The sequence below is a fragment of the Pangasianodon hypophthalmus genome, chromosome 10, assembly GCF_027358585.1.
Source record: "Pangasianodon hypophthalmus isolate fPanHyp1 chromosome 10, fPanHyp1.pri, whole genome shotgun sequence".
Classification (NCBI taxonomy): Eukaryota; Metazoa; Chordata; class Actinopteri; order Siluriformes; family Pangasiidae; genus Pangasianodon; species Pangasianodon hypophthalmus.
Genome location: NC_069719.1, coordinates 19,009,634 through 19,297,991, shown reverse-complemented (window position 1 = coordinate 19,297,991; position 288,358 = coordinate 19,009,634). Strand labels below are relative to the sequence as shown.

Sequence of the window (288,358 nt, the reverse complement as noted above, 5' to 3'; positions counted from 1 at the left end):
GGGAAAAGACTCAAGGAAAATGAGACTTTTTTTTTTTCAAAAAAAATATTTTTTTAGAAATAGTACAGAATATTGAATATTCAAGATACTGAACTAGTATTCAATTTCAAGCCTAGCCTTGTGTTCATAAACGCATGTACTCAGTTTTGGTATTTCAGTGTGTCTATTTCCTTTAATAGTTTTAAATCTTTCCAAATTCTGTTTATTTCCAATTTTAAATGAAACAAAATTTGCAGTCCTTCAGTGTGGTCTCAGACTTTCGGACCCCACTGTCCTGCATATGCTACTCTTAGAGCTGTGTTTCATTTATTCATTTTCCGTAACAGCTTTTTCCTGGTCAAGGTCACAGAGGATCCACAGCCTATCCCATCAACCCTGCACACACATTCACACACTCTTTCACACCTAGGAGAAAATTAGAGTAGTAAATCCACCTACTAGCATGAATTTGGGATTTGGGAGTAAGCAAGTGAGCCTCAAGTGGACACAGAGGGAAAACGCGCACTGCCCTACCATGCCATCCCAGAATCATGCTGTTATAGAAAATTAATCAACACCTTCAGAACAATCCAAATTTATAAAGGGACAGCACTGCGGTATAAGTTATTCTAAAACATGGGGGGAAAAAAAACATAAAGCACTTGGCTAGCAACCTTTATTGTAAGTGACCTGGGGACTGTAAACACAGTAAATCTTCCACGTCATGCAGAGCTCATCTGGCTGCAGGAACCTCTGCGGTATCATAAGTAATTATCACAGATTAATGGCAGGATGTGTGTGTGTAAATTTTGTGTTACGTGTGTAAGAGAGAGAAAGATGAGATTTTGCTCCTTACAGACTCTAGTAATAATCTGAGGTGGGCTGTACACCTGAATAACTCAATTGCGTTGGTCTAATGTGTCAGCATGAGTAAGAATTGCACCCTGGAAAAGTGACATTCAGTGTTACTTCAACATTGCTGCAGTGAGTTAGGAGGTATGAGATGTTCTAAATTTGCTTAGTACTGGTGTAGCTTTTAATTCACATCCTGTAAGACAGGTAGGCGAGCTTTTGATCTTCACCCTCGGCCATCAGCTCAGTGCAAAATCGTGTCCATCAGTATGAGTTAAAATATATTTCTTGAAGAATCCATTTAATCACATTGCTGAACTGTCGTGCCTTAGAAATTGCATGTTAAATTTATGCACTGAACAATTTCTCCTGATATATTCAGTTTTTCAAAGAGTACTTTATTGTCTGAAATCATTTTTTCACTAAAATTGATTATGATTTAACAAAGGTAATAGAGTCTCTGGAAAAGAGCCACTCAACACTGTTCTCAGTGTTTGGTTGGAAAAAGACATTTGACCATCCTAAATCTATTTAACAGACCATAAGATGTTCATTAATGTGCCTAGCATAGTTAAAGGGTTGTTAATTTGAACAGATTTTATCTTGACGCTCATTTAAATGATGTATAAAACTGAATATGTGGCTTTGACGATTCATAATAACTATAATCCAGGGCAATAATGCATACCAGAGCCACTTTTACAACCTGTTTAAGGTCTACAGTGATGATTGTGCTTAAAAGGGGAGGTCCTGGGACTGCTTCAAGATGCAGTCTGGGTTTTTTTTTTTTCACATTCACTTTGTTTTCAAATGTTTGTGAATCCTGACCTGTTTGTCTCTATTTTGATGCTGTAATATGGATATTTTCATCATATTTCTATGGGTTTCGTTCAGGTTCTCCAGTTTCTTTCCTCCCCAAAAAATATGCCGGTAGTTGGATTGGGCTGCGCTAAATTGCCCCTAGGTCTGAATGAGTGTGTGAACATGTGGTGTCCCATCCAGGGCATATTCCTGCCTCATGCCCAGTTTTCCTGATATAGGCTCTGCATTTATTGTGACCCTGACCAGGATAAACTGGTAACTCGGCATTTGTGAATTCATTTAAATGAATTATTTTTAATAGTAAGATATCATAACTGTATAAATTGTAGAAAAAAAAATCTATTTAATTGACAAGACAGATTAACAATTATTATTATTAATTATTAATAATATGATATTAATTAATCTGGAAATCAATTTTAAAAACACTGTATAAAAATAAAGATGTCAATAATAAGAAGAAACTGTTTTTAATTTTAGGTATTGTGTTGTTAGGATCCAGGCTCCCCCCGCAGCCCTGTGTAGGATGGGTGGATGGATGGATGGATGGATGGTATTGTGTTCTATTACTTGGAAAGTGCATTTGTGGGTCTTTCACTTCTTATCCTTCATTAATATGTCTGACCCCATGATTTGCCTAGCTACCTAGCAAAACAACAGCCAATATCATCTCATAATTAAAGCTAATTATTTATTATTAATAACGATAATATAAACACTAAACAGAGCTTAGCTTTGCAGGTAAGCTAGCTATGTAGTTGAAAGATTTTGCTCTACTATGAGAGGAGTTTCTGCACCTGTCTGACGATCACTGACGTGTCTCCATCTCTTGAAGACCCAAATTGTCTCAGCATGGCTGAGAACTGGGAACCCTGGGGCTGTGAGGCGGCAGTACTACCCGCTGTGTCACAGTGCCGTGCAAGATTAAAATTAGATAGGCCTATTTAAGACTTAAAAAATGAATACATTGTTTGTTGATCATTAGTGTGCACTTGCATGCTAATATTGCATTTACATCATTAGGAAATTTGTACTGAAACATAATTTCCTCCCCCAACTGAGAAAAAAAAAATTTCGCGTCATCCTCCAAGTGGGAATTCCAAATTGTAATTTAGGAAGCTTTGCAACAGTCCTGGTTTCTCTGACCAAACATGGAAATGAGGCAACTGACTACATAAATATGCAGTGCATCTGAGAAAATAAAGTCTTGAAGTACTAAATGTAGGTTATTTTTTTATTTTATAATGAATTCCATGGACCACCTTCTTCAGTTTTCCTAAATATTAGGAAGAGATGTGCTCAGTATTATTGTCACATCTATATGATAATGCTAGCTATTGTTAGATAAAAACTACCTCCACCATTTTTATCTAGTAAAAAATGCACTCAGTGTATAAGCAGTGTCATGCAGTGAGCAACCAACATCTGCTTGCTCAGTCAGCACATCATCAACAGCTTATGAAAGAACTAAACATTTGCAGAGAAAATCCAGCACAAGCTCTCAGTAGGTTTGACCTACAGTGCTGATTTACAAAATCAAAGCTACGGCCTGTACAGATATGTGTGACTTGGGCCAAATCACATGCTCATTACTGTAAACAGTGTGAAGTGTGTATTAGAGGTCTCCTGGTGATGGCTGGATGCTGCCGGGCCATCTGCGGGCTGACTGAGATCTCCTTCGAGGCCTGTTTAGATGGATTTGCTTTCATTCTGGTGGATAGAACAGCTGTTCTCTTCTATAATGCTATCATCAGGGGTGGAAAGTAATAAACTACATGTACTCTAGTTACAGTACTTGAGTAAATGGCTCACTGTAATGGTACTTTTTCAAGTGTAATTAAATCATAGTACTTTTACTTTTTTTTGGTGTTGTTGTTGCTGTTGTTTTTGTTTGTTTTTTTTTAATAAAATAATGCATTTAATCCCGGAAGACTGTAAGCCTAATAAAAGACAATATATATGTGGACATTTTCAATAATTCAATTTCAAAAGCCAATCAAAATAAAGCAGTTTCGAGCCGAAAATCTACATTTGGTCACTAAATGCTTAATCAACAGTAGCAATGTCTGAGATAGTAGAGACAGATGGCCCAATTTATCAGGTAACTTTAGTTTTTAAAGGAAACTGCATGGTAATGATCTCATGTACAAAAACATGTACAGGTAAGCCATCAGCTAGCTGAGTGAGCTACCTACCCACGTCTTTTGGTATTTTACAATATGAAGGCTCTGTATTAAAATGATGTTATTTTAGCTAGCCACATTTTTTGCTGTTTTACAATACGAAAGCTCTGTATTAAAATTAAGATGTCATTTCAATGTTTAATAGCACAATCTGTTGTATTATTCATCTAAGTGCTGCCACAGCCTATAGGTAACGCTCTGGATAATGTGTAATAATCTTTGCTAGACAGCTAACTATATAGCTAGAGACATGTAGGTATGAATTAACATGAGCTAGCAAACTACTGAGCTAGCAAACCTAGCAAACTACTGAAATCCCAACCACAGACATAGAAAATACCTAGACACCTCATTGGCCACTGGATCGTACTATTATCGTGCTATTATCAATCTATTATTATGCTGTTATATTAGGGTACTACTCATTACACACTATTCATTTTATTGTTATTGTCTATTCTGCAAGTGATATTCCATATTCTACTTGTTATTATTCATCTATTATTATTATTATTATTGTTGCTGTTGTTGTTGTATTTTACATACTATAATTACAGTATTATACATACATGCTATCATTCTATATCATACTATATGTTATACTCTATTATCAATCTATTATTATGCTATTATATTATTGTACTGCACCAATATGGCGGACGCGTTGACGTATCGCAGCAACGGACCGAAGCGGCCAATGAAGCGTCAAGGTATTTTATATGTCTACGATCCCAACACCATTTCGCTAAATTAGCTACTCAGCTAGTTGTTGATAATTAGCTTACTTGGTTAGTTAACAATATTGTTAAAAATTCCTCAGATATAGAAAGTTTTTTATTTATTGTGTCAATTGTAGACATTTTCCTCAGATGACGTCTTTCCTCTTACATGAGTAATTTTCTTGGTGGCTACTTTTACTCAAGTTTACTCAAGTACTTTTACTCAAGTCGGTTTGATTTGGACTCTTTCCACCACTGGCCATAATTCATAGGTTAAGAATTTTCAAGGACAAGAGGAAGTTAAAGACAGAATGGGCACCAGTGGATAAAATACTCCTGCTCATGCCCCTTATTTGTTAAATGTGACATTACATAAAGGCATTAAAGGTCGAATAAACCAAGACTCTCTATCAAAATGAATAACTGCATGCATTGCAGCGTGGAATGAGTCAGCATAACCATACTGTAGAGTTCATTTCCCAATATGTAATTATTTTCTTTTGGTAAATTTAATTGTAGCTGTAGACAATCAAATTAGTGTAGGTTAGCTGAGATCACACGCATACCGTCAAAGTTACGGGCCAATATTCTGTGGCCTAATAAATATACATTTGTACAGCTAAAAGGACTGAGAGTTAATGAGCCTCTGTGTGGATTTGTGATCAGTTTTTGCTTCCCTTGAGCCATTGTGCCAGTTGTTTTGATCATTTTATTGATGGATATTGGCACCTGATAGTGGTTTACACACAGTGCTGTGAGTGGTACTCTTGGTCTAGCTTAGTTTCTTGTTCAGGTTAATGCAGTGTCTTGGCATGCTCCGCTAGGAGTATACTTTATGTAAACCTAATACTACAAACTGGCTCCACTGATAGATACGTATGCACTTATACATTCAGGGCGATATTATGTATTGTAATTGCACGTTTTAGGCTTATATAGCCAGGCACCATCAACTTTAAATGAAAAAAATCAACAAACCAAAAAAAAAGTCACTTTTAAATAAAACCAGCCAAAACAGTCTACCTATCAGTCTCCTATAAGCAGGTTTAAAGACATTTTTTTTGGTGCATCATGTAGTATTGCTACCTCACAAGTCCAGGATCCCCAGTTTGATTCTGAGCTTGGGTTACAATAAGTGTAAAGTTTCACATGTTCCACATGTGCACATGGGATTCCTCCAGATTCTCCGATTTCCTCCCACCTCACAAAAACCTGCCAGTTGGTGAACTGACTACGCTAAATTGTCTGTAGGTGTGACTGAGTGTGCGAATATATGTGTTATATATGTGGGTTGTGTCCCATCCAGGGTGTATTCCTGCTTCACTCTGAGTGTTCCTGGGATAGGCTCCAGAGCCACCTTGACCCTGACAAAGCGGTTACTGTAGATGAATGAATGAATGAATGAATTTAAATTTAATACACTAATCCATGCATATATGAACATCTGAACTTTCCCGATTCTGGCACCAGTGCTTATGACTTCCTACTCTTTCAGTTCTCTTGTCAACTGTTTAAAAGTATTAAAAGTATTCTTTAAAAATCTGGCTTTTTTCCTTCGTCTTCTTCTTCTTCTTCTTCTTCTTCTTCTTCTATTTTCTGCACTGCAAAAAGTGCATAGCACTTCATAGTTTGCCAAGCTTCCGCTTCACCTCCTCCCACACTATGTTCAGGCCCACCTTCTTCCTCCGTGTCACCTTTCTCCCGTTTCTCCTGAGCGGCAGCCGTCTCTATGTAAGTTGCTCCTTCACCAAATCTGTCTCTGTGCTCCTTGTACAGAATGTCCTAAAATAAATGCAATAAAAGCACCACTATTTCAATGAGGGTCATGTTCAATTTCTGCCACACTTCAAACTGGATTGCATTTGGCCCCTTTATTTAGTTTTTGTTCCTGGTGTTTTTCCTTCAGCTCGTTGATTCAGCTCCACACTTCTGGGTACATTTCCTTAGTGCTTACTCTATTAAGGTGAGCCTGCCTTCAGTAATGTTGATTGCCTCAATTCTATGGTTACCCGCCTTTGGGTCTTGTTTTACCCACTTCAGCCATGCAAGGTTGGTGTTAGCCTTTCCTGACACATTTTGTACTTCTCCTGATGCAGATCACCTTTTCCCATCCCTGTAATCTGTCTGGTTATTAGCATATTTTATAAATATACTGTTTAGTTCTACCAAGAGAAAGGGGATTACTTGTGTGTTATTCGTATTTACCTTATTAAATCCCATAAAGCATAAAAGCAAACACTCCAATGGATGTATATATCAACAAATACTATACATCACTGCTAATAAACATTATTAAAAATTGTCATTAATGAGAACATATTATGCCATATTTATCTTGCATAGTATTGTCATTCTCCTCTCTCTCCAATAGTCTTAAATGTAAATGGATATCTATGCAACGGTAATAACTGGGAAGTACAGGCATTATTTAAATCAAAGCTAGGTTTTATATCATGACATCGGGGCAGAATCAGTGGTGGAGCCACAGGGGCACTGGCCCTAGTGAAATTTTAATCAGTCCATTAAATGCCCATTTCCTGTTGCTCATCACCTTCAAGGATCACACTGGAAGATTTCAGTAGATGCTTCTCAGTATCTATTTAAACATCTGAAGTTGCCATCGTCATCTGCTAGTGTTGAATCTTCCTACCCCTGTGAACACATGTGCATGCCCCTGATAACTCATACCTCTAAGAGGAAATAGTTATTTGAAAGCTTGTTTAAATTTGTGATTCCAGACTTATTAAATTTAATTGAAAGCTACATCATTTAAGGTCGAACTTGTATGTGTGTCTAATTTCAGTTTAAAAGCGATATTGGCACCTACAGATATTAAATAATAAGAATAATAGACTAAAACATATTAATCTCTTCCTCCTGTCAGGCATGTGTGTTTAACAATAAAAAGGCATATGAAACAGATATGAAAAACAAAAAATGTAATACATTATTTCTACTATATTTGGAACCTTGCCTCTGACCAGGAATCGTGGCCCCAACATTGGCATGCCATTCCTGATTAGTATGTTCATCGCTCTAAAGCAGTGGTTCTCAACTGGTTTTGCTTCAGGACCCAAATTTTATGTTGGCCATCAAGTTGAAGCCGAGCACTACACTAAAGTTGTTTAGCATATGGAAGTAAACGAATAAATGCATATTAATTTTTCATATTAACGTTATTAATACTAATAATAATTATCCATGGCCTAGGCCTAATAAAGTTGGATAGTAATCATTTGATTCATCTAGTGCATAATATTGCCTTAATGCCTTAATGCATGGTACCGTCTTCTGCTTTATGTCCTTGGATATATCTTGTATTCTCCTCCATATGGTGTCGATGTAGATGAGGATTTTTTTCAACTGATTTGCAGCAGATTTGCCGAGGAGCTCTCTGGTCATGTCAATTGCACATATTTTTGTAAATTTCGCTGATGTTTCCAGATCTCGTTGCTTTATTTGAAAAAAGTGAACCAACTTGTCTTTATGGCTTGAGTGTTTTGTCTAAATACCTTTTGAATTTTGATGGCTTCATGATTTCTGCAGCCAATAAGTCACCACACAAAACACACTGTGGTCTGCTTGTCTTCTGTGCAAGTAAAGCCATATTTTATGTAATCTTGGTCTTATTTTCAATTACCTTGCATAGTTTTTTCCATTCTGTTTGAGGAAGAGGGAATTTCACTGTGTCTATCAATGTTAGCACCAATTGTTTACAACATGACATGAACAAATTTTTTATTGGCTATAACAACAGCTGTAGGGAGCATTTATTTATTTATTTGTTTATTTATTTATTTATTTAAAACGTTTCTATTTATTTATTTAATTCAAACATTTTCTAATTTGCATTTAGCAACATATTTTTTTTCTTCCCAGCATTCCACAACCCAATCATAAAGGGCCCTTGGCCCACCGGTTGGGATAATGATAATGGAATAATGCTAGATTGTCTCTCATCACTCATATCAGTTAACGTTAGCAGTGGTATATGAGGTGGAGGTCACACTTTCTTGGCATTTGTTATCACAGATTTGTGCTTGGCCTCACAATACTCATGATGGCCTGGGATTCAGAAGTAAAATGTTATGCATAATGAGGCCCCTGCTACACAATGCAGAGATGAGAGACTCCTCCTGCTGAAATGTTATTGTCAGAATGATATTATATACAGTATGTGATGCTGTGTGCTTGAAAATGTCTGTATTTTTATGATGTCACCTAAGATGTCTTGTGATAAATTTATAAAAACTTATTCTGTAGTGAAAACCCATAAATTAAAATCAAAACACACCTTTTTACATTGTTAGCTCCTGTCCCAATTTAGCTGTAAAAGACCAAATTCTTCTTTGTCAGGAATCTTCCATTAAACACGCAGTGTTTTTTGCTTGCCTGTAAAGAGCATTGGGATTTTTGAGTACTAAGGAGTTTTGAATAAAATAACCAATCATATGCACTCAGGCTTTGAGTAGTTCTGGAAAACCAACTATCCCTTTCTCCTCATATTACAAATCTGCCCTGGTCATGCCTTTTCTCTCCACAGAGGCCACTTGTACAGACTCTTATTATCACAATATTGGTCTACTGCAACTCACTCCTGGTAGTTCTTTCCCTGCGTGTAATCTGATCCCAGCAACTGAATCAGACTGCAGCTGTATGACTTGTTTTCAGTTCTCTCACATCACCCCACTGATGCTTGCCAAAGTCACAAATAACCCACCCATCCCCTACCTATCTGAAGGCACCTATCAAACTCTGCTCTGCACCATGTTCCTTTCAAGCTTCTAGCATGGCTTGACTCACCCCACCATCCCTGAAGATACAAGGACATGCATCAACACTCTTCATCTGTATTGGCAGTTTTCTTTATGGTGGAATGAACTTCCCCTGGCTGTCTGAACAGCTGAGTCACTGGCTCGCTTCAAACAAAGACCGAAGTCCCACCTCTTCACTTAAGGCACTTAAGTGAGCACTAATTTAAAAACCGAAGTGTTTTTGCTGCTGTACCCAAATGATGTTAATGTAAATGTCTGGGTCCCCTCCTGCAGTCCCATCTAGCACAAAATAGTGAGTCACGTCGTGGTTGTCTTAGGTGACAGTGGTGTTGCAGGAGGGTAGCAGTCCTCTAAAATTGACTGCAGTCTAGTGTTTACATATAACTCCATTTTTATTTTCACAATCCAGTCAAATCAAAATGGAAAAAAAAAAAAAAAAAAGTACTGTCTTACATTATTCTCATCGAGATTTGCTGTGTCACTTGGAAATATGTGACACTGCAGAAGAAAAAAAGTGTTTAAAAATGTCTTTAGGATAAATCTGTCTATTTCTGTCTTTGTCTTTTCATACTGTATGTGGTTAACTTTATCTTGGTATAAATCCATCTCATATGAATAATGTTGCAATTTGTATGTAACCTTTGCTCTGTAGAGAAAATCATGCTGGTATTTTGTATGAATGTCTTAGGGATGTAACCAAATACCTTATTCAGAATGAACAGATAATTTGTTCTAACAAAAATACAAACCGTGTACAAACAAAAATACTAACTGTACAAGCGGGATTGAAAAACAGTGTCTCTAGTTGAAATCAATTATGAACTCGAGTGATGTTGCTGAGGATGATGTACTGTCAGAGCCACAGACTTTCCCGACAGTGCTGGCAAAAAACCCATTCCTGTTTAGGCCACGCCCACTTTGGGTTTAAATCCAAATACAGATAAAGCTATTTGGAGCACTAAAGAAACACAAGTACAGATAACAGCACTGCTTTGCACTAGCATGTGTATATACCAGCATATACCAGTGCTTATTGTTATGATCTTATAATTACCTGATCTCCAGCATTCATCCAAGGAGAGCATCAAGCTACAGGCTCACTAGAGCCTGAGTATGGGTTTCTCCTCCACTATAAGCCTGCAAAACATGGAATCATGTATATAACACTCTGCTGTATATTGAAATAATGTATATGGATATAACATATGTCTCCGCCTTAGGCAAGATTGAGGAGCTGCACAGTCAGGCAACTTGGTTATATGGCAGGATCGATCACCATGGAGACTGAAGGAAGGTCAATCAAAGTTCACCTTCCTTTGCATTTTACATCCTGTAAGGGAGAAGATATAGGCTTGTGTCCCATCGACTTCCTGGCAATAGTATTGCTGCACCACTCAGCTGACAACAGCACCTCCATCAGACATCTTCAACGGTCAACTGAATGTATATGATGCACCTCAAACATGACTAAACACATTCGCTCTAATATAAATACTAATAGAGTAAAAGCTGTTCGTCTGTGACTTTAACTGTTTCTTGACCTTAGTGGCTAAAAAAAAGGGATGCCAGCCAAGAGTAGTTAGATACATTTGCACACTAATGTTTTAGCCAACAACATTGAACTCCAATCCAATTAAAAACTGTCCCAGATCCAGATTGATTTGCAGAGGCTGAAATCAAGAATAGTCATGGCTTAACAACTCAACCCTGACAATAACACACAAGTGCTCCTTCAGAAAGTTATACTTAAAGGTGCATTAGTCAAGATTGGTGAAATTTAGTCAAAATTAGGGGTCTGGTGGTTAAGTCAATGAAATTTAACAACAGTGGGAGAATATTTTTATTTCTTGAACACAAAGCTCTGAATCCCAGAATCTATGTTGGCCAGCAGAGTTCAATAAGAGTTAGCATTAGGACTGTCATGACATCAGTGTCAAGCAATGAGGTAGGATGTTAATTTATTAAGGGCACTGCCTTACTTTGTGATTTAGGTATAGGTGATTAAAGTGCCTAACATTTGTTAGTTAGGATGTTAGGGTATAGTCTACATCTCAACAGAGCACCCTGAGTTTGATGCAGTTATGTAGCACTACCTACATTTCTATGAAGGTGCTTCATCCAAAGCATCTCCTTATCTAGCTCTCTAAGTGATCAAATGTATTTACTTGAATCATTATGTAAAGACTGTCAAAGCTATATACAGATTGCGTTTACATACCTGTCCCTAGAAATGATGCTAATTCAGGGTCCAGCTTCATCTCCTTCACTAGTAATAAATTTCTCCACCTTTAAAAAAGTGCTTTTTTCAAATCACATCATGTTTTTTGGGGGTTTTTTTTCTTACAGGAGAATTATCTGACTGTGCTGGGCACTTAATGGTTTCTGCCATATTTTTTCAAATGTTAAGTACAGTATATTTTTAATAAATACCCGCTGCTCTAATTATCCCAAATGCTCATGCCGACAAATTTAGCAGAATCTTTTCATTAACCTGCCGATTTGTCATAACAGTTCCAGATTGTTAAGAGAATGGATTTATTTTCTTCAAAGGTTAGAGCTTTCCGCCTGTCTCTGATTTGTTTGCGCACAGGCTACACCAAAAGCAAGGGTGCTTTAACAGCAACAGAAACATGATAATGTGTAGCAGTCATTACTTGGAAACACTTTCTTTGTGCTGTTCAGGCTTCAACACTGAGGACCATCTGTCGGGTTTCAGCATGTAAGTACACCCACAAACAGACTTACATCCAAGGATAGTTTCATAAGTTCCAGTGATACAAAAGCTTGTTATCTCCTTAACACATGTACAAAATCCAAAAAGACTGGCTGATTGTGTGTGTGTGTGTGTGTGTGTGTGTGTGTGTGTGTTTAAAAATGAGAGAGAGAACAAATAGGCTACTGCATGCGTCAGTGCTGTTTTTATGGCAGACAGGAGGCAGATCAGTCATGTTTTTTTCAGATACATTGTGCATCATCAACAGGCAACACAAAGATGCATATTAAAATTTTATGCGGTTCAATTCAGTTTTTACAACAGATATTGCCACAAAGTAGCTTTACAAAAATCCAGTTGTAGATTTAGATCCCTAATGTTCCAGAAGCAGCAGTGGCAAGGAAAAACCTCCTGAGACGAAATGAGGAAGAAATCTTGAGAGGAACCAGAAGGGAACCCATCATCTTCTGGACACCGGCTAGTGAGAGTACATATAATTACAATTTGCACTTGTAGAGACTAACATCAGTCATGATTGCACTTATTAAACAGAAAAACTTTAGACTGGACTATTTTTGGATTATGCCATTAAGGCTGTATTTACATTCGAACAGCGCGTAGGAGAATGGAAAATGTTGGAGACGAGATGAAGGGTATGTGTAATATATCAACACTCAATCAGAAGCTCTTCCATGATCTGTTTAGAGGCTTTCAAAAACAGACATGCTTATTAGTCAGTGTTGATAAAAAATGGTTACAAAGTAATAGTAGTGTGATGGCAGTACATATGTTATATCTTATCTTTCAGAAATCTGGCCCACAAAGTCTTACTTTGTGCTTATTGTAAGACTAACAGCACCTTTCCTCTTCAGAAACAGATTTTTCATAGCCATTTCATCTCAGCACACTTCATGGGTCAGCCAAGTGCACATCACTGAAGCTGGAGAAGGAAGGGTCTTAAACGCATGTAGTGCAATGTGTTTTTTGCAGTAATATATCCCCTTTGCTTTCCTTTTGCTAAACCATGATCAGACAAAGTATTATTTTTTTTAAAACTATGCATTATTAATGATCATGATAAGATTTAAGGGAATCATTTGTTTTTAGAGGAATACATCCCCAATATGTAGTACATGTGGTGACATTTCCTTTCAAATAACCATAGCAACAAACCCACTTACTTGTCTGATACTTATAACCACTGAGCATAAGCACTGTTTAAACAAGTGCTTACTCCATTTAATTTTCAATCATTATCGAATATTAATGTTTTTGTATAGTTAAAGAATGAAAGACTGATTGAAATTTACCAAAGAAAAGAAATTTGCGCTCTCATTTCAGACTTTAGCCTGCAATTATATGTACAGCAGCTGCAATAAAATCCAGTATGTTTAGACGTCATAGATTGAGCAACTTGAGTGACTCATTGTGTCTTTGTCTACAGTGATATGTATAAATAACAGACAAAGAAATATCTAGAAAATTATTGTTGCTTACATAACCAAAGTCATTATTGCTTTTGAAGTAAATATCTTCTCTGATTTGGTTGACAAAAATTGCACCCTTGTGACAGCTTCCCAATCCAGCCATGAGAATGATTTCAATACGTTCTTTTTTTGTTAAAGGCATTCATAGAGGCTATCCGAAAAAATATATATAACATAAACAATATAAAAGTATGAAAAATTTTGGAAGACATTTAGCTAAAAAGAGTTAATTTCCCTTATGTATGGAGAGCTTTGGGACACTCTGTTTTATTTAGATTTTATTTTTGGGGGATTTTTCCCTGATTTTTTTCCCTAATTTAGTCCTGGCCAATTCCTCCATCAGGCATCTCTCTCCTAATACAAGGGCAAAGGCTATGACATGCTTCATCCAAGGCATGTAAAGCCAGTTTGTTTCAAACTGCTGCTCATGCAGGGTCAGGGGGCAGTGTAACACAATCGGAGGAAAGCGCTATCCACCCACTTCCACATGCATGAGCTCAAAGACGCTCATGATTGGCTAGTTTCACTGTGATTGATAGGGGAAAGAGAGTATGCCACCAGAGCCAATGTGAATTCTGGCTCTGATAGTTCCTCAACCTCACCTACATCACTCAAGTTCATAATCGGTCTCAACTAGAGATGTGTGTCAGTCTGTTTTTTTTATCCTGCTTGTGCAGATATTATTTTTGTTTCTAGCTGTTCACAATATTTTCTAATGAATATAGTTGGTGCTGTTTCCCAACATATAAGCCGACTAGTAGCCTAATTGAAACTACTGATTTTAAGGATGAATGAATGAATGCTGTAAATGCATTGCACAGTGCTGCACATACAGTATATGTTAATGTTAATGAACATGATGGTTGTTTGTCGTCTTTGTCCCAGTTGCGCCCACATGAAAATAAAAACCTCTCACTCACGTAAGTTTTTTTGGCAGGATCCCAGTCCTAATGCATCCTTCTAGTCTCAAAAAGATCTACTGTGAACTCTTCTGGCAAGCTTTCTAAAAAAAAAAAAAAAAAAGAATAGTTTGTTTCCTATTAATATCTGTATTTGTATCTGTTTAGAACACTGTTCAAAATCTGTTTAGAATCTGTTCTTTCTGAATTGTTAGTGTGTTTCTTCTATAGTATGCAAGAAATACACTTACCCAGGTGCCGGGATTTTTAATTCCCATACACCTACATCACTTGCTTTATCTTACATCCCTTAAATGGGGAAAAAAAAGTTATACAATTGTAACAGGGGTATGTTTTTAAGAGATTTAAAAAGAAAATTGGACTCTTTAGCTCAGCAGAATTATCACGCCTCTCATAACCACAAAATCACTTACAAATTCCATATGTTTTATTGTGTGAGCATGGTGTTCTAAAGAAAAATGATATTTCTACCTTTAACCAAATGCTATATAAATCAGCCAAAATAACTTTCCTATATGTCTTCTGTTTTTTTTTTTTGGTTTTTTTTTCCTGCCCTAAGTTTTGCTCATCTCATTTGTTTTGCTGCGAAATGAGAACCATGTATCTGCTCTTGGCTGACTGAGCTGTTTCTTTGAGACCTCGATGTCCATAAACACCACAATGATCAATACAGTGATGTAGCACTGACGAGCCTTCCCATACTTTACTATTAATGCACTGTCAATCTGCCACAGGCGTGAGTTATAGAAGGAGCTGTAGATCAACGAGGAAGGCAGAAATCAGAGCTTTAATTCTCTAACTGTGGTCCACCTGTCTGCCATCTTTTACTCCTATTTTGAACTTGAAGGATAAACACACTTTTAACCTTCATCATTTCATATCTAGAGAGGGATTATCCACATAAATATGCACACTGCAAAAAAAAGATATCTTAGTGAATATACATTGCGCTTTGTCAAATACATCTAATATTTCTCTTTATTGGATTATTATAAAACCAATATAAGATTATTAGGCCTATTGTTATTACTAATTTTATGTTTAAAATTGCCTACCAACAGAATAATACAATTTCAATCTTGCATGTAGTAAAAAATATCTAGATATAAGCTTAATATTCTTATATGTGTTTTATAATCTGATAAGGAGAAATATTAAATAAAGTTTTCTATATATTTCTAAGATTTTTTTACTTGCTAAGATATTATTTCTGTCTTGTCTCCTTAAGGGAAACTGAAAATGGCATGTCAAATATGATTCCTGTGCCACAACCATCTTATGCATAAAATGACTCGAAACAAAGAAAAACACCTGAAGTTGGTGGTTGAATATAATGCTGATTATATTATAATGCTGAATAATAACGCTGTATGATTTTCATACAGCGTTTAGATTTCAACTGACATATGACTTACTATAAATGGAAAGGTATGCGATTAAAATCTTATTAAAATACAGTGTAGATACAGGACACAGAAAATGAGCTGGTGTAAATTGTATCTAAATGCATCTAAGACTTGAAATTAGTAAAACTATCTAAAATTAATAGCAATAATAATGACAAATAGAAGATAAATTATAGAATTAAGATAAATTCGCCTATGTATGAGATTTTTTTTTGTATTTAAGATATCAATTTTTGCAGTGCAATGCTAATTTTACTGTTTAGCTATATAAATAACCTTCAAGTTGTCACATAATTGTAGCTTATCTAATTACTTAAGAATTTTTGTTACATTTTTTGTTAAATTTTATTGATTTAGGGTTGACATGGCTACTGCAATGACACCTTACTACCAAACAGATTAGACACATTTGTAAATAGCTGGGTTTACTGCATGAAGTGGGGAGATGCACGGAAACCTGGGTGAGTTTACAATTTGCATATTCCTAGAATCTACATCTAGGAATGTATAGGCATGTTTCTGTGTCTTTTTTCTAAGACTAATGACTGTTTTTTTACTGGCTGGTCAAGCAGTTTCTGAGTCAATACAGAAAAAAAATATATTCTTCAAAACAGCTTTAACAATGATCACAGTGATCACCATGTGATATAACTGATATGACCTTGATCACTTTAAAGACTTGAAAGTCACACAATAGATGATGTTTTGACAAGATTGCCATAATGCACATGGCTGCTTAAAGTGCACAATCTCCATGGAGACGGTTGCCTGAGCAATTCTGGAGCATTTTCTACCTCTTTGAGAAATAACCCCTTAATAGCAACAAAGGATTAGAAATCAAAAAACTCATATAAAGAGGATCTTGAGAGATTTAACCAAATCTCCTAGTCATCCTCATTTATGAATGATGTGTTGCCTTTACCACCTACATGCATGTTTTTGGGGGGTGAGAGAAAACTAGAGAACATGGAGGAAACCCACACAGACATGAGGAGAACATATGAAACATCACACAGACTCTAACTGAAGCTCAGGATTAAACCCGGGTCTCTGGAGCTGTGAGGCAGCAATGCTACTTGCTGCACCATAGCGCTTCCCTAGCCCAGTTATTCTGAATAAGAAATTGTTCAAAACGAGAGCTTATTAACATTTTTTCTCTTTTTTTATCTCATTAGTTGGTATAATAGCATAAATAGCTCCAATCACCATTACACAATATCTGTCTTTTATGTGCTTAACTTGCACTGATGATTGATGATGCAGTTTCAGTCTAATCAGAGGCCTCATTAGAACATGTCACTTATTATTCACACAGCAAGAGACGCAAATGTTATTATACTGGAGCTAGACTCTCAAAGAGAGTGCAAATGACACTGTAGGGCGTACCTTCTAACTTGACAAATAAATGACTTTAAAGAGCATCTGAAGGGCTTGGAATCATTACGGCTTATACCTTTGCTTACGGTTAAATTTGAACAAGCTGTGCTGGAGCTCGTATCATAAAGCAGCAGTCACTCATCACTTAATGGGCTGCACAGCTACTGATATATCACAAGCAGATGCCTATCTGCAGAGATCTGCATTAAAATTACCAATTAATATCCCATTATTTACCCTTCTTTTCATGGAAATTTACATCTCTGTAGTTTGAACTGCCACAGGAGATGCACTGTTAAAAGTCTTCCTGGGCATCTCTGTGGTGTGATAAGACCCTTGTTTGTGTCACATTTTTTAGGGGCCACTGAAGCACATCTTCTCATTCTTTTCAAAATGGTCTCTGGAGATGCTGTTGCATGGAAATCAAGCATATATCTTAGTTCCCACCCATCCTCCACCCCCCTCCCCCCCACCACCACCACCATCTTGTTCTTTCCCTCTCTTTCAAGGACAACAGAAAAAAAAATCATATGCAAGTTGTATGTACTAAGTTGCTTAAGAAGAACAGTATCCATTCAAACAGAGTTTGTAAGGGCTGCAGAGACATCTTGCTAATCTTGGCTTTTTGATTGAGACCTTCTGAGTCATTCCTCATTCTCTTGTTCAGTGATAGATGCACACCAGAAATCTGTAATTCTTAGTTCTTGAAAGGGAACGGGGACTGGCTCATCCTCTGAGACCAACTCACAGCAACCTGACCCAAAAAGAAGCTGTTTCATGTGCTGTCTGCAAACAGCAGGGGGCAGGTGTGTGTGTGTGTGTGTGTGTGTGTGTGCGCGCGTGTGTGTGTGTGTGTGTGTGTGTGTGTGTGTGTGTGCGCGTGTGTATGCGTGCGCTAGTGTGTGTGCAGAGTAGTAGGAACTCTAAATCAGCTCCTACTTCTGGGCAGAGGGAAATGAATAGTATTGATCCAGGAGACACTTCCCAGTCTGGTAGCCAGCCCGTGCACACGCACACACACACACACACACACACACACACACACACACAGCAGACCAGCTGTAGAAATTATGAATTACTTTGAAGGATCATATCTGAATTTTATCAGATCAGTTTATTGTTAATATTCCGATCCAATCACTGGGAAAGAGAATTAAGTTTGTGTTTTATTTAAGGTGCTTTCATTTCCTTTTGAGTTTGTAAGCAACAATAAGTCCTGGGTAACTGCAGTTTTAATGCGTTGTGTTATTTATTACTACACACTCAAGGGACTCAAGGGACAGCACAGACCGGAATGAAAACTAAAAAAAATAGATTGGATTTAAAGATTTAGATTGTATTAAAACATGTAGGATATTATGTAAGGAATAAAACACGACAGGGTGGTTTGAGGTGGCCTGATGTAAAGCAGAAGGCTGTTACCACCCTGGAGTGGATTATTTTTCTATAACACGACATCCTGAAATGTTTTATTGCTCTTATACCACAGCAATTTGCCAACAATGACAAGAATAACGAGTTGTGCATTTTATACATTTATAGATACATTTAAATTGTAAAACATCTGCGAAACAAGTGAGTTTTTTATCACTTATGTTATAGCAGCTTTAACAGTCGTTCCCTCACAGGCCTCACTTTTTTCTCTCTCTTGAAGTTACCCTTATAAAAGAAAGAACTGATGGAGAATGAGTGTAATGTGCCGATCACTTAGTGTATGTGAGGACCCTGGCAGCTGAGTTTTGAATAAGGTGCAGTTTATTAATGTTTTTTACAGATATACCAATTAAGAGGGAATTACAGTAATCCAGATGTGAAGCATTGACCAGATTCAGACTGAAAGCATGGAAGCATTGACCAGATTCAGACTGAAAGCATGGAAGCATTGACCAGATTCAGACTGAGAAGGAGTCGAGGTCAAAGCTAAATTATAGTGCTGTTAGTTAGTGACCTAATATGGGGTTCAAAGGAAAGAGTGGAGTCAAAAATTATACTGAGCTTCCGAACACTGGTTGAGGGTTTAACAGTGATGTCATCGATGTCGATGTAGAACTCAGGAACTCTAGTAAGATGGGCTTGGCTACTGACCAGTAAGCTCTCCATTTTATCTGATTTCTAAGGAAGTTAGCTTCCATCCATGTTTTCAGATCATGGATACATGCAGTTAATGTGATGAAGGGGAGGGAATCAAGAACTGAACTTTGAAGAACTCTTTGTGTAACAGGGGCAGTAGAAGACTTATATTTATCAACAGATACAAAGTGATGTCTGCCAGAGAGCTAGGACTGATGTACACTGAAATTTATGAGCTAGGACTGATGTACACTGAAATTTATGTATATCACAGTAAGACCTAATCATTTACAGTAGCTGTTAACGTCCACCAAAAATGACTCACTTAATCTGAGTCAAAACAAAACAAAGTACCAACTTGTGCCAACTCCAGAAAAGGTAAGTAAAAGCTTCAATAAAACAAAAAGGAATTAAAAAGAATAACTTTATTAAAGCATGAATTAATATCCCTCGGCTTTAAAAAATATATACTTTTTAGTAAATATAGTAAGTTTAATATGACCACAGTCAGCGACTGCTGCTTTAGTGTGAAGTGAAGTGACTTGTGGCCAAGTATGGTGACCCAATTTGTGCTCTGCATTTAACCCATCCAAGTGCACACACGCAGTAGTGAACACACGCACACCGTGAACACACACCCGGAGCAGTGGGCAGCCTTTTTTTTGCTGCGGTACCCAGGGAACAGTTGGGGGTTCAGTGCCTTGCTCAAGGGTCTCACCTCAGTCATGGTATTGAGGGTGGAAGAGAGCACTGGTCAGTCCCCAGTGTGTTGAGTAATATAAATCGTGATTTGCCTCAAGGCCTGTAATGCAGCCTTATGTGGGTTTTTCTTTTGTACTTCAAAAGAATGTTTGGCCTATAGTCTTGAGACTCTGCGCAGACGTACCAAAGATAGCAGGAGAAAGAAGTTTTAATTCGCTATAATTGCAATCTATATGCTATTTTTTAAAGTTTAATAATGGAACTGTTACTCTATGCACATATTTCCACCAGTTATTATTTAAGCCCTTCTATCGTTGCCATGTTAGTTCACTTCAAATTAAAACTGTGTAATCAAACGAATGCAAAGGGACAGAATTAGAACATAACTGTAAATAATACTCTTATCTGAGTTGAAGTGAAATAGAAAGTAAATTGTTCTTAATTAGTATAGTGTTGCTTCTTGGCATGATGTGTCCAGTACAAAAAGTGAATGTCGGAGATGCCATATGACTCAGATAGCAAAAGTATTACTCACATTCTAGATTTAAATTCTCTGCCTGAAGGAGCTTCAGATAAAATTTCCTGTTCAACGTGTAAAAATGGAAAACAAGTTAAAATTAGAAATACTTCATTCAAGGTAAAGAATGGTTGAGGTGGAATGAGTGGAAACCAAATAAGCAGGAAAGAGGAATAAGTTTAATAAACTTTGCTGTTCCAAACAAACCAATTGGTCTGCAAAGTGATGCCAACTATTAGCACAGTATATCAAACTCAAGTACTTAATGGATGTTGAACACTCTGTGCATGACTGATCTTTCCTGCAGTATGTATGAGCAGGTAGTGAGTGTGAGATAAAACATAGTGCACAGTGGTTGATGGGGCTTTCAGGACAGTTTAAGACCACTTTAGATGAGCTGTTGGGTTGGTGAGAGCCTCCACTCCTCATGCCCAACAGCTATGGATTATGAATAGCGTTGGTTTAATCATTAGAGTGAACTCCATCTTCCGTTGCTTCCTTTTGAAATCAATAATTATGCATAATTACTGATAATAAAGTGCTTCCTCTGTCAGAGGGGCACCTAATCCTTCACTTGAAAGGAAAAATGAAAATTATGTAGATGTCTAAAAATAACATAATTATGAAGACACGTTGCTTATTATTACCTGAGCACCACCATTCCTGATCTTTCCTGATTTATAATATTTTATTATAAATGCCTGTATAGTGTTATTTATACTAGTTGAATAAAGTTATACAGTTATAACATATTATAATATAGATTATATAGGCCTAAATATGGAAAGAAAAAAAACTATGGTGGTTATGAGACAAAACTGGTCACAGAGACCAGAACATCCTCGAGGTGGGGAATTTTATTTCTTTGAGTGATTTGTTTGAGTGAACCTGTTTTCATTTTTTTATGTTCTCCTACATTTTTGGAAGCATTCTTTCTAACTTTTTATAACTGTAAAAATCTGTATTCTTGAAATCTTTACAATGTAAAATTGTGTGGGAATTTCACCCAGAAAAAATGTTCACTTTTCTGCACTTAGAGACATGACAAACCAACATTACACAGGATCACACTACTACACAGTGTATACACTGATCAGCCGTAACATTAAAACCACTGAAAGGTGAAGTGAATAACATTGATTATCTACTTACAGTGGCACCTGTGAAGGGGTGGGATATATTATGCAGCAAGTGAACAGTCAGTTCTCGAAGTTGATGTGTTGGAAGCAGGAAAAATGGGCACGCATACTGGCACCAGGATGCACTATGAGAAGAAGGCAAGCAGGCATGTAATGGCAGTGTGATGCTCTGGGTAATGTTCTGCTGGGAAACTTTGGGTCCTGGTATTCATTTGGATGGTACTTTGACATGTACCACCAACCTAAACATTGTTGCAGACCAAGTACACCCATTTATTGCAACGATATTCCCTAATGGCCCCACCTTGCAACTTACAGGACTTGAAAGATCTACTGTTAATGTCTTGGTGCCAGATACCACAGCACACCTTCAGGGATCTAGTGGAGTCCATGCCTTGAAAGGTCAGAGCTGTTTTGGCAGCAGAAGGGGGACCAACCTAATATTAGGCAGGTGGTTTTAATGTTATGTCTGATCGGTGTATGTGATTCCACTGACTAATACAGTGTAATTTAAACTTTTATTTAAATTAGGATTAAAATGGTATTTTCCAAAATACATAAGCAACAGCTTAACTTCTGAATTGTCTTTAGTTGCATGTGTGTTAGGTGAGTTTTATGACACACACATCAGTTATGTAAAGAATCGTGAGTCAGTTTAATTAATGGAAGAGTGGCCTGCTAGTTTCCTCTAAGTCAACTACTATTATACTATCGTATTATTTATAATTAGCAGAAGATTAATATTAGAAGATTAATATTAGCTTTAATGTAGTTAAGCTAAACATGTAGCTACCTATATTTCTCTTAATGAAAATGTGAATATGCTGAGCAGCATGGTGGCATAGTGGGTACAGCGTTGCCACCTCACAGCTCCCAGTTTGATGCTGAGCTTAGGTTTCATATGTTCACCATGTGTCAGTGTGGGTTTCCTTTGCGTTCTCTGGTTTCCTCTCACTATTTAAAAACATGCCTGTGGGTATCATGAAAAGCTGTAGGAGTGTTTTCACAAAAATTATTGCAAAAAAGTTCCTTGCTTAGAAAGCTAAGAGAATTGTTCAGTGCCTACTATAAATTATTCTTTAAGTATTATATATTATTCAGTAACTACAGTGAAACTAATACAAGAGGTAACCTAACCTGCCAGTGAGTCCTGGAAAGAGTTTAAAGCGTTAACCATAAAAAACCTTCCATTTATTATTAAAAGACTCTGAGTGAAGAATTATTTTAATCCATAGTATCTTATATGGTCAAGCGTCAGGAGGCGGAGACGGTTACAGTTGCAGGTTAATTCATTTTATTAAGCCAAAGGCAAACAAATCCAAAACTTAAAGCATAGTCAGGTGATGTACAAACAATGATACTTGGGCAAGAGACAACATCATGAACCAGAAACCAGAAACTTAGTCATAACCATAAACACTGTCGGATGTAATCAAAAAGCTTGATATCGACAGGTACAGGACACTGAGTGTATGCTTTGCAGTGAATGATTGTAGTGAGAGTCCTTATATACTGTGTGGCTGTGATATGTGATTGAGTTCAGGTGTGTGTGATCAATAAGGCAGTGAACATGAATGTGACAGTCTCTACAGTTGCTGGGTGCTATAGTCCTCAGCAGCCATGTTTGTAGGCCATGCTATGGTTTGGGAGTTGTAGTCGGCGGCCATGTTTGTAGGCCGCTCTGTGTTACTCGATGTGGAAAGCAGCGCCGTGTCCGGCATTGACATGACATCAAGAAATTACACTGCTCAATATATAGACTGCCCCAAATTTATGATTAACGGGGTAATCTTGTTCTGTCAGCACTGTCCGTTGTTTAGAATACTTGTGCAAGATTTTAACTGTCTTGATCCATATCTGCATTTAATCAAAGATTTTTGTCAGTGGACACAAATCATGTTCCCAATATTCCCACTTGGATTTCGTACTGGTACCACAAGAGTAAGATCTTTTCGTGGACCACTTCTAATTACGGGAAAAAAATTCCTACCTCCGTTTTACTCAACTTACAGCGTGAATGTAACTGCTATATCCAGGTCAGGGCTCACTTGGCATGAGGCTGAAATTCACTCTGCATGGGGCATATTTCACACATTTCATTTTTAAATGGTCTCTGTTGATGCTGTCAGCTGTAAATAAAGGTTCTTACCCTAGCTCTCTCTCTGTCTCTCTCTCTCTTTCTCTATACTTACTGCGTTTTTTTTAACCATTGTAGCATCATGATCAATTAAATCATCTTTGTATCTTTTATAACAATATTTGGTTTTATATAGTAAGCTGCTTATAGGCCAAAAAGCCTCAGCTGAGGAGTGCGGAGAGAAGCATTCAGTGAGTCAGACCGATCTCTGACTGATACTGATATTAATGATACTGATGTTACTGATATTACACACGCAGGTATTTCAACAGAATATAAATGGCAGATAATTGTTTTAGACATTATTGTCCTCTATTCAGTTAAACAGCATATCAGAAGCCCGGACACGTACAAAAACTCATGCTTTAGTAATTTTACAGACAACTTATTACAAGAGAAATGCACCCTCCAGCAGTAATTAAGGAACTCCAGTGTTATGAAATGTTCTGTCATTCTGGCATTTTTTTCATGATAAAGTAAGTTGCCGACTGTGTGCACTTCAGTTCTACCTGATCAAACTGAGGGCTCAAAACAATTAAAAGCTGTGTAAATTGCAATGCTATTCTCTGGGAGGCAAAACTGTGGAAGAAAATGATTGATTTACTTTTTCCATTTGTAATCCAACTCTCTTATTACCTCTATTCAGTTAAGGTTTTCTCCCTTCTGACTAAACACCACAATAAGCAATATTTCTACATGTTTTCTCTCTGGGACAGAGACAACATTAGCGTGATCTCAGCCAGGCACTCGACTACCCAAAATATGAAGTCCACTTATTTCCGTGGCAATGAGCCGCCTCCACATGAGTAATTACTACCACTGTTGATGTCAATCCCATCCATAACCACAGATTTGCTGCATACAATTATTTCTTCAAAGAACACTTAAAATGTACACGTAGATCTCAGTTTACTCTGAGATATTTCACGTTGACTTGCATAGATGATCAAGATGGCAAATTGTGCTCACCAGAAATATAGCACAACAAAACAAGCTTGCCTGCTGCTAATGAATTTATGTTTATATTATAATAAAATTAAACCAGTAATCATGAATGACCCGAGTCTATATACTTTTATTAAGAATACAAATGGCTGACATAAGAACATGCATTTTTCAAAGTCTTGCAAATAGAGCTGAATATGATTATGATTAAAAACATTAATTGAATTAAGTAAACTGCTGTTAATTGAGACTACTGTTTGATATCAACAGTGGCAAAATAATATAAGGAACATTCATTTAAAGACAGTTCCCAAATAGCAATTATTTTGAATAGAAATTATTTTTATTAATAGAAATTATTTTTCACTGTATTGTTATATAATTGATTGCAAAAGTGAGAATCAAAAGAAATAATTCCACTTACCACCTTAAAACGTTCACTTCTTCTAGAGTTTATTCTAGATGTTCCATTCATGATTATTGAAAAATGATGGAGTGTGCTGTTATAAGAAAAATAATAAATGATGGGGTGGTGTGATACAGAATTATTGGACTCCATTACGTAAATGCATTTTATTTTATTCAAATTATTGTACATAATGCATAAAATGTATTATGTACAATAATTTAAAAAATTTCCACTCAAAGAATAGGAGAAACCATTTAACTTTTTCTAACAAAAAAACACTCTCATTAGAAATACATTTTTAATAATAGCATTTTCTCTCAAAAATATATGTGCCAAAATTACTCACAACAACTGGAAGCAGTATAAGAAGCCTGTCCTGAGAGCATTTCACAAAATGTGGCATCTGAACTTCACCATGCATCATTAGAAGTACCGCTGGCATCATGTTTTGTGGTAAGATGAGAACAAAATCAAACTTTTTGGTCATGCATACCATCATCACGTTTAGTGATATAAGGAGATTTCGTACAAGGAAAAGCACCTGATTCCCACTGTAAAATCTGGAGGTGAATCAGCGATAGCTGGTGCATAGCTGGTGCAGGGGCTTTTGTGATGATTGATGGCATCATGGATTCTGATAAGTATCAGGATATTTCAGCCCAAAACCTGGTTGCCTCTGCAAGCAGGTTCAGACTTAGCAGTGATAGCTCTTTCAACAAGATGATGAGCCAAACATGCTTCCAAATCAACACAGAAATGCTTAAAGTAACACAAAAACAGTGTTTTGCCATGATCATCTCAGTCTCCCAGATGTGAAACCTATTGAAATCTGTGTTCTGACTTGAATATAGAAGTCCACAGACATAAACCTAAGAATATAAAAGAGCTTAAAAAGTTCTGCATGGATGAGTGGACCATGATCCCTTTACAAGTGAAGAAGAGACTGTTTTGTTATTCACTCCAGGACAAGCACCACAACCACAAGCATCTGTTCAGTCAGATGCAATCATTATTAGCCATTGCATATAAAAAATTATGAATTAATGAAACATTATAAATGAAACACTTTAATACTATACTTGATTTGATCTTATTTAATTTATTTATTGATATCAAACCCATTAAACCTTTTTGTTCTGTGAATCTGGATGAGTAAGATTTCTTATTCTGTTGCTGAGTTATGTGGTGTGAATTTGAAAAGAAAAAACCCTCTGCGAATCTGCCTTCAAGGAGTGTCAAAGAACAAAAGAGAGTTTGTAGAGATGCTGGTGCTGGTTGTGTTTGCATTATCCCTCTATTACTGCAGTGAATTCAATGAAAAGAGAGTGGATATTTACCCAAACTACAAAGTATATCTTTCTTAAGTTAGTTACGAGTTGTGTAGGTCAGCAATTGAATCATTTATGTGGCTAGATCTGAAGAAGGGGAGAAAGGTGTAGAAAGGGTTGTAGGAGCCATGCTTATCTTATTTAATTTTTCTATATGTTCATTTAAATATTAGTTTGCTACTATATTGTTTGTTTCTCTGAGTGTGTGCCACTACAGGGTTCTCCATTAATTAAAATTACATTTATTTATCCACTTGGTTCCATAAATAATGGGACTGTAGTGATTTCAATATAGTTCGCCCATTATACGTGAATAGATGTACAGATGTACATTTTATAATTTAATATTCAATGCTTGAACATAATCCAATATGTCAGAATACAAAGCCAAAGCACTTTAAATATATATATACAGTTTCCATCTACTACATCTTTTTTGAACTGCTGAACATGCCAACTCAATATGCCATCACTGAGAATCACATTTATGACACATTTCTGTCTTTGTAAAGCAATAAAAGGCTTCAACAGCCAAACATCTTTTAGTACTGAAGATGAAAAAGGCAACCCTTCTTTCTTAGAAACAGCACAGCCTAAAATGTTCTGATAGACTCGGAGCCGAGGATGGCAGAGGTGCTGCTAAGTAACAGCAATCAAATCTTTTTCACATCTTACCATGAATCCTGGTTTCATTCTCATTCATACGATCCACCAACGTTTCAACATATGACCCTGCTGAAAGTGTGTCTAAACCCACCAATTCAGTCAGGTACACAAGAAAATCTACTATAAAGCATTTTGAGCTGATAAAAGAGGCAAGAATTCAGTTCATTTTAGCTTTACAGAAACCTGGATATAAAATTGAAATAAAAATATTAAATTGATCCCTAATGAGCAAATCAGAGGCGATGATGGCAAGGAAAAACTTCCTGAGCCGACAGAAGAAACCTTGAGAGGAAACAGGTGACAGTGCGATAGTGTGATTATAAATAATTTCTCTTATACATATATACTGTAAAATGTATTTCTTCAGTTAAGACACAGGCTATTTTTGGTTTAGGCAGTTGATCATTAAAGCATGGATCATTAAAGATATTTTTACTAGTTTGATAGATATATATCATGTATTTTAAAAATGAATCGTGAAAAAAGATATTCTGATGTCATTTTAATGCCAAATAAGGAATACTGAAAACATAAGGTCTGGCCACCCAACTGTAGATAGTTTAATTAAGCCCTCAGGACAGACACAGACATCATGAACATTTGTTTTAATCACATTTCCTTTATATCAATGTTGGTAATGCGATATAATTAAAAAAGATAAACAGTACTGTATCCACATTCTTGTCATGCATAAAAGAAGTAGCAATCCCTGACCTCCTAAATCCCAGTTCAACATCTGTATAAAGGGACCATTTGGAATAAACACAGAATAGATCTTAGTTTTTATGTTTCTGCATATGAAGTCAACTATTATTCAGACATACACATGGTGAATAACATGTTAACGATGCATTTGGTTGTGCTGACGTAATCATGTTTTTAATATCTCATTTTTCTATAGACTACACATAATTTATAACCTGTCGCATTATATTATAGATATGTAATGGACTGGTGTCCCATCCAGAGTGTATTAAACCTACTGAAAGTGAGTGAGTGAGTGAGTGAGTGTGTGAGAGGTACCAACTGAAAACTGTTTCTAATGATCTTTACATAACAGTTTATTAATAAATAATCATCATCATCATTAATATCTATTCATGCCTCTTCAGTAACCTCTTTATCCTACTCAGAGTCATGGAAGATCTGGAGCATGTGATGCCCTGCAATAGATAGGTGAATTCCTGCCCAGTGCCAAATGTTTCCCAGGGTAGACTCCAGATCCAGGCAAACAAACAAACACACAAATAAATAAATGCAATTGTGATAATGAAGACATTAAAATTGTACTTCTTACAATTTCAGCGAAAAATAAAATAACCACTTATTAGATAAATTGGATAAATATATAAAAAGTTAGCTTATTTATTTACTCTATTAAATCCTTAATCATCCAAACTGTTGTGCTACTACTACAGATGCTTTCCCAAAAAAAAGGGGAAAAAAATCATTGACCAATGTTCTCCCTCTCCGTTAGAAAAAAGAAAGCTTGTTCTGAGTCACCCATGGAAATACATTCCATGACTGAGGTTTTAAAGATCATCGAGTGTTCCTGGCTAAACTAGTAATCGTTCAACAACTGCTCATGCCACTGTAAATAAAATGTCTCCTTTAGTTACTGATCAGTCTCTTGCATTGCCTTTGGGAAGCTATGACAGAATCCCCAGAATTCCTAGAGCCCTGGTAATCCTTTTTGGACTGAGAGTGGGCAAGAGCACTTCTTGGTAAATAGTGGCACTTTACACTTTGTCTAAATTCTTAAGCATTGCACATTAGCTACCTATTTCTAACTGTAACTAGTTAATGGAGTTCAGTGTACACAGACATACAGCAGGCTCAAGAAAAGGCTCAAGCCCAGCCCAAATTAACTGCATTTGCTAAATGCTATATACCAGCTTTTAAATGCAGACCACACAGAATGGAGGTTGAGTGCACAGGATTTTCCTAACAGGATAAATGTCAGTGACCATGACCCTCTGAACTTGGTCAGGAGAGAGACTGTACAGCCTCCAGACCCATTTCAGACCTCCCTTTTATAGGCAAGATTATTGAAAAAGGAGCAACACAGCAACAACACAACAACTAGCTGAACTGTAATAGCAATTTTGACAACATTCAATCTGGGTTTTGGCCTCAGCACAGCACAGAGACTGCACTTATAAAGGTTATATTCATTTTAATATAGATTTATGCAAACCACAGTATAGCAGATGGTCTAAAACTTCCTTTAACCCAATTTAGAAAAATATATTTTACAATGTAAATCACTTCCAAATCACTTCAGAACATTACTGTAAATTAATGTAAATGTCTGTGGCTCTCTAGACTATTTGTCATTCCTAATATTTACTAACTTTCTACATAAAATAATAAAAAGTAAATATTAAAAAAAATTCATGTAAAAACGTTTTTTGTGCCAGACGCCTTAGATTTATAAAAACATTTTTTGCTGGTTTGATTAATTTTTTTTATTTTACTAGTGGGTTTTTTGTATGTTCAGAAATGATATTTTCTAAAAAATGTTTGTCTTCAGCACTTAGATATTTTAGAACTTTAGATGAAAATTATGGACATTTGGAAGTTTTATTATTATTTTTATTATTATTTCAAGCATACTGTTTTAGGCTTTGTTACACATGGACAATCCTTTTACATTTTAATATTTGATATTTAGAGAAAATCAAAATTCATATCATACAATTTTAAGTTTAAAAAAAGAGAAAATCTTAAGAATTTGGAAAGGTGTATAAATAATTTATGCATGAAGTTTATGAATGAACTCTCTCAGCACAGTGCCCCAGTGACGTCCTTCTTGACCAGTGCCATGCAGAAGAACATATTCAGTGCTATGAGCTGCACATCAGCAATCAGTCCAATCTGGGCTTCCACAGTTTGGAGGATGGCTGTCATGGCCTGTTACAAGCTTGCCAGTGGGGCATGAGTTCTGGTAAAGGCTAATTCAGATTAATTTCTGGACGCTGCTGAAGCCAGAGTTGAACAGCTTGGTCAATTGTTGGTTCACTGTCAGACCGAGTAATGTCTCCAAGACATAGCTACAAACACAGTGTTCATGTGTTCCTTGGACAAGGATCGAAGGAGAAATCACTCTTGGGCTGTAAGGAGGACTAATCTAAAGGGCACAAGCTTCTGCTACGTGTTCTGGCTTCAGTTCCAGGATCAACTATTTCAGTTGAGCCATGTCTGACACCATGAAGTCTACAAGCCTGATCGCTTTCTTTGCTTTGTAATTAGGAGGTGGTTTAGTCACTCAGAGCCAAAGCTGTCTATAGTGGAAACCAGCTAACTTTGTGGCTAATCAGGAGCGTGTGAATTATGATGGAAAAGACTTAAGTACACTAGCAGAATGAAGTCACAGTCCACTAGTTTTCAGACAGCTGGCCATGTGGACGCTGACAAGGAAAAATTGCTGAGGGAGGAAAAACTGGCTCAGCAGAAAGAAAGAGGGATTAGCAGAGAAAATATGGCTCCAACCCCAGTCTTGCTAATGTAGTACGCTAGCTATAACTTTAAGCACATTGCCACAGGCCTGCTGGTCAGGTAGGAGTGGGACAATAGAGCAGAGGCATCAAGGGAGAGCAGCAGCCTGGCTAATGGAGCAAGCTCAACAGTGGAAAGTAGTGGTACAATATATTAAGGAAGATCACTCAGCTGTGTTAGGCATGCTGTGCCACAGGCCCGCTAGTCAGAAGATGCATCAAAACCTAATTAAACAAGGACAAAACAGAGGTGATAATATTGGGTTCCTAAGATAAAAGACTTAAGATGAATACCTAGATCAAATCTAAGGCTCTGAATGCCCCAAAGCAAGGGACTCAGATCCCAGTCTGAAATCTCGGTTTCAGAAGCAATATTAAAGCAACAAAGTTCGCCTTCTACCACTTCAGAAACACAGAGAAATTGATAGAGTTTATGTCTACACAATGCATTGAAAAATGTATCCATGTATTTTTCTGCAGTTGACAAGACTGTTAGCAGCAAGGTGTCACAATGGGTTGCTTTGCCACCTCATAGCTCCAGAGATCAGGTTACTGACCGTGTGGAGTTTCTCATGTTCTCCCTATGATTTCATGATTTCCTCTGGGTTCTCCAGTTTCCTCCCCCTGTCCAAAAACATGCAGGTAGGTGGGCTGGCTATTCTAAATTACCCCTTGGTGTGAATGTGTATGTGTATGTGTATGTGTGTGTGTGTGTGTGTGTGTGTGTGTGTGTGTTTGTGTGTGTGTGTGATGCCTTACAATGGACAGGCATCTCATGTGAGATCAATTCTCACGCCTTGTGCCCAGTGTTCCTGGGATTGGCTCCAGATCCACCACAACCCTGACCAGGATAAAGCGATTACTGATGATGAATGAAAGAATGAATAGATTTCTATAACACCCTCTTTACTGGTCTTTCTAAAACCTCCGCCAGACTGCTGCAGATCATTCAGAACACTCCTGCTAGAATATTAACCATGAACTCTTGTATTCAGATTGGTACACTGGCACCCAGTCAGCTATAGTGTTACTTGTTGTTTATAAAACGCTAAACACATTTCAGATTTGTTGGAAAAATACAACCTTAATAGGCAACTCAGATCAGTTGGGTCTGACCATTTTCACCTGCAGACTGAAAAAGTTTCTGTTCACCAGTGCCTTTCAAAATCCTTAGCAATAAGTGATCAATTAATTGATTCTTTTCCAGCTTTAAGCCCTATCTTTTGGTGGCATGGCAGTGCAGTAGGTAGCTTTGCCACCTCATAGTTCCAGGGTCCCCAGTTCCATTTTGATCTCGGCTTACAAATGTGGAGGTTCACATGTTTTCCGCATGTTTGTGTGGGTTTATTCCGGGTTATCCAGAGGATGGCTATGTTAAAATGCCCACAGGCGTGATTATGTGTGTGTGTGTGTGTGTGTGTGTGTGTGTGTGTGTGTGTGTGTGTGAAACGTGCCCTGTGATGGACTGGCGTTCTGGTGACTGGCGTCACTGTCACTGTTATACATTTAACTATACAAATGAATGATAAAATTAACCTGTTCCACACGTAGATATAGTGTATTTTTTTCAGCTTTGTAAAACATCTCTATTTTCCTTATTAATCTTGTTTAGTACCAATTTCTAATTACGTCAGTGGTTTCTTTCATTTCCAATGTGATGCAAAGTATCGATTTTGCCCAAAGGCTTGTGCTATTGATTTGACTTAGCACAAAACTCTGTAATTGTTTGCTTTTTCTTTCATAGGCATTTAACGACTTTCTGTGTTTGTTTGTATTACTCCAGAGGCATATTCAGACGTTACTTTTGTGTATGCGTGTGTATGAGTGTGTGTGCAACTGAAAGCATTAAGTCATTTTAATTCACAGTTTGCAGAGGGCCTTGATACTTTTTCTTAGAAATCCAGAAACAGAAAATAATTTCAAGTATCTGAAATAAATTATAATTCTAAATGGTTAAAACACACAAGCCCTAAATGCCAAGTACTGAGTCTTAATATTTTACCCTTCAATGAAAAATGAATTCACTCTCCAAATAGTTATTGCTAATCTGTTGAGATCAGTATGATGTCAGATAAAATAAAAACACATCCAGATGATGTCAATAACACAGACCTGATCAAAAAAAAAATTAGACTCATGCACACACCACACACCTCAGCCAGTCATTTAGTGGAGCAAAATCAAAACAGTTAGGAAACATTAACATCATCAACAGTCTGCATATATTGGCGTTTTGGTTCAGCACATTATACTGAATAACAGTTGTGAAGACAAGAAAAAGCATGGACTAGTGAGGCTTGTGTGCCTCAGACTCAAAGTGCATCACTCAACATTAGATGCAAACCACATGCACCAGGTTAGCCTAATTTTGGTTCAATGCTACTTTTTGCAAATACAAATAAGAATTTCCTGTGCTGCATTTTTCATAATACTATCCATATTTAGCTCAGCCTTGAGGTTTGCAAGATAATGATGTGGTAATAGCTACATAGCCTAACAGGTTTTACAAAATTATAACATTATTGTGTTCTATTTCATGGCAAGTGTATGGAATATAAAATAACCTAATAATGGGCTTTTCACTTATCTCATATGTGATTTCGCCACTTTTCTGCTTTCATATGTATATTTGTGCTACCTTTCCTCCTAATTTTACAATTTCAATTATTCTAGTAATAATATCCTGACTGCAAACATACAGCACAGTGTACCTCTGACACACAGCAATAACTCGCTCGGGATTCATTGTCCTTGTCACTCATAGTGAATACATGCATAATAAATCAATACAGTGATGAGGCTTGTTTCCTTCAGTTGCTCATTTGGCAGACACTTTTATCCAAAGCAACTTCCATCTGTGGCAAAATCTAATCCGCCCGGATACAGCTGGGCTGTTGAGGGTTAAAGGCTCAAGGGCCTAACAGTGGATTTCTGCCAGTCTCTGGATGTTGAAAAACTTTGTGTTCACTAGCGCACAACTTAACTGATGAGCCACCGCTTCCTCATTAAAGTAAAACTACATTAAATCTTCAATCACAGTAATACTGTATGTGGTCCAACAAAGACGGCGTTTCTAATAACTTGTATCTTGGGCAACATGAATATAACTTACTGCGTATGCCCAATTAGGCAGAAGCCATGAACAAAATAAATGGTTATGATCACTGCATCCTTTTGTATTCCAATGCGAGTCTTTATTTAATGAAGTCTTACAGCTTCACTGAACTGAAATTCACAGAAATTCTGCCAGAATGAATGAGTTCATATACTGCATATGTTCAGAGAAAAGTGGACACAGTACACAGTAACCTGGTTAATGCTGAGTGCTACTTTATGATGATTTTGGATTTTTGTTAATGTTGTTAGTACAGAATTGCAATGCAGATTGCTTTTCTTGACTATCTACATTATCTACATGTTTTGTAATTCTCTGAACACATTCTCTTCTCTGAGCAGCCCGTGCAAGCTGTCATCAATGATGTGTAGTTTATGTGGGCTTTAAAAAAAAAAGGTAAGGTTAAAACTGTATTCAATATATTTTTCTGATATGAGTTAATGTAACATTCCAAATCTACATATGAACATAAACCATTGACTTCCTCTGTGTTTTTTTTTTTTTTTTTTTTTTTGTACAGTGCTGTGTTCTTATTGGCTAACATACTGAATGTGATGTTATCAATACTAAACACAGACTGTATCTATCAAATAGTGAGTGTTACTCATGAGTAAGATATAAATTAATATCTGTCCCTACCCACTGCCTTTTGAGCAGAAATGAATCATTAACTGTATTTATGAAAAAAAATGTCTATTAGTAAAACTGTAAAGTGCTCACTGTTATATAAAGGTTGGTTATTGTTATTATTATTATTATTATTATTATTATTATTATTATTATGCAACATCTAGCTTTTGAAAAGGCTCTATGTACTGTAGCTTGGGCGAATTATATAGAAATGTTCATGCTAGAATTTCCCCACTCTGACATCTTTCTAATCTTTAAGTCTTTAAGTTTTAAGATTTCGGTTTGAAACAGAAGGAACTAACAAAACTACTTTTTTATTTGACTAAATTTGGGCAAATCATTTTGACTGATGTTACAGCAGAGATGTGAAGACTCTGTCACTGTGCTTATTGTTGATCTGTAAACTTGAAAATGTAATTTCAGTCTAAATTGATTTTTCCTTATTTTGAAACATGACCCAAGTACACTGTCAGGGGGGTAAAAAAGGGTAACTCGCAGATTCTTCGACATGCTTTGCAGGGTTCTACAGAGTGGTGTTAAAGTTTACCCTGCTTATGTGCTCCAACAGGCTGGCAGCTACATAAATCCAATAATTTCCAAAGGAAGCAAAGATTATTTTAAGATCAGAATGTCAAAAGCTGTACCACATATGAAGTGTTACCCATGGTTCTGAAGGGCATCATATTATATCTATTCTGCCGTGTGCAATTTTCTCAAGCTCTTTGTGCCCATGATATTGTATTTCAGGCTAAGATCAGAAGATAAGACTCTTTACCCAGAGAGTGTATGAAAACCTCTCCAGCCATTACAAAAGAGCCTAGATCTATTTAAGCTCATAATATTAAAGACTTTAAAAGTGCTTTATGGTCAGTCAGGGTTTCATGTGAATTCACTGAAGGCCATGTGATTAACAATGTGAATATACATGCAAATAAGCTTTCAGAGAGATGGCTCTATTTGAAGTCTCCTTATTGAAACTGGGATAACTGAATAACCAGTATCTGAATAATCTTTGCAGATGATTAGCATTATCCAAGTTGCACAGTTGAGTTTTGAGTTTACACTCTGAGGTCAGGCTGAACATTTTTTTTTTTTTTTTGCTAAAGTGAGTATTGGTATATTGAAAATATTGATTATTTGGGACATTGCAGGATAATTTCTTTGCTTAATAGAGCTGTAACTGGATATGAGTACTTTATTCAGAAGTAACAGATAATGTGTTCTAAACTGATACAAATAACGATGCGAATAGGTTCTGCACTTTTATTATTATTATTATTATTATTATTATTATTATTATTATCATTATTGTAAAAAGAAAAAATAAGTATGAGGTTTCATTTTTGGCATCCACATCATCTTATTTGCCGTTACCAATTGTTTTAAAGAGGATTATTTTGGATTTTTGTGAAACTGAGTGGAACAGCAACCACCGCATTTATGAGAAAAACACATAGGATGGTATGATGCAATACTGGGGGCTATCCGAAATGAGCCCAGTGCTGCAGATTCATGCAGCCTATCAGTGACAGTCGTGTCATATGATTACACAGAGTGACACTCCTCCTAGATTTGATCTCCATTTGGACTCATGACTTTCAGCCTGCTTTCGTAACATGTCAGTTATATGTTATCAGCAGCGCATTATTTACTCTATCATTCTTTAATTTCCCTAAAATGTGTTTGGAGGAGAAAAGCACACATTGTCTAATCAAAGTACAGATTACATGAAAAGGACAGACAACAGAACAAGTTTTTTAAGCACAAGTTTTTTAATTTTCTGTTTGAGGCCAGTCGAGCACTGAAACACTAAAAAATATATATAAATCACTCCCTATATAGCTCCCTATTAAGTGTATGTTTGTGTGTAATAATTTGCTCTAATATTATTTACATTTACAGCATTTAACAAATGGCTTTATCCAAAGCAACTTGCAGATTATTATTATTATTATCAGCAATGAGACCTCGGGATATAATGTATTACTCAAACCTAATAGTTTAATTGACAAGGTATTGATAGATATTAGATTTCAGCCCTATCTAATATCACCACTGTGGCCGCTGTTCACAGGGCGCCTGGGACAAACAAAGACCAAGTTCATGGATGCGCAATGCAATTAGACCTACAGCATTCATCCTTAGTAACTGCCTGGTTAGGGTTGTGGTGGTTTAAATCATGCTATTATCCATATCCATACCAGTGTTTAAAGGGGTATAGTGATAGAGTTCATATTTTATAAAAAACCAACCAAAAAAAAAAAGTAGGCAAACACCTCCCCACCTCTTTTTTGTTTAGGCCACGCCCACCTCTAGTTTAAATCCAAATACAGATAGTGCCTTTGCGTTACACTCCTGATTTCTATAAAGCCAAACTACAGAAAGTTTTCCAGTGGAGAGAGAGAAATTATATTATATTGATAAACGCCCTGAGCTAAACTGTCAGAACTGAATATTAAGAGAACTTTTCTAACCTTTTATTCTATTTTGTAGAAATCGAAGGTCTAATACTGTTTGTTCCCTTTATTCATCTGACACCAGAATGTAAATTACTTCACATGCAATGCCAAGGAAACTAGTGAGCGCTGTGAAATAACAATAAGAATCTGCATGATGAAATTGTTAGGCTGGCCTAACAGTTAAATGGGGATTAGAGGATATATGAATACAGATGTGAACATATCATTAATCCATGCCAGATTTGAGAGTTTTGTGTGGTTTTGATACACTCAAGTTTGAAGTCCAGGAGGCTGATTTCTGTTATGGAGAACCCTGTAAGCTGCTAAATTGCAATGTACCTTGGTGGTGCTGTTCCTAATGAGATTACTTTACATGCTTAGGGAGATAGGAAGGAGGAACACTGGCATGATTTACATGCTTGCAGGATCAATTAGAGGAACCGCTTTAGCAGCCAATTACTCAGCAGAGACATAACCTCAACAGCAGAAGTTAAATTGAAGCACTGAATCACCAGCAAAGATAAGGAGGGACTTCAGAAATGGATTTGATGAACCACAGGGCAGCAGTGCTAAAGGAGGATGACCATGTGCAGTGACTGAAAATCTTTTTGTAAAAGTGGAGTTGTGCAATACTCATAATACTTTTCAATTCATTTGTTTAATATTTTAATGCAAAGCAAGCTAAGTGAGCCAGAATATAGTCAAAGCCTATTACGGTTAGAGATTTTTTTTTCCAAAGTTCCAACACTGGCAGCTGTAAGATTTGAATTTAAAGCCTTCCAGTCACCATTGCCTGAATACTCTCACCCACTGGAGAATAGTGAACACTAGGATTAGTTGGCTAATTACTAACAGTTTTACTTTATTGTATATTGGTACTTTGTTCATAGCAGCATAAAATGCATAGAACACAAATAGGCCAAGATGCTAGTGGTGAGAAATCGGATAGTCAGCAGTTGGATGTACTGCTAATAAACATATAATGAAACATTTTATCAACGTATGTGTAATCTACCGTAGATGATATTACACACATATTTTCTACACAAACACAATTTCCCAGTTTAATAGGCTTTTAAGATTTACATTCAAAACAAGCATTCAAAAAAGTAATAATAACAAGAAGAAAATATTTGTACTTTATTAATAATGCTTTACTCTTATTTGTTTATTTATTTATTGTTGGTTGGGGTTTTTTTTTGGTTGGGTGAGATAAAACCAGCAATCATGAGTCTTTCACAAAGCCCCTGTTCAATGAACAAAGTCCTGTATTTAATCTGCTCTTTAATTGCAAAACCATTCCTAATATTTCACTCAGTTCCACCTCGTTCCCCTTCACATTTCAGCTACTCTTACTAGATTCTTTTTCTAGTGAAAAACAGAGAGAAATGAAATAGTGCATGAAAGAGTTAAGTTTTGCTACCTTCAGCATTATTATGCATCTGTGAGGAGCAGAGAGAATATCAAATGTGGGGCATTTTAAGGTCTTTGTTTTTCATTTCATTTTCCTGCTGGCAGGGGACAGTGTAATAACATAAGACACGTGGAGGAATTCCTCCCACTTTAAGGCGGCGCTGCGCTATGGCCCAAAGCTACTCTATTATTGCTCTTTCCCTGTTGCTGTGGTAGCAATCCCCTCAATGCTTGGTCACTGTCTTATCAGGTGCTGCTACCTAACTGGGTCTTTAAAAAAAATGACCCAGGGAAAGAGAGAAACAAGAGAGGTGATGGTAATCCTCCCCCACCTAAGTTGTCAGCAGTGAAACAATCCGTTACCTTTGAGACATTTATACAACAATGCGGACCATAAAAAAGTCATGGATAAATCAACCCATTTTAGTACACTTTTTTTTAAATGCATCCATTTATAAAAGGGTTAGGGTTAGGGTTAGTTCATCCAGCCCAGCATCTGGCAGACTTCTATATCAGCTATTTGATGAAGATGAGAGATTTACTTGGCTTATTATCAGAATCAGAGTCATAAATACACTATACGCTGATCAGCCATAACATTAAAATCACTGACAGGTGACGTGAATAACACTGATTATCTCAATTCATTGGCACCTGTCAAGGGGTGGGATATATTAGGCAGGAAGTGAACAGTCAGTTCTCAAAGCAGGAAAAATGAGCAAGTGTAAGGATCTGAGCAACTTTGACAATGGCCAGATTGTGGAGGCAGTGTAATGCTCTGGCTTATGTTCTGCTGGGAAGCCTTGCACCCTGGGATTCATTTGGATGTTACTTTGACACATACCACCTACCTAAACATTGTTGCAGACCAATTACACCCCTTCACGGCATAAGTATTCCCTAATGGCAGTGGCATCTTTCAGCAAGATAACACGCCCTGCCACACTGCAGAAATTTCTTGGAATGGTTTGAGAAACATGACAAAGAGTTCAAGGTGTTGACTTGGCCTCCAAATTCCCCAGATCTCAATCTATTCGAGCATCTATGGGATCTGTTGGACAAACCACAGAGGCCCCACCTCGCAACTTACAGGACTTAAAGGATCTGCTGCTAACGTCTTGATACCAGATACCACAGTACACCTTCAGAGGTCTTGTGGAGTCCACGCCTCGATGGGTCAGAGCTGTTTTGGCGGCACACGGGGGACCTACATAATATTAGGCAGGTGGTTTTAATGTTATGACTGATCAGTGTATGTCCAAAAGTGTGTGGACACCTGACCATGACACCCATATACAGGTGTTCCCCAAACTGTTGCCACAAAGTTTGAAGCACACAATTGTCTAGAATATCTTTGTATGCCATAGCATTAAGATTTCCCTTCACTGGAATTAAAGGTAACGCCAACCATGTGCCAGGTCTCCTCACCCGACATCAGTGCCCAAGAGCTCTTGTGGCTCAATGAGCAGAAATCCCCACAGTCACATCCCAAAATCTAGTGGAAAGCCTTCCCAGAAGAGTGGAGGCTGTTATTGCAGCAAAGGGAGGACCAACTCCATATTAATGCCCATGGTTTTGGAATGGGATGTTCAACAAGCATAAATCGTTGCGATGGTCAGGTGTTTCACAGACCTTTGGCCATGTAGTGTATTTCTGATGCAAATGTCTTCATAAATTCTGAATACGTAATTGATAAACATATACTAAATAAACATAAAGTAAGAAATATTTGGAAAGCCTGATATGTACAGTAGGTTACATTACAAATTCCAGTGTTATGCACAGATAGTCATGCAGTTATATTATTTGGTCTGTGTCGAAATATGGCAAGAAAACCGAGGTTAACACACTCTATGATCAGTGTTGTGAGATTTTTTGGTATGATTAGACACAGTGCTTGAGGCTCCTATCATTGCAGTAGGACTTTGGGAGCCATACTGATCACACATTGATTAAACAAGGGAGTTTGAAATGCCTCAACTGCCTCAATTTCATACTGTGCATGCTGTTTGGATTGTAAAAATTTTATTTTGATGCACAATCTCTCTCTATCTCTATCTCTGTCTCTGTCAAAGACAGATCAAAGACATTTACTTAAATAAGCTTTACTATGTAAGGCAGTACTTTATAATTCAGCTATATATTTTTAAATTGACAAAAAAGGTTAGGAACCAGTGAGAAATGCTAGAGTATTAGCTGAGGGTAAACCCCAAGCCGATAAATGTTAAACCACATGAAGTCACATTCAACAAAGACTTAAGGAATTGCAATATTTCAGCTAAGGAAATAACAGCATAAACATAAAAAATGAGATAACCTTTCACTTTGGAGCCATTTGCATCCTGCTGCAATCTACAGCCTCATATAAAAACCTTCCAGCTTCACGGCGATGCTCCAGAAACTTTAATAAATATTCTACTATACGTTTCTTATGAACACTTGATCAAGATCATAAACAGTCTCATGACTAGATGGAAACATTGCAAAACATTGACACATTTTTAACACTGACAGCTGGCTTATTTCACACATATCTTTATCTCCTTACAATTTCAGCGTTTAGCTGAGCAGTTGCATTGCTCAAGGGTGAAACAGTGGTTCATTGTGATTTCCTTCCACCTCCCAAAAACATGCCAGTAGGTGGATTGGCTATGCAAAATTGCCCCTAGGTGTGAATGAGTGTGTGCATGCTGCCCTGCGGTGAACTGGTGTCCCAATAAGGGTGTATTCCCGTGCTCTTGGGATACTGATGCTCTGATGTGCTCTGACGTTTCAGTTATTTTATTTATGGAATAGATGAAGGCTGATTAAATCTCCCTCCCACAATCATTAGAATGGAAAATACAGCAGTGATGATATTGCCTTGGTTGAACTTTAAAGTCTGTGAGAAACACCTGAAATGACACCTCACTGTACCTTCTTCCTCTAGTGTCATTTGTGGTCTGTCTTTATCCAGATCTGTTATCTAATAATTAATATGAATCCAAAATGAGGTGAGGTTTGTACATATATTGCAATAATTGCAAGAAAATTTCATGCTGCTGATAATACTGACGCCACCATAAGCAGTGCACCACTGAGAAGTCATGATGACTAATAGATAAGAGACATATGACAGAGTAGGAAATATTACAGAAAAAAGTACAGTCAGCTTCATTAAGACTTCACTACGACTATGGTGAAATATTAAAATGATAATGAAAAGTGAAATGTCCCAGAACAGTCAAGGCAGCGACATTAGAGCTACTTCCTGAGCTTTTATGCATTATTAAAGAAGGAAAAGCCTTTCTGATGATCCAGTGATCCAGCTGGAATGACAGTCTGATCTAAGTAGGGGCTTCTACTAGGCTTCTAAAGGCTACAGAACGCAACAGGAGCTTATACATACATATAAATATACCTCGTCTTAAATTGAATGGTGGACTGTTCTCAGCACAGCAGTGACACAGATATGATGGTGCTGTGGTAGTGTGTGTGTTGTGGCAGTATGAGTGTTTTATATATATCAGTATCCAGCTAACATCAGGTCTGTGGTTAGAGAATGACACTGTTGGAGTGGCAAGATGATTCTAAGTGGACATAGCGTTTAAGAACACTGCAGCACCTCATCCACTCATATCAGCAATACACACACTACCATATCAGTGTCACTGCAGTGCTAAGAATCATTCACCACCCAAATACTATCATATTATTTGGTGATCATTTCCATTTTTCCATGAATGGATGGGGTAGGTATAGACATGTACACACACACACACACACACACACACACACACACACATCCTTAGGGCCATGCTGTTATAGGAAAATAATCAGTGAATGGGTGGTGTGTTACCAAACTGAAATATAAGTGTTGTATTCCTCTTATACCACAGCAATTTGCCAGCACTAACAATGTTTTAGTTATTAAAGAATAACAAATTGTATATTTGATCCATTTATTGGTATATGTAATGTTGTTAAACATGCAGAAAACAAGTTCCTGTTATCACCAAGATTACAGAAGCAATAGTAGTTCCCTCACCAGCTTCTCTGCTTTTTCTTTCTTGACCATAAAAAGACAAAAAAAAATTGCATCTAGTCATGTTATCGTGAAACCACGAAGCCTTCTGTCTTAGAGACTTTCCCGTGTTGAAAAACATAAGTTCAAACTTTTCCTCCATTACAAAGTGCTGACACTGGAGACTCCTTCCAAAATCGCTAAATAAAAGTCTCCACACAGAAAACTTCACCATATCAGCAACTGCATGTTTATGTGGAGCAACCGCCATGCTACTGAGAGGATAATAATGAGATTAGAATGAGCGCATTCATATAAACCCCTGATTTGAATTAAAGCCAGCACTACTTTCAGAGCCGTGGTGTTACGGAAATTAATCAACACCTTCTGAGGAACCAGAATCAAAGAATTCAAGAGCACTGTGTTATAAATACATATTCATCACACAATAAAGGAAGGATGTGACGTCCATAAATTGTTTTTTATTCTTGTGTTTGTACAACACCGTTTTGTCCCACTCACTGGACGTCTACGTGATTTTTTTTTTTCTCACTATAATAAGCAAATTCTTTAAATATGATAAAATAATTTCAAGACACTCTGAAATGTCTGTATATTTCTTACCTTGGAAATGTCCTTTATAGACTTGGTTTCTTTCATATCTTCTTAATTTGTTGTATTGCAGTTCCAATAACTGTGATACAACTGTGGTATATTCTGCAAGTGGTTATGGCAGTAAGTTGATGAATAGTGCCCTCAGGTGGTATTGCTTATGTATTACAATACTACACTACATGCAGCTGGTCAACATCTGGGTATATCAAACAGACTAGTCATATAAGGATATACAGGGTGTCCTAAAAGTCTCCATACATAGGGCAAATTAACACTTTTAGCAAAATGTCTTCCACAATTTTTCATACATAGTTTATATTATATATATATTTTTCAGATAGGGCTTAAGAATGCCTTTGACAAAAGAAAAACGTATTGAAATCATTCTCATGGCTGGATCGAGAAGCTGTCGCAAGGTCGTTATAGACATGCAATTACATGCATAACACCGGTGTGTTAACTCGAGTTCATCATGAGTGGGAGACGACTCTGTGTGTGCTTACAAAGAAATGGCAATCATGTAGAGGATGTTATTTTACTTTGTTTATTTTGTAAATAAAGTTACATTTTGCTAAAAGGTGTTAATTTCCCCTATGTATGCAGACTTTGGGACACCCTGTATAATGATCTATGCTTATATTTATTAAGCAAAAGAATGTCAATAAAACAAAATATCAGAAAAATAAAGTCTAATATCAGCAAAATAACACACTTCAAATACTTGGATTATGGATTTGTTCTCCTGGAGAGTGGCCATAAAACAAAACGAGTACATACCCAGGGTATTTAAAGTAATTTTTTTATTTTTATGCATGTGTGGAAGAAATGGAAGGAAAGACAGTGGGGCATTTACAAATTTACAAATGACTTCCAAAGCCACATTAAAACGAAGTTCAACATCAGAGTCTTTTGAAGACCAAAGCTGTGACGCTGTTCCCGGTCACACCTCCAAACTGGAAACGTGGGGTAGGCAGCTCTTGTAGCAACTCGAAACCTGCAAGATACACACTTACAGCTGAATATGATATAACACTGATAATAAATGTGAAGTGATATTACATCCAAACACTTTATGAGGTTTTTGCAACCAAAAAACTAAAGCATTCAAGTCTTTTAATTAACACTGGAGCAGTTTTTACATAGGTACAGTGGGGTGCTCGATTTTTATTTACATAAATCAGCCTCTAATATTAAAAAATGCCTTATAACAGTTCCTAGGGAGCAAGAACATTTGGTTCCTTAACGCCACAATATGGCATGTGTGAGGTGTGACATTATACTGGGTCTAAAATAGCTATGTCTATAATGTTATGTTATACCATTATATATAATAATATCACAGAAAACAATACAGGATATAAACAAATGACATTCTATTTTTGCCACGTAAAAAAGGGGAAATCTGTAGCTTTGTAGTGTTTTGAATCCAATGACAGATTCTAGTGATCAGTTTAAAATAAATTCTAGCAATTTGGCCAAATAATTTAATATCTATACTCCCACTGCAGTGTTGCATTACATATCATCCCCTTAGTAAACGTTACGTTGCAAGCAGACACCCCAATAAACTGAAATTAATTTTTAGACTTTTCAAGTCCTACTTCTAAGTTTTTACTCTTTATCAAATGAGAGTCGTTAATGGCTTTCTCAAGTTGCTCTACTTTTAAGTTCACTTTAGTACCTGGGCTGAAGATCTGCAGCAGCTGCTCTTTGGTCCAGTTACAGGAGGTGATGAAGAAATGTCCCTGTGGCTTTAGAGCTGCTCTCAGTGAGGACATGTACTGGAGTTTTGCCATTTCTCGGCCTTCAGGGTTCAAGCTAATGGCATCAAAAGTGCCCTTGTCTATACACAAGTCAAACCCTTTCAGATCTGGGCTGGGGTTCAGAAAATCCTGCTCCTGTAATTATATAAAGTGCATATACTTAGCACATGAATATGTAATAATATATGTAATAAATAACATATTAAAATAAAAGTTACAATGAAAAGTATTTTTGCAGTCATGTTTGTTAAACTGGCTCCTTATCTACTTTATGTGACCTTTCCCAAAAGCCCAGACACATTTAGAATGTAAATAAAAATTAAAAAGTAAAAAATAAAAAAGCCTGCAAGATACACACTTACAGCTGAATATGAATTATGAATGATATAACACTGATAATAAATGTGAAGTGATATTACATCCAAACACTTTTGCAACCAAAAAACTAAAGCATTCAGGTCTTTTAATTAACACTGGAGCAGTTTTTAAATGGGTACAATGGGGTGCTTGATTTTTATTTACCTATCTCATATATCATAAAAAAAGGCCTTACAACAGTTCCTAGGGAGCAAGAATATTTGGTTCCTTAATGCCACAATGATGGCATGTGTGAGGTGTGACATTATACTGAGTCTGAAATAGCTATGTCTATAATGTTAGGTTATACCATTATATATAATATCACAGAAAACTGCTCTCAGTGAGGACATGTACTGGAGTTTTGCCATTTGCCAGACAAGTTTAGAATGTAAAGAAGGGAGTTCCACAGTTTTGGAGTGTAAGAAGAGAAGGCCCTATCACCCATAGTATGCAAACGAGTCTGAGGGACAGTTAAAAGACCAGAGTTGGAAGAGCGGAGATCACGTTTTGGGGTGTAATGGGTTAAAAGCTTGGTCAAATACTGGGAATAAGATTTGAAAGACCGATTCACTTAAATGTGTAGGTCAGAATCAGTAAAATGAGTTTTCGATATATTTAATTCTATTACATTTATAATGTATTTCTACATTTTGGTGAAATATATTTATGTTTTCTTAAAGCAGATATATCAAAGTATTTTATAGACATAAAACAATTTTGGCCAGAAGTCAACTTTTCACGAGTTTTGTGCACAGGGGCATTGTCATGCTGGAACATGTTGGGCGTCTTAGTTCCAGCGAAGGGGAGTTGTAACAATACATCGTATATAATTGTGTGCTTCCTACATTGTGGCAACAGTTTGGGGAAGAACCATATAGGGGTGTGATAGTCAGGTGTCCACAGACTTTTGGCCATATAATGTATAAGACTTTTATGAACCCCAAGACAGAACAGAACAGAATGTGGAACAATTTTTCTCTAAATATATTATTGAGTCATGTTCAATTCCTGTTGGTTCATTTTTTAAATACCCGCTTACTGAGGCCAGATTTCATGTCAAACCACTAAAAGAGAATACTGAAACTGTTGCAGCATGATTTTTAGAAAAATGTCAAACAATGAAGACCTCTTACCTGAACTTTAATGTTTGTTAAGCCCTCTTCTGCCAGGACATTTGTTGCGAGTTCTACTGAGGCACTGGAATAATCTATTCCAGTAAGATTCTTAAAACCATGCTTGGCCTTAAGAGAAAACATTAAAAATACTTTATAATAAAAAAGTTGATATTTTGGGCAATTCACTGCATTGGTATATTGCGACATACCAGTTCTACAAGGAATACACCGTTTCCTGTGCCGATGTCCAGTATGGCAGCATTTTCAGCTGTATTCTGTTTCTCCATCCACCGGATGACACGGTTCATACTCTCCTCCCCAAACCTGAGGGCAGAGAAAAAGAAAAGCATTAGACTATTGTATTGGACTATTGACAGAGTGTGATCATTTGTAATAAATCCAATTTCAGTCTATTCTGAGCACAAAATGGACTCTTCTAGCACAGAAAGGTCTACCACGCTGACCAGCTGGTACCTGGCCACAGCACGATGGAGTTTTCAGCAGTTTTATCTGTAACATTTGGAAATTCAACCCAAGTCTAATCCATGAAGGTGGAAAAAGGAATATCACATATCATTAGGGAAGACATTACCATATTTCTCCAACATCTCCAATGTCTCTGTAAGTCTGGAGCTCCCGGCTGTAAGCATTATCCCAGCTAGGAGGAGGAAAACAATGGTCAGCTCTTCATAGTTATACACTGTAGTATTATAAATAATAATAATAATAATAATAATAATAATAATAATAATGATAATAAATGTAATAGAATTAAATATAGAAAACTCATTTTACTGATTCTGACCTACACATTTAAGTGAATCGGTCTTTTCAAATTTTATTCCCAGTATTTGACCAAGCTTTTAACCCATTACACCCCAACTCTGGTCTTTTAACTGTCCCTCAGACTCGTTTGCGTACTATGGGTGATAGGGCCTTCTCTTCTTACACTTCAAAACTGTGGATCTCCCTTCCATCTGATCTTAGAGAAGCCCAGTCTCTTACTATATTTAAATCTTCTCTTACAACTTATTTTTTAGGATTGCTTTTATTTGATTACTTTGTTTTGTTATTAAATTATTGTTATTACTATTATTGTTCTCGTTATATATGTTTATATACTCTTATGTAAAGTGCCTTGAGAGGACTTTTTTAAGGAGCTATATAAAATAAAGTTTATTATTATTATTATTATTATTATTATTATTATTATTATTATTTACTTCACCACACAGATTGACACTCAGAAATATTGTGTAGGTTAAAATCTTTTTTTATTATTTAAAAAAATGTAGGAAATAATAATAATAATAATAATAATAATAATAATAACAATTATTATTATTATTATTATTATTATTATTATAAAAAAAAAAAAAAAACACTTCACCTAGATTTTTGCGAACCGACTCATTTGATTCACTTGACTCGTTCTCAAAGAACCGATTCAATTAAAACCGTTTTCGTTCATATTTGGGTATGTTTTCTTCACAACAGCTACATTACACTTTTTTTACACTTAGGAGGTGTAAAAATTAATCAGTAATCAAGTTACACTAGTTAATATCATAGAGGGTTCTGCTAAAACCTGCTACATCCCGAAGACTTCACTGACTAGCAAATTACAGCAGCACCAAAGCTAATGCATCGTTAGATTTCCACAGATGAGATCACGTGACAACTGACAGTAACTATTTACTATTTACTTAGTATTTAAGAGCTGCACAGGGTCACATGCCAGAGCTGTGGGATTTTATATTTCAGAGCAATCAGATAAGACAGGGATGTGTTTCTGACATGCATAACATTAAGTTAATGTGTAAACCTGAAAAATGGGAAACTAAGATAAAAATGGTATTTTCATATAAAATGCTCACTATTCTTTTGTTCCGAGTTTTGATGGAGCAAAATCCTCTCCTGACTCGGTGCATGATCCTGAAGAGCTCTCCTGCACATGGGAGCTCTCTGAAGCCATTGCTGAAGCTTCAAACATGGCACGTTGAACGAAGCTTTTTCATAATAAAAGTAGCGCATATGTACATCAGATACTGTCCAAGTCCTTCTCGTATGCACACACTGATCTTCATCAGATATTCAACAGTAAACATCAGCAAGAGAAGTTATCTTCATGAACACAGCCTTCAGTATTACGCTTTTTTTTTTTTTTTTTGCATGTATGAACAATCCCATTTTAAACTGAATAGTCCAAAACATTTGTAGCAAGCATCACTGACAAATGAGTGCTAATCAGCTTTCTGTCATTTAAATTGATTATAAATTCAATTAATAATCAAATAGTTGAAGGATCAAAATAAAATAATAAAAATAATAAAGTAAGCTTATAAACTGTGCATTCACTTTAACTAACTGCATCATTCAGGTCAGGGTCTCTGTGGATCCGGAGGTTATCCCAGGTGGGAATACACCCTGGATGGGACACCAGGTCATTGCAGAGCACACACACACACACACACTGACTAAATTGCCCTTGGTGAATATGTGTGTATGTGTGCCCTGCAATGAACTGATGGGAATACACCCTGAATGGGACACCAGTTCATTGCACACACACACACATTCACTAAGGGCAATTTACCATAGCCAGTCCACCTACCACCATGTTTTTGGGAGCTGCAAGGCAGCAATGACGTTACCCGCTCTCCACCGCTCTGCCCAAATATTAGTTATAAATTAAATGTAAATAAATCAGTGCTATCATATGGAAAGAAAGAGAGTGTTAATTATTTAGGCCTTCTGTCTTCTATATGAATTATTCTAAATGCATAGACTGATGCTCAGAAAAAAAAAATAATAAGATACCTGAGACTTAAATGTACTCAAGCTGTAATAGAGCTCAATTTAAATATGTCTGTGGTTTAACTTGATATCTTGCACACCAAGATAGAACAGTCCAAAAGTTTCATTGTGTATAAAAGTACCGGTACACATTCAATATCACTTAACTCACCAATTTTTTTTTTTTTAAATGATCACATCATTGAAAACAGCAATTAGAGGTGACACAAAGATGACCCAGTCCCTGGCTTATTTTGGTGGTTGTGGTTTACGATGAGATAAAGTAATAATCTTTTTTTACCACCAGCAAGAGGACACTGACGATATACACTGTATGACCAATGGTTTGTGGACACCTGACCATCACACCCATATGTGCTTTTTGAACATCCCATTGTAGATTTAGTCCCCCTTTGCTGTTATATTAACCTCCACTCTTCTGGGAAGGTTTTCCACTAGAGTTTGGAGCCTGGATGTGGCATTTTGCATCCATTCAGTCACAAGAGCATTAGTGAGGTTAGGCACTAATGTCTGATGTCGGGTGAGGAGGCCTGGTGTGCACTTGCCATTCCAAATCATCCCACAGGTGTTCAGTGGGGTTGAGTTCAGGGCTTGAGATCTTCCACCCCAACCTTGGCAAACCATATCTTCATCGACCTCACTTGCATAGGGTCATTGTCATGCTGGAACCGGTTTAGGACCTTAGTTTCAATGAAGGGAAATTGTAACGCTACAGCATACAAAGACATTCTATACAGTTGTTTGCTTCCAACATTGTGGCAACAGTTTGGGGAAGAACCACATATGGGTGTGATGGTCAGGTGTCCACAAACTTTTGGCCATATAATGTACATTACTTTTTTGTCCAAAAACCCTCCAGGAATTACCCCTAATGTGGGTTCAGTGCTAAACCAATATTTATAATGACATTTAATTCTATATATCTATATATTTTCTAATATAGCTTCCATTTAGGATCATCCCAAAACAAAATCTACAATCCTTCCAACACAACTCTAAAATTTTCCATCCATAATTAGGTTCTGACTAACGGTGAAGGTTTCCAATGTGAAACTATGAGAAATCTCTTTCCCATTGTATCTATGACTATTCTACCATATTTGTGCTTACTTTCAAGAAGTAACTGTAATGATTTCTCTATATATATTGGGAGAAATGACACATTTTAATAATATCTTTAACAGAATGTGGCGATCATGTCTCAGCAAACACAAATTCCCTAGGGTTAGCATCTGGTTCCCCTTTGGTTATTTTTGGGAACCATTTCATAACATTCTTGGATTGTTTTGTTTTGGTTAACAAATTCAGTGCTGCTCCTGAAACATTCAGATAACTTTCAGTCACAGTGTTCTTTTATGGTGATATGACAATTGAATTTGTCAGAGAAGTTGTTTTTAAATGTAGGTTTTTTTTTTTTTTAACTGCACAGTAACATTCCCCTATCATTCCTCATGATCTTATAACAGGAACTTTGCCCAATGTTATCCTTTTTTTTTTTTATTAATTCCATATACAATAACATCCATCCATTCTCTGTACCGATTATCCTACAGAGGGTCGCAACGAGCCTGGAGCCTATCCCAGGGGACTCGGGGCACAAGGCAGGGGACTTTCTGGACACAAATTCACTATGGACAATTTGGAAATACCAGTCAGCCTACAACACATCTTTGGACTGGGGGAGGAAACCAGAGTACCTGGAGGAAACCCCTGAAGCACGAGGAGATCATGCGAGCTCCGTTCACACAGGGTGGAGCCGGGAATCGAATCCCCAACCCTGGAGGTGCAAGGCAAATGTGCTAACCACTAAGCCACCGTGCCCCCTAGACAAGAACACTATAATGAAAAATATCCATTCAAATGTAAGAAAAAGCAAATCAAGAGATAGTAACAGGTGCCTGAGTACAATACAATAAAATAAAACAAAGAGGAAAGGGGTGCCACTTATGTAACAATATCAAACTTGCTTACAATGTTACAAGCTCTAATCTCCTTTTTTACCTTTACATTTGTGTAAAGCATTACAATAATGCTTGAAATCATTTTTAAAGTGAAAGACCATTTCATTCTATGAATGTGAAACTTTCCCAATACAATGAACAGTTGTGTAAGATATGCTTTATCTTTATCAATTCCATGGTCATTGAAGTGTATCAATATGTCAAATCCACTAAACTGTAAAGTATTGTTTAATTTCTTAATTTCATTAAAGGTTGAATGTTTTTGTATGTATGCAATGGAAAAATAAGTGCAAAATGGTTTCCTGGTCACCTTTACAGAAGTTAAAAGTAATCAAAAGTAATCCATATTCAGTTTAAAACGCTCCAGCACGTGTTTTACAGGATATCTGGATATCTTCTTTGCATTATTTTTTAAAAGAAACTTCTTTTATTTAGATACTGATGCCAAATGTCTCCACTGGCCAGCCTTTCTCTTATTAACCGACTGACGTCATTCCAAAACATCTGTGAGGAAGGCGTGCGCAAGGGATTGTGGGAGAGGCGGGTATGTTTCCATCATGGCGGCGTCGATTTCGGGTTATACTTTTAGTTCTGTGTGTTATCACAGCGCTAACAGCAACTCCGACCATGTAAGTACGCAGCGCATTTAGCGCAAAACCCTGGACGCATGACGCTGTTATGAACAGCAGGAGCTTTAGTGGGATGTTATTAGCTGGAGTGCGGTCTTCCTGGTGTAGCAGCTAACGCTAGCTAGCTAGCGAGCTAACTCTCCGCTGTTGGTTATGATAGGCGATGACAGCAGGCTAGCGGCTAGTAGCTAGCATTCCTGTCCTGCCTATTGGTTTTAGTATAACCTTTCCTATTCTTAAGTCATATGTAATATTTCAATATTTATAGAAGATACCTAATATCTGGCTTGTAAAACGGTAACAAGTGCAGCTATGTGTATTGATATGTGTGCTTGACTAGCCAGCTGACTTTCAAATATAATATCATAATGGATAAATTTAATAAGACTTGCTTTCCTCTTGCTAAAGTATATCTGCTTAGTATGTTCTCATATCAATGCGTGGTTATTGTTTCATGACATGTCATAAACAATTCACAAACACACAGTTAGAGAAGTTGTGTAACTAAATAACACAAGGAAGTAAACTCCTTGGCTTACTTAAATTGCGTAATATACTGTCACCTTTACATATTCTGTACATCCAGTGTTGCACATTCCTGTACATATATTTCTTATTTGTTTCTTATTCTTTCTTATTTTCATTTCTGGTTAGTTATTTAAATGCACAGCTGAAAGAGGAGTAGGCCAGGTTTTCATTTCACTGCAAGTTATATACTGTCTATAACTGTGTATGTGACAAATAAAACAGAATCTTGTGTCTTGAATCTTTAAAACATGACTAATGTGTGGATCATGTGCTTTCCTGATGCCATCCCCTTCATACTAATAGCTGATTTTAAAAACAAGGATTTAATTTTCACTCTCTTTATCGGGAGGGCACCACCCGGGAATGCAAGTGTCTGAATTTCCACCTATTTGGGGACTGAATTCCCGGGTGGTAAATTATATCCCCTGGATAGTGCTGTAGAAATCCAGAAAACAACCAAAGCCTGCTACTTCTCTACTAATTAACATGATGCATAGTGATTTCTTTTAGCTTGAAAGGATGTGAAACAGTCACTAAAACCAGCAGGAGCTTGTCAGTGGTGTATATAATACACAAAATTGCTTTTAATGCTATGTTTTTTTTGTGGTTTCAGGTTGCTGATGTAATGCTGGGTCATGATAATGTTTCAGAAGCTAGAAGTCAGTGTTGTGTGAAGTCTCCCTCACTGCTGCAGTGTGTAGTGGTCTTTATAAAACACTACATAGTGAAAATCATGGTGTGGCAGGAAGTGTAACAGGCATACTTGTCAGAAAAAATGCAGCAGAGCAAGATTTGATTTGGTGAAGTCAGCCATGTTTGCAGTTGTCTCTAGTCCTGAAGAGCCAGAGTGACAATATACTGTAGCTGTGATCTCGAATCCTTTATCGTGGTTGACCTTTATTTCAGCACCATGCAATATGAAGGATTATTTTTCTGCTTATAAATCATGCCTTACCAGGTCATCTGTTTGTAACTGCAATCTGTTGTTGTCATTGTTTTTTTATTTTTTATTTTTTTTTAATGGGGACATTCAGAACAATGGCTTCTGTCATAGCCTGGACAACTAGGGAGGAAATTAGCATGGTGTACTATGATGTACCCAAAATGTTTTGTAATAATTAAACCTGCAGTGTGTAGCTACAGAGTTACAGTCATGTTGTTGGAAATATGAATTTAAATGCAGTAATCTTAACTTTTTTATCATATAAATTTTTTATCAGACCATCTGAAATAGAATTTGAACTGAAATGGACTTTTATGGTTTGCAAAAGAGTAATCTACAGGGTGTCTGAAAAGTCAGGAAGCAATGGGAGTTAAACTACATGTACACGATTGAAAAATGGCATTAACATTGGATGACAGGGTAAAGATAGTGCTTCTTGGTACTCTCATTGGTTCCTGACCTTTCAGACATCCTGTATAATTGGAAAGTGAATTTCATGCTTAAGGGTGTCGGACTGAACGTTTGAAATTCAAAATGAAGCATGCGTGTAATCAATTAGAAATTGAATAGAAAAGCATTCAATCACTCTAAGTCACATTTTTCACATTTGCTTTCCAAATAACCTCCATATAACCTCCAAGGAAAAGCAGTCAAACCACAGATGTCCTCTCCCCTCCGCTTTATTCAGTCTTATTTAAAACATTAAAACATTCAAATTCATAATGGCATTATTTTAGCTCTGTACGTAGGATTTTTAAGTTAATAAGAAAAACACTCCAAGCTGATGGCCCTGCACTGCTGCAAGTTGTTCAGGAAAGCCTAAAATAGTAAGTTAACGTCAGAGCTGTCACAAGGGATTTGACACAAGTATTCTGGACTCATAAATCATTTTTCGGCACAGATTGACACAACACAACCTTAGGCGTGAGCTAATTTGTCCTAGCAATCTAGGGTTCCTGACAGGCAGGCATTTAGCTGCCTTTCTTCCTTTAAGTGATGCTTAAACACAGACCTGTGTTAATGGCTCCCTGTGGTGGAAAAAGAAACAAATAGTTTTCAACATTTCAAGGTGGTCAGTGCAGTTAATAGCATGAAAATTATCCTAGAGGTTCCAATTTTCCTGCTAGGTTGGATTGCAAAGGTTGCGATTCTTTGCTGTGAATTTTTTTTGTTTGCTTTTGTTTTGTTTTTGTTTTTTTTTCTTTAAATTTCAGGCTGCCTGTCTGACTGTAACCAACTGAACACCCCACACTCCATGTCAGATGATGTTTATTGCTCTGTTTACAATGGCAAAATATAATTTCATATTCCTTCACATTTGTTTTTTGCAGGAGGGATTCCTGTTGGGAGAAGTGAGGCAAGAGGAGACTTTAAGTATAAGTGACTCTCAGATTAGTACTTCAGAATTCCTGCACATAGTAGGTAAATCAGTGCCCTCTTTTTACTAACTGCAGTAAATATCACTGCATCCAGATATCCATCTGTTATTATTATTATTATTGTTATTCTTCTTATTATTATTATTATTATTATTATCCTTCTAAAATTCACTTATTAATGCAAAAACCAATGAACATAAAGAACTCTGTTCTTATTTCAAGGGCTACATTCTCATTACATCCTTTTTGCTTGATTCTGATTGGTTTTTGCTCAGATGTGATTTTCACATTTGCGTTAGTGACCCATCACTAGCATGGCCTTGGCCCATACATTTTAAAAATCAGTAATGTGCATTATCAGCTTACAACAAATAGTCATAGTTACAAGTCCATCTTCACAGTAACAGTAAAATAAAAAAAAATAAAAAAACCTTCCCACACAAGCTTTTGTCGAGAGATAGTTTCCTCTGATGGTTGCTCATGATGAGGTTATGAAGGTGAAAATTGCTGGAGTAGAGCTTTTACTGTTGTGCAGCCATTACTGAGAGAAGGTGTGGAGAAGAGCCAGCAGTGATACAGAGATATGCGCATACGCAATAAGCGCAATGTTTTAAAAAAAAACAAAAACAAAAAAACGCTTGAATTCCAGTCAATACCGTCGCATGGCCATGTATCTGCTCAGCAGATCACAAAAGTGGGTCATGAGCAGGCACGGAGTGGGTCATGGGTGTGTTCCTGTTCTCCATTAAACTATCAAACATTTATTTTTGCAACTTTACAGAACTGGGTGTGTATATTTGTAGAGACGCCAACTGTTCAGTGACTTACAGTCAAGTTTAAATCAGTCTGATTAAAAACTCGCTCTCTCACACACATACACACACACACAGCAGTTTGTTGCACTGTTGTCTCTCAGCATGGCCTTTGAACTGAAATATAACACTAACTACATTTAAACATTTTTTCTTACAATAAAGACACAACAAAAGAAACCACAGTGTCCTCTGTTTGAGATATTAAAGAACAAATGTATGAAGTCTTTTAAGCTTAAGCATAAAAACAGAGATGCCAAAATATCCCATTATTTTAAAGCTAGAAGATCAAGAAGATCAACTTCTTAAGCACATAAACTGCAGCTTAATTAGGCAAGTCCTTATATGTGCTATTATTACAATAATTTATCATTTAAATTTGTACATGGCCTTTTAATCCATATAGGGCTACCACATCATCAGTTTCACTAGACAATATATGGAATGCAGTACTTTCATTTTGGAGGCTGTAGATGTAATCTGACACGTTTGTATGGATTTTTAGACTTTTCATTTGTTTCGTCTTTATATTCTGTCACTGCATTATTCATTTTATGTAATAAACTAGGAAAAGGAAAAGCTCATGGTAAGGAAAAGCTCCTAAGCTCTTGATAAAAGAAAAATATGTCCTGAGGCTGGGCCAGTAGAGAACCAGTGCAGGGCTAATTGGGAAATAGGCTAGATTTTTTGTTTTTCAGATATCTCTGACAAAGTTATATCTGAGTCACATTTAGGAAAACAACATACATTATATGGCCAAAAGTGTGTGGACACCTGACCATCACACCCATATGTTTCTTCCCAAAACTGCTACCACAAAGTTGGAAGCACACAACTGTGTAGGATGTCTTTGTATGCTGTAGCATTACAATTTCCCTTCACTGGCACTAAGGAGCCTGAACATGTTCCAGCATGAAAATGCCCCTGCACACAAAGCAAGCTCCATGAACACATGGTTTGCCAAGGTTGGAGTAGAAGAACTCAACTTGCCTGCACCTAGCCCTGACCTCAGCCCCACTGAACACCTCTGGGATGAATTGGAGCGTCCCAGGCCTCCTCACCCGACATCGGCGCCTGACCTCACTATTGCTCTTGTGGGTGAATGAGCACAAATCCCCACAGCCTCGTTCCAAAATCTATTGGAATGCCTTCCTAGGAGCTTAATATAAGAGCAAAAGGGGACTAAATCTGGAGTGGGATGTTCAGCAAACACATATAGTGTCCACATACTTTTGCCAATATAGTGTATTTAGTCTAAAACCTTTAGGCTGAATGTCGCCTAAAGAGGTTGTATGCATTTGTGCTGGTTTATAAGCATTGGGGTTAATGTATTTGGGGGCAGATGTATAAAATTGATTTTATATGATTATATAAAATTGTACAGAATTGAACCTAGTTTTATGTTTTGCTTGCTTTTCAGAGGTCCATAATCATGAACCATGTGCACAGCTCTTTAGGTAAGGTTTAAGTCAGTGATATTTAGTTAATATTCAGTTTTAGTCAGTGTATATACATACAGATGACAAATTAAAGGAAAAATCTGATATAATGAGTGGAGAAACATAAGACAGTTAATGCAAGATACAATTAAGCAACTAACATCCTACCGTGCTCGGAGATGTATAAATATGCCGAGCAGACCCGGATTTCGGGTCAAGATGGCAAGAGGAAAAGGTCTAAGTGACTTTGAATGAATATTAGAGTTACAAAGACTGCTTAACTGGTGCTTTCAGTAGCAACAGTGACTAAAGTCACATTGGTTTCTCCATTCATTTATTCAGTTTTGGCCTTTAATTTTTTATTTCTTTATTTAAAAAAAAAAAAGAAGAATTTATTTCTTTAATAAATTAAAGGAAAACCCAACATAAAGTGTCTTAGTATAGTGTTGGGCTAAAACAGTCCCTGTACTGGAGAGATGAATATCATTCTTCCAAAAGATATTCCATCAGTTGGTGTTTTTGTGGTGATGGTGGTGGTGGAGAGTACTAACACATCGGTCCAAAATCCGTAAAAGTCATAATGTGTAATAATGTAATAATGTAACCTCAGGCTAATATAGACTGTGATACTATTTTAAGCTGAAATTCAAATGTCCTTGTACTACCTGTGTAAGTTCACTGTATAGGGTATCAAATAATGCTTTAGTGGAGTCAGATAATGGTTTAGAGTTTAGAAGTCTAGAGCACATTGTATGTTCTCTGTCGTTGGAGTTTGGTGCAAACAGATACCCTTCTGTATGTTTCAGCTTTTATGACTACGCAGGTAAAGTCAATGAAGAAAATCTCAACCGAATCCTCAAAGACAGAAGAAAAGTAAGCTGTGCTGCTGAATGAATGGATGTTTTATCAGTTCTGTTTTTGACTCAGTGTATTGAGGTTAATAATTGATTAACTTTTTACTGTGTCTAGATAATTGGCTCTCTCACTAATGTGTAACAGGCTTTTATTTTTGCTGCATAGGAGTTAGTAAAACTCTCAGATGTTATAGCAGATGTATCTTTTCCCCTTTCTGAATTACTCTGTCGTATAAGTGACCTTTCATATTTGCCTTACAGAATGTTATTGGCTGGTACCGGTTCCGCAGGAACACACAGCAGCAGATGTCGTTCAGGGAACAGGTGATCCATAAGCAGCTCACGCACATACTGGGCATCCCAGATCTCGTCTTCCTTCTCTTCAGCTTCATCTCAACAGCCAACAGTTCAACACACGCACTAGAGTACGTTCTCTTCAGGCCCAACAGAAGGTAAGGCCACACTCCACACTTCAGTCTTCATCTACTACAATGGCTACACACCTACGCAAGGATTTTTGATTTCTGATAGTGTCTGATGATTTATTTATTTATTTTTTTTATTTTTTTGTGACTTTCTGACTTTCAGCAGATATAACCAGAGGATATCTTTGAGTATCCCAAACCTGGGCAACACCAGTCAGCAGGAGTATAAAGTGTCTTCTGTCCCCAACACCTCCAAGAACTACGCCAGTGTTATTAAAGAACATGGGTGAGAGTATCTGCTGCTTGTATTCAGAATTCAGTGCATGGATTGTACTATGTATGCTAAAACATAAAAAAAAATAGGATCATAGTTCAGCTGTTGGCCCAGTGTTGTGAGACTAAAGCCATGGTCACACAGGACACAAATAAAATCCGCCTGGTGAAAAAGCTTGTTTACTTGAAAGGAAGCAAAAAAAGGGGATTCACAGTATGTGAAAATGGGGATTTGCTTCTCATTCGATTTCATTTCCCACCAACTTCATCTAAATTTATCCATTACAAAAGACTTGGAAGGATGGCCAGTAGAAAACAAAAACACAGGGCTGAAGCACATCTTTCTTTAAGATGCAACTTGGAGGAACGTATAATTATCATTTCATACAGGATCAGTACATAGAGTACTGTGCAAAAGTCTTAGTCACCTCATTTATTTAGTACAAATTTTGTTATAGATGTTTATTTTATGGCTTTTGCATTGCTGAGTCAGCACAAAAACATTTTATATTTCCAAACATTACTTTTCCAACAAAAATTAAATGTTATAGACACAAGTTTGTATGTAAGATAAAAAAAAAAGGAACATGTTATGTAACGGACTGCTTTTCAGGCACAAAACATAATGAAGGCTGCTAGGTTTCGCTTCAAAAGAAGAAGCAAAGGATTTTCACAGCAAATACTGTCTTTGTTTAGTTTATTACTGTTTACTGGACTTTATAGTATTTAATTAGAACTTTTATAGAACATGTATTTAAATTATTTTTGAAGGCATCTTTGCTTTATAGCAGTTTTTTTGCATGTGCCTAAGATTTTTTGCACAGTACTCCATCTACATAATTTTAGCAAATGGTTAGCAGGAGCTAGCAAATTACTTCAAACTATCTAAATAAATCCGCTAATAATATTCTATTTAACAAGCTAACAAGCTAGTAGCAATTTGCAGTCTGCAAAGATTAGTCAACATAATGTCTTATCACTCACAAATGACAAACTAGCCACTAGATGATCAAGGTGTTCACTGAACCTGTACTTTCCTCTCAGAAACATGTCACACCAGGACTGCTCATAAACGCCTGGTTTAGCACCAGGGAAGAAATTCACAAAGCGTAAATCCGGAGTGACAGCGGCTTAGGTGGATCTGGAAAGCCTGTCTTAATTGTCTAATTTTTATGTGAATTGCATTTTTAGAGCTGAGTTTTTTGACAAGGATGGAGTGATGAAAGATATACGAGCCATTTTTCAGGTGTACAGTGCCCTTCAGGAGAAAGTGCAGGTGAGTCAAAACATAAAACACACACCACTCTACTGCAGAATTCACAGAGGACTGTATAGTTCAGGTGCTTACTTGCACAGTCTTATATACGTTTATATATGAGTGTCAGGGATGTTTTTATATTTTGTAATATCTGGTGGAATAGCTGAACATTCTGTGTCACTCTTGCACTTGTCCAGGTGATAGACATTATGGTCAAAAGTGGGATTTTATCATGGACTTAAACTCAAAGTGATCAATAAACAGAACCCTACGTTTTTGATCATAATCAAAGTCACCTACAATTCAGAATGATTTCTAACATTCATAAAGACCAAATCAGTGTCCTACATTGTTAATGATTATATAGAGACTATATCTTAGCTAATTATTTAGACACAGTCACAGACAAGTTCTTGCCACAAGCATGTTGACATATTGATGACTTGTCTGTGTAATACGCTGTCATCTGTTTTTGATCATGTCTGGTGGTCTTTCAGTTTACGGGAAATTTAGCTCTGTGCACATTTGTTAGTTATTAGTATTCGGAAATGATACAGATGGTACGTCTAAACATTTTTCTTTTAGCTGCCTGAGCTAAATAAGCTGACTTTTATGGTGTGATTAACTCATGTCCATGTATTCTAACTACAATTATTTTCAATAAATTGTACAGTGGTCTTATTTATTCTTGCTTGTTTGTAGGCTGTTGGATCATATGAGTGTGATACGGTGGTGTAACACTGTTCTGTCTGATACTAGGCTGTTTGTGCGGAGGTGGATCAAAGCGAACGAGTGAAGGAGAAAATCCAGGAGGAAGTTAAAAATCTGAAAGAGGAGATTGCTCTCAGAAAACGTAGCACTGCTGCGGAGGAGAGGAGTATGCATTTTAGCAGTCATCAGATCGATTTACAGTCAGGTCCATAAATATTGGGACAGTGACACAGTTTTGGTAATTTTGCCTCTGTACACCACCACAGTGGATTTGAAATGAAGCAGTCAAGATGTGACTGAAGCGTAGACTTTCAGCTTTAATTCAAGGGGTTTAACAAAAATATTGCATTAACCGTTTAGGAATTACAGCCATTGTTTACAGACTTCCTCCATTTTCACAGGCTCAAAAGTAATGGGACAAACTAATATAATCATAAATATTAGGATTATTTTTATTACTTGGAGGTAAATCCTTTGCAGTCAATGACTACCTGAAGTCTGGACCCCATGGACATCACCAAATGCTGAGATTCCTCCCTTGAGATGATTTGCCAGGCCTTTACTGCAGCCATCTTCAGTTGCTGCTTGTTTGTGGGTCATTCTGCCTTCAGATTTGTCTTCAGTAAGTGAAAAGCAGCTCAGTTGGGTTGAGGTCAGGTGACTGACTCGGCCATTTAAGAACATTTAATTTCCAAGCTCTTGGGCTGCTTTCACGGTATGTTTTGGGTCATTATCCATCTGTACTGTGAACCGCTGTCCTATCAGTTTTGCAGCATTTGACTGAATCTGAGCAGAAAGTATAGCTCTGTACACTTCAGAATTCATCCTGCTACTTGTATCAACAGTCACATTATCAATAAACCCCATTGACCCAGTTCCATTGGCAGCCAAACATGCCCATGCCATAACACTGCCTCCACATGTTTGACGGATGATGTGGTATGCTTTGGATCATGAGCCCTTCCTTTCCTTCTCCATACTTTTCTCTTCCCATCATTCTGGTACAAGTTAATCTTGCATCAGAACTGGTCAGGCTTTTTTAGAGGTTTTTTAGCAAAGTCTAATCTGGCCTTTGTGTTCTTGAGTGTTACCAGCGGTTTGCATCTTGAGGTAAACCGTCTGTATTTACATTCATGAAGGTGGCTCTTGATTGTAGACTTTGACAATGATAGGCCTACCTCCTCCAGAGTGTTCCTGACTTGGCTAGATGTTGTGAAGGGGTTGTTCTTCAATAAGAAAAGAATTCTGCAATCATCCACTTTAGTTGTTTTCTGTGGTCTCCCAGGCCTTTTGGTGTTGCTGAGCTCGCCAGTGCATTCCTTCTTTTTAAGAATGTACCAAATTGTTGATTTGGCCCTCATAAAGTTTCTGCTATCTCTCTGATAGGTCTGTTTTGGTTTTTCAGCCTAATGATGGCCTCCTTCACTTGCATCAACACCTCTTGGGACAGCATATTGAGAGTTCCCATGAACAGCTACCAAATGCAAATTCAACACTTGGAATCAGCTCCAGACCTTTTATCTCCTTAATTTATCACGATATAAGGAGGAAACAGGCCACAGCTGGCCATGAAACTGCTTATCAGTCAATTGTCCCATTACTTTTGAGCCTGTGAAAATGGAGGAAGTCTGTAAAAAATGGCTGTAATTCCTAAACGGTTAATGCAATATTTCTGTTAAACCCCCTGAATTAAAGCTGAAAGTCTACGCTTCAGTCACATCTTGACTGCTTCATTTCAAATCCACTGTGGTGGTGTACAGAGGCAAAATTACCAAAACTGTGTCACTGTCCCAATATTTATGGACCTGACTGTAGTTTAACTTCCATTATTGTATTGTTACTTATCCTTCATTCACTGTTTCCATCATCATTCATCATGTCAATTGCTTTCTTAGGAAACCAAGAGTCTCTGAATTCTGACGTCCACTCACTGCAGGATGACTCGGTTCTGTCTGATTCGTCCCCTCCCTCACTGACACGCGTGGCTCTCCAGAGCCCTCCACTAGAGCAGAGCCTGGATTGGCATGCAAACTCAGAGCCTGCGGCACTTTACACCAACGAGCTGGCACCTGACCCGCCCAGTGCCATCCTGCTGCCCCGCCCCCAGGCCGTGGGCTCGCCTGGACATCCCTCACCTAGTCCAGGCATAGGCATGGGCAACGGAGACGGCTCCAGCTCCGACTCTCTAAACCGGCACACCATTGGCCAGGAAGACCATGATGACGAAGAGGATGATGACGAAGATGAGGACAGTAGTGAATATGAGAACTTAGTTAGCGAGCAGTTTCAATCCCCTCATTTGACTGAATCTTTAGGACGGCCGGCCACACTTTGGCCTGACGGAGACGCTCATAGCTCCAGTGGCTCGTCCTGATCCAGCACCCAAAATCAGGGGAGAAAAGGACAAACGGACAGAGCTAGACATTATGGGAAAAGAGAGAGGAGGAAAGAGAGGGCTGAGAAAGAATGGCAGGTGACCACTGTATCTTGCTGCAGGACGGCAGCAGGGGAAAATCCCTTATTCACACCTGCCATTTTGACCATTTCTCTCTCTCTCTTTCTCTCTCTCTCTCCCTCTCCCACTCTCCCCCCTCATTTCTCTCTCTCGTTCTCATGTCCTCAACTCTCTCTGAGAGGGGAGACGTCATCCCACTTATCGATTACTTATAAGCACTGCTACCGACTTAGATCATGCGATTATTAGCATTTACCTCTTGCACTATTTTTGGCCTTCTCTCAATCCGCATTCAAGTAGAAAAAGCAAAGGGAATGATGTCTTCTGCGGCCTTCAAACTCATCTCCATGTGAGCTTTCTTGCCACTGTCAACTGTTTTTCAGTTTGACTTAACAAATCTGACTGATTTTATCCCCAACTCATAAAAACTGAACTTTCACTCTACAGTAACAGTCGTTTTTTGTTGGCCTCTTTATGGAAATTACCAAAAAAGGATACTTTGGCCATTTATGTTACTTTGATTAGGGGTGCTTATATTACTTTTACAAATACAAATTAGTGATACCATTTGATTTGATTTGATTTAAACAGAAAAAGTCTCCCTAAATGAACAGATATTTTGTGTTCATCTGCACTTTTCATTGTACTTTATAAGAATCCTATCAGTCATATGGTTGGAGTAAACATCTCTCTTCCATGCCACTGAACTCCAGCTTGTTGTGTGTTAAACTGAAGAGGGCGAACACGAAGCCTTCACAAACCTTTCAATCTCAGGATTCTTTTACAGCAGCTTGCTTAATTCCATCTCAGTCCCTGCCCTCATGGCTTTGGTGCAAATACAATTTGTCAAAGCAGTGGAGTGGTACGTTTATCAAGCCCACCTTTCTGTTGTGAAGTGAAGCTTCAAAGGTGGACGTGAAAGGTTGGTAATCAGTTATCAGAATGTTGAACCTAACTCAGATTTACTTCCTTACCATGACACAGATACCACATCGACATTGTTTGTGCATTTATAAGGTGGAAACATGATTTTTTTTTTATTCTGCAAAGTTGAACTTAAGCTTTTGATTTGCTTCGTCTTACTTGATCTGACAGGAAAGTGGCCTGTCTTAAAGGTGCATTCATTCCATGCTTAGGGAATATTACATACATTTCTCTAAAGTCTCTCCACAATAAGGCGCTGCCTATAAAATGAAATTTGTATGGCATCTACCTTTAACATATGACATCTGAAACAGTGTAGCTGCTTCATACTTATTAATGGCCATGTTCCTTGTCATTAATCTTGAGATAATATTTTACATTTTAACATTAGGTGAAATTGGAGTTGCTCACCTTTTATCTCTTCCAGTGGTAAGCAGAACAAAGGCACATGACTGGTTTATTCCTACAATATGCATTTAATCAATATATTCAAATAGAGGTTTCTTTTTTTGGTCTCATGTATATTGTGGCAACGACTGTAAGCATTCAACGTGCAGTCCTGGTTGTGGTACATGTTTTAGATGAGAAGGTAAATCAGTAACGCTTAATGAAGATGCGGTAATAATGTTAATAGAAATCTATTTAAATCATGACTGACATTGAGAATTGCAGCACTGTATTGTTATGATTAGCAATATTGTTGTAATTGCGTGAAAAATGAAGGCTAGGCACAACACTTATACATTATTATACACATACAGTATATAATGTATAAGGCTTGTATATGTCTCTTTTGTATACAAGTCTTATACATAGTCAGAGCTGTGAAGAATGTTCCACAATAAAAAGCTATAAACACACAAAAGAGCTTTAGGTTTCACCTTTTACATTTCTGGGATAAATATTTAAAGGCTGGTGGTCCCTGTAAACTGGTTGTCTTGGCTAAGTGTCTTAATGTCATTTATCTCAACATCTAGGCTCAGATAAATGGTCTTTGGTTTAAAAAAAAAAAAAACTTGAATTCTGTGATTTGAGAAATTTGGTACTCCACAATAGACACATTAAAAATTATATAAACCCAAAATATAAATATGAACCTTTTCAAAATGATAGAAGTTTTTAAATCTCACTGATGAATACCTTCATATTAAAAACTTTTTTTTTTTTTTTTGCACCAACTAATCTTTCTGCCTTGACGGTTTACACTAGCTTTTTGTAAATATTATATATGTTACCTATGTGAGCAGATCTCTGCCCTGTAATAACCCTCAAGCACACGTTTTCTAAATCAGTAGCATCACATCCATTACACAGATGTGTTATAAACAACAGCAAAAAAATAATAAAATAAAAAAGACCTTTTTTTTATCCTTGCAGTGGCAAAAAATGAACATATTTGTAGCCTTTGTTGCAGAGATGATTTGTTATTTGTGTAAAAAGACCAGACAAGTAATATTTGCCATTTTTGTTCTGAGAAGCATGGCACTGACAGTGATAGGCACACTGTTCTCATTATGGTCACATGGATGTGTATTACACTAGAGTGTATGTGAAGACTATGATTTGTTTTTTTTTTTGTTTTGTTTTTTTGCCTGAATGTGACAGGGTTTTTTTTTTTTTTAAAGCTGTGTGAACACAAAAATCAGATATTTGACTGTCACAATATCTGTCAGATTGGAATTCTTGAATTTCATGGAATTCATGCTGCAGCACCATTTGGCTGCATCATTTGCCTTCTCATTCTCATCACAAATAACCACCAGAGCAAATAATCTCTGTGCTGAAGGCTGTGCTCGGTTCAGTTTAAGAGGGGATGCAAGGATGTGGAAACGCATGCTTTTCGGGGTGCAGCGTGCCATTGTTTCCATCAGCAGGATCACAAGGAGAGTTGAACACTATAAGATATGTGAACTTTATTTAACAAGAAAAGAGCTACAAGTATCCTGTCTTCCAAAGCCTTCTCTCATCTCTTCTGCCTCAGTGTATTTATTTTTATACACTACTAGCACCTTTTTTGTAGATTGATATGGAACTGTGGCATCTGTTAGCTTGGATTCAGTCTGCCCTTGTTTGCATTGCTAGCCTTATTAACCCTCACTCACTGTGCTGTTTGCTACATTTCTTACAGACTTGCACCTTGTCGTTTTCTCTCTGCTCAGTACGTGGCACTTTCCACTCATTCTCCATGCTAGTCAGCTTATCCCTTGTACGTAGTTGTCTCTCCATGTATTCCACATCTCCTGACATCTAGCTGACTAAAGAATCTGTGCTTAAGTGTAAGTTAGCTGTTTCCATATCCTCCGCTGCCTAGCAGACCAGCATTATAGACTTTTTCTCAGTAGACTTTCCCGGTCGACTTTTTCCTCTACCATATCACACACTTTGAGTCTGCTAAGTTAGCCGGATTTCTGATAATACTCAGCTCTGGAGTTGGAGTTAGTTTTCCCTTCTACACAACAGACCCCTTATTCTCTTCTTTTCAGTTGAATTTCTTCTGTCTTTTTTTTTTTTTGCTGTACACTGAGTGGTTAACATAAAGAGCCATGCTGCAAGGTGCACTCATGCTGCCAGTGTCTGAATCCTTGGGAAGCCAAAATCATCTACCATCTATATGACCATCAGAAAGACACAAAATCTGACTTTGACATCCCCTGTGCTGAATGTGCAACATTTTACACTTGGCTGGCAAGTTTAGACCCTAATTTAGAGTCAAATCTGACTCAAGTCCAGCAGCCAAGTTGTTCTTACCAGCTGTGAGTCATCACCACATATTGGTTCACTCTGACGATGTTGTGGCTGTCACTGCGGCAAAAGTTTGAGTAGATCTCTCCATGTTGCACAAAATCTCAGGTGGCCCATCCTCTCACTCATCTCATAGAGTTGACACTTTGCAGTGTTGTTTGGCAAGGTGTAGGTGGACTTACTTGCCACTGTCAACAATTATGTTTCACCCATGACTGGCCTTCCCATTTACTATGATTTTTCTGAAAGTGAGCAGTCTAGGAAACACTCCTAAATGCAAAAGGAGCTATTCCAAGACTGATCCGCATCCCATATGCTGGATCTGTTTGGAGTCCCTTAATGCCTTTGCAAGATGCCAAACTGACTGCTTTTTTGCTTACTTGACCAAAAACATTGGGAGAAATATGTGCTGGACCTGGCCTATGTAGTTTCCCAGAGAAAGATAACTCTGAGGTGACCATGTAGTTGAATCTAGGATTCCTACCCAAGGTTACATTACCCAATTCAATCAGTTGTCTGACCATGCAGAATTCCCTGAAGGCAAACTTGCAGTGCATTTCTTGCTGTGTCCATATGCACCCTACTGTTTAGACTGGACGGTGAACAACTCTTGCAGTGAAAAGGCACAGGGAGGCTCCCTTGTCAAAGCATGAATCACCTCCATGGCCGGCAGGTAACATGCCACTCTACTTGGAGCATCTCTTACTTTAGGGCATTATTTGCTGCTCTAGAAAATCTGTGCTTCTGCCACCTGGATGTCACTGTGCACTTTCTCCAGGTTCTACAAGGTCAGCATTGCCCCTCCCAGTGGTGTGACTGCGGGAGTCTTCGCTAATCACATTTCCGATTAGTCTAAGGCGTGTCGGTTGCTCATGATGTTGTTGGCATACGCTATCAAGGTGATGCATGTGCTCATGCACAAGAATGCCTACAGGTGATTTCCACCACTCCTGGTAGTTATCCAGTGTTTATACTCAAACAACAAATGCACACAGTGCCGGATTAGGGCAAAACGTAGTGCTGCATCTGCGTCAGATCCACATAGCAGAGCTATTACCAGCACTACAGCTACATCCTTCTAATTATTCATAAAACCACTTTTTCATAGTCATTCAACACAAACATGCTTGCTGGCAGGGTAGAAATACAATTCAGCATGACACCTTCAACATAACATGCTTACAGCATGAAATGGAAACGAACAAACTTGTGTTTTATGTTGCTCTGTAATGCCATTTTGATGTATGTAGTACTAATGTCTATCTACAGACACTAGTCCTTCTGCATGTGAAAAATGAGATGTGAACCTCTCAGAAATAACAACAGCATATCCCTGGAGGAAAAACAGCTTAGATGAGTTAATCGAAAGGTGGAAGACACACTTGTTTGAGCAGAGAAGGTGCTGGCAGAACAGGCAGACGGGACAGGCAGATGATAAATTCCGAGAGGAATAACAATGTTTTCTGCCAGAATGGTGACATGGATAAGACAACTGAGAAAGGGCAAGATGTATTTGCTTGAGCAAACAACGCGCTAGCGGAGCAGGTGGAAGTGAATCTTGAGATGACACTGTAATTGTGGATGAAGAGAAATAAAGTCTATACTGGCAGTCAAATGGACTTCTATAACAACCAGTTAGAAAATTTAGCACGTTCTTTGACGACGCTTGCTAAAGGACATAAAAATAATGCTTATGCATAATTATTATTTTTGGCCAAGATATAAGATTACCAAATAAAAAAGTAAGAAACAATTGGCATAGTATTACTCTTGTGAAGCACCACATTTACAGATCACCCTGCTGGTTTTCTTGCCTGTACTTATCTACACAACTCGACTGAATAAGTCGGGACTGAACATTATGGTGTCACCTGGATGACAAAAACCCCTGTTACATTCATGCAAATGTTGACATAAGTGGCTCATTGAAAGCTTTTATCTTCAGGCTATTCAAGTGAACTTTCCATAACTCCGTAAAAAGCAGCAGATGTAGTATGTGTTTGCATAGTCTGTTTTAAGAATTTTTCATGAAGTATGGATGTATTTGTCATATCTTGCTGGTACTGTTTAATGCCGGTTTCTTTCTTTTATTAATGGAGCACGTAAAAGTTACTTAAAGGGTATGTCCACCCTCAGTGTCTTGTAGTCCCTGTTCTTTCTGCACTTCTATTAGTGAAGATTGATGTTACTGAGAAACAATTTGGAATAATTATATTAGGTGATCGTGAGGTGTCCAAATACTTTTGGCCATATAGTGTATCTGAGTAAGATGTCTGATGTGTCAGTTAAAGGGAAGGTTTTGTTAGTAGAAAGCATGCGGAAGAACTTTGTTGTGCTTAACGTTCCAGACTATCCATCGTAGAAGAGCTGCGGTAACAGAGGCAAACTGAAGTCTTTCCTGCATATGTGAGTGTTAGTCAAATACCTGAGGAAAAATCACTCATTTGATGATGTAGTTCAGCTCGGTGATTCATTCTGGACTGATACTCCTGCAGGTGCTTCATTTAGTCACAGGAGTCACGATGTGGAGCTCTGAATTTCTCATGTGTCAGACTGAACTGTAATAGATGTGGATGGTGATGGAGGTGTTACAAAGTGGGGAAGGAGAAGTCTGAGTGTCATCTTTTAAGCCCACTGAAATGTCCAGTATCTGAAATGAGCAATGCTCAAAAGCCTTAACCATCACAGTTACAGGATTCAGTTTGGCTCAGTTCAAGCACACAACTCTGCCTTTCTTGTTAAAGCGTAACAGCAATGATTTGTATTCCTGTTGCTTCACACAAAACATACACAATCTTCTAATCCATTATGTTGAAAACAACTGCTTCAAGTGTCCTGGCCGCTGACATGACTATCATTTGGGAGTTTTTATGGTTGCATATAATTCTGTCTGTTCAAGAGATGAACCTTTCTTTTTTTCTCACACACATAAGCATGCTTGTGTCATATAAGCAGCTTGTCAGTCAACTGCCTGTAGTTAATGGTGACGTCAACCCACAGCTATTTAGGGAGGTACTCTCGGGACAGCACATTTGTGTGAAGTCAGACATGATGAAAATTTTCTGGGTTTTTTGAACGTTTTCAAAAATCTTGCTGCACAATACCATTCATTTCCAGGTGAAGAGAGCATGTCCATTGAAAAAACGTGTTAAAGAAGGCACTATGAGGTCAATTTCAAGGAGTCTTCACAAGAGGGCTCCAACCACAACAGTGAAAAAGGTTTTAAGGTTACATCAGACAACAAGGGAAACGTAGCGCTAAGCAGAAATGCTATGGTTACGTCTAAAACTGCTTATATTTCACAGAACTATCTCTAAAGTGGAGTGTGGAAGTGAGTGGAGAGGCTGTCCTCAGCAGGGACCAGGAAATTCTGTCAGGATTAAAGGCGAGAGCAAAAAAAAAAAAAAAAAAAAAAAATCCCTCTTCTGAAATGTGCTTAAATCACATTTTTTGTGCCAGAGGATTGAAGCGCAAATCAGCTGCCATGAAAAAAAACTGCTTTGCTGCAGAATCTACTCTTGACTGCAGTGGCTTGAAAACTGTCTTCCCAAAATATAAGAGCTGAATCTACAGCAGCAACAGGGTTTTTACTGGTGCCTGCAAACTGAGGCTATGCAAACAGGTACAAAAGTATTCATATAGTTCTTTAGGCTGTACTAAGCTACAGTATTCCAGAGAAATGGCTTTAAAATGCATTTAATGGTCCCCAAGCCAGCCACCAGGGGGCCCTTTAAGAATGTAGTATATGCACAACACCAAGAAGAAATTCAAGGAGGGGTGAATACTTATGTAATATACACTATGACCACCTGTTCAACTGCTCATTCATGCAATTATCCAATCAGCCACTCATGTGGCACCTAAAGTGAACAATTAAAGATGGGAGAAACATCACATGGTCTTTTTTTCCAATGTTCAGTTGGCCAGTTTTGGTGAGTCTGTGTCCACTGTAGCCTCAGATTACTGTTCCTGACAGGAGAGAAATCTGATGTGGCCTCCTGCTGTAGCCTGTCTGCCTCCAGATTTGGTTGTGATGTGTGTTCTGAGATACTTTTCTGCTCACCACGGTTGTAAAGACTGGTTACTTGATTTGCCAAGTGGTTCACAAAGACTCCTTTGGACTGACCAGTCAGTCTCAGAAATAACAGCCACTGCGTGAAAAGATATCAAGGATGATTGACAACAGACAAATATGCTGACGATCAAAGAAGTGAGATCAACTTGATTTGTCAAAATCATTTATTTACTATAATACATAGCAATGATGTTAATTTTTTTTCAGTTTGTACAACAGGTTTGTATGAGGCAGGTCATATGAACAAATGTTGCTTCTTCTAACTACACAAATGGGATCCTAGCAGCAGTGCGCTTCCCCCAAACCTATTGAGCCCTTTTCCTGTAATGTTGAATTGACTGAGATATAAATTTTTGTCTTCTTACAAAGTTTCTGAGAGAAACTATTTGACTATTTCTCTGACCACCCTTTCATATACAAGCTTTCTTATATCAATCTCTCAAGTCTACCCATGGCTGTATCAAGCTAGTTTCCACACGAAGACTAAACTTTCTAAGCAGCATCTTGTTACAGCGGAACAAAATTCAGTACCATCTACAGAAAAGAAAAAAAAAACAAAAAACATTATCTTATCTTTTTTAGCTCGGGAATATTAAGTACAGTCAATTCATCTAAGTCCAAATTTTAGTACAGCAAACCACAAAGAAATCTGATTATAAGTTTTACAAGATTATACAGAGCTCCAGTACCCCGTGATTTATCAGCAAATTGTGCTGACATATATATATATAATCTATTTATATATATATATTTTTCTATATTTATATTCATATATATATATATATATATATATATATTTTCTCTATGTAGAGAAACAATTAAAAATGAAATATGGTATTAAAAATTAACCTATGGCATGATTAAATGAGCAGATATAATTTTACCCTTGTTTTACCCCATGTTCCCTCAAATAAGATTGATTTAAAAAAAAAAAAAAAAAAGTCTTGCATAAAAACGGTTAAGGTTGTACGTCATTTTTTTTCTATCTTTCAGTTATTACAAGTGGCAAATGACATGCAAATTTAGTTAAAGAACATCAATGCATGTTGGTGTGCAAAAACAAGATTTTGAGACAGAAAGAAAAAACACAGAAACCAATAAAAAGGTCTAAAAAGGACTGAAGGAGGAGCGAAGAGCCAGGCCACAGTCTAACGCCCGCTTTTCTCAGATGTGCCAAAGAGTTCCAGTGGAGTTTTTCCCTTCGGTGGCTATCAGAACGTGAGGAGCGTGATTTTTACTGCTGGTGTCCATCCCAGGCTGCTGTGCACCTGTTACGAGTGTGTGTGTGTGTGTGTGTGTGTGTGTGTGTGTGTGGTTTATATGTGTTGTAATTCTCATCCCAACAGTCCAATGGGCTCAGGACTCCATCACCACATTAGTTTTCATTATCTTTTAGAAACAGATTTCTACAAAAGAAGTCTTTTTTTAGAGAAAAGAAAAAAAAAAAAAAACAAGCAGACAAAAATGACACAAGATAAAGCCATTAAAATAGATTGTGCATGTAGTGTACACAGAATGGTTCGATTTTCTTTACCAAAAAAAAAAAAAAAATTGTAGTATAAATATATCTTCCTTATATTTGCAATCATGCTTGTCTGGCCAGACCGGTTCACCACATTTCATGAACAAATTATCAGTCATTTGTTTCTTTTCTTTTTTTTCAGTCACAGAAATGTAAATTCATTTTTTTTTTTTTTTTTTTTTAAGAAAATGCATATCTGTGACCTGTGATGGGAATTCATCATCTTGATACAAAAATGAATTTTCTTTTCTTTTTCTTCCCCCTTTCCCATTTTGAAAAGGTCAGTTAAATGAGGGGTTCGGAGGGCAGCGGGTGTTGAATCTGCTGTGGCTGCAGTGGTGGTGGGAGCTGTAGAGCCAGCAGTGACTCCACCATCCCATGCCCGGCGTGTCCCACGTGCCCGGCCTGTGGAGGCGACGTGCCTGCGGCGCCAGAAGGCTCGATAATTTCGCCACCGTAGAAGAAGTAGTGGCACTGCTGGATGAAGCTCTCGATGACCGATCGGTTGAGTGTGGTGGTAGACAGCGTGTCCTTGTTCTCAAAGTCAGGCCTCATGAGCGTCGGCCAGAAGCAGATGGACAGATTGTCTGCCGTCATCAGCGTCGTCTTACTCTGCTGGCTCACTCTGCGTGAAAGAAAGTGACGTGGTTACCTCGGCATACATGACAATATTAACTGTACTGTACATAAAGCTACAATGCCGTGTTTTGAACACGTAATATTAATCATTTATCAACGGTTCATTTAGGCAAAACCCACTACAAACATGCACTGGGGATCTAAAATTCTTTTTGATTGCATTTTAAAAAATTACTTAAAATGTTTAGTATTCATATGCATTTGAATGTTTATGAGCCGTTAATTTTAAAGACAGAGCGAACTGCAGAAGTTACGTAATCCACTGAAAGTGAAAATTATATGTTGCTTTCTTCAGCAAAGAAAATCACAAGGATGAAATGTTTTATGAGAAACGTGAATGCATTTTTATTTATTTACCTACATCACTGATAGCTTTTTACTGACAGCTGGATTTTACATTTCTCATTAAAAATCCACCATCTTCATACTCATCATTTTGAAGCACCTCAAATCAGAACAGAATCAGACCAAATCCCAAAAGCCTTACTATTTCTTGTATATGCTCACTACATAGGGCATAATATAACACCACTGTAGTTCCTATGCAGTGCACTGTTTGACCAACAGAACAGCACGTGAGATCTATTCAAATTAATTATACGTGTAGAATGTTTCCCATATACAATGTTATATGTTTCAAGTACAAAACATGAAAATAAAATAAATGCTAAGTCAAGCAAAGGTCATTTAGACAAAAAGATTAGAGAGGCACATTGTAATTAATGGACTAAAAGTAGAACATGGGATCTGAAACATTCAAATTGGATTTTTTTTCATTTCAATATGTTAATATTCTGAACATTATCAACAAGGTGTTACCGCCCACAGAACTGTCGCTCACTCCGTGGTTTATGTTTTTCACCCCTTTCTGCGTAAACTCAAGAGACTGTTGTATGTGAAAACTTCAGGAGATCAGCAGTTTCTGAAAAACTCAAAGCAGTGCATCTGGTACTAACATCCATGCCACAGTTAACGTCACAGAAATCACACTTTTTCTTCATTCTGAAGTTTGATGTGAACATTAACTGAAGCTCTTGACCGGCATGATTTTATGCATCTTGCTGCTGCCACATGATTGGCCGATTAGATAACTGCATGAATGTGCAGGTGTACAGGTGTTCCTAATAAAGTGCACGGTGAGTGTATACGGTTTATTTAATGCCTTTACTGCTAAAATCTGAAAGCAATTTTAGTACAACATTACATTTGATAAGTCTCTACACTGGGGTACAGAAATTCAAAGATAATTGGATGATGAAACATCATCCTGACCCACGATCAGAGCAAATTAAACGGTCTGTCAGCAGTTCTACAAGTTTTAAACAGCCATTAAAAACCTTTAACGCTTCTCTGACAGAGAAATGAACCATTACCAAAGAGCTTATGTCTGATAAAAGGCAAAAGCGTAAAACCTGTATTCAAAAGGCCTGCTAGGCTGAGTTTTCCTCACTATTCAAAATGTAATTAAAAAGCCCAAGCCCAAGGTACACATGAAAGTTTTTCAGGAAAAAAAGAGAAGCCTTCGGTTATTATGTCTCCTTTTTCATAGTTTTAGTCATCACAGTCACTGCTTTCGCCTGCTTTGACCATGTGGCCTTGCTAGACGCTGGAGTCCCAAGATAAATGCTCAGTACATTATTAAAAGGGTTTTATTAATATTAATGTTTATTAAAAAAGGATTACCTTTCATCTTTAAGCAGGTGACCGTTGCATTATACATGCAAAGCTAATTAGCAACATAATATTCTGCCTTTAAGTTACAGTGGGGTTAATACAATTAACAAGCTGAAAAACCATTTCATAGCTAAGGCAAAAACTAGAGCAACGTGTGTGTGCGTGTGTCTGTGTGTGTCCGCATTTTTTTATATCTTGGTGGGGACCAAATGTCCCTACAAGGACAGGAATATCCGACAGTTTTGACCTTGTGGGGACATTTCGCAGGTTCTGAGCCAAAGGTTTCCTTTTTGTTGAAAGGATAAGATTAATAAAGATGTCAATGGAAGGTCTTCACAAGGACACTAAAATAAATGTGTGTGTTCATTAACTGAGCACAACACCCAGCCTGAGGAACAAAAGGTTTTACCTGTTGAGGTGACTGATCACATATTTGAAAACGTCATAATTCACAGATGGAAATTTCCTCACGATGTCCTTCAGCACTTGCAGTCTTTCAGTATGGTCCATTATTTCTGCAAAGATGGAAGCACATTAAACATAAATCAGATTTATAGATGCCTTGAGATCATTAATCACTCCATTTTCTAACATTTTTAGAACAATTTAACAAACTGGGTCCTAAAATATCCATTCTGATTTCGGTTTGGTGTTTAACAGTGTCTCCTAAGCAGCTCGATCATCTGTCTTTCTGCTAACAGTGGCACTGAGACCGGCGTGAGACTAGTCGCAACACATCTGCGAGTCTGACGCTGACGTCACCAAGGAAAAATGTTTGCTCAGAGCACACTGCACAATGGCTGTCTGAGTGAGACGAGATGACTGGAAATCTGGCAGCAGCTTGAGCAATAAGGCAGTAAAATGAGGCACAGAGGCAGACGGAAAGAGACACAAAGAGGAGGAGAAGCAATGCAGCACAGAGACATTAGCCTACTGCTGAGTGCCTACAGAGTGATCAAGAACACGTCATACCAGACTCCAGATTAGATCCAGCACCACGGTTTAGGGGGGAAGAAGATAAATCCTAGCTCAAGAAAGAAAAAAAAGAATCCTACAGCATCAGTGTGAATAAAAAAATACACATGCATTTAAATTACTAATCACCAGCCTCCTTGGGGATGGGATTATAGAGTGATGATAGGATTTATTTCCTGTTGAGATCAGCACAGAGTTCTTTGTTCCTGCAAAATCAAGAGGCTGGAGATACAAAATTGGTTCTTGCTGTCTGTCTCATCATCAGCAGAGAGACATTTCCAGTCATTTATTCACGCAGCAGACTTTAGTCAAAGTGACTTATAATTGAGCGTGAGAGAGGAGGGTTAACAGCCTTGCTCAAGGACCCAGCAGTGACAGCTTAGCGGTATCAGGATTCAAACTCACCACCTTCCTCTAAATGTAAAGCTGTGCTGTAGCTTACGCAGCAACCACACAGCAGTAAAGGCCAAAAACAACCGACTCAGATCTTTGTCCTTCGACACATCAGCACTACTGCTCTGTTTATTTACTATAGTACACTACAGGGTGTCCAAAGCTCTCCATACATAGGGGAAATTAACACTTTTTAACAAAATGTACAAAACTTTAGTTACAAAACCTAATTGCCATTTCTTTGTAAACACACACGGAGTCGTCTCTCCCACTCATGATGAAATCGTGTTAGCACATCTGGTGTTATGCATGTATGCTTGTCCATCGCAACCTTGCAACAGCTTCCCAATCCAGCCGTGAGAATGATTTCTTCTTTTGTCTTCTTCTTTTGTCTAAGGTTTTGTCATTCTTAAAGGCTATCTGAATGAATATATATGAATATATATATATATATATATATATATATATATATATATATATATATATATATATATATATATATATATATTAAGACATTTTACTGAAACAATGTTAATTTCCCTTATGTATGGAGACTTTTGGGACACACTGTATATTTATATTACAGTTATAATCAATGAGAAAATCTATCACACTTATTAGTAAATACTACACACTACATTTTGAAACTGAAGGACAGCCACATAAACCTCCACTGCTATTGTCTCTGATGGATTTGGAGACAAACTTCCACATAATATTACACACAATATTATTTCAGATGAAACAGATGGCATTTTGTGCTTTGCTTTTGTCTCGAATTATTAGCTGGGTTCTGGTCACATGACTAGCTGCATGATATCAGCATGACGGACAGTGTGATTATGAGGAATTACGTATTCACGGCTGTGTACTATAGAGTCATGTGGTGCTAAGTGTGTTGTAAGCATATTGAGGACGAGCATTAGAGTGGTTTTAGATTTCATTCGAGTATTAAATTTAAGTCTACAGTATCCAGGTGAAGTTTACTATTTACAGTATATACAGCAGCAGAAAGGGGACACCAGGCTGAGCTCAGAAAACACTGACCAGTGAGCTCTTCTAAAACACATCATCCACAATTGCATAAAGTCGAATGTTACAAGCTACCTAGCAAACTGAAACCAGAAAAATACAGAATTATGAAAAGCGACTATATTAAATGCACCACTTAAAAACTAGGTGATTAACAACATTTTTTAGTTACGTTTATATGCAAAGGTAGTTCCACTGGTATTAATCCTGTGGTGCAATAGCGAGGTGCATTAGTTGCACACTTACAATTACAGTAAAGTATGGGTGAAAACATTGTCACAATTCAGGGAATATCATTTATCCAGTGAGAATCTGGACAGCTCTACAAAAGGCTGCATTCCTAATAGTGCTCGAGTGTTCCTAATTGGGACAACGTAATCAAATGTCTAACGTCGAAGTGTCTCTGCGATGTCTAACGTAATCGCCTCTAATCCTAAACAGAAGATGATCGTTTATTTTGGAAACAAATACAGAACTAGTGAGACATTATTTTAAATAGCTTGTAAAATAGGCTAAGATTATCCAAATATTTACACTTTACTTAAAGTGACTTCTCCTACAAATATTTCTCTGAATGATGAAGCTAGTTGTGGGCTACAGGTAAACTGACCACAGCAGCTGCCTTTAAATAAATTCCTCACTGCGTGTTTGCTTATGTTTTATGACAAAAGCAATTATTTATGAGGCATTATTACAGAATGCAGGAATAAATCACTCAAAATTGAACTAAAATGGGTTTAATTATTTTAACTTACTCATGACTGAAGTACTACAATGCAAAAAGCCTTTTTTTCTTCTTCTGTTTTTTTGCTTAGGCTGAGTATTTCCGCCAATCATGTGCGATCACGGCGGCTCATGTGGGTAAGGGGATGACGTGCTCTGTCTGCACAGCGTCTGGGTTTTATAGTTAAGCCACGTTTATATAGAAGAAGCTTATAAATAGTTTTATATTCTGGTGCAGACTTTAAAATGTGTGGCGGATGAGAATGAGAGCTGGGCGGGAAAAAAGTAGTAAACCGGTGAGAAACAGGTTACCATGACAACCCTGCTGTAAACAGTATTACACATGGGGGTGGGAGGCAGGGCAATACAATCAGTTATCACTTTCTTTTTTTTAAACAATAGGATATCATTATAATTATTTTTAGATATCACCCATCTCTAGAGCACTATTTAAAAAGTAGGGAACAAATTCAGGCACAGCAATTATTACCCAAGCTCAAGCAAGGGAGAGTTTCATTGTAATTCATTCCATGATACTTCAAATTTCTCCACAATTTAAAGGCCGTTCTCTTTAATGTAAGCCTACTGAGATTGCTAACAATCCCACAACTCTGATCGAGGAACGTCTAAAAAGAGAAAGAGAGAAGATGCACTCACTAGCTGCTTCTACGAGCTCTGGATGGAGACTGTAGGGGATGAGGGGGTCTGGTAGATCAGCGAAGAAAGCTTTCAGTGCCCCGGCTACAGCATTCACAGCAACATCCATGGCCATAAAATCTACACTGTGGTCTGTGTAGAGAAACAACAAAGACGTTAGAGTGAGGAAAGTGATAGCAATATAAAAACTGCATCTTAATATCTTCATTGGATGTTTTAGCAGTGTTGTTTAATTGAGTAAACGAGAACACGGAAGGTGACAAAGACAGAATGAGCAGGTGTATAGAGAGCAATAAAAGCGATAATGAAGAAGAGAAAGGGAGAAAAAATGTAAAAACAGGAAAGTAAAAACAAAAGGCTAAACTGAAGGTGAACTGACAGCTGTCATAGTAGATCTCACTTTGTAGCAAACACAGAAAAACAGAAATTCTATGGACAGAGAGGCAAGATAACTCTTGGCCAGCAGGCAAACTCATGCCCACAGATTTTTTTTTTTTTTTAAACCAAACTCTGGTTGACTGAATAATCTGGTCACTGTCCATCAACTCATCTGCACAGTTCATCAGGCTGCTATGACTGGGCTTTAATATGAAACATGGATACAAGCAAAAAAGCAAAATCTCTGTATTTCCGCCATAAAAATAGCATTTCAGCCATAAACCTACTTCCACTAACCGCTTGTGAGAAGCCCGTCCACCCTGCAGCCGGTTTTACATTGTGCAGCAGTCTTTTAAGATTTTACTTGTTATACTGTATGAGAAAATCCCAATAAAATCCTGGCCAAATTTTATAACATCATACTGCACGACAAAGTGTTCTCCATGTCAGATTATATAAGATGAAGATTCACTAACGACAGACCTGCGATTAAAGAAAATTACTAAGAAAATTACAGCAAATCGAGATGTAAGCATACAGCGTAAGCGTGGCTTAACAAGAACGTCAGGATAAATTAAGAATTACGAACTCATCTGAAAATAGCCAGAGATACACTGCTTATTCTAACAATCAGTTATTATTACTACTCAACGATCAGAACAAACGACATTCTAAATTGTTGTTTATGCCTGCTAATTTGTACGAAACTCAGCACAATTAAAATACTTTTTGGGGCTCCTGAGTGGCACAGCAGAAAAGCATTCGCCCTGTTGTCAGAAGATGGCGAGTACAAAAAAAAAAAAAAAAAAAAAAAAAAACAATGATGCCACAGCCATCTGAAATCAACAAAGCATAATCAGCTGTGCTTTCTGTCCAGGAGGGATGGCTTACACTCTCTCCCCTGTCAATCACAGTAACACTAACCAATCATGGGCATCTGTGAGCCCATGTATGTGGAAGAGGGCAGATAGCACTTTCCTCCAAGATAGGGCTTTCTTTTGAGTGTGTTACACAGCCTTGTGACAAAGCGAGAGCTGCAGTTTGAAAAAAAAGTGCCTTATACGCCTGGGAGGAAGCACAGATTAGCCTTCACCCTCCCCAGTTGGCAGCTGTTGTATGGCAGGGGTACAGCTGGCTGGTTGGCAGGAATTGGCAAATGACCAGATTGGGGAGAAAATGGAAGAAAATTAAAAAAAATATTAAAAACTAAAAACTGGCAGGGAAGGAAACATAACACTGAAACTGTCTACATCACACTTATAGACACTAACCCTGTCAGACATTAACATAATTACTCCCATCTTATTATCTATTGAGGTCTCTCTCATCTGCTTTTGACTAACAGGCCATTAGATTAGTAAAACGCTGTGTTTCTCTCTGGTGAATACATTAGCCTGTAGAGCAAAGAGAGATGAGAGGAATGATTTTTCTGCAGAAATTAAGGAAGATGGAAACTGACATCTAAAACAGAGATTCATTATTAACCAGCTTACCTATACTGTGTTTCTCAGCAATCACATCATTATATCAATTCTGAGGAAATGAAAGGCTATTATCTGCCAGCACAGTTTCTGATTAAGTACCTTGGTCAAACTGTTTCTGAATGTTGTCTTGATCAGTCTTGTTGCCACTCACACGATACAGACCTTCTGTGGTGAGCCCTGGAAAAGAAGGAAACAAATAAATAAATTTAGGAAATTGCTAATGGAACAAAGCTGTTAGTAGTTAAAGCCTCAAACAGCACAAGGGTTTTAACAGGGTTGAGAAAGTACCACAAGAAATAAAGCAGCACAGTGATTACTATTAGGGATGAAGTAAATGATGAAATATTAGGAATGCGAATGCAAAGGGAGCAGATCTGCCTGAAAACGTGCATGAGGTGAAATTAGGCTAGGCTAATTCTCTATTTGTGGACTGTGTGCTATTGAAGGCGCAACAATGTTGACTGTTCCAACCTCCTTTTTTAAAACTGTCCTACATAGTGAGTCCTAATTTAGCTCCATATCAGCAGTATACAGGAGGTCAGATGGTTAGTTGTATAATTTATCATGTCATAGGCCTGTTCCATTTCTGTCCAAGCGCTGAAAGGCTGAGCTTTTGCTTTGTTTTACGTAACAGTGGAATATTTCCTGTATACGATCATTACGATCATCCTCTTTCAGGATGTAGAGTGGTTTTTCACTGTAAACATTCACTGATTGCACTGACGCCACCTTCTTCAGCCTTTGTATGACTTTAATTCATTACAACAATGAAACATATTGCCACATATCAAGGCTGATCTAATCAAAACTGGTCTCTGTTGATGCATACAATTACTCGAATTTCCTGTGTAATGTTTAATCTAACAAAGTCTATGAAAGACAAAGTCATTTCTTAAAAATGGACTTGCTTAGTGCTTTAGGTTGCTAGTTCAGAGTGGTTTAGTCACTTGGTTTTGTCCGGCAAACGTTAAATCTGAACTACTGTGCATTCCTGGGATGCTCCCACATGTCAGAGCCAGTAGCACTAGGAGTTTAAGGTGAGGCACAATGTTACGCACAGACAAACAGGCCTGTTTATACAAAGGACAGGTGCAGGAAGTTGAGGCAATCTGATGTACTACTCTTACTCAGGAGTCAAACAGGTTTCCTTCCTTGATCTCAGTCAATTGAATGAAGTATTGCTCACGGTGTCATGTGGGTCAGATTGATTTTAGCAATTATCTAACCTCATGCGGTTTGCATTGTAGACAACCAGCCAAAGAGTAACTCGAGTCAACTCAGGTTGTATTACAGCCAAGCAATCATTACGCTTGGAAAGATGTGAGAGAACCGCCAATCAATGTCCCCTTTCTAGTTTTAATCTGAAAACTTGGAATGTCAGGTTTAAAAAAAATAAATGCATTTTAATATAAAGGACCTCTTGATGTTAATGTTCTTTGAAAGTGAAAAATTTAAGAAATACATTTAACTCAAATATAAAATTTCATATAAGAAAGATTTCATAAAAGCATTGCAATGCTTTTTTTTTTTAAATTACTGAACATGTAGACTGATAAAATAAGCTGTCATTTTTCTATTACTTGTCATTTAATATTGAGGAGCAGTTTTAGAAAGTCACAAAACCAACCTTAGAGAACTAGCCTACTCATTTTTTTCGAAACATCTCAGGATTCTTGAATTATAAACACAAATTATGCTACCTTATAGTTGCAACGTTGCATAGAATTGCTTAGATAGAACCTTACAATCCTCAGGTTAATATAGGTCAATATGGGATCAGTCCCTGACTACCATGTAACGAATGTGTGTGTGTGTGGCTGTATGTGTGCACTTGCGTGTGTGTATGTATGTATGTATGTATGTATGTATGCGTTAGGCCAGATGTTAATGCGTATTAAATATGTACTTAAGACAGTAATTAAGCTCAAGATCACAACTTCTCAGATGACTCAATCAGTTTATGGGGGCAGTAAGAAAGATCATACACTTCCCAAACAAATGCTGGAACAACCCTCACTGATATGAAAAAATCAAGAACCACGCTGCATCCACACACGAAACAGCAGGGCAAACATTGGGCTTGTCAGATGACCAGGCAGATTACATGTCTAGCTGAGTAAATGTCATGACAAAAGATCAACTCTTAGTTAAACCTTGGCCACTGCATCTGAGAGTTGAAACTACATGCACAGGAGCAGCACTTAGCACACTGTCTAAATCCCCCAGCACTGCAGCACTAACTAAACTGGGTGGGTGGAGCGGGCTGGTTAAATGTCTGCAGTGTATACAAAGTGAACACTGGTTTCACTCAGGCTTTGTCAGCAGCACGTATTTTGCTGTGCACAAGCTTTCTGGCCACCACTACTGTTCGCCATTGTTTGGCTGCGGAAATGCTGTAGCATGACTGACAGGTGACCTTGCCTTTTTCATCACACTTTATATTCACTCGCTGCAGCAAAGTGTACACGTGTTCAGTGGCCTTGCTCTTATAGACCGAGTTGCCTCCAGGGCTGCCATGGTAAGTGCAATACCAACAAACCACTGGTTAGGAGAAATTGTTTGGTAATGTTTCCAAAGCATCACTGTTATCGCAGTTTGTAGCAGCTAGGGGTGTGGTTTAGCCTGAGAGAGAGGAGAGGGGTGCTTGAGGATGAGCCAGAGGGGTTATGACCAACGTGTTACACCTTGCCACCTTGCTGTGAGCAGAACAAAGCTAAAGCCGACCAAAACGCAAAGCAACGCACAAGCTGGAATGCTGCAAGCGTTTTGTTTGCTCTTATCCCGGGTTTGCTGTGTTCTCTAAGTGGTGTACTATAGGCTTGTGAGCTCGTGTACAATACCATCATGCCCCCTAGCTATCACCGACTGACGAAAGTATCACTCGTAGCTTCGGAGGGGTGTAGGCTGCAGCGATGCTGACTTGTGGGCGTGGCCAGAAAGAGGTAACACACGTCATGTACAAGGAAAATCACTACAGCAAAAAATACCAGAAGTCAGCTTTAAATTATTATTATTAATTACACATTAACAAAGTCAGTAATGCTTGCAAAACTGAAGTTGCAGGTGCTCAGTGTTGAACAGCAGTGGAGATACTTATTTAATTCTTGTATAGCGAAGTAACTCTGATAAACATTGTTTTATTTTCTTAATTTATACCCCTGTTCATGTTTAAGACACTGCAATCATGGAAGGTTAGCATGGCTTTATCTGTTTGGTAAGATGCATCAGCTCCCATGTCAGACAACATAAGGAAACACATTACGAGATTTACACAATTTGTTTTTGTCAATAGGAAAGCTGCAGACACCATGTTTTCAGAAAGACCGTGTTTTCGGAAATCTTCCAACTTGATAGTACCAGGAATTGTCAGTAGATTCCATCTATCTTTAGTCATCTCAAGCCTAGCGTACTGCTGAGAGTGTTACGCAGTTTTTTATGCAGGTGGCTGCAGTGAAGGCCTGGCAAAGCATCTCCAGGGAGGAAATGCAGAATTAAAATTTTGAGAACATGGGCTCCAGACTTCAGGCAGACATTGACTGCAAAGGATTTTCATCCAAGTATTAAAATTATGGTTATATTTACAATTATGTCACCAAATACCTTTGCGCCCCTGAAAATGGAGGTACTTTGCTTAAAATGGCTGTAATTCCTAAATGGTAAATGCCATATTTTTGTGGAACCTCTTAAAATAAAGCTGAAAGTCTACACTTCAATCACATCCTGATGTTTGTTTTATTTCAAATCCATTGTGGTGGTGTATAAAGGCAAAAATCACAAAAACTCTGTCATTGTCCAAATACTTCCAGACATAACTGTATTTCTTTCTGTTAGGACAATTTTAAACAACAGCAATCTTACTGTGTATTAAGTAAAGAATAAAATACAATGGGTGTGCTGTTATAGGAAAATAATCAACAGTAGGTTTGTGTACAGCATCATTACCACCCTGATTTAGATTTTCCTTTAGCACACCCTGAATTCAATTGATTAAATAACGCGCAGTCATACTTTTAAACGTTACATATAATTATATTTCTGCAAGACAAGCTATTTCCTGAATGTCTCCTTAAAGAAAGCAACATGTATTAGAACAAGGACATGAATATACACTCACCGTCCACTTTATTAGGAACATTTGTACACTTCTGACCAATTAGAACTGAGAATTAATTGTTCTTGAGGTATCAAATGTGTTAGGCTTCAAGACTATGATGTATATATTGTTACTGACTCAGTTAAAACTGCTGCAATTTATGAGTAAATGAGTAAATTAAAAAAAAATTTACAAAGCTTCTCACATTCCACTGTTTTGCTGCAGTCACTGCAGTAACATGATGCCCATTTGACTGCTTGTGAGGAAGAGCTGCTAGTCAACCATAGCACAAGAGGCAGATAAAAGAAATACACCACATTTTGACTGTTCGTCTGAAGCCCTGTCAATACATAATCTTTATACATAAGTCTGCATTCATTCTGCTTGCTTTAAGCAACCTGTAATGTATTCAAATGTGAATGCGCCAGCCATTTTAAAATAGATACATGTGGACAAACATCCAGATAATTTTGTCAAGGTGCGTCACATCTAGCCCCTTAATATCACTCATGGTCGTCATGGTCGCAGTACCTGTTATGGCGCAGACACACTTCCCTACAATAACACCGCAGCTGTGCTGAAACCAAAAAACTCTTTTGTGCTGACGATGACCCACCAATTAAATGACAATGATGTAACTCAGTCAAATGCTGAGAGGAAGGTTGAGGTCAAGCATGTCATGAAAACAGAGCGGCAGGAAGCAGTGGTGAGGGAAGTGATGTTAATTTACATGTGGCTCAGCAGGATGTTCTGCTCTCCCTCAGAGCCCTCTCATCAGACCCATCTGCAGCTCTTCATCAACAGATTACCATCATGCTTTGCCCCCGCGTACAATAAAAGCCTGTCAGTGTGCAGGAAGCAGAAGACATTACTCAAATCTGTGCACACGGAGACCAAGGAAGATTGCATCAATGTGCATATGCACGGTATTAAATGGCCTCTGCACACCCCCTCCTTAGATACTGTTACCAGCTTAAGAAAGCATTTGGTCTATTTTATCCCCACTGTGATGGTTTCACTTAAAAGCTTAAAGCTTTTCAAATGAGTTCTCTTAAACAGTAGTGGAAACTTATTTAGCTGGCTTTTATGATTCAATGCAAATCACTAGACAAAGCTTTAGCTCTAAATCCCAGCCACTGAGAACACAATTCTCTACACTGTAATAGGTGTATCCTATGTTAGGAAATTAAATCAGATGAATTACAACATTAGGACCGGAGTTCCTAAACTGGTATCACTATCATAGTGACCCCTTTAAACCTCACAGTGCTGACTAATCATTATTCAATATATTATTTCCTAATCTATCATATTGCCATTAAATTTTAATTCAGGTGCAGCTAAAAAAAAAAAAAAAAATCAGACTACCACACCCTCACTCTGTGGGCTGCTTGCTTTGTTACTGTAAAAATGAAAAAGGTCAATATCAGTTTACTTCACAAACGCTTTTTTTCTGGGAGGTCCATCAGGCTGAACTGCAGAGCAACCTGGAAAAGGTCATCTGATTAAACACAGTTAGCGGGTGTGTGAAGTCGCCTAAACAGGTTCGGCACGGAGCAGCCTGCAGTGCACTGCAAATTGTTATTTTAGAATTACAGCATATACATTATTACTCGTATTGTTTCGTTTGATACAAGGTTCCACATTCAACAGACTGCATAATAAAGTACGCTATTCATCATAAAATACTGCTTATATTACATGAGGTGAAAAATATTTACACTTAATTAAGCCCACACTCTCACTCCTGATTCAGGAGAGGTTACCAAAAAAATAAATAAATAAATAAAAATTACGCTTCTCCTAAGCATGCTGTTTTCACAAGCCAATATGCTAGCATGCTTGTGTACTAGCTTGAGAAAAACAGCAGTGGCTACATTGAGGTCTGGTGTGTGGGAGTACTTTGGCCTCCCAGTAAGTTACAATGCTGATGCCCAGGGATTGGTGGACCGAAACGTTAGAGCGTGCTGAATCCCCAAATACACTATCACTAATATCGCAAACATACGGCTACACACACACACACACACACACACACACACACACACACACACACACACACACACACACACACACACGGCAACAATCTCTCTGCAGCATTCAGGCAGCCCTTCCTCACTGATTCAATCCGGGCTAAAGAAATCACCATGGCCACCATGGCCACTGGGAATTTCATATTGGAGATGATATAGCAGAGAACACAGGATTCAAAAACACATCTAGGGCTACAGAGAGCTGCGTGAATCTGATAGCACAACTAACTAAGAGCAGAATGGGAAAAGCTCCATGCTTCAGACACGTCACCTTGTAAGTCACACATGTGAAAGTTAGCCATGTTTAATTTTGTCACATAGTAAGGCACAGATGTTGTTTCTTTACCTGCTGCTAACACTGTCTCATTATTACGTTTCAGCTATTCTACTTTTATAATGTTGAACGTTTTAATCGACTGAAAATAGAAGTCTAAGGCCCATATTCATGCAATGCTGATTTCTAGTGTATCTATAATGTATTGTATTGCGAGACTACCGTATCATATTGAATTGGATTTGTATGTATTGTTACACCCCTAATTATTCCTCAAGGAAGCTTTCTGTCAGATCACAGCAGCGACACAAATCTCAGGCATGACTCACAACACAGGCTCTTCCAGGGACTGCGTCAGTACTACTGGAATGCACTAAAAAGCTTTTTAATAGTAATCACTACAACACACGTTTCTGTCAGAACGGCACATCCACATTTCAAACTAACAGCGGATTCTATAAATGGTGCTGTGCTTGTTTGTGCAGGATCACACTGTGCTGAGATAAAGGTCACATGGAGAGTGTAACCTTTTATAACTAGGTCTGCTTCCCATGTGGCCATGGCTCCTTGATGTAGAGGATGCATGCATAAAACAAAAAAATTGCAGCCTGTATTAAACACTCCACTTATACCTCGAGAAATACTGCTTGAGCATATAAATGAGAGTGCAACAATTTCAATACAAAGAACACTGAACCCAATATAGAAATAACACTGCTTCATCATTAGTGGTTATAAAATAAATAGCATGATTTATTTTACAAATAAAAACCATTTTGCATTGTTTATAATAGGTGTAAACATATATGTTCCTCCACACGTGCTGCAGGTTTTCCACCACGGGAAAGTGCTCAGGACAGAGGACGTTCCAATTTCTAATCAACACGGCAAGCTGCATTTTTCGTTTTATTGATTTCAAAAGAAAGTAAAAAGGAGAGGCTTGTAAGGAAACAACTGTCTATAACAAAGCTACTATTATGCATATCTATAAGTGATAACAGGAACTGACTCTACAACATGTAGCTATAAAACACATCGGGACTTATTGGACATTGTACCACAGCACAGTTGAACGCTCGAATCTGATTGGTCAGAAGGTGTCCCTTATTTTCATATAACAGTTCAGGTAGTTCCGGCTGTAGCATAAATGTTAATATTAATGCGCTGGTTCTATTATGTTTTTGTTTCTGTAGTAGCAGCATATACACATATATACATATGCGGACACTCCACATAACCTAAGACTTAATCTATGAATAATAAGCCGATTTAAAGAGGGGTTGTTGTTTAACAAAGTGATTCTTATAATCACTGATGTGGTGAAGTGTTTTTTTGTTAGGAGACATATATGGAAGAAGTCTCAGTTGTAAGTGCTCTCAGTCTCCGGCTTTCCGTTTCCTCTGTTTTCTCGGTAAAATGACAGGCTGCGCTGTGTGTGTGTGTGTCAGAGAGAGAGAGAGAGAGAGAGAGAGAGAGAGAGAGAGAGAGAGAGAGAGGCTGGTGAGACAGTTGACAGTTTACCACAGCTATAATGCAAGTGACAACGGGAACTAATGTACTAACTCGAACGTTCTATGACATTAAATCTAACTATAAAATAGAAATATGCGATGTGTCATTCATTAATAAAGTAAACACTGTAATCATTGTCAGATCGCTGTGGTTAAAGTGGAGTTATACACTCCAGACCGTGTACAGGGGGGTGGGAGAACATGCATTTTTTTCGTATAACAGCCCGGTCTATCATGTGTTATTCCTTACATAATCTACTCTGGGTGGTTATGTAGCATCACACTACCCCAGGGTGGATTGTTTTCTATAACGGCATGCCCAGTCATGTTTTATTCCTTATAACTTTGTTTTCTTACGTAAAGGTTGTCCATACTGAAATAACAGCATAGATAAAATCCACACCTTATGAGGAAATACAACCGGCACACTGGATCAAACATTATACTACACCCAGTACTACTACCATCTTTGTGCACATGCAGTCACACGTGTGTCACCACTTAACTAATTCCTGGAACAATAAACAATGCCAGGAACATGGGCAATGCATGGAACAAGGCTGGATCTCTCCCCACATGTAGCATACATATTACACCGTGTGGATCATCAAGTGGGGTGAAAGTGAACCACAGGAGGTTTGTACACTTTTATCCAAATCTGTACACAACTACTTCCACATACATCACAGAAATTGCAGCTTTGTGATATGATCATGCAGTGCCAAGAGCTGCAAATAACACTGACAAGAAAGACCTGTTCACGCTGTCTGATCAAGATGTGAGTGCACTGGAGGATGTTGTTGCAAGTGCTCAAGCGTCTGAAAACACTCACACCCATGTACTGTAGAGAGTAGCAACCCACTGACCGAGTGTTTCTTCATCTCTAATGCAGCATTTTAACATTCATGGAGGAGGATGCAGCAGATACACACACCTTAGAGAATGTAAAATGTGCTAGTGCACCATACGCCATACAGAATCCTTCACGAGTAACTAATGAAGTAATTAGATCCCAAATTCAAATGTCTGGTCCAGCAAAATAATGCTTCTTGAAATGAGGTATTCATCATTTTGCTGAAGAAATATATTACAAGAAGTTTCAAGCCAGTGAAACATTTATCACAAATCACCACACAAACAATGGTGAATGCAAAAACTGGATGTGCGACGGATTTATGTGCATGCATTATGTATTATTTATTGCATCTGTTTTATGCCTTATTTTTCAAACCAAGCACCGAGTCACAACGAAACCACAGCTGTGGTGATTCAGAAACTGTCTCTACCAAGAGGAACATCTCCTCCCACTAAAAAACCAGCACTCAATGAAATGTTCGGAGATGACTTCAGTGAAAGCCAGACCAGTTCAGCAAGATACCAAAAAAAAAATAAATAAAATGCCATTAGGTTGCTCTATAGGATGGAGAAAGTTATTGACTGAATGTAATTCATTGAAATCACAAAGGCATGGCGGAGATAAAAAGACGGTTTGTACCTTTCAAAGCTATTTGAATGTTACTCTTCTTTACAAGTGAGAGAGTGCTATCATCTGCAGAAGCTATCGTCACGCATCAGAGATAATGCCTGATTATCATTTTAGAGAACCTGAATTCCACTACTGTGCTGTGAAGTATGTTAAACAAAAAACTTCTCTTGTTTCACCATTATCAGATGTTCAGAGAAGAAATTACAGCTTGTTATTTTGCGCACCTTTTTAAATAATGTACGTAATTTTTTTGGAGCTCCTTTCATCTCAAGAGTATTTTATACCAGAGCGCTGTTGGATTCTCGACTCCGATTGGTCAGAAGGTGTTGATTAATTTTCTAAAACATCATGGCATGGACAGTAGTTTCAGCTGCAAAGTTATTTCATCATGTTATCATTTTATCATATTAAAGTTATCATGTTATCATTCGTACAGTGACAGCTTAAACAGACATGTACGCAGATATTCCACAAAAACGGATTTAAAAAAAGTGTGTGATTGTTGATATGAAGATTTCCGTGAGGACATGTTTGTTTTGCATTTTTGGAAGGAGTCTCCAGTGTCAGCACTGTAACAGTCAGAAGTAAAGCTGTCACTAAGTTTTCCACCACAGCAAAGTGTTCAGCGTCTCAGTACCATTTTTTTTTGGGTTTGTTTTTTTTTGTTTTTTTTGTCTTATTAACTTCAACAATGAAAAAAGAAAGGAACTGGCAAGGCGACGAGTGTTTACAGCTGTTATAATGTAGGTTACAGGAACTAACTTATTTCACGAACATTCTACATTATTAACGTAATCATAAACGGATAAAAATATGATGTGTGGTTCTTTAATAAATAATGTAATACCTGGCAAACTGCTGAAGTTTAAGAGGAATAAAACACTTTGGGATGTGCAGTTATGGTAAAATAATCAGTAGTAGTGGCCCTCCGCAACATCCCAGCGTTGATTATTTTCCTATCACAGCACGCGCTGTCATGTTTTACTCCTTACTTATTTTATAAAAGAAATAATGGAAAAGTACTTTACAGTCAATGTGTAGTGTAACATTTAGCATATTAGTCTTTGCACATCAGCATACTTTAATTGTGGTTTTGTGACTTGAAACTAATGTTAAAATCCCTAAAAATGCAGAAAGGTGTTTGCCTTATCGTCCAGCGATGGCTGGAAGACCAAGACAACAAAATTGTCTGTGCTCTCTGACTGGGAGGGATGGTATACTCTCACTCCCCTCTAGCAACACTAGCCAATCATGAATGTCTGCGAGTGGGTGTCTCACGCATGCAGAAGGGGCTGATAGTGCTTTCCTTTGAGTGTGTTACACTGCCCTGTGATGCAGCATGAGCAGCAGTTCGAAAAGATCACATATCTCAAAGGAAGCACGCGTTAGCCTTCTTGGTAGTTGTCGTATATTTTTTTGCACGAGACAAGCTACTTTGCAATCAATTTTGATACGAAATACAAAATAACATTTGTATTTTTCTGAGTCAAACCAATCTGTGTAGTATATAATTAGAGCTTAATATCTTTACTCTGTTAGTTTTATTTCTCATCAACATTAAGATTAAAAGCACAGCTGCATTATGATAAAGGAGGACAGTCCACACCGGCAGATCTGCAGTCATGGGTAGTGTTTTACATAGCACCCGCATGGCCACGCGTTTCATGCAAATCAGCAATAACTCATAAAAAAAGAAATAAATAAATAAAGACCTCCTTGTGGTCACGCAGATCAAAATGAGCTCCTGGATGAATATCTTTTTTTTAGACCATGCAAAGTGAATGAGGGGTTACTCCCTTCTTCTAGTTGCCTTCTCCACAAATGGCTTTAAGAGAATTTTCTTTTAAATGTACCATGTATATCTGAGTACCAATGGTTAGAGTGAAGCACAGTGCTGTATGATGCATATTAGCTAGAATTTTGTCTTGGTACACAAAAACACACAAAGATGAATAAAGGAAATGCATGACTGACTGAATCAGGGCTCAGATATTGACAGATCAGCATGACTACATAGTGATGAAATGTACCTTGGCCGACGAGATGCTGCATAATTGTGTTAGGAAGAGTCAAAGGTGAAGTTTCCACCATACAAGATAAATCACAAGAAGGCAAATTCACACATGTTCGACGGGAAATTAGTTTAAATATAACGCTTTATTGCACATATTCATCACGCAACTTCAATATACCTAAACAGATTTACTTGAACGTAGCAGAAGTTACTTGAGCATTGATTGGACAGAACAAAATGAGCTCCCTTATGAAAATGCTTATTTGAGAAATTTAAGCAGGTCGGAATATAAGCAGAATCATCAATTTCAAGAACAGGACATTAATATTTGTCCTGCAGTTCCTATAAATCAAAGCAGACGACACAAAAGAAGGGGGAGGGGGGGGAAAGGTCAGAGAGTGCAAACTCCATCTTTGTTTTCATGAAAAAAATCTATAGCAGGATAAAAGATGGGTGGTTCCATCCAAAACAGGGACAAACTCAAATACATGAGTGTTAAGACACGGTTAGCAGCTGATGTCATGACAAATGCGTGCATTTCCTCAATGTAGCGATGCAAATCAGTAGAACGGGACTCATAACGCCGCCTTTTAGTGTCTTGACAATAACGAGCAGCTCCAACTGTGTTTTAACACTCACGACTTGACAGCAGGTTTAGTCATGAGGAGACAACAGATAAAAGACAGCTCTGAGTGCTTTTAAATAAGCACTACAGTCTGTTAGTGTGAATAGACCGAGTTGGGTTTTATCCAGTGGTGTGTGTGTGTGTGTGTGTGTATATGCGTGTGTGGTAAGCAAAGCCCCTACGAAATTGCTAGCAGAGGGTTTAGCAGAAGTGAAGAGACTTATCTGCTGCCTGCAGCTAGACTCGTCTCTTACAATAGTGACACAGGATTAATCATTTACAAAGATTTGCTCCAAACATGCACACGTGGACCCCTGCTATGTTGACACAGGTGACATTTGATGCAGTAAAAGCAATAATTCTCTAGATTGCTTGTGTGTGTGAAACACACATCCTTATGAAGAAGTGCTTTGGACAACATGAGCCTGGCTCTGTGCGCAAACCAGGAGAACGCGTTCCACGGTGCTTAGCACACACAGGGGCTATACAGTGGCCCAGGACATCTGCACATCACTCCAGCTCATCTCTAATTCATAGCGAGCAGATGGGTTACGATTTTTTTAAAAAGGCTTTTCTGCATACGACTGCATAATCTGGAGTGGATGAAATGTCTCGCTTGGGAGGAGACGTGGCTTTGGGAAAAATGACAGTGATAGCATTATTTTTTACTGTGTTGTACTGTGAGGTTGAAAACGGATTAAAAATCAAAGGCCAGCGGCTAAAGTTATGCCGTACTGGCATATGTGCTATAACAGTACAGCCTATGGATATATAACAAGCACAAAAATTTGTAGTCAAAGGTAATGGTAAATCTGAAGAACAGCTCCAACACTCCAACACTTTGTTTTTTTATAGTCCTGTGGAATGTGGAACCATTGATGAAACTAAGCAAAATAAACAAACAAAGTGATCATGTACACTGTATAACCAAAAGTTTGTGGACAGCTGATACATCACCACACCCATACATGGGTCTTTGCATCAATTAAATATGTTTTTATACAAACAAAAAAAACAGGACATCAAATGCAATCCTGACCGTCCTCACAGCGGCAAATTGGTATGAGCTCTCATGAGTTTTTCAGCTGTCACTATGGTGTTAGCTACACTACATGGCCAAAAACATGTGGACACCTGACCATCAAACCCATACGAGCATCTTCCCCAGACTGTTGCCACAAAATTGGAAGCACATAAGTATCTAGAATGTCTTTGTATGCTGTAGCTTTACAATTTCCCTTCACTGGAAGTAAGGTGCCCAAACCTGTTCTAGCATGACAATGCTTCTGGGCACAAAGTGAAGTCAGAGGCATTGTTGCCAGGTTGAGACAGGTTGGAGCAGAAGAACTCAAGTGGTCTGCACAGAGCCCTGACCTCAACCCCACTTAACACCTTTGGGATGAACTGGAACAACCGACTGCAACCCAGGCCTCCTCACTGGACATCTGTGCCTGACGTCACTAATACTTATGTGGCTGAATGGGCAAATCCCCACAGCCATACTCCAAAGTCTAGCGGAAAGCCTTCCCAGAAAAGTGGAGGTTACTATACCAGCATAAGGGGACTAAATCTGGAATGGGACGTTCAAAAAGCACATATGGGTGTGATGGTCAGGTGTCCACAAACTTTTGGCCATATATTGTAACTCTCCTGCGTACTACACACAGTCACCTTGCAGTTAAACGTACTGAGATGAAATAAAGCTCAGAGGGCAGAACATAGCCAGTGAAACGTTGGCCAGTGACTTGCTGACGTGTTAGCAAACACATTTTAGCCTACTCAATTAGGTTTCCAGGCAACCAAAACATGGGACTGTGCTGCATGCTGAAGCTTTAAATTGCATGACAAGCTAATAATATAATATTATTAGTGGTTATCACAATATTGTCCTACTGATATGCCAGATATCTACAATATGTAAATGAGCACTCTAACCAACAACAGTTTTTCTGGTCTTCTCTGAGAAATATGAGCAGCCTAAGAGAGAAACAACTCATATTGGTCGATTAGTGCAGGTCAGTCTTTAACTCTGACGTGTCAATTTACCTTTCTGTCTTAATATACGACAAGGTATATTAATTGTAATATGTTATCTTTCTCCACATCGTTCAAGCCTACCTTATCTTGTGACGCTTTCACTGGCTCATTTGTGTGAGCTCCAATGCTGATGTCCACTCCGATGCCTACACTCTGGACTAAGTACACTGTCTGATGTGTGGCGACAGCCTGTCAGAAGTCATTTGTTCCAACAACTCCTTCCCTTGTATACCACAGACAGCAGAATGCCACTGGGAATACTGGGACTTTGTGTTGTTGAACATTTTTTGCTAAGCATTCACCAGAGACCTGGTACATGTGTCAAAAAAGCTCTGCTTGGTTGAACAGGAGACAACAGAAGACACAGCCTAAAACACTGACTAACCGCATGGAGGAAAAAACATCCATTCTTCAGACAAGTGCTCAGCTATATCGGAGTTATTAAAAAAAAAAAATGCAGGCTAAAGGTCTATGCTTTAAAGAAGAATTTTATCATCTACTGTTAAGTTTCAAGTATTCCTCTCAAACTGTACTTGACATTGCAGATGCACAATTACAGACATTACAGATGTGACGAATGACAGACCACAGTCAGGATACGGATAAAGCAAAGTCTTTAAGAAAAAATTCGAAGCAAGGCCTTGAAAAATACGGCAGCAGACCTGATCAACGTACGAAACAAATGGCTGTAGCTCAGCAACAATTTTTTTTTTTTTAAACATAAGGGCTTCTGTAGCAGATCCTCTGTTGTGGCTTGCTGCAAACCATCACATGTATTCATGTAAATTATTTACTTGAAGTTAGTTCATCGAGATGAGTTTTCACAGAATTTCATCAGCTTTTTATTTAATTTACCCTCTGTGGAATGTTCAAAGATGATTAGACAAGAAAGTATGTGTGTATTCTCTACACACTTCAAAACAAATCTGTCTCAACTGTTCAGAGTCCATGGCGCTACTGAAAAGTGGTAAAGTGAAGCATCACTTCGAAAAAAAGAACCACTTCAAATCGATGTGTCTCGTTTATAGCCATAAACTAATCATTCATGTTTAAGCAACAAAAAGGTATTCATTCAGTCATGTTAGTACGCAAGCAAGGAATTTTATGTACATTGATCACATCGAACCTTCAAAACGTTTACTTAAATACACCTACATTATAACTTCAGCACCAGACAAAAGCAAACTGGCTACAAGACAACACTACATAAGACAACACAGGTGCCCATTTTGATTTTTTTTTTTTTTTTTTATACTCCGGTACTGACACACACACACACACACACACACACACACATAAAAATCTAATTACTGCCGTTACTCTTCAGAGTGCTATTGCTGCAGGGGGGCATGTTAGTTCTGGCTGCCAGCTTTTAGAAGGTGCTAGAAAAACAATTTACCAGCTCATTATCATTATATCTTTTTCAGGTTGCATAGATAGGCAGTAGCCCTAACCATTTTAACAGACAATACAAAATCTGCCTGTCATCACGAAAGCAGCAGAGAACAGCTGACAAAGAGCCAGGTGGGGAAGAAGGATGTCCCAACAGCCGAGTCGAATCTATTCCACAGATCAATGTCTAGCTGTTCACCTCTGCTGGTGAAGGGTTGTCCTCTGTATGGATTGTTTGGCTATACATAATCGCAAAAAAATCTGCACTGTTAAGGAGATGCCCAAGTATGACGTCAGATCAACCATCATCATCATCATCGTCATCAACATCAGTACTGCTGCTCTTTATCCAGTGCCATTTAAATGCAGCATATTTTGAATCGTTAACATCTACTTCACTTAAAACATCACCATTCTGCATTAAAAGCTCATTCGATATGTGAGGTGAAGAAAAATCGTGTAAGATTAAAACTCTTAAAAATCAGGGTATTTAAGAAGTAAGGAGTTCTCGCAAGGAATTCGATGCATCTTATTGCAAAACAACACTGAAAAGCTTATTGCAGTAACACAATTTAAAATGCTTTCCGTACTGGCTTTTTTGCCCTGAAGATCACTACTTTCTGGTTTAAATGCTCTTAACAACATAAATATTAATTCGAAATGACAGAAAGTGCAGTGCCCAAGGAAAACTCCAAACAACAAAAAAGCAGCACATTTATATTAGATAAAATGCTCAAGTACACTCATATCTCTAATTAAAGGACTGAGCTCCTTTAGCTAGTCATGCTCTGCAATTTGCCTCTCAACATAAGTCACTTCCAATATGCAGTCTACAGCTTGCAAATATAAATCTCATATAAAAGCCATATTAATACTAGGCTTGTGAGATCGTGTGTGATATTTTATCGTCCTATCATGCCCACTAACTATCGCCGATTGTCATGGGGGACGTGCTGTGTAATTTCAGCCCCCGTTCATGTTTTGCGAGCGAGGAGTACAGTGAAAGGAAGCTGACATGCATTGGAGAAGGATGTTCTGGTGGTCTGCTCCAAAGTCAGACAACATAGGCTATTAAGATTCATAGAGAATAAAAAATAACACATAAGGTAACACATATTATGAGATACAATACAATTTATTCTTGTCAAATCTTAAAGCTGCAGATGCCACGTTTTCTGACAGATATTTTAAATCGTCCATCTTGATAGACTCCATCTATCACAATGGCTATCGGCAATTCCCGATACTGTCAATCGTCCCGAGCTTAATCAATACTGAATAAGTTTTCTAAATAGAGTAAGTGCAGTGAGAAAGCTGGGAGAAGTTGCATATTGCTGCTAGAGGTGATAAGTAAATCTTCAAAGCCTATTAAGAAAAATCCATAAAAAAAATAACCAAAAAGCAAAACTTCACTAATGCTTGAGTCTGTAAATCACAAAATGGAAGGCAAAGAGACAAGCCAAAGCACACAGCATGTTCAGACTGGTAAAAAGCTAGCTGTGATGGACAAAAAGGCAAAAGCATTTCCTCCGGGTTTTAAAACACAGCAAAGAATGCGAGCAACTATGCATGTGTGTGTGTGGGAGCTTGATGACCCCTTTTATCCACAAAATGCACTGAAAAGGCTTTTAAATAAAGACCTAGAGTACTGAGATACAGCCATGGGCGTACTAAGCCTTCACTGCACAAGTCAACAGCCAACATAATACAACAATACCGAAATGTGGTTCAGGGTATTACAGCACGAGAGTTTGGTGGTAACATTCTCACAAACAAAGCAGTTCAGAAAAGTTGTTTTTTCTGACACAGAAACCTCTGATCACTGCCACAGTGAAGCTGTGATGACATGAACACATTTGAAGACAGGCTGTCAGAGATGCAATGCTGGGCATCTGCATAGCTACAAACACAGAAATCATCACATTAACTACATTTCCCTGTATAGTCATTTATTTTATGTCAAGTAGCTTGTTAAATTAAACTATTTTATAGAGATCAGTCCAGGGGTAAATGCAGGAAAAGAGCCCCATCAGCGAGGAGGTGTGTATCTGCCTACTGGTTACGAGGCTCTTTGATCACCGTGCTGCTGTTTTGCTGCATCATCTAAACACGCTCACTGTGGATTAGCTGCAGGTCTAAAGGCCTCAGCATACTTAATGCAGAGTTACGCGAAGACGAAACTATCTTCACACGCCTACAAATTTGCCTACTCTCTGTGGTTTCATATTGGACATCACATACAAGCGCTTAAGCTCGAGTAGCTTGTAATGTAGCAGCTACATTTCTCCATTACAAAGATTTTTAATATGGTTGAGCTCCATTTTTGTAGAGTAACTACACTGCTAAAGTAGCATCCCTATCACTGCTGACTGGGCTCTGTGTAATGCCTTCCTCATGATAGTTTCTCTGAATGGTGGCCACATGTATTAGTCTGCATTAATTCTTACCATTTACACCAGCAACACTCAAGGTCAGGCTATAGATCCAAAACCATCACCACCCATTGAAGAAAATATTCAACCACTTGACATCATGCACTGATAACTGAAATAATCCTATTAGTTTCTACTTGAACAGTGAATTACAATGTGCAACCTTCAACAATAAATTGGCTCTACTACTGAACTACACGACAAACAATAAAGCAGGTGTTTTCCCCCCGAGGAATATTAAGCAAAACCGGTAAGACTGACCTGTACGTTCAATGTAGTCCACACACTTCTCAATAAACAGAGGAATAGGCCTGTCTGGGGTGACCAAGTTCTGTAGAGGAACACCAAAATAGTTGCTTTCCCAATTTCTTCGAGTTGGCGGATACAGTGGCTTTGGAACTTTTGCTTTAACCTAGAAAAAGAAATAAAACAGTAGACTTTATATGCCATAAACAAAACGCACACAAGAAAACACAATTTATCATGATTCTTCTAGTGTTCTACCATTAAAACATTCAAAAGTTCTGAACCATTGATGGAAATATTTGGTAAAGAATGATTTTTAAGCATAAACTGAAATTTATCTTCAGTAACAGCTTTATCCAGGTCAGGGTTGGGATGAATCCTGCGCCTCTCCCGGGAATACTGGGCGCAAGGTGGGAGAATACACTCCGGATGGGCTGCCAGTCCATTGCACCATACACACACATTCACACATGGGCAATTTAGTGTAGCCAATCCTCCTACGTGCCTGTTTTTTCGGACAGCGGGGGGATACCGGAGAAACCAGAGGAAACCCATGCGAAACCAAACATGAAACTCCACACAGTCAGGAACCTGAGCTGAAACCAAAAATGCAGTGAGGCAGCAACGATACCTGCTGCGTCACTGTGCATCTCATAAACTGAAATGTAAAAATAAATATGCCAGCTTACCTTTTTCGGTTCCTTGTTTTTTGCTGCTTTCTTTTTCTTCAACTTCTTGTCATCCTGCTCTGGGTCTGAAGTGATGGCTGGATTGTCTATCCCTCCTTTCCATGGATCCACAGGTGAAAGTAAAGGGTCCTCTTCACTTCCACGGTTACCCCTGCCTTTTTTCTTCTTCTGCACTGCCGGCCCTGATTCATCATCACTGACATCAGAGTGCACTCGTCTATGATACGCTTTTGTCTTGCTGAAAAGGATCTTTGATCGATGTTTGTATTTAGATGGTCGCCTGCTACCCTGTGACTTCAATGTACGGTCAAAACCATTCTCCTCATCACCATAAAAACCATGATGGCCACCAAATGAGTTGCGCATCTTGACTATCCTGCTATGGGTGTCCTCTGGAACAGCGTAAATGTCATCGTTGAAACCTTTTGATTTGGGGAGAGTGTCTGCTGGATCTGCATAATTGTCAGCCACCTCAAGGTCATCATGGACCATAACTGGACCTCGTGTTCTCCTGCTGGCCTTCATTCCAGCTTCAATGGTCTTCAAAAGGTTGGGGTCCAGCTTCTTAACATTAGGCTTGTTTAGCACAGGTTTAGGTCTCACTGGGGGAGGCACTTTGTGGTTGCGTTCATGATCACCTACGGGTGTGCTATGGACAGGGTACTCGTTCCCTTCCAAGTCAATTTTATACTTTCTTTCACTAGGGGTGGGCAGCAGCTGTACATCATCCCCTATAGGGCTATAAGGTGGCGGTCCCTCAGCATCATCTTCAGAGTCAGGGTAATAAGAGTACGCTGGTGAATGGTTGTGTGGTGACTGAGGGAAGACATCTTCAGAGGTGCCATGGTCCCGTGTGCTATCAAACATGAAGGAGCTCTCTATACTGTTCTTTTTCTCAAGTACTTCATTGAAAAATGGTGTGAACACTTCCGTTTGCCTGTGGTACTGAGACAACGAGTAGAGTGCTGTAAATTTGGCTGTGATTTCTGTAGCAATGTGTTCCCCTTCAGTCATCAGCTCCTTGATTGCCTCATTCTCAAAGAAATCAGCCTGGCTGTCCGTTATAGCCACCATTTGGACCGGAATGACATCTTGGACCTCTGCCAAGAATGCCCGCAACATAGCCATGGAAGCCTTTCGTTTTGCTGAGTAGACAAGTATATATCCATGCACCAATTCATCCTTTCTGATTCCAATTGAGGAGTGGTAAGAGAGGACAGTGACTTGTATGCGCCTACGACTGTCACCAATGATTTTGTCGAGGTACAGGGTGTTGCTCTGACCAGGCTGACCAGCACTACAGGAATGTGAATCCAGAAAAGGTGAGAGAATAAGATCCACGCTGAATGGATCTCCGCACATGGCACACATAACTATTCGCAAATCTGTTTCAGACAAATCTTTGATGGAGGGCACGGGACTCATCAAGTCAAAATTGTGCTTTAGGCCTTCTAGGACTGCTCTGAGCGCTTGTTTTATTTGAGACTCGTTAAACTTTCGGGGAAAGGTCCCAGAGGGCATGTCTATGAATGTGCACTGTAGCTTATTAGCAAGCTGTTGGCCCTGATGCCTTAAAATAGGCATGTTTTTGCAAACACTGTCTCGCTGACCTGCTAAGATTAGAATAAATGGCGATGGATGGGCAAATCTGTCTCTTCTGCCCTGAGAAATCTCAGCTCGGATTCGGCTTATGCGATCGCCAATGTAATTAAGTGACTCTATTGAACTGAAGACACAGAAGAACCCATGAGGTTTGAAATTTGATAGCCAGGAATGGTTCAAAAGCATGGGAGAATTTACATCAACAGATAAAAGTTCCAATTCATAGATCTTACCATCAAGGGTATATTCATCATCTGTGGACTGAGCTTTTATTTCATTAGCAAGTTCTTGAGCTAGTCCTTCACGGCCAAGAAGACACAAGTTCACTTTATCAAGATTGGAACTGTTGTAGTACAGATTAGTGCGACCGTGGTCCAACTGAACCAGCCTATTTGCAAGCACCTGCTCAACTTTCAGATCCACACAGCTCACACCACTCAGACACGTCTCTTTGGTGGGATGATAAACAAATCCGATGTGTTTCAGTAAAAGGGACTCCCTATCTGGGGCAAGTTTCTGTAGAGCTCTGTATCTGGGCTCCTCGTTGAGTACAGTGTGGATTTCGCTCATCTTATCACAACTTGGGGTGGCATTCAAATCCAAGTCATAAAACAGCTCGGCATGCTCAAATAGCATTTCCTGAAACTCCTCTTTGGCCCCTTCAACTATTTCCTGCTGATGCAGCGCATACACGTCTCTGCGATCAGCTTCTGTGATATACTTGTATGCCTCGTCCTCCATGACGAAACATATAATCTCTTCCCACGGTTGGCCAGGACTTATGAAATGCACTCGCTCCAGTGTCTTCTTGAATTTTTCCTTCATTTCGAGTCGCCTCTTTTCAGATATCAAATGCTGGACATGGTTTTGGAAAATCCTCTCACCTTCTGCCGTTTTAAGGATGTCAAAGGGGACTCTTCTGTCATCTGTTTTGTTAACATGGTCTGTCTCATCCCATGGGGTTTGCTCCAGCACAACAAAGTAGTACTGAAATTCATTCTTGCTTTTTAACAGGTTCTGAGCATCTGTCCAGCTCAGGTTCTCAATCTCTTCCAAGTTGTTAAGCATTTTGTTAAGAACTTTTGGCAAACTGGAGAGATAATCGTCTCTTCTCTTCTTGATATGCTCTTGTCTCAGCTGTTCAATATGCTTCGAAAAGGTGTTTCTAGCTTTCCGAGTACCTTCCAAATTAATGTATTCCTCGTAGTCTGGATGGTTTTTCAATGAGTTGCTCACAACTTTCCAGCTCGTGTGATAATCTCGGACAGACTGAACAATAAGCTTTTCAAACTTGACCGTGACTGTGGCTACTAATTGTCTCTGAGCTTTGTAAGCCTCCAAGTATGGGATAATTTTGGGTTTACCTCGTGTTTTGTCCATTTGCTGGGTTAGCGCATTAAAACAGAGGTCCACGTTGACAGATGACAGAGCCGATGTCTCAACCACCAGAAGATTCTTTTTGCTTGCAGCAAAAGTCTGGACATCCCGTAAGTATTGCTCTACACACGAATCACATTTCGTTGCAGCAATGATAATGGGTTTTTTTGACTTGGCAATTTGTGAGTACAGGCTATTGACAAATTTCATCTGGTCATCAAATTTTCTGTTGCATCCTTTGCTTACATCTATGCACAAGACAAAACCGTCGATATTAAGCTTTCCATCAGGCATCTGCTTCTGATCAAAATCCTGCTCCAAGCCAAGCTGATCTGTGCAAATATACATCAGTTTTTCAGCAGACTGCAGCTTTGTAGTCGCAGCCCGCTTAGAGTAGGGTTGCAAATTTGTGCTCCGATGAGGCAAAAAGGTCTGGTCGTCAATAAATTCAGTCTGTTCGATGACTTGAATTCGACAGTCAAGGCCATCGTCTCCTCTGTGTAACACTTCCCCCCAGTACAGGAAGTGATCATTGTTCACCACACGACCTCCAAAGTCGATTGTGCTCAACACAGAAGTGTGCTCTGAGTAGTAGCTGTCCGCGCTGGGACGCACGTATCTGTTGCATAGGCAGGACTTGCCCACACCACAGTTGCCTTTTTCTTTCTCAGTGCCTGAGAGCCCAACTACACTGATAGTGTACGTCGGTGGACGGGGCTCTTTGTTCTTGGCCATTATACAGCCCCTCTCATTGCCTTGTTACTCTCAGCAAAGTCTGCCAGCAAGGCAAGGATAAAGTTCCATTGGCTACTGGTGATGCATTTTCATTTCTCGCTCTGAACAGATGTGGATATTCCTTTCCTCTGGATCGTTGGTTATGGAGCAGCTGTGCTTCTCCTCGGGCATCACCTACCTGCAATATATAAAAGGACAGCACATCAGCATACACATATCACCAAAAATACGACAGTGGAGTCATTGTCAATAAAGATACTAATTCACCTGCAAATCAAACTCTATTATAGCAACAGACCATCTTTATATACAGTACATTTCAAAGAGAGAGAGGAACAAAGAGCGAGTAAGACTGATATTACCAAAACAATATCATCGGAACATATCCTCATACACTCAGCAGTATTAGATACACTACCTAATAATTTGTCATACTTTATACAGTCAGTAGTGAATGATGTTTTCATAAAAGCACAACTGTTGTACTCTGAAGTCAAGTGATTGAATGTAGTGGAGTTGTGTAACGCACATCAGTCTTTTTTGGCCTCTTTCATCACTGACCTGGTTTTACACAAAGGGACAGGTGGTTAAGCTAGATGTTTTTCATACACATTTATGAATGCATTTGTAAATACAGTTTGTACAAACTTTTATTGGGTTGAGTGTACAAGCAGGGTTGAACCTAAAGGTTGGGTGTATGCGTGACTCAGAAGGATTCGGAAGCGTTTTAATTTCATGTTTCTTCTTTCATTACCTATGACACAGACCAAATGTGTCCATATATTATACAAATGCATATATTATACAAACTAACCAGACAACACATGCACTCATTCATGGACAGAGGCCCCTGGAAACATGATCCAACTGTGCTCAGTACAATGCAATTTACCATCAATCCACTGACTTCTCGGTACAACAGTGGGGCCACGACTAGAACATGCTGAATTAAGATATGGCAGCGTGTTAGGTACTACTGGTTACTAATAAAGTTCCTACACAATATACGCACAAATTAATAATAGAAAGAAAAAAGGGCATTCAAGGTTTGCCTCAAACAGTTTGCCTAATTTGAAGTGGAACCATAGGATTCTCTGATATAAAAAAAAAAACATGTCAAGAATAAAATCCTTTCTAAAATGAACATAACACTGCCTTCACACTTCGATCCATGTCATGGATGACTAATAGCACTCTTTCGCCAAACAGTGCCATACGGTCCAGAGTGGTTACTAATCCATATTTTATATACCCTGTTTGAGCACCCGTGTTCACTGCCCCATCAAATAAAAATAAAAAAAAAAATTAGGAAATATTCTTTGGAGGTTGTGGGATGATTGACTTGTAATGGGCATGATTAGTATAGTAGTACTCAAAATTCACACTGTTCTTTTTTTTTCATAGGGCTTTGTATGCAAAGCTTGTCACACAACATGAAAATACACAACATGAATACCAGCAGTTAGACATTTCCTATGGCTGAATCTCATATGGTGTTCTGTCAGGCACAGAGAGCACTACATATGTTCTACCATACTGGTATCTTATGCCCTATGTAGTGAGCAAAGCGTGAATAAGAAGCCAGCGTTGATTCAGTTTAACTTGAAGATGGCAGATTTGGTAGGAAGATAGCAGTGCAGTGAGAAAGTGATATGTTTTATTTGCTCTATTAAGGCTAATTCCATTTTTGAATGGCTTCAAAATGAACCAGCAAAGACAACTGGAGGCATTAAACAAAAATATCCACCATGAAAGACTAACATATTAATCTTTATAGGTAACGGTATCTTCAGGATCAGAAATTCTGAGTTTTTTAGTTTAAACGTCTTTCACCTACATAGTTGGTCCATTTTTGCTTTGGTTCAAGGTTTCCTACATTGCCCACAATGCCAGTTGGAATTAGCCTTTGCATCATCTCCATCTAAGGAGAACGATGCAGCAGCACTTTAGTGCTTGATTCTGTCCAGCTCACTCACCTCCCCGCCTGTGCACTCTGCTCAAACTGATAAGGATCCAAAGCTTCAACATTCACGGCGTCAATACCATTGTGCTTTTAGCCGTGTCACTAATTACCTTTGCTAATTAGCTGTTTCTTAGTATTAGTATTTTTTCCCCATAACTCAGAGCAATTGCTTTGCATAGCCGCACTGCCTTCTGAGTCCAACGTTTGCTGTCTCCACTACTTATAAACTGGTTAATAGAACATTGAAGGTTGTTGGAAATGGCGAACGAGATAAGAAGCTCTTTCAGTTGTGTATTTAGGAGCTAAAAGCGAAACTGGACCGTTATCCCTTATCTGACATTGCTGACATTTTTTTTATTTCAACAGTGTCCACCTGGGACATCAGAGCAGCACATACCCGCTAGCTTCTCCCAGAAATAACCAACAAATTAGCATCAGAATCACTAAGCACATCACAACTATTTCAATATATCCCTCCCTCCATCCATTTTCTGTACCACCTATCCCAGGGGACTCGGGGCACAAAGCATGGGACGCCTTGGATGGGGTGCCAACCCATCACAGGGCACAATCACACACACACACACACACACTACGGAGAATCTGGAAACGCCAATCAGCCTACAACGCATGTCTTTGGACTGGGGGAAAGCCCTGAAGCACGGTGAGATCATCCAAGCTCCACGAACGTAGGGTGGAGGCGGGAATCGAACCCCCAACCCTGGAGGTGCGAAGCAAATGTGCTCACTCAACTCTGGGCTGATGAGTGCAATATTTAAGGTATTAGTCACACACTATCTATGAGACAGTCTTTAAGCAAATGAAAGAATTTGTTCCAATGACTGGAGTACTGAGGTTAGTAAAGCAGGAAACCTAGTCAGTGGATTATGAAGGGGTTTGTTTTGTGTTTAGGTTGGAAACTGTGGTGTTTGACTAATCCCAGGCCTGTGTACAATGGGTCAGAGGGAGAGTCGCAGTGTTTTGACACGGTGTTTAGTTCAGCTCTCCTGCCTTCCTACACAGACATGAGGCGTTAAACCGCTGCTGGCCAAACGCTGCTATTTGAGGTCTGCCGCTAATCTAGCACTTTATACACCTTGGTTGCTAGCTGGGTTAGCGTCTCATGGGGGATAATTAGAGACTGTAAACACCAAGTGATCGGCATTGACAAAAGTAACCAGAGAGCTGATGTCTATGGGAGGTGAGCCGAGTGTATTGTTCAGAGCTCCACGCCTGCTAACTTCCAGCGCGAGGACTTTTCTACACAGGAATTAGCCTTCATTCGCTAACAACGCACTCAAAACCGAAAAACTCCTAATATTCCCTAGCAAAACACACCCACATAAATTCCCACTTCATACTGGGCTAACTACTTGGAGAAATACCACCCTTTCGACCCAATAGGTAGGACTGACTCGTAGCCTTCATTAGCTAGCATAGCCGCCAGGAATACAGGTTCAGCTGAGGTAATTGTGGATACAGAGACGCTGCTAAGGAGGACACTCGGTGTAAATGATAAGCAAACTATCCAAATAAACAGGTTTCATGGCGTTTGGTTAATCGTTAACTGTAATAAAGGTTATCATGGACCCAGGCCTTGCCCGAGCAACGCTTCCTCAGTGAGAGAGAGAGAGAGAGAGAGAGAGAGAGAGCTCCTGCTAGCTCGCTCTGGCTAAGTGTTGGTGTTACACTGCGCTGTTTTAACCCACGTAGCGCAGTCCATCTGTACAAATCCCACTGCCACAGTTCACACACACAACACCATGACCTTAATGCGCGACTTAAACACACATCCCACACACACACACACACACACTCAGCACACAGGCTGGAGGAGATACTCTCCCGAAAGCTTTCTCCTACCTAACATGGTCGCTCCCATCTCCCGACACCGCGGAGAGGAAGGAGGTGGCATTCCCGAAGATTTCCCTTTATTCCCAGTAATTCCCTCTTCCAGTGAGATTCAGGATAGTCCAGATGTTCAGGTGGAAGGATTAATCCGCGCTGGAGTTCATACACGACTGCTCTGGATTTATTAATACAGAATTTTTGGTATGCGCGTAATCCGAGCCTGACTCCCTCCCCTCTCATTCCAGTCGGTAATGGCGACCGATGGATCTCTCTCTCTCTCTCTCTCTCTCTCTCTCTCACACACACACACACACACACACACACACACACACACACACACACACACACACTATAACTTTTCCATTTTGCTCAGTGCTGGAGCGGCGCGTGTTCACAGTTACCTTCAACAACAATTAAATATTAACAAACAAACAACAACAACAATAGTAATAATAATAATAATAATAAATTTACAATAATTTATTATTTGTTAAATTCAAGTATTATTATTATTATTATTATTATTATTATTATTAACAACAACAATAATAATAAATTTACAATAATTTATTATTTGTTACATTGTAAATGTTATTATTATTATATAAATCTTAATAATAATAATAATAATGTAACAAATAATAATTTATTATACATTTATTATTAGTATTATGTATTATTATAATAAATATATTTACAGTCATTGTAAATGTAATTATTATTATTAGTAGTAATAGTAGTTATATCTTATTACTGTTTATTGTGTTCATGATAATTAATGTACAAACAACATTAATTTTTTTCCTATTCTGTAATTCAAACCAAAAATAACTATACCATGTTTAGGAGTGTTTTGTATCAGTCAGGGTCAATTTTGTTTGGGTTGTTCTTAATTTTGTTATAAATTTGTAATCATACACATTTATTTAATTATTTTTTATAATTATTTAATTATATATCACATTTATAATTAGGTAATTGAAAATATAATTTTGACATTTTATTCAGAAAATAGTGTTGTTCCAACAGCCTGCAGGTGAAACTGAGCCTAATCAGTCAAAAAAAGGAAAATGTGTCTCCTGCAATACAAAGCTAAAGCACATATTTGTGTAGATAACACGTATTAGTGCGTACAAATAAATACCATCAAGCCTCTTCCTTAAATATTACTTACTTGCCTAGCTTTTCAGCCAGGTGTCTAACCACAGGAAATAGCTTAACTCATGAAAACATGAACACAGCACATAGTCACATTATCAACTGTTCACCGAAACTCTCACATTTAGTTTCACATCCAGAAATGATGTTCTTTTTTTGTGTGTGTGTGAGACATTACCTGTTTGTGGAATAAATTTGCAGGATGCACTGAAGTCCTTCCTCCATGTTTTTGTAAAAGCATGTGTTACTAAATTTATCGGTGGAAGCCACAGTCCCATTGTCCCTTAAGCTTCTCTGGGTGTGGGCTCAGCTGTCTCTCTGCCATTCAAATGCAGTACACAACAGCCTGAGCAGAACACGACACCCTGTCCTGTTTACACCATCCACTTATGTCTCCAAGTCTCAACTGGGCCATTTCCCTTTTTATCTGGAGACTACTTTTTAAATTCAGTGTCACAAGTTATCATAATATATATGTATAAATATTACATATCACAGTTTTCTGGGAATTAGACATGACCATTCTTATATTACATTTAGTTACAGATCAAGTGGTGGTTCTTGTGGTGTCGTCTGGCATTTTGCCATCAGACATTAAGAACAGGAACAAGATATTTTTTAATATCTTTTTTTAATATACTTAGGCGATTCCAGCTCATTGTACTACAGGTGACCTCCAGATCATCTTTAATGTAATTCATTGATTTATGGGTTTAGTTGTAGTACATGAACTCATTAACTGGCTAACGTGAGTAAAAAGTATTTCAGTCTTAAGTCTAATTTCAGTATCACATTAGTTACGTCATTGTCATTCTGCCTTTACATTGTATATAGGAAATGCTAGCTAACTCAGCATATTAACCATATTAACCACTTGAAAAGTGATCATATGGTATGTTTGCTTTCCTATGCCAAAAGCATGAATTCACAATATCATATTCACGGCTAGTGGAATCACGTCATGACATGATGCTCAGTAATGTTTATTTAAAACGATTTGAGGACAAAGAAGTTTTTTTGCACTGTAATATCTCACTTTATAACTATACAACCTATTTATCTGCTGGTTATAAGTACATTATGGTAGTATTTTCTCTGCCTATAGGTCACTTACTCTCAGAGGCATTGGATTCTCCAGAATAAAAGGCATCATGCTGTATGTATTTGACAACTGTCCTTTCTGTCAGCTATTGTGCAACCTTCAGAACATTTTAACACCAACCTTCAACTTCACTTTCTTCACTGAAGTGTATGTGAAGTGTATGTCTGCAAATGTGAGCATTTTATAGTAGACTAGTGGACTGTGAATATCACAGCAAACAAAAAATATAAATAGACTCTAGTGTGTAAAATTCTGTGATGCATAATGTGTAAGTTATCAAACAGGCACACGCCTCATTCAACCCCTTATCATTGCCCTTAGAACAACACGGAACATCTGGGGTTTCCCTTTGCCATTAAACTGCACTGAAAGTGCTCTGCTGTCAGCAAAAAATATGTTTATTGTATGTACAGTACAACAGTACAGTCATTAAAAGAAAAACATGACGTAGCTTGTTGAATAGAGACTACTTTTGCGACACGCTCACTTTACAGCAAACACAAAACATGTCTATTCTAAGTGATAGTGACGCATAGATTGGAATTTGAATGTAAGTCCATGTAATATGTACATGGACAACAGACCATCACACCTATATGTGGTTCTTTCCCAAACTGTTGCCACAAAGCTGGAAGCACACAATTGTCTAGAATGTCTTTGTATGCTGTAGCATTAAAACTTCCCTTCTCTGGAACTAAGAGGCCTGATATGCCTGACCTCAACTCCACTGAACACCACTGGGATGAATTGGAACGCCAACTGCACCCCAGGCCTCTTTGCCCGACATCCGTGCCTGACCTCACTAATGCTGTTGTGGCTGAATGAGCAAATCCTCACAGCCACGCTCCAAAATCTAGTGGAAAGCCTACCCAGAAGAGTGGAGGTTGTTATAACAGCAAAGAGGGGACTAAATCTGGAATGGGATGTTCACCAAGCACATATGGGGGTGATGGTCAGGTGTCCACAAACCATTGGTCATACAGTGTATCATCTGACTTTTACTCTGAACAATTAATAATGAGTACTGATATGACTGAATACATTTGAAATACCATGATCACTGTGAATATTTTGTAACTTCACAGTTCTTACATTTTTGATATAATTTTCCGAGCTGAGTCACACGTGTTACATCAGAGAAATTCCCAGTGCATGGAGTTAATGAGATTAGGATTTGGTCATGACATGAAAAAACATGCAATATCCCATTCCCACTCACTTCAGTAAACTTGAACAATAAACACATCTTGACTCATCTTGCTAACTGAAGCATGCAACATTAATTATCAGATTCAGTGTCAATTATGTGGTGTTGGACCCATCACTAACGAACCTGTAATTGTTTGTGCTTATTTTAAAAGCTGACAGGCTTTATATCAGTCTGTGCCTCTTTTAAATCTTCCCTCACTCTCCATTCTCCATCACCATGACTAATTTATCTCCCCTACAGCCAAATTTCCTGGACCTACTTTTTTCCAATGCTGATTCATGGTCAGCTGTACTGGAATGCCATACCGAGCAACCCCTGGTGTATAGACACTTTCTGCTAGACCAGTGTAATTATCCCTAAGAGCACATAGCTGAGCAATTTTCTGACCTTTAAAATTGGCAGTTATGTAATTGAGGTCATCTTTCTGGACATAAGGCCAGCTGAGAGTCAGGGAGATATCTGCTCTGAATGAAGTTCCCCGAAACTCTTTAGGCTGCCTGTTCACTAGTATTCAAATGTTGGTGACTGCTTTAGCTGACCTAATGGAAAGCCATAATCAGAGTTCAGTGTATATTATGGTTAGAAAAGGGGGGCAGACTGGCCTCCGAACCCACCTACCCCCCATGCATGCTTACATCTCTCCCTCCAGTCCCTGATCATGCAGGGCAATTGGAACCAGCTGCTGCTATTTATCCTAGGCAGCACCACAGCTGCACTGCCATGGGGCCAGGGATGGGGAGACGAGGGCTACGTCCCGAACCACACACTACTATAGCAAATAATATGTAAAACATAAACTACTACTAGCATGCTAGCACTGCAATGCAGTTTCAGACATACCCTGTGACATCACTCATCCTGTCTGACACATATTCAGCTGAATCAAATCTGCTTTTCGGCTCTTCAGTGATGTGCATAAAGTTCTGCTAAACCATTTACAGTGTACTTTTTTTTTTGCAAGAGGGTGTGGATGTCCAGCTGTTTCGAAAGAGGAAAGTCCTGCTGAAATTTACAGCTCCTTACAATTCTCCTGATGGATCCATTTTGCCTTTTGGAATGCAGGAAGTGGCTTTCAAAACAATGGCGAGGGTTTTTTTTTTGTCTGCAGTTCATCTGAGCAGAGAGCTGCTGAAACAAACCAAAGCCTAATTCAAGTTGAAATGAATTTAGAAAGACAAATATTAACTGGCTGATTCAGAGTTTTGCAGTGTGTATGGCTTGGTGCTTTAGAAATCTGCTATCAATCATTCATGAGAATTTATTTAGCATATCCTAAACACCACGGCTCCAGTAGTCACACCTGAATCAAGCCCAATCAATAATACATTTTTATCTGCTATATAATCCATATGGAAACCATTTTAGTTTCGTTTTGAGAACCTGAGAGATCCAGCAGTTCAAATTTGATTCCTATTCATGACTTAGTTTGGAACATGTAAAATTTAAAGTACTAGTTTATTTAAAATACAAAGAGTACCATGAAAATGTAGTTTTATAATTCCTTCATTAATGACTTTTCTGACAGCATGCTGTGTGTAGAGCTTAGATGTATTATTCATGGATTGCACTATTGACTGTGCCGTAAAACAAAATGACACATTTGTGGCGCATGTATCTGTCCTGACCTACACTTTGTGATCATTTTTTATGTATTGAGAAACAGAAAATGTGCTATAGCTCTTTATCACTTTGCTTCAAATTCATTTAACATAATCACTCTCTGGCCTGTCTTGTGCAACCTAAGCCCCTGATGTAATTATTGATTTTCTCCCACAGCCTCCAGAAGCAGGAACTCTCTCTATCTATTATATGCTTTACTTACTTTACTGAGCAAAAGCTTTACTCCTCAGCTGAGTCATGTCACGTTTCAAAATCCTCAACCGTGAAAGAACATATTACTTTACCATTAGGACTATAACATACTACATAAACACTCCACGTCCTTATGGCAGGCTCATACTGTTATTTCTGTTTATTAGCTACTGCCAGATACATTTCATAGTGTGTATAAACTAAACTATTCATATCATACACTTATACCTACAACACTAACCTTCACCAAACATTTCCTGAACTGCAGATTATTCATGCCTCGTCATGTCCAAACAAGAGTGGTGATACAGTACATCACATGTACAAAAATGAAATATATTCCTATACTGAGAGTGGGGATGAATGGGGATAGAGCTTCATACTCCATGGGTAAAGCCACAACAGTAACAGTAATATTACTGTTAATAAAAACGAACAATAAATATATAGGTAATAAATGTGTGGTAATGTATGCAGCAGCATAATGCAGCAGGCTAGATATAGCTCAACACATACAGTACAGTAAATGTCATATTGTACTATGGTCAAAGTTTTAAAAAAAAATTTAAAAAAGGATTCCTTCTAGGGTTGTTTGTGTGGTTGATGTTCCTAGCTTTTGAAAGTAGTTCAGTAGTTCTGAAAGGGAAAAAGAATGGTATGGAGAACAGTGACGCAGTACTTAAAATACTTAAAGTAGGCATACTCCATTTCTTCTAAATGAGTCATTTACTTGCTTTAAACTGTGATAGAGATCCTAAAGGCAGATATCATCCAATCATTCATCAGAAAAGACACCAAGTTTGAGTGACAACACAAAGAGCCACTTCAAACAAAGCTGTCTGTCCCATTATGAGGAGTCATTCTGTTTGTAAACTGAAAGAGAGTAATTATTAAAAGTTTAAGGACATAGTCATTTATATATCATGTTTGTGAACTTATATGAGTGTTTTTAATATGACAGAAGAAATAGCTTTTATAGATATAGGCCTGAATTTCCTCCCCAGTGCATTTCCATAGTCTGGACCAAGGTGTGAAATTCAGGTTCAGCACCACATGGCAGAACATAATACTTAATGCACACAAAAGGCATAAACGTATAAACAAATGAAGTATTTTATGGCTGCGAGTCTGTTAAAAGATTAGTCAGGACACTGTTGGGTTTCTGTGTGTAGAGTATCATGATTCTGTGTTTAGCTGCTGGTGAGCAGGGTGATGAGAAAGGGGAGGGGTGTGAGCCCCCTGCTGGGCAAACAATTCACACCGCTCCACAATAACACTGGTACAGAGATAAAACGGACAGCACAACTAAAGCTTTTTTGATAGTAAAACACTGTTTACAACTGCCACAGTAGAATTCTAACATTTAAACCTAGTAGCTAGGTAAAAACGTCTTAAAGCCCTGAGTGTCTACTTTCGTATGAATCCTGAATGTAAGATATTTTTGATAATATATATATGCAAAGGAACATGAATCACAGAAGATGAGCAAACCTCGTGGTTTGCAGGCATGGTTCTCAAAAACGCAGGGTACATTAGGCAAAGCCTGGGTGTCTGTGACTTGAAGTTTAGTTAGTGGTGGAAATCACAGCCCATTATTATCAAAGCTATTAAATTTATTAATACATTTTTATAGTTATTAGTTATTTTTGCCTGGTCACTTCATGTGAATTGGTTTAATTCAAACCACAACAACTCAAAAACAAGTAGGCCTATTAATAATGTCAACTTGGACAAATTTAGTAAAAATATGTTCTGAGTGGAGAGTCAAGGAATAAAAAGCTTGAATAAATAGCCAAAATTGTACTGTATACATTTAAATAATGAACCTATTATGTGAATAGTGGAATTAAGTTGATAAAATAAATCTGTATTCTGTATTGGTTTGTGGAATTTGTTTAAAACAGATAAAAGGGTCCCTGGTGGCAAAATGTTTGAGAAGCCCTGGTTCACAGAAATCTTCATTTGAATTACAAATTACATTGCCTAAATTAGTATGCTTTGTAGTGTTTCTGATTTTCCAAAGTATCGAATAGTGAGACGTGGGTGCTGTTTTTAACACACTGCTAGACTGAACACAGGTTTTTCCCCTTATAAAAACACCAAAATAGTTTATTCTATGATGGTAAGTCAAATGAAAACTTAAGATAATTCAATTCAATGCAAGTGTTTCAGCACTTCCAGGTGTCTGAATTCCTCTAGAAAATATTTTTATTCAATTCTAGGTTATGTTGCACTTTTAAGGTTGTCATTTGACTCACCCTCATACTATAAATCTCACATCAGACTATTAATAGATTTAATTCTTCCAATATGTGATAACCAGAGTTATTATTTTTTGGTCTCCTGAAATCTACTCTGACTGGCCTGAGTCCATCTGTCAGATCTCCTCCTCTTAGATAAATGCCTTATTACCCCCCAGGTAAATAAACAACATGAATGTCTCAGCATAACCTTAACATCATCCAATCCCTGATTTTCATTAGGTTTACAAAGGTCACGGCATTCACAGGAATGCAAACTCCACCAAACAGATAGCAGCACAACATAATATAATTTTAAAGCCTAGATAAAAAAGACATTATGCAGTTGTAACATCAAGGCTGTTCCTACCAGGAAGAGTGATGTATGATAAATAAGAAAGCAAACTTATTTGACCTGATGAATCACAGACTGCTTTGTTGGCCATTAGAGGGAGTGCAAAAGCTGAGTCACAGCAGCCAGAGAGCTATGCAGGAAGTCACCATGTTTTTCTATTCCTCTAGAAGACTTTCTCATGTGACTTCATTTCCAGTGAAATGCTATCCTTAATCGATTTCAGAGCAATTTTAGTACCGTAAATGGACCAATCTGACTTCACTCAGTGAGTAAAAAAAACCACAGAATTATTTTAGTGGAAGCACCTATTTGACGGATTTAACGGGAACACTGCCTTGATTTTCAGTTTAATTTGTTTAATTTGTTTCTGTCAAAGGTGCAACAATTGATTTTTTATTTCTTAAAAATAACTGTTTATATTTTTATACAAAGAAAAACTCCAGACCATTCTCACAGCGGCAAATCGGTATGAGCTCTCATGAGTTTTTCAGCTGTCACTATCGGTGTTAGTTACGCTATATGGCCAAAAGTATGTGGGTCTTCTCTAAACTGATGGCACAAAGTTGGAAACACACTATTGTCTAGGATGTCTCTGTATGCTGTAGCATTATGATTTCCCTTCACTGGAACTAAGAGGCCCAAACCTGTTCCAGTAAGACGATGCCCCTGTGCACAAAGTGAGGTCCATAAAAACATGACTTGCTAGGGTTAAGGTGGAAGAACTCAAGTGGCCTGCACAGAGCGCTGACCTCAACCCCTCAGAACACCTTTGGGATGAATTGGAAAGCCAACTGCACCCTGATATCAGTGCCTGATCTCACTAGTGGTCTTGTGGTTGAATATGCATAAATCCCCACAGCCACACTGTAAAATCTAGTGGAACGCCTTCCCAGTAGAGTGGATGTGCCTGGTCAGGTGTCCACAAACCTATGGACATATAGTGTAGTTAGCATTATTAGCTGCACATGAGTTAGCTAATGAGTGTGTGAAAACCAGTAAATCATATAACAAAATACATCATTTTTAGCTCCTTCATGATCTCAGACTGCTTTCTGTGTCTGCTTTCCTATTATCTTCTTTGTTTTCTGAAATACACACCTTTCCCCTGCTGTGCCAGGCCTTTCTAGAAGCTGGACTGACAAATATTTTATAACGTATGCAGGACATTCAGCAGTGTATTTCCCCAAAATGGAACACACAAAATACTGAAGCACAGTTTCAATGACTAAATGAATTTTAAAAAATTTTTGTTGTTCATATGAAATAAAACAACCTAAATGAGCTGATAGAAAAAAAAGAAAAAAAAAAGGCTCTTAAAATATAACCTGCTGGTAAACCCAGGAAAAACCACATGAACTACAGTCATGAGTAAAATATTTATTGAAATTTCTCAGTACTAGTGACTAATAAATAAATAGCATAGCAGTGTTGAAGTCATTCAGCTGGACTCCTCTGTGAGGCGACGCACCACTGCTGAGGCGATTCTTCTGTATGCTTCAGCCTGCACGTAATGGAGAAGAAAAAAACACAAATGAGTCTCATCACCCAGTCAACCAACATAAAGTTATTCAATTTACATGGGGATATTATTTATGTTCTTGTTGTTGTTAATAAATGTTCAATTAAAAAGGTCTAATAGATTTATAACAAGACATAACAGATGGCTTAGCCCTGATACTGTTCCATGGCTCTCATATCATTCTGCCAACAGCTATCGTTGGTATATTAATGTCAGCATTTGAAAAGACATTGCCTTTGTCTCGCTATATCATACTGTTCAGTTTAACACTGTAATGTTATATTAGTTACTGCTGCTGCATGCTGCTGGTGCTGACAGCAGGTCAAGGGCTTGACATGTGACTCTGAAACATTTAGGTCACTAGCAAAGAACCTATAATATCCCTATTTCAAGAAAAAGTTTTGACAGGCTATGATTAACAATCATATCACCTTGAATGTAATTATAAAATAATTTACAAAAACTCTCAGTTATAAATGCTATTTCAAAAATTTTTTAAGTATTTTATCCAAACTTTACCAGACCTTGAAATGATCAAACTCACATTCCATAATTTTACTACCTAGTGCATAGGAACCCTATACAGCATAAAAGAGAAATTTTTTTTTTTTTGGAGAACAGTTTCAATTGCGCAATGTAAATCACATCATCATTATTATATATACACACTATTGTCAAAGGTTTGTGGACACCGGACCATCACATCCATATGTGCTTTTTGAAAATCCCATTCCAGATTTAATCCCTCTTTGCTGTATAGTAAACTCCACTCTTCTGGGAAGGCTTTCCACTAGATTTTGGAGCGTGGCTGTGGGGATTTGTGCTCATTCAGCCATAGGAGCATTAGTGAGGTCAGGCATTGATGTCGGGTGAGGAGGCCTGGGGTGCAGTCAGCGTTCCAATTAATCCCAAAGGTGTTCAGTGGGGTTGAGGTCAGGACTCTGTGCAGGGAATTCGAGTTCTTCTACTTCAACCTCGGCAATCCATATCTTCATGGAGCTCACTCTGTTCAAAGGGGTTACTGTCATGCTGGAACATGTTTGGACCTCTTAGTTCCAATGAAAGTAAATCTAAACACTACAGCATATAAAGACATCCTAGAAAATAGTTTGCTTCTAACTTTTGTGGCAACAGTTTAGAAAAGACCCACATATGGGTATGATGGTCAGGTGTCCACATACTTTTGGCCATATAATGTAACGTTATACAGATTACACACACTCACTGAGCACTTTATTAGGACACCTGTACACCTATTCATTCATGGAATTATCTAAATAGCCAATAGTGTGGTAGCAGTGCATAAAATCATGCAGATACGGGCCGGCAGCGTCAAGTAACGTTCATGTCAACCATCAGAATGGGGAAAAAAATGTAGTCTCAGTGATTTTGTCATTGGCATGATTGTTGGTGGATGGGCTGGTTTGAGTATTTCTATAACTACTGATCTCCTGATATTTTCACACACAACAGTATCTAGAGTTTACTCAGAATGGTGCAATAAAGAAAAAACATCCAGTGAGTGGCAGAGAGCTCAATGGACAATGGCCAGACTGGTTCGAGCTGACAGAAAGACTACAGTAACTCAGATAACCACTTTGTACAGGTGTGGTGAGCAGAAAAACATCTCAGAATGCACAACATGTTGAACCTTGAAGTGGATGGGCTATAACAGCAGAAGATCATGTCAGATTCCGCTTCTGTCAGCCAAGAGCAGAAAGCTGAGGCTGCAGTGGGCACAGACTCCCCAAAACTGGACAGATGAAGTCTGGAAAAACGTAGCCTGGTCTGATGAATCTTAATTTCTGCTGAGGCATATAGACGATAGGGTCAGAATTTGGCACCAGCAGCATGAATCCATGGACCCAACCTGCCTTGTGTCAACAGTCCAGGCTGGTGGAGGTGGTGTAATGGTGTGGGGAATGTTTTCTTGGCCTTTTAATACTGATCAGTCATTGCTTGAATGCCACAGCCTATTTGAGTGTTGTTGCTGAGCATGTGCATCCCTTGATGGCCACAATTTACCCATCTTCTAATGGCTACTTCCAGCATGATAATGCACCATGTCACAAAGCAAAAGTCATCTCAAACTGGTTTCATGAACATGACAATGAGTTCAGTGTTCTTCAGTGGCCTTCCCAGTCACCAGACCTGAAACCAATAGATCACCTTTGGGATGAGGTAGAAGGGAAGATTCGCATCATCAAAGTGCACCTGAAAAATCTGCAGGAATCGTCTGATGCAATCATGTCAACATGGACCAGAATCTCAAAGGAATGCTTCCAACATCTTGTGAAATCCATGCCATTGAGAACTGAGCAAAGGGAGTCCCTACCCAGTATTAGTATAGTGTTCCTAATAAAGTGCTCAGTGAGTGTTTGTACAGATTCTTACATTATTTACATTACATGCATTTGAAACTGTCCTCCAAAAACACACCCTCTAAGTAGAGATGGTATTTATGAAGAACAGCTTCGATGTATATAATTTAATCATGACGCAATCACCTCAGGACTGTCAGGAGAGGACACAACCACGGGCTGACCCTTGTCTGATGTCTCTCTGATGTTCAAATGAAGTGGAATGTCACCTGTAGTGGACGCACACCAAACATATGACCTAAGATCTCATATGCAGGGTCAAACATGTATTCTACTTTACTTCTTTCCCTACAACTTGTATTACACTTCATATACTGTCCAAATTTCCACATTCACTCCACATGTACTAATAAATTTAGGGGTGTTTTCACATTTAGTCATGTTTTTTCTGGGGCTATGGTTCTCCACATTTTGGATTTGTACACTTGATGATTTGTAAAAGCTGTTTTCGAACCTGGAACAGATCTCTGTTCAGCTGTGTGTAAGCGATCTACTCCCAAAGCCAGGCATTAAATCAACTAACCTCACTATGTTACATTTTAAGTTGCACAGTGCCAGGAATGCTAGACGGAATGCCTTCTATAAATATTGAGTGAAAATTATTATTACGAAAAAGTGCACAGCTTCAGCTAAAAGGCCATACCATAATGGTTGATCAGTGTCAAGTAAATGAACAGAACACTGATTGAATAACATAAGCTAAAAATAAACCTGAAGAACAATAAAGGGTATAAAGGATGTCCTTTTTTTTATCTTTTTCATAGTGTTTTATTTAAAGCACTATAAAACAAGTATACTCCTATAATTTTATATATGACACATTATATCTACTCCCAGGGCCAGGCATTAAATCAACTGAACTCTCTATGTTACATTTTATTTTAAATTTCACGACAGGAATGCCAGATGGAATGCTATAAATATTCTATAAATATCAAGTGAGAAGACATGACTACAACTCTATAAATGCTAATATTAATATTAATATATTAAACTTTAAGAACAATAATGGGTATATGCACTTTAGATGTACTTTTTATCTTCCATTTTGCAAAAATGCATGCACAGCAAAGTTTCAGAAGGTACTGAAACGATGATGATGACGTCCTCCCCCAAACTAACCCAGAATAAAACCCGGGTAAGGATTCAAGTCAAGTGTGAAAACACCCTTATAACTATGTACTACTACACTGTAATGCTGACAATAATTCAAGTTCTTTTTTAAATCATTTATGTTTTTGGTGGTTTCACCTGTTTTATAGGTTTTATTTGGTAAACAAATCCTACCAAGAACCTCTACTCCAAGGGCACGTGCCAATTCTCTCGCTCCATCTGAGCCAAAGATGTGTGTCTGATGGTTGCACTGAGGACACTGGAAAACACTCATGTTTTGAACCAAGCCAAGCACCTACAAAAAAAAAAAAAAAAAAAGAAAGAAAAAAGAGAGAGAGAGAGAGCAAGAAAGAGAAATCTTTTTAAATCTTCAAACTAGAATATAAAGAGCAAAACATTCAACTATAACTCTTGTGTAAGAATTTACAAAATTAAACAATGATTATTTCTGTTAGGAGTTCTTTATGAAATTTCAATTTATGAAATTGAACATACAAAACACTACTTATTATTGTAACTGTGGTTCCATGAACCCTGGATAATCACCTAAATGTGCGCACATGCACGGTGAGATCTTTCAACAAAGTCATTATGTAACCGCATGACGCAGTATTTGCAATAAATAATAGCCATACAGCCGTCTTTCCATGAATCCTGCAGAATGTGGGAGAATCAGTGGTAGAGGAGAAAACAATCCTTTAGACAGCAATTAATTTTTGCCGGATCGTGCTGGAACAGGATCCGCCACCTCTCATTTGAACATATTTAGGCGGAACAGGCACCTCTGCAGATTGTTTCTTTTAATAAAAATAAAATTAACTAATGTAGTGATGATAATAATAAAATAATTTTCCTGAATGATTAATTTTTTTCTCTTTCATGATGACCAATTGGTAACTAGTAATCATAGCATACTTGCATTATCAGTCGTGCTCATGCTTGGATATGGTGAAAAAAGGCTGATTTTGTTGTCATTTCCAAATTCTTTAAATCTACCCTGTGACCTATGTACATTTTTCTGGATTTCTAAAAGACATCATTCTGCCACAGACAAGTAGACCCAATCACGACACTGGGAACCATGTTCTTCTTGTTATATTCGTATTATGTTATTTAAAGTGCATAATGTACTTTTTAAGACCTAGTGTTCTGAGCAAAATGTTTGATGTGAGGGTAAGCCCATATTTCGAAGCTTAACACATAGGAAATGAGCAGTTGTCTCCTCCCACGGCATCACTGAAATGTTATAGCTGCAGTACTTCCTTGTGCCACGGTCATCATTCCTACTCTATTAGCCCTGAATGACGACATTCAACACTAGTCTATCATGTGAAGAATCTGGAGCGCTGTTGTATCTATACTTTCCAGGATCTCTTCCCTCCCTGATCATTTGCTCTATCACCTCTCGTTTGGTGTTCTGGTACCTCATGTTTTACAAATTAAGCACTGCATTTTGTTAGGAAAATAAATGCCCTCTAAAGCTAGGAATAACCTCCTTTCATCTCATCTCTTCTGCCTCAGTGAGTGTATTTTTTTTTTTTACGCTATGGAACTTTGTGGTGCCATTAGCTTCAAGTTGGTATTCTGCTGTTAGCATTGCTAGTTAGTCAGTTTGTTAGTTTAGTTATTACGATTTAGACGGTAGCCTCAACCATCGTTCATTCTTTTAATAACATATTGAGTGAGCTTTCCCCTATACAGCCAGAAACATCTGGAATTCATGGCCGCCTTCCAGGGATGGTTTTGGTTCCTACACGTGCTTTACAGGCGCTTTTAGAGTCTCACCGGCACGTTAACCTTACGGAACATCTCAGCACCTCTGCGTGCATCTAACAAAGCGATGTCCTGTGGAGTGGACACGATCACAGCACCTGTAATATGAAGCATACATACAATAAAAATTCTTAGAGACTTTGGTAGCAAAGATCTTTTGGCTGTTATAAAATAAAGTGACAGCAGAATATAGATTTTGGAGTTTTACAGCATTCCAGTTCTTACTGTGCACCTGGATCCTGTGTCAGTTTTTAAGTCGGTCAGAAATCATAGTAAGGACACTTCTTCCAGCTGGTCATAATTTTCGAAACACTTAATACTACACATAGCATTTTTTGAGAGTAGATTATTTGTGGAGCTTTTTATATGTACTTAGTTGTGGCACCTCTCCATGTTTTATATAGCAGGTGAATAAATATATAAAATATCTGGTAGAAATGATGTCATCATGCATGTGTGTAAAGTGATGTGCCTTTATTTTATTTTCATTATAATAAACTTTTCATTATTTTTTCAATATAAATATTGGGTTATTTTATAACTATAAATAATCTGAGCAATTCATGAGAGAATACCACTGTTGCAAAAACATATAAAATGTATTATACCTAGTAGTAATTTATTTATAGTGCTATAATGTATTGTAAAGTGGCTCTACACTACAGTACACAGTGCAGACTGTATAATTTGTGACCCACCAAAGATCAAATAATTTAAATTTGTCATTATTTATAAAAATTGGCTACAGTAATATATGACCGTAAAATAAACATATGCATGAATATACAGTATGTTTCTACCAGAGTTCAGCCTTAAGAAGTTTCATTTAAGAATTAAACAAAAACTAGTACACTCCTATAATTATCTATAAACACATTAATTTCAGTAGAAAAAAAGAAAGGACTGCAATAGACAAACCTCTTGGGCCATCCTTTCCTTCACCAAAACTCTGTTAACACTTAATATTTCTTTACCTTTAAGTTTTCATTTTGTGGTTTCATACCAAAAAGAGAATCTTTATTTTCAGCAGCCTCTGGCACACACACACCTCGGTTTCATAATCAAATATCATAAATAGCACTTTAAAGTCCTCCACCACCCACTGAAAGATTACATGTTGATTATGGAGCAGTTTCTGATTACAAACTGAATTGATTAGGCTTAAGATTAGGCTATCTAACAACTTTATCAAGGTCTGACATTCCCTGGGTGAGGAAATCACACACAAATATCCACTATCTTCTTAAAGGATGTTAGACGCATATAAACCCAACTTTGACCAAAAGCCGTCTTTTTTTTTTTTTTTTGCTAGAATTCAGCCACAGCAAAAATCCAACAGGTTTTCCCAGACTGCCACACAAAATCGATGATTATAAAATACTAAATACTAAATACTAAACACGCAAACAACTGAACACATGATAGACACCCTTTATTATTTTATTTACCTGCTATCGGGATGTTCTGTGTGATGGAAAGTTGTACATCCCCTGTTCCAGGAGGCATGTCAATCACTAAGTAATCCAAAGAGCCCCAGTCTACCTAAAGACATAAGAAAACAAAACAAAACAAAGAGGTCTGAACAAGCATAATATTCAAAAAGCTATTCAATGATGTGCTGTCAACATTTGCAGAGGTGACAACACTGCTAACAAAAACAACCTCGCAGGCAGAGAGAGAACATTGAATATTACCACAGAATTCCCAGTGCATGTCAATGAACGAGCTGGCTGTTTTTGTTTTTTTTTTTCCTTCCGAATGTGTGCCTAGTAACAGTAAAAAAGTACAAAAGTATGGTGAGAGTGCCCTTTTTTACTGATCAAAAAGGACACAGTCCCATTACAGCTGATTTCCAATGGCTCTCAAGACTGCGTGCAAATTCATGGGTCAGATTTCACCCACATGTGAAAAGTAAAGTAACCGAAGAATCGGCTTTTCCGCTGGGTGAATTTTATTCGAGTTTGGTCTGCCTGCTGCTTTATCTGAAAAAGCAGAAAATCGTAGCTTTCAGGCTTCTCCCGTTTTGCCATAACACGGATCAGAAATCATTTGCTTGCTCCTTAGGCTAAAAGGTAGATGGTGGCACCTCATAACATAGCCTAGTTTTGAGGGATAAACATGAAGTTGACAAACGACATATTTTGACCATACCTGCCTGAGGAGCTTCTCAATGGCTGACATGACCATCAGACCCCTCCACACAATGGGTGCTGTATCTTCAACCAGGAAGCCCATGGACATACTGACGAAGGCAGAGCAGACAAGCAATGAGACTGCCTCATGTTTGACAGTAATTTATTTAATATAGTTATACACTTACCAAGGGATCCCAAAGTTCATAAGGGGTCTCATTAAGTTGTCTGAAAATTAAATGAAAAGACAGATTTATATGTAAATATACACAAACACCTGCTTAACACAGTGCTGTGACTCTCAAACAAATATGTCCCTGTGGTACTATTCTCTTTCAGCATCTCTGTAGTCTTTATGGCTTTATACACACTCGCTGACCACTTTATTAGAACACCAGTGCGCCACCCATTCATGTAATTATCCAATCAACCAATCACCTGACAGGAGCACAGTGCATATAATCATGCAGATATACCTCAAGAACTTCTCTTACTGTTTTAGTTTATCAAACATCAGAATGGGGATAAAATCTGATCTCAGTGACTCTGACTGTGGCATGGTTTTTTGGTGCCAGATGAGCTGGTTTGAGTATTTAGAAAAGGTGCAAAAAACACAGAAAAAAAAAAAAAACACTGAGCAGCAGTTTGTTGAGTGGAAATCCCTTGCTGATGAGAGAAGTCAGAGGAGAATGGCCAGCCTATTTTTCTGGTTCAAGCTGATAAGAAGGTGAGCATAGAAGCATCTCAAAATGCACACATGTAGGATTATGAGATGGATGGGCTACAACAGCAGAAGACCACACTGAGTTCTACTCTTGTCATCCAAGAACAGGAATCTGGGGCTACTGGACAGTTGAAAACTGGAAAAATGAGACCTGGTCTTCAACTTCTTCCAATCTTCAACTGTGTGCAAGTGTTCCTAATAAAGAGGTCGGCGAGTGTATATTTTAAAGGCCATGTGTTACCACCTGATATCACCTACTGTCTGTTAATTCTGGGTTTCCTCTGAGGTTCATCAGCTTTGGGATTGAGGGGCCATAAACATCAGCATCTAAAAGACCCACCGTCTTACTCTAAAGAACAAAAATACAGAGGTAAAAGACACAAAAACATTTTACAGTATTATTTTAATAATATTTTAATATGGATGGATGATGCTGGGAGGTGTACAGTACCCGATCGTTGGCCATAAGTCCAAGAGCAAGATTTACTGTAAGGAAAAGAGTAAGGATGATCAAAACAATACAAGTAGTTCCACATCAGACTGGCTGACAAAAGTGTGCTTTGACATTAACATAACAGGTTATGGAGCCATTTTATCTGACTGGGTACTTAAATTGTGGCCCTCATGTTTTCTGCAATAATATCTAATAGGGTGACATCAAAAATTTGATTATATGCATCAAGGGAATGTGCAATTCACATTGTGGAAATCAGCATTTTATCAATTATGCATCTTATGCAACTGCACTGTTTGAACACCAGAGGTACAGAGCACAGACTGGGCCTGATAGCTCTGGATCAAAACAACTAACATGCATTATTCGTTATATGGTTATACAAATATGTTATAACTTCACATTAAAAAGAGCTCTTCAGTAGCTTTTAAACGATACCAGCCCCGTGCCACTGTGATTTACGGTGCCTAAGAAAGAGAATACGGAACTCTGGCATTTTAGCCGACTTTGGAGCTCTATTTCTGGCTCAGGTGTTGCTACGGAGCTCATTATGTTTCAATCAATCATTTTCCCCAGGTCAGAGACTTTGTTCATTCAATCAATTTTTTGGGAGAATTTATACAATTTATTTTTAAGACTTGGTCAACCACTAGTACATTTTGTATAAAACTAAATGAATAAAAAAATGCTACAAATCTTTGTTTGTAGCATTTTTTTATTAATTTAGTTTTATACAGACAAAACGCACATTATTTTATGTTGTTTATGCTTCAGAAATAAAAAAAGGAGTCTTTATAGTCATCATTTTTCGTCATTCAAATTTTATTCAAAATATTCCGAGAATCGAATAAAATTGAATCGTGAAGCTAGTATCATGAATTGAATTGAATTGTGACTGGAGTGTATCGTCACTCTTCTAATATCTAGATCTGTTACTTTCTTGCTGGCTGCACAAACTGACTTTGTGACCATGTGATTTGCAACAAGAAAATGATGGGCCTGTATATGAAACATTTGGGGGGATGCCTGCAAGTACAGTGCTGTAATGTCACTCCAAATTATTCTAAAGGTTAAACATTTTCAGTTTTTAACATGTTATCAGGCATCATATGATAGACAGCCACTCTACATTACAACATTATGTTCATTTGCACTCTGTGTTCATTCAGAAATAAATAAAGCTCCTTTACATACATTGTGCTCTGTTTGTTAAGTGTCCTGTTTGTCTCTTGCACTTTCATGCTGAATTTCAGATCTATTATTATGAAGCAGACCTGTTATGCAGAACACTTTTTTATACCACATCAAAGTTTGAACATTTCACAGGACCAGATCTTCTCAGGTAAACTTCCATAGCCACATGAAAATGCTCAAGACAAAAACAGTGAAAATGATAGTAATCTTTGTAGGATTTTATGCAGGCGCTCCTAGCTCTGTGGTAATAAGTGACTTTCAGTGACTCAACAAACAATAACAACACTGAAGTGAAGAAAGGAATTTAAAAAAGAAAGAAAGAAAGAAAAATGGTGGCTTGGATCTTGGCAGAAAAGATGCTGTAATCTTGTGAATTGTTTACTTTTACTGAAGATAATAACTGGTGTCACTTGGTGCAGAGACAATGCTAGAGTTACTACGGCATTTTAGATTTGACTGAGGACACGCCAAGTTAGTAACAAACAACAAAAAAGTGCATAACAAGTGGTCTGAAAGTAAATGCCAAGAAAGCAAAGGTCATGGGTACCTGCTGTGGTAGATTTGCCAACACCTCCTTTTCCTGAAGCAACAACAATGACCTCTTTAACACCTGCTATGGGCTTTTGCTTTGGAAGGCCACGTGCCATGTGAGCCCTCTGCCTCTCCTGCTGTCTCTCACCAGCGGCTGAACCCTAATAAGTGAAGAGACACCAGTCAGAATACGTCTAGTAGGAGGAATAGTAAGTCCAGGTAACTAGACTTGACAATGTTTCTACATGCTGAGGCACTTGATCTAAGATTGATCTAAGACTCACTGTGTTTACAGTCTGTAAAATACATGCGAACTAGAAGAGCTCAGGTATAAATGAGTTCATTATTTTAACCCGTAACAGATGTTGAAAGTGCAGTTTATAGTGATTAGTATTTCTAGACTTGCAAATGATCCTATAATTTCAAAGATAGCAAAGTACAGTGTTGACATGCAACACACATGAACCATTTTTTTTTTTAAAGCTTGTCTTGACATTTTTTCAGCCAGGAACTTATCACTGCTTACAGCTGGAACACAGCTGCTCAGCTCTGCCCCTTTTCCCTAAAAGATAACTCACAAGGCCTACAATGTTTTATCGAAAAATAAATAAATAACTGGAGTCGACTGGAAAAATTGTTATATTTAGGTTGACATCTGGGGACATGCCACATCCATAAAAATAATACAGATAAAATGCCATAAAATACATAAATTTCAAACATAGATTTACAGAAAACATGGTATATTGGGGATTCACCAAATAAGTCAGTTTTAAGGATTTGCCAACACCTATGCACTTGATCTGAGATTTAAAAAAACAGATGGATGTCTGATAAAACATTCACGGTATTAAAACATCAGTTTTTGACCAAAAACTTTCATTATTTCATAAATTCACACCAAAATGAATAGATGATACATTAGGTAGCAGGTTATAACATACAGATTTCTGACAACCTGAAGTGTAGCACTTTAAATACCCACCCACCCACACACCCACACACACACACACACACACACACCCCAACCCCCCACCAACCCAGGGTTCTACAGTGTGACTGTTTTCTTCAGCCCAGAACAATTTATTGGGACAAAAGTATATTGATCTTAAAAATATATTTATGGATGTAGGGTCAGACGTCCTGTTCAGCACAGCTTTTCATACGGCAGTTGATTACACTACATTACATTCTTAATACTAGTTTAATAACTGTATGAGAACTGTTACACATCATATCATGCATTTATTTTTACTTCTGTAGCAACCAAGTTTATTAGCCAAAGTTAGCAAGGCTTAAAATCCTTGGCAGAAGCTGACAACTTCAAAAATGTAAACGTTTTCACCTCAGAATAGAAAAGTAGAATTGATAGAATTGACTAATAGAAAAAAAATAGAATTGATGACTAGAAAGTTCATCTGTAGACTTGTCTCACGTATGATTTCATTGTTTTCATCTCTACTAATTTTGCTAGTAACAGAAATTGAAATTTCTAAAATCGAATTTAAAGACGATGTCAAGCAAAAGCAAAGGTGCTAGCCAGACAAAACAGTTAACAAACAAAGACATACTGCCATGAAGTTGTTTTGGTGGATGCAAACAGTCTTTATAACAGAGGGTCGCAATTCTTTTTCCACAAACAACTCCCAGCAACATTTCAAAATAGTAGCACAAAAACCTTCTTTGTAGTTGGTAAAGTAAATAAATTAAACAAAAGAGGATTGTTTTTGAGTTTCTCTTGCAGCCCCATTTGTAAATCGACGCCTAGTTTGGGAACCCCGCTTAATAAAATGTTTGTGAGACACCAGGAACTGCATAATTCCAACGCTGTTTGTTTGGTTATCAACAAATTGATAATCATTGTGCTGAAAGATCCATCTTAATCTGACCTACCAGTTGACAAAGACAGGTCAAGCTAGATTAAAAAAAATTATGAGATACTGCTACTAAAGCAAAATCATAGGTAATTTGTAAAAGCAAGGCAATTAACAAATCTTAAATATATATTAATAAATTACAGTTGACAAAAATTTAAAAAACAGTTGACAAAGTGACAAAGCAACCAGTTAGACCAGCATGTGTTTTATCAGCTGCTAAGACCAATACTGAGTATTTAATGACCGCTATTGTTTTTTTCTGTAGATTTTTCTATAGATTTTTCTGTGTGTTCCTGTTTTTCTCAAGTGAGAAGCAACAGTGGCCTTGCTAAAAAATAAATAAATAAAATAAAAACCTTTTACTGTAGCACCCTGCAACCCCATCAACTGTATTTAAATTCGGGGTGTTTTTCAATTCTTTAATTGTACTTTCATGCTTCCCTTCATGAAGGGACATGAGGAAGGGATTCAAGCGAAAAATATGTCAGAGGATGACAAAGAAATCAGCACTAAATGAGACATACTTGCTCAACAAAGCATTATCTCTAAATGATACTCATGTGTATTTATAATCCTGTGTATGTATTGTTCTGCATATTCTAATCTGTGTATATTTTTTGTCCTGTACTTATCTCACACTGTTGTGTATTCGCACTTTATGTAGTGTTGAGTTCCACATAAAGTGTGTTGTACCATGGTCCTGGAGAAACAACATTTCGTTCCAATGTCTACAAGCTATATAGAGGAATGACAATAAAAAAAATACTTGACTTTTTTGTTTAGACCTGGTTTGTGGACGTGGTGAAGAGTAGAGCTGGGTGCACTGATCAATTCCTGGCTGGAAAAATGTGAATAAAAGTTTAAAATACTATGTCACTTTTGACTGGATACAATATTTACAGTTTATTACTATTATTCCTTGCTCTAAATACATTAATATTTAGAGTACTGTATGTGCAATATCTTCCACTACGTCACTTTTAACTTCATACAATGTTTACAGTTTATTATTATTTTTATCTGCTCACAGTGCATTAATATTTAGAGGACTGTATGTGTACATTACATTACACAGTGCATTAATATTTAGAGTACTGTATGTGTACATTACATTACACAGTGCGTTAATATTTAGAGTACTGTATGTGTACATTACATTACACAGTGCATTAATATTTAGAGTATTGTATGTGTACATTACATTACACAGTACATTAATATTTAGAGTACTATATGTGTACATTACATTACACAGTGCATTAATATTTAGAGTATTGTATGTGTACATTACATTACACAGTACATTAATATTTAGAGTACTATATGTGTACATTACATTACACAGTACATTAATATTTAGAGTACACTAATGTCACTTTTGACTGCTTACAATGTTTACAGTTTATTACTATTTTTACTTGATCTAAGTAAATTAATATTTAGAGTACTGTATGTGTACATTACATTACATTACACAGTGCATTAATATTTAGAGTATTGTATGTGTACATTACATTACACAGTACATTAATATTTAGAGTACTGTATGTGTACATTACATTACACAGTGCGTTAATATTTAGAGGACTGTATGTGTACATTACATTACACAGTACATTAATATTTAGAGTACTGTATGTGTACATTACATTACACAGTGCGTTAATATTTAGAGTACTGTATGTGTACATTACATTACACAGTGCGTTAATATTTAGAGTACTGTATGTGTACATTACATTACACAGTACATTAATATTTAGAGTACTATATGTGTACATTACATTACACAGTACATTAATATTTAGAGTACTATATGTGTACATTACATTACACAGTGCATTAATATTTAGAGTATTGTATGTGTACATTACATTACACAGTACATTAATATTTAGAGTACTATATGTGTACATTACATTACACAGTACATTAATATTTAGAGTACTATATGTGTACATTACATTACACAGTACATTAATATTTAGAGTACACTAATGTCACTTTTGACTGCTTACAATGTTTACAGTTTATTACTATTTTTACTTGCTCTAAGTAAATTAATATTTAGAGTACTGTATGTGTACATTACATTACATTACACAGTGCATTAATATTTAGAGGACTGTATGTGTACATTACATTACACAGTACATTAATATTTAGAGTACTGTATGTGTACATTACATTACACAGTGCGTTAATATTTAGAGTACTGTATGTGTACATTACATTACACAGTGCATTAATATTTAGAGTACTGTATGTGTACATTACATTACACAGTGCGTTAATATTTAGAGTACTATATGTGTACATTACATTACACAGTGCGTTAATATTTAGAGTACTATATGTGTACATTACATTACACAGTGCATTAATATTTAGAGTATTGTATGTGTACATTACATTACACAGGACATTAATATTTAGAGTACTATATGTGTACATTACATTACACAGTACATTAATATTTAGAGTACACTAATGTCACTTTTGACTGCTTACAATGTTTACAGTTTATTACTATTTTTACTTGCTCTAAGTAAATTAATATTTAGAGTACTGTATGTGTACATTACATTACATTACACAGTACATTAATATTTAGAGTACTGTATGTGTACATTACATTACACAGTGCATTAATATTTAGAGTACTGCATGTGTAATATCTCCCACTATGTCATTTTGTGACTGCATACAATATTTACAATGTTTACAGTTTATTACTATTTTTACTTGCTCCAAGTAAATTAATATTTAGAGTACTGTATGTGCAATAACTCCCACCATGTCACTTTTAACTGCATACAATGTTTACAGTCTATTATTATTTTTATCTGCTCACAGTACATTAATATTTAGAGTGCTGTATGTGTACATTAGATTACACAGTACATTAATATTTAGAGTACACTATGCCATTTTTGACTGCGTACAGTAATTACAGTTTATTATTATTTTTATCTGCTCAGAGTGCATTAATATTTAGAGGACTGTATGTGTACATTACATTACACAGTGCATTAATATTTAGAGTACTGTATGTGTACATTACATTACACAGTGCGTTAATATTTAGAGTACTATATGTGTACATTACATTACACAGTGCATTAATATTTAGAGTATTGTATGTGTACATTACATTACACAGGACATTAATATTTAGAGTACTATATGTGTACATTACATTACACAGTACATTAATATTTAGAGTACACTAATGTCACTTTTGACTGCTTACAATGTTTACAGTTTATTACTATTTTTACTTGCTCTAAGTAAATTAATATTTAGAGTACTGTATGTGTACATTACATTACATTACACAGTACATTAATATTTAGAGTACTGTATGTGTACATTACATTACACAGTGCATTAATATTTAGAGTACTGCATGTGTAATATCTCCCACTATGTCATTTTGTGACTGCATACAATATTTACAATGTTTACAGTTTATTACTATTTTTACTTGCTCCAAGTAAATTAATATTTAGAGTACTGTATGTGCAATAACTCCCACCATGTCACTTTTAACTGCATACAATGTTTACAGTCTATTATTATTTTTATCTGCTCACAGTACATTAATATTTAGAGTGCTGTATGTGTACATTAGATTACACAGTACATTAATATTTAGAGTACACTATGCCATTTTTGACTGCGTACAGTAATTACAGTTTATTATTATTTTTATCTGCTCAGAGTGCATTAATATTTAGAGTACTGTATGTGTACATTACATTAAACAGTCTTTTCTCTGTGTTCAATGTTTAAAGTTTGTTCCTTTTTATACTACATAAGAGTTTATTTATCGTTTTTGCATTGTGTCTGTGTAGCAGTGTGCAACTGTAGCACAAGAATTTCATTGTATATAGCTGCTTAAGCACTCTTTATGCACATGACAATAAACTTAAACCCTGAAATGAAGAAATCAGTCAGACCCATTGCATGTGACACTGCCCATCTGAGTTTTTCCAAAGTGACTTTTAATGTAAATTCTAGTACAGGAAGCTAAACACTACAAGCTGTTTAGTGCAAACTGTTACCAGTTCAAATGATCAACTCATTTACACCTGAGTTCTTCTAGTTATATCTCTGCCATGCATGACTTTTAACATGTATACACTGACCACAGCTGACACACAAGGACTTCAGCATTCAGGCATTTCACTTACCTTCAAACGAACATGAAGTTTACAGCCCACTGACAGAGGCTGAAGATGTCTAACATTACTACATGACCACAACACAGTGCCAGTGGAAGCCCAGTTAGGCTTCAACACCTGTGAAAGCTTTCTGCAGCTTTGAAAAAATACCATTTTATTTTTTTTTTTACAAAATATTAGCTCAAAGAAGCTAAATAAAGGGCGGCTAAGTCATTTTTACAGGCTTGTATTGCTTAGCTTAACCTCTCACTTCCAAGAACACGAGTTTTCATATAAAAAGGTTAAACTTGTAAGGAAGAATCTGTACAAAGCTGCAAGAAATCAATAACTAAACACACGACTTGGGAGACGCGAAGGCGCATTTTGATGACGTAGGGCGGAAGTGACAACTACTTGGTAGGTATTGGAGATAATAGTGTCCTCAGTCTATTTTCAGTCTACATTTCAGTTTATAATTAGGATTTTCTTTTCATGGTAGTTGTTTGTTGTCTTCATTAATGCAGTTTTTATGTCAGGACGAATGGCGAACGGACCTTCAGTAAACGCCCGAGTGCTTCTTCAGCAGTGTTTACATGCAAAGCTTCAAGTGAAACCTGCAGAAGAGGACTCTGAGGCAGAATGGGTCGAGGTGATCTGTCTATCTTTACATTTATTCTCTCTCTCTCTCTCTCTCTCTCTCTCTCTTTCCGTCTCTTTGTCTCTCTGTCTCTCGCTGTCAAATTCAAATTCAAATGAGCTTTATTGGCATGATAAATTGTACAATGTATTGCCAAAGCATTTAAATGGGTAAGGAATAAAACCTGAACAGAGAACAAATGATAATATTAACAAGTGAAATAAATAAATAACTGTCTCTGTCTCTGTCTGTCTGTCTGTCTCTCTCTCTCTCTGTCTCTCTCTAAGTCTCTCTGTCTCTGTCTCTCTCTGTTCCTCTTTTTTTCTGTTCCTCTCTTTGTCTCTCTCTCTGTCTCACTTGGTCTCTCTTGCTCTCAGTCTCTCTGTCTCTGTGTCCCTCTTTATCTCTCGTTGTCTGTCTGCCTCTCTTTCTCTCTCTTTTTCTCTCTTTCTCTCTCTCTTTCTCTCTCTTTCTCTCTCTTTGACTCTCTGTCTCTCTTACTCTCAGTCTGCCTGTTTCTCTCTCTGTCTCTCTCTCGCTGTCTGTCTCTGTCTCTCTCTCTGTCTCTCTCTCTTTCTGAAAATGTAAGGCATAACACTACAGCTGAATGGGGTTTGAAAAAAATCACAGTAGCTAGATATCACAAATCTTCACCAGTCGATTGCTGATGTAATTAAGTATTTTAAGTATTTTTTGTATTGGAACTTTGGTCTCATTAAATACGCTTATATTTGCAAACAAATGACAAAAAACTATTCTTTGGATGATGCTAGGATTAAAATGTTTATTTCACGGTGAAGCTCTCAAGAGAGAAAGAAGATAAGATGATGCACTGTTATATAAAACATTTTTTTTACATAAATATAAAATCTAACAAAATATCCCAAAAATCTGAAAAATGATTTACATGACCAAAATTGTAGTTTTTTGTCCTGACTGATTCAGACGTTGCATATTTGCACAGATTAATCGTGGAATGGTCATCTACATTTGCTTCTTCAAAGGTGCAACTGAAGATATGATCCCCAAAATGGGTAATTGTGCTATCTTATAGTTGAATGATTACACTTAAATTTCCAATAATGCTATAAAACAAATACACTGTAAAAAAAAAAAAAAAAGTCTTGATTTAATCTACATTTCCTGCTCTTCTCAGTGAACACCCTCCTAAATGTAAAGCTGTGTGAGACTGAATCTGGGAAATACACTTCAGTTGTTGATCTGCCTGGCAGCGTCCTCATTGTACCTCAGGCAACACTGGGAGGGAAAGCGAAGGGCAAATGCATGCAGTACCACTACAACATTGGTAAAGAGGATGGCCAGAAGCTCTACGTCAGTTTTGTCACTCACTGTGAAAAGGAGCTGAGTTCGTCCTCAAAATGTACCGAGGCTGGCACAGAAGTCAAACATGGGACCTACGGCAACAGACAAGTCCTGAAACTGGATACGAATGGACCATATACTCATTTAATGGAGTTTTGAGAACTGCCCCAGGAAGGCGCAAAAATGGAGGAAAATTGTGTCAGTGTTTGTAATTAATAAATCAAAAAATCATTTATCTTTGCTATAGTTGGTGATCCATGTATAGTTTTTTTGTGCCTTGTCACTCCATTCAACTTAACAGGCACACAGGAGCCTTGATTAGGAGTGGATCTGTGGTTTCTTGTTGAATCAGAAAGTTTGATGTTCATCAGTAACCAAATCGAGTTATCTTTCTTAGACCTGTTGGACCAAAAGAAAGCTGTATTTTTGTATATTCTGAAAGACGAACATCATCTTATCTTATACCTTGACAAAGACTAAATGCTGAGATATGAAAATGGCAGTTGGTGTGATTCTGGCCTGGTTAATATACATGCATAATTCATTTTCCTAGTAACAATAAAGATCCAAAATGTGTGTGTGTGTTTGTGTGTGTGTGTGTGTGTGGTGCCCTGTGATGGACTGGTGTCCCACCCAGGGTGTATGGTCTTAAAGTCAAAACAGTGAAGAAAATAAAAATGTACCTTTGGAAACAACTGTAAGCTAATGTTATATAAAGGAAAGGCGCTGAAAATAATGGCTCTTATTTTGACGTACAGGAACAGGAAGTGACGCGGGAGGCCTCATGCTCCGGAAAATCCCACCGTCGATTTTTATTGATGCACACTTCAGAAAACTAAATAGATACTTTTCTGTTTTGTAATCCATTCAAGCTCGATAAACATCATATATAATCAGCAAGTAATTGTAATAGATTTGAAATAGTCGTGAAAATGTGAGAAATGTTGAAATATGTGGGATTTGTGAAGCTTTTTTCGGCTAAGCAGATGTACTGTAAAATTGCGTTCCCTTCAGAAGTGGCTCCTGTCAGTGTGTTTACTCGCGCAGCTCTGAAGAAATAAACACGACCGTAAAGTCAGTGCTGCAGGTGGAGGAGGTGAGTGTGCTGGAGTTATTGATAGTAATGATTACAGTGTTAGGTTAAAGTGAGTGTGTGGTCGCTGCAGAGGGAAAGAGTAACCCAGTAAAAAGAAAAAAACCTCCATTACTACTTGATTAAACATTATTCTCAGTCAAGATAACTTTATTTACTCTACGCATTACTTCACTGAGATCAACTTCATATGGAATAAACTGCAAAAGCACCTTTACTTCACTAAGGATTTCAACACTAACAATTCTGTACAGCTCAATCATTTTAATAACAGGACCTCTTTATCTCTTTATATTCTGCATGTACACAGATTACATGTAGGCCACATTATTCATATATTTTACTTTTGAAACCTAAATGCATTATATGGCCAAGTATATGGACACCTGACCATCACAGCCATATGTGGTTCTTACCCAAAGCTGTTGCCACAAAAGTGGAAACACACAATTGTATAGAATGTCTTTGTATGCTGCAGCATTATACCTTCCCTTCCCTGGAGCTAAGAAGCCCAAATCTGTTACATGACAGTGCCCCTGTGCAGAAAGTGAGCTCCATGAAGACATGGTTTGTTAAGGTTGGTGTGGAAGAGCTCGAGTGTCCTGCACAGAGCCCTGACCTCAACCCCACTGAACACCTTTGGGATGAACTGGAAAGCTGACTGCACCCCAGGTCTTCTCACATAAAATCAGTGCCTGACCTCACTAACGCTCTTATGAACAAATAAGCATAAATCCTCACAGCCACGCTCCAAAATCTAGTGGAAAGTCTTCCCAGAAGAGTGGAGGTTACTGTAACAGCAGAGAGGGATTAAATCTGGAATGAGATGTTCAACAAGTACATATGAGTTTTATGGTCAGGTGTCTACGTACTTTTAACCATATAGTGCACATGTTACTAATTACGTTATGTATATCACAAATGATTTTGGTGCCATTTGTTTGTACTGATATTACATATATAAATATGTATGTAAAATATTTATATATATATATATATATATACAACAACCTATGCAGATATTTCAGACAAATAGTTTGAAAATTACTTAATAAGTTAATAAAATTTATTATTTATTTATTATTTTATTAATTAATAAAATTCACCGGTGGACAGTAATGAAGTACATGTAATTACCTTGAAATATGATAATTAAAACACTATATAATTAAAATTCACTCTGTTACCTGAGTACATTCACCCCCTCTGAAATATTTGGACTGGAATGAAACTGACATTTTTAGCAGGAATTTGCATCATTTGAATTTTCTGAAGATCATGGGAAGAAGAAAAATTTTATGTAATTCTGTTTTTTGTTTTTTTTTTATTATTATTTCCAATGATTTTGTGATGTTGACTCATGCAGTCACTTTAAACGTACAGCCCCATTACCCAAATTAAAGATTGAATGTTACATTTTAATTAAAATCATTTTAAGTAAATTATTAGAATGTCCTTAATATCCTCACGTCATTAGCATGGATGCTAGTTAACCACATTTTGTGTATTTGCCAATTCTATGCTAAAAAAAAAACCTCAACCTTGTTATTCATTTAAGTGTAAAAATCAGCCACTATCAGCAAAGAAGCCTTGTAAAAAATGAGATTGTTGCTTGTGATGGGCTAACGCATTTTTTTTGATTGATTAAATTAACATTTTATTAGAATCAGTGTCAAAAATGATGGTTAAAAAATAAATTTTTTAATGCTGGTTTTTCATTTCCACACTCTGACTTGTGTTGTTTAAATTTTGGGTTATTGAACACTTTCACTTTTATCCCAGTAATATTTTTCTCAATTTCAAACTATTTTTACTCAAGGAAAACATTTATGTAAAGTGCTCTGAATAAGTATTTGCCCCCTCCTCCATGATTTGTTCTATTTTTGCATATTATTTTGCAATTATTTGTTTACTCTTCAAACATAATTTAATATGAGACAAAGACAACCCGTATAAACACAAAATACAGTTTTAAATGATATTTTCCTTCAATAAATGAAACAAAGTTATCCAACACCAACTGGCATTGTGTGAAAAAGTAATTGCCCCCTCCCAAAGACTGATCTTCAGTTATCTGAAGCGTTGGGTTGCAGTTGTTGTCGCTAAAGGAGGCACAACCAGGTATTAGGTTTAGGGGCAATAGAAATAGGAAAAGTAATATGCAGTAGGTAGGATCATTTAAAACTGTGCTTTGTGTTTCCTCATCTTCTTCTTCTTCTGTGAGGATCTGAAACCATTTAGTTTGACAAATATGCAAAAACAGAGGAAATCAGGAGGGGGCAAATACTTTTTCTTGGCTGATCTGTAGGTGATGGTGAAGGCAAAAAAGGGCATTGACGTTCATTTGCTTCATTTGCTATATGTCGAATATTGTGTGAACATTTGGTCAGAAGCTGAGGATACAGTTGAGCACAAAGAAGACAATTCATTTTCGATGTAACAGTTTGTTTGTGGGAGCTTTTTTTTTTTTTTTTTTTTTTTTTTTTCAAATTTATTTATTTATTTATTTAGATCACATGTACACATTCCCTTTTCCACTCAAAAACTACGAAGGTGCAAGCTTTTCACTCACCTGTAAATTCAGACAAAAAAATAACTTTTCTTTAAATGCAGTATTGTTTCTATTTATTGCATCCTAACCCAGAAAAAACGAAGATTTATATTCACTTGAAACTGTTTGAATATTTTTTTCCTGTCTAAAGAATGAGCTTCCAGAGATTTGATGAAGTGGAGAAGTATCTTCGATTTGGAACATATGACAAACACGATAAAGCTTCCAAAGGTGTAATAAGGAGATGTAGTAAGAAGTTTCGCTGGAGAGGTGAGTAATTGTTTCACAGAATACACACTCATAACACATCTTTCTTTTCTATATTGCTCCATGAGAAACCTTTTTTTTTGGTTTGTTTGTTTTTAGATGGTTCACTTTGGTACATAGATGGCAAGCGTCAGCGTAAGGTGCTCCGCAGCGAACAGGAAGTGAGCGCAGTGCTGGTGGAGCATCACAACAACTGCAAGCACGCAGGCCGCTCTCGGTGCCTGAAAGCCGTGTCAGATCTGTATTACTGGCGCTCCATAACCAAAGACATCGGTGACTGGATAGACAATTGTAAAGATTGCTCGCATCCGTCCAATCCGGTCACGTGCTCACAGTGCATCGTCCCGGGGTGTGAGAGCTCTGGACTGGCCGATAATGAAGAAGGCATCACGTTTCACCGGTACGAGTTGCACAGATTCATAAGAATTTGGGTTTCATTTTAAACACTCGTCCATGTCCGTGATAAAAATGTTCTGATTCGTCAACAGGTTCCCTTTCAGTGATGCGGACAGGCTCAGCCGTTGGATTAAGTTCTGTCAGAGAGACCGCTGGTCTCTCCACAGCAGGTCAGCTATCTGCTCCAGACACTTCACAGAGGACTGTTTTGATCGAAGCAGAGATGTTGTCTGCCTTAAATCTGATGCCGTGCCCACAATTGAAATATTTGAAATTCCACAGTCGGTAAGTGACACCTCACATTTATTTCTGTACAGTACTGTGCAAAAGTCTTAGTCACCCTATTTTTTTTTTTTTTACTACAAACTTTGTTATAGATTTTTATTTTATGAGTTCTACATTATCGATTCAGTACAAAAACATTTTAGATTTCCAAACATTAGTTTTCCAGCACAAAATTAAATGTTACAGAAAAATGTTTGTATGTCAGTAAAGAGAGCAGCATATTGCATAAGAGACACTTTTCAGATAAAAAAAACATAATGAATGCTGCTGGGTTTTGCTGCAAAAATAAGAAGCAAGTGTGACAGTCAAAGTCTCCAGAAGAACTGTGGCTGCTTCTGCAAGATGCTCAGTAACACTTACAGCTCATTTCCTTATAAAACTGCACAAACTGTACCTGAGACTACTATTTGCTTTTTAAAATTGAAGGATCGTCACACCAAATATTGACTTTGTTTCATTTATTACTGTTTATTGCTCTTTATAGTATTTTTTAATGTAGAAACATTTAATTTCATTATTTTTGAAGGCATCTTTGCTCTACATCCCCAGGCTGCAGAAAGTCCTGATATACATTAATGGCTGTTTACCCAATATCGCAATAATTGTATTTAAATATGAGGTGAATATTCACCAGCAGTGTTTAGTGAAATGATTTGTTCTTGTTTTATTATTGAAAAACAGGTCAACAATTCATACTTGGATGCTCTCTGCATGGAATCCGGTGATGATGAGAATCCCTCTGTAGATGAGGATGTGGTCCATGTGGAGCATCCTTATTCCAAAGATTCGTCCATGCAGACCAGCACAAAGGGAAGTGAAGCGAAGAGTGAAGTGAGCCTTCTGAGCTCCAAGTCTGAGCCTTATTTCAGAAGATACGATGCATTGGAGAAGTATCTGCGTACGGGAGTGTACAGCAGTACGCCCTACTGCACTAGGTACATGGTCAGGAGATGTGCCAAACGCTTCTGTCTTCAAGGTAAGCTCTCTCGTTTAGACCATGTTTGCTTAATTTGATGCAACGGAACTAAATTACCAGTGAAAAAACATGAAAAATACTTCTACGTATCTGGCATCATATGCATAGCACTGTAATAAAAGGGGGAAGCTAACGTTATTTTAGCTAAAGTGCACATCACGCTTAGGAGGCGCTCTTTCACCGTTTAGTTGTCATTTTGTCGTTTTAAGCTCTGTGTGAGCTTTGCCTTTTATGGAGTTTTGCAAATCAGCTGTGCTGTAAAAGTAGTGACATGCTAAGTGGCATTTATTACCATACACACGTGAGCACAAAGAAAATCAGTTACTGTTACTGAAACATTTGTAAATCTGGTAGGATGTTTTTGTTTGATTTAGCCTACATTTATATTTATTGTTAATAAGGCTCATTATAAGTGGTCAGTTTCCTACATAGTTGCTCAAAATAATCGGTTCTTCTTTACTGTTGTTTATTTTAAGATGGAATCCTTTACTATCGCCACGGTTCCAAGCGCCGAAAAGTTCTCCGAAACAGAGAGGAGGTCGTTGAGATGCTAAAGGAGCACCATGACAAACGAGGACACTTCGGTATGAGCAGATGTTTGAGCTCCATATCTGAGCATTATTACTGGGGCACTATGACCAGGGACATAGAGGAGTGGATTGGAAACTGCCAGTTTTGCATGAAGATGGATGAATCCACACAAAAATACCGCTGTTCTGTTTACAGCTGCAATAACTACAACGGGCCTTTGGAGAGGACACTGGGTCTGACATTTCACCGGTGAGCAGCAGTCCTGGCTTCACAGAGATTATTATATTCCATACCCTTAGATATGAGTATCATTTTTGCCACATAAACTTTCCTTAAAAGATTTGTCATTGATTTTTTGAATATCTATTAACCTTTAAGGCTCCCAGGAGTCAATGGTGGGTCCAGACTCACATTCCTTACTCTCATAGCTGCAGCTACCTTTCCTATTAGTTGAAATGCATCAATAAAATGGCTGAATAATAAGCTGATGCTTCATGCAGTACTACTAGTGGCTGTTTAAAAAAAAAACAGGGTAGATAAATTACATACAATGTCTTGCATAAATATTAACCCCCATGGAGTTTTCCCCATTTTATTGTGTTACAACCTGGAACAGAAGTGAATATAATTGTAATTGTCAGGATTATATATCATGAATCTAAGTGGGGGGAATGAATTGCAAATGAAAAACATAAAGTATTCACCCCCATTGCTGTGAAACTGCTAAACTAGTTCAGTTGCCATCAGAAGTCACATAATTAGTTGAATGGAGTTTAATGGAGACCTGTGCAAGTGTCATGTAATGTCAGTAGAAATAAATTTGGTCCTGATAGACCCCAGTGTTTGTTAGAGAACATACCTAAACCAAGATCATCACAAAGAGCTTCTACTTAAACCAAGATCATCACAAAGAGCTTCTAGCAACCAAAAAAATTATGGGTCAAAGTTCTGGAAAAGTATCAATCACAGTTTGGGTATTAAAAAAATATCCCAAACTTTGAGCATCACATGGAGCACCATTAAATCCATTATTTTAAAAAATGGCACAATAGTGACACTGCATAGAGGAGAAAGTCCAACAAAAGCTAGTGACTGAGTAAAGAGGCAACACAGACACCTACACTTTATCTACCTCTACAATCTGAAAACATTATTAAATAAGGAACATGTATAACACCTCAGAGGCTTTAGCTGAAGTTTTTATGAAACCAGAAGACCAGAAGACTGTGCAGGCTGGTCAGAGCTGTTTGTTTTTGCCTGTTTGTTTTTGTCCTTAATCCTTATCACACTCTTACATCATGTTTATGATGCAAGTAACAGCTACATTTAAACCTGTGCTGTATGTCTACAGATTTCCGTTTGATGATCCTGAGCGTCTTAACCAGTGGATCAGAAGCCTGCGCAGGATGAACTGGCGTCCCCGGCCCCGGTCTGTCGTGTGTTCCACTCACTTCACAGAGGACTGCTTCGAGCATTCAGGAGGCTCTGTTCGTCTCAAACCTCACGCAGTCCCCACCCTGCTCCTCTGCACCTCACAGGTAGTTTACGCCACTCTGTCTGTTTCATGTATTTTACCTCTTATCGCTCTTAAACCAGGCTGAAACTACGATGAGAGAAATCTTGTCATTTTCTGACGGCTGCTCACACTGCACGAAACTTCAGAGCAAACAGTCACAGAATATAGACACGTATGCCAATGTTATACATACCTAAACAAAGATCAATATATTTAAAATACAATTTAGTGCTTTTTTAATTGTATAATTGTACATAATTGTAAATGTAATATGACGCTATATGATGTATGATTAGATTTTCAGACATGTCAGAACTTCAGCAGCTCAGTGAAATGCTTTTATTGGCCACACATGATTTATACATGATTCCAGAAATTGTCAATGGCACCAAAATCATGTCAAATTCATGTTACATCCAGCTGTAATCAAACCATGTTACTCTCCAACATATCATTTGTGAGCAGAAATTGTTTCCTCACAGGATAAGGAAGATGCTTCTCAAGGCATTGCTGACAGGAGCGGTTCTTCAGAGACAACGGATGGCTCGAGTACCCAGCATGCTTTTTTCTCTAAATACGATGCAGTTGAGAAATATTTGAAAGGGAAAGGCTATCCACCTGGACTCACCTCTGTGGAGAAAAACACCTTCAGAAGACTCTGCTCAAGATTTGCAATCCATGGTGAGGACTCAATAGTTGACAAATTTCTGATCAAAAGAAAGATGATTAGGCAGCTAACTGACACTTCAGGAATATCAGGAAAAAAGTGATATTGAGCTCTAAGTATTTCTTATCCAAAAATTGAGTACTAACATAAAATTAAATCTTTCTAACTATGATTACTTAGTATTTATAGACAAAGATAAAGGATTATTGATATACTGTATGTAATATAAACCATTTATGGGCTACAAAGAGGAATATTATGTTAATCCTCTGTTACCCAAACATGTTAAATTCATGATTGATCATTATTATTTCTATTGATATTATTTGCTAGAAATGGATTACTAAATGTTTTATAGATAAAGTAAAAGTGATTCAACTGAATGAACCTCAGATTACTGGAGACTAATATTCTATTGCATTGCCTTTCCTGTTCTGCACATTTACTGCAATCCTAATAGATCAGTTCCGTCCATTTCAGACGGCTTCCTGTTCTACTTGTCGGGCAGAGGCACACAGAAGCACGGGAGGCGCAGGGTGGTGAGGAGCAGAGAGGAGGTGCACTCAACTCTCACCATCTACCACAACGACATGAACCACCTGGAGCTGGAGAAGTGCTTGAAGCTCATCTCTCAACACTTCTTCTGGGGCTCGATGAGGGCGGATGTGGCTCTGTGGATTCAGCGCTGCCCCCAGTGTTCCAGCTCTGACGAAGCTCATGGCGTAGAGTCCTGTGCCAGTCCTGGGCTCCCTGAGCCTTTAGAGACCATGCTGGAGCAAGACAGGTAGCTTCATCATACTTTTACTATCAATCTAAATCAGACTTAAGCAACAGCAAATCTGTGTCCAAATGGTACGCAAATTTGAAGTGAGTTACTGAAAATCTAGACAGTGGAAATGTTTATTTTTGTGTCTATTTATCACTTATGATATGTGAATATTCTGAAGACATTCAGTAGAAAGAATTGGACGTGCAATGTCTACATTAACAATGTGTTCACATTTATATTCTGGTTTTCCTATACACAAAAAATTGAATACACCATTATTATTATTATTATTATTATTATTATTATTATTATTGCTGTTGTTGTTACTGTACTAGAAGTGTATTATTACTATATTATTATTATTGGTGTAGTAGTAGTAGTAGTGTTTTTACTCTTATTGCTTTTTATTAAGACATGATGATGTTTAGAATTTCTATCTGACTCTTTTATACGTTGCATTTCTTAACAGCTGTGCTTTATTATTTCCTGTCCTGTCTGTAATATTTTCACTTTGATTCAGTCCGGCACAGATAAATGGGGTTCTGACAACTGAAAATGACCTACACCTGTCAGTCACGGAGCTGGCTATCCCGCAGTGTCTGATCATCACCACGCCTGAGATCCTCGCTCCAACTCAACCTCACAGCACTGCTGCTGCTGAAGGAACAGTTCTCGGACTAACGGACTCTGTAGCAAGGTACACAACTGTACTGTACTGTACTGTACTATTAACAACCAGGAAGAAGAAATACCTCACGTTTACGTCGGACATACTTTCTTATCAACACAGAAAAACAGAAATCATTCGATATGTTATGCATAACTGTTATTATTTGTAAGCACTATTGTAGTTCAGTATACTACAGTGCAGGTGAACTCTTGATTCTGACAAGTGTTGATTCGGGCAGTAGTTATGGCTGCAAGGCAAATCATAGGTTTATATTAATGCACTTATTCTAATACATGTTTTAAAAAAAGTGAATAATCGTTGATATGGTGAGGTTTTCTGTGAGGAGACGTTTATTTCGCTTTTTTGGATGGAGTCTCCAATGTCAGCACTTTATAGCAGTCAATGGTAAAACTGTTCCTTTAAGTTTTCTGACACAAGAAAGTCTTCAGGACGGAGGTGTTTGTGCTTTACGATTTCTCTGTAATGTGATGAGCTGCTTTTTTGTCCTATTAACTTTGAAAGAGAAAAAAAAGAGAGGCTGGTGAAGGAAGAACTGTTTATAGCTGCTGTAATGTAAGTGATAACAAGTATAACATGTTGTTTAAAAAATGTAATCATTGGCAACTTGCTGTGGTACAATAGGAATAAAACACAATGGGACGTACTGTTTAAGGAAAATAATGTGTGAGTGCTCCAAAGTTGTTTAATTTCCTATAACAGCATGTCCTGATTATGTTTTATTCCTTACTTAAAACCAAGTGGTCTCTTTTTTAAGAAGGTGTAGTATAGAGTTAACGTCTAAACCCGCCTATCCTACTGATAGCATGAAATCTCTGTTTTTTGGAGGATCAGTTCTCACTTCATTGAGTAAGAGAGATGCAATTTGTTTCCTGTAAAACGAAAGATTTATTATAGCACTACTACTTTGCTGTACTACATATTAATGGCAGTGGTTTTGTAATGGGATGTTCAGCAAGCACATATGCGTGTGATGGTAAGGTGTTCACATACTTTTGGCCATGTAGTATATATGGTTAAGTAGCAAGCCAGTTTTTCATCACCCTTCTTTGTAGGTGACATGCAGAGTGATGATTTAGGCATGTTGTAATCTTTTGGCACAGAACATCAATTTCAGTCTTCTGAATGGCTGTGTTTCTGATTAGTCTTTAGTGTTAAATATTTAATTCAAGGCTAAAAGAGCCTACCACTGACCTACTTTGCTGTACTGTTTTCACTGGATTTCTCAGCAGTACCATTGGTTCTTATCAGCTGCTTGAGGATTCAGCACAGGAGCAGAGAAAAGGCAGCCTGAGCGCCAGGACTGTGGTTCAGCAGTGCACACATGCCTTACTGCAGGTCAAGCCTCAGACAGCTGACGCAGACTCGGAATGGGTCGAGGTATTTTTTTAATTTGCTTTGTCAGCTTTTCATATTAAACTCCTACATACTTTTCTACATATTAAGGTGGTTGATGATGTGACGTGATGACTTGGCTGATCTCCTCTTTATAGATTCGTGATGGAATTGTGATCTATGTGTGCTTTTATAAAGGGGCTACTGAGAAAATCATTCCCAAAATGGGTAAGTATGGTGAAATTAATGACAGTATCACTTATTAATATACTTTTTAAATGGCTATGTACATCTCAATATCCTGCATTTTTAATGCACAATCATTGGGCCTCGTTTATCAGTTTTTTACTAAAGTTGTGTGTAAATGTTTGTATAAGCCAGAAATGCTGATTTTCTTCGTATTAGCGTGCGTCTGTCACTCGTCTGTAAAGTGCAAAGCGTGTTCCTGACAGAGCTCGTTTGCACGTAGTGATGCCCACAATACTCCATTAAAGGTCAGGTGCACAGAGGGCTCACTTCTATGTCAGTAAAAACTATTTAGCAGTGTAACATCACCTGAAAAGGTCAGACTCTAGAGACAAATTACAGAAAAGGTGAATTAGGTGTGAATTAAGTCAGGTGACAATAAAATGGCATGACAGGAAATGAACTACACTGTACCCAGGTGATCGTGCACACCAAGCACATCACACAGGAAAACTGCTATTGTAAATTGTTTTAAGTGCCTCAGCTGACATGCTGGAAGTGTTGCATAGCATTAAAAGAAGATGCTGTGGCAAACAGAACCGATTTATAAGCCAGCTTTCATCCACTAAAAAAAAATCATAGAGGTCTTTAAACATCCTTTCCCTCATAAGTGTGACCTTAATCTTCTGTCAGCTGAGGCAGTTTTTTACAGTTATGTGCAGACATACCCACATGTCCTCTGTTTATACGGAGGCATTTCTTTTGTTAGAACTGAATGACTAGTTTTATTTGTTTATTAATTTATGGGTTTGGGTCTCGCTTTCTCTAATTTTCAGACTCTTTACTTAATGCCAGAAAGATAAATGACTGGGTTTCACAAAATGTTCTCGATGGTGCTCTTAGTCCCTGCAGATTATATGATTAGAAGTCGATCAAGTCGAGGTTACATTAGTTGGTTTTCTTATGCGTAAATTTACACATTCGTTAGCATGAGTTGGATATGAACGTTTTTTCTGAAATTACAGGACTTTCATGAATACCAAATTTCTTGTGTAAATGCTCCCCCAAGAATGATTTATGAATAAATCCACTCATATCCAGCTTGATAAATGAAGCCTGTTCTCTTTAAAATTGCATTCTGTTACTTTTTTCAAATAATTTTTAATGCTTATCAACATTCTAGAAAGTAATATTATTATCATAATAATTTATTTAAGAAATTTTGACAAATAATTAATCATTTTTGTTTCTTTCTATAATATTAATGAATATTAACTTGTAATAAAAATCATAATATTAACATTCTAGGAAATATTCCTGTGTAAATGCTTTTAGAGTTTAGAGAAAATGTTTGTATTTGTCTTATAAATTAAAAGTTTCTTTTAAAGGTATACACTGGCTTTAGAATAAAGGTAGTAAAATGATATCATTTACTTCAAAACAGTGTTTTAAAATCAGAGTGTATTTTTAAAGGTTATTGTATATGAGCACTTTAGACTTTGGCCTTTATGATTCATATTGAATCTGGCTACCATCTGGCGTTATGTGGAACTGCACAGTAATGAGGTCTTCAGCTGACATCCAAAATGTGTTTTGAATCGTGATCTGTAATGTGTTCTCCACAGTAAACACCTTGCTCAACGCAGCGTTCTTTCCCATGAGTACGGGCAGGTACGTATCCGTCATGGAGCTTCCGGGAAGTGTGATGATCATTCCCCAGGAGACCATGACTGGTGTAGTTAAAGGCAGCAGAGTGCAGCACCACGATGCCATTGAAGACTGGAAAGGCCTTTACCTCTACGAACATTTCGTCACTCAGTGTGAGAAAGAGGTGGCTGCATCAACGAAGTGCACTGAGGCTGGGGTGGTTGTCAGGCATGGAGTTTATGGAAACATGCAAACTTTATACCTTAACAGCAATGCACCCCTCACTCACGTACTCGAGTTTTAATCGAGAGTTCACGTTTCCAATTCCTGTTGGAATCTTTCTTACCGTGTTCATGAACAATTTGTACAAGATTTAGAGTTTCATTTATTACTACTGATTACTTTATTTTGAGAAGTTTAACAGAGGTACAGTATATTTTGAGATGTTTACGTAACCTTAGAAAATAAATTTTAAAAATGTTTGTTTAACTTTGCTTCTGTTTCTGTTGTAGATTTTTAGCTTATTTATTAAATGATCTGGCAGACAGAATATAGGAGTTAGAAACATTTGGAAGGGTCAGTATTGAGCCGTCAGTTTAAAAAAAATAATAATTTGGCGGTGACACGAAGCTCAGCAGAATTTTCTGGCATAATTTTAATTTCCCAAAGTTTTACCATTTTGCTATAGCAGTGATACTGATTTGGGACATTAAGTAAATTATTATGATAGTTTTTATGATTAATATTATTATTATTATTATGAGGATCTGAGGATATGGCCGGGCTCAATTCGGATCTCTCTACTACATCCTAAAGCACCTTGGCATCACAGGACAACAAATGAAGAGAGCTAGAACACTAGAACACTACAGAGGCTGCTGAGAGGGCTTCAAGATGGCTCTGGAGGGTGATCAGTGGTCCACAAAAGCTATTTGGACACAGGCCAGGGACTGATCACCCCTGGCCAGGCCATGTGGGAGAGGAAGTCTGACAATTAAAGACCTGAAACATCCAGTGACTCCAGGTTCCTTCACTGTGATGTGTCCATGAGCACACTGCAAGATGTATGTTAAAACAACAACAACAATAATAATAATAATAATAATAATAATAATAATGATTCCATAAAAATCAGAAAAGTTGTATTGACTAGAAAAACATGCACAATAAACACAGAAGCTCTTTTTTTATTAATTAGATTATTTTTGGAGACCCCAACAGAGATACAGTCAGGTCCATAAATACTTGGACATTGACAAAGTTATAATTATTTTATTTTTTTACCACAGTATATTGGAGTTGAAATTAAATAATGAACATGAGCTCAGACTTCCAGCTTTTTTGCACACACATCCATCCATTCTCTGTACCACTTATCCTACACAGGGTCATGGGCCGCCTGGAGCCTATCCCAGGGGACTCGGGGCACAAGGCGGGGGACACCCTGGATGGGGTGCCAACTCATCTCAGGGCACAATCACACACCCACTCACACACTACGGATAATTAGAAATGCCTACAGTCAGCCTACAACACATGTCAATGCATGGACTGGGGGAGGCAACTGGAGTACCTGGAGGAAAGCCCTGAAAGACGAGGAGAACATGTAAACTCCACACACCCAGAGTAGAGGCGGGAATCGAACTTGAAACCCTGGAGGTGTGAGGGAACAGTGCCTCCCCCCAACACACACACACACACACACACACACACACAGAGAGAGAGAGAGAGAGAGAGAGAGAGAGAGAGAGAGAGAGAGAGAGAGAGAGAGAGAGAGAGAGAGAGAGAGAGAGAGAGAGAGAGAGAGAGAGAGAGAGAGAGAGAGAAAATAAATAATAACTTTCTCCTTCTTCCACAAGGTGGCAGTGTGGTGGTGTGCATGTCCAGGTTGCACAGCGGTATCCCTCATAGAAGAAGAACTAGTAGTAGAAGTTCAACGCGTCTCACCCTGGAGAGTAAACACACACACCCGGACCAGCCACACGCTACAGGTTCAGGCTGTGCACGCGCATTTCTGCCCTGTTTACTGTTGTTTTATAGGTTTTATTCGATCATCTACTGAGATGAAATGACAGTGATCACTTAATCCCCGTGCTTCTAGCACTACACGTCTGACTGGGCTAACCGACTGCCCTTATTTTAGTCCTCATTAACACCACTGCACTGCACATTATTTCTAACTCAACATCTAATGGAGGAAAGTGTCAGTGAAGATCATGGCATCCGAAGCCAAAGTTCAGGCGCTTTACGGCAGAGGAGATCATGCGCGCGCACGGAGAAGGCGCGCGCACACGGCAGACCACACGTTCCCACTTCAGCCTCCTGCAGCCCGTCCTGTCTAAACGGATCATCTCCACATGTCTCCAAACGCCTTCATTATCGCAGCAGTGCCGGCTCAGTGTGTCCTCTCCTCACAGTGCTGCTTCTGTCCGTGTGCACCCGCTTCTACAAGCTCACCGAGCCGCCGCACGTGTGGTGAGCATATCTTTAAAAAGCTAAAAATAATAACAAGTTTAAACCATGCAAAAAAAAAAGGTGAGATCTGAAATGATTTATGGCTCATTCCTTTGCAGCTGGGATGAGACCCACTTTGGGAAGATGGGCAGCTATTATATTAACCGCACCTTTTTCTTTGACGTTCATCCACCGCTTGGCAAGGTGAGATACTCATCTACCAGTCTGTAAAGTTCACCTGCCTTCATCTGCACTCACTGGCCATTACATCAGGCACATCTGCTACTAACACACTATTGCATGCGACCCCAGTGGCCGGGGTAGGTTCCCTGGCCAGGACTTGAACCCGGGCCTCAGCAGTGAGAGCGCTGTGGCCTAAAAACTAGTCCTCCAGGGATCCTTAAGGACCACTAATGTACCTTTACTCTAAAAACTAATGAAAGCTATACCAGGTAAAAGATGCAATCTAAAAGTACCTAAAAAATTTACCCTTGATGGCACCCGCAACAGCAACAAGGAAAAGTACCTTTCAGTGGAAGCTTGTTCTTAGGGGCACATATGGCAATATTTAAAAAATGTTGTCATCAGACAGATATAAGCTGATGTTCCTCTGGTGTTCATGCAATCATTGGGAAGAGCGTTCACAGCCCACCTAAATGCCACTGAGTTTTTATTTCACCTATTGGTCAAAAATGGGGACCACTACAAGTGCAGAGAGAGTGCACAGAAGCCCACTGGGGCAGGAATCACAATGCCCCATGCTCAGGGGAGGAGTAGCGGACAGGACACTTAATAACATGGTCGCTAGATCAAAAACATTCCGTGGCCTCCAAGATCTTGTTTTATAGCAAACCATCAGAATTAAATCTAATACATTTCTGCAAACAAAAGCAAAGTGTAAGTGCAGACAGTGTGAACCCTTTTCTATTATAAGATATGTTACAAAGACTGGGAGAGGGAAAGGAGATTATGGAGTGGACAGTCTCCGTACATAACAAATGTGTGTGCAACACTGTGGCTTGTTTCCTAACTTGATTAATCCCGGGGGAAATTGCAGCATTACTGTAGTGGTAAAAAGACGAACATTCAAAGGTAACCATAAATACAGTAAGACAGTACTTTTGCACAGTGCAAAATGCAAAAACACAAATGTCATGGAAGTCTATTGGGGGTAATGATATTACCTTGAACACAAGTATGCCTAAAACTGCTTAAATCATATACATTTTACAAATGTGGCCCAGCTAGCTATTACTGAGTTACAGTCCACGAATTAAAAAATATCCAACCTTCCTGTATGTTCCTGTAGTTAAAAAATGACGCTGATGAACCACTACAGGATGTGTAACAAAACCTACGGCAAAGTGGGTGTGTCTAAAATAGGATTCAGTGCATAGTGCTTAAAAACCCCAACAGCACTGCCACCAACAGTATTACCACCGCACACACACACACACACACACACACACACACACACACACACACACACACACACACACACACACTAACATTCCTACTGTGAATGAACTCACCCGCCTTCACCATTCAGCTATGTAACTATCCTATGAATGTAAACATGAGTATGTACAGTGGGTTAGTTCAGGAAATGGATAGTTAGGGTTAATAGTGTCTAGCTAACTTTTTTTTGTTTCATGAACTCAGATGCTGATTGGCTTAGCAGGATACCTGACAGGCTACGATGGCACTTTTCCTTTCATCAAACCAGGGGACAAATATGAGCATCACAACTACTGGGGGATGAGAGGGGTAAATATTGTCAATCTTGTCATTTCTATTCTTGAAAATATATTTGGTATAATTTGATTATTTATTATAACCCTGCTAATATTCACACCTCTGTGTCTGATGGTTAATGTTATTTACCTGATTTATGTTGGTTTTGATTAATTTAGGAGTAATAAGTGAGTCTGTACATGTGTCATGATCATTTGTGGTGTTAAAACACAGTTTTACTCATTTGTCTGTTCAGTTCTGCGCAGCACTCGGTTCCTGTCTGCCTCCTTTTGCTTTCTTGGTGGTCTGGGAGCTGTCTCGTTCTACTGCAGCTGCTCTCATTGCAGCTTCCCTGCTCATTTTCGGTACGCATGATGAAGAGATGGATTTCTATCTTTGCAAAAATGCAAACTTCGAAAACAGGAAACATGCACATACCAAAAAAAAAAAAAAAAAAAAAACACTGTGTGACATTTAATCATTAACACTTTGTGACTGCTTCCCTTTAGACACTGGGTATATCACCCTCTCTCAGTACATCCTGCTCGATCCCATCCTCATGTTTTTTATTATGGGAGCTGTGCTGAGCATGGTCAAATTCAACCGACAAAGACTCAGGTAGGCCGACACACACGAATCTATGGCTTAACCGTGTACACTGTATTTGTTGTCAGATTTCTTAGTTAGAATGTAAACTAACATACTGATTTGTATTAGTCCTACATTCTGTGAGACTTTGTTTAAAGCTACAGTACGTAAGATTGTTTTGTGGATTGGGAAAAGAGCAGGATTATTGAGTAAGGGGACAAAAATATGGTCTCCTTAGCTGATGTAAGTCACCCTGACTATCCTTGCACATCAGAATTGGTGCAAATGTGTACACATGCATCATACTCCAGCTCAGATACTGTACTTTAACCATCACTGCGCACCAAATACAGATATGGAAAAAAAAAAAAAGACACAGCAAGCCACTCAGGTGAGTGAGAATGCGCGTTATAATCGATAAGAGTGAAATGGATTTAGACTTGATGGAGTTTTAGCTTTATTCTTACTGAACAGCTAAGACATGTATTTGGTTTGTATAATTTGGTGGAAAGCTAATAAATGATTCATCTGATTTGTTATTCATTTCTCACTGTGAAATTTATATTGTTACCCAGTTGCAAAGTTGCTTTAGCTAAACAGATGACGATAGCAGAGTAATAAAGGTAACTAGTTGCATTTACTTTAGACTTGCTTACCTTGTCATCTGTAGCTGTATTTCAGCAATCACATGTAATAGTTTTGGTATGTACACTATACTTTAGCTAGCTAGCTAGAGTTAATGGACTAGCTTAATACCATTTGCCTCACAGATTTACACCTGCCTTCAGTCATTTTTGAAGTTGTAATAATATTTCACACATTCTACCAAAAATATCTGGTCCAGCTTTGCCAAATGTCATCCATTGCCTTCATATCACTTTTGGATACAAAGAGGGTTATATCTAAAACATAGATTTATTTAGGTGTTCTTTCAGACTATTTTTCTGTAGATTTTACTTTATATTTTGGATTGTTGTGTTGTTCCAGGATGTACCCACGTTCCCTTTTTAACTTAACATTAGAAACTTATAAAATAGAGGTACATTTTCCTTTTCTCCATTCAAAACCTTGGGGGGTGCAAACTTTTGCTTTTGATGGTATAATATCAAGATTAATTTGAACTTTTATTCTAAAGGTTTGTGTGTTTTTTTTTTTAAACTACTAATGTTAGAACTGTAATGTGGTCCATGAGTGAATAACAGTTTGTGAGACAGAAATATAGTTATGCATATTAATAATTTTCTGTAATATGACTAATTGAGTTTGATTTAATTAAAATGCCTCTCTTTGATCATAATTTAATTTGTCATTCTGAAATTTTGCTATGTTTTGATCATGCTCTAGACCCTTCAGCTGGTCCTGGTGGCTGTGGCTGCTTCTGACAGGAGTGAACCTTGCTGGCTCTCTGGGGGTGAAGTTTGTAGGGCTGTTTGTCATCTTATTAGTGGGCATCAATACTGCATGGGACCTCTGGAAACTACTGGGGGATGTTTGTCTCTCTCTGGTATGGACAAGGACGATGTAGATAAATGATTAGACATGTATGGGTCAGCTCTTCCTGGAGTTTATATACAGTTTTCATTTCTCATCAGGTGCATTTTGCCAAGCACTTGGCTGCTAGAGTGTTTGGGTTGATAATGATCCCCTTGTTCCTGTACACTACAATATTTGCTGTCCATTTTGTTATATTAAACAGAAGGTATGCAAAAGTCTCTGTGTTTTACTGTTATCGTAAATTTTAATATCACTTGCAGAGAATTTCAAATGCAAAAACTTCAAACAGCTCTTGTTTCTTCCCTCTTACGCAGTGGTCCAGGAGACGGTTTCTTCAGCTCGGCTTTTCAGTCTCGCCTGATTGGAAACAACCTGCACAACGCTACCATGCCAGAGTGTGAGTGTATTCGTCAGCTTTTTGTCCAGGAGCTTCAAACAAACATGTCACACACTGATTCTCATGTCTTAAGCTGAACCCGAGGTGCCAAACACTGTTTCTACAAATCTGTTTCAAATGTTCAAATTCTGGTTCAAATTAATTTAGACTCATCTGCAAAAAAGTAATTATTAAGGTGTAGGGCCATTGAAGGCCATTATTTGTCTTCGAAACACCTTCAGTCCTTCTCAAAATGCTGTACTGGAAAGTTCTAGAAACACTTCCTATTATGGGTTGGCAATGAAAAAAAAAAAATCATATCGCAATACTTGAAGGCATCTTCACAATGACTTATACTGTATAATGTATATGATAATATATACACTTATGGTTATAAGTTTGTGGACACCTGACCATCACACCCATATATACTTTTTTGAACATCCCATTACAGATTTTGCCCCTTTTGCTGTTAAAATAACCTCTGTACTACTGGGAACGATTTTCACTAGATTTTGGAAATTCAGCCACAAGAGCATTAGTGATGCATAAGGCGTAGTGTGCAATTTGTATATTCAGACCCCTTAGTTCCAGTGAAGGGAAATTGTAATGCTACAGCATACATAGACATTCCAGACATTTGTGTGCTTCCTACTGTGTGGTGACAAAAAAGAGAGACGGCAAATTAAACAAGTAGTGCAACAATGACGTATACAAGTGTATCATGATATTATATCATTATATTGTTTTCATAACTTCATATTGCCCAGTCCTACTTCCTTAGTTCATGCTATTGTTTCGAGCGCCACCGCTATAGTCAGATACTCTTTTTGATACAGATCTATCAGATGTGGCAGGGCAGGTTAAAGCTGTAAGAGGTATGCAAGATTAGATCCAATGAAATTGCATCTATTTTGTTTTTAAGATTATTTTCTGCCCACAAACAGACTTGGCGTATGGCTCAGTAATAACAGTGAAGAACCTGCGAATAGCTGGAGGATATCTTCATTCACACTGGCACCTGTATCCAGAGGGGGTCGGAGCCCAACAACAACAGGTCATTACTGCCTTACTAGGCTTTTAATTACACGTACTCATAAATACACATAATCGTGATTACATTTTAACAGCTGATTGTTCAAATTAACAGTTTAATTGTCTTTTCTATTATTCTAGTATTTGAATTTATAGTTGTCTATGTAAAGCAGGGCTGTCACAAGTGCTCGATTATAACTGACTACTCGATTATTAAACAAAATGAAAATGCAAACGTTTTTATAACATTGCAACATTAAAGTCTACATTTGGTTTTCATTAATGGATGATGGCTACTTAGCTTAGCTATAACAAATTAGTCAGCTTATTTAATAAATGTTTAATAAAGTTATTATAAACTGAGATTAAGAATTTGCTAGTTTTAATTTCTCTACCTTGTCTCTCTTACAGTAAAAAACAGTAATGCTACAGATACTTAGTATTTTTGTTCAAGAAAACCATGCAATATTTTTTTTAAAAAAAGTAAAAAATTTGGCTATACAGTGTAAAAATGTATACAGTAATTGTTGAGAATTTAGTTTTCTTTAAAAAGTCAGAATTTTAGGTAAAACGTAAAAGTATATTTATATAGCACTTATACGTAGCATTTATCTAGGGGAAAAAACAATGTTTTTTTGTACAGGCACTTGTCTGTACACGTAGGTTTTAAGGCGCCATATGATATTGAGTACTCGATTATTAATCAAAGGAAATGATCCAGTAATTGATTATCAAAATAATCAAAAGTGACATCCCTAATGTAAAGAAAAAACATGACACAGATAATAACTTAAACATATAACACCTATAACTGACACACTTGGCTACTGGGCAATAAACCATGCTCTATACTGCAAATTAGAATGTACTAAGCCATACTAATAAAATAAATCATATGAACGAATTTAAGTAAGAGCGGTTAAATTACAACATTGTTACCATGTTTTTCTGTTATAACATGGTAACTGATGATTCATAGACCATAGAATAATAATTAAAAAGTAGTGGTGCATTGATCTGATTACATCAAGAAACGAATTGAGAAAGACTGTTGCGTCAACTCAAATAATTGCGGTTAAGTGATTATATAATAATTGTGACAGACCTACTCCTTACATATTCATACTGTTGTGTATGTAACCCTTTCCCATTCTGTTTGTTCACTTACATTGACTTACTGTACATAGGAGGAGCATGAACCTTTCTTTCGATAACATTCTGCAGAATGCGTATTTATCACTGAAGTTGCTCCACTACGTTGTTTTATGTTTTATTTGAGAAGTCCGGTGCTAAATGATTGGTTAGCTCATTTTTTAACATTAACAATAATGTTATGTTTTGCTTTATAAAGAAGAACTAACAATGATCCATCTTGTATTTCTGCTTTAATAGGTCACTGCTTATCTGCACAAAGACTATAATAATCTGTGGCTCGTCAAGAGACCTGATGATGATGATGATGGTGGTGAGGGGAAATCTGGATGTAGTTTGCATGTCGCCACACACATATTTCAGACATGAATTGCATGCGGTAGTGGAGACTGTGTCTTGTTTTGTTGTCTCTTTAGATCCCACAGGGACTCCTGAGCTTGTCCGACATGGTGACATCATTCGGCTGGAGCACAAAGAGTGAGTGTGTTCATGATTGGGTTTGAATAATTGGTTTATTTCGAGTTGTGAGCAGTGAAACCTGGTTGCGATATTCAAAAAGTTCTGCTACTTATTAGTAACTCACCATTACTATTATGTCACCATTATGTTGAAGTTTTACAGCATGGGGTCTCGTCATCCGTATAACACTATCACGCATGCACATAGGAACACAGTCATTGAAATATTGATAAGCAATATCGTTTATGATTGCTATTTTTAAGTTAAATTTCGCAAGTCTGTTAAGCATGACGTCTTTTTCTAATAGCAAGCAGGGTAAACAATAAAGCTGTACTTGTCACTCCCAAATCACACAAAACTTACAGTTCTTTTGATTGTCGCTTCATGCAATTTGTACATCGATTGCACAATGGTAGCTTGGTCTGTTTAGTTCTGGTTTCTATTCTAAAGGCATTTTGAAAAATCAGTGATTGAGAAAGTAATAAACCACAGTCATGTTTGTTACTATTGTTGTATTTCTCAGTCAAAGCTGATGACATGTTGTGGATGTGTCAGTGACACATACCTAAAAAAAAAAATCAGCCTCAATGCACGCAAAATCTAAGGGAATCACTTGACATGCCTGTTGCACATAGGCTTTGTGAATATACAGTGTGAGCTAGAAAGAAATCAGCCTCAGCCTCCACTTCATACCATACTATGTATTTTTATTTACAACGGTTGGTGATGCTGCTATTCTAGGTTCCACAAAAGTCAAATATAATCCATTTTAAGCCATTTATCAACAGCAAATAAAGCGTTGTGGAAGCCAAAATCTGAGACTTATTTGTATTTTTTCCTTGAAAGAGAGCAAAGGATTAGCCATTCTAGCCCATTTCTAACAGCCAGCCCTGATTGTGTGGTTGATTCGTTGTGCCTTGAAGAGCAATATCATGAACCTATGGCATATTTTTACTAATAGATGTAACAAGCTACAAACTCCAGTGCTATAGCCTGACATTAACACTCTGTTATAAATCTTTTTCTGTCAGGACCACTCGCAACCTGCACAGTCACCTTCATGAGGCACCGCTGACTAAGAAGCACCTTCAAGTCACAGGATATGGCATTGTGAGTATCATGGTGTATTTTTGTGTCTGATAAAGTTAATCAAAAGGGCTAATATTGTTAACATTGAAATATGCAACCTTTTAGGAAAATACAAATAAGATCCTGCTTATTGATGGCTCCTAGATTCCATTCTCTTCTGGCTGTTTTAGCATGATTCACTGTAATAGATGTTTGTGTAGGAGTAATAGCGCCAGAGATCATAAACATAACCTGCTCTGTTTCTGTAGAATGGTACAGGGGATCCCAATGATCTCTGGCAGGTGGAGGTGTGTGGAGGAAAGAAAGGTGACCCAGTGAAGGTGTTGCGCAGTAAAGTGCGCTTCCTGCATCGTTCCACTGGCTGTGTGCTCTATTCCTCAGGCAAGATGCTCCCAAAGTGGTAAGAACCTCTCAAACTGTCATTTAACACCTAATGGTCCATTTATACTTCTGTGTGTAAATGTACTGTATCTGTGTCCTAAAATAGAGAAAAGGTTTATGGGTAACACACCTTCTCAACAATGCGTAATGCGAATCTGCACTGCTGTACTTCTAGCTGTTGCCGATTGGTTGATCAAGACAGTGCATCCGATAGCATTTGTGAAAAAGTAGTTTGCTTCTAGTAGCGATTAATTTCACTTAATGCAAAGTAAAGCTGGGCAATATGATGATATAATATCAATAGTGTGATGAAATTTGTAACAATACACTTTCCAGAGATATCACTGGTATCCTGAGTATTTTTATAACAATTATAAACTCTGATTAGAAGCAGCTGATTAGTTTATTAGTTACTGATTAGTTACTGATTAGTTACTGAATCTTTAAAGTAGTAAAATGCTACAATTTTTCCCAGAATTTTTATTTTCCCTACTTTTCATTGTTAAAAATACGGCACTGCTGTACTACTGGAAGTTTGTTAGTAAACTTATATATTGTGAAACATATCGTGTATCATACAAAATGGTTTCAGGTATCATGATATGATATTTTTTTTCTTGTATCACAGCACTGTTGAATTCTAGAACCTGATTGGTCAGAAGTTGTAGTGATTCAAATTACAGGTTTATTTTAAAGCACTCATACTAATACTGAATTTAATCTAATTTAATACTAAAATTATATCTTTAACTCCTTGACAGACTTGCAGTCCTCGCTCTCGTAATTACGTACAGTAGCTTTTACTGTAGTTATTGAATAATTCTTATTAGTTCATGAATAATATGCCTCAAGATGATTAGCTGAAAAATATTCTAGATTTTAATGGGAAGAATTATGAATGGAATAAACGCAGTGCAGTATTGAAGATACTTTTTTTCTACAAATGTCTCACATTTTTAAAGGGGCTGGGAACAGGTAGAGGTCACGTGTAGTCCATACGTAAAGGAAACTCCAAACTCCCAGTGGAACATTGAAGATCATATCAACCCCAAATGTAAGTCACTGCAGCTCAACCCTATCAGCATGATGATTGTTTTTGGGTTTGCAGCATAACGTGTGATTTTGTGTCTCCGTAGTGCCCAACATCAGTTTGTGTGTACTGAAGCCTTCCTTCCTGGAGATCTTACTTGAATCTCATATTGTCATGATCAGGGTATGTCATGATCAAGATAAACTGTAAAATGTGGGAAAAAACATACTGTTCATTGATACTAAGAAGCATCCTGATGCAGTTTTCATGTTTCTTGTTCTCGAACAGGGAAACAGTGGCCTGAAACCTAAAGACAATGAGGTTAACTCGAAACCTTGGCACTGGCCCATCAACTATCAGGTGACTTTCTTGCGTTACACTAGAAGTGCTCCACTTTTGAAACTAACACTAGTCATGTGAATTCATCTACTAAGAAATAATTCTTATCACTTTCTTGTGTAGGGCTTGAGATTTTCTGGAGTGAATGAAACAGAGTACCGTGTGTATCTCTTAGGGAACCCTGTGAGTATCCTCTCTCTCTCTCTCTCTCTCTCTCTCTCTCTCTCTCTCTCTTCCAATGTGGAAACTGGTTTATACTGTGAAATCTGTTTACACTATAGTTTAGCTGTGACAAGAGTCCTGTAGTTATAGAAACCTGTTATCAATGGGTCAGCGTGGGGTCTGTGAAGCAGGGGATTTTTTTTTTTTTTTTTAATTTCGTTACACGAAATCACAATCCAACTAGCTTTGATAATGGTGATAACTAACAGTGACTATTAACGTAATGTTAATAGTCACTGTTAGTTATCACCATTATCAAAGCTAGTAGCCGATTTGATTACTCAGTGGAATTAATCCAAACCTCAATAATTCAAAAACAAGTCAGCTTATAAATAATGTCAACTAAGACCTAATGTGTTCTGGTGGTGGAAAGTTCAGGGGAAAAAACTCTGGTGCTCCAATAAAGAGCCAGAATATTAGAGCATACATCTGAATAATGATGATAGTAAAATAGTTCGATTATGTTCATAAAATAAATTTGTGCAGAAGGTGTCCATGAAATTTATTTTACAGTTAAAAGGTTCCCTGGCTCCAGCTCTCTCAGCATACAGTGCAGGCAAATGTAGCTCAAGTGAAGTAGGACATAGCCTTGTTTTTGACACAAACGCCAGGTAGAGCCTGGAGAAATGTGCTCTTCCAGCTGTGAGGTGCCAGGTAAATCCCTTCACTTGTTCCCTTAAACAAGGCTTTCTATATCCAGTGGGTAAAGCTTGTTTCAGTGGTTTTCTCAGGACAGGATTCAGAGCCATGGCCAGCACTTTTGAGTAAAAGAGCAACACACACTAATACATTACATGGCATTTAATTACAAAAGTCTGACTTTCACACAGGGATCTGTTTGTACTGACATGCAAAATGCTTTTCTTCTGCATCGAGCTAGCTGCCTAACGTAATGTCACGCTGCTTTCTCCTGAATTTTATATTTGAGTTGATAACTATAGTATAGACTTACCAAACTTCTTGCAGCACTCACAACAGAATATTTAGCTCCTCTTCCTTATATTGTGCACCGGGCTCGTACAGGTACGTTTGAGGGGCAGCAGCCATATTTCAGAACTTAAGCATGAACATTAGTCATCTACTTATGAAAATTCATGATTAGTAGGCAGTTTCTGTAAAAGAAAGAGAGGCATCATGCACATTTCCTAGAATATATAGACATAATTTTTAGAGAACGGTAACTGAAAGATTGTGTAATTATATTCCAAGGCTTTCAGGAAATGTGTATTACTGAGTTGCACCTTTCCGTCTGATCCACAGGTGATCTGGTGGCTGAATCTGTTCGCTCTGGCTCTGTTTCTTGTCATGGTGTGTCTGTATTCTCTGGCTTTACAGAGAGGAGCTAAACTCGAGGGAGAGAGGAAAGGTGAGCAGGAAGCATTTCTGTTCAGGTGTTTCAGATTATGGAGTTGTTTGAAAGAGTGGGCAAAATTATGCTCGTTATCATATAATCATTTTTACTAATATATCAATATAGCCACAACTTGGCAAAAGTATGCTATGGAGTTCTATGGAGCTATGGAGAATCATGCCATTTGCATTTTTAAATTTGAATTTAAATGCATTTTTAATGGTTACATTAAAATTTTAAAACGGGAGAAATATTTTTCATACAGTAAATCCTGGCTAGGAAGATCCCGTGTCCATGGTCTCGCTCGCGATTATTTCGAGTATTGCCACTTCCTACTGTGCTGCAATATGCTACGGTGTGTGTGAGAGGGAAAAGGGAGACGGGTTCTTATGGGGATTATGAATTAATGGAGAATGCTTTAAAAAAAAAAAATTGATTATATACATAGTTCGTTTTGAATTCTAGATGTTCAGTCACACCCCCTTAAGCGTGAAATTCAGTTTCAGATTTTAGATAGCTTTTTTTGCAAACCACAAAATGAAATGTCAAATTCTGATCCAACTTCACATAATAACATTTAAATTCAGATTTCTACTGGCATGATTCTATCACCATCGTATGCAGCTTTATCATATTTAGGATTTATAAATGGTTTCAGCATTGAATGGTGAATTCTAAAGCCTTTTGAAGTGTATTTAAAGGTGAAGGGTGGATTCATGAATGAACTGATCATGAAACTCCCATGAGCATAGTTTTGTGAAATGTATTGTGAATCTGTGTATTGTGAATCTGATATTGCATTCATTCTGTTTAGTCATGTTGTGTCATGGTATGTGGACAATTTGTTTTTTTGATCATCGATAACGGCTGTTCTATTTTCCCAGCACGCTACCAGGTTCTTATAGAAGGTGGTGGAATGCTGTTCTTGGGCTGGCTGCTACACTACATGCCCTTCTACATCATGGGCCGTATTCTCTACTACCACCACTACTTCCCTGCCATGCTCTTCAGCAGTATGCTTACAGGTATTGAGAAACAGAAAATAAACGGGGACCATCTTCCTCTGGTGAACACTGTTAACTGATGGTTGGTGTGGTTGTCCGGGAAAACCTGTCCAATGTTGCTGTGGCCAAAAATAGTGAAAAATAGTGGGTTTTCTATACAACATACTTTGATTCCTTCACTTTAAGAAGACATAAATACGCTCTACACTTTTGTGGCCTAATGTTTGTGGACACCTGACCTTTTCCAGATTTAGTCCCCCTTTGCTGTTAGAATAACCTCCACTCTTCTGGGAAGGCTTTCCTCTAGATTTTGGAGAGTGGCTGTGGGGATTTGTGCTCATTCAGCCATAAGAGCATTAGTGAGGTCAGGCACTGATCAGCTACCAACCAGAGAGGGTGAAGGCTACCGCATACTTCCACCGAGGCACATGAAGCCAACCACCCGCATCTTCCGCTCATACAACATCAGGGGGCGGTGTAACACCCTCGGAGGAAAGCGCTATCCGCCCCTCCCTGAGAGCACGGCCAGTTTTGCTCTCTTGGACTCCCGCCCATTAATAGCTGTGGCATTATTGGGATTCGAACTCGCAATCTTTAGATGATAGGGCGAACGCCACTCAGGCGCCCACAGTGAGATTTTAATCAGAAATATCAGACACTGCCAGAACTTCGCTCACAATTTTGGCACTACATCAGCCGTCAGTGTGTGTTCTAAGTGTTCTCACCTATCTCAACTCACAACAAAGTATTCTTTTACTATGTGAAAAAGTGTAAATTCAGCTTAATGCACAGTGTGAAGCAAAACTGTCGTATTCAGATGTCTTGGTGACAACCCCTTAACCTTCTTCTTCTGTTTAAAGGAATAACACTGGACACATTTCTGCAGAATGCTGACCTCCTGTTTAGTCTTGATGTTTCGAAATGTATATTAAGAGCAGGTCAGATGGTGCTACTTTTTGGACTCCTCCACAGGTAAGAGCATTTCACACTCTAACATTGTGAATTTGCTGTTAAGAGCTTTTTATAACCTTTTTGTAGAAGGTTGTAATGTTTTTATAAACTGCCTTAACTCATGGCTGTTACAAAGATCAGAACACCAACACCTACAGTAGGGCTTTTGTAATCAGTTTCCCATAATACTTATCTGCATGTATTTGAAATAATCTGGATGTTTACGATACCACATACATTTTTGGTCACCTAATGTACATCTATGGAAGTGATCATAAAGTCAGAAAAGGGCTCTAAATAACTGCGCATCATTTATGGCGTACATGGTTCACCTATTTTTTTTTTTTTTATACTGATGATTGATTTTATGATTAAATATAAAAGTGACCAAGGTACATTACCAGGCAATAGTTTGGACACACTAGATCGAGCACATTTTTTAATTGTCTTAAAGACATTTTGACAAAGTCTTGTTTGAAATTGGTTTCTCATGCAAATATGAATAATGAAGTTATTCAGTGCAAATATACACTTATTTCTGCATCAAAACTGAACTAAAGGACTAACAGAAACAGTTGAGAAAAGAGTCCACACCACACAAGGTGGATATGAAAGAACCCTGGAAAAGTATAGGAAATAAAAAGAATGAAGAACACCCTTCTGTTTTGTTTCCATAGGGTTAACAGTCCTGTTGTTATGCTCTTCGTGAATTGGGATGTTTCCTCACATGCTTTTCTTACATAGTGCAGCCCTGATGTTTGCTAGTCCTGAGTTCACAGAATAGCTGGTTAGCTAGCTAGTAAAATCACCAAACATAATCCAGCTAGCAATTTAACAATGATATCATACAATATAGTAAGTGTAAATTATCCTTGTCTGTATCAGCTGTCGTTTACACACATCATTCTAAAGAGACAAAAAAAATAAATAAATAAATAAAAAATAAAAGCCTAGTCAGTATTGTCAGCAGTACAAACAGTAATTCTACAGTTTCTATATCTGTGACAATAATACATGTATCTATAACAACAAGACATGTATCTCTAACTATAACTAACAATAATACACATGTCTATATCTATAAGTATAAGAATAATATATATCTATTACTATAACAGTAATGTATATATCTGTAACTATAACAGTAATACATAGAACTACAACAATAATACACATATCTATAACTAGATTATAACTATAATAATACTTATAGAAGTGTGTGTCTGAAGTGTCATTTTGAGGGCAGTGTAAACATGAAATACATTATATTCCAAAGTAACTTATTATCTGTAAATACAGTAGTTTTCTTTTAGGTAATAATTGTTTAAGAAAATGATATTTATATTTTTTATATTAATATTTATATAATATTAACAGATATAATAATTTTTAGTTTAAGTTCTTGGGGTAGCAGACTTGGACTTTTTAACCTGGCTGTGATAATGTGATCAAATTGCAGTTCAAGCTGTTTTAATGACGTTTCTGGGATCATTTGTCTCCCTTCTTTGCAGCTTCTACCTGTTCCACCCTCTGTCCTACGGCATGAAGGGGCCGCTTGCTCACGATCCTGCCTCCTCCATGGCGGGACTCAGATGGTTGGACTCCTGGGAATTTTAAAGTGTTCTGTCATGATACAAAATATGGTGGGGCAAAATATAACTTATTAACTAGTCTAGTGACTAGAGAGCTGCTAAAATAGTGACATTTCATTATCTTTTAGAACTTACGTGACGTTTCATTTTAGGAGATTGTTATTAAATATATTAGAACTTATAAATAATGAGCAGTTTGAAAAAGCATCATTTGGTTCATTTCATTAGCACAGAGCTACGTTTCTCTTACAGCTTAGGGAAATATACATTAGTATGTTATCAGTATTGGAAAACATTACTTATGTTATTTGACATGATTGTAGGATAGTTGGATGTACTTTATAATTATTTCAGGTTTGACTGAAATAAACGATCACATAAAGTGCCTTTTAGGGGATGAATAAATAAAAAAGGAGTGAGATTCAGTGAGAGAGTGGATTAGAGCTGAAAGGGAGTTTCATGGAAATCTCACGAGCATTTTCAGACTTGTACCTTATGATTTAAAGGTCTGAGTATTCATTTGTACTGTCTAGGGAGCGAGCAACAACTGGCAAAATCCAATCCTTGTATCAGATTGGATTGTTAACCAGATCATTTTAATGTAAATATTAAATATTTTTTACAAGAATTTCCTGTGAATGTTGTTTTCTTGCTTTGTTCATGAATATTATAAAACTGTGGAACAAGTAATGAGCATAACAGCATAGCCCATTGTTGTTTATTCCTCTTATACCACAGCCATTTGTCAATGATTACAACATTTTATTTTATTAATGAACATGATATGCCTTTTTAACTGTTTATATTTACATCTAATGTTATGGAAGGACAAGTTAGTTCCTGTTATCACTTACACTATAGCAGCTAGTAACACTAGTTCCCTCACCAGACTCTCTTTTTGTCTTTCTCATGAAGTAAATCAGACAAAAAAAACACAGCTTGTCATGCTGCTGTGAAACTGGAAACACAAAGTCGTCTGTCCTAAAGACTCTCCCATGGTGGAAAATTTACTGTTACAAAGCACCGACACCAGAGACTTTATATAAATGTCAATAACTTCATCAGCTCCACAGTTCTGTTTTTCCTTATTAAATAACGGCATGATGGAATCTGTTTATTATTACACTTAAATTATATAGATCATCCATCATACAAGTCCTTGTAAATTATTACTATAAAACCAATAAAGCATTCAAACAAGCTCATTAATAGAAAACCTGTGATTTGAATAACTAACAGCACGTCTCTAACAATAGTGCTGGGTGTTATTCAAATCACAGGTTTATATTAATGGGCTTGTTTGAATGCTTTATTGGTTTTATAGTAATAATTTACAAGGACTTGTATGATGGATGATCTATATAATTTTAAGCTTGCTCTTTTCTCTGAACACCAGGTTTCCGAAATGTACACTAGTCTCCTAGTGTAGTTCTTCCATTCTGCAATGTAAACCTCATTACCCAGCAGCCTTCCAAACAAGGCGGGGCTTTTTCCGTTACTCAGTTAACATCTCCTCAACGATTGGCTCTAGCACATCACGTGGTTCGATGTCAAAATGGCGTCTCCGAATGGAGGTAAAATTTAATTCCTCTCAGGCAACTAATTTCTCTGCTGTCGTTGTTTAAATGTAACGTGAAGAGTTCTTTGCGTGTAATGGAGTGTGTGTGAATTCACACGCTTTCTTCCTTGTTGAATAGTGAGGTTAAAAGCTTCACACTAATGCTACCTTTACTTTTCTAATCGCCAGCTAGCGCCTGTTTATCGGTCTCTAGTAGCCTCCTGCTAACCAAACAGACGATAACCCATGTCTTTATGCTAGCTAGTTTAGCAGGCTAGTCAGCTGGTAATTATGGATATCTACCTGGCATGAAACTGTAATGAGCAAAATGTCCGCCAGATATATCACACACACCAGACTCGGTTCGGTTCGGCGCCGTGTTCACACCGATATCTAACCAGATACTGAGAGTATACTAGCTCTGTAAGCAGTATTATTGCTAGCTACCAAAGATATAGGTACTGCTGTGCTGTTTAACCTAGTACTGATTACCTTTAAATCAGGAATTATCAAAATGGAGAGCTAAAACGACTAAATAAAATGTACAACAATCAGTGGTGCCAACACTTTTAACGGTATTGTAGCTAATGCAGGCTTTAAAATCGCCAGATGACGCCACGAGCTAATTTGCATATTAATTTAAGCACCTGTCTCATTTGCATTTCAAAACATGTTACATGAAAATGGAAGTGTTTCTGAATATAGAATAGAATAAAATATAATAGATAATAACATTTCTTCTAGAAAGAAATCTTTGGTCACAAAACAGCTGTTTATGTAATAAAAAAAATAGTCAAACCGTTTAAACAAACTATTTATGTATTTTAAAAAAAATTACTATAAATGTGTCATGAATGCAGATTAAAAGAAGTAGTGGTAGTGAGTAGTTGGGAAATAAAGATGAAGAAAACGGATGGAATGACTCACTTTTTTTTTTTTACTACTTAAATATTGCCAAGAAGTGAGTTTAAAATGAAGAACCGAGAAGAGTGTGGGTGGGACAAGCAGTGGTGATCAGTGATTGGTTCTTGGGAACAATGCTGATTAGTGATTGGTCCTGGGAAACAATAGTGATTAGTGATTGGTTGTTGAGAACATAAGCTTGCGCAAGCACAGCCCATTCAGGGTTTACACAACTGGTGGAGAGTTGACTGAACCTGCTCTCTTAACTCATATAACCAGCAGCTGTGATGTGAGCTGGAGAGTCATATCAAATCCAGTAGACAGTCTGCTCAAAAATCACTAGATTTGCCTTTTTTTGCATCATTAATAATAGTAATACATTCATGGGTACTCATGGGTGTCTTAGACGTCATGGAGTCATGGGGCCCCGGACCACAGCTTGACATCCATAGATCTAAATTAAAAGGAAAGAAAGATTACACTGTCTAAATCAGAATGTTGAAAAGTTTCTGTCCTTCTTCATAGCTGAGGACTTTGAGTCGTCGTTGCTGAGCTATGAAAAGCTTGATAGAGCTTCACCTGACCTCTGGCCAGAACAATGTAAGTTTTATATTATAATGTTAAAGAATCATTTTCAAAAATAGTAATCTATAAAATAAAAGCTATTTTCCAAAGTGAGTGATGGTGAGAGTGTATGTAGTTACACTGTTGTGCACTGATTGTATTCTCTTATTTAATATTTGTCTTGGTTGTTTGGAAACAGTGCCAGGAGTTTCAGAATTTGCTGCTACATTTAAAAATGTAAGTATTGTACACATATCATCTATTAATCATCTTAAAGTCATATGGCGTGATCAAGAGAAGAATAATTTTGTCTGTTTTTTTTTTTTTTTTCTTTTTTTTCTTCCCTCAGCCAATAACAAATTCTCCACCCAAGTGGATGGCAGAATTGGAGTCAGAAGACATTGAAATGCTGAAAGGTCTCGTCTCGTGCATGTTTGACAAAATTGCAAATGCATAGATTTGATCTTGTAATGATTTTCATTACCTTTCGGTTTGTGCAAAGCAGTTTTTCCTTTTAACTAAGCTACTCTATTTTTACTGTCACAGAGCTGGGAAGTCTGACCACAGCTAACCTGATGGAAAAAGTTAAAGGGCTGCAGAACTTGGCGTATCAGCTGGGCTTGGAAGAGTGTAAGTAGAACATATTATATTCAAATAAAGAAAAATATGATGAAAACTGTCAGCCACTGTGTGCCTCAGGAGCTGGTGGCGCTTTAAGGCCAATTCACATCAGACACATGTCTGTAAATAAAGTATAAACTCCATAGAAATCCATTGAAATCACATCGAAATTATACTTTCTATGCACTGAAAGGTCTATTGAAAAGTCATAATCTACAAAACTGTAATGAATGTGAAACGGAAAGGAAAAGGAATAGTCGGTTTATTCACTGTCCTGCTTTCTCATGCCACATTTTTATTGAACAGTGTGATAAGTACAGCTGGACTAACTTCGGCTATCCCCATCCTGCACGTTTCATTGATATGGTTGTGTATTTGGGCGTTAGTTTCTTCATAAAAAATGAAGTGCAGTGCATGATGTGGATTGAATGCATACTCGAAACATCTCTTGTGAATTCAGTCAGTGGCTCTTTTGTCCTCTAGATGGTGATGTTAAGCTAAAAAAAAAAAAAATGGATTCCCTGTTGCAAACATGTCCAAGCATGCAGTCTCCTAAGCTACAGTATATGTTATATCTTATAGCATTATTCTTGATAGACATCACTTATAAACTGCTGTTTAAAATGGTTATGGATATAAAGCTATGCTATATCTCTTGACCCCCTTTTCAACATTGAAAAATCGATTAAAAAATCAAATAACCTGACAATTGCTATGGTTTTGAAATCCTGATTTTGCATCCAAGCAATAGAAATTGACATGATCCCAGGAAAATATGTAATAAATCTACATAAATGTATACCTTTCGATCTGCCATATTTACAATTGTACCAAATCTAAGCTTAAAAAACTTGACATGTCGAGTGAAAAACATTTAGTGTGGAGGAAAAAAAAAAAAAAACATTGCATTTGTGGATCTCCTGGGGTTTTGCTGTCTGAAAATAGCTGGAGACAAAATCAACTGGCACAGGCAGGTAGTTTATTAAGTATGGATTTGGTTTGTCTAGACAGATTAGATATCAGAACCTGAGTTGTTCAGTATTTGTTGGTGATTACTTTCAGATGGCTGTCAGATCGCTTTCAGACGTCACATGCAGACCGAGCAGGAGTCTGGATATTAGAGGTGTTCAAGCATGGTCAATGACACGTCACTGATTTCCTCACCAATTGCAATTATCCTAATAATTTTTATACATGCAGTCAACATAAATGCCTGTCTGAGTTATGGCCATATCTACAGAACAGTCAGGATTCCACTGCATCTGGGGAGTAGATAATATGTGATAGTATATTACAGAATGTGGATGTGGAAGATTTTCCATTCAGTTGCATTAAAAAAACAGGGATTGATGGTTGAAAGGCAGCAGATGTAACATACCACATAACACTCATCATTCATGTGTAGCTTGAGCTTTCCAAATGCAGCATTTGGTGGTAGAGTCATTTTCATTTAAAGTCAGTGATGCTTCTGAAAGATCTGAGTGAGAACCATTTGTTTAAATTCATGCTGCACTTCTTTCTCCGTGCGCATGTGGGCCTCAGGCAAACACACAGCGTTGAAAGCTCACTGATGAGCTGAGAGTGCAAAGAGGTAGACCGTCATGTGACATAAAATGTTTTATAAAATTCCATCTGATGGCTATGATTAGAGTATGCCCATTCATTTGGGGATTATGCCTAACCTAATTTGTCACAGGTTTGTGTAATTTTGCAAGCATGGTGTTAATAAAATGATGATAGTTGCACATTTGTGATTGTCAGTAGCTTGTTAAGCCTTAGCAACAACTAGTAGACTATTATGAGCATCAGCCATCAAGCACTTTTCTCAGCCTATACAGCATATCAGTAGAAGGAATCAACTGTGTCATAAATCATAACAGAGTAACCTATATATTGGGTTGATGACCATTCAGTTAATTTTTTTTAACATACATCATGGTAAAGGTGCCAAACCCATAACAAATGACAGTATTATGTATCTAATAATCACTGAAACATATAAGCAATGAATGTAAACATAGAAAGTGCAATTAAAATGTTACTCAGTCTTGGATAGATTTTGCTTTTCCGCATAACGTAGTCCCAAATGTTCTCAGTGGGTCTCAGTCTGGTGGGATTAAAAGCTGACCATATCATCACCTCACCTCACCTCATCTCACTTCCCCCCCCTTACACGCACACACACACACCACCACTATCCACTGAACATGTAGATACCAATGATCATTGCAGTAGGACATAAGACAGGACACCACAGCTGTAGACCTTTTCTCACAACAACTGTGTCATCATATCCGCTAATGAACAGTAGCGTTCCGCAGTTCCACTCCGGTTGCCGAACATTGTTTAGGTATTGAAATGCTTGAGTGACAGCGAATCTGAACAGCCTGTTAGCTTTATATTCTGGATATTTAAGTAAGCAGTAAATACTTGGCTACATTTTTACGCTTGTCTAGTTAGCTAGTTCCTTTAGATGATCTCTTGGCACAGTTGCTCATAAACCTAACACTAATAAACTAGCATGTGCAGGACACAATGAACATCTCCATTTTATCTGGAGGAGGAACAGTAGCTCCCACACACTGTTGGCTTTTCTGAGTTTGTCAAAAACATTTGGCCGGACAACAGATGTTTGATCTGTGCATTCAGATCGAGAGGATGTGAATCCTCCGTGTTTGTGGCATTTACCGCTAGTGGTTTTCGAGTAGTCGGGTTCTTTGAAATGCTGGCTACAGCCATACTTTGTGCCTCTTAAAATGCTCACCCTCATCCCAGCGAATAGCACAAAGCAATTTCCTGCTCAAAAGCACATCAGTGGTATAGATGTTTGCTTGAATTATTCGTGCATTTAGGGACGGTGCAGTGATTGCAAGCTGTATTTGCTGCCATTATTCACTATCTCAGTGGATGTTTTGAAACACTACTACTTTGTAAATGGAAAAAAAAAAAAAAAAAAAAGGTGGAAGTGGTCACGTGTACACTATCTGTCAAATGTTTGGACATACCTGCTCATAGAAGGGTTTCTTAATTTTCATTATTTTCTGCTATTTTAAAATAATAACAAAGACCATATTGCTGTGAAATAACTGTTGAAGCTTTGCAAACTCTTGGCATTTTCTCAGCCAGCTTCAAGAAAGAGGCTTTTCTTAAAATTCCCATATAGGCTGAACACTTGTGGGCTGCTTCTTCTAAGTTCCAAATGGAAACTACTTGTTTGGAGAAACAATTTCAGAAATAAATGTATGCATGGGTATTAACTTAACTATTTACATTTGTCTTAGAAGCAAATTTCAACCATAAGCTTTTATCAAAACGTCGTTCAGATATTATTAAGACATTATTAAGCCTTTATTGAAACTAGTGTGTCCTAATTGTATATAAACAAAAAGTACATGTTGGATGCAAACCACTGAGCTAAAACAAAATTCCTTTGTAAAGATGAGGATGCTTTATTATGAAAGAGCCTGAATTGTTTAATTATTTGTACTATTTGTTGGATTCGATTACTTTTTATCTCTCACTTTTTATAACTCTCATATACAATATTTATCTTAACCATTTTATGTTAATTGTAATTTGTATGTTTCCAATAACATTCATGAATTCCACTTGATTGTCCACAGTGATCACCTTCAGCAAGTACAAAATTGTGATTATTATTTGTTCCCAGCGACTTCAACCACCAATGACCTTTAACGTGGTGGGATTTAATTTTCTTCGTTTTTGCAGCTGTCGGGAAAGCCTTGTAAATCTCAGTTACTTTTTCTTCATGTTTCTTTCGCTCTGCACCGTCTTTAAAATGAGCCAGGGAAGGGCGGGGTAGGACATGCGGGGTGAGGGGATTGTGCCAGGACGATTTACTGTGCCACGGTGGCCATTAAAGTCCTAAGCTGGTTAATGGGGATGCGTAATCAGGCAGTGAAAACTCACCCTTGAAGGCTTTGGCTGGAGGACACACAAGTGGCTTAGACTTAATGGAGTTGCGATTCTGAATTCTCATTTTAGATATCTTTAGATATCTTCCTTTTACTTGCTTACATGCATCTAAGCAGGATTTAATGATTGGTATTTAGATTGGTAATTTGGTGTGCTAGACATTTAATTTTTTACTTTTAGTAAATTCAGGCCACAGGTTTTTTTTCCTTAGATATAGCAAGGACAATACAACATGTAAAAGCATTATTGTGCCTAATCTCACTATGCGTGCAAACATGTGGCCATATTTTTGTAAGCATGAGAATGAGGCGTGTGCCAGATCCACCTCCTTGGGGACACACACCCCTCCTCCGTTAGCCAAGTGACGCCGAGTAGCAGTACTCTCGGAGGAGCTGACGCGTGCCCAGCTTTCCTTCCCCCTACCAGTCCCCATCTGCTCCAGGCCTTGATAAATACTGCTGTCTGAGCGTGCTCATCAGGACCCTCTCGTCCCACAGGGCCACTCACTACACTGATAAGTGCTGTTATTGAAGGTAATTGAATAGAGAGTGGCCCTCTGGGACAGGTAGGTCTCAGGCAACGCTGATGATACTGCTAATGCCTGCTGATGTAAAATGGTGGCGTGATGTAACACATTTGTTTAATCTTGATGAAAATGTTCAGGAGGCAGAGTTTTATTTTGGCAAAATGTCTTTCATAAATATTGTAGGGATTAGGGATTTTTGGACAGTGTAATACTGTTTTCTTAGTGTTATTTACTCAGTTTCTTTAAGAAGGCAAAAATATAATGAGAATGTTGCTTATTTCAGATTAGTAGCACTTCTTTCCATCAGTAAAAGCTTGATTCTGATATGATGTGATGAAATTGTGTTAGAGTCAAAGCAAGCAAAGGCTGAGGGCAAATAAAGTCTTTGAAGCAAGTTGGATAAACAGTATTAATTGACTGATGAAATGTGCAAAATTCACAAAAAGAAACATGTCTGACATGAAAACCACCGTCTTGTAGCTGCTGTATTCCTGCTATCAGGAGTGAGGCTGAAGGGTCACACCTGTCCAACACTAATAGCCCCAGCGTTCAATGCCTCCTCCCTCAGATCAATCTCAGCTCTATTAAGTGCACCGTAGCACTGTAATGATTGGACGGACGCTACGGCATCGTAGTAATGGGCTTCCATCAATCCATCAGAGACACCTGACCGCGGGGGCCAGCAGTTATGAAGTGTTGTCAGATGACAGGCTGTGCTGGGTGAAAGCTCTCCTCTATCTATCCACTCCCTCACCCTTCCTCCTCTGTACTCTCTGGCCTTTTCCTGGCACTGTGCCCTATTGTGTGGATAGCAAAAAGCAGAAATGTGTGCGCTACATCTGACTTCACAGCCTTTCCTGAGTTTATCAAGCTGAAACAAACCTGATCTTGGCATTGCAGGAAAAAAAAAATGCAGTGCGTGTTGCTCTGAACATTGCTTATCTCTGACTAATATAGAGATATGCACATGATAACAAGAGCGTTGCCCAACTTCATATAGTCCAATAATTATTTTCTAGTGCTTTGTTACATTTTAGTCTAATGTGTTCAAGCTTCTCACATACAGTACAGCTGATTTTGGCTGTAGCTACACTGGCTCGGGAGAGAGGAAGAGGAAATGCGAGCAGCTCCCTCTCCCTCCTCTGTCCTCCCCACTGCGTCCATCAACAGATCGGAAATGACACCTCATTTCCATAGGTGCATTAGGAATTCATTGGATTTTCTTTCCCAGCTAATCATAGTGTCTGTGCAAAAACCTTTTAAGGTTTTTAATGAATGAATTTTGACTGATTGCCTATTAATAAGGAGACCTCATGGACAGGGATAGGCTGTGGTGTGTGTGTGAGAAAAAGAGACAGGGTGTGTGTGTGTGTGTGTATGTGTGTACACGTGCCTGTGTGTAATGATTCGTGGTGTAGAGAACAGGCGGGAGGGGTGAGGAGCTCTCGGCTGGGACATTAAGAGGAAGCGGTGGCTCCCCTGGGAAATCACTCTCCATGTCTGCATCTTAAATATCCCTGTGAAGTATCAATAAGTGGGTAATTGAATTTTGAGCCCAAACATGAGCGTCAGGTGTATGTATTCCGAAGCGGGAGACATGTGGGCGTGGGTTAATGTGTATGCATGTGTGTGTGAAAGTGTGTCCGTGTGTGTCCTCGGCGTTCCGCCTCGCTCTCTTGGGAATCAGGCAGTGAATATGGATGTTAAATCTATTAAATAAAGATTACGCCCCGTAATAGCCAAGTGGCAGTTTGAGATGTGCAACAGGGGTGCAATTGGTGTGTTTGACTCTTAATGAAAGTGATTTGGGGCAGTCGGATCTAAACAGGGTTTTCAGCTCAGTCCAGGGACTCATTTTCTCTTCTGGGTTTAAAAGGATCCATCTTGTTGCTATTGCAATCCTCACATTAATCAGCCACAGCTCATAAGATGGAAGAAAGGAGTATCTATGTCACACCCCGCTGTTTACGAAGACATCCTCAAAAGGGTTGGAATGGTGCCGATCTCGATTCTGCTTATGTTGCCTTTGTTAGTTTATTTTCCCATCTGAACTTAAGTTATACACAAAAATAAGTATAATAATCGCTGTGTAAAATGAACAGTGCTCAGCTGACGGTGAAAAGGAGGCTAATGTTGCCATACTATCTGCAATCCCCATTGTTATCCACATTAGCACTGCGTGATTGAACAGCCACCTTTATCACTCCATAATTCAAATTAAGTTGACTTAATTAATATTTTTTTGACTTAGTGTGCTCTGAACACTGTTTGTTACGCAGCAGCAAAGGGTAATATAGAACCGCTGAAATACACAGTATGTAATTTTGTATGGATGTCGAGGCAAAGAAGTTGCTGATTAACTAAGTACAGAATTAGTAATTGACCTTTCTAATCAACTAAACAAATCTCTAACTCCTGCTAATCAGTATTGATTGTGAGTGTGCGCGCGTGCGCTCTCGTGTGTGCTGCACTTGCGTATGGGCACGTGCCAAAAGAAGGTGGCTAGCTTGCTGGACCCTCTTTTAATCTAAACCACTCAATGCAAATCATTTCCCTTCTGCTCTGACGGGACTGGAGGATAAATGGAAATCTAATTAATGAGTGGATCAGAGGGTTGCTCTCTGGTGGCAAGGTCTCTGGGGAGAGAGCTGAGCCAGATAGGCTTCCGTATTGTTTTGGACAGAAAATGAGTGAGAGATTGTAAGGGTCCAAAAGAGCTAGGGATGAAATTGTTAGTTTAGCTATGATGAGGGCCTTCCCCTATTTGCAGACCTCTCTAGAAACCACTGGCCCATTTAATGAGCTGTTAGCAGGACTATCATGGACATGTAATGGGGATTAAGATACATGGTGATTTGTGGAAAATGCTGACATCACTAATCTCTGCTGATTATGAATTTGTTTATAAATGGATTTATTACTGTTTGCTCATTGTTAACACTGATAAGCTGTTTTATTAATATTCTGAAATGAAATTGTTTGTGTATACAGTCAGGTCCCTAAGTATTTGGACAGAGACACAATTTTCATAATCTCCAAAATGGATTTGAAATGAAGCAATCGAGATGTGATTGAAATGTAGACTTTCAACTTTAATTCAAGGGGTTTAACAAAAATATTGCATTAACCATTTAGGAATTACAGCCATTTTTTACAGAGTCCCTCCATTTTCACAGGCTCAAAAGTAAGTGGACAGTTGACTGATAAGCAGCCTGGGCTAAAGCTTGTTTTGAAAAGATTATGCTAAAGTTTGTGGAAAAAAGCTTTAGTAGTAAAAGCGTTAAAGTAAAAGGATGCCATGCGCCATCCACAGGGTAGCTTTGTTCTTATTACTGGGATGGATGGATTGCACTTCACTTCCTTAATTAAGCAAACTAAGCACTGTTCTTGGTTATTTGAATGTCTTTTGAGAATGTTGAGTATATTTTGATACTATAGGTATCAAGTTCAACTGAGAATTCAATGGCTATGTATCACATCTTTATATAAATTTGTTTATAACATACAACAAATGCTTTTGCTGTCATTTAATACAGTTCTGTGGTCATTGTTTATCTTAAAACCCTAATTACTGTTTTATAGAGGCAGTTATTTAACTGTTTTGTCTTTTAAGAATTATTATTTTGTTTTAGCCTTATGTATTGAATAATATCACCAGGATTCATGTGTGCAAATGTACATTAACTCACTCCCAGGTCGTCTGCCATTTCAGAACCTACAATGGTGCCTCACCTTTACTGGCCGCATTTCACTTTTATAAACACGATCTTTTTCTCTTTAGCAGGAATTGCAGGTCAAATTACGTCCTTTCAATCCTTCTCATTTTGATGGTTTCATTCATGGCTGCAACCCTGCCTGACCAGCCTTGCTTCTGATTATTTTGTTTTGTGTTATTTGAAGAGACAGTACCAAGCAAAGTTAATCAGTCTGAATCCAATTACCATCATGTTTAGCCCAGTGATTGACAACTCAGGGTGTAGCTACTGACACAAAATCCCGGCATTATTATTCCACGTGGGGAAGTTCATCTAAATTACAATTTGCTGCACTATTCTATTAGCCAACATCTGACGAATCATGTCTACTCTCAACACTGTGTTACTCAGTCCTTCTTTCACTACTGTGCTGTTAAATCACCTCCACCTTTGAACAGTGGCAAATATAGGTTTCATATCTGTATATACTTTTGGCTTTGGATTATATCCTGACTATCATGGACAAATGCAAAGCACAATTCAGTACAGGTTGTGTGCTTGTCTTTTATGTAGCAGTAAGCTACAGGTTCCACCTTGTCACTGCCAGAAACACTAGTTGCAAGTAAGTGTGTTTCAGTAGCACGTTGCATGACCGTTTCTCAGAACAGAATGTACAGGTTTAAGAAAAAGGCTCCCATATTTCCTCTATTGCTCATCTCAGTGTTTTATGATTATAATCATCTGCTTCATAAACAGTTTATTGCCTCTTTTTCACTCAAGATTGTTCTTAACTTTTTTTGATTGAACTAATAAGGTATGTAAGTAGGACTGAACACAGCTGTCTTTTCATGCTTAAAATGATGCTTATGGCTCATGAAATTGCTGTAGATTTGTTTGGCCTATATTGAGAGGTTTTAGCTTATAACTGTCTACATAAGTGTTGCATTGTGTTCAACTGCTAGACTAAAGCTGCTGGTGGTGCCTTTGATTGAGTTCCTAGCTCACATCTAGGCTTCCAGGCTTTGTACATGTTATGGGCATGTGACCTATTAATGATCAAGCGTAATTTGCACAGCCACAATCCCTACAAGAAATAGTTATTGAATTTTAAGCGTTGGTCAGGTGTCCACATAGTTTATGTCCAGAAAACATATCCCGTCCGAATAGTACTTTAAACCTCTGCATCGCAGTGGATCTGCCCATGTGAGCCTTTCAATGATTATTACGTAAAACAAAGCAACTGAAGTTATCTCTGCTGGTCAAACTGCTGCGTCAAGGGAGCCCTTTTTATTAAGCTGTACAAGGAAGAAAATTACACCATATTTCTGCGATTACATATACTCTTCATAGTTTTCAGCTCCATCTGGCATTGTGGTGCCCTGACTGACTTTTATAAAAAGGCACACTCATATCTCTTTTCCTTTTTTTTTTTTCCAGCCAGAGAAATGACGAGAGGGAAATTCCTTAACATCTTGGAGAGGCCGAAAAAATGAAGACTGAGGGAGGGACTGACTGTGTTTGGACCTATATCAAGAGACTTTGTAGCAAAATAACTGTGCCATGATCTGGAACATCTGAAAGCTTAGCTGGATGAATTTATTTATATACGCAGAGTTACCAGTTTATTAGGTACATATGCAGGTCTTGACCATTTAATCAGGCAAACCTACCATGTAGGTGCGTTGTCTAGATATATAATTATTATTGTAGCTGATCTGTTGATATGTACAGTTCGTCAGCTGCTATCCTCCCCTTCGACTGGGAAAGGACCACAGTAGGACCACTGTTGACCAGGTATCATTCAGTTGGGGAGCCATTTTCAGCAAAGCAGTGACACTGAGCTAGTCGTAGTGTAGTGCGTGTGGTGCTGGTGTGTAGAAGGTGCAGCAGTGTTATCGGGGTTTTAAACATCTCCGTGTTGCTGCTGGGATGAGAAACATACTACCAGAAAAAAATATCCAGCCAACAGTATCCTGTGGTCAGAAACAGATAAAGATAAAAAAATACAGTGTTTAAAAACACAATCAGTGCTGCTCTATCATACTCATACCAGCACCACACACACTATCATGTCAGTGTCGCTGTCGTGCCGAAAGTCCACTGCCCACATTATCTGCTCAGCAGTAGTTCTTATGCTGGTTCTTTTTCATTAGTGAATGAGGTATAGCAACAGATTGGGATACAGTCTTCAAATGTATACCTACAGAGTGACCCTATATGGTAGGTGTACCTGATAAAATGGCCAATGGGTATAGTTACAGGCATGGTGAACTGATGCAAGTTCCTGTACATGTATAATGTGTAAAATATTTTTTGATTGTGTTTTTTTCCTTAATTAAATGCTTTTTTGTTTATGTCTGCTCTATATTTATTTACTGACTAAATCACTCTTGTCTTATTTCCAGTTAACATTATTTATTAATAAAATCATTTTTTTTAATTATTTTTAATTATTAATGGGTTTAAAATTGTTTACACATTTAAAAGCTACTAATATATCTTGTTTGTTCTGTTACTTTCAAACTACAGTAATATATAATAAAGTGTCTAGTGACCCTCCTAAAAAGTAACTTTCATAAAACAAGGGTGGTTTATGTGGCACCATCAAAACATTTTAATTAGGGCAATAACTTCATGCCTGTGCCGCTCCATAGACTCGTCCCATTAGGATCCCGCTTCCAAACTAGTGCAAGGCCATTTCTCCTGTTTAATGTGAATTGGAAGTTTTGAGGCCCCCTGACACAAAACATTGCGTAAAAATAATATTGCTCATTGTCATCCACTTTAATGAGATTTGACATAATTACTAGGGCCATTTCTTCTCTAATTAGCACACTTCCAGGGACAGTGGAGCGAGTGGTCTCACGGAAAAGGAAATCGGACAGGCATGCTGAATGGGAAACAAAGAACGCTCCGGCCAGTGTAATTAGGTGAGACAATGGGCAGGGCTGTTATTGGCTGGAGATGTCGAAAAGGCTTCAGCTATGGTTGGGGTCCTCCTGCTCCTTCCAACTTGAACAACTATGCCTCTTCCTTCACTAATACACCCCTGATTGTCTTTGCCTTTGAGGCTGCTGCTACCAGCACAACACCAAACTTACTGGTGTCCCACTAAAACTTAATTGCTTTTTATGCAGATTTTTTCCAAAAATTATTTTTTAGTTTATTTCAGTAGGTTGTCCAGAAATTAGTAATCTGAGGACTTTAAAAGTTTGATTCTTGACTTCTTTCCTGTTGCTGCTTCATTATTTTTGTTAAAGCTCTGATGAGAGAATTGTTAGGTAATATTTTTCTGACGTTTAATGTACTTGATATGCCGTCAATGACCACTTTATTTAGGAACACCTGTACACCTGCTTATTCATGCAGTTATCCAATCAGCCATTCATGACCGCACAATGCATAAAATTATGCAGATCCAGGTCAAGGGTTTCAGTTAATGTACACATCAAACATCAGAATGGGGGAAACGTGTGATCTCAGTGGCTTTGCCCGTGGCATGGTTGTTTATGTTCGTTGGGCTGGTTTGGGTATTTCAGAAACTGCTGATCTTCTGGGATTTTTGCACACAACAGTCTCTAAATTTTAGAAAGAATGGTACAAAAAACAACCTGTGAGCAGCACTTGTAGCCCATCCGCCTGAAGGGTTGATGTGTTGTGTCTTCTGAGTCTTTTCTGCTCACCACGGTTGTAAAGAGTGGTTATCTGAGTTATTTGAACTGATGCTCACCAGATGATCTTTTGTTTTTCAGTTTCTGAAATACTCAGATCAGCCCATCTGACACCAACAACCACATGCCACGGTCAAAGTCACTGAGATCACATTTTTTCCCTGCATTCTGACAGCTCTTGACCGGTATCTGCATGATTTTATGCATAGTGCTGCTGCCACATTATTGGCTGATTGGATAATAGCATGAATGTACTGATGGTAAGTGGTTGGTGAGTGTATGTTTGCAGACGTTTAACTTTTCTAACAGTATTTTCATGTCATACTTAGTAGTGATAAATTAGGAAATTCTGGTAAATTAATTGTAAACAATTGCTGCAATAGTAAGTGTCTGCGTGAGAGATTTGCACTTGTTGAAACTGCTGGTTGCACTTGTTGATTGTGATTTCACTGTCACACCAGCGGATGCAATGAGCCGTGTGAGGAAAGCACTGAGACACCACGCCAAGTCTGCTGTGGTTCACATAATGGCCTCCGGCACTAGTAGCCGGCTCTATCAACAGGGTGTTGTTCAGACAGCCGCCTTAAAATGGGACTCGTTCCCCACAGAGTGGTTGTCTCCTGGAGGGGGGAAAACCCAGAAATCCCAGCAGAGCGACAAATCCGCTGGCCTGACCTCACTGAGCCCCGGTGCCCTGACAAACGTCAATCCAATGTGCCCTCAGGCCTTTAATTAGCTGTCAATTAGTGCAAATTAATCAACTCCTTGCCTAATTAAGCAATGCCGACAGGCAGCTTCCAAAAACGCCATTGTGGAAGCACCATGAGAAAACTGGAGCTAGCAAACTCTCTCTGCTTTGTGGGGTCATCACACCCCTGACAGCACACAGAGGGGAAGGAGGGGGAGAAAAAAAAACTCTTAGCTGAGTGTTTGGATTTTTTTCTACCGACTCAGCACAAGGTGTCTGCTGCTCTTTCTATTTTCAGATAAGACTGTATAGGAGCACTACAGGCGCCAACTTTTAGATGTTGAAAGGACCTCACGCCTACAAGCACTTTAACATGGTCAAAGGACTCCCTTAACTCCCTAAACTCTAATCTTGTTTAATCAAGTGTCCATTTTCAAACAATTTTCAGAATCTCAACTAAAGATAGAGCTCAAAGTTAAATCTTTTCCACAAGCTTATTCTACACAGTGCGCACTGTCTTTTGTCTGGGAACAGAGTATGAAAGTACTAAATACAGGCTTTAAAACAATTCATCACTTCTAATAGGCCTGTGGGCCGAATGATAGACAAATGGCTTAGAGCCCAGATCTCTCATTTAGATTGCCTGACATGAGCATATCATGCTCTAGCAATCTGTGTTTAGGGGTTGGGCTAATGCTGTCCCTAACCACAGCCCAAATCAAGCTTGTTACCTTCTAGTGACCTTCCCATGAGTGAACGTTCTTCCCCTACTCAGAAAGAAAAATAGCTGTCAACTGTTTCAAAATATGCTCGTAAACATGATTGGTATGCGCTGCGTTGTGTGCCACTGCTGAAGATTATTCCAATAGTCAAAGTCTGCATTCATGTGCTATGGACAAGGCTCCATTTTGCTGTCTTCATATTTTATCCATATTCCCAGCAGAGGCTGGTGCACTTGTGCAATGCAGAATAAATTTTAATTATTGTCTCAACATTTAAAGATTGGCCTTACAAAACTCCTTTTGCATGTGCAGCTCAAAAATAAACTTCATGCTGCAGTGCTTTATGAACGGGCAAAACATTGAGAACAAAAATAACAAATTATGCAACAGCTGTTTGCCTTTTAATCTGAAAGCCATCAGATCTTGCAGCTTTTGATAGGCTAGCCGATCTTTACGAATGACTGAACTAAATCTTTCCATAATCTGCAGCTTTATCAGTCTGTCCTCTTATGCATGCAAATCAGGAAGCGCCTATTTCCCAGTGTGCATGGTTTATCAAAAGCTGTGAGGCTTTTTCACCCATTTACAATAAGCAGCAAAGCCCAGCTCAGATTAGGACAGAAGTGTGTCTGTAATTGACAGCTTTCTGAATGAATATATGGTTTTAACTTCACTGGATGATGTGTCATTAGCATATCAGCAGAACATTGATTTCTTCATTAACTGCAATGAAATTTCCATTTAATAGCTTCTAATTAGTTTCACCTGGTCCCCATGTAATTATAGACGTTACATCTTGCTTATTCTTGTATATTGAACCTGACACATGAAATTTACACACATGGTTTTTACCCACTTCATGTTATATTTCACACATTTTACACATGTAGTGGACTTTTCATACGCGGCGCATGTGTTTTTATTTTCATGTAATTTTTTCATGATTATTTTTGCATGGTAAATTTTTAGATATATGGCAGGTGGGGCCTTTTTTCCTGATGTGATTTTCTCCAATGGATCATATATATATATATATATATATATATATATATATATATTTAGACTTGTATCAGACTGAATGAGAGAATGCAATATGAACAATCACATAAATATATATATATATATATATATATATATATATATATATATATATATATATATATATATATATATATATTTTATGTAATCACTTGAATTCACAATTTTAGGGCATATCATGTTGAAATGCACCTTCACATGTTCTTCACATAATGGCTTGTGAAATGTAGCCTATGTGTTATGCCATAAGGGACGCTCAGGGGTGCGAGGAACACCATTTTGTCTTTCGCCTTGACGGCTTGCTTGGCTGCGAACGTTCCTTAACATTTCCTATTGGCTTTATCATTTCCTATTGGTTTTAAAATGTGCATTTTGTGATTTATCATATGTGCTCATTTTCAGTAGTTATTTTAAATGATGATGTCTGAGCCCATTGTAGGTAGGTCAGTTTAACTTTGATTTCCAACATCCTTATTAACAGTTGTCTTTAGCCTACATATAAATAACCCATTGTGTGTCTTATATCTTATAAAACTACTGAATCAATTCATATGTTTACACCTACTTTTTAATTACTGTAGAATGAAATGGCCACCTCTACTAATTATCCTGGCCACATGCCAGTAAAGACTTAGCATGGCCTGCTAATTGAATAATGTCCCATATGGTCAAAATTCAAAGCTTTTCTGTGGTGTTTTCCCTTTTAAGCTGATAAGCTCCAGAAGTTTATACATTATTACAGCTCAGAACTCGTACACCGCTCTGCTGTACTGATAAAATGTCGCCGGTTTGGTTGCTCACCTGCACACGTCACTTTTATTAGGCGGGAAAGCTGCTGGGTGCAACTCTCGCGGGACTTGACGCGACTTGAATCCTTGAATACGCTCAGCCACGCGTCTCGCGCGCTGCTCTGCCGCCATCACACACGAATCATGACATTTATTTATGCATCAGCACATGGCACTTTGATAAGATCCATGTTATCTCGGTCTCCATCAGCGTCTCGCTGCTCATTTCCATAAATTATCTTCTAGTAATTATCTGGCCAGATGTCCAAATTGTGGCACAAATGATCTCCAAACGAAACAAATCTCACTGTAATTTAGTAATAGCTGATTAGACAGTGTGGGCTATTTAGTAATAATAATTTTAAAAAAGGATATATTTTGCGGTCTTGGCTCAAACGAGTGTGTCAGGGTCTGTGACTTTGTAAGGCCATCTGTAGGTTTGACTGTCATTCGGTTGGGTTTATCTGTTTCACCTCTCTTTTATATTATGTGATTGTTCCTATTGCTTTCTTTCATTAAGTCTGATACAAGTCTAACAATTTGTAATAAATAAATAAATAAATAAATAGTCATAATAATAATAATAATAATAATAATAATAATAATAATAATAATTATTATTATTATTATTATTATTATTATTATTATTATTAATTCAAATGTATATTAAATATTAAAAATAACTACAGTAATAGTAGTATATATATAACAGTAGTATAGTAATAGTACAAATAATATATATATATATATGTATATATATATATATATATAGAGAGAGAGAGAGAGAGAGAGAGAGAGAGAGAGAGACAGATAAAATTAGAGTTATTTTGATAATTTGTGAACCTCCATTGACCTCTGATTTAATCTAATAAATGATTATAAACTGTTGATGTTCAGCTGTTAGCTAATAATCAACCTGTCAATCAATCTGTTGTATCTGATCCCCCTACCATGGAATAAGACAACTCATTAGTATCTATACTCATAAAAAAACAGAAAACAAATTTAACCTTACATTTAAATAGCCACTATTTAGGCAAAAAACCCCTTCTTTAGCTGAGCTTCTGCGAGCAGGAGTGATTCAGTGGCAGTGTGAGGTTTATATGCAGCAGGTCTGCCTGCCTGTAAACTGCAGCAAATTAAGCTGATTTATGTATGGAAAAATCCCGGCCAATTTCTGTGATTAGAGCTGTATCAAAGCAGGGTTAGGGACAGATGAGCCAAGTACTGAAATGAGATTAGGTTTTTCAATAGATTTTTTTTTTTTTTTTTTTAATTTTAAGTAGGGTGTCCTTAAACCCCAAACGTTTAAAGCTTTTAATCGGCTCTAATAGCTTTAACAACAATCGCAAGTAAAATGGAGAACTTCTGGGGTTCAGCCTGGTTTCCTTCTGGCAGAATGAATCCAGTAGGTTAATCTGAGTCTTCAGAGCTGCTTTTAAGGAAACAGGACAGTGACATTTCACTGAACAGCTTTAATAACAATAAAACAGGCTTTATTTGTATCATCCACCCAGAATAAAGCAACACACTGTATAAGCTTCAGCACTGAGTGTCCAGGCGCGTTGTGTTCCCCAGCTGCTGAATAGAGTTTGAGTAGAATATCCACAGTATTTCTATGTGTACTTTACTCTGTGTGTGTTTGTCTCCAGACAATGTGACATTCAGATCATTAGTGAGTTTGTGGCGTCTTTATTCACTTCTCAAACAACCATACATGCTTGATTTCTTCCTCTGATCTTATCATCATAGTTCCAGTTTTATTTATTTGTTTATTTATTTATTTATTTTATACCGAGGACCTTGTACAGTTACGCATGGCCCAGTGTTATTTTCTGACATCAAGCTGAAGCATCCAGTTGTCATGTAGACTGCCCTTTGTCCTGGTATCTGGAACTGAATAATTCAAAATAAACCAATAGTACTAAATAATAGGCTTTATAATAAGTACATGTATGTATTTGTATGTATTTGATATTTCCAGATGTGACAGAGGGAAATCTAAATTCGAAACATCTGTTATGAGGATTATTATTATTATTGTTATTATTATTATTATTATTATTGTTGTTGTTGTTGTTGTTGTTGTTGTGTGGTATCAGAAGTCTTTGGGATAAAATGATGCTGCTCCACACGGTTGAACATGTCGACTGTTTTTCTGAGATTTTAAACAGTTTAAAGCAAATCTCATTTGGACAAACAGATGAACTGCGTACTGAGCGCGGGAGACTTGGTGGAATTGTGAGCGTCTTGCTCGCAGGTGATTGGCTGCCGGCTGCGGGCACTTGTAGGGATGGACCTTTTGGATAAAAGGAGAATTTGTGGGGGGGATCGCGTGTATTTGCACTGGTGGATTCCTGTGCACAAGGGAAGCAGGGGACTATCCTCAAAGGCACGATGACGGGGAAGGAAGGGGCTGTGTTATCGGAGAGTTTGAACAAACCGAAATTAGTTGAAAACGGAGGGAATAGCAACCCGCACCTGTCAAAGAGCATCACATCACACGCACCCAGATGCACAGGCTTCGGCATCCAGGAGATTTTGGGGTTGAATAAGGAGGCGACCTCGGCGCCTCGGAGCGCGCTGGACTCCATCCCCGGGGGCGCGCACTTACTGGCCGCGCGCTCAGTGCTGGGACCCGCCGCCGTCGGGGTCGGTATGGGATTCATCGGCCCCGGGGGTATTCCGTCCTTCTACAGGCAGCCCTCGTTTCTGGAGGTCCTGTCAGACGCGCAGAACGTCCATCTCCAACCTCTCAACAAGACAGCACCTCAGGAGGCCGGACAGTCTGCCAGCTCAGGTACGAGTCTCATCACACACACACACACACACACACATCAGCCTCGTGGGGTAGATGCCACAACCTGGTGCTACAGATCTGTGGTGTTTCTGCGTTTCTAGCATCTTTATACAAGGTGCAGGAGAGTCAATAACAAACTTAAGCATTTTTCCTAATCACCTTCTTCATCCTCTCCTCCATTTACTTTTTCTTGTTATTATTATTATTATTATTATTATTATTATTATGCCAAGTTTTTGAGGCTAATTATTGGCGAGTTTTGAGTCAATATCATTTCATATTTAAATGAGTGTAAGTCTGGACATGAGCAGAACAGTAACACTAAACATGGATTTATTTTGAGGTAATTGATGTTGATGAGTTCAATAGGGCAGAAAAACTCTGCTCCTCACAGGCGCTTACTCTGAAACTTCACCTTGCTGCTTGCGGCCATAAACAATATGTTTCTGAATTTTATAGACTCAGAGGATGTTTCTTCGAGTGAACGAAAAACATCCAAGTCTTCCCTGGGCCAGAGCAAGAAGCGAAAGAAGAGGCGACATAGGTAATTATTCAGAGCTTTCCTATTTTACAGCAGCGTGTGTATATACAGATGAATTTTCACTGAATTAAATGCATCACTACAGCCAGATGGAAAGTTTATACATTTATAAATTCACCTGTCACTAGCTGACACTAGATCAGCACCGTAATGTAAATATTTGGTAGGCATTTGAAGAGAATAATCTGTAAATTCTGTAGTCAGTATATTTACTGACAATGGAATAGGAATTTAAAATTCTAAATATAAATTCGAATTTATATTCAATTTTAAAAATACAGTAATAGCATAAATCATTTTACATATGTAGGCTTAAATATATTATTATTATTATTATTATTAATTCAAATGTATATTAAATATTAAAAATAACTACAGTAATAGTAGTATATATATATAATAGTAGTATAGTATTATATATAGTAGTAGTATATATATATATATAATAATAGTATAGTAGTGTATATATATATAATATATATATATATATATATATAAATATATATATATAGATAGATAGATAGGTAGATAGATAGATAGGTAGAGAGATAGATGATATGCATGCTTATAGGAAAAATAATAATAATATTAGTATTATTGTTGTTGTGGTATTATTATTATTATTATTATTATTATATAAAGGGAATAATAGAAATCCTAGCTTTTCTGGCTCAGTGTAAACTGCACTTGGGCTTGAGCTAGTGAATTTGCTGTTCGCTGGAAAGATGATGGCGAGTTTAACATTTGAATGCGCATTTATATCCCGTTATGGGGCTTTTTTAAGGACTGATTTTTAAGAATCTCAGCTTTCTATCTTTCAGTTTATAAAAGATAATAATAATAAGGGTTGACGTCTGTTGTGCTGCTATAAAAACTGAAGCAAATATGATTACTACAGTTGACATTCAGCACATGTGGAGTATTATACTGATCTAATGTAGCAGTGGCATTTTCCAGAACAGGGATCTTCAGCCACAGCGTTCAACCTGAACATGCTACATTATATTCAGAACTATAACCAGTTTTATATCGAGTCTCACCTCATCCTGAAAAACTACAAATGGTTATCCATAGTCTACCATTTAGCCTGTGGGCCTGAAAAAGAGTCTCAACAAGCATTTTAACACTGTTAGGATAATACAGATAATACTGACACCTTTGGTTTATTTTACCAATTTAGATTAATTTCCTAAAAAATGGTTTCCTAATAAGCTGTTTGTTTTCATTACTACACCTCACACACACACACACACACACACACACACAGCAACGCGCTGTTATTTTGTGGAGCCTACATGGAGAATAATAATTTAGTGTAGAGGACTGTGCAGGAAGTGTGTACTGGAATATTTGTCATTTCAGCTGATTATAGATTATTTCCTGTTATATAGGACAATATTCACATCTTATCAGCTGGAAGAACTGGAGAAAGCTTTTAATGAAGCTCACTATCCCGATGTGTACGCCAGAGAGATGCTGGCTATGAAGACTGAACTCCCAGAAGACAGAATACAGGTAATTTAGCCTTTTAGAAAGCATAATTATAGACTCATATCATTTTCTATCAAATGGAGTTTATGTCATTCTGTAATTTTCTATAAAGAGAATACAGGAAATTGTTATTTTCTATCAGACATGTGGAGGCAATCAAAAAAAAAAAGAATACATTTCAATAATAATAATAATTATTATTATTTATTTATTATAAGACAATTGCAATTATAATAATAATTATAATTATAATAAGACAATACCGACAAATCTGTATATTTATATTTATAATACATTATGGCAATCTCCCATTACTTAAATTCCCGAAAGGACGTTTAAGATGAAAATTTTTCATCACAGATTACTGTACAATTCATTTTTGTATCTTTATATCTTAAATAAAAAATATTTGCTCAGTTTTAAAACCTGTTGCCTTTAGTCCGAGTTGATATAATGTTTAACACAATTTTGGCCTTTTATTTGATCAATGTTTATTCTAATAATAATAATAATAATAATAATAATAGTCTAAAATAGTAATTGGTTTTGATTAAATTTGTTTATTGGAAAAGGAAGTAAAATGGCAATTTCTCTGATCTTATATGGTTAGTCTGGAGCATAGTGCTTTGCCTGGGTTAAGAGATTTCCTCTTCTGCATGAATGCTATGCATGTAGAGATTTAATCTGACTCTCACTGATTGTTTTTAATAACCTCACCAGTGTTGTAAATGAAACATCATTATGTGTGTAAATTAAAGCATGTTCTTTGCTGCATTGCTGTGAAAAGACTAATCCTAGTTAAAGGCTTTCACATTTTTGAGTTTAAAGCCAGAAGTTCAGCCATGGTGTTTACTGGACACTTTGTCTCTTTATCATATAGCCTAGATAAAAAAATCATAATTTAGAACACGGTGAAATAAATCAAAATCTGATACTGAATACAAAAAAAAAACAAACAAAAAAAAAACATAAATATAATGTTTTTCGTTGCAGAAAGCCTCATTGTTACCCGCAGAATTTCTCCAAACAGATAAGCTATAGGCAGAGCTGTATTCTGGCCTGGTGTATTTATAATAAGGGTAATGTAAGTGTTTTAAAACACACTGGCAGCTATTTCAGGAGCAGTGATAAAGTGTGATTCAGCTTTGCAAGATTTGCAATGCACAAATGTTGATCTGCTTTGCCAAGGTTAAGATTTGTTTTTGTTTTGATTGCTCCAGAAATCATAGAAGTCATACAGTGCAGGTGAGGCGGAAGAATATGAGCCTGGTGTGTATGCTCTCTGTGCAGTGCATGTGCAGAGTGTGTGCAGTGCAGAGTGTGTGCAGTGCATGTGCAGAGTGTGTGAGCTCGGTTTTTTGGGAGCCTGGTTTTTTGGCTCAGCTTCTGGTCCATCATGTGGAGTTGTAGCCTATCAATCAGCACCTAACGACCCTTTAAAGCAAAGCTTGCCGTTTCGCCTTGCTATTTGGACACATCATTTCTCATCGGTGTGATGATGAACGTGAAACAATTTTGCTCTTGGAGCGAGAGCGCTAACGACCTAATCAAGCAATCAAGGCGGAAGGAGATTGCGGGGTGACCCGAGCCATCCATCTGCCCACGCGCCTTTTTAATCTCGCGCTCATTATGGCTCCTGTGGATGAATAAATAATACGGAAATAAATAAATAAATACGAGCTGCTTGCAGTCGTAAGTAAGATTAACATCTAATTTTCTCATCTAGTGTAATTAGTTAAATCAGACGAGGCCCGCTAAGTTGTGAGGGGAGTGAGGGGAGCGCGCGCGCGCCGCAGGACGCCGCAGGTTCAGATGAAATAACTCCATTGAATTTATTAGCGCGGGTCAATGGCGCTGCTCCCCTGGGCGCTGCTCGTTTAATTTCCCGTGATATTTGCCCGCCTGTCCACCATCGATTGGGCCTGAAATTAACTTATTTTTCAATCAGCCTCGGCGTGCCCTAGGGGTCGCTTCTGCTCGCTGTCTCCGCCCGCTTTTCTTTGCCGCGACCGATAACCAATTTCACTTGCATGAAATGAGAGCCATCATCAGGAGCACGTGAAAAATTCCAAAATGCTCCGATAATTTCTCATCCAATGAGCCTGGGTGGGGTTAGAAGAGTTTGCCCCGCCCTTCCATGTCCCGGGGGCGGGGCTACATGTTTGATAAGCGCACGCGAGGTGGAGAAGCCACCAGAGTGTACAGGAGACTCCACCATGCATGAACATCTGTATTAGCATTATTTTAAAGAGCTTACATGTAATTTGCAGAAATCTGAACAAGTGTGAGTCACTTGGCCGTCTCAGTATGGCTGTGTTGAAGAAAAATCAGTATTTCAGAAAATCATAAAGGAATTTTTCACCATCAGCAATACCTTCTTTTTCTGGAAGCCTTTTAGATCTTGATCATAGGAGAAACTGAATAAATGGTTGTTTTAGATCAAACTCAGTCATCCATCCAATCATCTACCCATCCATCCATCCATCCAAACCATTTCATTGTTTTTAGCGTGGGTTAACCTTCAGATTTAACCCATCCACAGGTCTGGTTCCAGAATCGTCGAGCCAAATGGAGAAAGAGGGAGAAGTGTTGGGGCCGCAGCAGTGTGATGGCTGAATATGGATTGTATGGGGCCATGGTGCGTCACTCCATTCCTCTTCCAGAGTCTATACTGAAGTCTGCCAAGGATGGAATTATGGATTCCTGTGCCCCCTGGCTACTAGGTATGTAAATAATCCATGTAAAAAAAAAAAAAAAAAAAGAATTTTTTAATTGAACCATCACCAGGAGATTAAGAGTTTGAATGCTGATGATGCCATAGCCAAGACAGCATAACTGGCCCTGCCATCTGAGTGGGAAAGATGACATTCCTCTCTTCCCATGTGGATTAAGCATCCTGAGCACAGGTGGAAATTGGCTATGTCTACACAGAGAGAAAAGTGTGGGGAAATTATTACGATTATGAAAGACTGAACGGTGTTATAATCTATGCTTCAGAAATGTATTTGGAGACAGAGATGCTTCTGATCTGGGGATAAATCTAGAAATTTTTGTTAGTTTTCCTTTTGTTATTTTCAGACTAGTAAGACATTTTTGCAGGAAGCATTTCTCTGTATATTACTAGGCTTGATTCTTCAAGTGATCTTTGGTTTTGGAGACTATAATTGTAATTATGGAGAATATAATCACAGAAATTGCTCTTTTGTTTTCATTTGCCTTATTCATTCATTCATTCATCTTCAGTAACCACTTTTCCTGGTCAGGGTTGCAGTGGATCCAGAGTCTATCCAGGAACATTGGGCAGAAGGCAGTAATACACCCTGGACGGAACTCATTTGTAATTTCTTCAAATTTAGCAGTTCACTTCTTTCTTTGACTCTAACAAACAATAAATAACCACGGGATGGTTAACAATTAATCTTTTTTTTATGGGATTCTGTGCATATGGAAAACCATATTTTATGCTAATATGCTTTGTGCATGTACAGTATTAACTGCTAAAGTGCCTACATGGTCTTAAATACTTAAACCTAAGCTCTCTAAATAAAGACGTCTACACTCAAATTATTCTCAACATCATACCCTTCATACAAATAAAATCTTGGCAAGCCTTATGTTAATAGCATATTTATTAATTCTTTGCTTCCTAGTATTTTGCCTTAAGGTTTATTCATGTCTCCATTTTGCTAAATGTAAAATTTGCTACTTCAGATTTTTTACTCAACTGGCTCAAAGTTGGCAGGTCTACACTCATAATCATGCACATCATGTCAAAACACACGTTTAATGTTGGTTCACTGGTATGTATACAGAAAAAGAAAGTTTCCTGTATGTGTAGAATGATAGCAATTTTTTGCTGTATTGCCACAGTGAGGAAGTTAAGCAGGTTTTTTTTTTTTTTTATCAATTCAGAGTAAGATGAAACCACAAGTTTTCTCTGTGCAGTTTGATGGCAGAACTGCTGAGCTTTGCATACTGCACAAAGATTTAAAATATTCAAAGCAATGTCCTGCTTTAACACATGTACACGGCAACCCTGAGCTCTTAGTTGTATTTCTCTGCTTTTCAGAAAACTTTGCTGTACCTAAAGACATACACAAAGTCTCCAACATCACAGTATACATTATAATTAGATATAAATTGACTGTATGTTTAAGTGTTCGAAAAGACAATATTTGGAGATGACCAACAGTATTTTTCAACTAACAGGGAACAAAAATTGTGAGTGGATGTGGGCTTAGCATAATAAGAGACACATTCATGCTATCATAACTATGTCATTCCCATAGTTATTAGTTATATATTTGCATAGATATATATTCCCACTCTTTTGAATACAAAGATTGCCATCCAGACATCTGCAGTGCAGGACATACAGATTAATCCTATTCGATGGTAATACCATTATTCCAAGACAATCAGGAAATATTCATATGAGCCGACAGCCACAGATCCAACAGATTACAGTTACATTTATTTATTTGGAATGTGCTTATCAAAAGTTATGTATACATATAAGAGCCAGGAGCTTCCAGTGACTGCCCAGAAACATGCAAAATGCAGGACAAAAAGAAAGAGCCACATCTAGAGCCTAGTACTCAGAAGTGCTCTAGCTCTAGTCACTAAGTCACTAGTACACTAATAGTTTACCAGTTCTAATCCCTAGTCTCTTGTCGTTTACCAGTTCAAATGTCTTTCCAATCCCCAGGCACTTCTCTAAATCCGAATCCCTCATCGTTCTTTGCAGGGATGCACAAGAAATCACTGGAGGCAGCGTCAGGCACATCGAGCCAGAAGCCAGACATCCCTCAGCATCCAAACAATGCCAACGTTGATGATACTGATGCTGAGGAGAGGAGGAGCGACTCACCCATGTCTAAAGAGGAACTGAGGGAGAACAGCATTGCTGCTCTCAGGGCCAAAGCACAGGAGCACAGTGCCAAAGTGCTGGGGACAGTGTCTAGCAAGAGACTCGAGCATAAAACACAGGGAGAAATGGAGGAGAAGAACAGCGTGGAACACTCAGACTCCCAAGAAGAGAAGGAGAGCTCTTAGATCTGCACTTATAACCGTTGGTCAAAAAGCATTGTCTCTTTCTGTCGCTTTCCTTTAAACAAATCCTAATTATCTCTTCTGTATTTCCTGGGAAACCACAAACAGTGGATCTCCTCTTACCTAGCTAGTGCTATTTTCCTATTCTCACTTAGAGTTTCAGCTATTTTACTTGATAAGTTCACATGTTGATTGGAAAATACAGAAAGCATGACATGCTAATGTTTATTTTTATTTTACATGATGTACTTACCACTAAGTGTCATTTGGTTCTATATACAGTATATGCCAGTACAAGAAACAACTGTAGCCACAATCTGGTATGTTTGGTGGTATTAGCGGTGGGTTCCCAAGAACTCATAATATACAGAAAACTGATGACATGTTCTTCAAACTTATTAAATCTAATCATTTTTTTTTTTCATTTTTTATTGCTACTTTAAAAAGAACCATTTTAAACAGTCTAACATTTCATCTTTTAAAGTCTGTACATTATGTTTCTTTTTAAAAGCACTTAGTGGTTGGTTCATAAGTATTGTATTAGAATGTAACGCTGTACATATTGTAAATAAAGATAGCTTGCTACAGTATTGTTTGAAGTACACTTTAATGTACTGTAGTCTTATAATATGTGGGGTTATGTTCTGAGTAATATGTTGATCAGATTATTAAAAAAAACATCTGAAATGTTGACCTATGCCTTTTGTATGGGAACAGTGATAAAACATAAAATCCTCATGAAGTTTTTAAAGAATCCAAATATAATTCTGAAACCCTAAAACATAGAAACACTAACATACAGTTCTGTGAGGAAAAGATTCAAATCAAAGTTGGGACTGCTTCCACCTGAGCTTCACATGGGTAATCAACTAGAAAGGATATGAACAATATGCTAATCATGACAAACATAGCATGCAAAATAATAGGTCTTTTACCCTGAGTAGTATTTTCAATCTTTTATGTTTAATTCAGCTGTGTGTGATAAATAAACAAAGGTAATACAACACTGTTTTATAGGAGTTATGTTCTACTTGGCATTTTCAGTGCCACATCCTATTAGGCCTGATGTGCCCTTTTCCTCTGTATATTAGCTGAGAGGCTGTGTGTGTCAGCGACTATAATCTGCCACATTCCCGAGGTCTCAATCTAGCTAGATTAAAAAGCAAGAACAGTGCATGGCAGACATATGGGAGAGAGCATGAACACAGCCCTGGATATCGTGCTCTCGGTCTAAATCACAGGCACCAGTGCTCATGCTTACTCTAGATCTTATGATGAAAAATTATTTTATCCTTCATGTGTTTTATTCCTCATGTAACCTTGTAAGTATGTAATTATTTTTAATTCCTCAGTAAAAATACTTGTATTAGTTGAAATGGAAATGTCTGTTAAATGGATTTGTTAACTGTAATTCTCTCTCTCTCTCTCTCTCTCTCTCTCTCTCTATCTCACACACACACACACACACACACACACACACACCTGGGCAGATGATCCTATCCTGCCCTTATTATTGAAGGCTGTCAACAGATTATTGATACACACTGTTAATTCAGTCCTCATTTAATTTAATTTACTTAATGTCCATGTAATTAATTAGTTACCATCTGCAGTGATTAAGCCTGGCTTATAAAGTAACAAAATATCTCTATCCCATTTTCAGCTGATTACTATTTATGATGTATGATGATACAAGTTTGGAAACTACTCCATCACTTACTGTTTTGGACAAAAAAAATACGCTATTTTGGTAAAACACTGCTCGTGTTAGCTATTGTAATGCAATGCTGTGCCAGCATTAACTGATACCTGCAGCTATGTGAACAACAGCCTCATTATTTCGTGCTGTTTGTCTTGCAGAGATATTCTTGATATTATCCTGTGTTAATAAGATGACTATCCCATTTACCCTTCGGCACATTTGCACGCTGCCTAATTTTAGAATTTGGAATTAGCCTGCTTTTCATTATTTAAATAGAAAATGAAACAATATCCAAAAACTCTACAATTATACCTAATAAATGGGGAATTTACAGTTTGTAATCAAAACATCCAGTTTCAAGTAAGCTTTATTAAAAGCTTAATAAAGCTCTATCATTTCTTTATTTTTAGTTTCCGCTTAAAGAAAATGCAGCTAACCGGTCACCTTTCTGTCATCATGCTTTTGATGAACCTCAAAAACATTGTGGTTTGGCTCTATTGGTTACTATCATGAGCCCAGCAATCTACAGTGTTATCTGGTATAGCTAGTCTTGGTATTGCTCAAATACTTGAGACTTAATAAGACTTCTGTTCAAGTAAAACAGTCAGGTGTGTTGGAAGTGCTTTTCAGAGATTTTGTAGATTTTTTCTATACTTGGAGTGTTGCAAGAGGCCTTCCAAGCCATGTGGTGATATATGAGACTGTATTTGCAATAAATACTGTACTGTCTTCATACAGCATAGTACTTTTTCCTTCTCAGCTGTGTACACAGGCAAGATATGGAGTTTTTGGCTTAGTAGTGTGTGACCAGGACTGTTACCTGTCCTTCTCTTCTACCTCGGTGAGTGTGTTTTCTTCTATATTGCATGATTTTTGTAGCTTTGTAGCACTGTTTATTTTTCTCTTGTTAGCATTACTAGCCTGCATTAGCTAATCATGCACTGCTGTTTACTACATTGTCTACAATGGGGTGCACGGTGGTGTTTTACTTAGCGTATGGTAAGTGGGACGCTTGATTTTACTCTCTAGACCAATCAACAACTTGTAGGCACACATGACTCAGTTGAAATCAAAGATTCAGGAGCTGAGATTGTACAGTTTGGAGCCTCACAACAGAGCCCTCCTTACAGTTTAATGTCAGCCATCCTTTTAACCCCCTTATCAGAGGAGTGTGAGGATGCTGTCTAAAGCTGCATGTAGGAAATCCTCCCAGGTTGTTAGTGACCTAACAGATGAGCCACTGTTTTAAAGTCCAGTTTCAGCAATGTCTATGGAAAGGTCTGGTGTTGCCCTGAGTAGGGTTGGATGTTATAATGTAACCCACATCTTGCACGCTTTCACAAGATGCAACACAGTTCCCTATGGCACAGTGGGATTTTACTGACAGCTTTGAAGAGGGATCTGGGCAGTCCCCAGCTCACCTGCGGCCAAACTCTGTGGCATGTGTTTTGGCTAATATGATGAGTCACATGCAGGTCAGGTAAGGCCATATGCCTGCCTTTGATGCCAGATGTGCATAGCCCAAGTACTAAGTGCAGACACATGAATGACTCCCTGATGAGGACTTATTACAACTTGTTTGGGACACACTGGCAATATGTCCCTCCAATCTGCATAAGACTCCTTTGAGAGCGAGAACTGTGGACACCTGGGCCAGGTTAGTGCATGGCAGATTGGTCTCTTGTGGGCATTGGAACATGGAACTAGATTGTGGTGAGCTAAAGGTGGCATACGAATGGTCTGTTTGGCCATGCTGGCTTCATGATTTTGAAACCTGTGCTCTCCTATCCAGAGCCTCTTTGCAGGATGGTCAAAGAGTGGCCCTCTGCAAGACACGTTCTTCAGGGTCAATTTTCACACATCACACAGACTGGATTGTCCTAACCACATCAGGCAAAGTATATACAGAAAGTTATAGGACAGTGGGCCCATATCTTTAGGCAGGAGAAGCCAGGGGCCTGTATTCCACCCCCCACCCCCCGCCTTCCCCCTGCCCGCCTGGTGCATTCCTCAGTAAGATAGAGGCTGGCAATGAGACTCCTTACAGCCAAAAATATCACTCATTGGATGCCGAGTACATCAGTGGGTCCTTCTACAAGAATAAAAACTGCAGTTCCTGAACTTGAGCTACTAGGATGCCAGACACACTGGTGACTCTCTAGATGACTTGGTGCTCTGTGCCTCTCAAAGAGTAGGCCATCCAGGACACATGTACCCTCCTTCCCCACATTATGGTGCTCTGTCATATAGTAAACTCAGAGCTTCCAAACACCAAAACAGGTAATGTAGCTTATTGGCATGAGGCTAGATTCACTGGGATTTACTTAGAATGCTAGCCACCCATCACCCCATGTGGATATTATTATGCTTGCCACTCAGATTCAGGCTGTCACATGCAGTATTGGTCTCTGTTGAGGATGCTAGGACTAATGGTGGCAACCACAGTGGTGATTCCCCTAGGCTTGCTGAAGTTATGGACATTTCAGAAGTCAGCCTGGACAATTGGAGAGAGATAATCAGCTTGTTAAGCTGCAACTCATCTGCAGTGGACACACTATTGCAACAGTATGTACGTCCAGGGGAGTGGCGTGTGTGCCCACAAGTGGTGACCCATTTCTGGAAAATGTTTGGTGAGCTTTTTCCCAGTGGTGAGATAGCTGGCAAAACCCTGGTTCCCAGTACTGCTTTCACTAGTTGTCCAAACACCCTGGTGGCTTACCTCTGAGCAGATTTGCCATCTTAAATGGACTGTGAGATTTGGCACCCTCAGCAAGTTTACCGATGTCTGTGGGGCTGAATCTAATGACTACAATCTAGCATTCCAGGAAACATTCCAAAGCATACGAGCCTCTAATAGGCTTTGTATGCCCTTAAGTGGATGCTGTTCTGTGAATGCTGTCCCCCCCTCATCAGCTGGATCAGGATCAACATCTAATCTGCAAAGTCTCTAATGCTGACCATTGTCACTACCTGTGGCAAACTCAATATATTTGTCAAAGCAGACATGATAAAACTGAGATAAATAAAACATGCCAAATTTATGCTAGGCCTATTTTTTAGTACAGGATGAATTGAATGGTCTGATTTGATGATAGTCACGTTACACAATTTTTTTATAATGAGGCACACAAAAAAGTTAAATAAACCCAGACTTTTAAGATTTTATTGAAGGGCTAGAAAACACAACATTCTACATTTTCTGTACACTCTCAGAAAAAAAGGGTACTAAACTGTATCATTTCTTGGGGTGGTACTCTCAAGGGGGCATTTTTTCAACCTTTAATGTATGTGGACACCTGACCATCACACCCATATGTGCTTGTTGAACATCCTGTTCCAAAGTCGATCCTCCCTTTGCTGCTCTAAGAGGCTCCACTCTTCTGGGAAGGCCTTCCACTAACTTTTGGAATGTGGCTGTGGGAATTTCTGGCACAAGAGCATTAGTGAGGTTGGGTACTGATGATGGGTGAGGAGGTCTGGGGTGCAGTAGGCGTTCCAATTTATCCCAAAAGTGTTCAGTAAGGTTTATGTCAGGGCTCTATGCAGGCCACTTGAGTTTTTCCCACACCAGCCTTGGCAAAACATGTCTTCATTGACCTCGCTTTGTGCACAGTGGTATCGTCATGCTTGAACAGGTTTTGGGCTACACCTATTAATTCCAGTGAAGAAAATTGTTAATGCTGCAGCATAGACGTCATTCTAGACAATTGTGTGCTTTCAACAGTTTGGGGAAGGCCTGCATATGGGTGTGATGGTCAGGTGTCTACATACTTTTGGCCACAAAATGTATTGTTTACCAAGAAAGATGTGTATAGTGTAGTTTTAATCTAAAACTTGCCTTGTAAAAGATGTACAGTACTGTGCAAAAGTCTTAGGCACATGCAAAGAAATGCTGTAGAGCAAAGATGCCTTCAAAAATAATGAAACTAAATGTTTCTACATTAAAAAAATATTATAAAGAGCAGTAAACAGTAATAAATGAAACAAAGTCAACAACTTGTAGGCAGACATGACTCGGTTGAAATCAAAGATTCAGGAGCTGAGATCACACAGTTTGGAGGCTCACAACAGAGCCCTCCTTACAGTTCAACGGTCAGCCATCCTTTTAACCCCCTTATCAGAGGATTGTGAGGACGCTGTCTAAAGCTGCATGTAGGAAATCCTCCCAGGTTCTCAGTGACCTAACAGCTGAGCCACTGTTTTAAAGTCCAGTTTCAGCAATGTCTATGGAAAAGTCAATATTTGGTGTGATGATTCTTCGCTTTTAAAAAATAGTAGTCTCAGATACAATTTGTGCAATTTTAGGAAAAGGAAATGAGCTGTAAATTTTACTGAGCATCTAGCCACAGTTCTTCTGGAGACTTTGACTGTCACATTTGCTTCTTATTTCTGCAGCAAAACCCAGCAGCCTTCATTATGTTTTTCTGTCTGAAAAGTGTCTCTTATGTAATATGCTGCTTTCTTTACTGACATATAAACATTTTTCTGTAATATTTAATTTTGTGCTGGAAAACTAATGTTTGGAATCTAAAGTGTTTTTGTACTGAATCAATAATGTAGAAGTAATAAAATAAAAATCTATAACAAAGTTTGTACTAAAAAAAAAAAAAGGGGGGGGGGGGGGGTGCCTAAGACTTTTACCACCCTAGCAACAAGGAAAAGTACAGTACTATTTTTTTCTGAGAGGGTATCAGATAATAATTCTAAATCAGCAAGGCTGACAATTAATGTTATCCCTGATTATTCTTAATTCCCATCAAATATACTGACTTGTCCTCATAATCAACTAAACATTTGGGTCAAAACACTGGGCATCTAATAAACATGAAAAGAGGTTTTGAAAGACAAAACCTACACCAAGTTATTCATGTTACCATACTGCCATCTGCTGAACACAACTTGGTATAACAATGGCTCATTATATTAGCTGAACTATGATAACCAGTTGAAATGAGTTTTATATAAACTCTCTCTCTCTCTCTCTCATATATATATATATATATATATATATATATATATATATATATATATATATATATATATATATATATATATATATATATATATAAAAAAATCTACATATAACTTAATTTCATTGGTTATCGTAGTTGTGTGTGTGTGTGTGTGTATATATATATATATATATATATATATATATATATATATATATATATATATATATATTACATTTAAAGTGTACCATTCTGAACCATTACCTGGGAATTATGTCCAGCTGTTCGGTAATAAAACGAGAACACAGGTGGCAGAAGGCAAGTAATGCCACGTTAAAGATTCCGGAAACGGAAATGACGCCATTTGTTGTTATCCAGCGCCCACCCCCTCGCCATTGTAGCATGGATGCGAGTGTCTATCGCCTAGCTACCGTTACAAAGCTATACAGGATTATTTAATTTGCAGGCCAGCGCATTTTGGTCAAATTTCTGACTTGTGCACACTTTAAAGATTCAACTACAACCGGCTGTGGCTTAGTGTGGTCCACTCGAGAGCTTTTACGTGAACGTTTTGAGACGGACTGTCTAGGCTGCTTCCATAATCAAAATGGCGGACAACGAAGATGAGAGCAATAATACAAACGGCACCGCTTTGACAGAGGTCAGTCCTGTAAGTGTGAGCGGATCTCAGACGAGCGTATCGGCCACCACTAGCTCTCAGATTGAGGGTGAAAATGGAGATGGCAGCGTTAAAGTAGTGGTCAGTGGTGAAGGGGGCGGTGAACAAGGCCTGTCACAGTTGGTAACCATACACAGCGAATCAAGCGCTGATGGCAAAGCTGTTGACGGATCTTCAGAAGTGATCGGCCAAATTTTGGGCGCCGAAGTCCTAACGTCGTACGTGCAAGCGTCTGATAACGCAGAGGACACCGTGACCACAGAGTGTACGACAATCAGCAGCGATTTTCTGAATGCTCTCGGGCCCGCGACCACCATCATTTACGTGCAGCCTGACGGGAGTTTCGTGGAGAGCTCTGGGCTCTCTGTGGAGGAGCAGCAGCAGTTACTGGAGCAGCTGTCCAAACAGCAGCTCGTGCAGGTCACCGGAAACGAAGCGACTCGACTGATCGAGCAGAGCCAGACACCTACACCGGCACCTACACCGGCACCCAAACCTGCCCAGAGCGCCAAACCCGCCGTCATATCCAGTGTGGACGTGCAACAGGTTATAGATCACGTTAACAAGTCGCAGGTGCGCGCGCAGGCTGAGCTGACCCGCTCCCACACCACCACCCCTAAAATCCTGCAGAGGAACGTCCAAGCTCAGACTCCCTCATATATAACTCTAGAGGCGGGAAATGTCATTTCAGGACAGCTGACGACCACATTACAGCCACAGCCGTTTACAATCGTGCAGAACGCATCACAGCAACTGCAGAGTGTCGCCAAACAGGTGGCACTGCACCAATCACAGAACGGGGCACAACCCATTCAGCAAAAGGTAAGCTTTCTGTAAAGCATGCACAGCTAGAAATCCTCTGTTGTAATCAAAGGTCCGTGAGTAAGGTGGAGGACGAAAACTGCCCTGTGGCCAAGTGCATTAACCTCTCAGGGGGCCCGAAATACATACTGATGACCCTGAACATACATATACACGTGCACACTCGTTCATTCATCTTCAAAAACTGTTTTATCCTGGTCAGGGTTATGGTGAATCCAGAGCCTGTTCAGGGAAGGCAGGAACACACCATGAATGGGACACCAGTCCATTGCACCATGCGCGCACATACACACACATTCACTCCTTTAAAGTAGCCAGTCCACCTGCTACCATGATTCTGGGAGGTAACTGTTGAACCTAGAGGAATCCACACAGACGGTAACTTGAGCTCAGGATCCAACTGGGGACCTGCATTACCTGCTGAGCCACCATGCTGCCCCACATGTGTACAGTACAATGAAACCCTTTCCTTCCCATAACATACACTATATGGCCACAAGTTTGGAGACACTTGACGATCACTCCCACATCCGTGTCTTCGCCAAACTGTTGCCACAAAGTTTGAAGCACACAATTGCATAGAATGTCTCTGTATGCTGTAGCATTACACTTTTTTCACTGGAACAAAGAGGCCCAAACATGTTCCAGCATGACAGTGCCCCTGTGCACAAACCGAGCTCCATGAAGACATGGTTTGCCAAGGTTGGTGTGGAGGAACTTGAGTGGCCTGCACAGAGCCCTGACCTCAACCCCACTGAACACCTTTGGGGTGAACTGGAATGCTGACTGTTCCCCAGGCCTTCTCATCTGAAGCTGAGCTCAGAGTGACGTTGCAGCAGTTAAGGATTAAGGGTCTTCTTCAAGGGCCAATTAGTAATAATCATGGCAGTGCAGAGATTTGACCCTCAATCCTCAGATCAGTAGCCCTGAGCCTTCACTGCTGAGCTAGTATTACATCACATATTGTCATACACTGTATTTTAGAAATTTCATCAGTATTATGTGTCAAAGAGACATGGGTGCAGGACTAAAATGGTGGTGGGGTTTTTTTTTTTTTTTTTTTTTTTTTTTCTTTCCTTACGCTTGCTATTTTTCTATGTTCCTGCTTAGTCACTGAGATGTGTGATGGATTTTAGTCTTCTTGGATTTTATCAAAGTCTAGATATATAAATAGTCTAGTAGTAGGCTAGTATTGCAAGGTGACTGGAAGAAGCTCCCTGGCTGCATTGCAAAACACCTTCCAGATTCTTTCACAAATCCAGACACCTAGTTTATGGAAAGCTGTTTAACCCAGACATGTTAGATTAATGTTCTGTAGTTTTGTATTGGCTTCATTGTCTGGTCAAAGCTTGTCGGGTTATTTAGACCTACTTCATTGAATCCTTGTGCCTGTAAGGGTTGGGAAGTAACCCTCTCTGTTAGTAAAATGCTATTGTGAGCTATGTGTGAAAGAACATTTCACAGTGTGACTTGTGTTGTGTTTCTCTCCACTGTGCAGATTATTCTCATGGCTGCGAGTGCACAAATTCAGATAGAAGGCTGTGTCCCAAATAATGCATGCTATGTATTAATAAGTAATTACTAGTCTTCTGATGTTAGCTTAGCTAAAATATAGATCTGGTTAAAGGGAAGAGGCTTGCTCTGCCAAATCCAATCTGACACCCCTGACACAGCGCTGACTGTAAATTACTCCTCTGATCATGTTTTCAAACAGTTTTCATTTTTAACAAAAATATCCTATACACTGTAGCTTTAAAATGCGTAATTCTGTATCAATGTGCTTAGGTTAAATTCTAAAATATTTTTGTCTTTTGAATCTCCAGCTAGCTGAACCCATCCACATTCAAATGCAGGCTCCACCGAAACAGGAAATCAAGCAACGCCAGTCCACTCCCATCACCATCCTCCAGCCGCAAAGCCTGCCAGTAAGCCAGTCTGTGGTGAAAGTTTCCACTGTAGGCACAGTCAGTACTCCTCAGATTATCCACATCACACCTGTGCCTGGACAGCAGCAATATTTCTTACAGAATCCAGGAGAACCTCCCATTCAACTTCTCCTTCAGAAACCTGCTCCTGTAGTTAGCAGCATTTCAGTTCCGATTGTGCATAAAGTCCAAGCTCCTGCCTCTTCCTCTAACTCTGTTCCTGCCGTAAAGAGTCCTGCAGCCAAGCCAGCCACGGTCTCCATCCATCCCACCTTGATTTTAACCCCTTCCACTAGTGTTTCATCCACAACCACCAAGGTATTAACTCCGCCCACGAAGGCCACAACAGTGGTCACCAAGGTTTCGGCTCCGGCCATTGAAAAAGAGAAACCCAAAGTGAAGAACCGCCAGAAAAAGCCATTGAAAATCCAGACACGCTCTGGTCGAGTTTCTCGTCCACCAAAGCATAAGGTAAAGGACTACAAGTTCATCAAAACTGAGGACTTGGCAGAGAGCCATCAGTCAGACTCTGATGACTACTCTGAGATCAGCGTGGAAGACGAAGAGGGCAATGAGGGCAAGAAGAAGACAGATGTTGATGGTTTGTCCCTCCGCAGCAAAGCTTTTAAATGTGAAACATGTGAGAAGTCCTACATAGGCATTGCAGGTTTGAACAGACACTATAAACTCAATCCCACTCATGACAAAAGTCAGACATCAACTCCAGTTGTGAAAGAAGACTCCAAACCCACGGAAGAGCAAACACATACTGAAGCAGCTAAAACGAGTCCTGTGAAGGAAGCCACGACTCAAAAAGTTAAGATGTCACTTCTTTACATATGCATATAGATACGAGAACTGAAACATTTGTTTCCTTCAGATTTTCTAAATAAGTGTTTGTTTACAAGAGAGCCTCGGAGACTCAGCACTGCAGTAGACATGGCAAATTCATGACCGTTTCTTTTAAAATGTAAACAGGTGCAAGCAGATTCTACAAGACAGATCGTACCACGGCGGCCTGGGAGACCTAAGGGGTCAGGCAAATCTAGTCTTCCCAAAAGGCTTGGACGGAAACCGAAGAGAGGGAGACCGGGACGGCCACCTAAACACCAAACAGCGCTTACTATGGAGCAACAGGCACAGAGACGAAGAAGTCGACTCACAGAGGTAGTGCTCACTAAACTGGACTCATACGAAACATCCCAAATCATTATAGTTTTCCCAAAATACAACCACAACACTTCATTTAAATTTGACATCTGTAGATTTACTCAAATTCAGAGGCTAATTGGTTCACAGCTGCTGTTAATGCTTATGAATAATTATTTGGATGTTGATAAATGTTGTTAGATCACAGTTGCTTAGAATGAATGGGCAAAGTCCCAAACTCCTGAGGATAAATTATAATTAGAAATATTAAACGATGATTATTTATGATCACTCTCTCCAGTTTATACAGCAGTATGATGATGAGGACCTGATGGAGATTGTTCTTCCTCGCCTGGCTAAGGTCATGACTGTATGGGAATTTGTGCTAATGAAGGTAATGAATATTTACACTTTACATTTAGATTTACTCAAGGGATACAATCATTCTAATCTAAAATCATTGGTTCATAAATGTGTTAGGGCTCTGTGCACATTCCCAGCTCTGTCAAAATATAGCGTTCAAGCTATTGTTGTAGTTAATCTAGTAACTGTAGCTTAACAATTTAGTTTTTACATTCTGTTATTTGGTTTTTCATATGTTATGTAAGCTTTATATACAGTGCCTTTCAAACAATCAGGCAATAGCTATGATAGCCAACAGCTTTCAGTTATAAGATTCAAAACGTGAAGCCCAAGTTGAACATTTTGTGCAGGTAAAACAAGCTGCAATAGGCTTAAGTTTAATGCAAAAATAGTAAAATGTGAGAATTGCGTTAGATGTGTAATATTGCATTTTCTTTACCTGAAGGTAGAAAATGGCCATTTGTCCAAGCAGCAGTTTCCCAGTGTATATCATGAATTTGAGCAACTCCACAGCCAGGTGAAGAAGATGGCACAGGAGCACTTTAGTATTTCACCAGCTTCCCGAGCAGCTATAGAGGTCACCAATATGGAAGTAAGTAACCTGTTATAAAACACTTTAATCTTCGTTCATTGCTATGAAAGATGATATTAATTAGTAATTCTTATTGAACGCCTTGAGCACAAAGTTGGGCTTCAGGGGACTGTTCTAGACTGGTTTAGACCTTGCCTCTGTCAGAGGACCTTTTCAGTTAATGTTGGCAGTTGTTTTTCCACTGATGCCACTATGGGCACAAGGTTCTTTGTTAGGGGCTGTCCTTTTTTCAAAATATATGCTTCTGTTGGGTAACATCCTTCAGAAGTATAAATTTTCTTTTCACTGTTATGCTGAAGCCCAATAACCTGTGCTCGCTGAAGTGTCTCAGTGAGTGTCTGGAAGATGTCAGAAGATGGATGGCCAACAACTTCCTACAACTTGCTGAAAAGAAAACAGACATCATTCTTTTTGGCCCTTCCAAACACACAATGAGTCTATCAAATCATCTAAGAGCGCACACTCAGTATGGAGAGATGTTAAATAATGTTATATGAGAAGAGAAGAATGAAGCCTCATGTTAAAAATCTTTTGTAATTTTTGATCCTGACCTCAGATTTGAACAACAAATGAACTTTGTTCAAGAGTAGTTTCTGTCAACTTCATGTAGTTGCAAAAATTAAACCACAGTACACAGGACTCAAAAAGTCAGCAGTGGCTTGCCTTGTATTAGTTTTCTATCGCCTTCTATCCCTTCTATAAGGGATCATATCAGTCTGGTTTTAGCCTCTCTGCACTGGCTCCTTGTCCAGTACAGGACTCAATTTAAGGTTCTTAAATTTGTTTTTAAAAGCTCTTAATGGGCTAGACCCTTCATACATTGTGATCTCAATACTCAGCTCCTAGGCCTCTAAAGTCTTCTGATCAGTCACTCCTGGCTGTTCCACTGTCTCGGCTGAAGCTAAAGTGTGACCGTGCTTTTGCGGTCGTTGCGCTGTGGAATGGCCTACCCCTCAATATCAGGAGTGCCTCGTCAGTTACCATTTTCAAATTAAAACTAGCAACGTATCTTTTCATTCTTGTGTTTTGAACTTTTCCTATTAATTTTATTCTTATTACTTTCAGTACTATAGCGTCTGTTAGCATTATTATTTTTTTTAATTTATTGTGCCCTGTCTGTATTTTTAGTCTGAATTTTATCCTTGTGTCTGTACTTTGGGCAACAATTTTTGTTTGAAATGTGCTTTCTAAACAAAATGTACTTTCTTACTAAATAAAAATGTTAAAGCAGGGAAAACCGTTAAAAACTGATTTGTACAGTGGAACTTGTTTTACGTTATTTGTTAAATCCAAATGACTTTTGTTTCTCTAAAGGTCTTAAAATCACTGGGAATTACTGATCCGTCTAGTGCATTAACACCCTTGAACTCCTCTAATGGACAGCAGGGTACGATAAGAAATCAAGCTACAAAGAGTCCACGGAATATTGAGGTGAACTTCTAGTTTTACTTTCTTATACATGACACTGCCATTGAAGATGGAACTGCTGTTTTTTGTCACAGCAAATCATTATGGGTACAACTGCATATAACAGATAATCTACTCTGGCAATAGCTAGCTGACACTGGTAAGAGCATTGTTATGGTTACAGTGTGCATGTTGTTTTTATTCTCCTTTAGCATGAAAGGTGCTCCAGCTAAAAGTGGTAGCTGATGTAATTTATCACCAAAAATGAAAGGCAATTTTGTAAGTTAGAAGCATTACTAAAGACTAGCAATGTGTACCTGGATGCAACATTAGCAGTAGAAAAAATGTTTGCAGAAGACAGAAATGAGTAGTTCTTTTTCTTTCTTTGATTGATTGACCAAAAAAAAGCTGGTGACTCTTATTTTACCATTCCATTTAATCTACTTCTCCACTGAATAAATATTCATTAAAAACTTAGAGCCCAGACATGTACTCTGCTCATCCTGGGTTCCCAGGCTGCTGCTTTGTCCACTTCTGAATCCCTAAACCAATTAATGGAATTCCTGCGGTAGTGTTTATGCAGTTATCTAATCAGCCAATAAAATCATGCAGATACAGGTCAAGAGCGTCAGTAAACGTTCACATCAAACATCAGAATGGGGAAAAAGTGTGATCTCTGTGACTTTGATCATGGCATGGATGGTGGTACCAGAAGGACTTGTTTGAATATTTCATAAATTGCTGATCTCCTGGGAATTTCACACACAACAGTCTCTAGAGTTTAATGCAAAAAACAAAAAGCATCGAGAAAGCGACAGTTCTGTGGGTAGAAACGCCTTGTTGGTTAGAGAGGTCAGAGGAAAATGGCCAGATTCGTTTGAGCTGCCAGGAACGATTTAGTAACTCAATTAATGACTCTGTACAATCGTGGTGAGCAGAAAAACATGTCAGCATGCACAAAACATTCAACCTTTATTTGGATGGGCTACAACTGCAGAAGACCACATCAGGTTTCACTTCTGTCAGCCAAGAACAGGAATCTGAGGCGAGCACAGACTCACCCAAACTGGACATCCACCTGAAGGTTTGATGTTTTGTGCGTTCGGAGATGCCTTTCTACTCTCCACGGTTGTAAAGAGTGGTTATTTGAGTTACTATAGACTTCCTGTCAGCTCAAGCCAGTCTGGTCATTCTCCTCTGATCACTCTTATTAATAAAGTGTTTCAGTCTGCAGACCATCTGCTCACACAATGTTTTTTTTTGTGCCATTCTGTGTAAACTGTTGCGTGTGAAATTCCCAGGAGATCAGCAGTTTATGAAATACTCAAACCAGCCCATCTGGTACCAACATCCATGCCATGATCAAAGTCACAGAGATCACACTTTTTCTTCATTCTGATGCTTGATGTGAAAATTAACTGAAGCTCTTGACCTGTATCTTCATGATTTTATGCAGTGTGCTGCTGCCACATGATTGGCTGATTAGATAACTGCATGCACGTGCAGTTGTACAGGTGTTCCAATAAAGTGGACACATTATTTGTCTTTCACTCCTGTATGAAATCTCACAGATTGTTCTGATTTATAGAATACCAGGATGTTGCCTCCAGCAAAGAGGTTCAAAATGGAAAACTGCTGTGGAGAAAACGACTCTGCGGTTAATCAGAACGGTATTCAGAAGCATGAGGCTAACGAGGACTCCATGCTGCTCCGGGAGCCACAGGTGGTCCTGACCCGTCTAGAGAACTTAACGAACACTGATGCAGACCCTGCAACAAGGACAGAAGCAGCAGCTATGGACACAGAAGAATGCCTTCTCGATCCTGAAGCTGGCAAACCTCAAGAAGACCCTGACAGAGAGCTTTCAGAAGTTCTCAGCAGCAGTGGGAGCATGGACATTGCAGATCAGGTGAAACAGCTGGAACAAGTGCTGAGCTCAGAAACAACGTGTAAGGAAATCACGCTGAAAGACGAAAACTGTAACCCTCCACAAACGGAAAGTTTGGACGAGGCAGAAGCTTTAGGAGAACCTGTTGTCAATGAGGTGGTGATGCAGGCTGTTGAGGCTCACGAAGAGACACCAGTTTTTATCCAAACAGCGGAGGGCCTCGTCCGACAGAGTGCTGAAGAACTTGCTTCCAAGGGAATAGTGATTGTGAACGGGCCCGATGGCAGCACAGTGCACATCGAGGCTCCAGAAGGAGTTCCTTTAGAGACTGTCCATGCTCTATTAGGCATTGAAACCGAGAGAAAGACTTGAGTAAGCTCATCTGAAACCTTTCTGAAATTAGTTAGCCATTTCAAGACAATTCTATCAACGTGGTGTTTTTTTCCCAAGGAACTTTTTATTGCAGATTTTTGTACATTTGTAAAAACAAAGTATTATTATTATTGTTCCAGATTTTGTGCATTGTTTTGGTTCAGTCTTTTGTTAAAAAAAAAAAAATGTAGGAGTTTGGTCACATAGACCTTATGGCTTCACATTTCATTGCCAACATTGCGTGTCTTCACGTACTATGGCCATGGCAGAACTCAGTACCTTGTACACTGTATACTATGAAAAACTGTACAGTATGACAGTGTGAAATACTTAATGCTGAGTTTAAATAGAAAATTGCTTTAAGCAATGAGGAACTGCTCTTGGTATGCGTTTTGGTTTTAAACCGCTTAAGGATGATTTATGGACTTCAAGATGTGCATTTAGTTCTTTCTGAGAGGAAAAACAATTGAAATTGTTAAACTAATATGTACAAAATGCCCAGAATGAGACAAAAAGTTAATAAGTGGATAAACATGTCTTAATTGTGTAAAATCCCAGGTTACCTCTTGTTTCATTGTTACATGTTAAATAGTAGTTTGTCCAGTTCAATAGTTGTTTAAAAAGCACTATTTTATTACTTTTTATATAATCTTTGGACATACTGTGTTTTTTCAAACATCTCAACATTTGTAATACAAAGAGAATACATAAACAGATGACATTAAACCAATATTTGTGATTGAGCTTTGGGAATTGGGGCTTTGTATTAGGTACCTGACCAATCTGCCAAAAATAATCACTTCTGGTTTTGGAACATTCACCACTAGGCGAAGTGACATCCCACTTTACCTGCAGTCGAGTTGCATAAGCAGCTCCTCTGCGCTTCTTTTTTCTGCCCCCCCTGTTACAGAGAAACCAAACCAATGAAATATTTTTCTAAAAGTATTCATAGGTTTGTTCTCTAACATATTAAATGTTAAATCATTACAAGCTGTAAATCAAACTGTTTATTATAAACTCTTAAATTAACATGCTGATCCTGTGGAGCCCTAGAGAGGCCACAATCTTTTAATTCCTCTTCATAGTGTGGTCAAAAAGCAAAATATAAATCAGTTGTACACTACTGATGCAGACAATTAGACGAATATTTTTGGTTGTCATGTCTTGGGTCTGTGTTAATACACATTATTGTCTTAGCCCTTGGAAAGTAAACATTTCCTGTTAACACATTTATTACTTCCACACTTTCGGGCTTTAATGTATACTGAAATTCTTATAATGGATATCATTACTATAAAGTACAGGAAAATTAGAAAAATAACAAAATGTACATTTGTAGCTCATCCAAAGTGATTTTGACTCATTTCCAGATGTATATTAAATCACAATGGAAATGGTTTCAGAAATCAAATTGATTTAATAATGCGGTTTGCATTTCCTTGATCAACTACTCTCCAAAACATGTTTTGGACCTAACAGTAACAAAGCTAGAATTATTTTGGAGAAAAGCACAAATGGGTCTTCCATTAACATGCTTGATAAGTGTAATGTAGATTTTATTTTTGCAAGCAGATGTGCCAAGGAGTCTAAAATAAAGTAAATAAATGAAACTATAACATTTGATTAAAAATGGTCAGATTTTTAATAATAATTTCACCCAGCTATTCACAGAAACTAGGTATAACACGATTTTAAAAAAACTGATTTTGCAGAGGACAGTCTATACAATAAATCAGTGCTAAAATCTGATTTCCCAAGCCAACCTTCCTCATGCCCTATAGTATGCAAATTAACTTACAACACACTGTAGTACATTTTATGGGTTTCTCCCTCTTCTCCATTATGTATGTATGTATGTATATATATATATATATATATATATATATATAGAGAGAGAGAGAGAGAGTTCGGCTGAGCCTGTGCCTCAGATTCCTGTTCTTGGCTGACAGGAGTGGAACCCAATGTGGTCTTCTGTTGTTGTAGCCCATCCACCTCAAGGTTTGATGTTTTGTGCATGCTGAGATACTTTTCAGTATTTATGAGTTACTATATCCTTCCAGGCAACTCAAACCAATCTGGCCATTTTCCTCTGACCTCTTATCAACAAGGCATTTCCACCCACAGAACTGTCGCTCACTCAATGTTTTTTGTTTTCACGCCATTCTGTGTAAACTCTAGAGACTGTTGTGTGTGAAAATCCCAGGACATCAGCAGCTTCTGAACTACTCAAACCAGCCCATCTGGCACCAGAACTATGCCACAGTTAAAGTCACAGAGATCACACTTTTCCCCATTCTGATGTTTGATGTGAACATTAACTGTAGCTCATGACTGTAGGTCAGCCGTTAAAACCACCTGTCTAATATTGTGTAGGTCCCCCTTGTGCCGCCAAAACAGCTCTGACACATAGAGGCATGGATTCCACAATTTAGCACCAAGACGTTAGCAGAAGATCCTTTAAGTCCTGTAAGTTGTGAGGTGGGGCTTTCATGGATCAGACTTGTTTGTCCAGCACATCCCACAGATGCTCTATCAGATTGAGATCTGGGGAATTTGGAGGCAAAGTAACACCTGTAACTCTTTGTCTTGTTCCTCAAATCATTCCTGAACATGTAGCTCTTCCATGGGATCGGATCAGATGGGCTAGCCTTCGCTCCCGACGTGCATCAATGAGCCTTGGGCACCCATGACCCAGTCGCTCAGATCCTAACGCTTGCCCATTTTTCCGGCTTCCAACCCATCAACTTCGAGAAATGACTGTTCACTCGCTGCCTAATATATCCCACCCTTGGCAGGTGCCATGGTAACGAGATAATCAATGTTATTCACTTCACCTGCCAGTGGTTTTAATGTTATGGCTGATCAGTGTACATATATATATATATATATATATATATATATATATATATATATATATATATATATATATATATATATGAAAAAGAATGTGAGGTAATATAAATTCATATTTATTCTCAGGTCCTTTGTCAGGGAGAGTGGAAAAAAAAAGCCCATTCAATTTAGCTTGAATTTAGTGAAATATTACATTTGATGTTTAGTTCTGCTGGTGATAAAGCGTACATTTTTTCCCTGAGTCCTTGAGTTAATTGCCCTGGTTCTTAACTTGACATCAGTGTGAAATTTCTAAATTTCTAATTTCTCATATTTTCATTGTAGAAAATGCTACACCACAACCAAGACTCTGTATAAATGGTAGATATTATTTTACTATTGCATCGACCACTGTACTGTTACTAAATTTGGAGCTCATTCTATAGTACACATCTTATCCCATTTCACCATTAAATAAATGAATTAAATAAATAAATTAGACTGCTCTGGAGCCTGTCTCCATCAGTAAACTCTCTAGGAGAAGTTTGGTGTTATCCTGGATGTAGGGTTGATAGAGCCAGCAGGACAGATACACCATGCAGAGATCTGGATTGGTTGTATGGGCCACTTCCCCTAATATGGTTCTCTTAAGGGCCAGCTCCTGCTTGTAAGCCTTATAAAGCCCAGAAGACACTTCAGCTGCAGTGGACAATAAGAAAAATACACTGTTTATATTATATAATAATCATAAGGCATAGATTTAATGCTAAACTCATTTTCAATTAATTAGTGGGTCATCTTTCGCACACACTGCTATGACATAAAATTTCATAATAATAATATAATAATTCCAGACTACACATTGGTTAACACATGTTTAACATTTTTAAAAGAGAAATCCTTTTTGTAGGGTTCTACATTAAATCTTGAAGGGTTTGACCAGCTACCTAAACTAAAGAATCCTTTGAGGTGCATCATGATGTGTTTTTTCCTTAAAAGGTCAATATTTTTTAAATGAAATAAACATTAATTTATTACCAAACTGCTGTGTGGACCATGTTTGAAACAGCGGTGCTGGTCTTCCTTTCTCTCCATACTGAAATGTCTCCAGTTCACATATCCCCTTCTCAGCAGACACCATTTTCTCCATTTTAGATAGAATGTGGGCCTATGAAGGAAAAAAAAAAACTTGAATCTACATACACATTACAGAGTTTGCAGGGTCCCTAGACCCTGAAAAATAGCATGTGTATATAAACAGACTTGTAAACTTTTATTAGTAAAAAAATACAATGAACTTTAGACTATAAATGGCTAAAGATATGCAATTCAGTAAGGGTGCTTAAACCAAAATTATATATAAATTCCATGTATGTAAACCATCCTTAATTCAGTATACATTAACATATTGTAGGTTTCAGGTTAACTAAACAAATTAATCAAATAATTTTTAAAGGATCATAAGATTTTTGACAAAGGTATATTATAATCACAACTGAAGGACAGTTTTTTTCTTGAGAACTACACTACTAAAATCATAAACTTTCATTTAGTTTCTAAAAGCTAAGTCAGACCAGACTATTACTGTTTATTAAACTGACACTGTGATAAACCACACCTTCTCTTCTCTTGCAGAACAAAAGTGTTCATTTCTCAATCCTGTGTGCCTTGAATTCAGTTATGATTCTTTTTCATCAGTTAATGGATAAGATTAGCTGACCGTAATGCTAACTGCAAAAAAAAAAAAAAGCTAATCACAATGTAAATGGAGTTCTGTTGAAGCAGTATGCACTGGGCCTGGAAATGACATTTATGACAGAATGTGACATTTCTGTTACTCAAGCCATACCATTTTGTCTACAACATTCTGTAGTTTGATGCATTCCTCCTCTAGCTCTGGGTTGCTATGATATGCACTTCTTTCTGCAGGAACTGCAGATGAATTTTGGCCCTCCATCACGACATCAGGCTCCTTTACAGACCTGCTTCAGAGAACATGGACAAGGGTAGTATTAAGTATTAATACTATTAAGCTTTATTTTAAAAAAAAAAAAAAAAAAAAAAAGGCGTCAGTTTAATGTTGCGAATCTTACTCTTTGCTGAGTCTGAAGTTGACTATTTTGGTTGCGATGGTGGATCCTTCATCACTCAGACGCTCCCATTTCAGGATTAAATTATGCCAGTCTGCTGCGTTATCCTTCAGTTTTCTAGCACTTCCAGTCAAGTTGCCTTTTCTTCCAGGGGTTGTGGCTTCTGATTACAAGAAGAAACAGAATGTACATTTTTGCAAGAGCAAATTCCCTTGTTTTTTTTTTTTTTATTGTGCTTGTTAAAAGACTATAAGAATGTGCAATATGTTTTATAGGAGGTCATGAAAAATTACAGAAGAGAGTTACAAGGGGGTTAAACAGGCAGCCTACATCTAAACAAGCAGAACATTATTGTCAACATAATTTGGAGGCAGAATAAGGATGTTTTACTTGTGAAAAAAGGTACAGAGGAAGCAAAGGGGAGTGGTATGAAAATAAAATGGCACTTTGACATTTTTAGTAAGGTGTGTCAAATTTGATTTGAAAGCATTGTAAACTTACAAGTAGAAATGACAATTTTGGTTGACCTTTTTACAGATTTTTGGATAAATGGCATTTACAATGTGCCTTCACTTAAACTGTAATAATCTTTGTTTCACTGTTTTTGTCCACTCATTATCACCACATTATCTGAAACAGCTTGTTTCCTGATATATAGTACTGTGCAAAAGCCTTAGACACCCACTTTGTACAAATTTTGTTACAGATGTTTATTTTATGGCTTCTGCATTACTGAGTCAGTGCGAAAAGATTTTATATTTCCAGACATTATTTTCCAACAAAAAATACAGAAAATGTTTGTATTTCCGTAAAGAAAGCAACATTTTACATAACAGACTGCTTTTCAGGCAGAAAACGTAATAAAGGCTGCTGGATTTTGCTGAAGAAAGAAAGAAAAAAAAAACTGTGGCAGATTCTCGAAGATGCTCAATAAAACTTACCAACTAATTTCCTTATAATACTGCACAAAATTATACCCGAAACTACTGATGTTTTTTTTTAATAAAGCAAAGTGTTGTCACAGCAAATACTGACTTTTATTGAATTTTTAATTTCATTATGTTTGATGGTATCTTTGCTTTACATCATTTCTTCATCATTCAACATCATTCAGACTTTTGCACAGTACTGTATATGTCCATTTATGTGTCATTATGACACAGATGTCAATTTCCTTTATAAACCATATAAACTGCACTAACTAGAGCTGAAATGATGAATCACATTGTGTTTTTAAAAAACTTTTTCCCCTCATAATGTATTTAGGGTATTAGTGAGGACGAATTAGCCCATAATGTTGATTATTATTAGGTTTACATTAGATTTTACTCTGAAAAAATGGTTTATAATATTTTACACCAGTGGCGGTTTCTTGATTATTAAATATTCCAACAAATCTTCTTCACTGCGAAATTCTAACATCATCAAAACATTAGAAAAATCTCACTAAATATCTAAAGGCCAGAAATACTCTTTACACAATCAGTGTTATGTACTAAAGCTGAATTAACTTCTTTATAGTTCTTATTTTATTACTAGAGTTTTAAAGCCATAAGCATATGTGCATACATATAGAGTATAGGTCAGCATAATTAAACAGAAAAATGAAAGCATAATTAAAAGAAAAACAAGCTGTTGTGCTCTTTTCAGATACAACAGCACAGAATTTCATCCAATCAGATACAAATACACACTACTAATCCAATCATGATCAGAAGTCAGTATTTATCAGATTAGTCAAGTGGTCAGTTAAAAGCAGGGAAGGACAATTAGACATGCTTTCAGTTACAGAGAGCAGCTCAGTCTCCTGAAAAACCCCTTACCGTCCATTTCAAACGGAGCTCTGTCATAAGTCTAACACAATAAAGCACTAAACACTCAGTAATCACTAATCCTCTTCATGATGCACGCTGTGTGTCTTTCTCGCTGGTTATTTCTCTGTGGCAGATTAAACACTGAAACACTCAGTACTGCCACCTGCTGGAAAACACACACTCCAACAGCTATACAGCTTTCCAGTCCCGACCTTTCCACATGTCCTAGCTGACAAATCAATTCAATTCAATTTTTTTTTGTAAAGCTCGTTTAATAAAAGATAGTGTCACAAAACTACGGAAGCCCTAAGAGGCCATGCATTATTGTTTTTTTCTTTCTTGTTTTCTCGTGATCTCGACTTAATTTTCTCATGGTCTCAACATAATTTTTGTCGTGATCTTGACTTAATTTTTCTGTGATCTCAACTTACTTTTCTCACGATCTCAAACTTACTTTTCTCATGATCTCGAACTTAATTTTCTCATGATCTCAAACTTAATTTTCTCATGATCTCAAACTTACTTTTCTCATGATCTCGAACTTAATTTTCTCATGATCTCAAACTTAATTTTCTCATGATCTCAAACTTACTTTTCTCATGATCTCAAACTTAATTTTCTCATGATCTCAAACTTACTTTTCTCATGATCTCAAACTTACTTTTCTCATGATCTCGTGATTGCGACTTAACAAAAGTTGTTTTCTCATGATTGCGACTTAATTTTCTCTTGAGCTTGACTTGCATTTCTTGTGATCTTGACTTACTTTTCTCGTGATCTCAACTTAATTTTCTCATGGTCTCAACATAATTTTCTCGTGATGTCAACTTAATTTTTCTGTGATCTCAACTTACTTTTCTCATGATCTCGAACTTACTTTTCTCATGATCTCGAACTTAATTTTCTCATGATCTCAAACTTACTTTTCTCATGATCTCGAACGTACTTTTCTCATGATCTCGAACTTAATTTTCTCATGATCTCGAACTTACTTTTCTCGTGATTGCGACTTAACAAAAGTTGTTTTGATCATGATTGCAACTTAATTTTCTCTTGAGCTTGACTTGCATTTCTTGTGATCTTGACTTACTTTTCTCGTGATCTCAACTTAATTTTCTCGTGATCTCGACTTAATTTTCTTATGTCGTAAAGTCCATCTCTACAGTGGGCAGTTGTTAAATTTATGATGGCGATGGCGAAGGTGTGAGATTTTCTTGTGATAAAATTATGTCGTGAAAAAACACCTTTTGTTATGTCGAGAAAATTAAGTTGAGATCACAAGAAAACAGCTTTTTGTTATGTGGAGATCACAAGAAAATTAAGTCGTGATCATGAGAAAACAAGAAAGAAAAAAAATAATGCATGTGGCCTCTTAGGGCTTCCATAGCTTTGCAGAAAGTCGGATATAGTTTTATATGAGTCATTCTCAGAACATGGTGACAAACCTGCCCCTTAAATTATTGGTCATTAAACATTTTTAAGAAGCCCCATGTACATAACAGACATCACTGAACAACATTATACTTTCCTAAGCAATTAATAAATGGTTTGAATCTTCACATTTCTTTTTCACAATTTCTTTGAAACTGCCATGTGCTGGAAAGCTTTTGCAGATTTATCATTTAATGTCACATGTGAAAAATAAATAGCCTATGAGGTCTATCAAACATGTAAATTAGCAGAATAAAATACATTTAAATAAAATAAATAATGTAAAAAGAACCTTTGTCCCTGCATTGTAATTGATGTTAATCATGTAACTGGTGTTAGCTATTTTAAAAAGTCATGTTTTGAAATCACAAAAAGTTGTGGATAAGTGCTTCCAGGGTCAAAGTTCAGAAGAATGAGTGACCTTTTCAACCAGCATCAATTAAGCTTCCTGTGTATGTGTGTGTGTGTGTGTGTGTGTGTGTGAGAGAGAGAGAGAGAGAGAGAGAGAGAGAAAGATTACCAGGGACAATACTTTCATTTCTTTAATTTCTGTACATTACCGTATAAGCTATTGGGAGAATAACGGAAAATCTATTTAGAACTCACTTACTGTGGACAGATAGGGTAAATTGAATTAGTTATAGCTAATGCAAATATAAGCTAACAATAAAGGTTGTAATAGACAAATAAGTCTTATCAATATTTTTATATTCTGATTTCAAAAACTGAAGCACTACAGCACAGGTTCCTGACCCTGGTCCTGGAGAACCCCCTGCCCTGCATATTTAGTGTTCTCCCAGCTCCTAACACACTTGATCCAGTTATTTAGCTTATTAAGAGCTCTTCCTGAGCTGAAGTGGTTGTGTTAAAGCAGGGCAAACTCTAAAATGTGAAGGACAAGGAGTACACCAGGATCAGAGTTAGGAAACTGTTATGCAGGAAAAGATATTCAAGATACAATTTACACTTTAATCAACAGGTTTGTGGTGTCCATGTTTTTTTTTAATTTGCAAATTCAAACATGTATTTGCAATTGCAGTTCCTGTGTGTGTGCGCCCATATTTTAAGACTTAATTCAAATTCAAATTAAAATGCAAATAATATTTAACAATTTTCAATGTCAAATGGAGTTTGCATTTGCTATTTATTTATTTATTCATTTATTTATTTATTTATTTTGGCAGCCATTGTCCATTGCTGGTTATGAAAATGCCTATCTGTGCACACACACACACACACACACACACACACAGAGGAAATGCAATTATAAATACATGTTTGAATTAGCAACTTCTAATTAGCATTTGAATTTGAATGAAGTCTGAAATATGCTTCCATATGACTAAATCCTGCATAAATAAATTAACACATACATGTATATTATCATTTTATTTAATTTTGCAAATAATCGTGTTGATGTTTTTTCATGTGGAAATAAATAATCAGGTCAATGCAATGCATCACTTTTCAGTGCAGTGCTTCTGTATGCTGATTTAGGTCCGTGTTTATTCATTAACCCATCTTCATTATCCTGGTCAGGGTTGGGGTGGATCCAGAGCCTATCTCAGGAACACTGGGCACTAGGTAGGAATACACACTGGATGTCATGGACGTCAGCCTATGCACTCACACATTCACACAGTCATTCACAACGAGGGGAGATTTAGACTCACCAGTCCGCCTAATGGCTGGCATGTTTTTGGGAAGTGGAAAGAAACTGGAGAACCCCGAGAAAAACCACAATGGCACAAGGAGAACATATGAAACTCCACACAGACCGTAAAATGAGTTGGGCAGGTCTGCAGCTAAATTGGAAATCATCTTTCTTTCTTTCTTTCTTTCTTATACATTTAAAATACAATTTTGTTCAGTATATAAATATTTTTAAATTCATTTTATCTTGATTTATATTGAATACTTCTGAAAATAGTACGTAAATATGAACTGTGAAAATGTTGATGAATGCATGTCACTAAATGTTTAAAGAAAAAAAAAAACACCTGTAAATTGCAGTTCTCTCTGTAGTGCACGGTGCAAAGAGTAGATGTGTTTATCTCATTAGAGAATCAGCCAAAGATCCACTAGAAATCTACTGGATCATGGATCACTTCCACAACCTTTATAACGGGTCATTAACACGAAACCGCAACTGAATCTGTTATTCATCTGCGTCCCTCTGCTGTGTCCTGTAAGTCTGCTGTCCATTTTCATTAACTAACACCACAGATCTGGACATTTTTCTAGTCAGGACGAAAGTGTGTGTGTGTGTGTGTGTGTGTGTGTGAAGGTATCGATCGTGTATCAGGTATAGGTTACTGTGTTCTGAGGTTCCTTCATATGGGTGCTTTTTGAAGGCGCAGTTTTGTTGTTGTTGTTGTTGTTGTTTTTGTCTTGTTATCTTTTCCAGCCAGCCTGTAAAATGACTGCGGTTAAACTGTTAAACCAGCCGCTCTTAGTGAAATCACGGTTAATCTACTTGTGATTAATCTATCCGCACATAAATTTCAAGGACGCGGCTTTTAGACACTTAGCGGTAATAAAGCGGAAAGTCAGCGTCCGCGCGCTCCTACACAAACATTCACACCCTAAGGAAAGTTTGGAAATGCTAGTCAGCCTACACGTCTTTGAACTGAGGGAGGAAACCCGTGTCCATATTATTTCAGCAGTAAAATGAAGTTAAATATGAATATGTTGGTGTCAGAGAAGGTGGCAATAGTTAATAGTTAATAATATTGATAGTTCATGGTTTATTTCTTACTTTAAGTAAGAATAGAAGACACGTTGTGATTAGAAAGCTGCTTTTTTATATTTAAGGGAAGAAACAACTGCTAAAAACTCATTTGAGAAGCACTGGAAGACAACAGTGATAAGTCATATGCATGAAGTTATTAATAGGTCATGAATGTAAAGTGTAACTAAGGCTGTTATTCCAGCCTCCTTGCAGTAATAATCTCCTCTTTGTTCCTCTGCTCTGTCTTTTAAGTCTGTTTGTATTTTCATTATCTAACACCACAGATCTGGAGATTTTTGTCAGACAGAAATGATGAGGAAAGTAAATTAAAAAGTATAAACATGTGGGTTATGTAATTTACATGAAATAACATTTCCAAAATAGTTTATTGCTGTGTTTTAACTAGAGCACTGTGTGTGTGCGTGCATACAGAGCTCACAGAGTTTATTTTAGTGCACTGTAAGGGGACACATCGGTAAGAGAGCCATGGTTTCACATAATTAAACTCACTGAACACAAAAAAAAAGAAAAAAAAAGAAAAGAAACAAACATTTACCAAGTGTGTGCATCTTGCATGGCAGAGCTACAGCTTTGTCCTTTGGCCCGGTTTGTACCTCAAGGCTCATTTAACAACTAATCCAAAATCCATCATGTTCAATAGCTGGGTAGATTTTAGAGTCAAATCGAATGTTCACTTAGAACTGGAGCAAAACCACCTCATACAAACCCATTGTAATAGGCCACATGTTGTTTTCAGTAGTCTTGGTCTATATGAAGACCCAGACTACTGTTGGGGCACAAGGCAGGGGACACCCTGGACTGGGGCCCAGCCCATCGCAGGGCACAATCACATACACGTTCACACACTATGGACAATTTGGAAATGCCAATCAGCCTACAATGCATGTCTTTGGACTGGGGGAGGAAACCCCCAGAGCACTGAGAGAGCATGCAAACTCCGCGCACACAGTGTAAAGGTGGGATTCGAACCCCCATCCCTGGAGCTGCGAGGCAAAGCCCCCTCCCCCCATTCTTCTTCTTCTTCTTATTATTACATGAAAAGAGATTGTATCCTACTGTAAGAATGTATACCATAATTACCACATATTGTCACATAAGCTTAGTATTTTTACAATTATTATTACTGTTATTCAAACAGACTTGCTTTGTATGACCTCCTAATAATAATAAAACACCAAAACCATATATCTATTTTATAGTACAAAATTTGAAGAGGACAGAAGCAAAGGCATTTAGGGCATTTCTGCTAGAGTTGTACCTTACAGATACATACACAACATTGCCAAAATATATAATTTCCCATTATACATTTATGACCCCTTTGCTGTTTTAATCATCTCCACTCTACTGGGAAGGCTTGGCATTAGTGGGCGTGACTACCTCTATTAAAGCAGAAGTTTTGGCAATTTGTTGTTCTGGAGAACTCAAGTATGTGTCTATGTTTTGCCAAGAAGAAAGGACTCCACCCATGACCTCAGAGAAGCAATTGTTACTGCTCATCAATCTGGGAAGGGTTATAAGGCCATCTCCAAACTATTTGAATATGAGAAGGATTGTTTACAAATGGCCTTCAAGACAGTTTCCACCCATGTTCAGACATTCACTGCACTGGCTGATTCAGAGTCAGATCCTACGCCCTACGTGCCACAACCTAAACAACCTGCTAAGTGTAAATATCTATGACCAAACGTTGATTTATAAACAGACTGTAGCCACATCTACTCGGAACTCTGGCTTCAGCTGTGTCCAGAACTGAATTAGCCACTAATCTATTCTGTCACATGTGCTACTGGCAATCTCCAAACAGGCCTGGCACCCTCAAATCGGCCATGACTGGACTGGATGTTGATGTGTAGCTCATTACATACACGTAAATCGACCCTGCAAAACCTACCACATATTCCAGGGTTGCTCTTTGGACCTGCAAGCAAAGAAGCTCTGGAGAGAAGAACATAGGTCTTCCAATGAGCAATGAGCATGTCAGGAAACTTACTAAATTTTACTAAATAAAAGTAAATAAATGTTAAATAAAGGTCTCCTAGCAGAATACTTCACCAATCAAAGATTAATCAAAGATTATATTATTTCTTTGTTATATAACACATTTTTAATCTGATTATTATTAGGCTTAGATTATGTGGATTGTCCACTGTACAAGACCCTGTGAATGAGCTGATATTGGAGCAATAACTTTTTAAAACATGCCCATTAATATAAACCCATCATTTATGTTATAGTTGTAAATATTCAAATCCATGCTGCTATAGAAAATTAATCAACAACTTCAAATTGGAGAATTCAACCACACTGTGGTATAATTATTGCAATACAATCTCAATTAAAAGACTATCATTTGGATTTGACGACATAGCAAATGCCATATGTGTGCAGCTTGGAATTCTATCACCCCAATGTAAAATGCCTTCCTGCATCCCTGTTCCTGAATGCATGAGCCCCTAGTACACAGACCTTGTATGATCTAAGGTAGAAAAATTTCTGCGCATACCCATCATCTGGATCCAGTGCACTGGCCAGGTCCTAAAGTACTAGCTTCCCCTGCAGCAGAAATTCTCCGTCTTTTTTGAAGGTGTATGGATGTCCATTGCAATGCATCACAGCTCTGTAGATGGTGTCTTGCTCTGGGCTTATAAACTTGTCACAGTCTTTCTGAATGGAACATGAACATGGTGCCTTCATTTGTCACCCTGCCCCAAAAGCCCAGCATAGGAACTCATTCTTGCTACTATGAAACAATGTGATCACTTTCTGGTTGTAAATGTCCAACAGATTACACAGTCATTTCATTTGAGACTATAATTTTCAGAATCTTAATAACTCCTAACTGTTTTTTTTTTCTAATTCCAGTTCCTCCATTTTCCTCTTCTACTATGGGTGTGGCAGACGAACTGTGCAATGAGCTGTTCCGTTGGATTGAACAGCAGGAGCAATGTGCAGATCATCTCATGGCTTTGGCAACTGAGCTGGAGGAGATGAGGGAGGTGATGACTACAGGCCAGTTGGTGGGAAACACAGCAACTGTGCTTGGGTCTGCCACCCTAGTTGGAACAGGCATTGCAACATTGCTGACTGGAGGCCTGGCTGCACCCTTGCTGGTAGCGGCAGCTGGTATCACAGTCGGAGCGGGTACTGCAACTAGTCTTACACTTTCGCTTGTGGAGAAATGGAAATCCAGTAAAACAATGAAAAATGCAGAGAAGACTGCTGATCAAATCACACAGATTCAGAACAATATTGAAAGGCACCAGAAGAAACTCCAGAAGGAGTGTGAGAGTCAAGGCTTTAAAGAGTCATCCTCCGATGACCTGCAGTGTGAAATCACAGCGAGAATCCTGAGAGCCATGGCCAAACGGAGTGGTAGAGATCTGCCCCTCAGTCGCCTAAGGCACATCTTGAGAAGTGATGGCATGTATACTCATTACAGATATCCAGAGTTTAATCCAGACATTGCATTCTTCTGCACTGTCAGTTCTTTGCTAGCATTCCTTGGATATTCTGCCGTCTTTCTGAAAACAGCAGCAACAAAAGGACAAAAATATTATACTCCACTTTTTGTGACAACTACTGAAGGAATGGCTGCTCTTTCACTGAAAGCTGTGTTAAAGGGAACAGGCCAGGTACTTCTTCATAGATATAAACCACACACACACACATACACAAATATGTATATACTGTATATACAGTACAGTCACGGGGGGAAAACGTACACCCTCCTTCAATTCTGTGTTTTTCATCATCAGGGTCTAAATAACAATTGTGAGGTCCTCACCAACTTTTATAGACAAATAAATAATCAGATGACAACAAAAAACAATATGTAATATATGGAGTTCAATATGTAGTCATTTTTTCACCAAAAATAAACCAACATTCAGAAACCAGGTGGTTTTCACAGTCATTAAAAGAGTAATTAGCAGCCAGGTGTTACTATTGGCAAACTTTTGGCAGTTTGGTGTTCTAGAGCATTTGGGTGTGTATCTACATCACGCCAAGAAGAAAGGACATCAGCCATGACTTCAGAGAAGCAACTGTTGTCCCAACAATTTGAAATTCACCATTCTACAGTAAGAAGAATTGTTTAAAAATGGACAGATTTAAAGACATTTGCCAATCTTCCCAGGAGTAGGTGTCCCAGCAAATTCAGTCCAGGGGTGGTGGAGGGGTGATGATTTGGGCTTGTTTTGCAGACACAGGACCTGGGAAACTTGCAGTCATTGAGACTACGATGAACTCCACTTTATACAGGAATATTCTTGAGACAAATGTGAGGTCATCTGTCCAGCAGCTTAAGGTGGGTCGAAATTGGTCATGCCACAGGACAATGATCCCAAGCACAGCAGCAAATCAATGACTGAATGACTGAAGAAAAAAAAAAGTGGTGGAATGGCCAAGTCAATGTCCAGACCTCAACCCCATTGAGATGCTGCGATCTTATAATTTGTGCACAAATGTTTTTGTGCACAGATGAATGCTCTGAAACATCAATGAACTGAAGCCACGTTGTAAAGAAGAGTGGGCCAAAATTTCTCCAAAATGATGTGAGAGACTGATAAACTCTTAGAGAAAACATTTACTTCAAATAATTGTTGCTAAAGGTGGTTCTACATGTTACTGAATTATAGAGTGTACTTATTTTTTCCCCACATAGTTTCTTAATGTTGGTTTACTTTTTGGGAAAAATGACTACATAGTAACAAAATCAGTACACATGGCCAAAAGTATATGGATACCTGATCATCACACCCATATGAAACTCTTCCCCAAGCTCTTGCCACAAAGTAGGAAGCACACAATTGTATAGAATGTCTTTGTATGCTGTAACATTGCAATTTTTTTTTTACATTTTTTTTGCAAAAAAAGGGGCTCAAACTTGTTTCAGCATGACAATGCTCCTGTGTACAAAATAACGTCCATTAAGAAATTGAGTGGCATCCACAGAGCCCTGACTTCAATCTTTGGAACATTGTTGGGGTGAAATGGAAGACTGACTGTGCCACAGGCCTTCTTGCTCGTCCTCACTAATGCTTTTGTAGCTGAATGGACAAATCTCCATAGCTACATTCCAAAATCTAGGGGAAGGAGTGGATGTTATTATAACAATAAAAACGGGTCAAAATTTGTAATGAGATGCTCAACAAGCACATATGGGTGTGATGATTAGGTGTCCACAATTTTCTGGATATATATATATATAATTTCTTTGCAGGTCACAGGAGGAATCTTTGGGCTGATGTTCACAGTTCCTGATCTGATTAATAACTGTGAAGAACTGATTAAAAACAAACATCAGACTGAAGCTAGCACATTTCTGAAGACAAAAGCTAATGAAATCCGTGAGGCTGTGAAAAAATTAAAAAAGCAATTGAATGAATTACAGTAAGTACATAAGTGTTTCTCTGAACATTTTACGTAAATGGTATATTGAGTAAGCAACATGAGTAAGACTGCTTAATATAACACAATAATAATACAATAGATCTTGTATTTATGGCTCAGTGCTGGATTTCATCACCTCTAAATTTATCTTTCAGAGAGATGCTCAATCAAATCCCTGAAATGGAGTGTCACATTGATTTGGCTCAGGAGATGTTTGGATCTCAAATATACACACGAGGCTCCATTTGTATGGAGTATAAACAGACCCGAAAGCAGGACAGGAAGACACAGAGGTTTATTCTCCTATGCACAAAAGACATAGGAGTAACTGAGTATGGTTCCACAGGTAAAGACAAATCAGGTGACAACAAGAACAAAAGACAGAAGAAGAAGGCTACTTCAACTGAAGACAGGTACCTTAACCAGCAGAGCAAATCTGCTATTCAGAGGAAACCTGCTTTTCAGAGGAAACCACCACACAAGTCTAAATCAAAAGTAAAGGAATTTCAGTTCCGCCTTCCTAAAATAATGATGTCTAATGTGCGTTCTCTTCCAAACAAAGTAGAGGAGCTCAAAGAAATGATGGAAGATGTGGAAAACTTTAACTTCGATCTGATGTTCTTCACAGAGACATGGTTGAATAGGAACTCACCCAGTATTAGCTTGGAGGGATATACGTCTTTCCGGGTTGATCGTGATGCACGGCTTACTCAGAAAAGTAGAGGAGGGGGGCTGATAATGCTTGTGAATAAGGACTGGGCGACTGATGTGGAGGTGGAAAACATCATGATTACTCGAGATTATGAGTTAATGGTTGTGTCCGTTATACCACATGACCACCCTGAGGGTGCTCCACCACTTACCTTCATCCATGTGTATATCCCTCCAGGACCTAATATTACTCAAGCTGCCAATGAGATTGCTGGTTTTTACTATGATGTTCTGGAGAAGTATCCTGGTGGTCCTGTTTTCTTGTTGGGTGATTTCAACCAGTGTGACATCACTCATCTCTTGGACCTGGAGCAATATGTCACATGCCCAACCAGATGCAATAACACCCTGGATAAGTGCTATGGGAATGTGCCAGAGGCTTACAGATCTGAATGCAGTCCCCCGCTTGGCCGGTCAGACCACAATGTCATTCATTTGATTCCTAAAGACAAGTCGGATAAAAGTCACCCTTCCAAAGATGAGAAGTGTACGCATGACAATACCAAACCCAGAAAGCAATGAGAGGCTGCGCAACAGTTGTAGTTCTGTGTTGTTTTTATGTAGCACCATGGTCCTGGAGGAACGTTGTTTCGTTTCACTGTGTACTGTACTAGTATATGATAGCTTGTTTTGTTCTATAGATGTAGGTGGCATCTAACTGCTTTATTGAGTATAAAAAGTCATTGAGAAAGAAGAAGAGAGGATTATAGTGGGAACTGGTCTGAATAGTGGCACAACAATGAGGAACAACATGAGGAAAAAACATCTCATTTGAATGAAGAAAATTAAATGAAGGAAACTGTTGCTTGATATGCTTAAACTATGAGATTTAAAAAGAAGAAATGCTACCACCTTGCTAGTCTACAATTTTAATCAAACTAATAGCTTAGCTACTTATAGTAATACTACTAAAAGATATTTGATCACCGAAGTTTACCATTATCACCAAAAATCACCTGTAAATGTGTTGATTGCATTGCAAGGACCAGGACTCATCAAAACACAGAATGTGCATGGTGCAGTCTGGCTGTGAATGGTACCATTAATTATTCAATGAAGAGGAAAACAGGAGAGGATTCACAAGCTCTGGGGTGGAGGAAGTCCACTGAAGAATCCTCTGTAATCCAAGTGCAAGATAAAACATCCTGAGGCGAGGATGGAAACTGTTAACTTCAAGGAAATGCCTTATATACTAAATCCCCAGGAAGAATGGTTCAGTGGGTTCACTGTAAACCATTCGCCTTCCTGAACTCTCTCAATCTACTTTTATTTGATACTGATAAACACACACCAGTTAGTATCTAACTTTGAGTGCAACCCTAATCATAAACTGTAGCCTATTATGTAAACCATTGAGCGTATATATTTTACACTCTGTTAAGACTTCTAGTGGAACAGAGAGTAAAGTGTGTGTGTGTGTGTGTGTGTGTGTGTGTGTGTGTGTGTTGGGGGGGGGGGGGTGTTTAGGTAACAGTTAACTAATTTATAATCACTAAGCAATTTTTATGTAATCATGCATGCTACAGTATGTAGACTAATCATGTTAGGCCACAAGGCATTCAAAGAGAGTGAATAATGTCCTCAAATCTGTATAAAAGGACAAGTATATACAATAAATGCACTCAGAACATAAGAGTATCCTCTTCTTGTCCACTCACTAAACAGAGGGAAATATTTTCTTAGTGTTAGGAGTGATTACTGGTAAGATCAATTCAAAGTACAACTGCTTGCTACAAAAAATAATAGTTGGCTAGATATATGCACAATTTAATTTAGTTTATTACTATTACTGCTCTGATTATATGCTTATAATGTTATATAATTCTATACATTATATACAATTGTATACATATAATTAAATACAAAATTATAATAATTTTGTTATCAAAAGTTTAATGTAAAATTTGGGACAATAAATCAAACAATTAACATCATAACTGTCATGTAGCTGTAGAATATAAACATGTAGTTTAGGTGCTACATAGCAATTTTAGTTGTAATTTGTACCCAGAGGGGTTTTTATTTCCTTCAACTAGTGCAAAGTTGTTCGACAAACTGTGTGCAGATTACAAAGCCATCTTCTCCTCTTCTGAGTGTTTTAAATGACTGCTGTGGTACTGACAGTAGCTGTAGGACAATGAGTGGTGGCGGTGTAGATCGTGGCACTCAAAGTTCACCTAAGAGAACCGATTCAGAGAGCCCACTCCTTTGCGAACAGCACATCAGCTGAGTACTACACTGGGATATAACCTTAGCAAGCTGGGGTTTTTTGTTCTTTTGTGTTTTCTATTTTATCAAAATTTTAGTTCATTCTATTTTTCTGTTATTCAAATTGAGAAAACCACATAAAGAACAAAACATAAAACCAAGAGACACATATATGATGCAGTGGAATGTCAGAATATTCCCACAATGCAACTGGGCAGATTTTTATTAAAAAATAATCAGTTATTGTAGTAAATGATTACATATTTATTGTTACACATCTTGTTTTGCCTGTACAGCTGTTCAGAGGTGTTCTACCATATCTAACATAATCAAGAAGTGCTTTCACAATCAGCAGGATCAGTACTTTCCGTTTCCTTTCACCGCTTAGGGTAGTGATAATACAGTTGGACAGACACTCCTGAGCAGGTCTAAGCATCTGGATACTACAACTGGAAAATGTGTCCATGTTACAATATTATGGGACGGGACCTCAAGGAGAATCCACAGAGGCATAACCATATGTTGTGAAAGAGTGTAGCCATTTTGCTTCTCAGGTTTTTGGCGAGAAATGAGTGCTTTCAGTCATTACTCTAATGAGCCCAAGAAAAGAAAGAAAGAGAGAGAGATAGAGAGAGAGAGAGAGAGAGAGTATGACATGAATCTTGGAAGAAACACAGTGGCCCAATGAATCAAAGACTTGTCAACAAGTGTCAAGTAAAGCACATGAATTCGATTGTTAATCAATCACGTGTGATAACAGCACTGATACCACAGAAGTGGCTCAATGTAAATGCAAATGGTTACATTTTTTTTTGCTCCACATGTACTTATACTTTGCACTGTTGCACTTATACATGTACTTATACTTTGCACTGTTGCACTTATACATGTACTTATACTTTGCACTGATGCACTGGTTGAACTTTAACCCTGAAGCAGATGAACAAGATGTAATTGAAGCATTTTACCAGCAAATTACTTTAATAAACTTTACTGATACTAATTTCGATCCGTTACTACCTGGTGTTTATACATGCTCAGAAAACAATAGTTTGTACCTTGTCCCTTGAAGTGGTACCCTCCAGAGTAAATTTTTGATATCTTTCAATGGAAACATGCCTAGAGTGTACCTTTAAAAATAATTTAAAGTACATAAATGGTCAGTAATGAGTTTATAAACTAAAGCTTTAAAGGTACGCTACATACAGATAAAATATGTATACTAAAGGCACAAAAGGTGTATGCTTGAGGGTAGCTTCCCAGCAACAAGTAAGGGTACAGTTTAGTACAAAGCTACACCTTGGAGGTTCTGGTGTATCATATGTACTTAGGAGATTTTTTTTCTTTATCGTATTTCAACAATAATCAGCAATGAATCTCCTTTTTTTATACTAGCCATTATCTGTTTTGTTATACACTCTCAGAAAAACAGAACTAAACTATTTCTTTAATATCTATCTTTCACCTGGGTATTACAAAGTAGTTCCTACACCACTTTAAATTTTTTTATTCCAGATTTTCTAATTTAGGATCAAGTTACATGTGCGACTCACTGCGGTGGACTGACGTCTAATCCGGGGTGAATTCTCCCGCCTTGCGCCCAGCATTCACTGAGCTCCAGAACCACTGCAACCCTGACCAAGCTGATACTGAAGACTTACTGGGCAGCATGGAGCAGACATGTTTCAACCGTGCCATGCGAATAAATATCACAAATTTGCCCAACCCAGTGAGCAGTGCTGCCAGAGGCTATTGGAACTGTGGGGATAAGGCACTGTGGGGGCCCTCCTGGCATTTTTCCCTCTTTACTGCTGTTATTTTACCCAGACAGTAGCATAACTTTATAAAGAATCCGCCTTTATGAACCCCAAGACAACAACAAAGTATCACCAGGCATCAGATACCATAGTGTGTACAGCATATTCTCAAGGAGAATAAGGTCTCTAACAAAAGAAAAGGGAGGCCTCCTCAAGCTGTCCTGACAAAGCGACGACGAGGGCTTCAAAGCTATCTGCCACCAGATCCTGTTAGGAGAGACAACACTGACCACTGGCCCTTACAAGGAGTTGAGAAGGGAAGATGTAAGGTGCTTGGATGTAAAGGCATTGTGAGGACCGAGTGTTCAAAGTGTTCCGTCTTCCTCTGCATCACAAGTGAGAGGAACTGCTTCTTGGACTTTCACAAGGGGTGAAATGGGATTAAATTAGGAAATAGCATGGAGGGTTAAAATGAAATATGATTTAGATTGAAATGTATGATATGAAAAGATCCACAATGGAAATACAAATTGGTTATACGTGAATGTTTTTTAGAATTGTGACAAATTTCAGCATCTTTCTGGGTGGATATACCTATGCTATATTCATATTATAAATACCATACATTGTGATTAACAATTGAAAGAACACTAATTTTTGTTGTTATAATATTAAGTCATGAATTTCATTAAATAAAATGAAGACATGCATAATCTTTTGTCTGTAAAAGGTGTGTTTTCTAAGAAAAACAAGACATACTTTCCACCACTGCACATTGTTGCCATATGGCAACAATTTACAAACTACCCCCCTAAAAATATATTTTTTAATTTTTTTAATATATTTTTATTTCTTGAACTAATTCAAGTAATAAAAAGCCATAAAAACATTTTTTTTATGTAAATATAATAATTCATGCAGTAGAGGGTTAAGAGAGCACTACATCACCATGGCCTGACAGACAAGAAAGTTGCGCAAGAAAGAAACTAAATATTGAAGCAAAACCTCAAGACACCAGGCACAAAGTTGAAACTTGGTCACATCTGCGTCTTCCAGCAGGATAATTTAAAAGTATTGCGAGAAGCTTGTGAAAGGCTATCCCAATAGAATGATTCAAGCGATTGTATGGCAATGCCACCAAACATTAACAAAATGTATGTAAACTTCTAACCCACTGAAAATCTGAGATAGTAAATAAAAGTTGAAATAATCGGTCTCTTAGCTATTATTTGAAATTACCACTTAAAGAAATAAAGCCGATACATTAATGGACTTAATATAGGAAATGTTGTGACAGATTTAATTTGCCTACGTGTATGTAAACTTTTAGCCTCAACTCTAAGTACCTTTTGTTGGGTGATTCTGCTGATGATGCTGTTGGTCGAATGAGTAGGTGTTGCTGATGTGTCCTGTTTCTCATCATGAATAGGTGATTGTGTTGCTATGTTTAAAGTGCAGCCAGTGGGTAAGAGGGGCAGCAAGTCTTCCTGCCACCTCACTACTCCAGGGTCCCGGGTACAATCCTAAGCTACGGTGACTGTTTTGAGTTTCTGTGCATGTTCCCCCCATGTCCATGTGGGTTTCCTCCCACCTCTCAAAAACATGCCAGTAGGTTGATTGGCTACGCTAAATTGCCTGGCGTCCCATTCAGGGTGTATTCCTATCTCACGTCCAGTGTTCCCAGGATAGACTCCGGATCCACTGCAGCCTTGATCAGGATAAAAGGCTTACTGAAAGAGAGTGAGATGGGGAAGATATAAAAATATGCCAAAAAGTACTCTCATACTGACATTTTAGAGGGCATGTCATTAGGATATTTAACTTACAATTATCAGCATCAGTAGGCCTACTCTTCTTTTTCTATTGCTGAAAGATATTTTAATAATGCTCCCACATAGGCAAAAGAAAAGGACATGATGGTATTATGGTTTAATTAGTTTGATAACGAAAAAAAAAAAAATACAAACTGTAATTTAGAAGCATTTTAACTGATCTCTAGTCAGGGATTATACACAGGGCAATACCAAGATGCCTGTTTTCAGTTAGAAAATAACTGAAAAATTTCCCTAATCCAAACTGTAGAAGTATATACGTAGGCTTATATTATACAATGCGCCAATTATAGGATAACTGTAAGTGTTAGTGTTATATTCTGCATACTAAATGTAGTGGTGCCTCCCAAGGCTGTGTCCTGCTTTTCTGCATCTACACCCACGAGTGTGTGGCCACCCACAGCACCAACCCCATCATTAAATTTTCTGACGACACTGTGGTGGCCGTTCTCATCATGAATATGATGAGCAAGATCTAGCTCAATGGTGCCTGGCTAATAACCTTGCACTGAATGTCAGTAAGACCAAGGACATGGTGTACTTCAGGAGACAGCAGGTAGGAAACTACACCCCTCTTAACATCTTTGGTAAGGTGAATGGTATGGCAAGGTGACTGTTGTACTATCTCAGACAACTCTGAATCTAAGGTCTATGCCCACATTCAAAACATTCTATACCATTCATCCAAAGCCAGAATAACCTGCAGAGGGTGGTACGTTCAGTCGTCAAAATACTTCCCTCCCTGCAGAACAAACAAGTCTGATTCATGGAGGCCCCACCTCGCAACTTACTGAACTTAAAGGATCTGCTGCTAAAGTCTTGGTACCAGATTCCACAGCACACCTTCACAGGTCTTGTGGAGTCCATGCCTCGACTGGTCAGAGCTGTTTTGGTGGCACAAAGGGGACCTACATAATATTAGGCAGGTGGTTTTAATGTTAAGGCTGATCGGTATATACATATATGATATTAATACATAATATCATATATAACATGACATTAATGTGAATATACATGTAAACAGACTATCATTTTAATTAGGTTAGTTTCCACAGCCTTATATAGAGTAATTACAACATATCAAATGGGGTGAATGAAGTAAAAAAAATAAAAATAAAAATAAATAAATAAATCTTCTTAGCAGAGCCCTGGCTAAGGCGTTCACTGTACTTCATCAGTGTTACACAACAGTGCCCAGCAGCTCAGTTGTAAACATGCACTGAACTGTTTGTGTTGTCAGATCTGGGAAGAGTGCCAAATATGTGAGTGAGAAAACATCACACTAAGACACTTTGCTGCATACCAAGAACATTAACCCTGAAGCAGATGAACAAGATGCAGTTGAAGCATTTTACCAATGACTACTTTAATAAACTTTATCAATACTAAGTACAGACTTACATCAGGTGGGTCAGGTTGCAGGCCTGGAAAAGGATCAAGGACATGTCCAACACCAGGCCTGATCTGAGTGCTGATGTCAGGCAAACGGCCAACACAGAAAGGCTCAGCTTCTGCCCCATCACTGTCTCCAACTCCAATAAGTCATGGTATATTAGTCTGTACCCACCTACACACACACACACACACACACACTTTATTTCTTTAGGTTTTACACTAAGAACATCACACACCAGTTTATCCCACTTTCACCTTATTACTTATTGGTTTCTACCACTTATTGCATTCTTTTTTTAAAACCGTTATTCAATTCTCTCTTTTAATATATTCTATTGTATTTTAATAGTTTTTTTTAAGTATTCTTATTTATTGTAGACTTGCACAGTCATGGTCTCAATCACTTAGCAGTTCACTGTGTTACACCCTTTCGCACTGTGTATGTGACAACTGAAACTTTTTTAAATCAGCTTGCAGGAGCACACTTTGCTTTCCTTTTTTATTCTAACTGACTCCCAATGAAGACACATTGCAAGTGATGGAAAAACATAGCACTTCTATTAAACTATAGTCCTTCTGTAATTGATAGAATCACAATTTAACCAGAACACTGTGCTTCTACTAAGGCTGAATACAGAGGAGTGAAAAACCTCAGAAATGATTTCAGAATTCACATGGCTTATAATTGAGCATCGCAAGAGTTCAGTTTTCAAAACAGTTATGACCATGTTATCATTACAGTGAAACAGATCTCTCCTCTGTTTATACTCTTCTTCGCTGTCTAGTGCTGTTGTCACTGTGGTGTCAGTCATGCGACACTGCCCCCTCGTGGACACTAGTCTCTAGTCATTTGCCATGTGAATAACATCACGTGGTCCTGTACGCCCATGCTAAAAGCCTACTGCATTCAATAACAAGCTACAGAGCGTTATTATTATTATTATTAGTTTTATTGTGCTTTTTATTTGTAAGATACACAACGTGTTGTGTAGTTGGACTTTATTTTGAAGAAGGACACACAATGACTTGGAGCACAGTAGTGGTCTTGAGCAACGCCTCAAGCTTCCATGCGCATGCTCAGTTCGCAAGGAATTGTGGGTGCTAACAGATGCTTAGTTGTAGGCTAGGTATTTAAAAACGGCAACTCAGGCATACTTATAGCAACCATGTATACAGGACTATTCCGATGCCTGTACATATATAAACATCGTTTCATCATTCAGAATATGGCTGCAACCCGAATATAGACTTTAAACAGAATATTGATGTTCAGTTTCTTATTGGGCTTTTACCTTCCTGTAGTTACGACCTCGCGCCTGTAGATGGCGCCTTGAAACACAATAATATCTCGAATATTGTGGTTGGTACGAATCGGGGCCTGCAAATCTGCAAAGTGCTGTTGTTACAGGGCTGATTTTATAGTAAAATGACATGCAATTGCTTTTCAGTTTATTAAAGGTACAGCCAGTGATTTTGGTGGATGTTAGTCCAAACAGACAGATAGATAGATAGATAGATAGATAGTTAACATAAAGCCTGAGCCCAGAACATGCCTAGGCTGGAGCTTCTGAATGCTAGTTTAAGAGAAGAAGCATTATGAATGAAAGTTATATAGAGACACCTTGTATTCCAGGTCTGCTGGAAATTCAGGTCATTAGTTTAGTTTGTTTTAAAAGCCCAGGGTGCCACAGAGACTGGAGTTGTTCATTTGAGCAGATGATTTAATTTACAGATGCTGGAATTTGTTTTGTGTTCTTAATCTTTAAATGGGTCTTTTTAAATTTTTTTGGCCTCACACTGTTTAACAGACAATGTGCAACTGATTTAGTTCTTTTATTGTAAATCTTTTTGCACAACAAAGACTACAGATTCTTATGATCAAGGCTTGTGTTTTCTCAGCTGTGTATGTATGCTTGTGTCAAATTACATGCATGTATGTCTGTAGTAATGTGTAATGGATCAGTCAGTATTTTTCAGACTGTCATGTGGCTGATCACTGTCGCTTGTGGTCACCCTGACTTCCTCTGACTGAGTGATGTTGTAGAGTTTGTAGAGACGCTCAGCCAGATGCTCAGCTTCCTCTGCCCCCTCGCAGCTCTTCAGCCAACTCTGGGGAATGGCACTGATGCCGTAGTGGGCACCTGCGATAGCACCTGCCATGCATGCGATGGTGTCTGTGTCACCTCCCAGGGCTAAGCTGTAGGCTATTGTCCTCTCCAGGCCACCATAACACTCCGGCAGGCCCTCTCGAGGCTCTAAACAGTGCAGCACGCAGAAGATGGCTGTGGGCACAGACTCGAGGGCTGCAATGCCATTCCCTGTGCACAGAAACATTTAGTAGCCTGACTAAACATAAACATATGCTACATAAACTACAAGCTGCTTTCCATTACATACAGCAGATACCACTCTACCAGTGATGCTAATGAGGATGCAAATAGCAAGAAATTAACCTTGCACAAAAAAAAAAAAAAAACCAAAAAAAAACCCCACTAACCGAGTTCTGAAATGACCTCCTCGATGCTCACGCTATTCTGCTCCATGAGCTCCTTGACTCTGTGCAAACGTGCACAATAGGGAAATTCTGCTAAATTAAGCCTGCAAAAAAGATCAGTTACGGCATTTTTAAAAATAGAACCAAAACGCACAAAACATCACTCAGTAATTCACTTAATGTAGATTCTCCATCAAAAATAATTTTGATAAAAACCAATAAAGTGATGACTCACACTTTGGCGTCACTGCGGGACGTCTCGTCATTCTCCACTTCCTCCATTTCAGAGATGAGTTTACTGATGAATTTTTGTGGTAAGGCCAGATCGCCTTGCAGCGACAAGTGAACAGCGAGAGCCTGTAGCACAGCGCCATTATAGCCCAGAGAGCAGGAGTGGGTGAGCATCGCACCAAACCTTGCATACTGCCAGCGACACAAAGAGAGAGAAAACTGAGACAGGGTAGACTTGGTACAGACTCAGTTTCAAATCTGACTATACAATCATGATTATAGAAAGCTATAGCTCAGTAACGGCATTTCTGAACAAAATGTTTGTTTGTGATTACCCAGTAGTGGACAACACAGGCATTTGCCTAAGGTAGGAACTTGCCAGGGACAGCACTTGCACATTGTGCTCCTGAAGTCGTGCACTAAGTCTGTGCATCAGCCTTTCTGCCCCATTAAACAACACTGCTTATTGGTTGCTGCCCCATTACCCAACAGCACATTGTGCAAGTGTGCAAATCAGAATCAGAGGTGTCAGAAACGCAGCACTGGCTACTGGCTCTCAAATATATACACCAAAGAGAAAAGCAGAAATCATAAAATCTTCACTGCCAGCAATTTAATCTAAATCAGGATTTGGTAATGACACATTACAGGCCCACGCAACCAGACAGGCAATGTGACCCTGTCTACATTTTATATTAAAACCAAAACCAAGCACAAAACTAATAACTGGAATGAAGACAATAAATAGATAAAAACAAACAAAACCAAAAAAAAACCCCACTACCTACAATTCCAAATAGGTCAGGGCCAATTCACTGGTGTACAGTTCAGAAGAACAAGAGGAGAAGCACTGGGAAGACAATTATGTTTTATGTGCAAGTAGCTAGCTGTAAAAAAACAGTAACTATGCACCATGGTGTTTATATGGGGGTAATAATAGAAAAAAGATGCATCAGAAAGTAATACAAATGCATTATTCTTCTTTACATACATATCAAATATCTCAATGTATTTCAGCCCTGATTTCTTTCATTGTGTTTGCACTTTGTGTGTTTCTGTACATTCAAAACAACTTGAGAATGTAAGATTAACTCTAGGTGGTTGCTTCAAATTTACACGATCAAAATTCTGAGACAAGTAGAAAATACATTTCTTACATTTACTAATATTGATATACATTAGAACATACAATACATGTTTCTGTGCAAGTGTGCTAGCTGACCTTCAGTCACTGGTTCACGGGAAAGTTCAGTTTATTATGCATAATGCAAAATAAATGGCATAATTACACACAGTAATATTTAATGCTATATTTATCTGGTGTTCTACTGTGTTCAAGATTTTCTACTGTGCCAGAATGTGTATACATTGTAAAACCAGAGAGTACACTTGTACACTTACTTTTTATTACTCTCGTGGAGCATATGTAGAATATCTACAGTTAAAAGTTACTGAAGCTTCAACTCTGTTCTTGTCAGAGTATTAAAGCAGAGTGTTAATACTGATTGAGTGAAGCCTATGTTGTGTTGATCCTGGTGGTGATAAAACTTTGGTAATACTTTCTATGAAGCCCATGCTCATAATGAATTATAGCCCCATTTATAATTATTTATAAGCAAGTATTACTGTTCTATAAATACATTTTTAAAGACACACCAAGACCTATACTTCATTATAATAACAATTATAGTTACATTTATATTATTCTATAATTACTTATAAGTGATGCACATGCTTTTTCAATGTCCATGCTCATAATGCATTATACACTGATTTATAAGTATTAATTCATCAGTATTATGGTTCCATGAATGTATTTATAAAGATGCAGAATCATAAATACAGTCATGAAACCATAAGACTGATTAATTAATACTTATAAATCAGTGTATAATGCATTCTGTAACAATAATATAAATGTAACTATAACTGTTTTTTATAATGAAGTACAGGTCTTGATGTGTCTTTAGCTCCTTTACATTTGATATGTATTTAATTGTTTATTTCTATTTATTGACTTCAAAAAAAAGTCAGCGGGGCACCAGGATGGGGCTGCAACTGAGATCACCAAATAGGATTTAGGACTGGTCCTCACCCTCCTCACGTCAGCAGCACTTCTGAAGGCAAGGGCAAAGGGTGCAGCTCTCATTGCTCCTCCATTGCCAAATGAGCCGCGTCCACCAAACTGAGCACGTGCTGGCTGAAAGACATCAGAGAGCTGAGGCGATGCAAGCTTTCGCAGGACCTGAATGACTCCTGATCCATAGCCACGGCCTGGAGCGAGGCTATACTCTTTTGCGAAACTGTATTGAAAGTGAAGCAAAAGCATGCATAAACACACAGCAGACACAGGAAAGCACGGACTACTGCCTAAAGTTGCACTGATAATGTAATTTCTGAAAAGTACCTGCGAGCCATGTCTTGTTCGTCAAAGCCCATCCTGGTAAGAAGCGACTGGGCTACACAGCGTGTCATGGCTGTGTCATCACTGTACTGCAGTATGCCTGAGGAGTAGCAAATAAATACATACAAGCTCTCTCAGTTTATTTATACTGCTTTAGTTCCGGATGTACTACTAAACAAACAGAAAGCGTATCATACCAGCCTAAAATGCTGGAACAGTATCAGATCACGTTTAAATCATTTTCGGATCTAATTCACTAGCATGGACAGACACAGATCATGCATGTTAACTAAGCTACAGTACTGTGCAAAAGTCTTAGACACATGCAAAGAAATGCAGTAGAGCAAAGATGCCTTCAAAAATAATGAAATTAAATGTTAAAAAATATTGTCAAGAGCAGTAAACAGAAATAAATGAAACAAAGTCAATATTTGGTGTTATGATCCTTCGCTTTAAAAAAAAATAGTAGTCTCAGGTACAATGTGTGCAGTTTTATAAGGAAATGAGCTGTAAGTGTTACTGAGCATCTTGCAGAAGCAGACACAGTTCTTCTGGAGACTTTGACTGTCACACTTGCTTCTTATTTTTGCAGCAAAACCCAGCAGCCTTCATTATGTTTTTTTGTCTGAAAAGTGTCTCTTATGTAATATGCTGCTTTCTTTACTGACATACAAACATTTTTCTGTAACATTTAATTTTGTGCTGGAAAACAAATGTTTGGAATCTAAAAGGTTTTTGTACTGAATCAATAATGTAGAAGTCATAAAATAAAAATCTATAACAAGGTTTGTACTAAAAAAAAATAGGGTGCCTAAAACTTTTGCACAGTGCTGTACATTAAAGCATGCATTGCATTAACACATGCTCCCATCGCACATGTGTTGTTTGCCTTAACTTGGACAGAGGCAACTCTGTTACTAAGAGAAGTGTCAGTATCAGAACAGTAATAGGTTTTGGAAAATACCCAGAGTTCTGACATCTTTATTGTTACAAATCTGATAAAAGTGGCTGGTGGCTTGGTTTTAGAGGATGGTTGCTTCCCCTTAAAGATGCATTAGTCAAGATTAGTCAAGATTAGGTCTCTAGATGTTATGTAGGAGACCTAATCAATTACATCAACATTGGAATAATTTATTATTATTTTTTTCTCCTTGAACCCGCCTCCCACTACTGCCCACAGACACAACGGATGTCCCCATAATCAATGGTGGTCAGAGAGTTCAGTTAGAGTTGCCAGCAATATCAAGAACTGCCATGACATAACTTTTATTAAAGGCATTGCCTTACTTATGTTATTTAAACACAGATGACAAAAGTACCTAATGTTACTTCTAAGTGGTATGAAAAAAATTTATCTACTTGATTCACTACAAAAAAGCCATTCAAACAGTTCAATACTTTATACAAACTGCATTTACATCTGTCTAGGAACATTGCTAATTCCACATCCAACTTCATCCCCTTCACCGGTAAAACATTCTTCCACTTTGGAAAAGCACTACCAGTGTTTGATTTGGTTTTACTACGCTTCTTGTCAAGTCGTTTGGAATCGCTGAGGTTTTTTTTTTTTTTTTCCACAGTTAAAGTATGTAGTAAGTTTCTGAACAGACTGAGATGGGGTTGTAGTGAAGGAGTGTTGGGGTGTGTCTATAAAAAGATAAAACTGGAGGCCCATGTAAACACAAACAAGCAGTCTGCACTGGACCGGAATTTTCCCAAGCAGGTTTTCTCAGCCACATAATACACTTGTGCTGATGCCACCACTTAAACTATTATTTTTGTTATCATGTTCTACGTACCCTCACCCTCCACCTGTACATTCATGCAGTTATCCAACCAGCCAATCATGTGGCAGCAGCACAGTGCATAAAATCATACAGATACAGTTCAAGAGCTTCAGTTAATGTTCACATCAAACATTTTTATCACTTAGAAGTAACATTAGGTACTTTTATCAGTTAATGTTCATGTCAAACATCAGAATGGGGAAAAGTGTGATCTCTGTGACTTTAACCACAGCATGGTTGTTGGTACCAGGCTGGTTTGAGTATTTCAGAAACTGCTGATCTCCTGGGATTTTCACACACAACAGTCTCTAGAGTTTACACAGCATAGTGTGAAAAACAAAAAACATCATGCGAGCGGAGGATCTGCAGGCTGAAGCACATGAGAGAGATCAGAGGAGAATGACTAGACTGGTTTGAGCTGACAGGAAGTCTATAGTAGCTCAAATAAGCACTCTTTATAACCGTGTTCAGCAGAAAAGCATCTCAGAATGCACGGCACATCACAGCTTGAGGTGGATGGGCTACAACAGCAGAAGCCCACATCAGGTTCCACTCTTGTCAGCCAAGAACAAGAATCTGAGACTATCATGGGCACAAACCCACTGAAACTGGACAGCTGAAGACTGGAAAAAGATCAGGTGATTTGTTTTCTAATCTTCAACTGACCAGTTTGGGTGAGTCTGTGCCCATGATAGCCTCAGATTCTTGTTCTTGGCTGACAGGAGTAGAACCTGATGTGGTCTTCTGCTGTTTTAGTCCATCCACCTGAAGCTGTGATGTTCTGTGCATGCTGAGATGCTTTTCTGCTCACCACGGTTGTACAGAGTGATTATTTGAGTTACCATACCAAACTTAAGACTGAGGAATATAGAACATCACCTATCCCATCAATAATAAGAATTTTAAATGCAAGAGTATTTACTTTCATCTCTTATTTTTTGTGATATGACTTATCATAGATTTAGGTAAACTTTTTAACAAGCTGTTTTTATCTATGATTAGTATTCTTATATGGATATGTAAATATCATATGTCATATGTAAATTGGTGTGGAATAAAGTCAGTTAAAATAATGCTACACCTGAAAGAACATGGAGACATTCACCAGTAAATGTAGTGGAATAACACTGGTTAAAGCCACGTACAGTATACAGGCTACGACTGTTTTGAGCTGATATTATAGGTGTTTGGTTAAAAGGGTCCTCACCGTCACCCCGTGTTTCATCCTCCAGTCCACTGAGATGCTGAAGAACTCGGTCTAGAGGAACATCTTCTGCTCCTTCAAACTCTCCGCCTACACAATCCCCCAGCACTGCAGCGACCAGCGCGCCGCGGAACCGCGACAGCAGCGACACCGGAGCTCCTGCTGCAGCTACCCGAGCTGCCGCCGACATCCTTCAGCAGCTAATCACTCTACACACACTCTCACACACTCACATACACACACACACTGCAGCCTACATGTATAAACAAAACGCTGTTGTGTCCTCAGCGATACTTTCGCATCTCTTCCTGTCGCATATGTGTTGTCATTGTTTGACCTGTTTACTTACCGGACAACATCAAATATACACGGCATTAAAATATAATTTTAGTGTGTTTTAGTGACTGTAGTGCGTTTTTAGACCTACGAGGTTGGAATCGTACACAATAGTGCCAAAGTAACTTCATTTCGAAGTTATTTGTTTGCTGCTGAATATTATAATGGCTCAGGGAAAAAAAAACCAAAAAAAAAAAAAAAAACTGAGGTCTGTTTACAACGTAATTTACGGGAGCTACAGTAGCAGGAAAATGTCTCCAGAACTATGTAGTGCGCAGATTCGTATCACACAGCTCACACACAACACCTCTGCGACATTCAGCATTAATATAGCCCATTAAAATCACTTTAGTGTGTTAATTTACTCAAGGTTTTGGGAGCTACAGAAATGACGGATGTCTTCATAGCTCTGAGTGAGATGTGTGCTGCGCAGATTGGACATTTTGAACACACCTAAAGAGGCGGGTTCATTCAAAATTCCATTTTGTCTAACAGACGCTTCGGGTCTGAGCAAGTTTTTTTTTGTTTGTTTGTATGTTTTAAAGTAACCTAAACTATAAACAGTGTCTGGTGGTACCGAAAACATGTTTTAGAGGAAGGAAGAATAGTAAGTGTTGCGAATAAAGTCAACCCACTGTGTTTTTCTTCGTGGTATTTAATGTTAGCAAGCTAGCTAGTTTGACTTGTTATATTTTGGTACTTTGCTACAGGCGTTGGATGATCAGACTGTCCGCTTCCAGGCTTGGATACAAAAAGCAGGTCATATTCTTTCTTCATGGATACTTGGGAACTAAATCCTCACTCAGTGACTCCAGCAGCGAAGGTCCTGGCGAGATGTGTAGCCTCAGGCATAATGTCTCAGGTGAGCACATGGCATTTATATGTATACTCTGATGTGATCGATTTAAAAATGAGAAAGTTTGACACATCTCTTTTTCGTCTACAGAAAGAGCTTGATGATGTACCACGAGGCCCAGAGATATTTTCCTCTCGTCTGCTTGAAATTGAGCAACTGAATAAAATCAAACAAGAGATCGACCAGGTTGGGAAACACAATAGATTGTATATATTATGTGTTCATACTCCTGAAATTACTTGTAGCACAAAGTATGTCATAAGTGTATGCATTTCAGGTGAGCTTGGACTTGGAGCTGCTAAGACTTGAGAAAAACAGTGCAGATGTTACTCACAGTTATTATCTAAGTAAGTACTGTGCAATACATTTTTGCATTCACTCATTCTGTATTACAGTGTTAAAACTCAAGTTTTTTACAGGTCAGAGATTTGCATCCTTGCAGCAGTTCACGTCTCATCTTCAGGAAGTGCTGAGAGAACAGACAAGTTTGCGTCAAAGGCTTATGAAACCTCTTTGCCAGCAGAATCTGCCTGTACAGGCTGATCTTCATCGGTAAGAGAGCATCACTCAGCGTGCGATACTAATTATAAAAGTTTCAGTAAGTGTCTATTACTCCAGTGCTACAAACACTGGTCGCAAAAATCAGGTTTTCTGTTTTATCATAGGTATGTGGTCACACTCATGGCGATGGTGGTTGAGTTCATTGAGACTTTGGAAATGAAAATGAAGATAGTTCACTCAATTCCAACAAGTGATGAATCTGTGCGTAATCTGGTAAGTACCACTAATGCTTAGACATGTAGCACCACCAAAATGTAGTCTCTTATGTCTTATTTATTGGTATGAGTTGAGCCTTTTTCTTTTTGTGTATACATTGTGAGTCAGAATTTTATAGAAAATGCCCAGGTGTCATTGTATAGGTTAGAGTGCAGGCATAGGTTTTCAGGTTGTATAAATAAAAATTAATATGTTAATATATATTTTTTATATAAATAAAAAATTAATAACACAGGTTGTGTTACTGCCTTGGTAGAGTAGAATATTATGATGAAATTAAATTATTTATTAAGCATTCATTTTCAGCAAGGCTTTTGATGATTAAGTGTTATTATTTTCAAGTCAGTGTATAACCTCTTTTGGATTTTATGATGAGACTATTTACTATGCATTTGCTGAAACTGAACTGAGCTGAAAATTTAATTCCAAATATGTTTTTATGCTAGAGAGAAAATAAAATCAAAATGGGTAGAAGTTTGACTCCCTAGGGTTTGTGGATAATTAAAAATTTTTTAGGGATTCTATTTGCATCTCTAATAGAGAAACGTTTTGTTGTGGGGTTCTCTGTAGAACCTTAAAGCATTCTCCTCCTTTTAAAAAAAAAAAAGGCAAGAACTCTAAAGTGTAACTGCACCAGTTTTGTCAGATTTCATACCTAGAAATCCACAGCACAGTGTTTAGTATTCAGCTTCATTAGACACACCTGATCAGCTTATTAGTAAGGCTTCATAGACTGAATTCAGTATATTAGAAGAGGAACACACACCTCTGTAGGGGTGTGATCCTCCAGGAAACTCCTAACTTATAGTCAAACATCTCACTCTTCAGTAGGCTTTCATCTAAACTGTCTTCAACTGACCATGTTGTTCCCAGAATTTTATGTAAACAGATCTGTTTTATCTCTTAATCAGAATAATGGCATGACTCAGCTCCTGGCTCAAGTCACAGAGGTGGAGAGTCTGACGAAGCAAGTTCTTCAGTGGAGTGGCAAGCCAAAGGACAATATGTCCAGCTGAGAAAATGGTAAACTGCAGGCCCCATCCAACAGACATAACAAATGTGTTGTCACTGTATTATCACATTAAAAGTGTAATTCATTAATCATTGCTTTATTAACAAGCTGTCATCTGTCTTTATTTACTCTTCAGTTGGAGTGGTACGACCACTGTTGGCTTGTGGTTCCTCTTGAGTGTCAAGGGAACTTCCAGTATAAATAGTTACTGAAATCTAAAGATAGGTGTTGCAGAAGAACAGAAAAAACAGTAATGTACACAGTCCTTGTAAATATTTTGTGTGTTATGTATGAGTGGTTTACTTTTGTTCCTTAACGCATAAATAAATAATACTTTTTATTACAAAGATGGGCTTGTTTTGGGCTAAACTATGAATAAGCATAATTATTACCACAATTAATTACATACATATCGAAGACATTGTAAACTGATATAATACCTGACTGTCTGGACCATCTGCTGATCAATTCTTCACTGACGAGTGTGTATCTGCAATATAAATAAAATTACATGCCTAAATTTCTCTCTCTCTTGCATATAATATACACTGATGAGCCACCACATTAAAACCACCTGTCTAATATTGTGTAGGTCCCCCTTGTGGAGTGGACTCCACAATCTAGCACCAAGACATTAGCAGCAGATCCTTTAAGTCCTGTAAGTTGCGAGGTGGGGCTTCCATGGTTCAGACTTGTTTGTCCAGCACATCCCACAAATGCTCAATCAGATTGAGAGCTGGGGAATTTGGAGGCCAAATCAACACCTTGAACTCTTTGTCATGTTCCCCAACCATTCTTGAACAATTTTTTTGCAGTGTGGCAGGGCGCGTTATCCTGCTGAAAGGCCACTGCCATTAGGGAATACGGTTGCCATGAAGGGGTGTACTTGGTGTGCAACTATGTTTAGGTAGGCAGTACATGTCACAGTGACAACCACATGAATGCCAGAATCCAAGGTTTCCCAGCAGAAGGTTTCTATCATACCCAGCATTAACTTTTTCAGCAATTTGTGCTACAGTAGCTCTTCGGACCAGAGGATTGGACCAGACGGGCTAGCCTTCTCTCCTCACATGCATCAGTGAGCCTTGGGCACCCATGACCCTGTCGCCAGTTCACAGGTTGTCCTTCCTTGGACCATTTTTGGAAGGTATTGACCACTTTATACCAGGAACACACAACAAGATCTGTCGTTTTGGAGATGCACTGACCCAGTCGTCTAGCCATCACAATTTGGCCCTTGTCAAAGTTGCTCAGATCCTTACGCTTGCCCATTTTTCCTGCTTCCAACACATCAACTGACTGTTCACTTGCTGCCTAATATATCCCACGTCTTGACAGGTGCCGTTATAGCATGATAATTAATGTTATTAATTTCACCTGTCAGTGGTTTTAATGTAATGGTTGATCGGTGTGTTTGTGTGTGTGTGTGTATGAGATGGACAGGAATGGTGAACCAAATGACCTCTAGGGTCTTCCAACCTCTTAATCTTTCCTGCAGTTGTGCAGATATGACCACGGGTTCTGGCTGGCTCTCTTTCCTTGGCATCTTCTCCTGCGGTTGCAGTTTCAGGTCCTCTAGTAGCAGCAGTTTCTCTACGATATTACTCTTTGTGCAGAGCTTTTGTACCTACACACCAGCAGAGCAAGAGAAACATGGACTGAGCTCAAAACTTTGCATATGCACTAGAAGCCTTCTTGTATAGTAAGAATGACCTCAAGTGTCAGACCTAACAAACTGATATGCAGCACACTTACCTGCTCTGTTATCATGTCGACCGTGCCCTTGTCCCTGTCTAGGCTGTAGCCATAGTGTTTCATCAGATCCTCAATGTGCCTTTGTAGTAAAAAAACAGAACAAAACAGAAACAAAAAGTTCATATAACCAATATTTGCCTTGTAACAAATTTATACTAATTTATAAAAATAAATATATACTTGTATCTGTTTTACATTGTTAGACATTTGGAATGTCTGCTAGGGTATAACTTATATTTTAGCTAAATATTTTTTTTTACATGTTACTTTCCTGACAGAATTCCCTGCTAGTCCTATGCTTCTTTATGTTTTACAACTTATTTGCAGTTCAGACCTATGAACTTGAGCATTGGCTTCCAGGACAATACGTTCCTGCAGAAGATTCTGTAGGTCAGGACCTTCCACCCCTAACATCTTCAGGGCCTCACAGACAGCAATGCGCACGCTGGGCTCCTCCTCATATTGAAGTGCCCACAGTAAGAGCCCCTGGAGCATAGGTGTCAGCCAACCGATCCTTCCCAAAGCTGCATAAAATATTCAAGAATTATCCTGTGCTCACACTGGTAGCAGTGCAACATGCAAGGTGGCCAGAACCCATTCATTTTCAGTGAGAGATGCCAATTTCTGGCGACAGTAGGAGTAGCAATTGTTAGCTACACTACAGAAAGGTTTAACTTTGTGCAAATGAGAAGCGAAGCAATTTGGTGGCTAACAATAGTTCCTACTCGCAGTTTCTGAGCTACTAGCTACTTTCTCTGTTTTAGGGTCATGTGGACACTAGTAGATGGTGATGCAATACACACATGCAATTTATATACAAGCAATAAAGAAATAAAAGAGTGAAAAGAATTTGGGTGCAGGTAGTTTGAGCCTATTTGTGTAAAGATAATGGTAATTACTAGCTTTATTTATCAGCAACATTTTTGAATGGTTGGAACAAGGTTTTTTATATGTCTTAGAAAAAAAAACTTATTACAATATTTATTACATGTAGAATTCAGTATGAGGCAAGGTCTGTGCTTCCTGAATCAAGCTCACCATTTATTGCTGCCACCTTCACATCACACGATGAGTCATTCTGCATTAATTGAAACAGTTGATTCTGGATCTGAGAAAGAAAGAAAAATGTCAACTTTCAAACTCTGATTATCCAGCTTTCTTTAGTATGTGCCCTCAGGACCTCACCATCTCGTCTTTGATCAGGAGAGAGGCAGCAGTTGAACAGGCCTGTTTGCGTACAACAACAGATTCATCATTCAGGCAGCGCAAGAAACTGGGCAGTAGCTTGGCTGTCATTATCTTCAGCTGACCAATAAGAACCAATGCCTCCACCCGCCAAGGCGTTGGACCCTCATGTAGTTTGACACTGCCAAGAGAATAAATTTTATTTTAAAACAAACAAAACCAACATCAAGCATGGTGGGAATACAATGATCTGTGGCTATGCATGTTTTTATCTGTCCCGTGAGTCTGATACCTCAGCTCATTGTGTATGTCACTGCCTAAGCCCAGCTTGCCCAGAGCCTGTGCTGCTGCCTGACGCACCAAACCACTCCAGTCATTCCACATCAAGTACAGCAACTTGTTGGTCAGATCCTATATAAGACCAACAGTCACAAATCATTTTTAAATTTTAGATTACTGCACAATATTTATGAAGAGTTCAAGTTAAGCACATGTTTGGTGTGAGTTAGATAGTACCTTGTTGATTGGGCATTTAAGCTCTGAGATGGTTTTGCACGCCAGAATTCGGTTTCTCCAGTCAGCGCTGTTCAGTTCCTCTCCCAGCAATGAGCGCACTAGAATCTGAAGAGAAGCAGTTTATGTCCTTTTGGTTAGAATTTCATGTAAAATTGACATCTAAAAATTATGTAGTAAATTTGGAAATGACTAGACAGAACAAGATTTGGATTAAAAAATGAAAATGGACGAAGGCCCTGTTTTAAGAAAACATTCACAAAATAAAATGTACAGGTCAGTGGATATAAAAAATCTACACACCCCTGTTTGCAGGATTGTAGGATTATAGGATTTTTTTGTATACCCGCAAAGACCACACAAAATCACTCACAGTCTTGCTACTAACGCTGGCTAATAGGGTGGCAGCCTGTTCTTGGTCTGATGGAGCACTGCTGAGAAAGAGCTGGGAGAGTAATCTTTCTATTACAGTTTGATTGACCTCCCCTTCTATCGCTAAACACTGAGCTGCAACCCAGCCATCTACTCCTGTTCCTGAAGAATCTGTGAAACCAGACAAATGGACCCAATCAGAAAGGCACTCATGGAAACATGTCTGTTTTACTAAATTATATGTGAACATGTAGTAACATGTCAATTTAGTTATGTATAATACAACATTAACATAAGTGTCATGTTTTTTTCACAAGGTTTTTTTTGTAATCACTTCTTTCTCAAACACTTAATTACATGCACAGTACTATTCAGTGCTGTGCCATGGTTATTTAGAGTGATATGACAAAAAAAATCACAATACTTGAAGACATTTTTATGATACATGATAAGCATCTTGATGTACAAGTTTGTTAACAAACAGCAAAACAGTGAGTTCAATTACACGTTCATTTAATGTGTAACAAAAATAAATTATTAACACTGAAAAGGGGGGATTTTTAAAAAAAAAACCTGTAAGATTTATTATTACTATCAGATTCTCAGAATATCTCAGAAAATTGTCTTGTGACATAACTATCAATTATGTCACTATCAATGTTGTATAGTCAAGTCATATTGCCCAGCTCTACTTACCGTGTTGTAGTGCTTTACGCAGTATATCCCGTGCATGGGCATTGGGTGTACCGATGGCATACTGGCACACAGCGGCTGCCAGCTGAACTCTCTTCACTGGGTCACTGAGAGCAAAGAGAAGCAGGGGCTGCAGTTCTGGAGGCACTGCCTCTACCTCACAGCTCTGATCATTTTGATCTAATGGAAGAACAAAGAATGAGGCTATGTGATTTGGTGAAACTGAATGGTTGAATTCGTCCAGATATATTTTTGAGAGAATATATATTATATATAGATATAGATATTCTTAATTTTTAATACTGTGTGTTGTGTTACCCAGATGATCAATGACTGTTTTCATTTTTTGTGATAGTTGTTCATGAGTCCCTTGTTTGTCCTGAGCAGTTAAACTCCTCCACGTCCTGCACATTCTTTGCTGCATCTTTTGCATCTGCAGATGTTACCCCTTTCTACAGTGGCTCTATGATTTTGAGATATAACTTTTCACACTGAGGACAACTGAGGGACTCGTACACAACTATTACAAAAGTTGCAATCATTCACTGATTCAAGAAGGCAACACACTACATTAAGATCCGGGAGATGTAAACTTTTGAACAGGCTGATCCATGTAAATTGTTGTTATTTTGTTTAAAGATCTTATTTTTTTCTTTTAGTGCTGCCCTTCAGAAGCTACATAAGATATTTACATGTTTCTCAGAAGACAAAATAGTAACAATTTACACTGACCATCCTGTTCAAAATTGTACACCCCACTGGCTCTTAATGTATCGTGTTGCCATCTTCAGCATCAGTGAATGTTTGCACCTTTTGTAATAGTTGTGTCTGAGTCCCTCAATTGTCCTCAGTGTGAAAAGATCTCAACATCAGCCACTGTTGGAAAGGGGTCAAATATGCAGAAGATGCTGGAAAAAGCAAAGAATGTGAAGGACCTAGAGGATTTTTCTGAAGAACAGTGTGCAGTTTAACTGCTCAGGACAAACAAGGGACTCATGAACACCTATCACAAAACATAAAGACAGTCACTGATCATCCAGTTAACAAGACACTGTATTAAGAATCAAGCGTATGTAAATTTTTGACCTGGTTCATTTGTGTAAATTCAGTTATTACTGTGTCTTGAGGACTATATAAACCTTTAAATATTTAAAGGTATTTGGATAGAGGTGATTCAGTACTCTAAGGTGAGTTGACCAGCCATGGTCACATTTATTACTCAGACCTGTTTCATCTGGATCTGGACCCACTTCTGGTCTATTAACTGCTGCTGATGCACAAGTAGCAATAGCTGCCACTCGCACTTGGCAGTGCAGGTCAGTGAGATCCTTCTTCAAACCCTCAATAGTCACACTTTGCCAGATAGTTTCTGGAAGAAGGACAGTATGTAAATTTCACCCTAAAAAGCATCACCAGTAGATGTCTCAGCAAAGACACTGAATACTGGACATTCATTCATTTATCTTCAGTATGCACTTCATGCTTGTTTTTGGGCATGGTGGATCTAGAGCCTATCCCAGGAACAATAAGCACAAGGCAGAAATCATCCTACTCATACATTCATTTACAGCTAGAGGTAATTTATATAGCCAGTCCACCTTCCAGCATGTTTTTGGAAGGGTGAAAGGATGGCTGTGAAGCAGCAATGTTAGAGCTGGGCAATATGATGATACAATATCGATATTGTGATAAATTATGTCACAGTACACTGTTCTGAGATATGATGGATGTTGTGATATCTATCTATCTATCTATATACATACATACATACATACATATATATATATACATATATATATATATATATGTATATTAATTACAAACCGATTGAAAGCAGTTGATTGGATGTTAAAATGTAATTTTCTCCTTTTCAGTGTTAAATATTCATTTATTAATTTTTTAGAAATAAAGATGTTTTAAAATAAAGAAATAATTTTTGTAGTTATTAAATAAAGTATCATCAACTGCTTTTTTAAACAATTCCTTATTGCTAGGAAATCATTTTCAAAACTACATATCATGATACACATTGTGTATTGTAGAAATGTCTGAGAAATGTGATATGATATTTTTTGTCATATCGCCCACCTCTACACTGCACCTCCATGTCGCCCAATACTGGGTATGTATTGATCAAATGTTAATGTGAACCATGTTGAGCCTTTAGTAGGGACTGATTGAATGAACAGTGCTGATTTGCTGAACACCATTGTAAGCAAGTACAGGAACTCACTAATCTTCCAGGCATTCCTCCACCCCTCCACTGCATAGCGGAGGGAAGAAAGCCCTGGCATGGGGCTGTAACGATTTGGCTCTTTGGGCACTTTTTTGTCTTGTCTGTTGTAATCAGGAGGTCTGAGCCCCAGCTCTGTAGCATAGTCAGCTTTGGCGGGCAAACCCACCCATCGCCGTACTCCTTTCTCTGGTCTACTCACTTCTGTTGAGGCAAAAAAAACAAAAACAAAACAAAAAACAGGTAAGTAAAGGCATAATAAAATAAACTACATCTACAATAATATACTTCTAGCTCTTCATATTCTTTTCATGCAAATCCTCACAAAACTGTACTGTGGATGGCCACACAAAAACACCAACCTTTAGTCACACTTAGCAAGCCAGCTGATGGTAAATCTGTCCACCTTTCTGGGCCACACGGAAACACGTCCTGGAGGTTCTTTTGGTACTCTGAGTTGTTGTCCATAATGATGCGGTCTTGATTCTTTCTGCCTGGTTGATGCACTTGTTTGGCTATCCCTAAAGGTCAATTAAACACTCAGGCTTTCTATATAACTTCCACCCTGACTTTTAGCAAGATCCTAGATTCAAGGTTTATGAACTGTAAAGGTTTTTCTATATCACTGCTCTGTGGACCTACAGACCATAAGCACAGCACAGTAAAGTATTCAGTGCAGTATCACTAACAAAGTTGAATCTGAGAGTTTTATAATTCACAGACTTGTAGTTACATTTATTAGGCAGCCAGGTCTAACTAATACCTGTGTAGAGTTCCAGTTCAAAGTTGTTCTCAGTGTCATAAACATATTTTCCAGCACGTGGGTTCAGACTGTCCTGTAGGCAAGGCAGCTTTGGGGTCTCCATGTGATTTATGGTCACATCATTTGCTGTCCTATTGATCCCACCTTGTTCATCTGTGCAAACTGGTGAGACACTGTAACCTTTTATCCTGTGAGAAGAGTTTAATGAATTTAATCTTTATATTTCACACTATATGGCCAAAAGTATGTGGACACCTGAGCATTGAACAGCCCATTCTAAAACCACGGGCATTAATATTGAGTTGTTCTCCCTTTGCTGCTATAACAGCCTCCACTCCGGTGCTTTCCATTAGATATTGGAGCATTGCTGTGGGAATTTATGCTCATTTAGCCAAAAGAGCCCAAGAGGGTGGGCACTGATGCCAGGAGAGAAAGCCTGGTCAGGTGTCCACAAACTTTTGGCCAAATAATGTACATGATGTACTGTATATTGGTTCATTAAGACTGATAGTGTTAATACTTAACAATGCCGAACTGCTTCTTAATCAAATATAAAATTTTAGTAAGTGACAATAAAGTATAAATGGTTAAAAAGCATAGTGTGTTGTTCACTAATAAATTTTAAAAACTGTAATTGTTGGCAAAACAACAGTTAGTGTAGTATAGGAAAATAATCCACTTCAGGGTGGTAACGCTTCATGTTGGTCCATAATCACACCAGCCCATCATGGATTATTTTCCTATAACAGCATGCCTCAAAGTGTTTTTTTTCTAATATAAAAAATAGGACAAAAATGTTGACTGTAGCTTGTATTTACTTGCCTGTAATAAACTGGTAGCGGTGTCTCGGGTTTGCTGCTCTGCAGTGCTCTGGGTTCTGGGCTGGATTCGGGTGCTCTGTAGAAGCCATAGAAATCCTCCTTAACCTTGGACTCATCAGTTGCGAGATCGGTGGCACTGGCTGACCCATTCTGATCTTTCAGCTGTGACTGCATCCTTGCTTTATACTGATCATCTCTAGGAATCTGCTGACTAATAATCCACTGAGCAGTATTCTTGGTCAGCTTCTTCAACACAGACTCATCTCCCTTGCTTGTACTGCTCTGCTCTTCCTCCTTTAATATGGTAGGGAACTGGTAGGGAATTGCACTGTATATATTTAAGGCTTCACTCAACCCAATCCTTTTAACTGAGTCCAATGTTCCATTTTGGTGGCCAGGCACGGTAATAAAAGTCTCATTAGTGGTCAGTGAATGGTGATGTACAGTTTGCAATGGTGGCAAGGCTGGTAAAGGAGGAGTCGCAGAGCCTCGGAGTCGAGTGTGGTGTGGCAACACTTTTGTCCCTCCTTGCTTTCTGCTCTTAGATCTGGTGCTTGGTGCCAATGGGCCAGAAGCACAGAAAAGCCAGGTGAAGTCAGCTTTGCTGTATGGGATGTTATCCGGTCCCATCTCCCACATAACGTCTTGAGAGAAAGTTAAACCCTTACAGGCATTAGTAAGGAGCTGCCTGTAAAGCTGCTTCCTTCTGTGAGAGAGACACTGGTCCATGCCTTTTAACTTCTCCTGCAAATCCATTGGGACTTAAAGGCTAGACACCAGGCACAAATCAAGAGTTACTGACTTGACAAGATATAATTAATACATAAGCTAAGTTGAAGATGCTGACATTTCTTCTATATGCTTACATATATATTTTCCTCATACCCCTTACCCCGCTTCTTCATTACATTATATTACATTACACATTATTCGTCATTCAAGCTCATGACTTTGATTTGCTGTATTTATAGGTTTATAGCTTTGACGCCTCTCATTCTGCAGTTGTCTCAGTTAGAGCAACTCTTTTGTATGTACATTTGATCAATAATACAAAATACACCGATCAGCCATAACATTAAAACCACCTGCCTAATATTGTGTAGGTCCCCCTTGTGCCACCAAAACAGCTCTGACCCGTTGAGGCATGGACTCCACAAGACCTCTGAATGTGTGCTGTGGTCTCTGGCACCAAGACACTGTGGACAGGGGTCAGCATGGGCACTCTGACTGGTCCCTGGTTCACTGGTTGTCCTTCCCTGGACCACTTTTGGTAGGTACTAACCACTGCATACCGAGAACACCCCTTCACTTCCTGCCTAATATATCCCACCCCTTGAAAGGTGCCACTCTAACGAGATAATCAGTGTTATTCACTTCACCTGTCAGTGGTATTAATGTTATGGTTGATCCGTGTATATTCATTTTCCTGTTTCAGAGGATGTACTGTATCATGTATCTTTGCCAGAAAAGAATCAGAAGATACTTTGATGTTATTTTGATAACAAATATTAGTCCTTAATACATAGAAATATCAAGCACTTGTTTTAATCACATTTTTATCATGTAAATATTGAGAACTGTATATAATAACTCCTAAATTTTTTGAAAAAGCACATTAACCCCACACCTGATAAATATAACTCCTGCATGTCATTATTTCATGCCAGTAGTTTACACACAGGAAGTAAGGAGTTGTTCAGGATGCAGCACTATTTTCGAAGCTACAAGACAAAGCTTCAAACTACTGTTAAATACAAAAAGCTCACAGCACCATTAGCAAAGGAAATAATTACTCACTAGTTCCGAGGGTTAACTTTACGACGTCGGTGGATAATTAAATAGTTTTCGCGGGTAAAACAGAAAGCTAATGCTAAAGCAGACTCATTCAATGCTTTATACTTATCCACCACAGAAGTTACCATGGCGACAAAACGCACGCTACAGAGTTCCACGCCTAAAAAACCGAGTATTTACAGTATTTGCAGTTACACAAGTTTTATTTAACGTTTTTTCCTAAATAGTCGCATCCCCTTTTAACATTGTTATTTGGTACTCTTACAGGAAAAATACCACCAGACGACCACCACTGACCAGATAGTATTTTTGGGTGGTGAACTAGTCTCGGCACAGCAATCAAAAGAGCGCGCGACCTGCACATAGCCTATAAGGTTTCTCTTTATATACACTATATAGCCAAAAGTATGTGGACACCTTACTAATCAAACCCACATGTGCTTTTTGAACATCCCATCCCAGATTTATTCCCCCTTTGCTGTTATAATAACCTCCACTCTTCTGGGAAGGATTTCCACTAGAGTTTGGAGCGTGGCTGTGAGGATTTGTGATCATTCAGCAACAAGAGCATTAGTGAGGTCAGGCACTGATGTCACGCAAGGAGACCTGGGGTGCAGTCGGCTTTCCAGTTCATCCCAAAGGTGTTCAGTGGGGTTGAGGTCAGGGCTCTGTGCAGGACACTCAAGGGCTTCCACTCCAACCTTGACAAACCATGTCTTCAGCTCGCTTTGTGCACAGGGGCATTGTCATGCTGGAACATGTCTGGGCCTCTTAGTTCCAGTGAATGGAAATTATAAGGCTACAGAATACAAAGACATCCTACACAATTGTGTGCTTCAGATTTTGTGGCAACGGTGTGGGGAATAACCAGATATAAGTGTGATTGTCAGGTGTCCACAAACCTTTGGTCGTATAGTGTATATCCACATATGACACAGTATTATGTTTGCCATCAGTACATTTATGATCCAATAATGTCATCATATCACCATGTGTGAGTGAAAGCTGAAGCTCATGTGTCAGATTCATTACACAGGAGACATTACAGACACCTTGTGAATGAATCACAACAAAAGATCTGGAGAAAGTTGTCTGTATTTTTTTCTACAGACCGCCTTCTGTTTGTAATGTAAAACAAAGCAAGCTAATACAGTGGCTACTTTCTGGAACTTTCCAGAAAGCCTTATTGAACAAATCCATAACCAGTGGTTCTCCTAAAATATCAGACTTTATAAGCTTACGTGATTAGAGGACTCAGTATGATTTCTAATTTAATGTCTTTGAGCTGTCAAAAATTAGGCCTGTACATATTTATGCTGATATGTCTGTGTTTTAACTACTCATGCTTTAATAGTGAATCTAATCATTTTTAGTGGCAGTAAATAAACTTTGCCCTTCCCATCATTACAGAAAAACTTCACCCTGAAACACATAAAATATGTTTACATTGAAATATTTGTAATGTGCTAAGTGATTCTGGTGTTAAATTGCTGGCTGATGCTGTGTTTTTGTTAATGTGTCTTAATGTTAATGTGTCTGCTGATCTGATGTAACAGGGAGACTTTGCTAGCACACCATTTTCAGTGTCATATTCAGGAGAAATTAAATGTATGATTAGTGGAGAAAGCAAAGATTGGATTCAATGTTACAGAAAAAAACAATGCTACACCTCTGTGTTCGTATTTTGTTAGCAACAAACTATCCAGCTAACTGTGATTAGTGATATATATTTACCTCCTTAAAACAGCGAACTGTATAGTCAATGTTATAGATTTAACAAGAGAATATGTCTATATGTCGATTGATCTAAAGCAAATACTTATATATACAGCATAACACATTTTAAGGCAAGAAGTGCTACTTTGTTTACTTGTGATGCTGTGCACAGTCCTTCTGATTTGATGTATTATGCAAGATTATACAAGTATTCACTATAGATCAATCAAATCAATAACATTGTCTATACAGATTGCTGTTTGAGGAGGAAAATATACATCACTCATCACAGTTAGCTGGCTAGGTTGTTGCTAACAAAAGACAAACATGGAGCTGTCCATGTTTTTTTTTTCCACTTTGTTTGCTAAATGCACAGAGGTCAAATGTGACTTCGTGAATTACCAGGTACTTACAAGGTAATGCAGCATAATTCCCTCTGGCAGCACAATCAGAAGGTAGTCCAACAGCATTGTGGGTAATGTAGGAAACTGATAAACCTGATAAGTAAAATTAGACTAACACATTGATGACAAAAGGTTAAAATAAAAAACTCAACCCAAAATTTCATCATAAATAATTAAGTAATATTTTATAAGTAATATCTTTATGGTGGTCCCTTACTAGTGATAGGGGAACTTGGATTGTAAGCTCACTCTGGCACAAGTAATGTAGTCCAAAATGCAATAGTGAAATACTTCTCTTTAAGACAATATCAAAGTATATCCTTTTGCATACAGTGATATTTTTAGTTCCACTTAAATATTGTTGTAAACTATAGTTTGTTATAATGTAGATTTTCAAATATGGCTTCATTGTAATTTAATGTCATTCTTGGTTTTAGCCCCATATGGTACTACATTTCATGTGTTAACAGTAACAAAGAAAGAAAGATTTCATTATTCAGTCTTGCTAGCTTGAAAGCCAGTCACATGTCTTGGAGCAGAAGTTTTACCACAAAAATGGGAGACACTTACTGCAACTTTTTCCATGCATCTATTAAACTGGTTTAGAACAAATATTGGATGTATTTCTTTTTCTCCTGTGCTTGGATTACTTGGTTATAAGATGTATATGCTGCTTTATTGCTGATATTTTATAGGCTGAATTAGCAGCACAAAAATGTAGGCATTCTCAGGTCCTGCTTTCACATTAACCTACAACTGCTCTTTTCCAATATGTTCCTTCCCAATGACTGAGGTGTATGCACAAAATAAATGACAGTCAGGCATGCAATAACACCAAGTGCTACTGGTCAACACATTTAGTCTTAATGTGATTTTTGTGCTCCTGAGTACAGAGCCTGGGACAGTCACAGGGACTAGAGTTGTTCTTGTTTTTCTTAGAGCATCAACTTTATTGATCGGAATGTAAAGAAAGTCTAACAAGTGTTTAAAAAAATCTTACAATGCCGTTTTCAAAATATTGCTTTGAACCTTACTTTGAAAATAACTGTTATCGGTTGTCAGTGATATTTTTTAATTATCACCCACATGAAAATGTAATTTCTTTTTCATTTTGCATATTACATATTTCATATTAAAATTTGCTGTGAAATATACCAAAACAAGAATTTTCAGAATATTACATTTTTGTAACTTGGACATATTTCACTGAAATAAAAACAATATAAATGAAAATAATTTATGCAATGTCCTGCATTTTGACATCAGTTAAGGCCAAGAACTTTCACACTGGTGCATCACTAATGGAATTCTCAATTATTGTTTTGACTTCCATTATAATTTGTCATCCAATATTTCCTTTCATCAATACTTAATCGACTATTTTTTCTACACAGCAAGCACAAAAAATATATGGAATTTAAATGATGTAGGACAGATTAAAACCTTTTACCTAAAAGTGAAATGTGTGTGAAAACTGAAGTTTTGATGTATCTGGTAAATGTACATCATTTCTTTTAGATATTCAGTCATTATTTCTATATATCTTCAGTCATTTCTTCTTTGGTGATTTTTATAGACTTCAATTTTTATAATTTCCAATGCAGATGATGTGCTAGTGATGGGTAATGGGGAAAGTCCTTTCCAATCAAAGGAATTCCAATCTACCTGTACATAATTTTTTATGCAAATATTTATTTATTTGCTACACACATATATTTAAAAGATTTTGAGGCTTTTAGTTTATTTATCATTACCATCAAGGACTTGGGTTATAATCACATTCAGTAAACAGACAGTCATTGCATATTTCCCTCCCAGTTCTACTAAGGCCATAATTCTGAAAGTCATTATGCGTTCTTTCATATCACCACATTTGATCAGTGAAGCGAGGATGCATAAAGTTCTAAAGGGAAGTCTCCAAACAGAGGGAACTTCTACGGACATAGTATCTCCTCACTTCTGAAGGATCTCCGCACCCCTCGGACCTGTGCACAATAAGGACAGGGAAGAAGCGTGCATCCTGGTAGTTGGGTGGGCTGTTATTTAGTGCTAGCTGGCTGGAGTATGACCTGCAACACTGCTCGTCCAGGCAGCAGCGTTCAGTCAGTGTGCTGCTATGACTCCTCCACAGCCCCACCGTGTGCCTAGATCCATACATTCGGCACAGTGAAAAGCGGGAAGTGTCTTGAGACACGCATGAATGGAAAGTGTGCCGGGAGAAGATGGAGGAGCAGCTGGAGCTGATGGTGGCTCGACGCGTTCCTTCAAGCTGGCAGCAACGATCACAGTCTTGTGTCAAGGTGCCATAGCTCTGGGTTAGGGTGTCATCTAATAGGAAGCCGTTTGATGCTCTGATGTCACCTTGTCCTGGCCTAGAGTTCCCCAAGTTCATCAGCATGGCTTCAGAGTAGCTAGGGATAAGCTGGCGGTTCGAGCGAATATGCCATTCCAGCTCTGTGCTGTCTACCGTTTCCCCTCTTGGGATACTGCAATGACTATTCCTTGCAGATGGAAGCTCATCTGAAGATGAGCTGTTGTTGCTGTACTCCAGCCCAAAGAGCTTTTCTACCTGGTAGTGTACGTAGGCTGTCCGATACTCTACCCAAACCCGTAGTGGCCAGGATAGCATGAGGACGGCAGCCAGCCAAAAGGCGACCTGAGAAGAGTACCAGGGTAGCTGGTCAGGATCCACATAGGCTATAAGGTGTTCTCTGAAATCAACATTTTTCAGCTGCATGCCTTCTCGTGCCTCCATGTAGTCGTCTAAGCCCTCGATCGCTGAGAAGAATCTGGACCGTTGGTTGAGATAGACATTCTCAGGTCCTGGTCCTGCAAAACTGAAGCACTTGGTAAAGCGTAACCTTGTAGCTGGATGACTCTCCAGGCCACGTAGGTCCCGTGAGATGTCCTTCATTCCGCAATGGCTGTAGTCAAATTCGCCTTCCACCACGTGTGTGTTGACCCGCTCATGGTAGACCTGTGTAGTGGTGTAGGCATCTCCATTCCGATAGCGTGTGACTTGTCTTGTCCTCCGTACAAAATGGTAGCCAATGGCTTTCCACCACACACATGGCCGAGCCTGACGCATGCGTAGCACCCTTTCGTAGACACTGTCTACATTAGCTTTGTACTGGAGCTCACTGCGGGCACGGCAGTGCCAGCACTCCATCAGGTAGACTGCATAGAGCATTAGCAGAAAGGCAAGTGGGATATAGAAGTAGCCATCAGTGCAGGGGCTATCGTGATATATCATGGAGCGCCCTCCTCCACCTCGTAGTGAGTTTACAGAGGCAGTCAAGGATGAGGTACTGGATGAATCAAAGGTCAGCTTGGTGACACGACTGAACTGGCACCAGGCCACAGCACCCAGGCAGCTATACATGAGCAAGGAGAGGAGGAGACAGCGCCAGTGTGTCTCGCGACGCATAGATGCGCTCAGGGACTGTTTCACTGGCCTTTGCTGCAGAAACAGAAGACAAGAGAGAAAGGATGCAGAAGATGCCTTAAGCCAGCTAAATCAGGCTTAAGTGTTGTGAATTGAAAAAAGCTACAAGACACAGATGGAATCGATCTCTTAGGAGACTCACAAGGCAGAACTAGATTATCATAGACTCTCAAGGGATTTGACTCCATTGAGCTAAAAGCATGTACAAACAAGGCTTGCATGTCCCTCAATGCTAGGCTTGGGACAACTAACAATAGTATTGAGAATTTCCAATAGATATGCGATGGCTATTAAGTTAGATGATTTAAATGGCTGTTTGAAAACATGGTGTCTGCAGCTTTAACAAAAATAAATTGCATTGTATTTCGTAACATGTTTCCTTTTAGCCTAATTAGTAGTCCTACATGAACCTTTATAGCCATTGCTGTCTGACTTTGGAGGAGACCAACAAAACATCCTTCTCTACATCTTAAATTACTTTGTCTGTGTTTGCCAAACAGATAAAGCTATGAATGTCTTCACTTGCAGAACATGACCAGGGCTTACATTAATAAAGTGAAACACAGTGTTGTTTATAAGGCGTACTTCACTACACAAGAATTTAAGTATTATAAGAAATTAAGTATCTCCACTGCTGTCCACCACAGACCACATACACATGTAGTATATACAATTTTATTTAAATTTTATAAAGAGCTTAGTTACAGCTAATAACTTGTTAGGTTATCAGCTGGTCCTGACTTCAGTTTTCCAAGCATTCCTGACCTTGTTATCAGGTAATTAATTAACAATAAAAAAGCGACTAAATGCTAATGCCAGCAACTAGCAGCTCCAGTCGACAATACTACTGTCAATTAGCGATAGTTCGGGGGCACTAACTGCTCATATGTGCTGTTATGTGAACACAGTAGATGCAATTTGGTTCAAAATACAGTGCAGTGTGAGCACAGCCTATAAACTCTCTACTTTCTTTGAGAAATGTATTGGTGAGTAAGGGGGGACCTGACAGGACAGAAAAGTTGTATAGCCACCTTTCAAACTTACTGAAACTCTCTAGATCCAAAGTGGGGTCCAGGGACTCCCAGGGGTCCATGAGGTATATCCAAGGGATCCCTGAATCTATTGCTTTTTTTTCTAAAATCACATGATGGTAATGGGGATAGTAATAGTTTATAGTAATCAACTAGTATCAGTGTTGATGTGGTTATCATTTAATTGTCATAACTATAAGCCTGGTCACTTGAAATTAAAGGGGTTCATCTAAAACTCAATAACTAAAAACCTGGATAAATAATGTTAACTTTAACAGCAATTCTGATAAAACTAGACGTGATGTTAATATGAAAACACTCTATTAGCTTAAATAAATTAATATGATGGTACATGTTTCCCATATTGTTCTTAACATTAATTGTGTGCTGTGATCATAAGGGGTTTCTTGGAATTTCTTTAACACTTGAGGGGGTCTCAGGAGGTAAAACATTTTTTAAGAAACAGAATAGAAGAATATTGGTAGAAGTGTTCATTCAGTGTTTCAAAATGACAGCTTATTAAATATATTCTGAAGAAATTAAACAAAGGATATTACTGCTGAGTTGACAGTTTCATATGTCATTATGCAAAAATCAGTTCTGACCACATGAAGAAAAGCCTGCCACTCCTAACTGACCAATATCTTCTTGTCAGGTTTAGCAGTAGAGCAATGCTGTGCAGTATGTGAAATTGTGCCAGCTGATTTTTGATATTTTTGATATTTATAAGAGCTGACAGGCTTTTAAGTAAGCAAAAAAGGAGCCATCAGTACCGAAGATCCCACATGAAACAGAAGACTTTAACATGTATGGAAGTCAGCAAGTCACATGGTCAGTGTGGAAAATACTACTTTACTTCCCTTGCCATGGCTGAGTGGTTATGAAATAGTTATAATCAAATAACTGCTTAAACATACAGTTTTGACAAAGCCTTCCATGTAAGATGTATGCATACATCTAATGTATCAAAGTTAAACCATAGATTTGTCTTCTTCATGCATCCCAAAACACAACTCAATTAGGTATCACTAATAAATCAGGTTAGGCTTGTGTTACAGCAATGAGTCCAGCCAAATGCTCCAGTTATTCATCTAATCTCAAATGCTCATATCCATATTCAGCAACCATTTCTACCTAACAAAAATATTTTTGATAGATCTTGAACCAGCTATCCTGAACGTGATCAAGGGGCCAAAAGAAATTTCTAAACAAAGCACAAATTTGGAGGTGCTTTTCTTTTTTTTGGTAGCTTGATTAGGCAAGATACTATCTCAACCTTCAGAATGTGAGATGACGTGACAAACTAGCACCAGCATTACCACAGGGTTTAGGGTTTACTATTTGTTAAATGCATATTTCAACTGGCAAATAATGATCTCATTTTTAGCATTCTCAAAATCATTTGCAATGATGGATACTCTGGAATGCAGGTGTGCACACATCTGGTGCATGTAATGTAAAAAGGGCAGTCAGAGAGTGTACTCAAGGTGGCCATGCATTCTATATTATGTGTTCAGATAATGCTAGTGTATACGTCTGCAGCATGTGTATCACTCTCAGATCCTGTACAGGGTTCTGGCCCTTTTCTATACCAAAAAAAACTGCAGACCATTTCAAGAGTTTGTCCTTTACATATTCAGTTTCTTGCTGATTGTAAAGGTCGTTAGCTGTGTAATGAAAGGGAAAACATTAAATGTGATATGCATTACAGAGCCAGCAGTAATGCAGAGAATATAGGAATGGTTAAAGACAACAGATTTACAACCTTAGTGTCTTGGGTCTATATTACATTTACAACAGAATATGCATGCTTATTCCAAAACGTTAATTTTTTAACATAATAAAAAAATTTCCCTTAATCTGCTTCTCTGTAACAGGATTTAGCTTGATGATGTTCTTGGACCCTGACCTATTGTACTAGCATGAGGATGTGTTTTTTTTGAAGAACACACAGCACTTCTGCAAATCTCTCTGGATAAGGGCGTCTACTAAATGCACTAAGTGTAAATGTGAATGTACTTACCAGACCTGTGCAGGAGCCCTAGTTTAAAATGTAGATATTCGGAGTGGATCCTGTCTTCCTTGTAAGACATGTTGGATTGTCAGTGTACATACAAATAATGTTTGTTTGTGAACCTTGTGGATGTTTTTTTTTTTAATTATTATTATTTGCTTATTAAGAGATTTTAAGGGCTTGCAGTTTGCAGTTTGATCTTATGTGACACAGAGTGCTGCAAAGGACTAAAATAGGTCTCAGCATCAATGACAATCAATAATGCTGGCATTTATTATCACAGAGAAGAGAGAAGCTTGAGTACAAGTCATGGTCAATAAAGAGAATTAACTCAAAATTGGTGTCAACATTGCTGCGAGGCTGCGTCCTGTAGAAACAATACAACAACAACAACAACAACAAAAACTATAAACTGCATGTTAAGTAAATCTGAAAAGAAGCAATGGGGCGTGTGGGTTATCTCACCTCCTCTATCGTATTAAGGCTGGCTGGTGTTTCCGCATCATCATTGGGCCTGTTCAGCACTGTGTCCTCCGCACTCCTATCAGCTTCCACGTCTGTTGACACCATCCTGACCTGACATTTCAGTCAGCTCGCCTGCTGGACCTCTGAGACCCCGCTTTCCTCAGGGAAAATGGGCTCCGCGTGCACTGCTGAGCAGCATAGGGCGGGAATGGCGGGAAATCAGCCAAGGCGCGCGAAGATCCCGCTGTGGGAGATCCCATTTGGTCAGACAGGGAGGGGAGGAGAGAAGGAGGAGGAGTGGGGGTGTTTTTATCCGACACTCCTGCCTGGGTTCAGGATTTCATTCACTTTCACTTACAACAGTTTAGCTTATTATCTGAATGGACATCAGTGTAAAAAAGCTAATGCAGATGTTAAATAACTGAACATGCAAGTAGAGAAAAACTGACATAACCCTAATAATAAAAAATAATTATACCACTGCAACAGTATGTGTTGTTACCCTATAATTAATTCTATATAAGCTTCTTTTTACATGATGACTACAACAATTGTAACCCATTTACAGTCAGGTCGATAAATATTGGGACATCGACACAATTCTAACATTTTTGGCTCTATACACCACCACAATGGATTTCAAATGAAACGAACAAGATGTGCTTTAACTGCAGACTGTCAGCTTTAATCTGAGGGTATTTACATCCAAATCAGGGGAACGGTGTAGGAATTACAACAGTTTGCATATGTGCCTCCCACTTGTTAAGGGACTAAAAGTAATGGGACAGAATAATAATCATAAATCAAACTTTCACTTTTTAATACTTGGTTGCAAATCCTTTGCAGTCAATTACAGCCCGAAGTCTGGAACGCATAGACATCACCAGACGCTGGGTTTCATCCCTGGTGATGCTCTGCCAGGCCTCTACTGCAACTGTCTTCAGTTCCTGCTTGTTCTTGGGGCATTTTCCCTTCAGTTTTGTCTTCAGCAAGTGAAATGCATGCTCAATCGGATTCAGGTCAGGTGATTGACTTGGCCATTGCATAACAGTCCATTTCTTTCCCTTCAAAAACTCTTTGGTTGCTTTTGCAGTATGCTTTGGGTCATTGTCCATCTGCACTGTGAAGCGCCGTCCAATGAGTTCTGAAGCATTTGGCTGAATATGAGCAGATAATATTGCCCGAAACACTTCAGAATTCATCCTGCTGCTTTTGTCAGCAGTCACATCATCAATAAATACAAGAGAATCAGTTCCATTGGCAGCCATACATACCCACGCCATGACACTACCACCACCATGCTTCACTGATGAGGTGGTATGCTTAGGATCATGAGCAGTTCCGTTCCTTCTCCATACTTTTCTTTTCCCATCACTCTGGTACAAGTTGATCTTGGTCTCATCTGTCCATAGAATGTTGTTCCAGAACTGTGAAGGCTTTTTTAGATGTCGTTTGGCAAACTCTGATCTGGCCTTCCTGTTTTTGAGGCTCACCAATGGTTTACATCTTGTGGTGAACCCTCTGTATTCACTCTGGTGAAGTCTTCTCTTGATTGTTGACTTTCACACACATACACCTACCTCCTGGAGAGTGGTCTTGATCTGGCCAACTGTTGTGAAGGGTGTTTTCTTCACCAGGGAAAGAATTCTTTGGTCATCCACCACAGTTGTTTTCTGTGGTCTTCCGGGTCTTTTGGTGTTGCTGAGCTCACCAGTGCGTTCCTTCTTTTTAAGAATGTTCCAAACAGTTGTTTTGGCCACGCCTAATGTTTTTGCTATCTCTCTGATGGGTTTGTTTTGTTTTTTCAGCCTAATGATGGCTTGCTTCACTGATAGTGACAGCTCTATGGATCTCATCTTGAGAGCTGACAGCAACAGATTCCAAATGCAAATAGCACACTTGAAATGAACTCTGGATCTTTTATCTGCTCATTGTAATTGGGATAATGAGGGAAGAACACACACCTGGCCATGGAACAGCTGAGAAGCCAATTGTCCCATCACTTTTGGTCCCTTAACAAGTGGGAGGCACATATGCAAACTGTTGTAATTCCTACACCGTTCACCTGATTTGGATGTAAATACCCTCAAATTAAAGCTGACAGTCTGCAGTTAAAGCACATCTTGTTTGTTTCATTTGAAATCCATTGTGGTGGTGTATAGAGCCAAAAATGTTAGAATTGTGTCGATGTCCCAATATTTATGGACCTGACTGTAGCTGTCATTAAGTTTATACCTCAACCCTGTTGAATTCTCAGTTCTGATTGGTACGAAGATGTTGATTCATTTTCTTTAATGGCAGCCCTTGTAGTACCCTGTAACTCAAATCACAAGTTTATATTTCTAATTGCTTCTATAGTAATAACACATTAACAGGGACTTATATTGTCGTGCCTCACATAGCCCTAATCTAAGGCTAGTAATAAATGCATTAAAAAAGTGTAATCATTGGTATAGTGAAGCTTTCTGTAAGGAGACTTTCTTTAACATTTATGGAAGGAGTCTCCAGTGTCAGCACTTTATAATGATCAATAACTTTTCCACTTTTTGTTAGGAGAGAAGATTAGCTGTACTTTGTGGTTTCTCTATAATACGAAAAGCTACATTTTTGTCTTCTTAACCTCGAGAGAGAGAAAAAAAGAAAGGCTGGTGAGGGAATGACTGTTTACAGCTGCTATATTATAAGTGATAACAGGATCTAACTTGTCTCACAGACATTCCGTAACATGAAACGTAGACTATAAATGGTATGTGTCATAGGCTGAACGTTAGTAAATTACTGTGTGGTATAAGAGGAATAACACACTTGGGAGAATACTGTTATTGGAAAGTAATCCACAATGGGGTGTGGCATTGGTGTGATATACTCCAATGTGTCTGTCATGTTTAATTTCGCACTTAGCCCACTTTTAGATGTAATTGAAGCTTGATATAATTTGTAATGTGTCAAGGTAGACAGTATTAGAGCTTATATAGTCATTATAATTAAAAATAAAAAGAATATAAAAGAATATTCAAACATCCCTGAAGGTTTTTTTTTAGCATTTCCCAGATATAAAAAACTAAAAGTTATGTAACAGTAATATTATGTATAATTACTACTAATAATATTAGAATGATTAATATTATTAGTGATATATTGTCTGCTAAAATAATTATATCACCCATGTTAGACATGATTGAAGTTAAAAAAAAAAAATGTATATACTATTCCTAAAATTAAGGTGAGCCCCACGGTCATTCAGTCATCAAGACAAACATACACAAATTCATATTCATCTACACCAATCACCCCATCCCCCCACCCATGCACACACACACACACCAATAATTAAGGTAATATCCATCCATTTTCCATACCACTTATCCTATACACTATACAGGGTTGCCTGAAGCCTATCCCAGAGAACTCAGGGCACACAGCAGGGAACACCTTGGATGGGGTGCCAACCCACCACAGGGCACAATCGCACACACATTCACACACTATGGACAATTTGGAAATGCCAATCAGCCTACAACGCACGTCTTTGGACTGGGAGAGGAAACTGGAGTACCCGGATGAAACCCCTGAAGCACGGAGAGAACATGCAAAGTCCACACACATAGGGTGGGACTCGAACCCCTGCCCCTGAGGTGTGAGGCAAACATGCTAAACACCAAGCCAACGTGCCCCCGATTAAGGTAACATTTGGTAGCTAATTATTTATGCTTGCAAAACATAATACAACATAAGTGCATCAGGAATAGAGAGTTTTAACATTCATTCATTCATTCATTCATTTATTCATTCTTGCAGTGAATCTGGGACCTATCCCGGGAACACAGGGTGTGAATACACCCTTAATGGGATGCCAGTCCATCACAATAGCTTTAACAATTTCTGATATAACAATTTATTTATTGGATGCTAGGAAAGATAAAACCTCTGAAAGTATTTATAATTTACTTTGGTATTGAAAGTAATTGCTGTGTTTACTTTGGTATTGAAAGGAATTGCTGTGTTTATTAAAGTAAATGGTTATAGTTAGGAGGCAGACTTTTATTTTGAAATGTAACTAACGTAGGCAAACCGGAAGTGGTGGAACATGGTTGCATGTGGACTCTTAGCAAGTTGACTGCGTTGTGTTTGTTATAAAGAAGAGTGCAGAAAGTAAATATCTTTTTCTGCTGACGTATTTCAGACGTAAGCTATTTCACTGCATGATTACTAATTAACTTCGCGCTGCGTATATGTATATATTATATATTTTATTTTAATAAGTCAGAGTTCCTAGCCTTTAGAGACATCTGCAGAGACAGAGGCTAAAGAGCTGAAAGTGACAGGTGTAGATCACTGAGCAGTTTTTGTTTGTAGCGTTGAGTTATGTGACTTGTGATTCATGTCCTATTTCTAATTCCTCCCTACTGCACCTATTCTATAGGACCAGTCTCTGTCTGTGAAGTGTAATATCATAATATACAACTGTAGAAGAGTAATGTTGTATAATTCACTTGTCCAGTGTCATCCAGATGAGTAGGGGTTATCTTTTGGACATGGTTCCTCTGAAGATTTCTTCCTAAAGGCACCTCAGGGAGTTTTTCCTGACAGTCTCCTCTCTCTTGGTCATTAGGGATCTAATTCTGCATCCAGATTTCTGTAAAGCTGCTTTGTGATAATGTCTATTGTTAAAACCAACTATGCAAATAAAACAGAATAGAATTATTTTATTTTTAATAATGCTATTATATTTTGCATTATTTTATTTTTAAAGTGTTTGAGAATCTCTGGTATAGGAGATCTATTGAAGTCTGACGTAAGGGAGTACAAATCATTTGCTTCAGCTGTGGTCTGATACACAAATTGTTTTTTCTTCACAGGCTTGGGAATGTTACGGCGTCCCAAGCCCACAGACTCCGAGTCGGACTTGCTCCGGGAGCAGGAGCACTTTTTAGCCTCTGGGAGCGCACCAGCGGCCAGTGTGACGCGGAGAGCAGATAAGCGCAGAGGGGACAATACTTCGGCAGACAGTGATGAGTCTCGTGCGAATCCAAGAGATGTTGTGACGATAGCAGGTGCGTCCTTCTGAATGAACCAGCTACTAAACCTTTCTTTGAGTGTGTTATCCTGATTAGCACAATCTCAGAAAAAAGGGTACTAAGCTGTACCTTTCCCCGTTGCTGGGGTGGTACCTTTATTATGTGTCTCTCACCTGGTGTAACAGACAAGACAGTACAGACCCTCTGTACATAGAACTACATAAAGTGATGACCTGTGATAAGGCTATTAAAACTAACTGGTAGGTAGGCCATCTTTGATCTGAAGGGCAGCACATAAAAATCACTAGAACTACTTATTAAATACTAATCTTTTCTCTCAAGAAATATATGTGCCAAAAAATTAACAGCCCTAAGGAATGTTACCTTTAACCATTTCCTGTTTCCCTGGGTATAAATATGAAGTTGTACCTTGTAAAATCCCTTTGTCATCCTTTACCATGGGAAGGACCAAAGAACAGATGCTTGTTGGTCTGCACATGTCAGGTAATGGATATAAAAAATATAGAAGCAGTTAAAAATACCATTACTTCCAGTTGGACAAGTTGGAGATTTGCCAGGAATTGGACCCATAAGCACACTACTGCCCCCATACAGTGGGGAAGATTGTGAAGGAACCCAAAAATCTCAGTTTTAAAATGCACAGTTTACCTGATTCTCAAGTTTCAAGATTTTTTGTTAAATTCCACTTGCATAATAACAAGCTCTTTGAAAGTGCTGCAAGAAAGATGTGCTGCCTGAGAGCATCTCACAAAATGCTGCACCTGAACTTCAATAGTGTCATTTGAACTAGAGTTGAATGCAAAAAACCAAACCAAAATGCAAAAAACAAAAAAAAACCAAAAACAAAAATCAGTTATTCCATGTGTTATTCGTTTTTGTATTTTTGCATTTTTGTATTTTTGTATTTTCAAGAACAGTGGCAGTAATTCGGCAAGTTTCCACAGAGAGAGGACATTTGGGACAAAAGCTAGGGAAAAAAAGCTAAATGCTAGGGATATCAGAGAGCCTTTCAACAAGCAATGCATTTCATAAGTTGAATGTTCAGAGTTTTATATTGTTTTATTAGTATTAGGGTTATTTAATTAAAAAAAAAAGTTTTATTGTCATCTGGCTGAAACACTGTTGAATAGCCCTGACCTCTGATGCTGCAGAGTATTTTGAATGTGATTTCCCACCAAGGAAAAAATGCTGTCTAACAAGACGTGTGTACCTAAGCATGTAGCAGGTATCCCATAACATGTAATAAAAAGTTGGGCAATTATTGTGATATGAAAATGTAATATAGACATTTGGCTAATCCTGTGTTGAAAAGCACCACATGGGTTTTGGTATGATTTTGGTCAAATTCAGTAGATATACGGTTTGATGGATATAAAATAATAAAAGTAATTATGGTCCAGTAAGTGTGACCAGGTCTTTAGTTCATGCCAGGTTTATCGACTGTGCAGTGCAGTGCTGACTGATAGAAATGCCACCTGATGTGCAGATCTTCCTGATGAGCTGCCTACGTTGACTCCTGCGCCACCCAAAAAGTCATGTTCCAAAAAAGTGCGTGTGCGTTTTGAGAATGAAGATCCAGAGGAGCTGCTGGACAGACATGACACTCACATCAGTGCTGTCCTCTCAAGGATTGTTGTAAGTTATGTTCCTATTAGTTTGCTAGAATTGTGTTATTTCAATATACATGTCTGGTTACATTAAACACTGTATGGACTGTAGGAGAGAGACACTAGTGCTGTACCAGTGTTACTCCCAGCCTTCACAAGCACAGCTTTCCCCAAAGTCCTGCATCACTCTACAGTCAACAAGCAGGTATGATTTCAACACACAGATATTTGTTTTGTTTGGGCTTTGTTTCTAACTGAAATTGTATCAAACATGATCCGTTTATTGTTCCTACAGAAAGTGATTGAGGTATTTTAAGACATAAGAGCACAGTTTGAGATGTGTTTTCTTTGCATCCATGGACAGGGAACAGAACCCAGAGGTCGAAAAAGTATTTTTGCACGTCATGTTGCTGCACAGAAGGCTAAACCAGGGTGTGAAGAGAAGAATAAGCCGAAGGTCAGCAACACACAGGCATCTGAATCCAGACCGGCCCACGGTTGGTGTCTCTGTTTTTCTCTCTGAAAGTGTTAGGACCAAATTATTAATATAAATTATTTTACATTAATTAATGCATTTAATTAATTTTAATTAAAAAACTATTATTGTGGTGTGGTATTATTGCGGATTTTTTTTAAATATAAGGACCCTCACACACAAAGCTGATTATCGGCCATGGAAATGGTTAGTGATATTATATCGACTGATATCGACTGGTTTCTGTTTCATCCCTCCTAACCCTCTCTCCAGAGACAGTGAGAATCACTTGGATAAATAGTTGTTGAATGTCAAGACCTTCCAATCAACTCACAAAGTGACTTATGACAATATTTGCAATAATTACCATTGGCATACAGCCAGTGGAATTCTTCTTCTTCTCGACTCGTGTGCATCTTGGACCATATGAACACTATATGAAGCTATTCACTTCGCAGCTTCTGACTATTATTGGAGCTACATACACATTTTTTAAATACACTGGTAGTGCAGTTTTTTTTCATAGAGCACTGCTGAACTCCACACATTAGCTTCAAGTCTGCTTTTTTTCATTCCCTCTGACCCAAGTAGTTCACACTTTCTTGAACAGACGCATTGTCATGTTTTGATTCACTCAGACTGGGTTGTGATTTTAAGCTCTACCAGCCATCAGGATGACATAAGACTGAGCATATAATCTCAGTCAGTCTTGAGGCTAACCATGGATAGTTGTGGTCTATCCATGGTTAGCCTCACTGAGGACAACCCATATGCTATGGCTGTACAACAGTGCCCTGGGACAGGGTGTATAGGCCCAGCACTGGCCTCACCATTTGCTATACACTTTTCTATGCCTACCACTAATTCTTACCACATTGCTCAAAATTTAGCAACTAGGCCACTGAGTCCTGCTTGGGGACCCTGAGATGGGTGGCAAGACTTTGGTTCCACTACTGCTTTCACTGATGGACATAACACAATGGCAGCTTCCTCTCTGACCAGATCTTCTGTCCCAAATGGACAGAGCAATTAAAGCACCCTCAGCCAGATCCGCTGTGCCTGTGGATTTGGCCCCTCTGTTCAAATCACCGACTGAAGAATCCTACTCAGCAGTCCAGGCAACAGTCCTGAATGCAAGATCCCCTAGAACATGGGTTTTTCATACTCTTAGGTGGAAGCGACACTTCTCTAGAGTCTCATAAACATATAACCTTTTTGAAAGGGCCATGACATCTCGTTCCACCACATTTCCCTAATGGCCTATAGATGTGCTCCAAATGCAGGCATGCCACTTAAAGGTGTGCTGCTCTAGGAAGACTGGAAGAGGTGTGTGCTTTCTCCAGGTCCTACAAGGTTAACATCATCCTCTCATCCAAGATCCTGACCAGTCTGGCTTCAAATCGGCACGCTCCACAGAAACTACCCTCATGGCCATCATTGAGAATCTTTATGCACTAGATCAGCTAAACTATCATCTGTCCTCATTCTCCTTGACCTTTCAGCAGACTATGGTTGACATAGTCAACCACAAGACTATTTTATTAAAAGCTTTGAGTCTTGGAATTTGGAACTTGGTCATTGAAATGGTTTGCTACCTGGAGGGATGGTCATATCAAGTGATATGTAGGGGATCCACATCTCCTCCATGCAGACTTTCCACTGGTATCCCACAAGGCTCAGTGTTTGGTCCTATTCTGTTCTCCCTCAATACCTGCTCTGTTGGTGAGGTCATATCCTCACATGGGTTTTCATACCACTGCTATGCTGATGACACTCAACTTAACCTCTCCTTTCCTCCCTCAGAGACTCATGTCTCTGGATGGATCTCAGCATATCTGGCAGACATCTCATCGTGGATAGCAGCTTATCAACTGAAACTTAACCACAGCAAAACTAAGCTGCTGTACATCCTGCTGTACAAAACTAAGCTGCTGTACAAATCTGCCATTTCCTGCAACCTTGGAGTAACCATGAACAGTTGGCTCCTTCTCTCCTCACATTGCTAAACTAACATGCTCATGCCAATTTCTTCTTTACAACATCAGGAGGATTTGTCCATTTCTATCCTCAGAGGCCATTCAGGTGCTTGGTCAGTTCTTTGCCATTTCGAGACTGGACTCCTGCAACTCGTTCTGAGCACATCTGCCTCTGACCACTGCAACTGATCTGCCTTACTTGTTTTTGACCTCCCCAAGTTCTTCCACACCACCCCATTGCTAAGTTCCCACCCCTGGCTTTCTGATGCTTGCCTACAAAGTCAAAAATGGACCAGTGTTCACCTACCTTAAAGCACTTATCGCATCCCGCTCCGCACCACGCGGGCATGCATCAAGGAAGGCTCTTCTCTGTTCTGAACTTCCCCTAGATGTCCGAACAGATGAGTCACTGGCTGCCTTCAAAGACAACTAAAGACATATGTCTTCAAGAAGAACTTAAAATTGTTATTTAAAAAATGTCCTGTAGATACATTTCTGCAAAATAATGGCCTAGCAGACTATTTAAATTCTGACGAAGTAGCTTGTTTGGCATTGCTCCAAACTGCGTACTACCACACCAAACAATTGTCTTTGTGGTATGTAGTCTATATAGTCTTTGTAGTATGTTTGAATGCAACTTTAAATAGAAGATCTGAGGCCACAGAATGTGATTATCAGTCAGTATTGTTTGGCACTAGTTCATCTGCTTGGTGTGTCATGGTCCCAAAACATACAAAAAATATAAAATGCCAGGACCAGGCCCTATTAATAAATATCTAAATTGTAATTGTTTGTTTTTGTGTGTGTGCCTGTGTCTCTGTGCCTCTGTGTCTCAGGCACTGCTGATGGTCCCTTACTGGTGTCAGGTCAGGGCCTTGGTCCAGACAGAGCTGTAGAAACACTAAAGATCCACCAGGAGAACCAAGCCAGGCTGCAAACAATGTCTCAGAGTGAGATTCTGGAGGAGCAGAAATTGCTGTTGGCTCAGCTAGGTGAAATTGACTTTCCATTATTTTCCATCTAATTTAAAGGACTAACTTGATTGTGAGATATTTTTCCTCATTGTATTGTAAATGAGTACTATTGAGTGCCTGTTAAAAAATTCTCTTTTTTTTTTCCAGATCCAAGACTAGTGGATTTTGTAAGGTCACAGAAAGCTCAGAATGCTTCATCTTCCACATCCTCCTCTACAGAGAAATCAGTATGTCCTGACCAGTCTTTAACTGAGAGCAAAGCTCCAGCACCTCACTACTCAGACTCAGTACCGGACTCTCAGGAGGTTACAATGGATACCGATGAAGAGGATGAAACAGAACCTAATAATCATAATCCAATTACTGGTGAGCACTGGTTAATTCCTACATGCTGAACTGTTTCTAGGATCTTGTGATATTTGCAATGCGAGAACACTGTTTTTTTTTTTTAATTTTTTTTTTATAGCTAACTACTAACATTTTTTTTTTTTATTTGCTTAGAGAAACAACCTAAACCAAGGTTGTCCTTGTGTGCAAAGGGCCAGGGTGGCTGCAAGTTTTTGTTACACCCAAACAGGAGCCTCACCTGATAGTTGACTGAAAGCCAGGATAATCTGATTAAACAGGTAGAATCAGATGTGGCTTTTGATTAGTTGGAATGAAAACCTGCATCCACACCGACCCTTTGCAGTTTCTTAGTATTTGGTTTGTCCCCTTTTTTCATTCTAATGACAGTTTGCACTCGAGCTGGCATGGACGCCATAAGTTTGTGCAAAACCATATCATCCATGTCGTCCAGTGTTGTCAGAACACATGCGTCAATAGAAGAGATTTAGGCATGAGGGAAATCTGACCTTTTGTACAAAGCAGTCAACATGGTCAGTACCACAAATTTGCTTACGTTTAAACTGGGACCTAGAAATAGTGCAGAATCTTGAATATTAAATATTCAAGATATTGAAAATTTACTTTCTTTGTTTTAAATATTTCAAAATTCTAAAACTTTTTGTTTATTTCCTATTTTAAATAAAAAATTTAAAAAAAATTCCAGATTTTCAGTGTGGTCTCAGAATTTTGGACCCTGCTGTATATATACATATCACCTTCAAAACAGATGTTCAGACTGCAATTCATTATCAAAAAATAACTAACTAAATAAATAACTGGCGGGTGAATATAGTTTGGTAAATTATTTACAAATAAAAATGTAAAATTATGATTGCATAAGTGTTCACCCATTACTGAAACACCCCTAAATTAGTTCCTTTGGAAGATGACATAGTTACAGCATCAGATTTTTGTCTTGCTAATGAAGAATTAGATATCTTTAGCACATTTTATAAGAAGCTGCGTTTATGGCCCTGAGTGGAATATGAAAGACTAGATCTTCTAATCTTTCAATTTGGTTATGGTCGATGACACAATTTTAATTTGGTGGTCTGGAGTAGAACCTTTATTGTGGGCCATAATTCTTGACACCCTTAGTTTAAATGTTACACAGGATTTTACTGCTTGTCATACATTTGTTTTGGATACAGTTGGATGACTGTAAGAACCAGTTTCATTTCACATTTCTAGAGTAAAAATGCACAAGCTGAGCTCAGGGGAGAAAAGAAAACCTGGAACTCATTTCAGACACAGTGCTGAATGTCCCATAGACAGCCAAAAGTGCAACAGGAAACCATAAAATTATTCATAAAGAGAGGAGATGTCCTGCAATCCAATCTTGACTTATAGCACTGCGAGTGAAATGGCCTGAGAGGCTTTCAAGTTCTAAGGAGTCATATGAGGACAACTGGGTAAAAGTGTTGATGAGGGAAAAATCAATAACCTCAGATGAAGTCGAGAAAAGCTGGAAAAGTGGATCTGCCTCCCTGTGATTCAATTTATTACAACATGTTGCTTTGTGTGAAGCTGTTTTTGGATTAATACTTTGAGTAGCACATGTTCCTGGATAGGGTGGATATAAATATCCAGTTGAGCACATATGGAATGATTCAGAAATGTTTGTTTCCATCAACATGAAGAATGGTTCAATGGTGTGTAAGATGAAGTACTAAAGACCTAATCGTAAAAACGGTATCTTAGCAAGTATTACCACAGGGAATTTGGGTTTTTCTTTTTTATTTCTAATTTATAAGTGTAAAATCCTTTTTATAGAAATTTCCATCGTGCCTCAGGTTTTGTGAAGTAGTAGACAGCAGGTGTAGTGAGCCTTACTCCTACAGATTCACACAGCAGTTGGATCAGAAGTTTATGACACTGCATATTACTTTCATGTTCGTCTTTCAGCTCCAGTGGATTTCAGTGGTGTGGATTCGATCTGGCTAATTGCCAACTCTTATTTCCCTTGTCCTAGCAAGAAAGATAACTGCACGTGTGCACTAATGTGCATTTGGCAGAGAGCGTTCAGCTGAACCGCAAGATTTGCCTGCCGGAGCAGAGTCATTGATTTCTATTAGCTTGATTAGTGCAAGCAAGCCAGAGCAAGCAATAATTTGTCTTCAAGGGATGGAGATAATGGAGGGGTCAAAAAAAACACATGAGTATTAGCCTCAATATGTGTGAAGTGGACAGAAGTTTATTCTGCTTTAGTTTTTCTGGCAGTATAGCTGCTGTTATTTATAATTCATTATATATTACTTATTATATATCACCCATAATATTGTATTTGTGTCATTTTATTCAATTGATATTTTACAATTGGAACCCCTGATCAATGCTAGATGTTTAAGCTGCTGTATGCATGAAACTTTTCAGTAATGTTCATTTTTCACACATCACTGTGGTGATGAACTTGATACATGTTTTGTTGCATATAATTATATTAAAGTTTACATTAGTCAGTGTAAAGTGTTTTAGACACAAATAATAGAACAACATTCTGATTTAAATTAAATGTTTATGCAGTGGAACAGCTACCAGTCAAGCCTGAGAAAGAGTGGCTACACATGGACAAACTGGAGCCCGAGAAACTGGAATGGATGAGGGATTTGCCTGCCCCTAGGAAGCAGGGCACTAGAAAGGTGAAAGTAATGATTTGAGAAATGATAACACAAGAGTCTTTAGGGCATTCTACTTGATGCTGTGGATGTTACAAAAACAAAAAAATGTTGTATGTTACATTAAGCTTGTGTAAATGCTGACTTCAGAGTCTTGTTTTGTCTGTATTGAACTGCCAGGCCATGCAGGCACGTTTCGACTTTTCTGGCATCCTTCTGCCCCCCACAGAAGACTTACCCACTCATCTCGGCCTGCATCATCATGGGGAGGAGCCAGAGGTCAATTAATTCCCAAACACTTGTTTTTCTCTATTTATTTCTGTTAATTTCATCTCATGTCATAATGTTAGATAAATCTTCATGTTCACATGTTGTCTATGAATATTAACTATTGTCAAATTGGATAACAAACCTCCTCTTGTTTTTCCCCTCTTTCTTGGTTGTAGTTGGCAGGCTACTCGCTGCAGGAGCTTTTTCTCCTCTCTCGCAGTCAGCTGACCCAGCAGAGGAGTCTGGCTCTGAACACTTTGGCCCACATCCTGTCAAAGGTAAATCAATAAAGTCAGTTCAGTTGACTTTCATTAAATTGCTTTCAGCTGTTTCAGAGTACAGCTACAAATCACAAACAGAACTAAATGTAATGGGGGGGAAAAAATCCTTCCTTTTCCTTTCTGAGTGTGGAAAAAAGCACTGGAGTGCCTGAGATTCTATCATATATATCATATTGACATCATAATGCTGTCCAGAATGTGCTGTTCTGACCTTGAAGAAAGTCAAGATGCTTGATGAGTCAGCTGAGTTTTTTAAAGGTTGCATTGAGGGGCAAACTCACCATCAGGAGGGTTTCTAGTGAGTTGTTCCATGACTCTATCACACAGAGACCCTGCTAGTTGTGGAGAAAAAGTGGTGCAGAGGAAGCACATGAAAAGAAGAGCTTTGCTGCATCTGCCAGCAAAGCTCTTCTTTTCATGTGCTTCCTCTGCACCACTTTTTCTCCACAACTAGCAGGGTCTCTGTGTGATAGAGTCAAATATAAATGTCCTTGAATTTCAGATCAGCTTCGGGTGATTGTGATGATAGCGAAAGCAGCGTTGAAGCACATATTCAGTGGCATAGTCTAATTAGCTAAACAAGGCTAAGGAATTATAAGTGTTGTTTATAATTATAAGGGATTAATGTAACAAAAATTAACTGTTTAAAATAGACTAGATTGGTACAGTAGTGTTGTTGTACAATCCTTTATACAATATATAAAGGATTTATTTTTCACACAAAACCTTGCTGTATGTGATTGATATAATTTTCTTATTTGTGATATTATATTCTGAACCTCATGTAACCCTGTGTTGTAATACTAATAATGTAAAGGAAATTCCTGGGCTAATTTTTAGTACCAGTCTGCCCCTGGTTACATTTGAAAATTTTTGGGCTACAATTATTTTCTCTCTCAGTTCCCTCTTTCATGTTCATTGTGTCTGTGTTTTCCCAGGCCCGTGCTGGTGAGTACTCATCATGCCTAAAAGGCAATGTGCTGGCCTCCTTGCTTGATGCTGGACTCCTCTTTCTGTTGCGGTTCTCTCTGGATGACAGTGTGGAGGGTGTAATGTCTGCGGCTGTGCGTGCCCTGCGAGCCTTCCTAGTTTCCACTGAAGATGAGGTGAGGGGCAAATAACAAAAACGGCTTCAAGTAGAAATGAGGGCACAACTTTTGGTATTACAGGTTCAATCCGAAAGTCTGTTTCGCTGTTTGGGCTGCCTTCTCACCTTTTAAATTGTTTTCTGAAACAAAAAAAATAAATAAAATACTGTGTATAAAGACGGAGGAAAAAAGCAAAATCTTGGATTGTGCTTGTGTTGTGTAGGAGAACCTGGACGACATGTTTCCCTGGCTACTAGGGATGGCAGCTTTCCCCTTGGTTCCCCAGGTTCACAAGGAGGAGGATCAAGATGATGAAGGTCTGAATGAGTCTACAAAGGAAACAGAGAAAGAGAAAGAAGAGAGAAAATTAGATCACGATGTCGCTCAACAGGATGTTATCAAGGTGAGAAGACCCTGATAAAAGCCTAGAAGAGGAAAGGGGATGACATCTTGATGGCAATTTATCTTGTAACACCTTTTAAGATGAGGGATTTAGACCATTAGCTCAGTGAAGCAATAAGAGAAGGAAAAGCTTAAAATAGCCAAGACAGAGAACAGGACAAATGTCCAAAAATTGAACCTTGAAAATTTCCTGGCTATTTGTGCAGAGAATAATTTTTTGTCACAATGCGGGCATTTATGAGTGAATTGTGCGTCTGACGTGTAAATTTCCACCAAATCCATATGTGGGATTTGTTATATGTCACATCTTCTGTAACAGGACTTTCTTGGCATATGTGAATGCATGTATCCCAATAAAATACAGTTTGAATACTATGACAGGTTCACATGACTCAAAGTACAAAATTACCCTTAAAGGTATGCCAGTCACAGCCCATATTTTGAGTCTGAAAACACTATAAATAAATTCAATCCCACATTTTCTTCAGTCACATTTCCCATGATACACTACAGTGGTTGTTCCACTGCATGCAATCTCACAACTTACTATGTTACATCAATCAGTTTATCAAGCATATTATCATATCAGAGTTGTCTATATTATTATATGTATTTCTTGATCTCAGGGTTTGTTGAAGATGCAGCTTCTGCAGCGGCTGCGGTACATTCTTGAGGTGGTACGACCTTCACCCCAGACAGTTCTTGATATTCTGCAGGTTCTGATCCGAATCGCTCGTCACTCAACCTCTGCAGCCACACAGGTGAACCTCAACCGTCCTAAATATTTAGGACTCAACAAGTCCTAAATATTCTTTATTTAGAAATGTGATGTAACTATCTTTTATACACATCTAATTATACGTATATGCCTCATTTTGTGTTGTTACTTAAAAAAAAAAAAATTTATAAAAACGAAGTCACAAAATAGATTCTGTTATACACTACAGCATTCAGCAATCATTGCAGTAATTTCAGTTTTAGTGACTATAATCATCTCAATCATACTTTTCTGTCTGTTTTTTTAATTTACCTCTGTGGTCCATGACCTCTAAATTAAAAGACATTACAGTCCTCTATCTGACTCCATGCTTATGGTGTTTGCAATTTTTAGATCCTTGATTGCCCCCGGCTAATGGAGACCGTGATGTCAGATTTCCTGCCTTGCTCATGGACCCCGCTGACCTCACCAACCCCACTTTCTTTATACGGGTTGCCTGTTTCCACGGCAGTGAAGCTCCTGCGTGTGTTGGCAAGCGCCGGCAGGCACGCCTGTGCGAGAATAGTGAGCGCTGACTGACTCAGCATGCTTGTTAAGCTGGACACTATATGATAACGCAAATAATTATATTACAAGCACACAATCTGGGTGCAGATTAGTATGTTCTAATTCATTTTTGTGTCTCAGCTCAACAATCTAGGTGGAAAGGAGCGTCTGTCTCGGTTCTTGTCAGTGGAAACTTCAGAGCTTCTGTTACAGCCTGGGGAGAATATATGCTGTAGCACAGAGGCACTGAGGCTGTGGGCTGTGGCTGCAAGCTATGGGCAGGCCTGTAACCTGTACAAGTAAGAGAGCCTGCTCTGTAGCTCTGTTATTAATGACCCCTAATTAAGGGATAAATCATGTTGGGGTGTGCTGTTATAGGAAAATAATCCACAGTGAGTGCTGTGATGCTGCCCTGATGTTGATTATTTTCTTACACAGCACTTCACAAAGTGTTTTATTTCTCTTTTCCACAGTTGTTTGCCAACAATTAATGTTGTGGAACATCCGTGAGACAAGTTAGTTTCTGTTATCACTTACATTATAATAGCTATAACATGTGATTCAGTTGTTAATATAGAAATGGTTACATATTAAAGCGAATGCATCAATATGAATCATTAATTTGAATTAGTCAGAGCCATGCTATTATAGAAAATTAATCAACACGTTTAGAAAAATCTGATTGGAGAATTCAGCAGCACTATGGTAGCTGTCTTAATGACATCTTAATGGAAAACAGTTGTTGTAGTCTTTCTGTAGAAAGGACTTTAAATTCAGTTAGTTGTTGGATACCTTTTATACTGAAAATGTTATTGCATTATATTGCTTATGAACATGGATGCATTTAAATAAGGGATATACAGTGAATATCTAAATACATGCATGCGCATTATTATTATTGTATTCTAATTGCAAATAATGCTGTTCCCCAAAGCTTTGTGGTGCTAATATATAAAATTCAAATTTTGTGGTGTTTTATGTAATGCTTATATGAAGATATTAATATGGGTGTGAAGAGTATCACCTAACCACTCTTTCTATCAGTTTTAACAAACTAAATGCTTCAGACAGCTGATTATCCAGCATCTGTTATGCCCGTGTTTCCCTCCTGCCAGGTCAGCTGTTATTAATGTCATTATACAGTACAGAATTGCACAACCAAATACTGTTTCAGGTAGTCTTACACTGCATTACAACAACAGGATTCGAGACAGGATTGCAGGTTTTATTATGTTGCCCTGTCTCTCACTGTCTCCAGAGACTTGTACCCAGTGCTGGTGAAGGCGTTGCAGGCTGCACATAAGCCCTGTGCTCCCTCTGAGTCTCTGCTGGTCCTGGAGCTCCAGAGAGTGAAGTCTCTGCTAGTGTTGCTCACTCAGGTCACACACACTGCCGGCTGCCACCAGGAGTTACAAAGTGGACTGCTGAGGTAACACACACACACACACACACAAGCCACATTTAAAAAAAAATTTGAAGCCTTTTCTGACAGCAATATTTGTGTGACAGCTCTCAGGGGGCTGAGTGTCTCCCCCCACCCCCAGTGACCTGGAGTCATGTGTCTGGGTTGCAGCCCACTCTGACTGGCATACTGAAAGGCTGTGTGAGAAAACTGGACGACCCAAGTCAAAGTTCGAGCACCCTAAGTCTACTGCCGTCTTACCTGATCTACATGGGAGCATATTACTCTCAGTTCAGTGTGCAGGTAGGAAAAAAAAACAGAAAGAAGAATTACTGCCATTCAGGAGGAATGCAAGAAGATCCCTAATCAAAACTGAAATATTGTTCTTGTTCCGCCCCCCTCCCCCGGGGTTTTATGGGGTTTTCTAATTTTAACACTGATCATTCTTAATGCTGTAGTGTAGCAATATAATTATACAAACTGTTAATAATAATTTATTGTGACGCACTGGTCAGAATAACATTGAGAGGATGTGATGTGCTCTTAACTATGTGATGTGATGTGCACTGCTGTGTGCTTGGACAGAGTTCGTTCCAGCCGGTGCAGTGCCTTCAGGAACTAGAGGCCCTGACTACAGAGGTGCTCCTTCCTCTCATATCCCATCAGGTCTTTCACAGCATGATGGGCAGCCTCAGGTAAGTCTTTATTTCACATGAAAATTCAAATGCAATGATGTTTGCTATGTTTAGTCAAAGCAGGGCTTTGAAAAGAATATCAAGCATCCATATATTTACACATATAACAATATAACTGAAATAATCCTGTGCTGATTTATATTGCTCTGATCTGAATTTGTGCATCAATGGTCCTTCAGGTCAAGCTCAGTAATATGTAAGCGTGGTTTGAGCACTTCAGCCCGGGAGGTTGTTCCCAGTCTGCCAGGCTTGGGCAGCTCCAGGGTTAAGATAACCAGCCTGTTAGGACCTGAATCTCCTCTGCCTCTCTGTACTGCTCTCTTCTATCTACTGGACATCATCGTGACCATCCACCGTGGCTTAACCAAGAGTGTAGGTTTGCGTTTCGGAGGCTGAATATGTAGTACACTTGCACACTTATAGCAGGGAAAGTGTTACATTACAGTAGATGTATCCCAGGATTTGAACAGGAAAACTGCATATAGTAATGATGCTACAATGTATTGTCAAGTGATGTCTTAAAAATGCCCAAAATAGTCATATCAGTTTGAAAAGCATTCATTTTCCTGAGCTGATGTTGATCTATGCTTGTCTTTGTAGTTCAGCTCTCTCATCCTTTCGGACTCCGTGCTGGCTTACCTGCAGTCTTGTGTTGGAGTGACACCCTCTGTGTCTCATGCCAGTGCCTGGATTTTACGCCATGAGCACCACTTTCTCTATCTGATACTCCGGCTGGCTCACAGACTGGTACTGCAGCTCTTACACAGGCACACATTTGTCTTACTAGCCTTGTGAGAACCTTACACTAACAAAATTTTTAATGCAACTAATTAATGCCATGCCACATTTTTATTTTTTTTTTTAAATAATAGTTTTTGTTTTAAAAAAACGTCCTCAGCCAAATGTCCTCACAAGGTTAAAACCTATCCTCTCCACCAAGAAATGAAAATATGCCCACACACACTGACACACAGCCATTTAGCAGTCATAATACAAATTCACATTTAGGGCCAATTTAAAACCTGGCTAGCTACATTAGTTTTTAAAATTCCATGCTTTTTAAATGACATTTTAATTGTTCATCTTAAGAAAATTACTTGTTCTGCCTACTCTAACTAACCTGAGTGAAGTGTTTTGGAAATCAAAGTAGAGACCTGTTTTGGGAATGTGTGATCTAGTGTGTCTTTACTAATGGCATATTTGTTTACATTTTCCCTTGTGGCTGAAATTTTTAGGTTCCTGCTGACCCACAGGTGAAGAAACATGCTTCTCTGTTTCACCAAGTTGCCTTGGCTCTGCTCTCATGGCTGTTGCCTGGAAGTGAATATCTGGTATATGAACTTGTGTCTACTATGATCTTCAATCCGGACCTCTTTCCGTGAGTTTTTATCTTTTTCTCTTTTTATTTTTTTTTTAAAGTGGTGCAGTGTCTCACTTTATTTAGCCAATCACTGGAGCAGCACATCCCTAACCACCATTATAACCAAGGTTATACTGTATAGTCTAGTTATCGCTAGGCAACTGCAGAATTTAGTTGTAACTTTAATTGAATTCACCTCACAGTAGTATTTTTTTGCTCTTAATACCTGAAGACTTTGCTGAAACACTTTTGTGTTTCATTGTGTCGTTTTGCTTTGCCATGTTTGTGCCTGTGAAATTGGAGAGGATTGAGTAAGCAATTTAGTGAGGTGTGGTTAAGATTTTCCCATTCATTCACTGTGTTTTGCTAACACCTACTAAATTCATTAATAGAAATGGTGAAGAGGAACATACATCTAGTGCAGTCATTTCTTTTCATATACTCATGCTAAAGCCTTCCTGTTTTTATTTCTCTTGCATCATTCTATAAAGAAATTTGATCAGAGTTTAAGGGCTGTCATATTTAATCAGGAGCATTTTACCTGGCATTTGTACAAGCCATTAGGCCTTGTTTCTAGTCAGAAATCTTTTTGTCGTTTCATCTGAAGTCATGGTTTCTGATGCAGTTACACATTATCTTCACAAGAGGGCAGCAAATTGTACTTATTGTAGCAGACATTCTTCCTAGCACTTATTTCAAATGGTTTATGCTGTCTCTGTGCTCATTCAGTACGTTTAACAGCATGGTTCAGTATCATGACAATTAGCCAGTTTATGATTTTAAATATCATTCATAATGTATAGAATATGGGAATGTGTGATTTGTTAGATAACGTATGCATTTGAGTAAAGGGTAGTCACATGGGTAAAAATGAAAACGTGAAAACGTGAAAATGCTTCTATTTTGCATTCTTTTCTAATTTAATACAACAGTTTTCATTAAAATGATATTATGATATTATCAGCAAAAACCTGAGTGAAAAGTAGAATCTTTGAAATATTTATGAATTTCAGAGTTTCTTAGTATATGGTATGTCCTTTTTTTTGCTTTAATGACAGTGTGCACTTGAGCTGACACGGACTACACAAGTTTGTGCAAAACCTTATGATCCATTTTAGATTAAAATCATCGGCATGTCATCTGAACACGTACTTCATTAGAAGAGATTAAGCATGAGGAAAATCAAACCTTTTGTACAAAGCAGTTAACATGGTCATTATCACAATTACATTACATTTAAATAGGGGCCTAGAAATAGTGCAGAGTCTTTAATATTAAATATTCAGGATATTGCACATTTACTTTGTTTTAAATATTTCAGAATTCTAAAACCTTCTGTTTTATTTCCAATTTTAAATGAGAAAAGCCAGGTTTTCAGTGTGGTTTCAGACTTTTGGACCCCACTGTGTTATATAAAAAATAAAATGGATTGAGTCATTGGTTAAAATGGAAGTGTATCTGACATTTTGTAACAAGTGCTCACAGGAAGCAAGCTAGATAAGTGCTTTCAAACAAGTGCAGTTTTAAAAAAAAATGTAATAACAGTGCTACAGATATTAAGTGTAACTCAGTCTGTATTCTGCAGTGAGGCTGGAAGTGGAGGTCCAGAAGCCGCGACCCTGGCAGAGCTGCGGCTTCAGGAGATGTCCTGTCATTCACCCAGCCCTGGTCCCCTCCTCCGCGACTCCCTTGCCCAGCTTCCCTCAATCCGTGCCTGCTACCTCACACACCTTGCCTACCTGGAGCCTGCTGTGATCACCTCCCGTGAGCGGCACCTTGGTCGTAACCCCTGGCTTTCTTCTCAGCTCCTCCCTGAACTCTCAGGCCCCTCGCTGCCTTCTGATTGGGCCTTTTTGCCTCTCGTCAGCCTTTACGAGCGAATAGGAGTGTCTCAGGGCGGTGGGCTGCGGGCTGAATCGCTACCTGCTGGCTCTGTGCAGTCGCTTACGCATTGCCTGCAGTGGCTTCTTGTGCTCGAGAGCTTTAGGGAGCGGGCGCTGCAGCTGGTGCCACCTGTGGCCAAACTGGCACGTCTGGTCTGCGTCTTCATGTGCTCCAGCGATATCTTTCTGGAGAGACCAGTGAAGGAGCTGACATGGGCGCTGCTGCGTGAGCTGACTAGACCCGGACATTTAGAAGCTTTGGATCTGAGCCTGCCGCCTCCAGGTTTAGCCTCCTTCCATGATCTCTACTCTGCCCTGCTGGCTCAGTACGAGGCTGTGTCCTTTGGCGACACACTCTTTGGCTGCTTCGTACTGTTGCCACTGCAGAGGCGATACAGTGTGTCGATGAGACTGGCTGTGTTCGGCGAGCATGTCTCAATTCTGCGCTCACTTGGGGTCTCGTTGGAGCAGGTGAGGAGGAACTGCTCACTCATATTCATATCCTGCACTCATATGGATTCATGTAATGAGATGGAATGCAGTGAGGTAGTCCTGACAGGTCTATTTCCATCTAAATGTGCTACAAATTATAAGCAGGCTCCCAGAAGGGCCCTAAAAAAAAGTGTGTGTGTCCATAATGTTTAAGTTAAACATTTTAAAGAGAATCTAACAAAATCTTGACATAATGAAAAGAGTGGCAACATTTAATCTAAAAATATTTTTGAATAACAAACTTAATTTCATCTTTATATTCATATAACAGCAATTCTACCTCAGTCCGGTATAACCTAATTATGCCTGATTTGTGTTTTCTCTTCTTAGCTACCCATTGCTCTGGAGAACTTTACTTCCCCTTCTGAGGATTCGCTGCCTTTGCTGCGGCTGTATTTCCGAGCTCTGGTGACCAGAGCTCTGAGGAGGAACTGGTGCCCTGTCCTGTACGCTGTAGCTGTTGCCCACCTCAATGCTTTTATTTTCTCCCAAGATGCTGTGCCACAGGTACAAGAGTGTTAAGAGTAGCTCGCTATTCCAATCCAAGGAAATTAACATTTAAAAAAAAAATGAATATGTACTCATTCCTCTTTGGTTTTTTGCTAAATATTTCAGTGTTCATCCCCCATAAACTTTAAGGGTTACTGCTGAGGAACTGTGTGCTGCTGCAATCTTAAATCTGATTGGTCAGAAGGTTGATTAATTTTCTGACACTTGATTTACTTACAGTTGATTCATTTATTGATTAACTGACAGTTAATTAATTTAATAGTAATTTGGAGTACTTCTGCTCTAATTCTATAGTAACAACTCATTCACTGGTACTTGTATGGCAGACAATCTACACAATCTGATGCTAACAATAAATGGATTTAAAACAGGTTGTTATTGAACAAAGAACAAGTAGAACTCGACACCAACGCCATTAGCTGGGCTTCCTCCTTTGCCAACAAGTCTAGTCCTTCTAGTTACTAATTTATATGCCTCAACTACCTCTAAAATATTCCCCGACAATGGCTGGATCAGTGCCAAAATATTATCAGTTCATTTGGTGATACCAAGTCCAGTTTCCACCAATTGAATAGCAGTGTGAGATAATGGGAGCCACATACTTGATGATTGAAGTATTAGTACTCAGAAGTGATGAAAACACTCCTTATGAAAACAAGTGAGGAGTAGTGGGTCCTAGCTGTCAACAGTGAAGAATGTTCTGTGACAAAACAAGTCCAGATGTGAATAACACACTCAGAAGATTTACTATCAAATTTAACCAGTTCCCAAAAACTTGAAAACTGTATTGTAAGACCCAGAAATGCAAAATGACACAGGAACCCCAATAGCCATATACTGTTTACTGTAAAATCAATCTGATGGATTGCATCTTTGCTGGTTTTGCCGTTTTTGTGTTTGACATATGGCAGTGTGACATAAGGGTCATTCGTCTTCTCATGCTCTTTTTGTCTAGGAGGTGGAGAGTACTCGTCGGAGTCTGCTGAGAAAGACATACTACCTGACAGATGAGGTACATCCCTGCTGTGATTTATCTCCCCAGATCTATGTGCGTGTATGTCTCTCTGTCTTTCTGATACAATGTCCTGGTCTTGTCTAGGTGTTGAGGAGCCACCTGCTGCTTTTCCGTCTACCCCAGCAGCACAGTGAGCTAGGCTTCAGCACTTACGAGCAGCTGCCGTCCATTCGTGCCTGCAGGCTCCAGAGCGTAATAGAAACCAAGGAAGGAAATGACTGAGACAGATGAGCCAGAACAGGCTCAGTTCTGTGGAGCAAATCCACAGCCTTCAAGACGCTGTGACAAAAGAAGACTGAATTTTGTTTTCTAAGAATATTTTGAATGTCCAAAGTAGCATTTTAACTGCATCTCAGATTTGTCCCTTTAAAAGTCGCATTTAAAGTTTGGTTGTCTTCGTTAAGAAATTAGTGCATACGAAATGGTCTCACATATTCACATCGATTCATATTCATATTGATTATTTTAGACTGGAGTTGATATTGAGGGGAAACAAGCGATGCCAAAGTGAGGCAGGAAATGAGGATCTCCCTGGTGCACACAAGTGGCTTTGATTAGAGGGAGAGTAGAAGATTTATCTTATAATGTGCTAATGCCAAAATCTGTTGGAGAGGCATGGTCAGCATGTTTTTCTCTTCCCTATTCTTGGCTCCCTGTGAGCCAAATGCCACAAAGACTTGATTTAATTTGCCACACTAAAAGTGGAGGCTAGACCATTGCCTGCGAAAAGCTTATTTGGAAAATGCCCGCAGGCCATTACAAAGAAAGGTCTTAGCTTGTCAGTCTAAAGCTATTCTGATCATGTCATGTTAAGATGTGTTGTTTTTTTTTCCACAAGCTGGATTTTCTGAAGTTGTGTTTATCCATATCATGGCTATGATTCCTTTGATTTACACCATGGCCGATTTTTTGGATGTGTCCCTAACATCTTCCCTAAACAGTAAGCCTTTCTGCTCTGAACTGTAAATAGCCATAAACTACATCATTGACCACTGACCATTTTCTTTACTGCTAAGACCTTCAGGATCTATTAATTGATGGTTTGCCCTAGAAACTATGGGACTTCTGATGACGTAGATATGACTCATTCTCCAGCAACTACTTTGTTGTTCTGAAACATGTTAATGGCTTTCTCTTCCATTTTTCACTGTATCTTGTATAAACAGAATAAGTGACTCATCGCATGGTTTCTAGCTGTGGTTGGACAATACTGTGTTTTATACATATTTGTTATTCAGATGGGATACCAGTGTTGTGACTTTCTTGCATTGGAAACTGGTCGGTTTTTTTTTTTTTTTTTTAATTATTATTTTACTTCTTCAGGAATCAAGATGTTATGCGAGCCAGTAGGAGAAGACAAGTCAAGAGTGACACTAATACTAGACGCTAATGCTAGACACGTTGCTCAGCTAACATCAATTCAACATCGTCTTGTATGTTGGAAGCACAAAATTTCTTGCTATTTTATGTGGACAACATAACTCCCAATAGAATTTTAACTATCCAAAAAATCCCTTTCATTTGTAAAAAGCTTTCATTTTTTTCTGTCTTCAAAATTCATTTGTGATAAGTTTTTGAATTAGTTTCTGGTTTAGAATCATTTCTGGGCTCACATGGAGT

General features: G+C 38.2%; 17 protein-coding genes across 29 annotated transcripts; 10 read left to right on the top strand and 7 right to left on the bottom strand.

The window, feature by feature from the left end:
* Positions 1–43,256: 43,256 nt before the first annotated feature.
* On the bottom strand, positions 43,257–48,109 carry eef1akmt2 (EEF1A lysine methyltransferase 2). The gene is made up of 6 exons (XM_026934274.3): positions 47,994–48,109; positions 46,709–46,774; positions 46,326–46,440; positions 46,135–46,242; positions 44,560–44,776; positions 43,257–43,872 (listed from the first exon to the last, which is right to left on the bottom strand). The coding sequence occupies exons 1-6, from the start codon at positions 48,107–48,109 to the stop codon at positions 43,778–43,780; spliced, it is 717 nt and encodes a 238-aa protein (XP_026790075.2). The 3' UTR covers positions 43,257–43,777.
* Positions 48,110–51,406: 3,297 nt separating this feature from the next.
* Positions 51,407–63,307, top strand: abraxas2 (abraxas 2, BRISC complex subunit). 2 transcript variants are annotated; one of them, XM_026934350.3, is made up of 9 exons: positions 51,407–51,523; positions 54,326–54,416; positions 56,606–56,642; positions 57,431–57,497; positions 57,740–57,930; positions 58,070–58,189; positions 59,368–59,452; positions 60,194–60,311; positions 62,041–63,307. In XM_026934350.3, the coding sequence occupies exons 1-9, from the start codon at positions 51,452–51,454 to the stop codon at positions 62,517–62,519; spliced, it is 1,260 nt and encodes a 419-aa protein (XP_026790151.1). In that variant the 5' UTR covers positions 51,407–51,451; the 3' UTR covers positions 62,520–63,307. The 2 variants fall into 2 exon arrangements, with proteins under 2 accessions (XP_026790151.1, XP_026790150.1); XM_026934349.3 differs by having other exon boundaries at positions 58,067–58,189.
* Positions 63,308–70,487: 7,180 nt separating this feature from the next.
* arhgap5 (Rho GTPase activating protein 5) lies at positions 70,488–106,452 on the bottom strand. The gene is made up of 7 exons (XM_026933860.3): positions 106,191–106,452; positions 98,651–102,542; positions 97,977–98,127; positions 79,918–79,995; positions 77,957–78,088; positions 74,586–74,691; positions 70,488–72,488 (listed from the first exon to the last, which is right to left on the bottom strand). Exons 2-7 carry the CDS (start codon positions 102,362–102,364, stop codon positions 72,149–72,151), a joined length of 4,521 nt encoding a protein of 1,506 aa, XP_026789661.3. The 5' UTR covers positions 102,365–102,542; positions 106,191–106,452; the 3' UTR covers positions 70,488–72,148.
* Positions 106,453–115,417: 8,965 nt separating this feature from the next.
* Positions 115,418–132,096, bottom strand: nubpl (nucleotide binding protein-like). The gene is made up of 11 exons (XM_026933669.3): positions 131,950–132,096; positions 125,893–126,037; positions 124,149–124,183; positions 123,956–124,046; positions 123,162–123,201; positions 122,993–123,083; positions 122,290–122,383; positions 120,854–120,939; positions 119,243–119,363; positions 118,082–118,164; positions 115,418–115,556 (listed from the first exon to the last, which is right to left on the bottom strand). The coding sequence occupies exons 1-11, from the start codon at positions 132,091–132,093 to the stop codon at positions 115,494–115,496; spliced, it is 993 nt and encodes a 330-aa protein (XP_026789470.3). The 5' UTR covers positions 132,094–132,096; the 3' UTR covers positions 115,418–115,493.
* Positions 132,097–132,200: 104 nt separating this feature from the next.
* On the top strand, positions 132,201–134,455 carry LOC113538543 (D-aminoacyl-tRNA deacylase 2). Of its 2 annotated transcripts, XM_026933673.3 has the most exons (4): positions 132,201–132,336; positions 132,456–132,568; positions 133,521–133,590; positions 133,713–134,455. In XM_026933673.3, exons 2-4 carry the CDS (start codon positions 132,461–132,463, stop codon positions 134,036–134,038), a joined length of 504 nt encoding a protein of 167 aa, XP_026789474.1. In that variant the 5' UTR covers positions 132,201–132,336; positions 132,456–132,460; the 3' UTR covers positions 134,039–134,455. The 2 variants fall into 2 exon arrangements, with proteins under 2 accessions (XP_026789474.1, XP_026789472.1); XM_026933671.3 differs by lacking the exon at positions 132,201–132,336 and having other exon boundaries at positions 132,344–132,568.
* A 95-nt stretch (positions 134,456–134,550) lies between these two features.
* LOC113538579 (uncharacterized) lies at positions 134,551–147,275 on the top strand. 2 transcript variants are annotated; one of them, XM_026933740.3, is made up of 13 exons: positions 134,551–134,975; positions 137,675–137,793; positions 137,890–138,190; positions 138,279–138,471; positions 139,153–139,447; positions 139,924–140,227; positions 141,330–141,516; positions 141,977–142,175; positions 142,642–142,945; positions 143,451–143,627; positions 144,848–144,998; positions 145,112–145,181; positions 146,765–147,275. In XM_026933740.3, the coding sequence occupies exons 2-13, from the start codon at positions 137,676–137,678 to the stop codon at positions 147,088–147,090; spliced, it is 2,625 nt and encodes an 874-aa protein (XP_026789541.3). In that variant the 5' UTR covers positions 134,551–134,975; position 137,675; the 3' UTR covers positions 147,091–147,275. The 2 variants fall into 2 exon arrangements, with proteins under 2 accessions (XP_026789541.3, XP_053093566.1); XM_053237591.1 differs by lacking the exons at positions 134,551–134,975; positions 137,675–137,793; positions 137,890–138,190; positions 138,279–138,471; positions 139,153–139,447 and having other exon boundaries at positions 140,013–140,031; positions 140,174–140,227.
* A 1,403-nt stretch (positions 147,276–148,678) lies between these two features.
* pomt2 (protein-O-mannosyltransferase 2) lies at positions 148,679–164,665 on the top strand. Its single transcript, XM_034307772.2, has 21 exons — positions 148,679–149,261; positions 149,360–149,444; positions 150,903–151,007; positions 151,231–151,339; positions 151,484–151,592; positions 152,907–153,066; positions 153,155–153,261; positions 153,371–153,453; positions 154,380–154,489; positions 155,860–155,932; positions 156,036–156,096; positions 157,110–157,188; positions 157,416–157,567; positions 158,511–158,602; positions 158,685–158,761; positions 158,867–158,938; positions 159,041–159,100; positions 160,400–160,505; positions 161,375–161,515; positions 162,355–162,466; positions 163,957–164,665. The coding sequence occupies exons 1-21, from the start codon at positions 148,978–148,980 to the stop codon at positions 164,060–164,062; spliced, it is 2,283 nt and encodes a 760-aa protein (XP_034163663.2). The 5' UTR covers positions 148,679–148,977; the 3' UTR covers positions 164,063–164,665.
* An 831-nt stretch (positions 164,666–165,496) lies between these two features.
* On the top strand, positions 165,497–178,290 carry lin52 (lin-52 DREAM MuvB core complex component). Of its 2 annotated transcripts, none has more exons than XM_034308385.2 (6): positions 165,497–165,611; positions 167,024–167,098; positions 167,262–167,299; positions 167,412–167,478; positions 167,609–167,692; positions 168,746–169,426. In XM_034308385.2, exons 1-6 carry the CDS (start codon positions 165,593–165,595, stop codon positions 168,802–168,804), a joined length of 342 nt encoding a protein of 113 aa, XP_034164276.1. In that variant the 5' UTR covers positions 165,497–165,592; the 3' UTR covers positions 168,805–169,426. The 2 variants fall into 2 exon arrangements, with proteins under 2 accessions (XP_034164276.1, XP_026790341.1); XM_026934540.3 differs by lacking the exon at positions 168,746–169,426 and adding an exon at positions 177,278–178,290 and having other exon boundaries at positions 165,515–165,611.
* Positions 178,291–184,028: 5,738 nt separating this feature from the next.
* Positions 184,029–193,953, top strand: vsx2 (visual system homeobox 2). 2 transcript variants are annotated; one of them, XM_026934282.3, is made up of 5 exons: positions 184,029–185,547; positions 186,007–186,091; positions 187,480–187,603; positions 190,122–190,302; positions 192,288–193,953. In XM_026934282.3, exons 1-5 carry the CDS (start codon positions 185,145–185,147, stop codon positions 192,632–192,634), a joined length of 1,140 nt encoding a protein of 379 aa, XP_026790083.1. In that variant the 5' UTR covers positions 184,029–185,144; the 3' UTR covers positions 192,635–193,953. The 2 variants fall into 2 exon arrangements, with proteins under 2 accessions (XP_026790083.1, XP_026790084.1); XM_026934283.3 differs by having other exon boundaries at positions 184,030–185,547; positions 192,327–193,953.
* A 5,684-nt stretch (positions 193,954–199,637) lies between these two features.
* Positions 199,638–209,225, top strand: znf839 (zinc finger protein 839). Its single transcript, XM_026934200.3, has 7 exons — positions 199,638–200,786; positions 202,610–203,527; positions 203,690–203,878; positions 204,162–204,254; positions 204,669–204,815; positions 206,130–206,246; positions 207,811–209,225. The coding sequence occupies exons 1-7, from the start codon at positions 199,893–199,895 to the stop codon at positions 208,480–208,482; spliced, it is 3,030 nt and encodes a 1,009-aa protein (XP_026790001.3). The 5' UTR covers positions 199,638–199,892; the 3' UTR covers positions 208,483–209,225.
* cinp (cyclin-dependent kinase 2 interacting protein) lies at positions 208,657–215,387 on the bottom strand. 2 transcript variants are annotated; one of them, XM_026934279.3, is made up of 5 exons: positions 215,228–215,387; positions 213,408–213,567; positions 213,164–213,299; positions 212,353–212,482; positions 208,657–212,013 (listed from the first exon to the last, which is right to left on the bottom strand). In XM_026934279.3, exons 1-5 carry the CDS (start codon positions 215,232–215,234, stop codon positions 211,811–211,813), a joined length of 636 nt encoding a protein of 211 aa, XP_026790080.3. In that variant the 5' UTR covers positions 215,235–215,387; the 3' UTR covers positions 208,657–211,810. The 2 variants fall into 2 exon arrangements, with proteins under 2 accessions (XP_026790080.3, XP_026790081.3); XM_026934280.3 differs by having other exon boundaries at positions 213,164–213,296.
* Positions 215,388–218,716: 3,329 nt separating this feature from the next.
* LOC113538624 (uncharacterized) lies at positions 218,717–227,272 on the top strand. 2 transcript variants are annotated; one of them, XM_026933830.3, is made up of 4 exons: positions 218,717–218,837; positions 222,267–223,036; positions 224,626–224,795; positions 224,951–227,272. In XM_026933830.3, exons 2-4 carry the CDS (start codon positions 222,290–222,292, stop codon positions 226,026–226,028), a joined length of 1,995 nt encoding a protein of 664 aa, XP_026789631.1. In that variant the 5' UTR covers positions 218,717–218,837; positions 222,267–222,289; the 3' UTR covers positions 226,029–227,272. The 2 variants fall into 2 exon arrangements, with proteins under 2 accessions (XP_026789631.1, XP_053093599.1); XM_053237624.1 differs by lacking the exon at positions 218,717–218,837 and adding an exon at positions 219,239–219,314.
* Positions 227,273–234,512: 7,240 nt separating this feature from the next.
* adprs (ADP-ribosylserine hydrolase) lies at positions 234,513–241,163 on the bottom strand. Its single transcript, XM_026934257.3, has 6 exons — positions 240,822–241,163; positions 237,831–237,927; positions 237,519–237,726; positions 235,428–235,615; positions 235,196–235,296; positions 234,513–235,016 (listed from the first exon to the last, which is right to left on the bottom strand). The coding sequence occupies exons 1-6, from the start codon at positions 241,006–241,008 to the stop codon at positions 234,658–234,660; spliced, it is 1,140 nt and encodes a 379-aa protein (XP_026790058.3). The 5' UTR covers positions 241,009–241,163; the 3' UTR covers positions 234,513–234,657.
* A 147-nt stretch (positions 241,164–241,310) lies between these two features.
* On the top strand, positions 241,311–244,319 carry haus2 (HAUS augmin like complex subunit 2). 4 transcript variants are annotated; one of them, XM_026934259.3, is made up of 8 exons: positions 241,622–241,761; positions 241,865–242,016; positions 242,101–242,196; positions 242,288–242,357; positions 242,430–242,562; positions 242,676–242,784; positions 243,699–243,810; positions 243,936–244,319. In XM_026934259.3, exons 2-7 carry the CDS (start codon positions 241,930–241,932, stop codon positions 243,801–243,803), a joined length of 600 nt encoding a protein of 199 aa, XP_026790060.3. In that variant the 5' UTR covers positions 241,622–241,761; positions 241,865–241,929; the 3' UTR covers positions 243,804–243,810; positions 243,936–244,319. The 4 variants fall into 4 exon arrangements, with proteins under 4 accessions (XP_026790061.3, XP_026790060.3, XP_026790059.3 ...); XM_026934260.3 differs by lacking the exon at positions 241,622–241,761 and adding an exon at positions 241,311–241,615 and having other exon boundaries at positions 243,699–244,319; XM_026934258.3 differs by having other exon boundaries at positions 243,699–244,319.
* heatr4 (HEAT repeat containing 4) lies at positions 243,908–254,229 on the bottom strand. 2 transcript variants are annotated; one of them, XM_053237623.1, is made up of 17 exons: positions 253,932–254,229; positions 252,136–252,903; positions 251,314–251,501; positions 250,913–251,071; positions 250,551–250,754; positions 249,543–249,686; positions 248,321–248,497; positions 247,626–247,795; positions 247,256–247,360; positions 247,032–247,150; positions 246,740–246,920; positions 246,593–246,662; positions 245,889–246,078; positions 245,555–245,633; positions 245,279–245,426; positions 244,240–244,289; positions 243,908–244,014 (listed from the first exon to the last, which is right to left on the bottom strand). In XM_053237623.1, exons 2-16 carry the CDS (start codon positions 252,888–252,890, stop codon positions 244,264–244,266), a joined length of 2,715 nt encoding a protein of 904 aa, XP_053093598.1. In that variant the 5' UTR covers positions 252,891–252,903; positions 253,932–254,229; the 3' UTR covers positions 243,908–244,014; positions 244,240–244,263. The 2 variants fall into 2 exon arrangements, with proteins under 2 accessions (XP_053093598.1, XP_034164043.2); XM_034308152.2 differs by lacking the exon at positions 243,908–244,014 and having other exon boundaries at positions 244,204–244,289.
* Positions 254,230–256,692: 2,463 nt separating this feature from the next.
* Positions 256,693–263,242, bottom strand: si:dkey-13p1.4 (transmembrane protein 151B). The gene is made up of 2 exons (XM_026933847.3): positions 263,004–263,242; positions 256,693–259,508 (listed from the first exon to the last, which is right to left on the bottom strand). The coding sequence occupies exons 1-2, from the start codon at positions 263,106–263,108 to the stop codon at positions 257,952–257,954; spliced, it is 1,662 nt and encodes a 553-aa protein (XP_026789648.1). The 5' UTR covers positions 263,109–263,242; the 3' UTR covers positions 256,693–257,951.
* A 3,826-nt stretch (positions 263,243–267,068) lies between these two features.
* rpap1 (RNA polymerase II associated protein 1) lies at positions 267,069–287,971 on the top strand. Of its 2 annotated transcripts, none has more exons than XM_026934459.3 (25): positions 267,069–267,155; positions 267,863–268,057; positions 269,529–269,677; positions 269,762–269,854; positions 270,014–270,146; positions 272,937–273,092; positions 273,222–273,440; positions 275,985–276,100; positions 276,257–276,355; positions 276,523–276,624; positions 277,566–277,733; positions 277,939–278,118; positions 278,744–278,878; positions 279,229–279,399; positions 279,523–279,680; positions 280,640–280,810; positions 280,891–281,086; positions 281,369–281,478; positions 281,658–281,850; positions 282,079–282,225; positions 282,714–282,856; positions 284,424–285,192; positions 285,544–285,720; positions 286,679–286,735; positions 286,823–287,971. In XM_026934459.3, exons 2-25 carry the CDS (start codon positions 267,871–267,873, stop codon positions 286,958–286,960), a joined length of 4,167 nt encoding a protein of 1,388 aa, XP_026790260.3. In that variant the 5' UTR covers positions 267,069–267,155; positions 267,863–267,870; the 3' UTR covers positions 286,961–287,971. The 2 variants fall into 2 exon arrangements, with proteins under 2 accessions (XP_026790260.3, XP_026790259.3); XM_026934458.3 differs by having other exon boundaries at positions 267,071–267,188.
* Positions 287,972–288,358: the final 387 nt, after the last annotated feature.

Bases quoted from the DNA above. Each gene is read 5' to 3' on its own strand.
- eef1akmt2 (XM_026934274.3), bottom strand. From the start codon at position 48,109: ATGTTTGAAGCTTCAGCAATGGCTTCAGAGAGCTCCCATGTGCAGGAG. The intron at 46,243-46,325 runs GTATGTCGCAAT...TTTTCTCTTAAG, and splicing joins GTGTATTCCTTGTAGAACTG to GCCAAGCATGGTTTTAAGAA. The intron at 43,873-44,559 runs GTACTAAAGTGA...TGTATCTTGCAG, and splicing joins GCTGCAGATCTTCAGCCCAG to GTTTCGAGTTGCTACAAGAG.
- abraxas2 (XM_026934349.3), top strand. From the start codon at position 51,452: ATGGCGGCGTCGATTTCGGGTTATACTTTTAGTTCTGTGTGTTATCAC. The intron at 54,417-56,605 runs GTAAATCAGTGC...CTTGCTTTTCAG, and splicing joins AGAATTCCTGCACATAGTAG to AGGTCCATAATCATGAACCA. The intron at 60,312-62,040 runs GTATGCATTTTA...TTGCTTTCTTAG, and splicing joins CACTGCTGCGGAGGAGAGGA to GAAACCAAGAGTCTCTGAAT.
- arhgap5 (XM_026933860.3), bottom strand. From the start codon at position 102,364: ATGGCCAAGAACAAAGAGCCCCGTCCACCGACGTACACTATCAGTGTA. The intron at 98,128-98,650 runs GTAAGCTGGCAT...TTCTTTTTCTAG, and splicing joins AAAACAAGGAACCGAAAAAG to GTTAAAGCAAAAGTTCCAAA. The intron at 78,089-79,917 runs GTACTTAATCAG...TTCTCTACACAG, and splicing joins TCAGAAACAGTTTGACCAAG to ACCACAGTGTAGATTTTATG.
- nubpl (XM_026933669.3), bottom strand. From the start codon at position 132,093: ATGGTATTTTTTCAAAGCTGCAGAAAGCTTTCACAGGTGTTGAAGCCT. The intron at 124,184-125,892 runs GTACCCATGACC...TTTTCCTTACAG, and splicing joins TGGCAAATCTACCACAGCAG to TAAATCTTGCTCTTGGACTT. The intron at 120,940-122,289 runs GTAAATAAAATA...TTCATATTACAG, and splicing joins ACAGAACATCCCGATAGCAG to GTGCTGTGATCGTGTCCACT.
- LOC113538543 (XM_026933671.3), top strand. From the start codon at position 132,449: ATGTCAGGACGAATGGCGAACGGACCTTCAGTAAACGCCCGAGTGCTT. The intron at 132,569-133,520 runs GTGATCTGTCTA...ATATTTGCACAG, and splicing joins CTGAGGCAGAATGGGTCGAG to ATTAATCGTGGAATGGTCAT. The intron at 133,591-133,712 runs GTAATTGTGCTA...TGCTCTTCTCAG, and splicing joins AGATATGATCCCCAAAATGG to TGAACACCCTCCTAAATGTA.
- LOC113538579 (XM_026933740.3), top strand. From the start codon at position 137,676: ATGAGCTTCCAGAGATTTGATGAAGTGGAGAAGTATCTTCGATTTGGA. The intron at 139,448-139,923 runs GTAAGCTCTCTC...GTTTATTTTAAG, and splicing joins CAAACGCTTCTGTCTTCAAG to ATGGAATCCTTTACTATCGC. The intron at 142,176-142,641 runs GTGAGGACTCAA...CGTCCATTTCAG, and splicing joins CTCAAGATTTGCAATCCATG to ACGGCTTCCTGTTCTACTTG.
- pomt2 (XM_034307772.2), top strand. From the start codon at position 148,978: ATGGAGGAAAGTGTCAGTGAAGATCATGGCATCCGAAGCCAAAGTTCA. The intron at 157,189-157,415 runs GTGAGTATCATG...CTGTTTCTGTAG, and splicing joins AAGTCACAGGATATGGCATT to AATGGTACAGGGGATCCCAA. The intron at 161,516-162,354 runs GTATTGAGAAAC...TTCTGTTTAAAG, and splicing joins CTTCAGCAGTATGCTTACAG to GAATAACACTGGACACATTT.
- lin52 (XM_034308385.2), top strand. The intron at 167,099-167,261 runs GTAAGTTTTATA...GTTTGGAAACAG, and splicing joins TGACCTCTGGCCAGAACAAT to TGCCAGGAGTTTCAGAATTT. The intron at 167,479-167,608 runs GTCTCGTCTCGT...TTACTGTCACAG, and splicing joins AGACATTGAAATGCTGAAAG to AGCTGGGAAGTCTGACCACA.
- vsx2 (XM_026934282.3), top strand. From the start codon at position 185,145: ATGACGGGGAAGGAAGGGGCTGTGTTATCGGAGAGTTTGAACAAACCG. The intron at 185,548-186,006 runs GTACGAGTCTCA...TGAATTTTATAG, and splicing joins CGGACAGTCTGCCAGCTCAG to ACTCAGAGGATGTTTCTTCG. The intron at 190,303-192,287 runs GTATGTAAATAA...TCCAATCCCCAG, and splicing joins CTGTGCCCCCTGGCTACTAG to GCACTTCTCTAAATCCGAAT.
- znf839 (XM_026934200.3), top strand. From the start codon at position 199,893: ATGGCGGACAACGAAGATGAGAGCAATAATACAAACGGCACCGCTTTG. The intron at 203,528-203,689 runs GTTAAGATGTCA...AAATGTAAACAG, and splicing joins AGGAAGCCACGACTCAAAAA to GTGCAAGCAGATTCTACAAG. The intron at 206,247-207,810 runs GTGAACTTCTAG...TCTGATTTATAG, and splicing joins AGAGTCCACGGAATATTGAG to AATACCAGGATGTTGCCTCC.
- cinp (XM_026934279.3), bottom strand. The intron at 212,483-213,163 runs GTATGGCTTGAG...TTTCCTTCATAG, and splicing joins AGAATGTTGTAGACAAAATG to GCCCACATTCTATCTAAAAT. The intron at 212,014-212,352 runs GTAATAAATTAA...TGTCCACTGCAG, and splicing joins ATGGTCCACACAGCAGTTTG to CTGAAGTGTCTTCTGGGCTT.
- LOC113538624 (XM_026933830.3), top strand. From the start codon at position 222,290: ATGGGTGTGGCAGACGAACTGTGCAATGAGCTGTTCCGTTGGATTGAA. The intron at 223,037-224,625 runs GTACTTCTTCAT...ATTTCTTTGCAG, and splicing joins TGTTAAAGGGAACAGGCCAG to GTCACAGGAGGAATCTTTGG. The intron at 224,796-224,950 runs GTAAGTACATAA...TTTATCTTTCAG, and splicing joins AAGCAATTGAATGAATTACA to AGAGATGCTCAATCAAATCC.
- adprs (XM_026934257.3), bottom strand. From the start codon at position 241,008: ATGTCGGCGGCAGCTCGGGTAGCTGCAGCAGGAGCTCCGGTGTCGCTG. The intron at 237,928-240,821 runs GTGAGGACCCTT...GCTACTCCTCAG, and splicing joins GGATGAAACACGGGGTGACG to GCATACTGCAGTACAGTGAT. The intron at 235,297-235,427 runs GTGAGTCATCAC...TCTTTTTTGCAG, and splicing joins TCCCGCAGTGACGCCAAAGT to GCTTAATTTAGCAGAATTTC.
- haus2 (XM_026934260.3), top strand. From the start codon at position 241,930: ATGGATACTTGGGAACTAAATCCTCACTCAGTGACTCCAGCAGCGAAG. The intron at 242,197-242,287 runs GTTGGGAAACAC...TATGCATTTCAG, and splicing joins TCAAACAAGAGATCGACCAG to GTGAGCTTGGACTTGGAGCT. The intron at 242,785-243,698 runs GTAAGTACCACT...TCTCTTAATCAG, and splicing joins ATGAATCTGTGCGTAATCTG to AATAATGGCATGACTCAGCT.
- heatr4 (XM_053237623.1), bottom strand. From the start codon at position 252,890: ATGGATTTGCAGGAGAAGTTAAAAGGCATGGACCAGTGTCTCTCTCAC. The intron at 250,755-250,912 runs GTTGGTGTTTTT...TTGCCTCAACAG, and splicing joins CTTGCTAAGTGTGACTAAAG to AAGTGAGTAGACCAGAGAAA. The intron at 245,427-245,554 runs GTAAGTGTGCTG...GCTGGTGTGTAG, and splicing joins TCGACATGATAACAGAGCAG to GTACAAAAGCTCTGCACAAA.
- si:dkey-13p1.4 (XM_026933847.3), bottom strand. From the start codon at position 263,108: ATGGTGTCAACAGACGTGGAAGCTGATAGGAGTGCGGAGGACACAGTG. The intron at 259,509-263,003 runs GTGAGATAACCC...CTGTTTCTGCAG, and splicing joins GCCTTAATACGATAGAGGAG to CAAAGGCCAGTGAAACAGTC.
- rpap1 (XM_026934459.3), top strand. From the start codon at position 267,871: ATGTTACGGCGTCCCAAGCCCACAGACTCCGAGTCGGACTTGCTCCGG. The intron at 269,678-269,761 runs GTAAGTTATGTT...TATGGACTGTAG, and splicing joins CTGTCCTCTCAAGGATTGTT to GAGAGAGACACTAGTGCTGT. The intron at 281,479-281,657 runs GTAAGTCTTTAT...ATGGTCCTTCAG, and splicing joins AGCATGATGGGCAGCCTCAG to GTCAAGCTCAGTAATATGTA.